The 288358-nt window shown below is 43.2% G+C and overlaps 11 protein-coding genes, 2 long non-coding RNA genes and 2 pseudogenes across 14 annotated transcripts; 12 read left to right on the top strand and 3 right to left on the bottom strand.

Annotated features, from left to right (window-relative positions):
- The first annotated feature begins 45955 nt into the window (after positions 1 to 45955).
- LOC143518383 (uncharacterized) lies at positions 45956 to 60593 on the top strand. Its single transcript, XM_077010839.1, has 3 exons — positions 45956 to 46014; positions 47104 to 48432; positions 58983 to 60593. The coding sequence occupies exons 1-3, from the start codon at positions 45984 to 45986 to the stop codon at positions 60281 to 60283; spliced, it is 2661 nt and encodes an 886-aa protein (XP_076866954.1). The 5' UTR covers positions 45956 to 45983; the 3' UTR covers positions 60284 to 60593.
- A 3434-nt stretch (positions 60594 to 64027) lies between these two features.
- Positions 64028 to 65457, top strand: LOC143518314 (uncharacterized; annotated as a pseudogene).
- Positions 65458 to 66690: 1233 nt separating this feature from the next.
- LOC143518313 (uncharacterized) lies at positions 66691 to 71742 on the top strand (annotated as a pseudogene).
- A 49086-nt stretch (positions 71743 to 120828) lies between these two features.
- On the top strand, positions 120829 to 124786 carry LOC143518397 (uncharacterized). Of its 2 annotated transcripts, XM_077010861.1 has the most exons (3): positions 121239 to 122764; positions 122851 to 123072; positions 123358 to 124786. In XM_077010861.1, exons 1-3 carry the CDS (start codon positions 122746 to 122748, stop codon positions 124653 to 124655), a joined length of 1539 nt encoding a protein of 512 aa, XP_076866976.1. In that variant the 5' UTR covers positions 121239 to 122745; the 3' UTR covers positions 124656 to 124786. The 2 variants fall into 2 exon arrangements, with proteins under 2 accessions (XP_076866977.1, XP_076866976.1); XM_077010862.1 differs by lacking the exons at positions 121239 to 122764; positions 122851 to 123072 and adding an exon at positions 120829 to 120868.
- Positions 124787 to 131430: 6644 nt separating this feature from the next.
- Positions 131431 to 134250, bottom strand: LOC143518340 (uncharacterized). Its single transcript, XM_077010778.1, has 7 exons — positions 134104 to 134250; positions 133639 to 133775; positions 133437 to 133530; positions 132768 to 133106; positions 132479 to 132662; positions 132263 to 132390; positions 131431 to 131748 (listed from the first exon to the last, which is right to left on the bottom strand). Exons 2-7 carry the CDS (start codon positions 133758 to 133760, stop codon positions 131431 to 131433), a joined length of 1185 nt encoding a protein of 394 aa, XP_076866893.1. The 5' UTR covers positions 133761 to 133775; positions 134104 to 134250.
- Positions 134251 to 152568: 18318 nt separating this feature from the next.
- LOC143518381 (uncharacterized) lies at positions 152569 to 205213 on the top strand. Its single transcript, XM_077010837.1, has 8 exons — positions 152569 to 152915; positions 153434 to 153468; positions 154394 to 154454; positions 155188 to 156038; positions 198731 to 198992; positions 201344 to 201412; positions 201511 to 201738; positions 202018 to 205213. Exons 1-8 carry the CDS (start codon positions 152864 to 152866, stop codon positions 203313 to 203315), a joined length of 2856 nt encoding a protein of 951 aa, XP_076866952.1. The 5' UTR covers positions 152569 to 152863; the 3' UTR covers positions 203316 to 205213.
- LOC143518312 (uncharacterized) lies at positions 156129 to 157586 on the top strand. The gene is made up of 2 exons (XM_077010754.1): positions 156129 to 157449; positions 157537 to 157586. Exons 1-2 carry the CDS (start codon positions 156129 to 156131, stop codon positions 157584 to 157586), a joined length of 1371 nt encoding a protein of 456 aa, XP_076866869.1.
- LOC143518394 (uncharacterized) lies at positions 158553 to 162307 on the bottom strand. Its single transcript, XM_077010856.1, has 9 exons — positions 161527 to 162307; positions 161211 to 161306; positions 160687 to 160805; positions 160189 to 160590; positions 159899 to 160106; positions 159488 to 159705; positions 159253 to 159406; positions 159023 to 159132; positions 158553 to 158928 (listed from the first exon to the last, which is right to left on the bottom strand). The coding sequence occupies exons 2-9, from the start codon at positions 161248 to 161250 to the stop codon at positions 158617 to 158619; spliced, it is 1563 nt and encodes a 520-aa protein (XP_076866971.1). The 5' UTR covers positions 161251 to 161306; positions 161527 to 162307; the 3' UTR covers positions 158553 to 158616.
- On the top strand, positions 161247 to 167480 carry LOC143518407 (GTPase IMAP family member 7-like). Its single transcript, XM_077010882.1, has 5 exons — positions 161247 to 162222; positions 162658 to 162756; positions 162933 to 163058; positions 165802 to 165873; positions 165978 to 167480. The coding sequence occupies exons 4-5, from the start codon at positions 165813 to 165815 to the stop codon at positions 167213 to 167215; spliced, it is 1299 nt and encodes a 432-aa protein (XP_076866997.1). The 5' UTR covers positions 161247 to 162222; positions 162658 to 162756; positions 162933 to 163058; positions 165802 to 165812; the 3' UTR covers positions 167216 to 167480.
- On the top strand, positions 171319 to 285294 carry LOC143518390 (uncharacterized). The gene is made up of 9 exons (XM_077010851.1): positions 171319 to 171493; positions 177819 to 177869; positions 182135 to 182452; positions 183813 to 183826; positions 190258 to 190291; positions 190676 to 190689; positions 192488 to 192548; positions 283032 to 283103; positions 283214 to 285294. The coding sequence occupies exons 2-9, from the start codon at positions 177851 to 177853 to the stop codon at positions 284575 to 284577; spliced, it is 1896 nt and encodes a 631-aa protein (XP_076866966.1). The 5' UTR covers positions 171319 to 171493; positions 177819 to 177850; the 3' UTR covers positions 284578 to 285294.
- Positions 224425 to 240237, top strand: LOC143518311 (uncharacterized). Its single transcript, XM_077010752.1, has 6 exons — positions 224425 to 224431; positions 226176 to 226236; positions 234741 to 235625; positions 238143 to 238211; positions 238298 to 238516; positions 238797 to 240237. Exons 2-6 carry the CDS (start codon positions 226206 to 226208, stop codon positions 240092 to 240094), a joined length of 2502 nt encoding a protein of 833 aa, XP_076866867.1. The 5' UTR covers positions 224425 to 224431; positions 226176 to 226205; the 3' UTR covers positions 240095 to 240237.
- Positions 250906 to 254475, top strand: LOC143518310 (uncharacterized). The gene is made up of 3 exons (XM_077010751.1): positions 250906 to 251608; positions 253058 to 253126; positions 253237 to 254475. The coding sequence occupies exons 1-3, from the start codon at positions 250906 to 250908 to the stop codon at positions 254244 to 254246; spliced, it is 1782 nt and encodes a 593-aa protein (XP_076866866.1). The 3' UTR covers positions 254247 to 254475.
- Positions 259649 to 260940, bottom strand: LOC143518375 (uncharacterized). The gene is made up of 3 exons (XR_013132161.1): positions 260762 to 260940; positions 260084 to 260182; positions 259649 to 259779 (listed from the first exon to the last, which is right to left on the bottom strand). It is a non-coding gene; the product is annotated as an uncharacterized LOC143518375 (long non-coding RNA).
- LOC143518439 (uncharacterized) lies at positions 262278 to 264748 on the top strand. The gene is made up of 3 exons (XR_013132182.1): positions 262278 to 264015; positions 264176 to 264226; positions 264711 to 264748. It is a non-coding gene; the product is annotated as an uncharacterized LOC143518439 (long non-coding RNA).
- Positions 280249 to 282344, top strand: LOC143518309 (uncharacterized). The gene is made up of 2 exons (XM_077010750.1): positions 280249 to 281899; positions 282330 to 282344. Exons 1-2 carry the CDS (start codon positions 280310 to 280312, stop codon positions 282342 to 282344), a joined length of 1605 nt encoding a protein of 534 aa, XP_076866865.1. The 5' UTR covers positions 280249 to 280309.
- Positions 285295 to 288358: the final 3064 nt, after the last annotated feature.

Here is a 288358-nt window from a genome sequence, read left to right as displayed (position 1 = left end):
TTGTTCAGCGTTTTCTGCTGTGGAAACATGGATACACGTAATCTACAGAAGCAGAAGATGTGAAGAACAGGAAAGGTAAAGAGAAGTGCTGTCACTCTGATATCACTCTGAAATATCACTCTGAAATATTCCAAATCACCCACAGAACTAATATGTAGAGATGCTGATATAGAATTATTGTGATAAAATCACATAAACAATTACTTTTTAAATTATATCTACATTTGTTGAGTAGTTTTGAATGTAAATATGGCACTTCAGATTGTTAAACAAGGTAGGAAAGCAGTTCGTTTATTTCTAATAAAACGTGTTTTTAATGTGGGTATTAACAGTTTTGAGCTTGTTGATATGTGAGTCGATGTCTTCCAAACTCACACCACACTAGCTGTGCTTCAGCCTTTCACCTCAATGACCTGCAGCTCATTCAGTGTATAGAGATCCCTGATCTAAAGGTGTTGGGGAAACAGCGCCTCTGCTGGTTGTACTGGGTATACACAGCAGTAAACCACTGCCTAAGAACTGGGCCTCTGCTTCATTCTCATTACACTGGGACAGAGTGATAAGAGCTGCTGGTAGACTCGCTGCAGCAAAAGGAGGGAGGGGCTTTGTGGAAGGTGGGCGGGGCTTCAAAGCCCTTGTGCTGATGTGTGATGCAGTGAGAGTGCATCAGCGTGGAGTGAAGGGGCGGAGCTTTGAGACTGATGATGCAGTGACTAGAATTAACATGAAAGTGAAAGCAGGATCATGATAGACTTTATTACACCACAGTGTTAAGCAGGAGTGTTTTACACATGGTCTGTAATGTAAGACAAATGTGTGATGTGAGCTGTTATAAAATGCTGGATATTTTGCATTGGGGCGTAAGAGGATTATTATTATTTTTTTTGCCATATTTTGTCAATTGTGATTTTTTACACCCCAATCGAAATTTGTCCTCCGCTTTTAACCCATCTGTGCAGTCAGAACACACACACACTAGTGATTACTAGGGGGCTGTGGATCACACATGCCCAGAGCGGTGGGCAGCCCTAGCCCGGCGCCCGGGGAGCAGTTGGGGTTAGGTGCCTTGCTCAAGGGCACCTCAGTCATGGCCCTAGGTCTGGGAATCGAACCCACAACCCTCCGGTCACAAGACCAGTTCCCTACCACCAGGCCATGACTGCCCGGATATCCTGATATGTGCAGTATCAAAAGACTTTATTGCTCCACAGTGTTAAGCAGGAGTGTTTTACACATGGTCTGTAGGGTTATGTAAGACAAACGTTTAAAATGTAGCTAGACGTCACCTCAGATGTCATCAAAAGCAGCATGTTTAGCTTCATAAGGGACAGCAATGGAGCGTGTGCAAATGTTTTTTGATATATTGACAGTATGTTTGCATATATCAAATTTAATGATTGATGTGTTTCTTTCTTTATGTGTAGTTTGGACTAATAGTTTGGAAAGAGTGAAGGTAAGAGGAGTTAGCATCATGCTAAAGTGCACTAGTCACCAACAAGACAAACACGATTAAACAATCCACCATATTACAGAAAATACTAACCATCTCTCTCTCTCTCTCTCTCTCTCTCTCTCTCTCTCTCTCTCTCAGATTTTATGAGTTTGAACCTGTAGGAGATCAAGATGGCATCTGCGAGTATCAGTGAGTCACTTCCAGAGTTCATCAGTCCAGAAAATCATTTTGATTCTCAGAACTGAGGCCATGACTGAGGTTCCCTTGAGCAAGGCACCTAACCCCAACTGCTCCCTGGGCGCCGGGCTTGGGCTGCCCACTGCTCGTGTGCACAACATCCCCCTAGTAATCACTAGTGTGTGTGTGTGTGTGTGTGTGTGTGTGTGTGTGTGTGTGTTAACATTGAGAAAATGCGGAGGACAAATTTTGATTGAGGTGAATATCACAATTGACAAATATGACTAATTTCATTGTGAAACTATTTCTGTGTGCTTATGTGTGTATAAGAGAGTGTTGTATCCTATATGAATTTAAACTCAGAGAGAAATCAGAGAATCATCATAATGATCTTAATCAGGAGATAAAAACTGTGTGTGTGTGTGTGTGTGTGTGTGTGTGTGTGTGTGTGTGTGTGTGTGTGTGTGTGTGTGTGTGTGTGTGTGTGTGTGTGTGTGTTTCCCACAGATGAGTTTAAACTCATTGGCATCTCTTTTGGAGAGCGTCAGTCTGGCTCTGCTGTCACTCTCTCCTGTCACCTGTCTCCTGAAACCAGTGCTGTTTCCATGGAGATCAGGTGGTTTAAGGAGACAGACTGTGTTTGTCTCTATAAGAACGGACAGGTGACAGAGGGGAGGGGCTACGAGGACAGAGTGAGTCTGTTCATGGAGGAGCTGCAGAGAGGAAACGTCTCCTTACAGCTGAGAGACTGCAGATGGTCAGATACAGCATATTACCTGTGTCAGGTAACCAGTGGAGACACAACACAGGAGCTCACAGTAATAGTAAGGGGTGAGTATTCCAGAGCTCCACTCTACATAATCTCAACATCACCATCAGTCTCATCTCAGAATGAACATGAACAGACAGAAATACCAAACCCACATGTTGATAATCCTGTTGTGTTCAGATAAATGAGGTTCAGTGTTCAGGGGGTGAATGATGCTCATGTGGAGTGAAGGACTGATGGTTCATTTTAGTGGAACAAGCAGTAACAGTTTCTCACTCTGACACACATCTACACATCATGGTGTAAAGTGTAAATGCAGTAAAATTAACAGATCTGGATTAAAACTAGAGACTAATAATCTGGACTAAATCACAGATCAGCTCAGTATCAGTCTGAAGTAAACCAATGAAAGACACCATCAGAGAGGTGAAGAGATTAGTGTCAGTGTGGCCTTTATGATATAGAGCAAGACTGTTAAAGTGACCTTCCATAACACAGACTACAACAACTGCAGGAAGAACCACAGAGAAACTGTGTGTGAACGCTGAGACCAGCACAACACAGCTGGATGTGAACTATGACCTAGCACAACACAGCTGGATGTGAACTATGACTCAGCACAACACAGCTGGATGTGAACTATGAGCAGAACAACATAAATGTTTTACATTTTACTACACATTCTGAAAAAGACCTAAGACACACTGACTGAAATCAAACTGGTGTGACACTATTATAAGCATTTACATAAAACTGGTATGAGACTATTCTAAACATTTCTATGTAAACAGTGTGGTAGAAGAATCCACTTCAGGTGAGATGATTGTGAAGCAGAGACTCTCTGAATCAGCTTCAGTTCCCAGAGTCTTTACACACAGCTGCATACAAAGCAGATGGGGACTGATGATAAGACTTTTGATGACCTCAGACATTATTGGAGACTGACGAGATGAATGTTTCTGGAGATCCACAATAGCAGCAGATCTCCTCCAACAGAAAGAGAAACCAGGACTGCAGCTCCTTTTCCACAGTTGCTGCACAGTAGTTTAAAATGACTTGGTGTGGAGGCCCAACTCCACTCTTCCATCACACTGCTGGACATCATGAAGAGAAGAATCTCCACACCATACTGGAGTTAAACAGAGAGCAGGTGCGAATGCCAGGACTTAAACTGGTTTATAACAGCTCACTTATGATGGAGAAAGGGGCGGAGCTTCTGTTGCTCCCGTAATCAAATGTTTGACTTGTAAAGCAGTTGTAAACACACTGTGTACCTTATGAGGCACTAACAGAGGATTCATGCACTAGGCATCTATGACAGGCCAGAATCTAATCTAAGCTAAACTAATCTAAAGTAATCTAAAATACCAGTGAGTCCTGATAACAGATTTATAAGACTGTTGAACCCATAGAGCTGTTTATCTGGACACACCCACATTTCACAGCTGTTTTGTAGCTGTGTGTTGCTGTAACTGTAAGGGTTGGTCCCAGTGCCATAGCGCCACCAGCCACCAGAGGGAGCCAACAGGCTAATAATAATAATAATAAATTAATTTTTTTATAGCGCCTTTCACAAACCCAAGGTCGCTTTACATAAACATAGTCAAACATAAGCGAGAAGAGTTGGGAGTATCAGCGAGAGTGGAAGTAGTGAGAGAATAGGAAGGTCTTTAGCTGAGCTTTGAAAATAGGAAGAGAAGCAGAGGAGCGAACAGAGGAAGGTAGAGAGTTCCAGAGAGTGGGGGCAGCAACACTGAAAGATCTGCCACCCATAGTGGAGAGTCTGTGTCTTGGAATGGTTAATAGTCCCGAGTTAGAGGACCTGAGCTGACGCGATGGAACGTGAGGGTGCAACAGGTTGGAGAGATAGACAGGTGTGAGGCCATGGAGGGCTTTAAAAGTCATTAAGAGAATTTTGTAGCGGATGCATTCTGAAACCGGGAGCCAGTGAAGTTTATGGAGGATTGGAGTGATATGTTCAAATTTTTTAGCTGAGAAAGACTCTGGCTGCGGAATTTTGGATGTACTGAAGAGGGCGAAGCGTTTTTGCAGGTAGACCATAGAGCAGTGAGTTACAATAATCCAATCAAGCATGAACCAGGGTTTCAGCAGCTGTAGGTGAAAGTATGGGCCGAAGCCGAGCTATGTTCCGGAGGTGGAGAAAGGCAGACTTACAGACTGATTTGATGTGAGGTACAAACATGAGGCAGGAGTCTAACAGAACACCTAAATTACGCACAGTAGGCGACTGGCTAACAGAGGTGTCATCAACATTTAGGCTGCACTCAGGAAAGGCAGAGATGGCTGACTTGGTGCCGATAACTATGAGTTCTGTTTTAGATGCGTTTAGTTTGAGGAAATTGCAGGTAAGCCAGTGTGTTATTTCCTGAATACAGGACAGCAGTGTGGAAGGAGGGAAGGAATCTGTTGGTTTGAAATCAAGGTAGATCTGAGTGTCATCGGCGTAAAAGTGATAATTAAGACTGAAAGAATGGATGATATTGCCAAGAGGTAGTATGTATATGATAAATAACAGGGGACCGAGAACGGAACCTTGTGGCACACCCTGGGTGATTGGAGCAGAAATGGACTTGTGCTTCCCAATACTAACATACTGAGACCTGTCAGTAAGATAAGATGTAAACCAGGATAGCACAGTGCCAGAGAGACCAATACTGGAAAGACGTGAGAGGAGTATGTTATGGTTAACAGTGTCGAAAGCAGAAGTGAGATCGAGGAGCAGAGTCAGAGGAAAGGAGAAGATTATTTAGTACACTGAGGAGAGCTGTCTCAGTGCTGTGAAGGGAGCGGAAACCTGACTGAAATGTATCAAAAAGATTATTGGTGGTCAGAAAAGCCTGTAGTTGTATGGCAACAGCCCTCTCGAGAACTTTGGATAGAAAAGGCAGATTGGAAATAGGTCTGTAGTTATGTAGATCTGAACAGTCAAGGCCGGGTTTCTTAAGGACAGGGGTGATAGCTGCCTGTTTTAGAGAGCAGGGAACATGACCAGAAGTGAGTGAGAGATTAATGAGATGAGAAATGGGGATAGAGATAGCAGGGAGACAGTGCTTCAGGAGTGGAGTTGGAGCATGATCAAGTTGACATGAAGACGATTTGGACTTGGCAATAATTACAGCAATGTCAACAGGGGAAACAGGAGAAACTTTTGAGAGGGAGGCACTACCAGGAATGAGAGGAAGGGGAGAGAGATCAGGGGGAGGTGGGTTGAGAAAGCCTTTGTTAATGGAGTTAATTTTGTCTTGGAAGTGGTTGAGAAAAGCAGTAGAGATGTCAGGAGAGAATGAGACTGTAGGAGTAGGAGGCCGAGAGAGTTTATTAACAAGAGAGAAGAGTTGCTTGGGATCATGTCTGGAACCTTGAATAAGATTGGAGTAGTAAAGGGAACGAGCAGAATTAAGTGCAGCTTTGTAGATGAGCATATGCTCAGAAAAGGCAAGGGCATGCACATGAAGCCCAGTTCTTTTATAGAGGCGCTCAAGGCGCCGGCCAGCGGTCTTGAGAGTGTGAAGCTCGGGAGTAAACCAGGGAGATGTGTGAGTGGCAGGAACAACCCTAGTTTTAAGTGGGGCTAGTGAATTTAGGATGGAGGAGATAGAGTCATTATAGAGAGAGACTGCATCATCAGCAGAGGAAAGGTTACAGATCATAGTGAAGGGAGAAGCATTAAGATGTAAAGAGAAGGATGGGGAATCAACAGCAGAAAGATTACGGTAGGATATGGAAGTTTTAGAGCGAGTTTCAGGGATGGGAAGACAGAGATCAGCAGTAATAGCTTTGTGATCAGATATACCCAAACACAAACCAGAGATGTTACTAACATTACAGCCATAGGAAGAAGAGCAAATTAGATCAAGAATATGTCTATGCTTGTGAGTAGGAAAATTGACATGCTGAGTTAGGTCAAAACTATTAAGCAAAGACAAAAAGTCAGTAGATACAGAGGAGGCAGTGTCCATATGGATGTTAAAGTCCCCGCGCATCACTAGAGATGGAGACATGGAGCTAGCGATGGTAAGCAGTTCACTGAGTTCAGACAGAAAGTCAGCTATGGAGAGTTTAGGTGGGCGACATACCAGCAGTAGAATTACGGTAGATAGTCCAGACACCTTTAGAGCTATGTATTCAAAAGCAGAAACTTCATGTAGTTTGCACAGAGTTAGTCTTATATTGTGATTGTGAATGACAGCCAGACCACCGCCTCTGCCTGTTAATCTGGGAGCACAGAGGTAGGTAAAGCCAGGAGGGGTAGCTTCATTGAGGGGGATGTAATCTCCCTGTGTCTGCCAAGTTTCAGTCAGACTGAGAATGTCTAGGTGCTTCTGACCAATAAAGTCACTGAGAAGTGGAGCTTTGTCTGTGAGAGAGCGACAGTTAAATAAGGCGAAGTTGAAGAGGCCAGGAGAGACAGAGGGCAGAGATGAGAACGAGATTGTTGCTTGTGGGGCAGGGCACAGAGCACCAGCGTCAACTCCACGGCTGGATTTGGCTTTGTACTTCCGATAGCCACGGCCATTTGACAGCTGGGATACTAGACGAGCTACACCTGCTTCATAGCCCTTATAAGCAGCTCACACCAAGATACCAGTTGCTGAATTGTTGATGAGTTCTGACCTACAGCTCAGCCGGTATCTTTGGGTAGAGGTTGTGGGACTTGTTCTTGGGTCTCTTTTTCTCTTTCTCTCCAGTCTCTCTCTCTCTGGTCTCGGGTCGTTGTTCTCATCCCTGTTTGTTTTCTTTTGGCTACTCTTTTGTTTTGGGACACTTATTTCTGTCTTTCGCCTCACTGAGATACATTTACATTTACATTTATGGCATTTAGCAGACGCTCTTATCCAGAGCGACTTACAAAAGTGCTATGTAGTTGCTTGGAATCTCCAAGGTAGAATAGATAGTCCTGAACACAAGGTACTCTAAGCTGGAAAAACCACTAGACGAAAGTCAACTGATACCTAACAATTATACCTGAATATACACATAACCTGAGGAAAAAGACAGTAAACAATTCCTATAACCCAATTATGCACAATGCCTGAGAAAAGACAGTAAGCAATACCTGTAACTAACACCTGAGGAAAGAGATGATAAAGCACAATAGACGAAGCATAATTATGCAAACTGCACTTGAAAGAGGTGGGTCTTCAGTCGGCGTCTGAAGACAGCAAGTGACTCCGATGTTCGGACACACAAGGGAAGTTCATTCCACCACCTTGGAGCCAGGACAGAGAAAAGTCTGGATGCTTGTCTCCCATGTGTCCTGGATGATGGAGGGTCAAGACGAGACATACTTGAGGCGCGGAGGGCTCTAGGTATGCATCTGGGTTTTACCATGGCCATCAAGTAAGGAGGAGCTGGACCATTCTTTGCTTTGTAGGCCAGCACCAGGGTTTTATATTTGATGCGGGCAGCTACCGGAAGCCAGTGGAGGGAGCACAGCAAGGAAGTGACATGGCTGAACTTGGGAAGGTTGAAGCCTCCCTAGTGGCCTCCCTAGAGAGAAATGGCCGGATCCTGCGAATGTTGTGAAGGGCGAATCTGCATGATCGTGTTGTGTTAGCAACGTGGGCCATGAAGGAGAGTTGATTGTCGACAACTACACCAAGGCTATGTGCTTCCATGGATGGAGTGATCACGGTGTTCTCAAATGAGATAGAAAGATCACGATGAGGACTGGCTCTTGCAGGGATGTACAGCATCTCTGTCTTGCTTGGGTTAAGCTTTAGGTGGTGAGCTGCCATCCAAGAGGCAATGTCTTTTAGACATGCAGAGATTCGAGCTGAAACCTGTGTGTCAGAAGGTGGGAAGGAAAGAAGAGCTGGGTGTCATTCGCATAACAGTGATAAGAGAAGCCATGTGCAGAGATTGACTCACCCAGTGAGCGAGTATAAAGGGAAAAAAGAAGTGGACCCAGCACTGAGCCTTGTGGAACACCGGTGGAGAGTTTGCATGGTGTGGATGTTGATCCTCCCCATGTTACTTGGTAGGAACGACCCTCCAGGTAGGATGCAAACCACGTCCATGCATTGCCAGTGATACCAAGGCCTGAGAGGATGGACAGGAGGATCTCGTGATTGACTGTGTCAAAGGCCGCCGAAAGGTCAAGCAGAATCAGAACTGATGATAGTCCAGTTGCTCTAGCCGCATGGAGTTTCTCAGTTACTGCAATGAGTGCAGTTTCCGTAGAATGTGCTGGCTTGAAGCCAGATTGGTTGGGGTCCTGAAGCTGGTTCTGTGAGAGAAAAGAGGATAGCTGGTTGTGTACAGCCCGTTCAAGGATCTTAGAAAGGAATGAGAGGAGAGATACCGGTCTGTAGTTGCTGATGTTGGTGGCGTCAAGGTTGGGTTTCTTTAGGATTGGCACCACCCTAGCCGCCTTGAATGATGATGGCACAATTCCTGAAGATAAGGAGTTGTTGATGATGGTCGAGATGAAAGGGAGGAGTTCGTGGGAGATTGGAGGAGTGTGGATGGGATGGGGTCCAGAGGGCATGTGGTGGGACTGCTGGATGTCAGCAGCTGAAGCACCATCTCAGCTGAGAGAGGAGAGAAGGAGGTTAGAGAAAAGGGAGGAGTAGGAGGGGACACAGTGGGCACAGGGACTAGGGAAAAGGTGCTGTGAATCGTATTGACCTTCTCTTCAAAGAAGTTGACAAAATCATCTGCAGTAAAAGAAGTGGGAGTTGGAGGGGGGAGGGTTTGAGGAGAGAAGAGAAGATTTTGAACATCTTGCGTGGATCTGATGTAGATGCCTCCAGCTTCTCTCCGTAGAATGATGTCTTGGCAGCAGTTAGTTCCATGGAGAATAGGGACAGGAGAGACTGATACAAGCGAAGATCAGCAGTAAGCTTCGATTTCCTCCATCGCCTCTCAACCATCCTCAGTTCTCGTCGGTTGTTACGTAGGGTGTCTGAGAGCCAAGGAGCAGGTGGGGAGGATCTTGTGGGTTTGGAAGAGAGGCGACATAAGAGGTCAATAGATGAAGAGAGGGAGGACAATAAATTGTCAGTGGCGGTGTCTGTGGAGAGACAAGAGAAAGAGTCATGGGACGGGAGGGCTGTGGTGATAGTAGAGGCAAGTACTGATGGAGAGATGGAATGAAGGTTACGATGGATGGTGGTAGTGCCTGTAGCAGTAAGAGTGTGACGGTGGGGAGGAAGAGATAAGGAAAAAGATCCAAGGTGATGATCTGAACAGTGGAGAGGAGTTACTGCAATGTCCATCACTGCAGGTGGTCTGGTGAAGACCAGGTCCAAGACATTGCCTGTTCTGTGTGTTGGACAAGACTGGGTGAGGTTGAGGTTGAATGATGACAGCAGATGAAGAACGCCAGATGATTGTAGTTTATCTGTTGGGAGGTTGAAGTCACCAAGCAGAAGAAGAGGAGTTTCATCGTTAGGGAGGACGCTCAGAAGTGTGTCCAATTCCTCAGTGAAGTTACCTAGGGTGCAGGGTGGACGATAAACAACAATGATGTGAAGTGTGGTTGGGAAGCATACAGTGACAGCATGATACTCAAATGTTGAGGTTGTAATTTGTGGGAAAGCAAGGAGTAAAGCGCCAGTAACTGGACAGAAGCAATCCAGTGCCACCTCCCCTTCCAGTCTGTCTTGGAGAGTGCGAGAAGACAAATGCAGATGACATAGTGAGCCAGTCCTTCCCCTGGCTGTTGTTGGGAAGTGTAGTTCTGTTGTTGGGGTAGTCAACAAGTCCCCAGGCCTTCCCTTGGATGTTGCTATATATATTTTGTACATAACCACTTCTGTATGTGTTTAGGATGTTGTAGGTGTTTAATTGTGTAACTGAACATCTTCATGGAGCTGAAAGCAGAGGGTGACAGTGCAGCAGTGAAGGATGAAACATTACAGCCCACATGAGTAGAGTCAGTATGGAGATCAGGAAGAGAGCAAGAGGATGAGAAGTTGTGTTAAAGTATTTATTGTGCTGTTTCATCTAACATTGTGTCCCCTTCTATTGTTTACATAGATTATGATCCTTGGGTAAGTAAAAAAAATCTTTTCTTCTCTCTGATGTTGAGATTTTATTATTCAAATACTCATTACATATGTAAATGTTTAATCCATTAATGAGAGCGTGAACTCACACACACTGTAATGTAATTTTCATGTGGTGTGTAAACACTAATCTTACTGAGGGGCTTCCGACTTCCATCTGTCAGCTTCCTTCCCACAATGCATCTGTGACCTGTAGAAATGTAGAAAGTGTAGTTTACCGTGGCAACCATAATACACAACAGTGTAAAGCTGTCTAGGTTGTTGATGCGAGTGACGTCGGTGTTGGGGAGGATCAATCATAATCATTGGAGTCTCACACACTCTAATTCTCTACTCTGTTGAAAAAAGTAGCACAGATCTCTCTCACACACACACACACACACACACACCTTCATCCACTGTACTGTTTGTGGAAATGCAAAATACATGGAGTGTGAAGTCTTCTCCATTTATTACAATGTTCATGTGATAAACAGATTCTGCACTGAATGTGATTACAGTTATTATGTCAAGTAGTTGCACATGTTTGATCTGTCCAGGTTTATATTTGTGGGAGAAACAGGTCAGTAGAGCAGACAGACTTCTTGTGAAGAGCTGGAGAATGTCTCACTATAGTGGCATAGTTTAAAAACACATTTACTGCTGTCAAAACCCTTTGTCATTAACCACTTTGTCCTTTCCAGAAATGTCCGCCCTTTCCGGTGAGTACACTATTATAATGTTTTATTCATATTTGTAGTTGTTGTACACATGTGGTTTAAAGTCTTAATCAGAAGAGAACAGAAGTTACCAGAACACCCATTGTCACGTAGGGCAACGACCCCTCTCCTAGCTGTCACTCTGGGTTCCCTTGTGTCTGCGTTTACTTGCCTGCCCTGCTCGTTGTCTCTGTGATTTCCCATTGCCTGCCACACCCCTGTCGTCATTGTTTGCACCTGATCCTTGTCTAGTCCTGTGTATATTAGTCCCTGTGTCTCCCATGTCCGTATCGGTCTTTTTGTTTAAACCCGTGCCTTGTCACACCTGCTCGTAAGTTTGCGCCTTCGTGTTATCTGTCTTCCGTGTGTTTTGCCTGTTCTCCCTTAGTTAATCTGCCTTGTTGTTTTCCGTGCCCATTGCCATGTCTGTTCGTATTTCATGTCTGGACTGCCTGCCCATTATGACCCATGCCCGTGACTTCGACTCTGCCTTTGGAATTTCCTTTAATAAATCTCGCTCTCCTCAGCGTTTGTGTCCACCTCCCTGTTCTGCGCTACGCAGATCATTACACCCATATTAAGTGACAAATAATTCACTCTCTGAATCACAATACTTTATTGATCCCTGAGGAGAAACTGTTTTTATGTTTCTGTCTTTATGATGTCTGATCCTGTCATGTGTGTTAGTCGTGTCTGTGTCTGATTTATATGGTTATTTGACCCTGAACTGTGACCATGTTTATGATTCTGTATTTGTTCCTATTAAATCTTGCTCCTCTCAGCATTTCTGTCTGTTCACTCAACACTGGGTGTGTTACAATGGGCGTCTCCCTCACGAGCTGGGACTGACCTACTGTGACAAAACCCATGTGTGCTTTAAGCCCACTGTCATGAGTAGCCCCGCCCCCACCTGTCAATCATATTCACCTGTTAATTCAAGCCCCTCCTCTGTATGTCTGGCCTGTTTTCATTTTGGTTTCTTCCCTTTTAGTCGTCACTCCCTCTTCATTACGTTTCAGCCGTTCCTTATGTGTCATTGACTGTGTTCTGTATTTAGTGTCTGTGTTTCTTGTGTTCAGTGTGAGTCAATGTTCACTGATTATGTTTGCTGGTAATGTTTCATGGTTGTGCTTTTGTGTTGTACTCACAGTATTTAAATGTCTGTATGTCTCATGTTTAGTGTTGGTGTTTTTTCAGTGTATGTATGCTTCTGTTATGGATCTTGTTTCAGTAAGTTTGGTTCTTAGATAATGTTTCATGTTGATTGTCACATTCCCTGTATGGTATTCTGTAGTTGTTTGTTCTCCTGTGTGGTTATTCCCTGGTCTCAGTGTACGTTGTTTATTCTAGTAACTCTGGATTTGTAGTGTTTAAGTGTTCATGGTGCGTCATCAGGTTGTGTTATGGTGTTATATACAGATTATAGACCTTACCCATCTGTGAGGTGAGAATACTCACACACACACTAGTGATCACTAGGGGGATGTGGTACAAATGTGTCCAGAGCTTGGGGCAGCCCTAGACCTGGGGAGCAGTTGGTGTTAGGTGCCTTGCTCAAGGACCCCTCAGTCATGGCCCTCAGTCATGTAAATCAAACCCACAACCCTCCAGTCATAAGAGAAGTTCCCTACCCACCAGACCATGACTGTGTCCCTTCTGCTTTAGAGACAGTGTAGTCTGTGTGTGTGTGCGTGTGTATCCCTCCTGTTGTAGAGACAGTGTAGTACGTGTGTGTTTGTGTGTGTGTGTGTGTGGGCATCACTGATATGCTGGTCCACATTATATTCAGACTCCATGCTTAATTTTGTAAATATATATTTTCTTTACAAGGGGCAGTCATGGCCTGGCGGTTAGGGAACTGGTCTTGTGACCGGAGGGTCGTGGGTTCGATTCCCAGACAGGCCATGACTGAGGTGCCCTTGAGCAAGGCACCTAACCCCAACTGCTCCCCGTGCGCCGGGCTAGGGCTGCCCACCGCTCTGGGCACGTGTGATCCACAGCCCCCTAATAATCACTAGTGTGTGTGTTCTGACTGCACAGATGGGTTACAAGCGGAGGACAAATTTCGATTGGGGTGTAAAAATCACAATTGACAAAATATGGCACATTTAATTTTATAAAGGAACATGTGATCTTTTGTTAATATTAGAAGCATTTAAGCCCAGTTTACTGCCACGCCCACCCAGCCACGCCCACCTGATTGTGTTTTAATGAGGATTTCCTCTAATTATGATGTTTCCTCTAATCACAGTACTTCTTTGTACTTTTATTAACCTAACTCACAGTTACAATTCGACACATTATGAACCTCATTGTTTACAAATATTATACTGGTATCAGTTTATTTTATACTGGTATCAGGTAGGCTATTTGGCTTTTTGTTTCCAGTGAGAAAAATGCAAAAAAATAAGAATGAATGTCCAAGTATGTGTAACGGCTGTTGCAGAGATGAAGGACGAGACAGAATATCCTTATTGCCACGGCTCGAGCTCATGGGCTGCTCCAGGTTGCCACCCCCAGAACAGTCCATATCGCTACCTGGGGAGCGCTTGGGGGATGAGCCCACCTCCGGATTCTTCCTCCCCTTCGCTGTCCTGGCGGAGAGCTCCAAAGGGGGTGGACTTTCCTCCTCCGTGTAGGACCCCTCTTCCTCCGTGTAGGATTCCTCGTCTTCCTCCTCGTCCCCACCGTAGTCCACGGCGGGCGCGGAGCACACGGACGGAGGGTAGTCTTCCTCACCCTCACCGTAATATTCGGTGGGGGCGGAGTATATGGATGGAGGATAGTCTTCGCCTGCCTCACCCTCACCGTGGTTTTCAGCGTGGGCAGAGCCTACGGACTGCGGAGGGTCCTCCTTCTCTTACTCCTCCTCACGGGGCGAGTCCTCCTCCCCGACCTCGCTCTCGGGGGTCGTCGCCATCAAGTACAGCTCGAAGGCACCCACCCTCAGCGGCGAGAGGTCGCGAGAAGGAGAGGGGTGTCGCTCCTTCCATATCCGTACTGCCCCTCGGCGGAGTTCTTCCGCCACTTCGGGATTAGAGGACTCCCGAGCTGCGCACAGCATGTACGCACACATGGGGTCTTGTTTCATCAGCTCGGGAGTCAGTGCGGCTGTGAGGTGCTGGTCAATGGATGAGGCGTGGCGGTGCTTACTGGGTCGCTTGCCCTTCTTTGGCTGGGTGGCATAACCTGGCATCTTGTCTCTCTTGGCTCGTCGTTCTGTAAAGGCTGTTGCAGTGATGAAGGACGAGACAGAATATCCTTTGCGTGACAGACGTTACGTTTATTTGTCTCACAAATAGCGCAGACAGCGCACGTTTAACACTCATGACATATAGTGACATGTAAGTCTCAGACAACGACGAGCACAAGACACTGTGTGAACGCACATTAAATAGACAGACCACATAAACCCCACGTGATGACGAGATGAGCCACAGGTGAGACGGATAATCACAAGACACACCCGCACCCACGGAGATACACTGACACAGACGAGTAGTCGTAGACGACGTAAACACACGCCCCAAAAGGAGGGTTTAGGGACCGTAACGTGACAGTATGTATATATAAAAAATATGTATGTAAAAAAAAAACATGTCCAAATGTAGAGGAATGTAGCTTTTATCATAATTACACAACACATAATAATAACATAACACATTATAATCACATTGTACAATCTGTCTGTGTTAGCAAGATCGAATGTAGTCTACATAAAATCTTTGAAAAGGTGAAAGTTGATATAGGCTCATCAGAGATGAGAGACCTTCCTCACTTCAGTGGTAGAGACAGAGAGACCTTTCTCACTTCAGTGGTAGAGACAAAGAAACTGTCCTCACTTCTGTGGTAGAGACAGAGAGACCTTTCTCACTTCAGTGGTAGAGACAAAGAAACTGTCCTCACTTCCGTGGTAGAGACAGAGAGACTGTCCTCACTTCCGTGGTAGAGACAGAGAGACCTTCTTCATTTCAGTGGTAGAGAGAAGGTGTGCCCTCATGATTTCTTAAAGAAATCCACCAAGCAAACAAATCCAAACAGGAGAATCTAAATCACAGAGTCCAGAAACACAAAAGATAATTCATACAGTACACAGGAATGTAAAATACACAATAGAAACACTCAGTATGCTCATAAAACAGAGGCAACACTTCACAAAGTCATAGAACATGAACAGGGGATTATAAGGAAGAGAAATGAGGAGCAGGTGGATCTAATCAGTGATCTGTACAGACAGCAAATGGAGGGAAACAAACGTGAGTCTCCAGATGAAGAGTTTAATGAAAGAAACAAAAACAAAACCAAACACACAAGTGCAGGAACCAGAACAAAAGAAGACAGTCGTCATGGAATTATTACATAATTACCCCCAGGTGGGGTGGCAAACGAGACACAACACACCCATCTGCGGGAGGCCTGGCTAAATACCTCCTTTTGAGGGAGGCGTGGCTAAATACCTCACCTGAGGAGGTGTGGCTAAATACCCCACCCAAGGGAGGCGTGGCTAAAGGAAATTCAAGAACAAAAGTAACAGCACAACATAAACCAAACACCATGTGCTCTGATACTGCAGAACACTGACACCACGGGCAGGGGGTGGAGCCTTGACAATGACCTAATTAATATTTAAATGAGAGATAAGGGCTGCATTATGCCAACAGATATACAGATTATAAATCAGGTCAATATCTATGAAGAACACCTGAACAAAGAGTTTGGTGGGATTAATTGGTACAGTTAGCGCACTAGTTTTTCTTTTTAAATAAACATTTCTGAATCTCCCAAACCAGAGTAAGATCATGTCACACTGACTAATCTAGACCTCAGTAAATTATGAAATTTTGAAGAATATTTATATAAACCATGTTATAGCAGTAATGTTACCATGGTACCATGTATAACACCATATGAGAGTTATACACTTCTGTAATTGTTCTGTGGAAGGCAGCAGGTGACACACGACCTCATGATTGAAAACCTCACACTGTTATTCACTTTTACAGGGGACACCAGAGGAAAGCAGACAGAGTGAGTATAAGAGAAGCAGGACTGTGATGTTCTGTGGTGTTCTATGATGTTCTGTGGTATTCTGTGATGTTTTGTGATGTTCTGTGATTCTCTGCATGAATAAACCTTTTATTCTGTAGATTAAATATATGTGGCCACACTGTGTGTCCAGAGTAGAGTACAGCTGAGCATCATGTCCATAGTGTAGTGAACACAACACACTGTGATTCTGGGAGAACATTGATCATACTGTCACCTGGTTTGTAAACGGAGTCACACAAACAGTTTTCACCCAGTTTGATACTGTGATGCTAAGAATCAAAGTTTCTTCACAGATTTACCTGATTATATCTAATCACACACTCACATGACAATGTGATCCAGATCACTTAAAATGAGACACTTGTGTAACAGTCATTTATTTTAATATAATCTTTAAATAACATGAGTTTGATGTAGAGAGTCATTTGTATACTGGTTCATGGAGGACATGATTTTATGATTATTATAAAAGAGTTAAAGATCATGTACATGTTTTTCAACCTGAACGTTTCTCTCATTGTGTACTTTATGTACATCATGTACTTTCCCTTATTGTATATTTTTCTTTTTCCTGCTCAGAATCTCCGCTTCATGAAGTCTTCATCTCTCAGGTAAGCCCTGTGACGGTGGAGGACGGAGGATGATGTGACTGATCTAGTGTGTGTGTGTTTGTACAAAAGCATCATTTTGTAGTGAATTAAATGCAGAAGGTTGTATAAATATATCAGGATGTGACATCATTTCCTCTTTCATCTGGGTGGAGTTGGTGAGTGTTGTGGTGATACTGGTAAACAGGGCCACACTCCTGAACTCTCTCCTCTCTCTCTCTGATCTCACTAATGTCCCTTCAGCTCTACTGCAGCTGCTGGAGATCATGAGCTGCTGTCTGACCACGAGGCTTTTAGTTAATGTCCCTCTGCCCTGATGGCAGAAGCTTGTAGTTACCATGACTACCACACAGTCTGAGTGTGTCAGTGAAGCTGTTCCCATTGTACATACAGGCCCATTATAACAGGTACAGCAGTAGGAATGATGGGGTAACAGTAGGAGCCCCTTTACCCCCCAGTCTGGACACAACTGCCCCTTCTGCTCCTGCAGTAGCTCCACCCCTGGCTGCCTCCATCAGTCCTTTATTCTGTTAGAGGTTCAGTTTATCAGGGAAACAGCTCAACTCACACACCAGAGTGTCATGGACCTACATTCAGAAACTACAGTCTCACACACACACACAGTACAATCCAGAGTAACACACAGGAGGATGATTTAATCTGTTTATTTACACCTGTTTATTACACCCACATTACCACAGAGCTGTGTGATTTATTACAGGTTTAATACACCCACATTACCACAGAGCTGTGTGATTTATTAGAGGTTTAATACACCCACATTACCACAGAACTGTGTGATTTATTACTGGTTTAATACACCCACATTACCACAGAGCTGTGTGATTAAGTATTGTGCATATGCCTGTCTGGCGGCCATTTTTAAAATTCCTCAGATTCCAGACATAGTCCACTATAAAGGAGATATCTCAAGTTGTACATATAGGAAAATTATCATTCATGACTCAAACTAAAGAAGACAGTTGGGGGAACATATTGATTCACTTCAATATCTTATTCCTTGGTTTGTTTTATTTTAGAGCCTCTATTACAAATGCTAATATGCCAGGAATGTCAGAAATGCAGACTTGAACTTGAACATCACAAGCATGTATATTCACATAGTTTTTCAATGGGGTCTATAAATTTGCAATATATTTCGCTAGGGTCTTTTCTAACACAGAAAAAATGCAAATCCATGGAAGCATTGCAAAGTTATTCCACTTTGTCCAAGGTATGTCCTGTCCAACATTCCAGTGTCCAAGTATTATGCGACACACCCGGTGGACACCCTTAGCCAACCAAGCTAACATGCTAACAAATTCCATACATGAAACCGAGGAGCTATTTCAAACAACAACGAAGCACATATTACAAAAAGACCAGAAAATTACAATGAATAAATTTCATGTCCAAATATGAACTGTACATTATGATATTTATGTCCAACGTAGTCCAACAGGCCAAGCTAAGCATACGTCGACAACTTCGCTAGCATCCGACACAATACCGAGTACTCCAGCACTCAAAAGCTCCAATACTGTTTATAATCTAATGTTTAGTATTAGATTATATATTTTGTACAAAAGCGCTGTAGTGGATGCATATGTTAGTTTATGGATTATGAACGGGGCACCATCCTGATTGCTCAGGAATGTTGGGAATTTTCTTCTCCGACCCAGACGGGCCCCAACACCGCCCCGATGAACCGACTGGTTTTTGACTGAGTGGTCCAAGCAAAGTCTTGACAACAAAAGTTCTTTTAAAATGATTTAAATAGAATATAATTGAATGCAATATAATAGAAGTATATGTGGTACAAACTCGTCAGTGCACTGGTGCTAGTTGCCTAGGAATCTACCTAACCCAAGTGGATCTCAGCAGTGTCCAAGCGAAAAAGCCTCTCGTGCTGGGCGATGTCCTTTCTTTCATACTCTCTGTCCATAAGTTTCGATTTGTTAAGTTTCGATAACTCCCCAATCCTGGCTGCTCTCCATGGAAAATCACCTGCTCCTCTTCTCCCAGCCTGTGTGCCTGGTTATCTAAAAACTGCTTGCTACACATCCTGCACTGAATAGGCCCCTTCTGTTCTCCTCAAGGCCACTGAGGCCTCCTTACTCCTGCTTTCCCAGTCTTCCTGAAAAACACTAAATTGACACATCAAGTTATTAGCCTTTAATTTTCTTTTTACCAACATTCCCCCTTTTAGACCAAAACATTGGTCTAACTCTAGTCTAATACTAAAATCTATCTAGCCCAGTGCACTTATTAAAAGAAAGACAATCATAAAAATCCCTAAATGTGTATACATTCATAGTGTGACTGTGTCAGTTAGTACAACGTCTATGTGTTCTTTTATGTGATTGGTGGGTTCTGGATCACTCCCCAGTCGTGGGCCGAGACCTTTCAGACTATTCGGAGATGCCCCCCTTCATCTCCCACGGTCTCGTGACTTGACGTTGTCCCCGAGACCCAGGTCCCGCCTGTTGGGAGATCACCTCGACCTGTTCTATTAATGTGCCCATGTGTCATGCATATTACTTTTAAACTAGTGAATCAGCTTTCATGTGCTGTTGGTTGTGCTCTAATGTGTGGTGCGTCTTCATTCTTCATCAGTCGCAGACGCTGCCAATACCTACAAAGCAAGCATAATTAATCAAAAACAACAAGTTTTTCACACAGAATCGTCTTCTTCAGATGATATGTCATCATCATCCTCCGCCATCAGTGGCATAGTGTATGGTGGTGGGTTCTTTGCGTCCCCCTTCTCAATCGCGGCTGTGATCAACCTTTGGGTGAGAGATCTGATACATGGTATACAACAACATCCACAAATAACAACAATTGCAATGAACACTGCTACTGACATAAACAAAGACATAATTAGTGCCTTCCATTTCCCAAACACCTTCGTGAACCACTCCTCCATGGGGTTACTGATACCTGAGGCCTCCTGCATCTCCTTAGATAAAGCCTTCAGTCCGTCCAGAGCTCTGGTCACCGACCCGTCCGGTGCGGTGTTATTGGGAATGAAGGTACAACAGTTGTCGCCAAACATGAAACATACACCCCCTTTTTCCGCCAGGAGCATATCTAGAGCCATTCTGTTTTGTACGGCCATCAGTGAGGTAGCTCTCAGTTGTTCGCTCAGCCCCTCTATTGCGTCTCTCGTTAGGTTGGTTAATCTCAGTACATTGTAATGGACAAAGTTGATCCTATCTACATTCTTGTTCGGTGTTACTGGAAACAAGGCTGATATAATTGGAATGTTCTCAAAGCCAGTAGCTATTTGATCAACTAGCTTGTATTCATTGGGAACCCCCCGAGGCACTCCTATGGAGTCAATGTATGTTGGTGACCCTATGGACAAATCAAAGGCATCACGCTTCTTTCTCCCTTGGGCTATAGCAGGCTGCGGTGTGATTTCCCTCAGCCCTATCATTGTTATTGGTGTGATTAGTCTAACCATAGCACAGATTCCTTTAGCTTTTCCTGGTATTAATGCCAACAGAGTGTGTCCTCCACAGTACCACCAGATCCCTGCCCGGGCTACTCTCCCTATCCCCGGGACCTTCGTTGTGGCGTTACACCAGTCAGGTTCTATTTCTCCCACACTCATGATTGCATCTTTCTCTGTCAAGTTAAAACATTGGTACTGTCCTTTAAGTTTTACTGGCACGAAAAGAGCGTTACCTCCTTCCAAATTTTTGACATACGGAAAAATACTGTCCAGGCTGGAACAATTTGAGGTCGTAATACTTCTCACCTTAGTTAAATTCAACATACACTGATATCCTACTGGATCTGTTTCAGGATTCAGTGGGGCTGGTGAGGTCATTAACGCGGGTCGGGCCGCTGCACAGGCCACACAACCTTCTAACCCATTTTCTCTACTGTTTTGTTCTAGCCATGACAACCACAAATTCGAGCCGCTGTAACCGGTTGCTAATTCTATTAACTGCTGGGACGATAATTTAGTGAAATCTGTGGTTAGAGTGAACTTGTCCGCTGAATCCTCCACCTCTTCTATTTCTGCCTCAGGTTTTGCTGGGCTGAGTGGCTTGGGTTTGGCTAAATAGCTGAGTTTAATTATTCCCCATATGTCATGTCCTGATTGCTCCACCCCCAGGGTGAAGTACAACGGTCTGTTATTACCCCATATCTGCCCATTCCATCTGACAGAAAAAGTTACTGGATTTTGGGACACGTGATAATCTCGCTGAAACGACGCATCGACCCACCATTTGCTCAAAGAGGTCGTGGACGGGTTACCCTTCTTATCTCCTAATGTCGGTTTCCATCTCCCCGAGTACTTTATCACTGACCCCCAACCAGGACACCAGTCTGCACTATAGAAACTCCCCCTTCCTTGACAGCCCGCATTAACTTGATTGGTCCAACATATGTACAAATCACATCCTCTGTATGAGGCATTGGCTCCCCCGCAGTCCACTACCTCACATAAGTCAAAAGTCCAGCTCGAGGCTGTACCATCTCTATAACTCAATTCAACACCTCTGTATGTCCGTACACACCGGTCCTTGGATTGTCCTACTGGCCTGGTTCCAGCTTCTCTTGGTTTTCTTACTTTAAAGTCTATTTTCTCTGGTTTGGTCGCGTTTACTAGCGGGTTAGGGCTGTGGATCTCATCGGGCCTCACCTCTTTGCAGACAGTGTGATTGTCATCCCACCGACACAAAGTTACGTTCACGTTATTGGGTTGTTTCTGATTTCCTACACTAAATATTACCACCGCTCCTATTATCACCGCGGCTAGAAATGTTCCCCCCCATAGCCAAGTCCATGTTCTCAAAGTTAATCTCCCTACTCTAACGTATTGTTGGTACTGAGCCTCATCTGGACGTCCGACACGTCCCGACAACATGTCTCTTATTTCCCACAGTTCCATCCTAGGATGGAAGATGGTGCACCACCACCTTGGTACCGGTTGGTTTAAGTAAAGTTTTAATGATTGGTTTCACAGTCCTCCAGTCTAATCCGTCTAGTCCACAACCCAGCTTCGGTATGGCTAGAGTGTTAATGTTCAATGATATTAACAATGTGGCCAGGTGTTGTATGCTTGAAATCAGATCTCCTAATTCTGGCTTCTCCCTGTAGTATCTTTTGGTCACTAAATGAAATATGATGTGTGTCTGTGTGGTTTGTGTGGCACACTTGCCTATGGGCACCTTGGCTATACCTGTAGTGCCGAACGCTTGTCTGATCTGCAGAGCCACTCCAGCTCCCAGGTTCAGGTCTGCGCTCACACAGTGTGCTATAGCCTCACAGTCAGTCTCCAACAGGTCTCCTTCACCTTCCTCCCACCAGTCCTCGGCTGTGATGTATTCTCTGTAAAAAGCTACACTGGGGTCGGTACTTACCACCAACTCCTTCCCTGGGGCTTCTCTTGTCTCCTCCAGGTGTGTCTTGATCTCTCCTGTGGTTCTTGTTGGTTCTTTTGCTGCAACACAGTGTGAAATGTGGTACCAAGTCTTACCTTTGTCTTTCCTCACTTTCACTGAGTGCTCGTTGGCACCTTCGACCTCCCACGGGCCTGTCCACCGTGGCTCATTCCACTTCCTCTTGTGCACCTTGATCCTTACCCAATCCCCTGGTCTAAAGCTGGTCCCTCAATCCTCGGTCGAGGGCACCCTGGCATGGGTCTTCCTGTCATGAGCTGGTGTGGTGAGAGATTGTATTCTCCCGTGGGGGTCGCTCTCATGGACATCAACACTAGTGGCAGCGCCTGAACCCAGTCCATGTCTCCTGCTGCGCACACTTTGGCCAGTTTAGTCTTAATGGTCTGGTTGGCTCTTTCCACCAACCCCTGTGACTGTGGGTGGTAGACAGTGCCAAACTTGTGGGTTAGGCCCAGCTTTTGTTCTACTTCTGCCAAGTGTTTGTTATCAAAGTGGGACCCATTGTCACTCCTAATCACTTTCGGTAGGCCGTACCTGGGAATCAACTCATTTTGCAACCATTTTATGACTGATTTTGAATCTTCCTTTTTGGTGGGTATAGCTTCTACCCACTTGGTGAATCTGTCTACCATGACCAGCAGGTACCTGTACCCCCTTACCCTGTTGTCTGGCCCCATGTCTGTGTAATCGATCACAATCTCCTCAAATGGCCCCGCGGGCACTGGGTATCCTCCAATTCTCACCCGGTATGGTTTCTTTAGATTAGATTAGATTTAGATTAGATTAGATTCAACTTTATTGTCATTATGCAGAGTACAAGTACAGAGCCAATGAAATGCAGTTAGCATCCAACCAGAAGTGCAAAGGGAAAACAGTGTTATATACATAAAGTGCAGAGTAAGCGCAGCATGGATGCTGTAGATACAATATATGTGGCAATATGTATGTATATATATATATATATATGTGTGATGAGATAAATATAGTGTGTACACAGTACAACATATAGTGTGATATAATACATGATATTCGGGGGGGGGGGTATAAAAGAGAATGTAAATGAGTGTAGGAGTATTTGCAGTATGCCCGGTAAATTAAATTAGTGCAAAAGAAAGTTCAGTGTGTAAAGTACATAGAGTGCAGGTGCAGTTAAGTCTCTATGAGGAATTCAGCAGTATCACAGCTTCAGGGAAGAAGCTCTTCCTGAATCTGCTGGTGCGTGTACGGAGGCTCCTGTAGCGCCTACCGGATGGGAGGAGTGTGAAAAGATTGTGATTGGGGTGAGAAGTGTCCTTTATAATGTTACCAGCCCTGCTCAGGCAGCGTTTATGGTAGATGTCCTCAATACTGGGTAGCTGAGTGCCTGTGATGCATTGGGCGGTTTTAACCACCCGCTGGAGAGCTTTGCGGTCTGATGCAGAGCAGTTGCCGTACCACACGGAGATGCAGTTTGTCAGTACGCTTTCAATGGTGCTACGGTAGAAGTCCACCAATATCCTTGGACAAAGAAAAGCTTTCCTGAGTCTTCGCAGGAAGTAGAGACGCTGTTGTGCCTTTTTCACTATCCTGGAGGTGTTCAGAGACCAGGTGAGATCGTCCGAGATGTTGATACCAAGGAACTTAAAATCCGATACACTTTCAACTGCAGATCCACAGATGAGGATGGGGGCGTGTGTCTGGTCTTTGTGCTTCCTGAAGTCAATGATGATCTCCTTGGTTTTCTGCGTGTTAAGCACCAGGTTGTTGTCATCACACCATACAGCCAGGCGCTGCACCTCGTCCCTATAGGCTGTCTCATCATCACCGCTGATCAGACCTATCACCGAGATATCATCTGCAAACTTAATAACGGAGTTACATCCGTGAGTGGGAATGCAGTCATGGGTGAACAGGGAATAGAGAAGGGGGCTCAACACACAGCCTTGTGGCACACCAGTGTTCAGGGTGATGGAGGAAGAGGACGCCGCGCCTATCTTGACGGACTGAGGTCTGCCAATCAGGAAGTCCCTGATCCAGTTGCAGAGAGATGTGCTGATGCCAAGTTGGAGGAGCTTGGAGATCAACTTTGAAGGATTCACAGTGTTAAATGCTGAACTGAAGTCTATGAACAGCATTCTAACGTATGAGTTGCGACAGTCCAGGTGTGACAGGGTAGTATGAAGTGCAGTAGAGATAGCATCCTCTGTTGATCTGTTGGGGCGATAAGCAAATTGGTGTGGGTCAAGTGACGTAGGGAGGCAGGACTTCAAGTGAGAGAGCACTAGTCTTTCAAAGCACTTGGAGATGACAGGTGTGAGTGCCACAGGACGGAAGTCATTCAGGTCTGAGGCAGATGGATGTTTAGGCACTGGCACAATGGTTGCAGTCTTGAAGATGGTAGGGACAACTGCTTGTGTCATTGACAGGTTGAAAATGTCAGTGAAGACCCCTGCCAACTGCTTAGCACAGGCTCTGAGCACCCGACCAGGTACTCCATCAGGGCCAGCTGCTTTCCTCGGATTCACCTTGCTCAGTGTATGATATACATCCATGATGGAAAACGCAAGTGGCTGTTGACCAAAAGGTGTGACTGGTCTCGTGGGGGGGTACACGTTGATGTTCCCATCAAAGCGAGCATAGAAATGATTGAGCTTGTCTGGAAGTGAGGCATGGTTGGTAGTTGGAGCAGTACTGCGAGGTTTGAAGTCAGTGAGTGAGCGTAAACCACACCACATGCGCCGGGGGTCGGAGGAGTTGAAGTGCTCTTCAATCCGGAGTTTGTGATTGTATTTAGCTTTAGCAATGCCCTTCCTGAGGTTGGATCTAGCAGAGCTGTAAGCTGTCTGGTCGCCAGACCTGAAGGCAGAATCTCTAGTTTTGAGTAGGAGGCGAACCTCTCTGTTCATCCAGGGCTTCTGGTTGGGGAAGGTTTTTATTGTCCTGTGCGTGGTCACGCTATCCACGCAGCTGTTGATGTGGTCCAAAACAGATTTGGTATAGGTGTCGATATTGATCTGGGAGTCTGTGGTGGCCTGGGCTGCAAATACACTCCAGTCTGTGTGCTGGAACTCATGCTGAAGAGAAGAGTCAGCCCCTTCTGACCAGATCTTGACTGTCTTAGTTGTGGGTTTAGAACGTTTGATGACTGGGATATACATGGGGAGCAGGAACAAAGAAAGGTGATCAGAAAGTCCTAGGTGGGGGAGGGGGGTGGCTCTGTAAGCATTAGCCACACTGGTGTAAACCTGGTCTAAAGTTCTTTGTTCTCTTGTAGTGCAGAAAACGTTTAGATGAAACTTAGGAAGCACAGATCTCAGTTTGCAGTGATTAAAGTCCCCAGCAATAATAAAGCATCCATCCGGGTGTACTGATTGCAGTTTGCTAACAGCAGCAGCAAGCTCTTTCATAGCTACGTTAGCAATAGCATCTGGAGGGATATAAACTGCAGTAGCGATAATGCAGCTTAACTCACGCGGCAGATAGAAAGGTCTGCATTTAATAATCAGGCACTCCAAATCAGCAGAACAGTGGGTATGAGCGACAACAGAGTTTGTGCACCAAGCGTTGTTTACATAGATACACACACCGCCGCCGCGGCTCTTACCCGAAACAGCTGATCGGTCGGCTCTGAAGAGAGTGCGCCCATCCAGATCCACCACACTGTTAGCGATATCGCCGTTAAGCCAGGTTTCCGCAAAAAACATGAGATTGCAGTCCATAAGCGTTTTCTGCGTGAGGGTCCAGATCTTTAACTCATCCATCTTGTTAGCCAGAGACCGCACATTCGCAAGGAAGATGCTTGGAAGCGCTGTCCGATGTGGGTTTAGCTTTAGCCTAGCACGTAGCCCTCCACGCTTTCCACGTCTTTGTTTACGTTTCCGACGCCGGGCTGTACCGGTCGAGATGAATGGAGATGATCTGATTAGCTCCGGGGGTAGTTCGTCAAAGTTGAAAGGGGAATCCAAAACAATGTTTGTGCAGCAATTATTTATGTCCAGCAGTGTTTGTCTGTCATATGTGTAATTCGCACGAGTGAATCGAGCAAAAACACAAGAAATAGTTAGGTAAACTAACACTATTTTCCGAAAACTGGTAAGACGCAGGGCTTCGCGATGCACTCGCGCTGCCGCCATGTTACCCTCCAGCAGCTTTGGCTGCTCTGTCAACAGCTTCATTACCTCTAGAAACAAAACTGTCATTACCCTGATGTCCTCTTACCTTTATCACAGCCACTTCTTTGGGTAACATGATAGCTTCACTCAACTCATGTACTGCTCTCAAATGTTTGATTGGCTGTCCTGTGGCGTTAGTGTACCCATTATCCATTGAGGTGTATTCTTCTTCTCTAGCAATGCTGTGATGATGAATGAAGAAGTCTCCGCCGACACTGTCTTAGTTGTCAATAATAAGTTTTATTACAAAAAAGAACAGCATCAAATCAAGCACCATGGTCTTGCTTGAGAGAGGTCTCGGGCCAATTGTGAATCTCCTCTCTCGAACACTGCATGTCCACTCATATTTATACACAAGTTAAACAAAGAAGTCGTAGAGTCCCTCACATCTGTAAACCATCATACATATTGATAAAGGAAACCGAGTAGGGTGAGAAAGGCCCCAATACTTAGTCTAAACAGAGACGGAAAAGGGCCCACCAGACCTTTGACCCCTGGACTAGGGTCCCTTTTCACCTAAACCAAAACCATATGTAAACCACATTCTTCAACCTCTTTGTCCTGCTCAACTCACCATAAGCAAGAAATGAAATGAATTTTAAACCAGTTAGTTTAAACTTAAACACTACATAATGTATTACATAGGCACAGACACTACATATTTCCCCCCTTCGAGACTACGCAGAGTCTCGAAAAACAAAAGAAAATTTCAAATTTGTTACATATTCCATATACATTTTTGTACCCATCACATTATAACATCTCTCCTTCAGTGCTTCCTACAGCACACTTAACAACACAACATCTTGTGGAGTGTAAGAGCAAAAAACCTGTCAGGCAGATATCTTTCTTGAAATGTCCATCAAACAATCTAGACAGGAAAATTCTCTTACGGCCCCTCTGCCTAGGCGACCACATAAAGTACTCCAGACTAATTTGAAAAAGGAAGATATTTCAAGCAAATGAAGTAGTTATATAGCTTAACAAATACATATAGAAACCTCAGAAAATAAAGTCAAAATGTTCAAATCCAGGCTGGTCGACCCATCGGACCTGAAATTCGAACCTTTCCTTACCTAGTTACCCCTTTCCCTAGCATCGAGGAAAAAACAAAACATCTGAGGTCCCACATGTACTCATCCAACTAACAGAAACATCATCCTATATCACCATCAACCATCATATTTGCAAATGTTACTCATAGAATACACTCAAAACACATTATTATACTTTATTCAGATTAATATTATCACACAATCTACTAGTATGCAAATGTGCATATGGAGTAAACCATATTGATGTGTCATTCTGCAGCTCCTCAGCAGCTTGACTCTCAGTGTAGTGTCGACAGCCTGTGGACTCTGGACACCATCTCTCAGCATCCTTGTTCAGAGTCCTTCTGTATTGTCCTTTTTTAAGCTCCTGAACCCCTCATAGCGGCCTTCCCCCTCTATTTGTTCTGAAGGGGAAGAAAAAACACAAACCAGTATCTTTGCAAAAACAACAGACGTATGTGAATTAAACATCAAACACAGACTTAATCCTATATGGAATGCAAAATTCACCATATCATACTTTCACACTCCAAATTATAAGTCACTTGTTCCATTTCCCCCCTACACACACTCACACACACTATTGTACTAAAAACTACTAGAATACTAAAAAACAACAACAAATGTCAAAACAATAAATGTGAATAAATATCAAAATGGATACTTTTCCACTAATTCACCTTCTATCACCACCTCCTCGTCATCACCTATATCAGACCTCTGCAACAACGGCATCTGAACTGAATCTCCAGGCATCACAACTCCAACCCATCTCAATATCATAGCCTTCGCAAAGGTCAACACCAGCGTACAACCACAAAACATCACAAACAATGATAGGAGAACCGCTATCAAAATCTGAACCATCGCTGCTCCCATTGATCCTAATCTCTCTCGCAACCAGGCATTCGCAGACCATCCAGCTCCTTCAGATGGACCAAACGCATCCCTAATGTTCTTCAATGCATCAATAACACTAGTCATATCAGAATTATCAGAAATCAAAGTATAACAGGCATCTCCAGTTAAGTTCAAAGCTACACACAAACCTCCCTGTTTGGCCAAAAGATAATCTAGAGCCATGTCATGCTTCAGTAACGTCAGACGGTGACTCCTCTGAATATTTTTAGCAAATGATCAAAACCCTTTATAGTTTCATCTGCAAAACCCTGTAGGGTATATGTAATATTATCAATATGATCTGCCAGAAATGTTACACCATACCATGGAAACAAACCTATACCCCACTTCTCTCCTAGACTTATCCTCCAATGGAAGGACTCCACCTCGTGAAATTGTGCTAGTTCTCTTCTTGGTCTATCTCCAGAAACAGCATCAGAGTGAACCTCATCAGATCTATTCCCTCTCTGAACAGAGAAAACCTCATACGGAAGCTTTAACGTTGCCATGTAACAGCATCCTGTCCATCCATGTGGCAAAAATATATATGCCTTATCACCACAAATCCACCAAATATCTCTGAAATTTCCTATGGTCACATTTACAGGCAAAACTTGATTCTTTACCATTAATGTCTTACCCCGTCTATGATGTGGAACCTGAAAAGGTACTTTATGCAACTCATCTTTTGTCTTTCGTTTATAATTACTCAAATCCATCATATAATTATCACAGTCTGATATGCCCATAAACCTTCCCGGTATGTTATGCGTAGCATTAGAACAAAAACAGTCTTCAGCCGCTACCTGTTGCACATCCATAGCATCAGGAACCGCTGTCATCACACTATCATCCTCATCAAACCAATTCATATATGGCAACTCTTCCAGCCAAGAGCAATCATACCTAGGCTTAAACAAATACTTAGACAATGCCAGCATAATAACTGTAGATGAACGTTGTTGAACTAACAACCACGATAGCGCAAAAAACTGACACTCAGCAAGTAGTGGTTCTGGTACTGTCTCCAAAATTGAAGGCCATGTGCTTGGCGTTGGCACTTTCACCACACATGGACATTTCAATCTCCTTACTGATTTTACAGAATGAGTTAATTGCTGAAACCATAAGTTCCTACCTGCCCATTTTTCTGCAATTTGTAACACTGAAGAATCAAATCCAAAAGCCTTCCACTTAGCCTCTTTCTTTCTTCTTGTTATCCAGCAGCTGTATTTGATTAAGTTTTCTTAGAATCTCTTGATCTTGTTCTTTCTGGTCATGGTCTTTCTTCCTGTATAGCTCCACTTGATGGGCTATATGACCTGTATAAACACCCTTGGTCATACTTCCAAGACCAACTACTTCTGCTAGTTTGCTTCTTACTGGTAAGGGCAGCCCCTTCTGTATTTTTGCTCTCAAGATTGCCTGCTCCATTTGATTCAAATCTGGATCACGTCCTGTGACATTCCTCCACACTTGATGTGCTCTTGACACATAGGCTCTTGGGTTCTCTTCCTGTCCCAGTGGCTCAATGAGAATATTATCAGGATGTACGTTTGTCGGAAATGTATCTCTCAGTGCTCCCCACACTCGTCCTCTATTTGCAGAAAACAACTCAGGATCATTCACAGCAGTTCCCACATATCTATTCAGTCCAGCTTTCAGTATGATCTCTTCCATAGCTGGAACCCCTAGGAGATTAGCCAAAAGTCTCTTAATGTCTCCTATGGCAGGCTGCGTCCCCACCATGATCTCTTCCAACTTTGAAATCCACGGATGTGCTCCATCTTGAAGAGTAGGCAACTTCTCAAGTATGTCTGACATGTCAGTGTTCTGCCAGGGCTTGTACTCCATACTCTGCCCTCGAATGATGACTGGACACATCTTCTCAGGTCGCTTCCCTTTTCTTGAGCGCAATACATATTTTGCTTCTGATCTTAGGGAGCCTTGTCGCTCAACCTCCCTTGAGGCTCTCCTCTTGTCTTCTTTTGTCCCAGTACTAGATGCTGCCAGACAAGACCCTCTTGAATATGAAGAACTCCTACACTCAATATCTCCATCACTGTCTCCATTCTCACTTTCATTTGAACTTTCATCTTCTGAATCTTCTTTCCTCCACATTCTGTTTCCCTTCCTTTCCGCTCTTTCCAGCATTCTTCTGACCTCAGGGTCATATCCACCCCTGATTTCCTCCAGGTCACTTTCATCATCTTCAGAAACCATCTTCTTAACCTTCATTTTACCCTTAGTTTCCAGACTTACCATTTTCTTCTTGCTTTTAGAACTTGGATACATCTTGATAATTGTCTCCGCTTGTCCAGTTTCTATTATTTTATCATCTTCATCTCTGATATTATAGACGCCTTCTTGACTGATCACTGGGAGCTGAGGATAGATTTCCTTAAACTTCACTTCCTTCTCATAGGGAGGGGGCTTCTTTACCAGATCCGTGTGAGAGAAAGGGGTCTCAATTTCTGACGTCAGCCGTTCAGTTTCTCTTTCACTTTTTGCTATATCTTCTGCACTTCTTTCTCTCTTTTCCTTTGCAACTTTTATCATCTTCTGTCCTTCCTTTTCAAACAACTGAAGAAACTCAAGCTCTGCATGTCTCTTCTCTTTGCGGTGTTTACCTTTCCTACCCTTCTTTTGTCCTGCCTTGTATGTAGACACAAGCACTTGTATTGTTTTGATCACATCAGGGTTAAGAGTCCCCTCCAGTGGCCATGGTTGATCTATATCAGGCCAACGCTTATTCCATTTCTCTGACATCTTTGCAATACCTTTAACTAAAGGATTATTCTTCTGTACTACATCAACAGGTGTAAGTACTTTTACCGTTTTTCTGTCCTTTTCCGACATTGCAACAGCTCCCTTAATTCCCTTATTATTATTCCCTTATAATTATTTAATTTAATTATTTAAATTTATTTATGTACTTATTTATTAATCTTCCTTTTTTCAATAAGTTTTTATAACTAATCAATTTATTAAATTTATTTATCACTATTTTGCTGCAATCTAAGAGAAAAAGAACACAATTTGCCAACTCCAGAGGAATCAAACCACATTAATGTACATTCACAATACTGGTCACTCCCAATCACTCTATCAAACTGTAAATAAAAACACTTCAAATATCCTAGAAAGAAAAACAACCCCAAGGGAAAAGCATAGACTCCAGCTACAGACCAACTATCACCAATGGTATTCTCATCATATAAACCATATAAACACAAATGGATCTCCAATACAACTCAAATAAGAAGTAACCATGCATAGAGATAAACTCTCACCTACAACTCCTTACAGAGTCTAAATCAAAGTAGCCTCAAGTAACTAAAGCATCAACTAGTCAATCTGTTGCCAAGGTTTGTTCTATAAAAAGACTACACAGCATGTAGTATCTTACAAACACAGAAACAAGAGATGCACCTATTAAACCCCAAACTGAAAATTTTCCTTTAACAGCTTAAATGTGAAACCGGACTAGATATATCAACATTAGTGCCTTTAAATGGTTATACACATATATATTCAGGAAGCAGGTATTGATCAAAAAGTTTGTCAGTAGACACACTGGCCTTTGTCAGGCTGGAGTTAGCAGACCTCAAGCAGTGGCCCCTCCTCCTTCTCCTTCTCTGACACACACACCATGAACAAACAAAGGAACAGACCAGAGTTTTAATGTCTCAACTCTCTGAGCAGCTTAACACAGTTCGCGCCAAGTTATCTTCCAACACATATATCATATGTCTACAAAATGTCCACCTCAATTAAAGTTCTATACCATACATGAAAAACTTCCTTTTAAATTTATTTCACTCCAAAAACAAAATGTTTATCTATGCTTGTGCACACAAATGATCCTCCCTGATCTTTCTTTCAAAGAATAAATGTCCTTCTTTGGGGGCTCATATAATTTACTCAAATATCCTACGTCCACTCAAAAGAGGCTCATAGATTTTAACAAAGTCCCTGGAAAGAGGCTCATAAGTTCTCATCTTTATTTACAAAGTCCTCTTTCCGAAGGCTCATGCATTTTATTTACTTATTAATTAATTTATTTATTTTTTAACAACTCCACGTCCCTCAAAAAGGCTCATACATTTTCTATATCATATATAACTCAACTACTAACACATATATAGGCCTTTATTTAATATAAAATCATATAATCCATGGAAACCAACTCACTCATCTTCTCACACACATCTGGCATTCCACCAAGATACGCACACACACAGAGACAAACTCAGCTCGCACACACACACACAAACAGACATCCAGGCAAAAGGACAACTCTCCCTCTAAGCACAAAACAACTCTCAACCCCAAACCAGGTATAAACTTACAAACCACTAAATCCCAAACACTCAGAGTCGACTCATTCATACACTTCCCTATAGCATGCTTTATAGCCGCTCCTTTTCCCATTTATCTTTTCTCTTACATTAAAAATTTTTGCTACCATATGAAGTGTAGACAATTCAAATGTCAGGCTGCTTCGAACACAGCTCGTCAGCTAATGTTGAGTGGGAACCTACAATGAATCTTAATGCTACACCACCAGTTCCATTGAACTGACCTGAAACTCACCTAGTGACTTTCCAGGATTTTGGCCCATCTAACATCGCCTCCCAGAGGGCTTTAAACCAAATCTGCGGCTTTTCCTTTAACTTTTAACCTTTAACTCTTAAACTCATTTCTCATTATCTCTTTACCTTTTCCTCTTTAATCCTCTATTTATGCTTATTATTAGCCAATTGCCCTGGGCCCAGGGTTACCACTAGTCTCTTTACTTTTAACCAAATCAGACTATATCACAAAGCCAACTTTCATGCAGTGACTAATGTACACATGTCTTACTGTTAAGAAGTCAAGGGCCCAAACAACTTACTCTCGCATGGTGTTATTTAGCACACTGTTATCATTACTAGTTACGCTATTCTACACTTAAACCATTTCCTATTCTTTACTTCAACTTTATACCTTTCTCTTCACTATTTCCCATTCATCTCTATTCCCATATTTCAACATATGCACCACCATAATCCCCAAATTTAGAACCCAAATTTAAAACGGAGAGTTTCTCTAACAGCAACACAGCATGGCACATAAATGATTCTTCTCGGTGCAACTGGACAGCAACCACACAACAGCCCTTACGAATAAACCAACACCCAAAACACGTGAGAAACCAGCTCACCCGTTTGTTGGCCTGGTGCAGGAATAAGTGCGCAGAGGTTGTCAGCAGCGTTGTCAGTCACAACACGGTCCCATCTGGGGTGCCAACTCTTGAGGTGTATTCTTCTTCTCTAGCAATGCTGTGATGATGAATGAAGAAGTCTCCGCCGACACTGTCTTAGTTGTCAATAATAAGTTTTATTACAAAAAAGAACAGCATCAAATCAAGCACCATGGTCTTGCTTGAGAGAGGTCTCGGGCCAATTGTGAATCTCCTCTCTCGAACACTGCATGTCCACTCATATTTATACACAAGTTAAACAAAGAAGTCGTAGAGTCCCTCACATCTGTAAACCATCATACATATTGATAAAGGAAACCGAGTAGGGTGAGAAAGGCCCCAATACTTAGTCTAAACAGAGACGGAAAAGGGCCCACCAGACCTTTGACCCCTGGACTAGGGTCCCTTTTCACCTAAACCAAAACCATATGTAAACCACATTCTTCAACCTCTTTGTCCTGCTCAACTCACCATAAGCAAGAAATGAAATGAATTTTAAACCAGTTAGTTTAAACTTAAACACTACATAATGTATTACATAGGCACAGACACTACACCATCCACCTGACTAGTTCATGGTGGATGACCCCGTGCACGTATGCTGAATCTGTGTAAATGTTCACAATCTGACCTGACGCGTGTTCCAGTGCTCTAGTGAGTGCGACCATTTCTGCCAGCTGAGCTGAAGCTGGTTGTGGAACCACTCCTGATTCCACCTCCTCCCACTCTTCCCCACATGCTTGTACCACAGCGTAAGAGGCCTTCAGTTCGTTACCTTGTCTCCAACAACTCCCATCTGAACAGAGTTCCCATGCTCCTGGTTTAGTAATTCTGACCTTGTGCAGTTCTGGTCTGAGCTGAATGTATCTTTCTGTGGCGTCAGCGCAGTCATGTGGTGTCGCATCTTCGGCTACTTCAATGTTATCAGTCAGATTCACAAGTTTTGACGCAGTGTTGTACGTGATGTGTGGCTGTGTGAGTATGGCTTTTATCTTGTTCTGTCGTGCTCTTGACAAAGAAAAGGCTTGTGAGTTTATGAACGCCATTACTCCGTGATTGGTGCTGACTATTAGTGGGTGACACATTACCAAGTGTGCTGTCTTCTCTATCGCTGTGGTGAGTCCTGCCATGTATGTTGTGCATGGTCCTGTTCCTATCACTGGTTGATCTAATTTGGAACTGTGAAAAAATAAAATGTTCCTTCCTTCACTCTCCCCCTTCTGAAAGAGACAAGCATGAACATGATTGTCTCTTACAGAAACATTTAAATGAAAAGGTTGTGTGTAGTCTGGTGCTGCTAATTGAGTAGCGCTAGCAAGTGCTTGTTTCAGAGTTATGAAATCCCTCTCTGCCTCAACCGTCCAGTCAAGCTCCACCTTCCCGTTACTCAGACCTTTTGACACTGCGAGTTTTCTGAGGCTGTGAGCTAAATCACTGTAGTTAGGTATGTAGTTGCGGCAGTAGCCTGTCAGGCCTAAAAATGACATCATTTGGGACACCGTAGTGGGCTTTGGAAATGACAGTATTGACTGTCTCTGATTTGGAGTCAGGGTGTGACCTTTGTGTGAGATGTTTCTCCCCAGAAAGGTGACCATCGGCCTGGCCACCTGGAGTTTTGACTTGTTCACTTTGTAACCTAATTCAGCTAACAATGTTAGAATGGTTATGGTGTCTCTAAGGCACTTATCAGGTGAAGTACTAGCTATTAACAAATCGTCCACGAACTGTATTAGTACGGTGTTAGGGTCAATCAAATCATTGTCAGTTAATCTAGACAGATCTTTCAACAGACATTGATTGAAGATGCCTGGTGAGTCTTTGTAGCCTTGAGGTAGCCTGTTGTATGTGTACTGTTGACCTTTAAAGGTAAACGCAAAAATGTCTTTCACATTCTCATCAATTGGTATAGAAAAGAAAGCATTAGCTAAATCTATGCATGAAAAGCTGCAGTGTTCAGTCGTCAGGTTCTGCAAAGATCGATAGGGGTCAGGTACTGGTATGTTCTCAGTTACAGTGACATCATTAATGCGCCTCAAATCATGCACCATACGATACTCATCTTTTCCAGGTTTTTTAACAGGTAGTATGGGCGTGTTCCACGGTGACGTTGTGGGTTTCAGAACTCCAACTTTGATTAAATCTGCAATGGTGTCTGTAATACCTGCCATGGCTTCTGGCTTGATTCGGTACTGTGGCTGATGAACGACTGTTTCTCCTGGCTTTAACCTAATACGAGCCATGTGGTGTGATGCACATCCTACATCTACCTTTGTCGTGGTCCACAAGTTGGCTGGGACCGTCTCTAGTTGTTCTTTGGCCTGGGGGTGATCCAACAGTGCTCTGCCGTGTGTGGCTGTCAGGGGCTGGTTACAGAAGTACGCCAAGTCACTGGTGTCACATGCGACTCTCCAGTACTTACCATCCGACGTACCCTCTACCCCTGGCAGACAGGTTGGGCCAAACTGTTCCTTCATGGCAGTGGCCAGCATGGGGCCCAGCTCACGAGGTTCGTGTCCAGCCGAGACCAACAGCGAGACATGTGGTAGTGAATCCTGCTGGTCCGGGTTTCTCCAGTACGTCATCTGTTCTCCTGTTAACACAACTAGTGCAGCCACACCTTCAGGTCCAACAATCATTGATTCACAAATTATATTTTGTAATTGACCTTCAATGTTATTCCACAGCTGTCCATAAACCCCATCCTCCCCTCTGATGTAATTAAAAGTGCAGTGTGTGCTGTCTATTGGTGGGGTCATACTCTGAAGTGACAGGAACCATGGTTTCCATAAATTAAACGTGTAAAGCAAATTTTTAGCAGTTGCTTGTTCCTCAGGATGTTGTAATGTGGCCCAGTAAATGTGAGCTGGGCCGTCCGCTGCTTGTTGATTAAGTATTCTGAGGCGCTCATCGTGGTTGGTGACAGAGACAGTTAATTTACCTTCACTCGGTGTGCATTCAATAATAGCTGAAAATTGACACAACAAATCTCTACCTAACAAATTAATTGGGCACTGTTAGACAAGAAATACTAAATACCCTTTTTAGGATTGGGTAATTTATCTATCATAGTGTGCAAATCTCTGTGTGTCCACGGAGCGTATGTGTGTGCGTAACTGCTCCCTGGTACTGCCATTATCGGATAATGACCACCAGGGGTCGACATGTTCTTGGCTTTTGATCGCGTGACTACACCGTGCCTGTCATAGTAGGCGGGCACTCTCACCCATTCCTCGGATTCAGTCAGATTAATACATTCATCTCCCACCTCACTCTCCTCTGAAGAGGGAGTTTTCACTCGTCTGTTCGCCCCACCCTCGTCATTCTCCGCTTCCCATTCTAAATTTTCACCAGTCACAATCAATGTATCTCTACAGTGAGGTGCGCCTCTATTTCTCCTTTTATCATCCGCAGCGCATTTCTTTTGCTGTCTCGCACGCTCTTTTTCCAACTTAGCCTCTTCCTGCCTGATGGCTTTCTCCACATCACAGACCACTTTCTCTGCTCTGTTCAACGTCTGTTCAAACCGGGTGGGGGCACTCAAACTCTCATCCATTCGCTGTTCAATTCTTTGCAATGCATTATTTATCTCTGTTTCTCCAGCTTTCTCGCGATCACGGTCTTCGAGCCTCGCTAGTCTACTCTCTATTTTATCCATAGCCACATCACTGACAACCTCCATTACCACTTGTCTCCCCTCATCACATTCACGCTCTCTCACTGATTTTAGACGTGCAGAAGCCCCGTCCACATCAACGTCAATCATTTCACTCATTTCTCCCACAGACACAGGCGCTATCAGCGCTGCACACGGACATCGAGGAGCACTGGGTTCACACGCTTTTTCTACATAGGGAGGGGGCACAGGGAGTTCTGTCTTTTTGGTTTCAACTCGTTCTTTATCATTAATCTTCTGACAAATTTTTCGAAATGTTCTCACATACGACAAATAAGTTTCAGCTTCTTCTAGCTGGATTTTACGCTTTTGCTTAGTTAGGGCTCCGCTAGCCTCTAATCTTTTTTTCTCTTTATTAACCTGTGTGACCCAATGCTTCTCGATCTGCTCCCAATCAACCTGAGACACACCACGGTCGTCCGGGTCTGGCCACAACCCTTCGGATCGCATCTTCTCAAAACATTTTTTCACATACATCACCGTGTCAGACCTCATTCTCGGCACAGCACGTTTCTCCATAGTATCAACCAAATAATCCTCCAAACCCTTAATATTATCCATGATATAACTCCGATTTTTAAACTACTTCCAAATTACTTTTTCTGCAATTCGATTCCGTAAAAACACATTTTTCGTTGTACTCACTAGCGCTTTAATACCCCCGAATTAATTCAGTAAACTTTATCACTTTATCGTCGTGTTCGCAAGCGCTTTAATTCGCCAGCGCGCACCCCAAGGGCAGACAGACACAAGTTAATATCTCCACACTTCAAACAACTCCAGCTCAACACAGCTCGCGCGAGTTTCACTTCCAGCACTTAAATCGTACGTTTACGGAGCGTCATAAACCAAATCATAATTTCATGCATGAAAATATATAATCATTTTTGTTTTACACTTTAACCTCTTATGAAATGTTTCTCTTGTGCTTGTGTACACAATGATGAACGTCTTTCTTGGGGGCTCATGCAATTTACTCAGGGGTTCAAATGTCCTCACATAAGAGGCTCATGGATTTTTGGGCGTGGGTTTGTAAGTCCCCCAATGAAAGGCTGTCAAGTTTTATTATAGCACGTATGCTCAAACAATTTATACAAGTCTTTATTCAACATAAAACCACACGGTACATGAAAACCAACCCAACACTGCAATTTTGCAAACATGCATACACAGATACAGCTGTACTTTCACCAATCACGCACGCAATTTCAACAAAACACACGGGGGCCCCCCAAAACCGGCTGAGCGCGTCCTCCGGAATTTCTTTGAATAATCTATTATTCTTGGAATCCCAGGCTACCTACTCATTCATTTAACCGTGACCGAGCGCATTCTCCACCGTTCTCTTTTTTTTTTTTAGAACAATAGTTCCCTTTTTTTTTTTAACGTGGGCTACCTACTCGTCACCTGAGCGCGTCCTCCACCGTTCTTTTTTTAGAACCAAAGTTCTTTTTAAGAACATGGGCTACCTGCTCTTTCTCTGGGCACGTCCTCCACCGTTCTCTTTTAGAACCAAGGTTCTTTTTAGAACGTGGGCTGCCTACTTTCTCTGAGCGCGTCCTCCACCGTTCTCTTTTAGAACCAAGGTTCTTTTTAGAACGTGGGCTGCCTACTCTTCAACCGTTTACTACAGTTTACAGGGCGTCCTCCTCCCGACTTTGAGTCGTAGGGCAATCCTCCTGTCTATATATCGAGTTTGTAACACGTATACAATTTCAATACTGAATTTACAGAGAGTATTTCGCCTCGACCATTTAGTGACTGAACTTTAATTTAGCCTATGACGTAGTAACATCAGCCAATAGGAGAGAATGGCTCCTTACCTTTTTTCAGACCGTGCGGTTTAGTTCAGTCACCTCACGGACGGATTGACCTCCTCTCTTGTCCTAATTGCAGAATTCGACTCCAGTCAAAAACCATCCTCTGCTACCAATTTGCTGCTACTTCTCCGACCCAGACGGGCCCCAACACCGCCCCGATGAACCGACTGGTTTTTGACTGAGTGGTCCAAGCAAAGTCTTGACAACAAAAGTTCTTTTAAAATGATTTAAATAGAATATAATTGAATGCAATATAATAGAAGTATACGTGGTACAAACTCTTCAGTGCACTGGTGCTAGTTGCCTAGGAATCTACCTAACCCAAGTGGATCTCAGCAGTGTCCAAGCGAAAAAGCCTCTCGTGCTGGGCGATGTCCTTTCTTTCATACTCTCTGTCCATAAGTTTCGATTTGTTAAGTTTTGATAACTCCCCAATCCTGGCTGCTCTCAATGGAAAATCACCTGCTCCTCTTCTCCCAGCCTGTGTGCCTGGTTATCTAAAAACTGCTTGCTACACATCCTGCACTGAATAGGCCCCTTCTGTTCTCCTCAAGGCCACTGAGGCCTCCTTACTCCTGCTTTCCCACAGTCTTCCTGAAAAACACTAAATTGACACATCAAGTTATTAGCCTTTAATTTTCTTTTTTCCAACAGGAACCAGTATTGTGATAACGGAGATAGGTGGAATATGGTTTGATCAGTCTCATTACTAAAGGGTTAAGTTCTGGTTCCGCGCAGTGACCTAATACCATCGACCAAAATATGCATTTACCACCGTGACCAGATGAATAAATGTCCACATTTATTAAATGGTTAATATTACAATTGATACAAAGCATATGAATGATTTGGCTCAAATTGAAACTAAACCTATATTTGAATCTACTCATTTAAACCAGGGATATAATAGTGAACAACAAAGAGTATAAAATTAAACGACAACAGCGAATGATACAGTTATCGACGGTCATGAAGTTTAAATGTATTATATGACTACCCTAAGACTTGCCTAACTAGCGTAGGACCCAGGGACGGACACGAGGTCTTTAGAGAGAGAATAGAAAAGAAGAAAGAGGAAGTTTGGGCAGGTTAATGGTAACAGTATTTACTATTTTGGACTCCGGGAGAGATAGAAGCTGGCAACCCCAAAACAGCACATGAACTGAGCGTCTTACTTCGAAGAAGAGGCGTGGTTACGCGGACCAACCAGTGCGCGTGCACGATTTGTGAAACGTGAGACGGCTCGAGTCGTGGAGACTTAGCGGTGACGTCACAGTCGCAGCTGGAGTGCGCAGACAAACTTGTGCGGATGACTTGACTGAGAAAGAAGATGAGCTTGACTTGAACGACTAGACGAAATAAAAGTACTTTTGACGACGAAACGTAGAATAAAGAAAATAAAATAAAGAAGAATCTTCTGTTGGACTCGGTGAGAGCGTTAGTTGCGGTTTCTTGGCATCGCTCTTCTGGACACTGCGGTGTTCGGCGTGAGTCCAGCGAACAGTCGCAATGGTTTGGCGTGTTCGAGTCTTTGAGTCTCGGCGAGTCTGGCGAAGTTCTCCAAGTCTTCCCAAATTACCAGGCTGCCAAGCTCATTGTTTCACTTCGAGCAAGGGCTTTTAAAACAAGTTTTAGGGGCGTAATTGTAAGGTGCTTTCATGTTCATCAGGCCATTGACCATTGGCCTTTATTAATGAATATTCATGACCTTTGCCCAGACAAGGGGGAAGAGAGAGAGAGAGAGAGAGAGAGAGAGAGAGAGAGAGAGAGAGAGAGGAGCGAGGGGTGCCCGTCTTTCCAGGTCTAGTTAATGACTTAACCAAAGAAGACAGATTAACACAATATGAAGACAAAAGGGAATTCCTAAATAAATTGACTTACATACTCTGCTTAAACAAGAATTTATTTGATTCTATTAGTCTACACATTGAGCCATTCTTAATTTCCACTTTTGGACAATAAATGACACATAATGCACAGACAGGCATAAATGTGAGGTCACATACGCACACATGAGAATGATTACATTCAATGAGTAACATACAAACTAATACATAGATATGTGTATGCCTAATATCGCACATTAGATGTTGATACTTGGTTATATATGAATCTAAATTAATATCACATCGGAATACAAGTGTGATGTTATATCTAAAATGATGCAACACAAGAATATGTGAGTACATAGGTCTCTATGACTAACACAGAATTAATGAGCATGCATGTCTAAACAGTAGAACACACAGCAATATATGTATGCATGCCTGCATTCATTATACAATTTAAGACTACAAGAACAGGTATATCTTAACTACTGATACGCAAATTAATACATGGTTATGCATCAATGTGGTGTGTTTATACAATAACCGGTATTCTAATAAGATCATTTAATACTGAATACATGAAAGATCATAAGTTGTGTCTCTATATCAACCACATGGCAGTGTTCACATTTAGGCACATGGTCATGTGGTCCTTTGTCCTTAAAGGCTGGAAAGCTGAATACTGGTTTCAAGAATAATTAATCTTTCCTTGTATGGAAGGTAGTCAAGTTTGGTGTCTCTGCATTCGCCGAGCTGGTTCCTGTAGGCAGAATCCCAATTCCATGTACAGTTCAGATTTGGAGTTACAGAGATCTCTGAAATATTTGTATCTTCAGCTCTGGATTTTAACACAGGACTTATAACGGGTTTAAACTGTGGGCAATCAGATAAGGTTGGAATTTAGAGTTTTATTGCTCTTCCTGACTGTGGTCCCAATGTCCTCCAAAGAAGGTTGATGTTAGATGGCCTCTCTCCCAAGCTCAGGAGATCATAAAGTCAGAGTTCTACGCTAGGGGACATAAGCACCATTGTGAATGTGTAAAGAATCAGTCTTTAAATTTACATGCAACCAAAGAGATATGAGTCAGTTTCTCAGTTCAGTGGGAAAGGATTCCATTTTGGGTGTCACAGTGAAATGGCGTTTAGCTGTCTCCACTACAGCGCTTATGAAAAATTATCCATTTTTACTCACGAGTACGTAGAATCGCGTCGTAGCCGGTGTTCATTCCCACTTCCGGGTTGGCGAAAATTCCGAAAATTGCTCGTATATTCCATAAAAAGTAATCATTTTATTTTCTGTGATGTTCAAAAGTATCCACAATCAGAATAAAAACGAACAAAATGATCCACGACTGCTTCAGTTTCGCCGAACAGTATGTTCTGGTGGTGCTTAGCTTAGGTTAGCAAAGGTTAGCTTATGTTGCTATGCTAGCGGACCCACATTGGAAATGACTGCGCGCTTTTCGAAGGGCCTTATATAAGAAATAACCCACCAATCATGGCAAATGAGGGCTGGTTAGCTTCGGAAGGAAGTCTACCATTGGTTAGAACAGCTTTCAATCACTTCTAAGGCGCCAGAATTCAAGATTCAAGATTCAATACTTTATTGCCATGCAACTTGTGCTAGTTGCTAGGGATTTGTTTCAAAACGTGATGTTTTAGATGTTATGGCTCTCAACCTCCTACCTGATGGGAGGACGCTAAAGAAGGAGTTAGCTGGATGTGATCGATCATGTAGTATTTTCAGTGCTTTCCGACAGATGCGTGTTTTGTAAATGCTAGAGATGCAGGGAAGTTTGCAGCCAATGATTTTTGAGGCTGTGCAAACTACCTTGTCTACCTGCATCCTCTGCTGGACCGTGGAGTTGCCATACCAGACAGTGATAGAAAAGGTCAGAACACTTTCAATAACTGCATGGTAAAACTGCAACATCCCCTCACGGGCCACCCCAAACTTCCTTAGCTGACGCAAGAAGAAGAGTCTCTGGTGAGCTTTTTTGATAATACAATTAAGATTTTGGTCCCATTTCAGGGAAGATTCTATTGTTGTGCCTAGGATTTTAAAACTATTCACTCGTTCCCTAAAACTATTCACTCGTTCACTCGTGTCTGTAGAGCCGATGGAATCCCCCCACCCCCCCTCCCCTTCGCACCTCGCCGGGGAGAGGTTGTAAAACCTGTCATTCAAAGTCACTCCACCACTTCTGACCAATAAAAACCACTCAAATCAAAGCAGAACCCCTTCAGCTTTGTAATAAGAGGTCAAATCAGCGTTAAGAATGCTTCGGTGACGCTTAGGGGGCAGATTTGCCGGTGCGTCTCATCCAGGAAGTGGATTACGCGAAATTTTGCAGTGAGGTGAGCAAGCTTTTAAAGGTATTTATCCTCAACGGATCTACGATGTTAAGACCTTAAATTAAAGCCTTATTAGTAAACGATTTTAGGTGACAAAACATTAAGACATCTCACATCATAAATATGTTTTTTAAACGGATATGTCGGGAGACCTCCTCGCGAGGTGCACTTTTGTCACCAACTTCAAAGCTGGATATCTCGCGATCGGCTGCAAGTAGACGTCTAAAACTCGGTAGGCATGTAGATGGGATAGGAAGTTTTGAATTTATCACTTTTATTCGGAGATTCATTAATGTTTAATATGTTTTATAAGGCCCTAAAGGAGCTGGGCCCGCCGGCGGGCCCACTAGGGGGCGCTTCTGCAGGTTAATGCACCCACATTACCACAGAGCTGTGTGATTTATTACAGGTTTAATACACCCACATTACCACAGAGCTGTGTGATTTATTACAGGTTTAATACACCCACATTACCACAGAGCTGTGTGATTTATTACAGGTTTAATACACCCACATTACCACAGAGCTGTGTGATTTATTACAGGTTTAATACACCCACATTACCACAGAGCTGTGTGATTTATTACAGGTTTAATACACCCACATTACCACAGAGCTGTGTAATTTATTTCAGGTTTAATACACCCACATTACCACATAACTGTGTGATTTATTACAGGTTTAATACACCTACATTACCACAGAACTGTGAGATTTATTACAGGTTTAATATGTAATAATTAATTACATATTGATGTAATTAATTCCTTTGCTCAAGAACTCTCTACCCTCCTCTCTTCACTCTACTTTTTCTCTCCCTCAGTTTAAAATTTTATTGAAAACTCATCTTTTTTCCCTTCATTTTTCCCCTGCACCTCCTTCGGGCTCTGTTTAATTTGCTTTGTATTTGTAAAGTGACCTTTGGATTTGTAAAGGCACTATATAAGTTTAACTTAATAATAATAATAATAATAATAATAATAATAATAATAATATTAATAATAATATTAATAATAATATTATTATTAATATCACTCATTGTAAATCTGATCAGTCTGTACTGTACTGTGTTCCTCAGCTGACTGTATTCTGACTGTGTGCTACCAAACACAGTATCAGTTTACAGCAGCTACAGTCAGCAGGGTCTGCACTCTTAATAATATCAACTCTCAATAATCCACACTGGTCCTTCATATAACACACAGTATGTAAATCAAATAAATGACACACTTCAATCTGGTTTCAGAGCTCTCCACAGCACTGAAACAGCCCTAGTTAAGGTAGTAAATGACTTGAGATTGAATAAGGATGCAGGCAAACTCTCAGTCCTTTTTCTGCTAGATTTAAGTGCCGCTTTTGACACCGTTGATCATGAAATACTTCTTGATCGACTACAGAGCTGGGTAGGCCTTAGTGGCTTAGTCTTAGACTGGTTTAGATCGTACCTAACTGGGCGTGATTACTATGTAGCATTAGGTACCTCTTCCTCCACACGTCAAAAAATAACTTGTGGAGTCCCCCAAGGATCAATTCTTGGGCCGTTACTATTCAACCTATATATGCTTCCGTTTCCACACATCATTAATAAACATGGCATTAGTTATCATCAATATGCAGATGACACTCAACTTTATATTTCGCTAGAACCTAAAGCCCTAAAATCAATTTGCTCACTGTTTGACTGCATAGATGATATACAGACATGGATGTCTGACAATTTTCTGCAATTAAATAAACAGAAGACAGAGGTTCTTGTTCTTGGCAGTGATTCACAAAGGAATGATGTCCAGACTTATTTAAATCAAATGAATCTGAAAGCCAGACAATGTGTTAAGAACCTGGGCGTCACCTTTGATAATGAGCTCAGCTTCAAATCACACATCATGACTACATGCAAGACAGCTTACTTTCATCTTCGAAACATCGCTAAGGTCCGAGATATGCTCTCTCCTGCTGACAGTGAAAAACTTGTCCATGCATTTATCACATCAAGGCTAGATTATTGTAACGCTGTTCTATCTGCTCTTCCAAAGAGCTCTATTTCGCACCTACAGCGAGTTCAGAACGCGGCTGCAAGGGTTCTGACCCGCAGGAGAAAGAGAGATCATATTACACCTGCACTCCACTCACTGCACTGGTTACCTGTCAGCTTTAGAATAGATTTTAAGGTTCTAGTCATGGTTTTTAAATGTCTTCATGGTCTTGCCCCTCTTTACCTAAGTGAAATGATTGTTAGATATGTTCCAGTCAGGTCTCTCAGGTCTTCAAACAGTAATCTACTGGTGATTCCTAAAAGCCGATTAAAGATTGGCGAGGGTGCTTTTAGCCACTATGGCCCAAAGCTCTGGAATTCTCTTCCTGAAGAGCTCAGAGGCATTTCATCCCTGCATAGTTTTAAGAGCAGTCTCAAAACATTCCTGTTTAGATCCGCTTTTAGTTAAGAAACTCTTATCTTAATAGTTTTATCTTATTTAATTTACTTTTTATTATCTTAGTTCACTTTTTACTTTTTATGTTATTTTAATATTTTTATCTTTAATTTCTTTTAACATTTTCTTTTTGTCTTTGTCTTATCTCCTTTTAATGTTTCTTTTATTTATACTGTAAAGCACTTTGAGTTACATGTATGTATGAAAGGTGCTATACAAATAAAGATTATTATTATTATTATTATTATGACATCATGGATCCTTCACTCTGTTTAATTCACTTCCACAGAGAGACAGAAGATGGACAGAAGAGGAGAGAATGAAAATGGAGGAATCTGCTCTGCTGACTGGTGAGTAGAAAAATAAGAACTTTTGTACAATATGATTTTATTATATGAGTTATAACCACATGTTGGGGGGGGGGGGGGCAGCTACACCACACAGTACAAATAACAGACAAGGACAAAATACACGCTTAGATACACAGACCACAACAAGTGTAACACTATGAGACTAATATAAGTACAAGTATAAAAGGGTTGTTGAATTTCACATTAGCAGCTAGTTCGCTAACACGAGGTAAGCTGAAGCTTAGCAGGTAAATCGTCATTCAAACGTTCAGTTGTAATTTACAGAGATGAAGGGAGGACTCATGCTGTACTGTGAAATAAACAGCTCTTAGATTTACAGTTTTTATTTTTATTTATACCAGCCATAAATGTTAATATTACACTTGTTAATATAAATAAAGTTTTCATTTTGGTTTGCTGTGCATAGATATTTTGTTGGTGTGTGTGCACTTCTCTATACATAAAGAACAATAAACCCCAGTGGAACCAGTGGTGTCCATGTATAAACCCCAGTCAAACCAGTGGTGTCCATGTGATGTGTGGCAGGTTTATTAATGAAAGAAGAGAAAATATAATTGTCTATTTGTGTGAGAGATCTTCCTGTGTTCTTACTAATGTTCTTGGCTTTGGTCCTCAGAGTTTGTTAAGGTAGAAAGAGTCAGAGAACATCTCCACATCTCCACCACTGGAGGGAACAGTGTCGTGAGCTCAGAGATTTACTCACAGGGGGATTAGGGTTCACACTGCAGCCTTGATCTGGGTAATCCAGACATAATCCCCAAGTGAGGGAGGGGTGGGAGGATCTTTACCTGGACACCAGTGTTTTACAGTCTTCACAGTGGTGAGACCTGTTCAGTAACAGGAGATTCAGTGGATACTGCTGATCAGTAAAGATGTAGGGAGTCATGCATGTTCTTCAGTCATGCATGTGGACATATGTGTACATATACTCGATTTATACTAAATGCATGGCTTTTCACAGGTGCAAGTTTTGTTCTTAGTTAAAAATTTCAAAACTACCGATTTGATATGTTATGTTTTAAAAATTAACATACAGATGAATTGATATTTTTCTATTTTTTATCACAGTGTACCTTCAGCTGCAGAACAAGACACAGGAAGAGAAGGAGACACAGTTCAGAGAGATTAAAGATGTACTGAGTCAAAGAAGAAGGACCTTAGTGGAGAATAGGAGAGAACTGGAGGAGAAACACTCACAACTAGAGGAGAGAAATAAAACTGTAGAAGAGAAAAACAACCAACTCAGACAAAAAGACACTGAATTAGAGGGACATTTAAAGACAATAGAGAACCAAAATAAAATAATAAATGAGAGGGATGAACTGGTCAAGGAGAAAGAGGGACTACTGAAGAACACAGCAAAAGAGGTGGAAACCAGTAAACACCAACTGGAGACACTGGGAAAGGAACTACAGGAGAAAGAGAGACTTCTGAAAGAAAAGACAAATACACTTCAGATGAAGGACAAGACAATAGAAGAGAATGAGACACAGCTCAGAGAGATTAAAGATGAACTGAGACAAACAGAGAAATTAGAGGAGAATTACAGAAAACAACTGCGAGAAATGAAGCAAAGACTTGTGGAGAAAGACAAAGAAATAAGTGAGATGAAGGAACAGCTGAAAGATAAAGACATGGAGCTGGAAGAGAAAGACGTGGTTATAAAAGAACATTTAGAGACCATCAGATCTGCTTCTCAGAGAGATGCACTGTTACAGGAAACTAATGAAAGATTTGCTGATGCACTGCATCAACTCACACAGAAAGACTCACAACTGGAGAATATGACCAGTCTGCTGGGTGAGAGAGAGAGACTACTGGAGACCACAGTGAATGAGGTAGAAACCAGTAAAAAAAAGGTAGAATCACTGGAGAAAGAACTGCAGGAGAAAGAGAGACTTCTGAAAGAAAATTCAGAAACCCTTCAGCTGCAGGACAAGACAATAGAAGAGAAGGAGACACAGAGCAGGGAGATTAAAGATGAACTTAGACAAAGAAGAAGGACATTAGAGGATAATCAGAGAGAGCTGGAGGGGAAACACTCACAACTGGAGAATATGAGCAAAGTGCTGAGTGAGAGAGAGACACTACTGGAGAACACAGTCAGAGAGGGAGAAACCAGTAAAAACCAACTGGAGATACTGGGAAAGCACCTACAGGACAAGAGCAGCCAACACCAGGAGATGATGATCCTACTGGAACAACAGAAAACTGAACTGGCAAAAAAGAACAAACAGCTTGAAGAGAAAGACAAGCAGGATGAGGAGAAAGACAGACTTCTAGAGGAGAAATACAGAATTCTAGAGGAGAGAAGCAGACAGCTGCAGGAGAAGACAAACCCAGACCCACCAGTCCCAGTCAGGAAAAGAAACAGTAAAGAGTTGGATCCTCCAGCAAGTGAGTCTTTTCATTCTAAAGAAAATGAAAAAAGTATTTTCCAAAGGGCAGTACTACTAAATGGTAAAAGTAATATAATGTTGATCCAGGTGTAGAATTACACTGTATTAAGCCTGGTTTATACTTGACGCGTCGCGAGCGGCGCGAGGGTCCGCGCAGCGAAAATGACGTTAACTCTGTGGCTCCGCCCATGCGCGAGGGCCTCGCGCGCTATCACTGCGCGAGGTCGTGCACCTCTCGATTTTGAAACTTCGCGCGCGCTGCGCTTCAGCGCGATGGACAAAGTCATGTTTGCAGGGTTCATACACCTTTACAAGGTGGAATTAAAGCACTTGTATGGCACTTTCAAGGTCCATTTCAATATTTTCCAGCACAATAAACATAATTAAGTTAAATATTAATACATATACTCGAAATGATTCGAAATAATTCGCTTTTTTATCACATTATTTAATGGTTGTTTATTTTCAAAACGCCCAATCTTAACGTCTTCACGTTCACTCATGTTTCATCCTGGAATTACAAGAGGCTCGTATTTGTTAACGTAATACAAGAGAACTGTTCAGTCAGACAGCTAGTTGTTGTGAAACGAAGTAGTTACAATTTCAACATTTTAATGTACTTTAGCCTAAATTCCAGCACTTTTCAAACCTGAAACACAAAGCAACATCAAAATGCGTCAGGTAAATGTTCATTCCCCTTTTTTTGAGGTGTGTTTCTTTATACTACCACATATCGTTTCGGACAACATTGCAAAGCCATATTTACGTTTGATGCCTGGTGTATATATACGGTCTCTGGTCAGGTAAAAATGTTCTTTCACCAGTTTTGCAGAGGTTTTTTATTCTACACTGCCATCTATTGCCACCTATCGTTTCGGAGAACACTGCAGTGACGCTCGTGACGTTCGCGAAAGTATAAACGCCTACACCGCTCGCGCGAGGTGGGCGCTACGGTCACTCGCAAAAGTATAAACCAGGCTTTATGTGTTACGTCCCCGGGTGATGGGGGGGGTCAGAACAGAGGACATGGACAGTGTTGGGTAACAGTGTGTGATGGGAGGAGACAGATCAGATGACATGGACAGTGTTGGGTAACAGTGTGTGATGGGAGGGACACGACAGGAAGCACAGACGTATGTAGAAACAGGAAGAAGTTTAGTAACAGGTTTTGGGTAGGAAGGGAAAAAAGAGAGAGAGCCGTATATGTAACACCAGGTTTGGACACCAGTAAGTTGTCAACACCACAGAAGAGCAACAAGACAGATCAAATGTACTTGAGGGTTTATTAAAGCAAATAACATCAGACATGGGAGGATTGGAGGGGTAGCTGCTCACCTACAGGGGCAACACTACAAACAGGGAGCACAGCAATCATACACCCTAGCTACAAAGCCCACTACAAAACCACCCAACCATTTGGTGTGAAAAGGGTTAAAACTATTACAGCTCATCAGAAGTAAACCTCTACAAAACCTGGACTAAGCCTGTGGTGAACAGCTAGACTCCTCATCCCAGCCAGTGGCCCCAATGCACAAGCTTGAACCCCAGTAATTAAATAGAATTACCTTTATTAGCTTTAAAACACTATCTAAAAACATACATCAAACACACATTGCAAAATCCAAACTACTGCCTGCGCTAAGCACAATGCAAAACGAGAGGGAACAAATGCCAGTATAACAACTAAATAAAATCGCAAAATCACAAATCTATCCTAGGTTACTGTGCAGGAACAGTATATCGTCCACAGTCCCACGTTTGAGCTGCGTTCTACGCTCTTGGATCACAAAACCAGCGGAGGAAAAATCTCTCACTCCCAGCGCTGGATGCGGGGATTGAGAGGACACTTTGGGCAGTTGTTGCCAGGTTGGGGAAATCGTCTTGTTGTTCTTTCCACCACAAAAGAACATCGAACGATTCGTCCTTAGGTGGCCCGTATTTAACTTACCCGCCCGCATACCCACCCGTTAAATTGCGGTATGTGTAAAACCCACTCGTTTCAGCATCTATTTGCCTGTACCCGTACCCGACCCGGTGCAGGACTCTAGTTTGAGACTTGCGGCCCTTTGTGGGTTTTGAGTTGGTGTTGTGAGAGGTGTGCATTGGTTAATTAGTTAGAGTTAGTGGTTAAAGTTCTGTTATATCAATCAATCAATCAATTTTTATTTATATAGCCCTTTTTACAACAGTTGTTGTCACAAAGCAGCTTTACAAGTGCCGAGTCCTAGCCCCCAGTGAGCAAGCCAAGGGCAACAGTGGCAAGGAAAAACTCCCTAGTTTTTTGCATGAGGAAGAAACCTTGAGAGGAACCAAGACTCAGGAGGGGAACCCATCCTCCTCTGGTAGTAGGTGGCTGGCACTGGATAAATCGCTTGTCTCTCCTCATCTCATTTTTCCTCGAGCAGGTAGGCAGCCATGTGGAGAAAATAAAACAGGGAAAATTAGCTCTGTATGAGGACATATACAGGACACATGAAATTAAACACATTTCTGGAGTGTGGCAGCAACTCCGGCATTAAGTTAAACTATTACAGCCTAGCTAAAAAGGCAGAACCAGAAGGTAACATAGGCTTGGGGGCATTCTGAGACAATGGCATCCATCCACTGCACTGTCAACAAACTTGAGTGACCACGAGCAGTGACAGGACGACAGCACCAGCACTCCAGTCAACCATAAAACCTTTCGTCTATGAACCCCTGGATCTGTACCTTGATCTAAGGTGGGGATGTTAATTATCAAACGCTAAACCAAATAGGTGGGTTTTCAACCTAGACTTAAAGATTGTGACTGTGTCAGAGTCCCATATGTATTTTGGAAGGTTGTTCCAAAGCTGGGGGGCCTTATAAGAAAAGGCTCTTCTCCCTGCTGTTACCTTATTAATTTGTGGAACTAATAAAAGACCAGCACCCTGTGATCTTAGTTGACGTGGGGGTTCATAGTAGGAAATAAGTTCCTGGAGGTATTCAGGAGCAAGCCCGTGTAGTGCTTTATATGTTAATAATAGAATTTTAAAATCAATACGAAATTTAACTGGGCAGGGCTGATAGGACTGGTCTAATATGCTGAATTTTTCTAGTTCTGGTCAGAACTCTGGCTGCAGCATTTTGAACTATTTGAAGTTTATTTAGATTCCTATTTGAACATCCTGACAGTAGTGAATTGCAGTAGTCTAATCTAGAGCTAACAAAGGCGTGCACCAGTTTTTCTGCATCATCCTGTGATAATGCATTTCTTAATTTGGCAATGTTGCGGAGATGTAGAAATGCTATCCTAGTAGTATTATCTATGTATTTATCAAATGATAGGTCGGAGTTGAGTATGACGCCTAGGTTTTTGGCTACTGTGCCAGGTGTAATGGGATAGTCTGCAAGATTATGCATTAAATTTGGAATTTTTTGTCTTGCGGCCTTAGGGCCCACAAGGAGAACTTCTGTTTTGTCCTCATTTAGTTAAAGGAACTTTAGACACATCCAGCATTTAATATCTTTTACACAGGCCTCAATTTTTCCTAAACTGAGTTTGTCATCAGGTTTGGCTGATATGTAAAGTTGAGTGTCATCTGCATAGCAGTGAAAATTGACACCATGTTTGTTTATAACTGTGCCCAATGGTAGCATATATAATGTAAATAATAGTGGTCCTAAGATGGAGCCTTGCGGGACCCCATATTTAACTATTGTATGTTTGGATGGAATATTATTGAGCTCTACAAACTGATAGCGATTTGTTAAGTAAGAATAAAACCATGAAAGGGCTGTGCCAGAGACTCCAACCCAGCGTTTTCACCTTTCTAGCAAGATCCTATGATCAATTGTGTCGAATGCTGCACTAAGATTAGGAAGCACTAACAGTGATACATAGCCTTGATCTGAAGCAAGGAGGAGATAATTTGTTACTTTAACTAATGCTGTTTCAGTACTGTGATGGGGCCTAAAACCAGATTGGAACTTTTCAAATATGTTATTCCTATGCAGATATAGGCATAATTGCTGGACAAAAGCTTTTTCTATGATCTTAGATATAAATGATGTGTTTAAAATGGGTCTATAATTAGATAGCACAGTCGGATCAAGATTTGGTTTCTTGATTAGAGGTTTAATAATTGCTAATTTACATGATTTGGGCATGTGACCTATTGTAATGGAAGAGTTAACTATAGTTAGAAGAGGTTCAGTTACAGCTGGTAATACCTCTTTTAATAACTTTGAGGGAACGGAGTCTAGTGTGCAGGTAGTACAATTTAAGGAAGAAATTATTTTCTCTAATTCTGATTGTGGGAGTGGATGAAAAGCATCAAGTTTTTCTCCCGGTATGTAATTTAAATCAATATCAACCAAACCAGATGACATACCAGTTGTATTGCTAATAAAAGGTTTTATAGTTTTTCTAATATTCTCTATTTTATTATCAAAGAAATCTATAAATACATTACTAGTGAGGTTTACTGGAATCTGAGGTTCTGTGCTTGCTTGATTTTTTGTAAGTTTAGAAATAGTATTAAAAAGAAATCTAGGGTTGTTTTTATTTTTCTCTATCAGTGAGGCTAAGTATGCTGAGCGTGCTTTAGTGAGTGCCCATTTGTAGTCAATAATGCTATCCTTCCAGGCACAATGGAATACTTCCAATTTAGTGGCTCGCCATTTCCGCTCTAATTTACGTGCTATTTGTTTTAAGTTTCTAGTTTGGTCAGTGTACCACGGGGCGAGCTTTTTGGATCTAGCTTTTTTATATTTTAGTGGAGCTACTATATCTAGAGCTGATCTGCAGGTATTCTCTAAGCAGTCGGTTAGACTATCTAACTCTTCTGGATCGGATGGCGAGTGGGCTAAAGCAGTTAAGTCAGGGAGGGTTTCAATAAACTGTGTTGCTGTTGATGAAATTATCGAGCGCTTTATACACTGCCGAGGAGACGGGCGGGTATTTATCTTAAGATGAATCTCAAATTGGACTAAATAGTGATCGGAGATTGCTAGGGTTTGCGGAAGTATATTTATATTATCTACATCGATACCCAGCGTTAAGATTAGATCTAGGGTATGATTTCGATAATGTGTAGGTCCTACTAGAACTACCAAGCCGCCTGCTTTCGACAGTACCCCACTAGAACTACCAAGCCGCCTGCTTTCGACAGTGTCCCAACTAGACTCTTGGTCTCTTGGCAGGTGTGATAAGCCCTTCTTACCTCCAGTGTTATGTAAATGAGGCGTGTGTCAGCTGTGGGTGGTTGCTGTTGACACACCTTTCAATACACACCTTTGGCTGCCTCATGAGACTGCAACCTCTCTTGGCAGAAGTCTGCTCAACTCAGGACCATGTTTGAGATTTGATTTGTGGAAGGTTAAAATAATGTGAAATTGACACAAACATAATATTTGAATTATAGTGGCATATTGATTATTCAAAATGGCTCTGATTTTTTAACCTTATTTTAAGTAGTTAAAACTGTCAATAGGTATATGTAAAGATATTTTTACATAAATTTATACAAAAAACCCTCAGCTACTTGAAATAGAATAATATTCTTGAGCAATTTTAACTTATCAAGATGGTACTTTTTGCAGTGTGTCTCTTTCAAAAACACAACAGCCATAACTGGCAAACAAAAATAGAAAATTTACTTTTCTTTTCTCCCTACTCTCTTTTTTTTGGCCTACCTCCACCCCCCACACCTTCTTTGGAGGACAACTTTATTTTTATGTAAGGATCAGAAAACAATTCTGTACCACCACCATCACCACACAGAGAGTAGCCTGTTCAGCCATACCAGTGTTATGAAAATGCGGCCATTACATTGATTCTAAATGTAGGAGTACTGTTTGTGTGTTTGTATGGGGAGGGGTGGAGGTGGGAATATGCAGGTCCAGAAGAAATGGTCCTCTGGAACAAGGTGAAGGTGAATTGGTGAAGCCACCCCCCACCCCCAAAAAAAGTCAACATTGCCAGAAATTTATATTTAAGTTAGCTTTATTGGTATATAGGTGTATATATAAATACACATATGAATATTCTGCACACACCTGGCATTGCCACATCATCTCCTTTCTGCACTTGCCACATGTGAACCTATCACAAGACACACAACGATTAGTGGCACGGTTACTTTTGCAATAACACTTGACCTGGCACCATGCCCTTTTCCCTGTGTCAGGTGTGGGTGGTTGCTGCTGCTGAGCCTTTTCCTTGGCCACCTCCTTGGCTGCCACATGAGCCTGTGCAAGCTCTTCAGTAAGGTTCACCAAAAACTCCGACCGTCTCTCCTTTACCCCAGTGCATGCTTGAAAAAGCACATAGGCATTCAGTGCTGCAATGTCAATCAGATTACAAAACACAGCGACTGGCCAACGCCGTGTTCCGCAACGCACAGTGTACTTTCGTACATCTGGTCCATTATATCCACACCACATTTTAGGGAGTTGTAGTCAGTGATTGTGTTTGGCTTTTTTTTGTGTTCCCAGTCTCCACCGTACTGTGCATGGTACTGAGGATGCAGACAGTCTTTCTACGTTTGGGTGCGTAAACGGTCAGTGTGGCACCAGAGGTTGAAAACACCTGTGTGCTGAATTCCTCACGGACCAAAGTCTTTTTGGCAGAGTCTGGAAGCTCACGACGAATCCTGTTTACTGTGCCAAGGAGGGTGGTCTTCCGGCCCAGCAATCGTTTTGCTAGTGACAGTGAGGTGAAAAAATTGTCTGTGGTAACAGTTCTTCCTTTGTCCATAAATGGTTCCATGAGCTTCATCACCACATTTTCCGATAGTCTTTCCCCTGTGGGACGACTGGAGTCTTTACCAAGGTATGGGATGATGTTGGATACGTACTTGGTTTTCAGGTCACATGCCACCCAGAACTTTATCCCAAACTTGTCTGGTTTTGTGGCTATATACTGAAGAAAACAGCAACGGGTCTTGGATGGGAAAAGTTGCTCATCTATGGTGATATGCCTTCCTGGGTGGTACGAAGTGATGCAGTTGCCAACGAAAGATTTCCAAATATTAGAAATTGCAGCAAACCAGTCAGTTGCAGCTCGTTCATGGCGTGTGTCCTTGTCGTCAAAGCGTAGGTGCCGCATGATGTCCTGAAAGCGGTTTTGCGACATTATCTTCATGATGGAGGGCACTCCCAGTTTTGCAGACCATGCGTCATGCACCGCTGGAAGGCGGACAATCCCTCGCAGGATGAGGATTGCAATGAACGCCATTAGTTCAGGGATGGCCATGAACCAGTTTTCTTGCTCTTGCTGTGTCTGGCGTGCATGCTGAACAGTCCACTCCTGTATGGTCTGAAGTATCTCCAAAGAGATGAAACAGAGGAAACTTTGCAAGCCACTAGTCACTTTCCTTCTGGAAAAAGCAGTTGGCTCTCCGTTCATGGGATGGCGTTCAGCTGGGCTGTGATGTGCATAACAAAGAATGGGGGCCATAAAGGTGGACCATCCAGGACAGGATAGAAATGTAATTTTTTAACCTTATTTTCAGTAGTTTTAGCACTTTGAGTTGCATGAATGTATGAAAGGTGCTATAGAAATAAAGATTATTATTATTATTTTTATTATAAAAAGGGAAGGGCAGAAAAAAACACAGCAATGGTTCACCAACTGCTGCTACATTGGACATCTATATTCACCCAAACACATATACACCCACACACACACACAGCCTTACACACATACACCCACAAACCTTATTTTCAGTAGTTTTTAGCACATGCATGTATGTATGAAAGGTGCTATAGAAATAAAGATTATTTATATTATAAAAAGGGAAGGGCAGAAAAAACACAGCTCAAATGACCACTGCAGAGTTTTTTCTTCTCTATCTGAGTCAGTGAACACATCCAGCAGAACAATGAACTGATGGTTCACACCATCACCCCCCCCCCCCCCCCCCCACCCATCTACCTATAAGTGGCTGCATGTACATAACAAAGGGTGGCCTAATGGGATGCAAATGTCCCCAGAACTGCCCCCTGGTGGAGACCAGGTAGAAAAGTTTGGAATTAAAATGGTGGTAGTCCTAGTGTTAATGCCGACAGAGTTCAATACAGAGGTAAAAGCCCTTGTCAGTGGATTCTCCGCATTATCAAAGTGTATGTTAAAGTCTCCTACTATTATTATTTTGTCACTACATACTGCTAAATTTGCTGCACTTTTATTTTCAGATGGACTAATTACATTAATAGACTGCATCTCAAATGAGTTTGAGATATCGAAGTACTTCTGATGAATTTCTAAACAATCACGATAGATGATGTCTGCCTGACAATCTCGGTCTATGTATATAACTATGTCCCACAGCAGTGGCTTTGTTTAGAGTTAAATAATCACCAGATTGAATCCATGTTTCAGTTAGACATAGAATATCAATTTTCTGGTCTGTTATAAGTTCATTCATAAAAACTGCTTTTGAGTTGAGCGATCGAATATTGATTAATCCAATTTTTAGATCGGTCATATAGGTTGTAATAATTTGATGTGAAGTCTGAATATTAGTTAAAAACTTAGGTGAGAGTGTTATAAAATAGATTAGATCAGCTATTATTTATTATTCGTATTATTATAGACTTTAAGCTAGTTCTAAGCTAGGTAGACTTCTAAGGCGTCTAAGAAAAGGAATCGACTCAACCCCAACACTGTTAAAAAGCTTCTTTAAAAAAATAAAAATTTAAATAAAGTATTATTTATATTTGTTCCATCTGTTGCAGTATCCTGTCTTTCAGTTCCATAAGCACTCTTGTACTCCCAGTTCCACAAGCATTTATTTTAAGTATTTATTTTACTTGTTCAACATCACATCACTCAAATAATAATATTTCCATGTAAAAACACACTTTTATATTCATTGGGACGTGGCAAAAATATTTTATTTTATACACAGACATTCCAGTTTTCTCTGACTCAGAATTAATTGAGTCTGTCATATATCCTTTTGCACAGCAGGTGTCACTAGGGAGAACGAGTCAACGAGACTTCGGCTAATGAACCTTTTGGTGAACCTTTTAGATGGAAAGCCCCATTGGTTCATGAAGCCTCGTTTTGCCATCACTACCAACCACAGAGATCAAGCAAGTCACTGATAAGTTAACCAGACCAGTCAAACAGTCTCAACCCACACACCCACAAACAATACCTCACACACCTAACAGAGACACTCCAAAAGAAACAAACCTGTACGCCACCAACCTTACCCCCTGCACAGAGGAGACCAAAAAAACCCCACCAGCACCTCCAACTTCCTGCTTTTAAAGGGGAGCAATCATTTCAGACTGGGCACTTCCTGTCATTCAGCACCACAGCTCCCCTATTGTCCCAGCCCAGACATTACACCCACCCTGAACACAGTCCATTCTGTTACATCTATATATCAAGAAACGTAATCCAGAATCAAAAAAATACAGTCCAGAGTCCAAACCACAATACAGACAACCACATCTGAAGGGCAAATCAAATGGGGGAAACAGGCAGGCAAATACATGAATAATGAGAAAATGCCCAGTACACTTACTAGGATTCTTCAATACTTCACAAAGAGCCATAGAACCTGTGCTGGTATTATGAGAGAGTGAGAGAGTGATAATAGGAAACAGGTGATAATTAATAATGAGGGCGGGAGGATCTGAATGAATGAATGAATGAATGTTCGATTTATATAGCGCCTTTCCAGATTCCCAAGGCGCTTTACACAGTTACAAGTCACAGACAATCAATCACACACACACCGGCGAGAAGCGGCAGCCAATTGCGCACAGCGTACTCTCTACCGGAAGCCACAGCCCCCTGGGGGACTGAATGGGGTGCAGGAAGGGGAGAGAGGACAGACTCTAGTGGCAGAGCACCATCCACCACTGGGCATACAAGAACACACACGCACACAGACACTACTTTTTATTGAACATAGAGACACAGACACACACTCAGGGAGAATTTTTTTTTTGTTGACTGCCAATTTACTTAACCTCCATGTTTTTGGACTGTTTTTGGAGTTGGGTAGTGGGATTCTGGGTAGTGGAGTTCGTATTGCTATGCTGCATGGCACAGTGGGTTAAGGTTCCACATGTTATTGTGTAACGTGTGGAACCTTGAGGTGTGAGGCAAGTTCATGTGTGAAACTACAGCGTAAACTATAAGGAGACATGATGGGGAGAGAGTCTGAACTCTAGATAGTGGATTTGATCTCAGAATTTATAAAACATAAAGTTTAATACTAAGAGTAAAGTCACTGGATGACTGTCATGGTGTGAGTGAGGAGAAGCTGAGAGATCAGTGAGAAACACAGAACATTTATTGACACGTGACAATTACAACAGCACAACAACAATAAGTGGGGTGCATACCAATTACAATTTTGGGCTGTGAACAACATACAGCATTGATGCTGCTGAATGTTAGTGAGTGGAGAGACTCCACAATCAGAAGAACCAGTCTGGAGGAGAAAAAGTCTGGAAGTGATTAATAGTCTCATATAGTAGCTTAAGGATTTCTCTGAACAGCACCAATCACCAAAGTGCTGTAAAATATTCTTAGTTGAATGACTCATTCTTGTTCTTTTCCAGTGGGTGGAGAATCCTCCAGTCCAGACTCTCCAGTGCTGGTTCCAGTACCAGAACTCAGACTGGTGCTGCTGGGGAGGACTGGGTCTGGGAAGAGTGCAGCAGGAAACACCATCCTGGGCAGAGAGGAGAGGAGCCAGGCTGCTACATCTACACTCCCCCAGCAGAGTGAGAGCAGACAGGGGGAGGTGGCTGGGAGGAAGGTGACTGTGGTGGACACTCCTGACTGGTTCTGCCCTGAACTCTCTCTGGAGGAGGTGAGACAGGACGTGGGACTCTGTGTCCGTCTGTCTACCCCAGGACCCCACGCCTTCCTCCTAGTCATACCAGTGAAGCAGCCTGCAGGAGAGGAGAAAGGGATGCTGGAGAGAATGGAGGAAATGTTTGGAGAGAGATGTTGGAGGAACACCATGATCCTCTTCACTGTTGCTGAGAAAGAGCAAAATCCTGAACAGTTCATTCAGTCAGGAAGCCAAGAGGTCCAGACACTTGTGGAGAAATGTGGGAACAGGTTTCACTGTCTCAACATTAAGGAAAGGAGGGATGGGTCTCAGATCTCAGACCTGCTGGAGAAGATAGAGAAGATGGTGGAAGGAAGGAGAGAGAGATTATATAGTAGTGAGATTTACCTGGAGACAGAATCTGTTATCAGAGAGATGGAGAGAAAAGTCATGAAGGAAAGAGAAAAGAAAAAAGCAAATGAAGAAAGAGAAATAAAAGAGAAACTGGAAAAGGAGATGCAAGACTCTCTGAAAAAGATAGAGGGAGTGATACAAGGACATGAAGGAGATATCAGACAACTTAATGATCGAACAACTGAACTGGAGAGAAAGATGAAAGAAGAAAAGAACGAAGAAATAAAGAGAGAACTGAAACGAGACCTTGACAGAGAGGTAGACCGACGCATAGAAACAGAAGAAAAGGTGAAAAAACTGAAAGAGAAACGAGAGATGGAGAGAAGAGGAATGGAGGAGAGACACAGACAGGAGATGGAGGAGATCATGGAGAGGTATGAAGGAGAGGCCAGGGTGGAGGCCAAGAGGAACCTCATGAAGATCATCATGCCTGAACTCCAGAGAAACATTTTGGTCTCAAAGTCCAAGATGCAGGTGGATTTTAACAGGCAGATGGAGGAGAAGGACAGAGAGTTGAAGACTTTGAGACAGAGACTCTCAGAGCTCAGAGAGACTCAGTCAGTGCTTGAGGAGGTTTATGAGAAAAGTGTGAAGACCAGCTCAGAGAAACCAGTTCCACCAGCAGAAAGGGGATTGATTCAGAAGGTTAGAGACTGGTTCCACCAATGAAAGGAGAGAACAGGAATACAGATGCTGACACAGAATGGACATGGATTCTTAATGTGTGATGTGCATTATGAAAAATCAGAATACATATACCTATTTTTAAATTATTGTTGTACATTTGAACTAAGAAATGTAAATAATTATTGACTTAGTCACAAACTTTTCTAGACTCCTTAATTTGTATATTTGTATGTATATATTTCACAATACTTCACTGTAAACCTGGATTTTATATCTACTCAACTGTTTAATTTCAATGTACATAAATATTTAAGTTTTATTGCATTACTCATATTTGCACACATTGAAATTTACTAACAATTTTAAATTTAATAAATTGAAAATTAAATGTTTTAAACTGATCAACTTAAAAACTTTATTGTTGAACACTTTTCTTCCATTTTGTTAGCTTGCTGTTTGTAGTCAGGCCAGGCAGACACATATAGGCAAAACACAAGTCTGAGTTGCAGTTTGTTTTAACCAATGCGGCCGATTTTTTTAACCTGCTGCGTTTTATTCGGTAGCCTAGGCTGTTTACTTCAGACTTTAAAAAATCAGCTTGTAGTGTGAAACTCCATGTTTCTGTCTTTGTTTTTGCTCTTGTGTGCTGTTTGTGGTGTCCACATTATGGCCTACATTTCATGAGCATGTTCTCTTTTACTTACTAGTCAGAATGTCTTTAGTATACCAGTAGTAGTTTAGAGAAGTCATGTAACGTAGCTTGCGCTGCGGAGCGAGGGGACGGACACAAATGCTGAGAAAAGCGAGATTTATTACAGGGCATACCATCATCGTTGTCGCTGAAACAGTCCGAGTCATAACGGGTGGGCAGTCAGAATAACAAACATAGACAGGCATGATGAACACAGGGAAACACTAACTAGGCAGGGAATACACAGAGAACAGGAATCAACGTGCGGAAAGCAAACAAAACCAGAGAGTACAACGAACTCACCAAGAACATCCAAGATAACCAAACAACCAAAATAACCGATGAAGGACAAGGGAGACTCAGGGGCTAATATACACAGAACCGAAACAAGGAACAGGTGATGACAATGACACAGGGGCATGGTAATAAATAGGAATCACGGAGACAAACGAGCAGGGCGGGGTGAACGGGCAAGGAACACAGACACGAGGGAACCCGGAGTGACAGCTAAGGGAGGAGGGTGCGGCCATATGTGACAAGTCATTTTCTCAGTGTCTAAGTAGTGGTTAATGTAAATTACTTAAAATTACTTAAAATGTAAGTAATTTTAAGTAAATACTACTGAACAGAAATAAGACAAAGTATTAAAAAAGAAAATAAAATATAAATCAATATTTTATTTCTTGAACTCAAGATACTAAGTAGTCAGTCATGGCCTTGTAGGAGTGATCAGATGTGTTCCTGTGGGGGATGCAGGATCTGGTGTTCCTCCATAAAACCATGGGGGGCAACAAATGGTGGGTTACCTCAAGAGGTTCCCATAGCAATGTGATAAAACTGACCATTTGTATTTTAGTTATATCAGTGTGTTTGTGTGGCATGTTTAGTCTCATTTTGCAGCTTGTTGTGTACTGGGTAAAGGTTATGCTAACAGGGTAAGAGTTCCATCACTCCCTGAGAAGGTTTGTAGACTTCACCCCAAAGGTGGCAGTCCTGTATGGAATGCACACTGTATGCAAATGTACTCTGATGTCTTTACCAGCAACCTGATTCCCATTGGTTAACCTGGTTTTTGTGACTGCTGTCCCTTTGAGATGCTGGGGGGATATAAAAAGAGAGGTTTGTGGGTGTGGGGTCTCTTCTTTCTGGGCTTTGGCTCTAAAAGGTAACTTTGGGTAGTTTTTAGGGAGTATTCAGGAATTGAAGAGCCAACTAAGGATAATGAAATCCTGTTGCAACTCCTTAAAAATAATACAGGTCCACATGTGCAGCAGGCACTAAGTCATGGAGCAAATCCTCCAGATAACACATTTGACTCCATAGTCAGGTGGGTTATGGGAATGGAGAGTCACTTGAAAACAAACAAGAGACCTCTTGCAACAGTTCAGTGGGTAGCTGAGGGTGGAGTTGCTAGCAAACCAAGTACTTCTGAGAAACGTTGCAAATTTTGTAACAAAGCAGGACACCTAATTGAGGACTGTTTCAAGCTAAACATACAGAAGTTTAAAAGGGCACATAAGCCAAAGGAACGACAAGAGGCTAGACCTACTGGTGAATATCAGACATTAAGAGAGCAGCTTGCACTGATCAGTCAGCAGTTAGATGCTGTATAAGCGAAGCTCATAACATCTGACCTCAAAAACCGGTCAGATAGAAACAGCGGTCCTCAATAAGGGTGCGTGGCCTCCGTTTCTGTAGGCAGTGTTATCCACTGTGGTAATCGTATCAAAATTAGAACTAACTTTGGAGGCCGGTTATGTAATGCGCTTGTTGATACGGGAGCTGCCTATTCATGTTCATGAACAGATCCTACACTTCCACCGACTGATAAGCCCACAGTGTTAATTGTCTTGCGAGCCGTTCCTTTAAGGGCCACAGGTATCAGCCCTTATGAGCTTATGACAGGAAGAGTCATGAAGCTCCCCATTGATCCAGAGGTGTCACCTGCTGATTTGGGTCAAATAATGCATACCCCTCAGCAAACTGTCTTGCTGCAATTACAGGATAGACTCAAGATTCTGAATGGTCATGCAGCTCTGAAGCAGCAGCAGTCAGACAGAGCAAATGATGCTCTGTTCAATCCGACAACAGAAAGCAAGTTCTCAGAAGGAGACTTGGTCCTTATCAGAGTTTTGTTGGATAAAGACAATGCATTTGCTCCACGCTGGCATGGACCTTATGAAGTCAAAGGAGTTTGCAACAGCTGTATAGCTGTCAAAGCAAGGCAGAAACTAAAGTGGTACCATATGACCCAATGTAAGTTATTCAAACATAGTGAGTAAATGTAGAGCATGTTGTTCTGTTTTCATTCTCACATTCACAGACTCACTACTGCAGTTCCATGGATCCCTGATGCTAGGACGGTGACCAAAGAAACCTGCATTGAGCTAGGACAGTGAGTCAAATTGAGCCACATGCTCGAATGTGGGAGATGGGTATGGAAATACTTCAAGGGGCCATTCACACCAAATTCACTGACAATTTTACCCAAGCAAATAGTTACATGGCCTCCTGGTGTAGCACCAGAACCAAATTGTATAACTCAAATTTTCTGTAATTTAGGTTCCACCCATCCTCCTACAATTAGTTTTTCTATCCTTATTATCCATGTTCCAAGCCAAGCCAATTCTACAACATGGATAAAACTAAAATCAATTGATGGTCAAGAAGCAGGTTTTTTAAGCACATTATACAAGCGAGGAAATAATGGAGTAGATCCTCGGAGGTGCTATAACACAAAAGAACTTGAACCTGCCATGTACGAGTGCACACATATAGAACCACTCAATTCTACACAAAACATGTATACATCCCATCTTTTTAATCTCTTTTCTCCACAGGATTATTCTATTACGCCCAAACCTTTTGTTTGGACAAAACGTCGGGAAGGCATGTATTGTGTTGGTAGGTGTGAAGCTGACCTAAATTTGTAGACAGGTGCAGAAAATTGCACATGGACACGTAAACATTGTTTCAATCTAACGACATACGGCTACCACAAACCAACACAGTGTCCAAATACATACCCTGTCCCTCTAGCTGGTCTTATTAGAGGAAACATTAATAAGACTCTATTGCACGATGTAAACTTTGTTATGGTTCATGTTAGTTACAATATTTCAAATATCCTCTCAGCTTATCTGACACATTGTAAAGCCTACATTAAAACATAAAATTGAAGATTTAGTGTATGACTACAAAAGCAGATTAGCTGTCCAAACTCCATACTCACAGGCACGCATGAAGCGAGATCTATTCTCGGACATCACTGGATTATTTGGTAGTAGTAATTCACTAATAAACACATACCAAATTTCCAAACAATCACAGTATACATCTTGGCTTACCAATCAGTTTGCAACTGGTTTTCAACATCTGACTAATGGTGAAGATAATATTATTAAAGCAGTAAAGTCAGAAGCTCAAGCTTTATTACACCTTAGTCATATGATTTTTAACCAAACACACACCTTAGAGCTTGATATTGCATGCAGATCTTATGCTCAAGATCTGTTTACAGCAGCAAGGCAGGAGGTATTGGATCTCCGATTCCAGAAATCACCACGTCATGCCTTAGCTGATTTGATTGAAATGCTTGATCTTGATCATTGGTTTAAATCAATTTCTATGAAAACCATCTATTATGCTGAACTTCTTACAACTATTATGATGTACAATGAAAACGAGTGCCCTGGTTGTATTGGTTTTTATGCAACTCATCCTTTTATTCACCCTGAGGAAATGTTTCCAGATTCCACCACTATACGTTCATTGGGTACGGTTATCAGGGATCAGGTGGTCAAATGGGATCAGGTGACTGTAATGGGATCAGGTGACTGGTTATATGACTGTAAAGGGTTCTGAAATGTTGCTTACTACACGTTCTTGCTGCCATGAAACAGCCAGTTATGTAATCTGTACATGCAATACATTACAACCTGTCTCTTCAAATGATACTAAGTTGATCAATGTTCATTCGTTGCATGGATACTCTGATGCAGTCCAAGTGTCACACACCCAGTGGTGTGTGATTAGTGAAATGACATCTTTCAGTTATGGGGGTCTTCTGTGCCCTGCCAATCACTCGTTCTGTCTAGAGGTGAGAGATGACTTCACAATGGGACCTTTAAGCATTCTGGGTAGGATACCAATGGACACTGATGTTTCTCCATGGTGGGAAGACACTTTCTATGAGGAAAGCACAAAACCTCTAACAGACACTGTACAGCTGGTTCAGCGCCTGATTTAGACAACCAGCTATCATCTTTGTCAAGCACAAGTGGAAGTGCATCTCGCCAGTGAGACGGTGAGAATCCTGACCAGTGCTTCAACCCTTTCAGCGGAGTACATGTATACCTGGTGGGACTGGGTTTTCCGGGGATGCGTCCTGGTCAGTTCTTTAATACTCGCCATCACCCTGATCCAGTTCTGGTATTTCAGGAAGCACATCACTGCCCTTCGCTCCACTATGACAGAGACACTCACTCTCGGGCCGCTGAATGTTTCTACATTTTGGCATCCCTGAGGGGGAATTTGTAGGAGTGATCAGATGTGTTCCTGTGGGGGATGGAGATGGTGTAGGTGTAAGAGTGGTGGATGTTCCTGTGGAGGATGCAGGATCTGGTGTTCCTCCATAAAACCATGGGGGGCAACAAATGGTGGGTTACCTCAAGAGGTTCCCATAGCAATGTGATAAAACTGACCATTTGTATTTTAGTTATATCAGTGTGTTTGTGTGGCATGTTTAGTCTCATTTTGCAGCTTGTTGTGTGCTGAGAGAGATTATGCTAACAGGGTAAGAGTTCCACCACTCCCTGATAAGGTTTGTGGACTTCACCCCAAAGGTGGCAGTCCTGTATGGAATGCACACTGTATGCAAATGTACTCTGATGTCTTTACCAGCAACCTGATTCCCATTGGTTAACCTGGTTTTTGTGACTGCTGTCCCTTTGAGATGCTGGGGGGATATAAAAAGAGAGGTTTGTGGGTGTGGGGTCTCTTCTTTCTGGGCTTTGGCTCTAAAAGGTAACTTTGGGTAGTTTTTAGGGAGTATTCAGGAATTGAAGAGCCAACTAAGGATAATGAAATCCTGTTGCAACTCCTTAAAAATAATACAGGTCCACATGTGCAGCAGGCACTAAGTCATGGAGCAAATCCTCCAGATAACACATTTGACTCCATAGTCAGGTGGGTTATGGGAATGGAGAGTCACTTGAAAACAAACAAGAGACCTCTTGCAACAGTTCAGTGGGTAGCTGAGGGTGGAGTTGCTAGCAAACCAAGTACTTCTGAGAAACGTTGCAAATTTTGTAACAAAGCAGGACACCTAATTGAGGACTGTTTCAAGCTAAACATACAGAAGTTTAAAAGGGCACATAAGCCAAAGGAACGACAAGAGGCTAGACCTACTGGTGAATATCAGACATTAAGAGAGCAGCTTGCACTGATCAGTCAGCAGTTAGATGCTGTATAAGCGAAGCTCATAACATCTGACCTCAAAAACCGGTCAGATAGAAACAGCGGTCCTCAATAAGGGTGCGTGGCCTCCGTTTCTGTAGGCAGTGTTATCCACTGTGGTAATCGTATCAAAATTAGAACTAACTTTGGAGGCCGGTTATGTAATGCGCTTGTTGATACGGGAGCTGCCTATTCATGTTCATGAACAGATCCTACACTTCCACCGACTGATAAGCCCACAGTGTTAATTGTCTTGCGAGCCGTTCCTTTAAGGGCCACAGGTATCAGCCCTTATGAGCTTATGACAGGAAGAGTCATGAAGCTCCCCATTGATCCAGAGGTGTCACCTGCTGATTTGGGTCAAATAATGCATACCCCTCAGCAAACTGTCTTGCTGCAATTACAGGATAGACTCAAGATTCTGAATGGTCATGCAGCTCTGAAGCAGCAGCAGTCAGACAGAGCAAATGATGCTCTGTTCAATCCGACAACAGAAAGCAAGTTCTCAGAAGGAGACTTGGTCCTTATCAGAGTTTTGTTGGATAAAGACAATGCATTTGCTCCACGCTGGCATGGACCTTATGAAGTCAAAGGAGTTTGCAACAGCTGTATAGCTGTCAAAGCAAGGCAGAAACTAAAGTGGTACCATATGACCCAATGTAAGTTATTCAAACATAGTGAGTAAATGTAGAGCATGTTGTTCTGTTTTCATTCTCACATTCACAGACTCACTACTGCAGTTCCATGGATCCCTGATGCTAGGACGGTGACCAAAGAAACCTGCATTGAGCTAGGACAGCGAGTCAAATTGAGCCACATGCTCGAATGTGGGAGAAGGGTATGGAAATACTTCAAGGGGCCATTCACACCAAATTCACTGACAATTTTACCTAAGCAAATAGTTACATGGCCTCCTGGTGTAGCACCAGAACCAAATTGTATAACTCAAATTTTCTGTAATTTAGGTTCCACCCATCCTCCTACAATTAGTTTTTCTATCCTTATTATCCATGTTCCAAGCCAAGCCAATTCTACAACATGGATAAAACTAAAATCAATTGATGGTCAAGAAGCAGGTTTTTTAAGCACATTATACAAGCGAGGAAATAATGGAGTAGATCCTCGGAGGTGCTATAACACAAAAGAACTTGAACCTGCCATGTACGAGTGCACACATATAGAACCACTCAATTCTACACACAACATGTATACATCCCATCTTTTTAATCTCTTTTCTCCACAGGATTATTCTATTACGCCCAAACCTTTTGTTTGGACAAAACGTCGGGAAGGCATGTATTGTGTTGGTAGGTGTGAAGCTGACCTAAATTTGTAGACAGGTGCAGAAAATTGCACATGGACACGTAAACATTGTTTCAATCTAACGACATACGGCTACCACAAACCAACACAGTGTCCAAATACATACCCTGTCCCTCTAGCTGGTCTTATTAGAGGAAACATTAATAAGACTCTATTGCACGATGTAAACTTTGTTATGGTTCATGTTAGGTGGCCAGCTCTTCTGTACAGATGTGGTCTCCCCCATAAAAACCGTGCGATGCTACCCCAACAACAAGCCATGGGTCACACAGAAAGTTAAGGCTGCAATCAACACAAAAAAAGCTGCCTTTAGAAACGGGAACCGGGAGGCGATGAGAGCAGCACAAAAGGATCTAAAACACTGTGTGAGGGAAGCCAAAGATAGCTACAGGAGGAAGATTGAGCAGAAGCTTGCAGATAACAACATGAGAGAGGTATGGAATGGTCTCAAAAACATCACAGGCCATAACACCAAGACGAGAGCGGGGGAGGGGACTGTGGATAGAGTGAATGAGTTGAACATCTTCTTCAACAGATTTAACCAGGCCACGTCCTCCTCAACCCCCCATTCACTACAACCATCTCCCCTCTCTTCATTATCACACCCTCCTCCAGATACTGCAGCAGGCAACCCCACCCCCAACTATCCTCCCACCACAGCAACTTCAACTCTGACCTTAACACAACACCTACACAACACAACCACAACACAGACCTCAGCAAACATCACTTCAGACCAAGTCAGGAAACAACTAAGGAAGCTCCACCCCAAAAAAGCGCCTGGACCTGACATGGTATTACCTCGTGTACTGAAGAACTGTGCTGATGAACTGTGTGAACCGCTACAACGTGTCTTCAATCTCAGCCTGCAGCTGGGAAAAGTGCCCACCATATGGAAAACTTCATGTATAGTTCCTGTTCCCAAAAAGAACAGACCCAGTGAACTGAATGATTTTAGACCTGTGGCACTAACATCGCACATTATGAAGACGTTTGAGCGGCTCCTCCTCTGCCTCCTCAGTCCCCAGATACAACATGCTCAGGATGGACTGCAGTTTGCTTACCGGGCAGGTGTTGGCGTGGATGACGCCATCCTCTACCTACTACACAGAGCACATTCACACCTGGACAATAAGAACACAGTGAGGATTCTTTTTCTGGACTTCTCAAGTGCTTTTAACACCATTCAGCCTATTTTACTCCAGGATAAGCTGAACAGGATGTGTGTGGACCCCTGCCTGGTTGTCTGGATCATCAGCTACCTCACTAACAGGCCACAGTATGTCAAGATGGTGGACATCACGTCTGACACTGTGATCAGCAGCATAGGAGCACCTCAAGGCACGGTGCTGGCCCCTCTTCTCTTCACCCTCTACACTGCTGACTTCTGGTACAACTCCGAGCTGTGTCACATCCAGAAGTTTGCAGATGACACAGCCATCGTCGGGTGTATCAGGGATGACAGGGAGGAGGAGTACAGGAGCCTAGTGAAGGATTTTGCAACCTGGTGCAATGCAAACCACCTACAGCTCAACACCACAAAAACCAAAGAGCTGGTCATCGACTTTGGGAAGTCTAGACCCAAGCCACGACCGATCATGGTAGGAGGGGATGAGGTGGAGATGGTTGCATCATACAAGTACCTGGGGTTGTGGCTGAACAATAAACTGGACTGGTCTTGCAATACAGAGCAACTGTGCAAAAAGGGACAGAGCAGGATGTATTTTCTCAGGAAGATTCGGTCCTTCAACATATGCAGAAAACTCCTGCTGACTTTCTACCAGACGGTAGTGGCCAGTGTCCTGTTCTACACCGTGGTCTGCTGGGGGGGCAGTATATCCAAGAAGGACTCTTCCAGGATAGAAAAACTGATCAGGCGGGCAGGATCTGTAGTCGGCACTAGGCTGGACTCTCCGGTGACGGTAGCAGAAAAAAGGACACTGAACAAACTACTGGACATCCTGGATAACACCAGTCACCCATTGCACACGGTCATCATACAACAGAGGAGTGTGTTTAGTGACAGACTACTACTCCCCAGGTGCAGGACTAATAGACTCAAACACTCTTTTGTCCCTCAGGCCATCAAACTATACAACTCCTCTCTGGGAACGAGGGGGAAGGAGTTTATAGGTGGATGTGCCAATGGGTAGACTGAGAATGTTTGGGAATCAGCTGAGCTGATCACCTATAAACTGGGCTATGTGTAATATGATGACACAATTTAATCAATCAGTTCATCCAAATCACAATACCTCATAATGGGCTATGTGCAATTGCATCCTCTTATCCTTTTATACATTGCCGTTTTTTCTTAGTTTATGTTTATTATTATTACTGTTATTATTATTATTATTATTATGTTGTGTGCTTAATCTTGTTTTAGTGATATTTTTAAATTGTAATACTACCTTGTTAACATTATGGTACTGTAATGCTGCTACTGGAAAAATACAATTTCCTGAAGGGATCCGTCCCAAGGGATAAATAAAGCTCTATCTATCTATCTATCTATCTATCTATCTATCTATCTATCTATCTATCTATCTATCTATCTATCTATCTATCTATCTATCTATCTATCTATCTATCTATCTATCTATCTATCTGTTAGTTACAATATTTCAAATATCCTCTCAGCTTATCTGACACATTGTAAAGCCTACATTAAAACATAAAATTGAAGATTTAGTGTATGACTACAAAAGCAGATTAGCTGTCCAAACTCCATACTCACAGGCACGCATGAAGCGAGATCTATTCTCGGACATCACTGGATTATTTGGTAGTAGTAATTCACTAATAAACACATACCAAATTTCCAAACAATCACAGTATACATCTTGGCTTACCAATCAGTTTGCAACTGGTTTTCAACATCTGACTAATGGTGAAGATAATATTATTAAAGCAGTAAAGTCAGAAGCTCAAGCTTTATTACACCTTAGTCATATGATTTTTAACCAAACACACACCTTAGAGCTTGATTTTGCATGCAGATCTTATGCTCAAGATCTGTTTACAGCAGCAAGGCAGGAGGTATTGGATCTCCGATTCCAGAAATCACCACGTCATGCCTTAGCTGATTTGATTGAAATGCTTGATCTTGATCATTGGTTTAAATCAATTTCTATGAAAACCATCTATTATGCTGAACTTCTTACAACTATTATGATGTACAATGAAAACGAGTGCCCTGGTTGTATTGGTTTTTATGCAACTCATCCTTTTATTCACCCTGAGGAAATGTTTCCAGATTCCACCACTATACGTTCATTGGGTACGGTTATCAGGGATCAGGTGGTCAAATGGGATCAGGTGACTGTAATGGGATCAGGTGACTGGTTATATGACTGTAAAGGGTTCTGAAATGTTGCTTACTACACGTTCTTGCTGCCATGAAACAGCCAGTTATGTAATCTGTACATGCAATACATTACAACCTGTCTCTTCAAATGATACTAAGTTGATCAATGTTCATTCGTTGCATGGATACTCTGATGCAGTCCAAGTGTCACACACCCAGTGGTGTGTGATTAGTGAAATGACATCTTTCAGTTATGGGGGTCTTCTGTGCCCTGCCAATCACTCGTTCTGTCTAGAGGTGAGAGATGACTTCACAATGGGACCTTTAAGCATTCTGGGTAGGATACCAATGGACACTGATGTTTCTCCATGGTGGGAAGACACTTTCTATGAGGAAAGCACAAAACCTCTAACAGACACTGTACAGCTGGTTCAGCGCCTGATTTAGACAACCAGCTATCATCTTTGTCAAGCACAAGTGGAAGTGCATCTCGCCAGTGAGACGGTGAGAATCCTGACCAGTGCTTCAACCCTTTCAGCGGAGTACATGTATACCTGGTGGGACTGGGTTTTCCGGGGATGCGTCCTGGTCAGTTCTTTAATACTCGCCATCACCCTGATCCAGTTCTGGTATTTCAGGAAGCACATCACTGCCCTTCGCTCCACTATGACAGAGACACTCACTCTCGGGCCGCTGAATGTTTCTACATTTTGGCATCCCTGAGGGGGGATTTGTAGGAGTGATCAGATGTGTTCCTGTGGGGGATGGAGATGGTGTAGGTGTAAGAGTGGTGGATGTTCCTGTGGAGGATGCAGGATCTGGTGTTCCTCCATAAAACCATGGGGGGCAACAAATGGTGGGTTACCTCAAGAGGTTCCCATAGCAATGTGATAAAACTGACCATTTGTATTTTAGTTATATCAGTGTGCTTGTGTGGCATGTTTAGTCTCATTTTGCAGCTTGTTGTGTGCTGAGAGAGATTATGCTAACAGGGTAAGAGTTCCATCACTCCCTGATAAGGTTTGTGGACTTCACCCCAAAGGTGGCAGTCCTGTATGGAATGCACACTGTATGCAAATGTACTCTGATGTCTTTACCAGCAACCTGATTCCCATTGGTTAACCTGGTTTTTGTGACTGCTGTCCCTTTGAGATGCTGGGGGGATATAAAAAGAGAGGTTTCTTTCCATTTCTTTCTGGGCTTTGGCTTCTTCTTCTCTCTTGGCTTCCTTTGGGGTCCTTCTCCGTGAGGCAGCCTGCACCGGTTGGTATCTCTGTTTCCATTAGGTATTAATGTTACTTTAATCTAGTATGGTTGTTATTGTTTTATATTTTGTTGGTTATTGAATAAATCTGGTTAATTGTATAGCCACGGTCTTCCTTGATTATAGCTATACTGGGCCAGATGAGCTCATTATTAGTATCAGGTAAAAGGTAAGTCAATGCTAATACCAATTCTCTCTAAAGTATCCCATCTGCTACGCATGTTTATGATAAACCTCTGACAAAGCAGGCTATTGTTTATAGCAAGGTACTTTATAAAGTTGGTTAGGTATATTCTATAACCTGTACTGATCTATTTGAGAAGTGAGTTCTTTTAAATTCTTACCAACTATAATTTGGAGTCAGATATTTTTTAAGTTTTATGCACGTCAATCCTTCTTCTGCACCTATTTCCATCCTTGGTTGTGGGCAAGCAGGTAGGTTAGGTAAATCTCATAACTAAAACCCCTACAGTCAGTTGGGTTATGGTAGTATGTACGTATGTTCCGACTTACACCAAAAATTGGTTTACAACGCTATGCAGGAACGGATCAACATCGTAAGTTGAGGAACCCCTGTATACACTACCAGTCTAAAGTTTGAACACATGTTGCATGTTCTTAATAGTAAAAAAGGGATTTTAACCTAATGGATTATGCTTAGATACAATTTGAGAAAGACATTACATGTGAATTCATTCTCAACACACACACACACACATAAATGCACTCTTGTTTGATTTCAGAATGCAGTGCTGTGTATATATGAAAATGTCTTCAGGACTGATGTAGTTTATGTGTGCAGTTCACAGACACGGTGGAGAAGTGTCAGACATTGTTTCAGGTGCAGCTACGAGAAGAAGACAGTTAATCATTAAACAACTGATGAACTTCAGACCCAGAAATGTCTTCCGGGAGCAAAAGATCACATTTTAGATCTTAAGACAGGAATTGCAGTGGATGGTATATGTCTGTATGTACATATATATATATATATGTATATATATGTATATGTATATGTATATATGTATGTATGTATGAAGCAGAAGATGTGAAGAACAGGTAAAGAGAAGTGCTGTCACTCTGCTATCACTCTGAAATATCACTCTGAAATATTCCAAATCACCCACAGAACTAATATGTAGAGATGCTGATATAGAATTATTGTGATAAAATCACATAAACAATAACTTTTTTAATTATATCTACATTTGTTGAGTAGTTTTCAATGTGAACAGGCACTTCAGATTGTTAAACAAGGTGGGCAAGCAGTCAGATTATTTCTAATAAAACGTGTTTTTAATGTGGGTATTAACACTTTTGAGCTTGTTGATATGTGAGTCAATGTCTTCCAAACTCACACCACACTAGCTGTGCTTCAGCCTTTCACCTCAATGACCTGCAGCTCATTCAGTGTATAGAGATCCCTGATCTAAAGGTGTTGGGGAAACAGCGCCTCTGCTGGTTGTACTGGGTATACACAGAGCAGTAAACCACTGCCTAAGAAATGGGTCTCAGCTTCATTCTCATTACACTGGGACAGAGTGATAAGAGCTGCTGGTAGACTCGCTGCAGCAGTGGGTGGGAGGGGCTTTGTGGACGGTGGGCGGGGCTTCACAACCCTTGTGCTGATGTGTGATGCAGTGAGAGTGCATCAGCGTGGAGTGAAGGGGCGGAGCTTTGAGACTGATGATGCAGTGACTGGAATGAGCGTGAAAGTGAAAGCAGGATCATGACAGACTTTATTGCTCCACAGTGGTGGAGCAATAAAGCAGGAGTGTTTAACACGTGGTCTGTAAGGTTATGTAAGACAAACTTCTGATGTGAGCTGTTGTAAAATGCTGGATATTTTGCATTTGGGGCGTAAGAGGATATCCTGATATGTGCAATATCAAAAGACCAAAAGAAAATCATACACAATATATTGCAAATGTTTTCTGATATATTGACTGTGTGTTTGCATAAATCTAGTTTAATGATTGATGTGTCTCTTTCTGTATGTGTAGTTTGGAATGATAGAGGATATAATCAACATGTTACGTCTTATGAAAAGATGAAGAGGCACCGTGTTTTAGCTGTAACACTCTCTTTTAATGTGTGCTTCACATTGCAAACTGAAAACCACCGACTTTGCGGATTGTACCAAGTCCCAAACAATCACAGGGTGGATACACTACATCATCCCCCTTTTTGGATGAAAATAATATTGTCATCCACCATACCCAAAATAAACAAGGTCACTTATTCCAGCATCATCACATAAAACCAAACAACAACTTAACCATATGTTTACTAGACAACAAAAGGTTCTTATTCCTTGTTTTTCTTTTTCTTTTTTTTCTATAAACATTAACCCTAGTATAACCCTTAATGCAACATAGCTAATAACATAACATAAATTGCGTAACCCCCAAACATGGATAACACACTGCTATTCAAGATATCGTTTAGGTGTTGTCCGACATCTCGTGGAACGCCTCAAATCCGGTGGAGGCTCTGGTGAAACATTAGATTGCACACCAGAGCCCAGAAGACACTGTTCAGGTGTGATGTTCACATCATCTTGCACTTGTGTTGGTGGTTCAGGGTTCTCAATATTTGGTTCAGCTGTTGCTTTAGCACGCAACTGATCCCCATGTCGTCTGTGCACAATGTTCGAGTACTGCTCTTTTACTTCGTAAGACACTGGACCGGTTTGTCTTACCACCTGTCCCGGTATCCACTTGTGAACCCCTCCCCCAGTGTTGCGAAGATACACGGCATCATCTGCAGAAAAGGAACGGTCCACTGCGGTGGTGTCATGTTGAGCTTTTTGCCGATACTGCTTCTTCCGAACAGCTTCCTTGGTGCTAGGTCTGATGAAATCCAGCCTGGTACGGATATGCCTGTGCAAAAACAACTCCGCTGGAGACTGACCTGTAGTGCAATTTGGCGTAATGCGGTACTGAAGCAAAAACAACGAAAGCTTGTCTTCAATACTGCCTGTGTGGTTGGCAAGCTTCTTCATGCCTACTTTAAATGTTTGCACATATCGTTCAGCCAAACCGTTAGTGGCAGGATGTCCCGGTGCACTTGTCGTGTGCATAATGCCATTTTGCGTGACAAATGCTTGGAACTCTGCAGAAGTGAATGTGGTGGCATTATCCGTGACTATTTGTTCAGGAAGTCCATAGGAAGCAAACAGTCTTCTTAGCCTTGTCACTGTGGCTTGTGATGTGATTTGTGGCATACGAAAAACCTCCAACCACTTCGAATATGAATCAACCACAATCATGAACATGCTATCGAGGAAAGGCCCGGCAAAGTCAATATGCAGCCTTTTCCAGGATTCACCTGGGAACTCCCAAGGGTGCAGTGGAACATGTGGTGGCAACTTCTGCTCCAGCTGACACGTTTCACATGTTTTACAGACCTCCTCTAGGTCCTGATCCAGATTTGGCCACCAGATGTATTTTCGTGCTAAGGCCTTAGTTTTTACAATTCCTTGGTGACCAGAGTGAATCTCGTCCAACACAGCCTTCCTCGTTTTTGAGGGAATAATCACTCTGGTCCCCCACAATACACAACCCATCTCAGTTGAAAGCTCATTCCTCTTGTTATGATAGGCCTTTAAACTCACATCCGTAATGGTAGGCCAGCCTTCCATTACATACTGATAAATCTTTGACAAGTCCTTGTCTGTACGTGTGGCCTGGCTGACCTGGGTCGCATTCAGTGGTGCTCCACCAAGATGCTCTGTTAGCAGTGCATGTACTAATGCAGAACTCTGTGCTGTTCCAGCATCGGTTGTTTCTTTCAAAGGGCAGCGGGATAGCCCGTCTGCATTGCTGTGCTCTGCCGATTTCTTAAAAACAATGTGGTAATCATAAGCTGATAATATGATAGCCCACCTTTGAATGCGTGCTGCAGCTAGTGTAGGTAGGCTCTTATGCTCACCAAAAAGCGTCAGCAGGGGGCGATGGTCAGTTGCTAACGTGAAATGCCTACCCCATAGGTACTGGTGAAACTTTTTTACTCCAAAAATCAGTCCTAAAGCCTCTTTTTCAATTTGAGAGTACTTTTTCTCTGCAGGGGAAAGCGTGCGTGATGCGTACGCAATTGGTCGCTCCTCCCCATTTTGCATGGTGTGCTGTATGACTGCCCCGATGCCATATGCAGAGGCATCACATGCTAAAGTGAGTGGCAGTTTGAGATCATAGTGTGTTAGGACCCGTTCGCTCGTCAGCAGACTCTTGCACTTATCGAAAGCTGCCTGCTCAGAGTCAGTCCATCTCCAAGTCACCTTATCTCTCAGTAATGTATAAAGTGGGGCTAGAGCAGTGCTTTGCATTGGCAAGAATCTTCCATAATAATTTACCAGCCCCAGAAAAGCTTGAAGCTCTTTCACATTAGTAGGAGCAGGAGCCTCGTGTATTGCCCTCACCTTTTCCACCGAAGGGTGGACTCCATGTTCATCCAAGACATGTCCCAGGTATTCAATGTGTGACCTGTTAAACTCACACTTGGAATGTTTCACTCGCAGGCCATTTTCCTGGAGTTGTTGCAGGACCTTCTCCAGGTTGCTCATATGTTCCTCTTTTGAGCATCCAGTGATGAGCAAGTCATCAAGATAGACCACAACTGGTAAATCCTTCATGATGTTTTCCATAATGCGCTGGAAAATTGAAGGAGCCGTGCTAATTCAAAAAAGGAAGCCTATTATAAACAAACAGTCCTTTATGAGTGTTTATGGTTGTAAACTTATTGGAATCCTCATCTAACAGTACTTGTTGATAAGCCGCTGCCAGGTCTATCTTTGAGAAGTACTTTCCCCCACTTAGTGTTGCCAGAAGTTCCTCCAAACGTGGCAGCGGGTAGGTATCTGTTTCAAGGGCTTGGTTCACTGACACCTTGTAGTCCCCACATAGGCGAATAGAACTGTCCCTCTTTAACACCGGCACAATTGGTGCTGCCCATTCGCTGTGTCTGACAGGTGTAATAATGTTGCACCTTTCCAGCCTTTCAAGCTCTTTTTCCACTTTTTCTTTCACTGCAAATGGAAGAGGCCTGTGTTTACAGAATTTAGGCGACATCTCAGGTTTGACCATAATGGTAGCTTTAATGTCTTTCAACGTGCCCAGCTCCTCCTTGAACACATCACTGTAAGTATTCAAGAGTTCACTGAGTGACAGGTGTTTTGGCTCACCCACGTACTTTATCTGCTGCCAGTTAAGCCTGAGTTTTGTCAACCAGTTCCTCCCACACAGTGATGCGCCTTGCCCCTTGACGACCAACAGTGGCAATTCTACAGCTTGCTCTTCATACACTACTTTTGCCACTAACTGCCCCAACACATCAATACGTCCTCCGTTGTAAGCCTTGAGCTTCACTGTAGCTGGCTGCAAAGGCAGGTGTGAAAACATTTTCAGGTATGTAGGATGTGAAATGACACTTTTTGCCGCTCCTGTGTCAATTTCCATTTCTAAATCCACGTTGTCAATTGCAAATGTCGCCTTGTACCGTTCATCATCTTTAGCACTAATAGTCAAAATGGCTAACTCCTCTTCTGGGTCTTCCTCAGCGGTCACATACTTAGTTACTCTATTTCTCCTGTCTGGCACACTCTTTTCCTGCTTCTTTCACACTCCAGCCCGACATGCTTTTCTAATGTGTCCGACTTTTCCACAATTATGGCATGTAGTCTCTTTAAAATGACATTCATTTGCTTTATGATTTTTCCCCTTGCATCTATAACACATTTTAATTTTTTCGGGTCTCACCTTGTGAATATTTACTTCACTGCATTCACCTCCTGCACCTCTCAGCTGTCGAGTGTCTCTATCCGCAGTCTCCATATTGAGAGCAATCTCAAAAGCTTTGGTGAAGGTCAGACCGTCTTCAGAAAGCAGCCTCCTCTGGCACGCTTCGTTTTTTATTCCACTTACGAACCGATCGCACAGCGCAGAATCCAGCATCGCACCAAAATCACAGTTAGCCGCTTGTTGTTTCAGCTCTGCGACGTACTGGGCGACCGTCTGGCTTGATTTTTGGTTGCATCTGTTGAAACGAAACTGTTCAGCAACTAAAATGGGCTTGGGCTCGAAGTGTTCTTTCAGAATATCCACAATCTCCATGAATGTCTTTTCCTTTGGTTTTTCTGGCTGTACTAAGTTTCTTAAAAGTCTGTATGCTTTAGCACCCATTACACTCAGTAACACCGCCACGTGCTTTTCTTCGTCAACATCATTAGCTTCCAGGTATTGCTCTAACCGCTTGATGTAAGCTGTCCATGGCTCAACTTCTGGTCTGAAGTCGTCTATTTTGCCAACCTGAGCCATTGTACTCACTAGTACTGATGCTTGACGTCGTCTCTCCCCTGAGAGAAAATATATATATATATATATATCTTCGTCGCCAATTGTTACGTCTTATGAAAAGATGAAGAGGCACCGTGTTTTAGCTGTAACACTCTCTTTTAATGTGCTGCTTCACATTGCAAACTGAAAACCACCGACTTTGCGGATTGTACCAACTCCCAAACAATCACAGGGTGGATACACTACACAACAGTAAGTCAAATTAAAGACAAAGATCCGATTAGAGCCGCTCTGAAATGTCCACACAATCTACTTGACCTAAAGCAGCAGATGTGTGTGAAGAACCGTAAAGGTAAGAGGAGTTAGCATCATGCTAAAGCACGCTAGTCACCAACAAGATAAACACGATTAAACAGTCCACCATAGTACAGAAAATACTAACCATATCTCTCTCTCTCTCTCTCTCTCTCTCTCTCTCTCTGTCTCTCTCTCAGATTTTGTGAGTTTGAACCTATAGGAGATCAAGATGGCATCTGCAAGTATCAGTAAGTCACTTCCAGAGTTCAACAGTCCAGAACATCATTTCACTTACATTACAGTTTTTCTCAGTCAATTTGGTTCATTTCTCAGATTTAGTCTTTAGTCTCAACATTTAGTCTTTAGGTCATCGTCTAGGTCATTACATGCAAAAGTGCTGAACATGTCATAATATCTAAGACATCATTTTACTTTTTGTTTTTGTTACATTTTGGTAATTTTACCCTAACTTGATTAAATTATTTGTGAAAGTTTAGATCAACTAATGGTCCCAATCATAGGTCAGAGGTGCATCTCATAAACCTTTACTGTAATAGGCAAACATTTGAGGCTAAACACTGCAGTATCACAAAGTCTCATAATGGAAACATGAGGCCATGTACAGGGCGAACACCCAAAAAAGGCGTAAGACTGTGTAGTGTAATGCTGAGGGGACAAAACAGTGAAATAAAGGTAACTGTCACATCCAGCTTCGCCCTCCTCCCTGGTCCCGCCTAGTTTTCCCTGTTTCCTTGGTTTCCCTTCTGTCTGTCATGCCCCTGTCCTCAGTGCTCACACCTGTGTCTTGTTTCACTCCCCTGTTTCAGTATATATCATCCCCTCTGTTTCACTCCTCTGTGTCTGTCATTGTGCGTGAGTCCTTCCTCGCTTTTCTGCTCTCCCATCTGTTTATTGTTCTGTCTGTTCATGTTCTCTGTCTTGTATCTAGTTTTGATTGTGGTTTTGTTTTCTCATCATTGCCCTTTTCCTTGCTCTGAGTAGTCTGGTTCATTTACAATTTTTCTCAGTCGATTTGGTTCATTTCTCGCAGCATGGTTTACATTGGCATCACAACTAGTGCATTTCTCAAAACAGTTAGTGCAAACAACAAAACTCAATGAAATACTTGCAAAAGCAGATACTTCACTCAAAATTATTTGTTTTTGCCTCAAAAGCAAATTTTTAGGTCAGTCAATTTGTCAGTTCCATCAGAATATCTAGTCTGTGTGCCATTGCCTATGAACAAGGCAGTCAAAATACTTAGTCATGTTGTCAGTGCAACTATAAGTCACAGTCAGTGTAGGCTGTATATTCTTATGGAAACTTGCTAAGCTTTTGATTTCAAGAACGCTGCACATTCTGTGGTATATCAAATACATGTTACACACATACAAACTTACATAGAACACAAGGTTACACATGACTATATGTGGGAGACTGAGACAAGAAATTGCACTGGAATCAAATTTGTACAGCAATATTGTTTGACTGTATTGTTCGCACTGCAATTTGTTGACAAAAACAAATCTGATTGAAACTCAGAAAAGACCAACAACTGACTGGAAAAAACTGCAAAATTAAAAACTTATTCTACACATTCAAAACAACCTACAGTAAGCACATACAGCCTCCTCTTGTTGTGTGAAAATGGAACCTCTGCTACCCCTATGAGCTAGTTTTGATATCCTATATGGTATAAGAATGCTTAAATGCAAAACAAAAAATTGAATTTATGTCAATGTGCAGCATTACAGCAGAGAGCACATTTATGAATTACAGTGCATACATGTTTTCTCTATGAAATGTTTGAACAATTGAAGACACAGTTGTTCTTACCAATATTCAGCTGCACCCAACGACCAGCTTCAGCCATTGTAAGACCATAACATACATGTAAAACATGGTCCACAATTGTTGCCCTTATTTCACTGTTTTGTCCCCTCAGCCTTACACCACAGTCTTACCCCTCTACACCACACAGTCTTACTCCTTTTCTTGGCTGTTCACCCTGTACATGGCCTTGTCTTTCCCTTATGAGACTTTGTGATACTGTAGTGTTTGCCAATTACAGTAAAGGTTCATGAGACGCACCTCTGACCTATGGTTGAGACCATTGATTGATCTAAGCCTTCACCAATTCCCTTACTTACTGTAACTGAATGTTCACTTGCAAACAATTTAATCGAATTAGGATAAATTACCAAAATGTAACAAAAAAAACTAAATAAATAAATGTAAAATGATGCATTAGAGATTATGACAACATGTTCAGCACTTTTGCATATGACCTACGTCAGTGGTTCCCAAAGTGGGGGGCTATTGCAGGGGGGGCGCAGAGCTTGGATGTATGTGTCAATATGGGGGGGGGGGGTGTAGGGGGGGCACAACAATATTTTCATCTACTAAAGGGGGGCACAGCAGAAAAAGTTTGGGAACCACTGACCTAGGTGATGACCTAAAGACTAAATGTTTGGGAGGGTAAGACAATTCAACAGACAATCCGCACAACACATTTTGATAAACATGTCATAAGCAACTGAACCACAGACAACTGTCCATGTCCATTTGCAATATGTACAAAAGCCAGATAGGTAAAAGGGACCAGATAGGTAAAGGAACACAACAGAGAAAATGTCACTGGAACAGAAATACAAGAACCTAAAACAGAAGGCACTGGAACACTTATTGGCAAAGGAACTACTACAAACACAGGAACAAACACATATTCAGGAAAAGGACTAGGGAACAAGGGCATTGACTTCAGATCAAAGAGTTCGCACTACTAGTGCTCTTTACAGGTCCAGGAACACCTCCCCCTAAAGCCGACGTAACAGCCCTTCTAGCCTGTAAAGCAGGTAAGGGAAAAGAGGCAGTGGATCCGGCTGCAGGCCTAATGGGTACATCAAACATATAGTGGGGCTCTAAAGCACGATCAGATTCCTTCCAGGCTTTGGAATTTGAAGGAAAAGGCGACATCCCAATAATGTCAGAGGGCAACGTGGCCAGGAAGACGTTGTCAGAGGGCAACGTGGTTGGGGAGACGCCGTCAGAGAGCAGCGTGGTGTCTGAGGGCGCGGCAGGCAGCGGGGCGTCTGAGGGCGCGGCAGGCGGTACATCTGGCTGGGTAGCCTCTAGGTCAAGCTTGTTATCAGGCTGAATGGCCTTGGGATGAAACTGGACGTTAGACTGAGCAGTTTCTGGATCAGGCCGGGCCTCGGACAGGACAGCCTCAGGCCGGGTATCGGACAGGACAGCCTCTGGGTCAGGCCAGGCATCGGACAGGATAGCCTCAGGCCGGGCATCGGACAGGACAGCCTCAGGCCGGGCATCGGACAGGACAGCCTCAGGCCGGGCATCGGACAGGACAGGCTCTGGGTCAGGCTGTACATCGGACAGGATAGCCTCTGGATCAAGCTGTACATCGGACAGGATAGCCTCTGGATCAAGCTGTACAGCAGGCAGGATAGCCTCTGGGTCAGGCTGGGCAGTATTTATAGGGGTTAGTGCAGTCGTAGAGTTAACCCTAAGGCCCCTATCCCTCCCTACATAACCAATAGGGTCTGCCTGGTGGGACATACGGTTACGACGTTTAGGACAATAGCCTTCACCAAAAGTGACGTCCTTCGACATCAGGGTTTGAGACACAGTAGCAACGACTGGGAGGGATCGGGTGATGGTGTCCACTGTGGTTAAATTCAAGGGCAGGGACTGCTCAGGGACTACAGTCATCAGGGGAGTTGCTGGATCTAAGCCACTAACTGCACCTATCTCCTCAAACGAGGATCTCCATTTGGCAGGCACATTAGCAAATCTCCTGATAATCTGAAAACCTGATATTGTCCATGATTCAACACCCCCATGGGATAAAAGAAGGTTTTCCCAATCTGGCACCTTGCCCCGCAATCTAGGTCTCATGAACGCAATTAAGACATTTGGGGGGGGGGGGGGTGCTGAGGCCACATTAAATGTAGTAAGTATAGCTCACACTGCATTACAAACACATTGGCGTTACTTTCAATATTAGGTCTACCCCTTTCATCCAAACCTAAACATGACTGCAAGAAATCTAATAGCAACAGACAATGAGGTTTAACAGAATTCAACGGGGAATCATCCCGAGGCATTTTTAGTTCTCCAGCTGCATCCTCAATCGCTGAAGGCGGACACAATCGCTGCAGAGAGCTACATTTATTTAAATCAGAGGCGGAACTCCTAACTCCTGTGACCTCAACCTTTCCAACATGCATGTCACGAGTTCGGCACGGCATATTGATCAAATATACAAACAAAACCCTACACAGAAATACACACTGATCCAAGGACAGCGATACCCACTCAGACAACAGTAATAAACAAGTCACAAAAAGTCGAATCACAATGTCTAACAGAACTGACAAACAAGACATACGGAAAACATCACAAAGCTTAACTAAGTATAAATATCATACAGCAAGAACAACCAAACAATACAGGCAAGACTAAAGACACATTACAACTTAACCAAAAATATATTTACTTATATACTTATATACTTATATTTAACAAAGTAGGAAACTCAACAAGCAACCTGAATTAATTGAAGATGACACAGTGATACAAACTAGAAATCTAAACAGACCTTGATGACTTGAAACAAGACTGATCATGGAAGCCCTAGAACTGGAACAACAAGGAGGCAGGAGAACAAGACAACAGACACTCACAATATGAACCAACCTAACAAAATAGACCCACAAAGAAAGCATGAACTCACACAGACTATATTACAAGCTAATCACAACCCAAATAACTTAAAACAGCTGATAGGAATAACATTGAGCAGGGATTAACAGAAGGGGCGTGACGAATCAGAACATATCAACCAAAGGAAAACTAAGGAGGGAACGAAGGCAGGATACCCACAAAGGGGGCGGAGTTAAACGTTACAGACACTAGCGACAGAACTAGGGAACAAAAGAGAGGCGTAGGGAAAACAAGAGGAATGAACAAACTAGATGAAACGAGAGGAGATAACGAACCGACACAGGGAGACAGAGAGAGAAAAACCGAAACAGATCGGAGCATGGATGAGAACATAAACTAGAATATGATAGAGAATATATAAGACAGGGCAGGGTGAGGCGAGGGAGTACTCACAACACAATGACAGATAACGAGGGATAAAACAGAAGGGATTACAGTAAATACACTAAACAGGGAAGTGAAACGAGATGCAGGAGGAAACACTGAAGACAAAGGTGTGACAGACAGAAGGGAAACCAAGGAAACGGGAAAACAAGGCGGGGCTAGGGCAGACAACACGGGATTGGGAAGCAAGGTTATAATTGTTAACGATAATGAATGAAAAAACAAAAACACACAGCGACCAGCTTCAGCCATTGTAAGACCCTGACTTACATTTATAACATGGTCCACAATTGGACCAATTTCACTGTTTTGCCTTAGACATTATGACATGTTCAGCACTTTTGTATGTAATGACCTAGACGATGACCTAAAGACTAAATGTTTTGAAGGGTATGACAATTCAACAGAAAATGTAGAGAACTGCCGTTTCACTACAAGGGTAGAGGTTGGGTAATCATGAACAGACACTCCAAAAAATATTAGGCCAGTTACAAAAACTAACCGCTGTCATGCAGGCCGCCACCCAAGCACCACAACAACCTGTCAGCCCAAGCAGCTCTAGTGAGCCTTCTGCTGCCGTGGCACGGTTAGAGCCTGCCCTGCCTGCTCCTAGACATTAGACCGGGGATCCTGAGGAATGTAGGGGTTTTTTGCTTCAGTGCTCTCTGGTTTTTGAGCAACATCCCTCATGCTTCTCTACTGACAAAGTCAAAGTGGCTTACGTCCTCACTCTCCTCTCAGGCAAGGCACTAGCCTGGGCGACACCCTTATGGGAGAACTAGCCTGACCTATGCGCATCATACGATCGGTTTTCCCAGGCCATGCAGGAAGCATTTTATCACCCTGCCTCTGGAGGCATAGTGGGCGCCCGGTTACTACGCATATGCCAAGGCAAGCGTTCCATGTCCCATTACTCTTTGGAGTTCAGGACGCTGGCCACCAAGAGTGGGTGGGCTGCTACAGCATAGTTGGCCGCCGATCAGGAAGGGCTGAACGATGAGTTGAAAGATGAATTAGCCGTTCGTGACCCCCCTGACACTTTAGACTCCTGTATAGCTCTTACCGTCCGACTTGATAACAGGCTATGTGAACGGAAACAGCGACGTCGGTCTCAGCTCACAGACTCCACATATGCCATCAAACCCAGCTCTGTTACTGAGGGGAATGAGGTCAGAGAAAACAGTCAAGACCAGCCCATGCAGTTGGGTCATACCCGCCTGACACAACAGGAGAGACAGTCACGCATACTAGGGGGTCGTCGACTCAGGTGCGGCAGGGAACTTCATAGATGCCGCTCTGATTGAAGACCTACAAATACCTCTGGTTCACTTGGGGACGCCCCTCATTGTGGCTGTGGTTGATGGACGTTTGCTTGTCTCAGGGGAGGTCGCCAAACACACCATCCCGCTAGACATGAGAATAGGGGGGCATGCCAAGCGTATAACCCTGTACGTCATTAGTGCCCCTAAAACTCAACTAATACTCGGTCTCCCCTGGTTACAGGGTCACAACCCAGAGGTCGACTGGCTCAACCTGTCAGTCAGACAGCGGGGGTCGGTGTGCAGGAGTACCTGTTTGAACCCAAAAAAATGTGCAGCCACAAAAGGCCACCCGAGTCCCTTGATCTTAGCAAAGTCTCTGTTGAGTCCCATGACCTCCGGGATGTATTCAGCAAACGGCAGGCAGGTTTTCTACTGCCCCACCAGTCGTATAACATAGCGATCAACCTGCTGCCCGGAACCAGTCCCCCACGTGGCCGGCTTTTCTTCCTCGCGGTGCCCGAGTGGAAGGCTATGGAGGCTTACATAAAGGAGTCCCTGGCCGCAGGACACATTCGGCCATCTACCTCCCCTGCCGGCACAGGGTTTTTCTTCATCGGGAAGAAAGACGGGGGCCTAAGGCCCTGTATAGATTACAGGGGCCTGAACAAAATAACAGTAAAAGACCATCATCCTTTGCCTCTAATGGCCGCTGCCTTCAAGGCTTTGCAGCAGGCTACTATATTCACCAAATTAGACTTGCGTAGTGCCTATAACTTGGTCCGAGTACGGGAAAGTAACGAATGGAAAACCGCCTTCATCAGGGCATTATGAATACCTCGTGATGCCATTCGGCCTCATGAACGCCCCGGCTAGATTGGTATGCGTTCGTCTATTTGGATGACATATTGATTTATAGCCGGTCTCGCCAGGAACACACTAAACGTGTCCGTCGGATCCTCCAACTGCTATTGGAGAACCATTTGTATGTCAAGTTGGAGAAGTCTGTTTTCCATGCGGAAGAAGTGTAATTCTTGGGGTTCAGGGTAGCCAAGAATAGGTTGGCCATGAACCCTGCCAAAACCCAGGCAGTGGCTCAATGGCCTAACCCCACATCACTGTGTCAGGTCCAGCGTTTCTTGGGGTTTGCTAACTTCTATAGACGCTTCATAAAGAATTATAGTGCGGTGGCCGGGCCGCTCATCGCACTGACATAACGGTCGTGTGGTCCGTTCAACTGGTCTCCCAAAGCACAGACTGCCTTCTACGCTCTCAAAGCGTTTTTTGTCTCTGCCCCCGTTCTCAGTATACCTGACCCCGATCTCCCGTTCATGGTGGAGATTGACGCCTCCAACAAGGGAGTCGGGGCGGTGTTGTCACAGAGGACAGGAAACTCCATCCCTGTGCTTACTTTTCCCACCGACTAACACCCACCGAACGGAACTATGATATAGAGGACAAAGAGCTTCTGGCCATAAAGTTGGCCTTAAAGGAATGGCGGCACTGGTTGGAGGGGGCCAAACATCCTTTTCTGGCTTGGACCAACCACAAAAACCTGGCCTACCTCCAACAGGCTTAATCCCAGACAGGCCAGGTGGTCCCTGTTCTTTGGCCGGTTTGACTTCACCCTCTCCTACCGGCCAGGGTCAACAAACATCAAACCAGACGCCCTGTCCCGTCAATGGGAGCCGCAGGTGGATCAGGCGGTCCATAGTACTGTACTACCCGCCGCAAAGATCATAGCCCCCATCCAGTGGGATGTGAAAACGGCTGTCAAACGTGCTCTGGCTGCTGAGCCAGATCCAGGAGGAGGGCTGCCTGGACGGCTGTACGTGCCCTCCAGTCAACGCAAGGGAGTTATGCAGTGGGGCCACTCTTCTCCCTTTGCTGCTCACCCAGGGGCGCGGCGAACCACCAAACTCATCCGTATACGCTTCTGGTGGCCCAGTATGGACAGAACTATAGGGGACTATGTGGCCGCTTGCGCAGTGTGCTCCAGCAACAAGTTCTCTCGGTCCAAGCTCTTGGGTCTTTTGCACCCGCTTCTGGTGCCATCCAGTCCCTGGACCCACGTGTCCATGGACTTTGTGACTGGTTTACCCGCACCGTAATCCTAGTGATCGTGGACAGGTTCTCCAAAGCAGACAAGTTTGTGGCCTTGGCCAAACTGCCTTCGACTCGAGAGACAGCCCACCTGTTTTTGGAGCACGTGGTGCGTGCTCATGGCTTCCCTGTCGATGTGGTCTCCGACAGGGGGCCTTAATTTGCTAGTCGGTTCTGGGTGGCCTTCCTCGGGCTCCTGGGGGCCAAAGCCAGCCTCTCGTCTGGGTTTCACCCACAGTCTAATGGTCAGACTGAAAAGGTCAATCAGGACCTGGAACAAACCCTTCGCTGCCTGGCATCTGCTAACCCTGCCTCCTGGGCGGACCGTCTAGTTTGGGCAAATACAAGGCGGTACGAGGAAATTGGCCCCACGTTTAATGTCGTGCAGTGATTGAATCCTGTGGCTTATAGTCTGGTGCTTCCTCCCTCGCTTCGTGTGTACCCGGTCTTTCATGTGTCGCGGCTCCGGCCTGTCCTGTGTGGTCTGCCCTAGGCCCCCGCGCCGCCTGCTCCCCGCGTCATTGGTGGGGGTCCGGCTTATACTGTCCACCACCTCCTTGACGTTTGCCGGGTTCGGGGGCGGGATCAATATCTTGTGGACTGGGAGGGGTACGGTCCCGAGGAGCGATCCTGGGTCCCGGCCTCGCGAGTCCTGTGCCCTGACCTTATCCGCAACTTCTATCACGACAGGGCTATTGCCCTGGGCCTGCAGGGTCTCTGTCCTAGAGGGGGGGGGCTCTGTCAGGGCTGTCCCCGGAGCCGCTCCTCCTGTCGCCACAGGAGGAGACTCACGAGCCAGTGCTCGCTCCCGATCCAACACTCGTTCGCGGACCAGCACTCGCGCACAGACCAGCATTAGTTTGCAAGCAATCTCAAGTTTTCCACCCCTGTTGTTTTCTCTATCCAGTTTCATTTGTTATTTTGAGAAGGGTTTTTCGTTTGCTCCCCGTTGTGGTTTAAGAACCAGCTACTTCTCTAGGCATTCTTCAGTTTGTTTCTTTTGTTTTGGTTTCCTCGCGTTGAGTATTCCGCAATCTTTTTGGTTTTTATTTCTGTTTTGAGTTTTCCTCCGTTCTTTCCTTTAACTGAGGTTTTTTTTTCTTTTGGCGCTTTTCGGCGCTCTTTTGGCGCTCCGCCAGCCTCCTTTTGGCGGAGGTTTCAGTTTACTGTTTTATTTTGTGATTGGCATTTGGTTCTTCCCCGTTCAACATTACACACGTTGTGTGCGGGTTCGCATTCCAACGCGTAACAGAGAAATACAATTATGAAGTGACAAGATGTGGAGATTGAATGAACAGTTTTGAGAATTTCAATTCTGATCTGAGAAATGAATCAAATCGACTGAGAAAAACTGTAAAAGAAAAAACAATTACATGTTTAGAAAACTAACTAAAGCATTCTGAAATTATAGATAGGATACAATTTGTTTTTGTGTTTGTCTTGTGGACTGATATGAAATCGATTTTTTTCACTAGAAGTTTTATAATAGTTGGCAGAACCGTACGGAACCTCATGGTCCGTCACATCATTTCTTGTTTAGAGCTCCTGCTTGCTACGCTAGCCTGCAAAATTATGATAACCAAAGTTGGGAGAAAACGGCGAGTCCTGTATGGGATTTTTTTATATGACTACGAGAAAGATGTCTTGTAGTGGAAACAGGTGATAAAATATATGGAGTAGTTCTCAAGAGGAAAACCCCCCACAAATCTCAAAACCCACACAATAGGGACAACTGCCAGTACCTTGATAAACTAGCCTCTGAGTAGCTCCACCCTCCACGTCCAGCTCCACCCTCCTCCCTGGTCCCGACTAGTTTTCCCCATTTCCTTGGTTTCCCTTCTGTCTGTCATGCCCCTGTCTTCAGTGCCCACACCTGTGTCTTGTTCACTCCCCTGTTTCAGTGTATATATTCCCCTTAGTTTCACTCCCCTGTGCCGGTCATTGTGTTTGCTATGTTCTTATTCTCCCTGGTGCCTTTTCCTCTCCGTGTTCAGTGCCCAGTAGCCTGTGCCTTCCCTTCACTTCTCCCTCATACTGGTCGGGTTAGTTCTGGTTTGACTTCCCTGTTTTAGTTCTTGTTTCTCTTTGTTTAATTATTTAGTTATTCCTTTTGTACACTACTCCCCGTCAGTTTTTTCCCCATCAGTATATGCCTTTGTGTATGTATCCGTGCTCGCTTGTCTATTCTGTCCTGTTTCAACGTGTCAGAGATTAATGTTTCTAGCGATTATGTTTCATGCTTCTGTGTATTGGTCTGTATTTTAGTGCTGTGTTCCTGTCCTGTTTAAATTGTGTTCATACTTTGTGTTTCTGCATTTATAGGTGTCTGTTATGTGGTCTTTCTATTTAGTGTGCGTTCGCGCAGTGTCCCGTGCTCGTCTTTGTTTAAATCTGTCAGCGTTTCATGTTTTAATGTTAAACATGCGCTGTATGCGCTTTCTCGTCCGTCGCCCTGCACGCAACGTCACAACAGTCAAACAATATTTCTGTACAAATTTGATTCCAGTCCAATTTCTTTCTATCATTCTCCCACATACAGTGATGTGTAACTTTGTATTCTGTGTAAGTTTGTATTTTGTGTGTAACATGTATTGTTTCATTTGATGTGCCAGAGAATGTGCAGCATTCTTGAAATCAAAAACTTAGCTATCTTCCATCAGAATACACTTACAGTGTGCACTGACTGTGACTTATAGTACAACATGGCTAAGTATTTTAACTGCCTTTTTCATAGGTGATGGCACACAGACTAGATATTCTGATGGCACTTGGCACTGATAAATTGATGTCAGGGCTGGCTCGGATGCCACGCCTTCTACCTCCACAAGAGGCACCCGAGTCAGTCCTAGACTGAATCGGCGCAATCAGCAGTGATCCGTTTCACCTGTTGACTTCTTAAGGAAGCTTGTGGAGACGGATCACTGCTGATTCGTTTTGGCTTGCCGTTACACTCTCAGCCCTTTCTCTGTTCTTCCGTTGCTCTCTCTTGGTGAAGGTGTCTCGCCACCGTTCACGCTCTCTCTTGTCTCTACCTTTTTCCTTTTAGTTATTCGAGTGTCTATCTCCTGTGCCGCTTACTGGCCCTTCTCAAGTTTTCCTCCCACTATCTCTCTTCCTATCTGTTACACTTTTATTTTGGGAAGGGTTTTGTTTTGTTGCGGCATTCGCCTGCTGCCAGTCTTCCCCTGGCGTCCTTAGTTCCGTTTTCACGCGTTGAAGTTATTCCGCGTTCTTTCCGTTGTCTTTGTTATTTTCTCTCCTGTGTGTTCACGGTTTTATTTATTTTTGGACGTCAATTTTTCTGCATCCTTTTAGTTTCGTTTTTTGCTTGCCGGTATGCATGTTTTTGCGTGCAGTTTTGGGTCTACCGGCTTTATATCCTGCCTGCTTTAGACGGCACTTGGGTCTGCCTCTCCCTACGTTTGCTGACGCGGTGTGTGTCTGGTGTACACACCACGTTACAATTGATTGACCTAAATATTTGCTTTTGAGGCAAAAACAAAGAATTTTGAGTGAAGTATCTGCTTTTGCAGGTATTTCATTGAGTTTTGCTCTTAGCACTGTTTTGAGAAACGCACTTGTTGTGATGCCAATGTAAACCATGATGTGAGAAATGTACCAAATAGACTGAGAAAAACTGTAAACTGTACAGGGGGGTTACAGTATCAAATACTGTAACAAATAATACACCAGTTTATTTCATCTAGATACATTGTGAAACTATTTCTATGTGTTTGTGTGTGAGGGAGTGTCGTATCCAACATGAATTCAAACTCCAAGAGAAATCACAGAATCATAGTAGTAAGCTTAATCAGGAGATCAAACACAGGAGACCAAAATTTGTGTGTGTGTTTGTTTTCCAACAGATGAGTTTAAACTAATTTGCCACCGTAAAGAGTATCGGTATGGCTATCCTGTCACTCTCTCCTGTCACCTGCATCCTGAAACCAGTGCTGTTGCCATGGAGATCAGGTGGTTTAAGGAGACAGACTGTGTTTGTCTCTATAAGAACGGACAGGTGACAGAGGGGAGGGGCTATGAGGACAGAGTGAGTCTGTTCACGGAGGAGCTGCAGAGAGGAAACGTCTCCTTACAGCTGAGAGGCTGCAGAGAGCCAGACATAGGATATTACCTGTGTCAGGTGATCAGTGGAGACACAACACAGGAGCTCACAGTAGACGTAGGTGAGTATTCCAGAGCTCCACTCTACATAATCTCAACATCACCATCAGTCTTATCTCAGAATAAATGAGGTTCAGTGACCCAGCACAACACAGCTGGATGTGAACTATGAGCAGAACAACATAAATGTTTTACATTTTATTTCACATTCTGAAAAAGACCTAAGACACACTGAAATTAAACTGGTATGTCTATTATAAACATTTCCATGTGAACAGTGTGGTAGAAGAATCCACTTCAGGTGAGGAGATTGTGAAGCAGAGACACTCTGAATCAGCTCCCAGAGTCTTTACACACAGCTGCATACAAAGCAGATGGGGACTGATGATAAGACTTTTGATGACCTCAGACATTAATGGAGATCCACAATAGCAGCAGATCTCCTCCAACAGAAAGAGAAACCAGGACTGCAGCTCCTTTTCCACAGTTGCTGCACAGTAGTTTAAAATGACTTGGTGTGGAGGCCCAGCTCCACTCTTCCATCACACTGCTGGACATCATGAAGAGAATAATCCAGTGGACTTCCGTCTCCACACCATACTGGAGTTAAACAGAGAGCAGGTGTGAATGCCAGGACTTAAACTGATAACAGTTCACTTATGATGGAGAAAGGGGCGGAGCTTCTGGTGCTTCCCTAATCAAATGTTTGACTTGTAAAGCAGTTGCAGACACATTGTGAACTTAATGTGGCCCTAATTGAGCATTCATGCACTGGGCATCTATGACCGGCCAAAATCTAAACTAATCTAAGATACCAGAAGCAGTTCTGATAACAGATTTATAGAACCGCCAAACCCATAGAGCTGTTAGGCTGAGTACACTCACGTCAAACAGCTGTTTTGTAGATGTGTGTTGCTTTAACTGTTACATTATTAATAGAGGACCACAATACTGGTTAAAAAGTATAAAGATTGCATATGTAGTACATGACTTTATAATATAACCACTTCTATATGTTTAGGATGTTGTAGGTGTTTAATCGTGTAACTGAACATCTTCATGGAGCTGAAAACAGAGGGTGACAGTGCAGTAGTGAAGGATGAAACATTACAGCCCACATGAGTAGAGTCAGTATGGAGATCAGGAAGAGAGCAAGAGGGGGAGAAGTTGTGTTAAAGTATTTATTGTGCTGTTTCATCTAACATTGTGTCCCCTTCTCTTGTTTTACACAGATTCTTTAACTTTGGTAAGGAAACAAAAGTTTTTCTTCTCTCTGATGTTAATACATTTTATTCAAATACTCATTACATATGTAAATGTTTAATCCAATTAATCTGATAATCTTACTGACGGGCTTTTGCCTTCCATTTGTCAGCTTCTTTCCCATAATGCACCTGTACACTTTGAAAGCATTATTTGAAAGGATAATGCATTATTTGAATGGATAATGCATTATATGAATGGATAATTTGTTATTTGAATGGGTAATGTGTTGTTTGAATGGATAATGTGTTATTTTAATGGATAATATGCTATTGATGACTTGTGTCATCAGTGAATCATCATCACATCATCATGTCACGCTTCTTTGCTGAAAAAGTAACACAAATCATACACAAATACACATGCACACACATACACACATACATACACACACACACACACACACACACACACTAATACTCTCTGTCACACACTAAGAGACAGTATTTCTGATGGGATACAATACAGTTTTCTGATGGGAGTGATGTCACTGTTCACTACCATAATTACTGATGCCATGTGTAAAAGGACTCAGGATATGTTTGTAGTAGTTCAGAGTAATAGAATAACTATGGTTGATGCTGTCTACTACAGTGATTACAGTACTGTGTGTGTGCACGGCAGTGTGTATGTGAGAGTGTTCAAAGTAAAGCAGCTAAGTTGGAATCTCTGCTCCTCATTTCCTAAAGAGCAAGTATCCAGTAGTGATATTACAGTGGCGATGATATGCCGGTATGCGAGTTTTCGTAGTGAATAAACAAAGGGAAAGCCAGCTGAAGCTAACTCACATTGCTCAGCAGAGGGAATTGTGCCATCTGGGGTGAGTGCAGACTGCAGCTTTTTGTTGCAAAGTGAATGGAAACACAGCTAATAAAAAACGATGGATTCTGTTGGATTAGAGTGATTTAAACACATTGACTGAAATAAATAACTGACGGAAATGGCATATATTGGAAGAGTTTCAGAGTTTGACTGTAAGAAAGAAGATTTTGATGCTTCTTCGCTTTTCTTTACTTGAGCAGTCGCTTTCCTCCACCATTAAATGTGCCTCCTCGAGCCACTGTTCCAATGCCTCTTCTCCAACCGGTGTAGGTAGTGTGCCCGAAAACATCCTTAGGTGACGATAGCTGGTTCTCACCTGTAGGTCTTTCCATTTTCGACAACACATTCCCAACTGCCCGAATGATGGACTCAGCAGAGCCATTGGATGCTGAGACGTCCAGCAGATCTCTCAATGGGGTCTGGCCAGGTTCATCAGGAACAGGACGCTCACCTGCGACAATGACCGGCCAAAATTCTTCCACTGTCAGGCTTTTCACTTCAGAGGGTACCCTAGTGGGGTTGATTTCCTCTCTTGCTTTACAAAGCACGCTCAATCTGTTCAATTTGGTATTAAATCTCCTTCCCCTCACTCGCACACGTCCCAAAGCTTTCACAGTTTCAAGAGTCTTCTCTATCTCTTCAACTTCATAGCCTTTATGCACCAGGGCAAATAAAGCATTGTCTTCATTGAGAAACTCACCTTGACACCACTCTCTGAACTCTGTAGCCAGCTCTGACTGTACTGACTTATTATCCATAGTGAAAAGATATTAATGCAGTAATAATAAACTAATAAAAAGGGGAAATGTGCAATTTTAAAGAGTTAAGTATTTTACCTAGTGCTCCTTTAATGTGACTTATTGAACTTACTAAATGCACAAAATAAAACCATAGGTTTACCCAATCTACCCAATCTAATCCCAGTGTCCCTAATCTAATACCATAGGTCCTCTATAACAATTAGTTATTAAATTAGGCTATACCTTGGTAATAATAAATAAATCAAGCGGTTTAAAACAAAATGTTAGTTTACTTTAAATTCACACATAAACCTACACACAACTTAAATTAATTGTAAACTAGTGTTCAGTCTCTGTCAGTTATCAACTAAATATCCTATACCCCTCCGGTAGAGCTTTAAATCCTTAGATATATTCACTTAGTTCTCTTATAATATACCAAAGATTCATCCAAGTCAGGAAATAGTACATTCAAATATACTCTTCACAGTAATACACTCTTGTAAAATAGAATATAGAAAATAGAAAAGGAAACGTATAAGCTAAAGCTAAACTAAGCCGGCAACTATAATGAAATACCCCAACCTCAGTGCTTTTGAAACAGTAGAGATGCTTGAGTGCGTAGAAATAATCAGAGTAGGCATCGAATGAGACGTGATGGCGTATGAGAGAGAAAAGGTTCCTGGCTCCTGCAATCAAAGCGTTCATGAGCTGCAGGCAAACCCTTTTACATGAGAAAAGAATTATTCTTGGATCAGGGATTTGTTCTCTGGGTATCAAGGGTCATCATTCTGTATCAACTGTATCAACACCGACACCGATGCCAATTCTTTATGACACATTACTTTTCGCCTAGAATACAGGCATACAGGCATACACACATACAGGCAGGTATACAAAACAGACACACACATAGACATACAGCACAATCTCACACTAACACACAGGAGACACACACATACGACCAATTCATGCAGGCACAGACACACACACACACACACAGACATACAGCGCAGACACATACACAAAACATACAACACAGGCATAGAACACAGATGTGCAACACACACACCTTTAGCAACCATCCAACACTCAAACAAGTAGTCTAAACATGAGTTCACTGAAGTTCGTCACATGGAATGTACGTGGAACTGGTTCGAGGGAAAAGAGATTCAAAATTTTTAATCGGCTAAACGACTTACAAGCAGATATTGTCTTTCTACAGGAAACACATATGTCCAAAACACCTACATACACCCCCCCCCCCCCCCCCCCCCCCCCCAAATATTGACTTGGTATGGACCGATTCACGTTTTTCACTTCCAATACCCATTCATATATCTGAGGCTTAGTATCGGCAGATACTGATCCGATACCGATCTGATAGAGTAAAACAGTGCTGAATCGACTTAAAACATTTTTTTTTAAACACAGACATACTGAATTACAAGTTTATTGAAAACTCTGCACCAGTATAGCACACTTAAACACACATAAAAACTTGTATTTGTTCAGTCAGGGCAATTATGAATATAACATTGAATGTAAAATACCAAAGAACCTGAAACAGACAAAAACAATAGGTTCACAACTTTGGTCAAACATGAAAAAAATAAACTGCAAGAAACCTTTGAAATGGTTCAAGAATTCTAAATATCATTTTAAATAAATAAGGAGATGAAATAAGAGAAACAGCAATACCTATGCGGCTAGTTTGCTAGCGTTGACATCACGCAGAGCACAAAGCATGTAACAGCCAGAAATATGTGTACTGTCTCTTTAAGGGAGCGAGTTGAGCGCGCGTATGGAATATTGTTAATTAGCTTTCTGCCGTAGACCGACCCAGACCACTGCTCTTTATTTTATTTCTGTAAGTAATGCATTCAATGAGCTTTGGACAACTCACCAGTTCATGTATGAACAGTCAAGTAATAATGGAGCCCAGGTTTATTTTGGTCAACCAGCAAATAAACGGACTAAGTGGAATAGCACCAGTGCGAGTACGAGTCACTGATTCACCTCTCCTCTGTGTGCTTCGTGTTTCACTCGCCTGTTAACTGTCCAAGTTTTCTGTCCGTGTCGGAGTGGATATTTAATGTTGAACTAACTCCGAAAATCATTACAAGCATAGAATTAGACTGAATAGATCTGTTTTTATGGATCGGTCACATTGTCACCGATACCCGATCTAGAATTTTTTCAGATATTAATATCGGAATCGGTGCATCCCTAATATTGACACGTGCACGTTTTACTTCCAAGCTCCGCGCCCCCCCTGCAATAGCTCCGCGCCCCACCTAGGGGGCATGCCCCCCACTTTGGGAACCACTGACTTAACCTGTCCATTCTAAATATGCGTTTATGTATTGCTAACAGGGACGGACTGGCCATCGGTCATACCGGGCATTTTCCCGGTGGGCCGACGTGCTATTTGGGCCGACAGTCCTGACACTTTTTAATCTATTTATATATTGGTCTGACCGGCCCATAAAACAAGTAGGCCGATTCAGATGGAGGCAGGCTGATTGACACTGGTCTGGCTAATCACATTAACACACCATGCTCCTGCTGCCTGCATAATGCATTTGGCAAAAAAAGTCAGCGCGAGAGTTTACAGGTGTTACACCGAATTCTGCGACCGTCGAATTTTGTGACCGCAAAGGGCGCTATTTCGCAGTTTCAGTTCACAGGCACGAGCGCTTTACGAATGCTGCGTAAGCTACGCCGATGCGCTTTCTTTTCTCGTTTTGCTGCTGTCCACGAGCCAAAATATGAGAGATGCGTGTATTTACATTTTATGTCGTCTGTTAACAAGAATGTTTCATTACAACATTTTTACACGTGACGACAGGAGTAAAGTCAGCCAATACATACGCCTGACAATAGCAAACTTTTCACAAGTAAGTTATGTAAGTTGCTGTCATTTGGACCTCATTCCGAATGGTAATTATACACTTCTGAATAAAATGTTTAAATATAGTCTACTAAAACGTTTTTGCCATCACTGTTTTCTGTTATTGTGGAGTCACAGTGGGTGATGTGTTTCCATGGTAGATGTGACAGATGTACCTTGGCATGGGGTCACCAGTTCTTAATATGTGACCCCACTGAATTTCCACCTATAATCATTTTGAAAACAGCCATGTCTTTCCTGGTGACCTACCATCCCGTCACCTTATTAGACAGAAAAAAAATTTATTGTTTAAATCATATTGTTGATTTAGTGTCAACAAGTAGAACCTCGGTTTTATCACTGTTTAATTTTAGCAGATTTGCAGTGAACCAGGATTTTATTTCCGTCAAACAATCAGTAAGCGTGGAGAGTGGGAGAGTGGGAGTGGGTTTACAGGAAAAATAGAGCTGGGTGTCATCAGCATAACAATGGAAACTAATGTTGTGCTTACGAAAGATATGGCCAAGAGGAAGGAGGTAGATAATGAAAAGAAGGGGCCCCAAAACAGAACCCTGGGGCACACCTGAAGTAACAGGGAAAGGTTGAGAAGTAAATGTATTGATATGAATGAACTGAGTGTGGCAAGAGAGATATGATTTAAACCAGTTTAGGGGAGTTTCAGTGATACCAATGGAAGATAGTCTGTTTAGGAGGGTGGTGTGGCAGATGGTATCGAATGCTGCACTTAAGTCAAGGAGGATAAGGATGGAGAGTAATCCTGAATCTGCCACCATAATGACGTCATTGGTGACTTTTATAAGGGCAGATTCCGTGCTGTGTAGTGGACGAAATCCAGATTGGAACAGTTCAAAGAGGTTATTATTGAAGGGATATGAAGGGTAGATTAGAGATGGGCCGTAGGTTATTAAAATCAGTGGAGTCTGCGCCAAGTTTTTTCAGAATTGGAGTTATTACAGCAGTCTTAAAATGAGCAGGAACAGTCCCAGTGGTAAGGGAAGAGTGTGTGATGTTGGTAATGATAGGGACTAGTGAAGGCTGACAGGCTTTCACTAGAACTGAAGGGAGGGGGTCTAGTTTGCAGGTGGATGGCTTCAGCTTCTGGATGATATCAGAGATTTCTGAGGCAGAAGGAAGATGAAAGGCAGACCAAGGATGAGCAGGAGGAGAAAAGTCAGGGAGAAAACTGGGAATGGATTGTAAACTAAGAGAGTGGTGGATTGTACGGATTTTATCAGTGAAGAATGACATGAGTGAGTTACAGAAATCAGTAGAGTACAGGTGAGATGGGATAGAGTCCAGGGCTTGGGTAATATTTTTATATAATGAGAAAAGTGACTTGGCATTTCCTTCATTAGAGCAGATTATATCAGTATAATGATTTGTTTTAGTATAAATAATGCTTTCCTTACATTGTAAGATATGATTTTTATACATTTCCTTATGAGCAGAAAGTCCGGTTTTCTTATAGAGCCACTCTAGTTTCCGTCCTTTGGCCTGTATAATGGCCTTCATTAGCTCTGTATGAGGACATATACAGGACAGATGAAATCATAAACATTTCTGGAGTGTGGCAGCAACTCCGGCATTAAGTTAAATTATTACAGCCTAGCTAAAAAAGGCAGAACCAGAAGGTATCATAGGCTTGGGGGCATTCTGAGACAATGGCATCCATCCACTGCACCTGTCAACAAACTTGAGTGACCACGAGCAGTGACAGGATGACAGCACCAGTGCCCCAGTCTACCATAAAACCCTTCGTCTATGAACCCCTGGATCTGTACCTTTATCTAAGGGGGGATGTTTATTATCAAACGCTAAACTAAATAAGTGGATTTTCAACCTAGACTTAAAGATTGTGACTGTGTCAGAGTCCCGGATGCATTTTGGAAGGTTGTTCCAAAGCTGGGGGGCCTTACAAGAAAAGGCTCTTCTCCCTTCTGTTACCTTATTAATTTTTTGAACTAATAAAAGACCAGCACCCTGTGAACTTAGTGGACGTGGGGTTCATAGTAGTAAATAAGTTCCTGGAGGTATTCAGGAGCAAGCCCGTGCAGTGCTTTATAAGTTAATAAAATAATTTTTAAATCAATACGGATTTTAACTGGGAGCCAATGCAGGACTGATAGGACTGGTCTAATATGCTGAAATTTTCTAGTTCTGGTCAGAACTCTGGCTGCGGCATTTTGAACTATTTGAAGTTTATTTAGATTCCTATTTGAACATCCTGACAGTAGTGAGTTACAGTGTCACGGTACGGCGGCCCCCTACTGGTCGCCCCCGTCTACAGCAGCAGCTTGTCCTGTGGGTGTGGCATTGTGTTCATCCCTCAGGTGGGCGAAGCCCGCGATCCGTCTCACCTGAGGGTCGTTTGTTCGTCTATATATGTCTTGTCTTTGTACCAGTTGACCGCTGGTTATTATATCCTTAATTCGGATCAGTTCACGGGTTTTGGTTTGCGCACTTTACATATTAAACCATCCTATTTCCCTGAGACTTGGCGTGATCCCTTCCATTTAATTTCACTCACCCTGCCCGTCACATACAGTAATCTAATCTGGAGCTAACAAAGGCGTGCACCAATTTTTCTGCATCATCCTGTGATAATGCATTTCTTAACTTGGCAATGTTGCGGAGATGTAGAAAAGCTATCCTAGTAGTATTATCTATGTATTTATCAAATGATAGGTCGGAGTCGAGTATGACGCCTAGGTTTTTGGCTACTGTGCCAGGTGTAATGGGATAGTCTGTGAGATTAAGCATTAGATCTGGAATTTTCTGTTTTGAGGCCTTAGGGCCCAGGAGGAGAACTTCTGTTTTGTCCTCATTAACACTGGGGTGGCCCTACCTTAGCCAAAAGGCTCTCATCCCTGCCACGTGCCAGAGCTTAGCCAGAAGGCTAGGGTTGGCAGGTGTGATAAGCCCTTCTTACCTCCAGTGTTATGTAAATGAGGCGTGTCTCTGGTTTAGGTGGTTGCTGCTTCAATACACACCTTTGGCTGCCTGCCACAAGAGACTGCAAGCTTTCTTGCAAGAAGTCACAAAGTGAGAAGAAGTCAGAAGTCACAAACATAATATTTGAATTATAGTGACATATAAGTGGCATATTGATTATTCAAAATGGCACAGATTTTTTTAAGGAGGAAGTTTAGAGGCATCCATCTCCTACACAGACCTCAATTTTTCCTAAACTGAGTTTGTCATCAGGTTTGGCTGATGTAAAGTTGAGTGTCATCTGCATAGCAGTGAAAATTGACACCATGTTTGTTTATAACTGTGCCCAATGGTAGCATATATAATGTAAATAATAGTGGTCCTAAAATGGAGCCTTGCGGGACCCCATATTAACTTTTGTACATTTGGATGGAATATTATTGAGCTCTACAAACTGATAGCGATTTGTTAAGTAAGAGTAAAACCATGAAAGGGCTGTGCCTGAGACTCCAACCCAGCGTTCTAACCACTTTAGCGGTTATTCTCACAGTCTATGATAGACTCAGACACTATATACAGTCTTTATTACAACACACATCCTTACACAAACAGTCTGAACAGTCATGAACAATATGCAGTTGACATCCGGAACATTTGAAGTGAGGTAAGTTTCCTTATAAGTAATGAAATCCAACATGGTTTAACCTAGAACTTTGGTTCATATGTAACAACAAAAGTGACAGCACATCATAAACCAAACTCCATGTGCTACTGCAGCACACTGACACAAAGGGCGGAGTGGGTGTGTGTGTGTCTTGTTTACTTTTAATGTTTTTTAAATTTTTTGTTTTTATAAACATTTCTGAATATCCCACACTAACTCTACAACTCTGTAAATTATGAACTGAAAAATAGGAATTTGAAGAATATTAGTTTTTTATGACTGCTAACATGCGTTTCCCTATACTTGAGATACATTTTCAAAACTCTAAACACAGCAACACATTTACCTCATACAAATAGCCAAATAGTTAATATCCTGTTCAAAAACGCATTCAAATACCAACCAACAAAGTTTTCTCTTTATACACCAACTTTGTTAAAACACAGCAAACCTGGTTCAGTATCTAATCATTCTTTCAAATTATTATATTTGCTTCTCTCTGACCCGGTACATTACTGTACTTCATTTTATTTCATTGATCTATATGTGCAAGAAATGTGTATTACAGTTGTCACGTTGAGGACCCCGGCCCCTCCCTTTTGGGCGTGTGTTTACGTAGTCTACGTGCATCGTCTGCGTCTGTGGATATCTCGTGGTGATGGCTATGTCATGTGATAATCCGTCTCACCTGTGAATCGTCTCGTAATCACCTGGGGTTAATGTGGTTTGTCTATTTAATGTGCGCTCGCGCAGTGTCCTGTGCTCGTCGTTGTCTATGTCTGCACGTTGTGCTGCTTGTATGACTGTTTATCGTGCGCTATTGCGCAATAATCGTTATAAATAAAAGTGACGTCTGTCGCCACAAGAGGGATTCGTGTCTCATCCTTCACCACGACCCCATCGTCACAGAACGACGAGCCGCGAAGAGACACCAACATGCCAGGCTACGCCACCCGGCATAAGAAGGCGGATCGCCCCAGCAAGCGGCACCACCGCTCTTCTTCCTCTCCCCCGCGCCGCAAAGCCCAGCCGACTCGGGCACAGCTCATGCAGGACCCCGAGTGCGCGTACCTGCTGTGCGCGGCTCGGGAGACATCCATACCCGAGCTGGCGGAAGAATACCGCCGGACAGCGGCACAGGTGTGGGAGGAGAGGCACCCGGCTCCTTCCCGGGAAGGATCACCCATACGGGTGAGTAACCCCGAGCTCCACGAGGCGTCGCCACCAGAGGGCGTGCTCGTAGAGGAGAACCCGCCGACGCTGGCGCAACTGGAGGAGGACCCGGTGTGCGCCTTCCAGCTGGCCTCAGCCCGGCGGCTAGAAGAGAGGGAACCCGAGCTGGCAGAGTCCCTCCGCCAGGGCGCGGTACGAATTTGGAGGGAGCGACACTCCCCTCCATCCCGCGTCCTCTCGCCTCTGAGGGTGGGCTCCTGCACCTTCGGTGCTACCGAGTCCACCCCAGAGAGCGAGTTTGGGGAGGTGGACTCCGAGGAGGAGCAAGAGGAAGCGGAAGAGGCCTACCCTCCCTCTCTGTATGATGCTTCCACCGTTGACTATGGCGGGGAGGGGGAGGAATCCTACCCCCCGTCGGTGAACGACGACAGTGAGGAAGAGGAGGAGCAAGAGGAGGCGGAAGAGGCCTACCCTCCATCCCTGTATGATGCCTCCACCGTTGACTATGGTGGGGAGGGGGAGGAATCCTACCCCCCGTCGGTGGAAGACTACGGTGAGGAGGAGGAGGAGTCAGAGGAAGAATATCTCCCTCCGCCCGTGGAGTCCTCTCCCACCGTCGAGGAGGGGGAGGAGTGCTCCGACGGCGGGTACTCCGCCTACCCCGCTGGAGACGGTGAGGAGGAGGAGGGCTCGGACAGCGACCTCTATTCAGAGGAGGAGGGCAGTCCGCCTCCCTCCGAGTGTTCCGTGGGAACTGTGAAGGGAGGGGGCACTCCTGGGGAGACCACGTCCTCCGGACCTTCCAGGGCCAGCCCCATGGACTATTCCCGGGGTGAGAGCCCGGCCAAGTCTATGGAAGGGGTCCTGGAGGGCGAGGAGGAGCTGATGGACTATGAGGAGGAGCTCCCTCACGCTGCGCCTGGCAAGCCCGCCAGCTACGCTGCCTCGGACACGTCCGCCCGCGGCGTTGCACCTGGCACGTCCGCCCGCGGCGTTGCACCTGGCACGTCCGCCCGCCGCGCTGCCCCTGGCACGTCAGCCCGCCGCGCTGCCCCTGGCACGTCAGCCCGCCGCGCTGCCTCTGGCACGTCAGCCCGCCGCGCTGCCCCTGGCACGTCAGCCCGCCGCGCTGCCCCTGGCACGTCAGCCCGCCGCGCTGCCCCTGGCACGTCAGCCCGCCGCGCTGCACCTGGCGGAGAGCCCGCAGCAAAGGCAGGAGGAGCACCGCCTACCGCAGCGCCTGCAGCCCCAGCAGCTCCGGACCTCTCTCCCCTGCTCGCTCTCCTCCTGGCGCGAAGCCTGGCGCCCATGTCGTGTGTGTGTGTTCCCGTGTTTGTCAGTCTTCCCCTTTGTGTGCCAAACCCGTTTTTCCCTCTTGTGCCACTGTGTGTGAGCGTGCCTGTTTGTGTGTTTGTTCCGTTTAATGTGTCTTCCGTCTTTTCCCCCGTCTTCCCAGGGAGGGTGTTCTAGGCGGTCCGTGGCGGACGCTTCACCAAGGGCAGTCACCTCCCAGACGCAGGACTGAGCGCGTCGGATCCGCCCATCGTCGTGGGTTCGGGGCACTCGGTCCTGTTGGCACCCCGGGACGGGTAGTGCCCTTGGAGGGGGCGTCTGTCACGTTGAGGACCCCGGCCCCTCCCTTTTGGGCGTGTGTTTACGTAGTCTACGTGCATCGTCTGCGTCTGTGGATATCTCGTGGTGATGGCTATGTCATGTGATAATCCGTCTCACCTGTGAATCGTCTCGTAATCACCTGGGGTTAATGTGGTTTGTCTATTTAATGTGCGCTCGCGCAGTGTCCTGTGCTCGTCGTTGTCTATGTCTGCACGTTGTGCTGCTTGTATGACTGTTTATCGTGCGCTATTGCGCAATAATCGTTATAAATAAAAGTGACGTCTGTCGCCACAAGAGGGATTCGTGTCTCATCCTTCACCACGACCCCATCGTCACAACAGTAATAGCTTTTCAGCTGTCTTTGTTTTTGCAGAACTTTGCATTTTATACAATATTTAAGGTTTTGAACCTTAGGTTTTCATTTTTGACATGCTGTGTGCAAGCAATTGTAAATAAGACAAAAATTATCCATAATTTTGTTATTGGATAACCTTGTGTGTATAAAAAACATATTAAGCAATATAGAAGCACGTAAAATGACTGCATGTTGTGCAAAAATAACATGAATTGTACTAATTGTACAATACTGATGTACTGAATACTGATGTTGTGTTTACTGTGTTTAGAGTTTTGAAAATGTGACTACAGATTGGATAATTTTAATAATTTTACCATGGTACCATGCATAACATCATATGAGACTGTTAATACACCTCACAAAAATCTCACACTGTTATTCACTTTTACAGTGGGACCGGGAAGCACAGGAGAGCAGACGGATTGGTGAGTATGAGAGAAGCAGGACTGGGGTCACTGCAGGACTGTGGTGATCTGTGGTGTGTTTTGTGGTGTTCTGTGGTGTTTTGTGATGTTATGTGGTGTTCTGTGACGTTCTGTGATGTTCTGCGATGCTTTGTGGTGTTCTGTGACATTCTGTTGTGTTCTCGGATGTTCTGTGGTGTTTTGTGGTGTTCTGTGACATTCTGTAGTGTTTTGTGGTGTTCTGTGGTGTTTTGTGGTGTTCTGTGATGGTCTGTGACGTTCTGTGGTGTTCTGTGGTATGTTCTGTGGTATGTTTTGTGGTGTTTTGTGGTATTCTGTGACATTCTGTGATGTTCTATAGTGTTCTGTGATGTTCTGTGATGTGTTGTGGTGTTCTGTAACATTCTGTTGCGTTCTGAGATGTTCTGTGATGTTCTGTGGTGTTTTTGGTCTTCTGTGGTGTTCTGTGATGATCAGTGACGTTCTGTGGTGTTTTGTGGTATATTCTGCGGTGTTTAATGTAGAGACCACTGTAATTTGTATACTGGACATGATTTTATGATTATGAGTTAAAAGTTTAGTTTATGAGTTAAAGATCATGTACATGTTATTCAACCTGAGCTTTTCCCTCATTATGTACTTTAATTATTTTTATTACATTTAACCTGCTCTCCATGAAGTCATCATCTATCAGGTAAGCCCTGGTCAGGTGGGGGAGGGAGGGACATGTGAGTGATCTAGCGTGTGTGCAAGGGTGTGCGTGTGTGTGTGTGTTTTACATATTTGAATGAACATTTTGTGTTGCTGCATCTGCATCTGGCCCTGCCTTCAAAAATGTAAATGTACAAAAGCATCATTCTGTAGTGAATGAAATGCAGAAGGTTGTATAAATAGATCAGGATGTGACATCATTTCCTCTTTCATGTGGGTGGTGTTGGTGAGTGTTGTGGTGTTACTGGTAAACAGGACCACACTCCTGAACTCTCTCCTTTCTCTCTCTGATCTCACTAATGTCCCTTCAGCTCTACTGCAGCTGCTGGAGATCATGAGCTGCTGTCTGACCACGAGGCTTTTAGTTCACGTCCCTCTGCCCTGATGGCAGAAGATTGTAGTTACCATGACTACCACACAGTCTGGGTGTGTCAGTGAAGCTGTTCCCATTGTACATACAGGCCCATTATAACAGTTACAGCAGTAGGAATGATGGGGTAACAGTAGGAGCCTCTTTACCCCCCAGTCTGGACACAACTGCCCCCTCTGCCCCTGCAGAAACTCCATCCCTGGCTGCCTCCATCAGTCCTTTATTCTGTTAGAGGTTCAGTTTATCAGGGAAACAGCTCAACTCACACACCAGAGTGTCATGGACCTACACTCAGAAACTACAGTCTCACACACACAGTACAAACCAGAGTAACACACAGGAGGATGATTTAATCTGTTTATTTACACCTGGTTTATACACCCATATTACCTGTGTGACTTATCACAGGTTTAATACACCCACATTGCCACAAAGCTGTGTGATTTATTACAAGTTTAATACATCCACATTACCACAGAGCTGTGTGATTTACCACAGGTTTAATACCCCCATATTACCACAGAGCTGTGTGATTTATTACAGGTTTAATACACCCACATTACCACAGAGCTGTGTGATTTATTACAGGTTTAATCCACCCACATTACCACAGAGCTGTGTGATTTATCTCAGGTTTAATATACCCACATTACCACAGAGCTGTGTGATTTATTACAGGTTTATTACACCCACACTACCACAGAGCTGTGTGATTTATCACAGGTTTAATACACCCATATCACCACAGAGCTGTGTGATTTATTACAGGTTTAATACACCCATATTACCACAGAGCTGTGTGATTTATTACAGGTTTAATATACCCACATTACCACAGAGCTGTGTGATTTATTACAGGTTTAATACACCCATATTACCACAGAGCTGTATGATTTATTACAGGTTTAATACACCCACATTACCACAGAGCTGTGTGATTTATCACAGGTTTAATACACCCACATTACCACAGAGCTGTGTGATTTATTACAGGTTTATTACACCCACACTACCACAGAGCTGTGTGATTTATCACAGGTTTAATACACCCATATCACCACAGAGCTGTGTGATTTATTACAGGTTTAATACACCCATATTACCACAGAGCTGTGTGATTTATTACAGGTTTAATATACCCACATTACCACAGAGCTGTGTGATTTATTACATGTTTATTACACCCACACTACCACAGAGCTGTGTGATTTATCACAGGTTTAATACACCCATATCACCACAGAGCTGTGTGATTTATTACAGGTTTAATACACCCACATTACCACAGAGCTGTGTGATTTATCACAGGTTTAATACACCCACATTACCACAGAGCTGTGTGATTTATTTCAGGTTTAATATCACTCACTGTAAATCTGATCAGTCTGTACTTTGTGATTTGTTACAGGTTTAATATACCCACATTACCACAGAGCTGTGTGATTTATTACATGTTTATTACACCCACACTACCACAGAGCTGTGTGATTTATCACAGGTTTAATACACCCATATCACCACAGAGCTGTGTGATTTATTACAGGTTTAATACACCCATATTACCACAGAGCTGTGTGATTTATTACAGGTTTAATACACCCATATTACCACAGAGCTGTGTGATTTATTACAGGTTTAATACACCCACATTACCACAGAGCTGTGTGATTTATCACAGGTTTAATACACCCACATTACCACAGAGCTGTGTGATTTATTTCAGGTTTAATATCACTCACTGTAAATCTGATCAGTCTGTACTTTTACTGTGTTTCTCAGCTGACTGTATTCTGATTGTGTGCTACCAAACACAGTACGGTGAGTCCCCGCTTAACAACGCGTCTGGTTAATGACGGACCGGAGTTACGACCGACTTTTTTTTTTTTCGAGCGGTGCGCGGAGGAGCAGTGGCAGCACAGTGGAGTGTTGTTGTGGAGTGTAGTGGAGTGTTGTTGTGGAGTGTAGTGGAGTGTTGTGTAGTGTTGTGTACGATAAGCTGAGGTAGCGCAGCCTCCACCGCAGCCCATCTCGGCAACGCGATCGCTCTTTCTCACGCTGTAGGCACGCACGAGAACTGTATTTACAATCAAAGCGTATCTAAATCAAGAGGTTACACATAACGACGAAAACAAATACAGACTTTTCAGTCTCTAACCCCGTCGTTAAGCGGGGACTCACTGTATCAGTTTACAACAGCTACAGTCAGCAGGGTCTCCACACTTAATAATATCAGCTCTCAAAAATGGTCCTTCATATAACACACAGTATGACATCATGGACCTTTCACTCTGTTTAATTCACTTACACAGGGAGACAGAAGATGGACAGAAGAGGAGAGAATGAAAATGGAGGAGTCTGCTCTGCTGACTGGTGAGGAGGAAAATAAGAACTTTTGTGCAATGTGATTTTACTCATATAACTACTCTTATACTCATAATAGTGTAGTTATAACTAATGTAGTTTAAACTGTGGTTATAAACACTGCAGTTTATATTGTTGTTATAACCACTGTAGTTAGCAGCTGTAGTTATCGTGTGGTTTTGAGTGCTTATAGGATTTATAGATATAGATACAGTTTTTCTCAGTCAATTTGGTACATTTCTCACATCATGGTTTACATTGGCCTTTCTCTCGCTTCCGGGGTCGACATTTCCGGTCTAGACAGTTCTGTGTAAAATCATTTCCGTTTGGAGCGTTTGTACTTCTGCCATGGCGCAAGTGACTAGCAAGTGTTTTTGCAGCATACCGCTCTGCTCTAATTCCAAACAAAAACAGCCTTATTTGAGTTTCCACTCGTTCCCAGCTGACGAGGAACTCAGAAAGAAGTGGTTGATAGCCATTAGAAGGAGTGAGGGGCCGAATTTCCAGGTTATTAGGAACAGCACGCACGTGTGTAGCGCACATTTTGAGCTGCAAGACATCTACGTTATGGCAAAGGGTAAAACGTGGCTGAAGAAAGGTGCTATACCGCGTCGTTTCAGCTGGACTCGGCCAGCGAGGCAGTCTGTGTACAGCAGAGTGAAATTCCGCCTAGAGGCTTTCCGTGCAAATCAAGTCTGTCTGGGCTTTGGGTCTAGAGCACACACACACACACACACACACACACACTATGCTAGGATACCATAATCGGACACATAATTTTGTATGCTATAATACTAGAAATGGGAATAATCACCAACCTCTTGGAATGTTTTGTACAAATATGTGTGCCTTCAGGTGTTTGGTCAGATTTGTTGTGTTAAGTTAGGTTTATACTTTCGCGAGTGACCGTAGCGCGTGCGAGTTCGCACACCTTGCTCGAACCGCTTGTCCGAAACGATATGTGGTAGTGTAAAGAAACACCCATCAACAACAGGAGAAGAAACATTTACCTGACCAGTTTTAATGTTGCTTTGTTTCAGGTTTGAAAAGTGCTGGAATTTAGATTAAAGTGCTTGAAAAGGCTTGAAACAAATAAAAAACCGTGAGCTTTGACCTCTAGCTTGTGTGGTTCCTCACTTTTTTTTAAGGACCGGTAGCACCGAGCCTTTACACGGATCTCCTTATCTACAACATTGGACACTGAACACACAAAATCATAAGACACAATAATGCAGGCACTTATAATAGTACAATAAAACACATGCTTTATTTAAAAATAAGATAAACAGTTTGATGAAGGCATAAATGATAGAATGTTGAGTGAGCACGGAGCTAAGACGCTAGCTAGGCATGCTAGCTAGTTAACTTGGCTAAACTAAACTACAGAACTGGATCCATTTACCTTCATAATCAAAAATAAACCGCTTGAAAAAAACTTGTATCCTTTATCGAGTTTTGCTCGTTTGGTCCTCGATAGCTCCTCGACGGTTCTGGCAACATCGTCCTGCCTAAAGCGCGGAAGGTCAGCCAAAGATGCAGAGTAATAAAACGCATCCATTCTCGTAGCGGTGCTGCAAACCGGAAATAGGTTTACACATCACCTCGCCCGAAACTTGACCCCTCCTCCTTGCGTGAAAAAGGCTTATTGGCATCACAAGTGCATTTCTCAAAATAGTGCCCACAGCAAAACTCAATGAAATACTTGCAAAAGCACACACTTCACTCAAAATTCTTTGTATTTGCCTCAAAAGCAAATATTTAGGTCAGTCAATTTGTCAGTGCCATCAGAATATCTAGTCTGTGTGCCATTGCCTATGAACAAGGCAGTCAAAATACTTAGTCATGTTGTCAGTGCAACTGTAAGTCACAGTCAGTGCAGACTGTATATTCTGATGGAAACTAGCTAAGCTTTTGATTTCAAGAACGCTGCACATTCTGTAGTATATCAAATACATGTTACACACATACAAACTTACACGGAACACAAAGTTACACATGATTATATGTGGAAGACTGATAGCAAGAAATTGGACTGGAATCAATATTGTACAGCAATATTGTTTGACTGTATTGTTTACACTGCAATTTGTTGACAAAAACAAACTGATTTAAATTCAGAAAAGACAGACAACTGACTGGAAAAACTGCAAAATTAAGAACTTAACTAATAACTTAATTAATAACTTTACACATTCAAAACAACCTGAGCACATACAGCCTTCTCTTGTTGAGGTGTGAAAATGGAACCTCAGCCCCCTATAAGCTATATGGTATAAGAATGCAAAAATTCAAAACTAAAAATTGAATAACGTCAGAATTTGTCAATGTGCATTACAGCAGAGAGCACATTTCTGAATTTACATACATTTTCTCTATGAAATGTTGAAACACAGTTGTTCTTCTAATATTCAGCTGCACCCAGTGACCAGCTTCAGCCATTGTAAGACCATGACGTAAAACATGGTCTACAATTGTTGCCCTTATTTCACAGTTTTGTCCCCTCAGCCTTATACCACAGTCTTTACCCCTCTACACCACAGTCTTACCCCTGTACACCACACAGACTTATCCCTCTACACCCCACAGTCTTACTCCTCTTCTTGGCTGTTCACTCTGTACATGGCCTTATCTTTCCATTATGAGACTTTGTGATACTGTTGTTAGGGCTGACCGCAGAGTCGCTCCTCCTGTTGCCACAGGAGGGGACTCGCGAGCCAGTGCTCGCTGCCGAGCCAACACTCGTTCGTGGACCAGCACTCGCGTGCAGACTAGCATTATTTCGCGTACGCGTTCTCAAATAAGTAATCAGCGAAAACCTGCAGCCTTTCTCCTCTCTATTTTAGGAGGATGGCTGCAGAGTCTCGTTGCTGAGTTGTTTGTTGCCATCACTATGCGCATTCAGTCAGCCTCTTGTCGCTCATTGTTGTTATATTTACCTTATTCAGTCGTTTCCAAGTACTTTCACTGAGGTTTTCTTTTGCACTTTTCCCGCATTCCTTTTGGCAGAGGTCTCAGTTCACTGCTTTATTTTGTGATTGGCATTTGGTTTTTTCCCGGTTCAACATTTCACGCGTTGTGTGTTTGCATACCAACGTGTAACAACTGCAGTGTTTAGCGTCTATAAATGTTTGCCAATTACAGTAAAGGTTCATGAGACGCACCTCTGACCTATGGTTGAGACCATTGGTTGTTCTTTTTTTTTTTTTTTTTTGGGCCCACCTCCACCCCCCCATCTTTGGAGGACAACTTTGTTTTAATATCAAATAATAGATCAAATAATAACAATTCTGTATAATAAAGTGATGACAATTATTGGGGTTAGGTGGACCATGAGAGGATAGAATATAGAAAGAAAAGAAGGGAGAGAGAGAAAAAGAGAAAAGACAGAGGGGCGGGGAAGGAAAAAAACATACATACATATATACAAATATATACATATATATACACACGCATATATATATAAAAAAAAACCAACCAGCTCAAATGACCACTGCAAAGTAAAGCAGAAAGTGTACCCAAGACATACAGCACAAATGACTGATGTATATGTATGTATGAATGTGTGTTTATGTGCAACACAAAAGTGCAACATAGGATAAATGTACAGAATGTACTTGCCAGCGAGGGTAGAGAGCTGCGACAACTTCCCCCCAGAGGCCAGAGGTAGGCAGAGAAAGGCCCGGGAATCCCACCCGCCCACGGCCCCCCCAGGAGCTGTGGAGTCCCAGGGCCGCACTTCCCAGTGACCCCCGCACGCCCGCCCCAGCCCGGGAAAGGGAGACCCCGGACAGCGCCCCCCCAGCCAAGGAGTGTAGGTCTAGGGGAACCAGAGGAAACAGAGCCCCCCCCGCCATGGGCCAGTAGCAAAGCCCCAGCGCCACGCGCCCCCGGGAACCACCCCCCACCCGGCAGGGCCCCCTTCCCGCCGAGGAGTCCCGCGCCACCCCGGACCACAACCGCCCCCACGCCGGAGCACCAATCCAGGCCCCGGAACCCCAAGGCACCCCTCCTCTGGAGTAGAGCAGTAATCACAGGGGAGCAGCCGGGAGAGGACCGGGCACAATAAGCTCCAGACCCAAAACCAACCGGCCCCACACATACACTCTTGCTTACATTCACCCCCATATATACCCCCCTATGTACCTGCACACTACCCCTTATATACACCCTTACCATGTATACATCTACACCCATCCTTATACACATACGTATACACACATACACCCCCAAACTCACCCTCATATGTAGACCCTCACATATCTACACCTACACACACATGTACATTCACCTCAACATACATTCCCACACACATTCACCCACACCCATATGCACTTTTGCGGACATATATACCCCCACATATGTACTCACACATTCACCCCAATATATACACACGTCCCCATATCCCCCCACCCAACACGTACTCATCTACCTATACCAACAGAGACAAGGACAAAAACACACATTCATCCAAACTAACACACTCTCTGCGGCGGGGGCAAATGGCCAGCAAGGACCGGCAGCAGCCCCAGGACGCCACCAGCCCCGCCCCACGCCAGCGACCCACCCCCTGCCCCCGGCAGGGAGCAGGAAACGGGTGAAGGAAGGCCTTCCCACCCCTCCACCCCCAGTGCTGTGTTGTGTGTAGATGTTGGTGTATATGCATGTGTGGTAGTGTGTGATACTATGGTGCAGTTAAAATTGAGGGGACAGGTGCTGGGACAAACGTGGGCAAGGGCCCAGGCCACTGGACAATGCGTGTCCACACCGTCCCCTCAAAGGCCCTCAATGTCTAAAGTGCAGTAAAAACTGAGGGACAGACAGTGGTGAGGAGACGGGTGAACCTTGGCAGCAGGCCCACCTCGTCAACCTCTGGGTAACATGCCTGCCCCCCAGGATCCTAAATGTAAAAGGACTGTGTGTGTGTGTGTGTGTGTGTGTGGGGGGGGGGGGGGGGGTGGAAATGCGTAGGTCCAGAGGAAATGGTCCTCTGGAATAGGAGAGCCTGCTTGCTAGCTGGCTCATTAGGCACCGAGCTTCGCCGCCCCAACCGGAGGCAGGGAGCGGCCAACCCGGGGAGACTGGGGGGGACATCCCACCCCGTCACCATATCCAATCCCGGCCCTCACCACCCCCACCGCCGAGAGTAGGCATCCTAAACACATACTCTCACACACGTATACCCCCACACACGTTCATACCATATATACATCTCCACACACATTCCTCCCATATGTACACCCACACACATTCATCCCATATATACATCTCCACACACATTCCTCCCATATGTACACCCACACACATTCATACCATAATACATCTCCACACACATTCATCCCATATGTACACCCACACACATTCATACCATATATACATCTCCACACGCATATACACCCGCACACCTTGTGCCATGTGCACATCTCACCCATGCAGGCACTCCCCACCATACCTATCGCACAATTGGCACAATTGGACCAATGGTTGTTCTAAGCCTTCACAAATTTCCTTTCTTACTGTAACTGAATGTTCACCTGCAAAAAAATTTTTTATTTTTTTAATTCAAATTAGTAGGGGTGACCTGCAATAGTCGCTGATTCGACTATAGTCGACTATACCCCCTAGTCGACTATGAACGTCATAGTCGAATGTACCATTCTAACTGCATGGGGGTGCCCAAGGATGCAGCTAAGCATTAGTTGTTACATTAAATGTCTTTGTTTTCGTTATATATAGCCTTTGTCAAATAAAATCATCCTAATTTCTGTTAATAAATATTTTAAAATGATTTTTGCGCATTAACAATAGGCATATTCCTTACTACACATTAATAAATCACACCCTGCTGTTGCACAATCCAAACGAGCGGAGCTGAACATGCTACAGAATACGCAGCATCTGCAGAGATTATAATGGCTACTAAAAAACTTCAAAAGTATTTTGAAAAAGATAAAGATGAATCAAACAAAGTAAAGTGCAAGTTATGTCATCAACGTCTTTCATTTTGCACGACAACAACCAACATGGCATATCATTTAAAATGGGTAAGGCAAAAAAAAACAGTTCAGCCGTTTGTCGTTTCGGTCGTCTCGTCTCGTCTCGTCGCTGTGTGTCTTGGCAAGTAGTCCTATAAACATTTTTGTTGTTTGCTTTTAAACCCCGTTACTTGAACCTTTCCTTATATTTTTTTGCTGTTGTGTGGCAATTTTTAAATATTTTCAGGCAGGCATATTTTATTTAAAATATTTTTGACATTTTGCACAGTGCCTGTCTGACAGTTCGATACGCGCAATGCGCACTGACGGTTAATGTTCTCTAATGTTCTCAATGACCAGCGGTCAACTGTTACAAAGACAAGACATATATAGATAAACAAATGACCCTCAGGTGAGATGGATCGCGGGCTCCGCCCACCTGAGGGACGAACACAACACAACAACAACAACGACAACTGCCGCTGTAGACAGAGGCAACCAGTAGTGGGCCCGCCGTACCGTGACATCAACAGACAATCCGTACAGCACAATTTGATAAACATGACATAAGCAATTGATAATGTAAAAAACAACAGACAATTGTCCATGTCCATTTGCAAAATGTACAAAAGCATTTGTAAAATGTTAAACACAATGAGAAATGACAAGGAGACAAGGAGATATGGAGATTGAACAGTTTTGAGAATTTCAATTCTGGTCTGAGAAATGAACCAAATGGTCTGAGAAAACGTGTAATACAGGGGGTAATGTGATGAATAGATGGGGTTCTAGAGATAATACAGGGGTAATGTGGTAAATAGATGGGGTTCTAGAGATAATACAGGGGTAATGTGATGAATAGATGGGGTTCTAGAGATAATACAGGGGTAATGTGATGAATAGATGTGGTTCTAGAGATAATACAGGGGTAATGTGGTAAATAGATGGGGTTCTAGAGATAATACAGGGGTAATGTGATGAATAGATGTGGTTCTAGAGATAATACAGGGGTAATGTAGTAAATAGATGGGGTTCTAGAGATAATACAGGGGTAATGTGATGAATAGATGGGGTTCTAGAGATAATACAGGGGTAATGTGGTAAATAGATGGGGTTCTAGAGATAATACAGGGGTAATGTGATGAATAGATGGGGTTCTAGAGATAATACAGGGGTAATGTGATGAATAGATGTGGTTCTAGAGATAATACAGGGGTAATGTGGTAAATAGATGGGGTTCTAGAGATAATACAGGGGTAATGTGATGAATAGATGGGGTTCTAGAGATAATACAGGGGTAATGTGATGAATAGATGTGGTTCTAGAGATAATACAGGGGTAATGTAGTAAATAGATGGGGTTCTACAGATCATACGGGGGTAATGTGGTGAATAGATGAGGTTCTAGAGATAATATGGGGGCAATGTGGTGAATAGATGAGGTTCTAGGGATAATATGGGGTAATGTGGTGAATATATGAGGTTCTAGAGATAATATGGGGTAATGTGAATAGATGAGGTTCTATGGATAATATGGGGGTAATGTGGTGAATAGATGAGGTTCTAGAGATAATATGGGGGTAATGTGGTGAATAGATGAGATTCTAGGGATAATATTCTAGAGATAAATCATTGTGTGTTGTAAGACCTGTTTCCCTAAAGAGACGCTCCAGCTGGCACCCTGTGTTTTTACGCTGACTTAGGTGAGATGACAACCAAGGAGCTGAATGAATGAGACAGTGTGGGTTTTTAATGGAGCAATTGAGTCAAGTAAAGAATGAAATTAGTATTATATACTGATATATGATTTATATTCATGAAATCATCAGTATTATAGTGATGAACCATATCATCAGTAGTAGCAGTGTTATGCAAGAAGGAGGAGGCACGACGAGCGTAGATCGGTGCAACAGAGAACATTTAATTAAACAAAAAACACGTTGAAGCTCCATGCGGAGTGCAAGCATACACGGACACTCTCGCACAGGCACGAAACTTTAGACAAAGACGAGCACAAGACACTGCGCGAACGCACATTAAATAGGTGATTAACACAGACCCTCGTGATCTCTAGACAAGGCACAGGTGAGACTACAAACACGCTCACGAACAACCCACACCCACGGAAGTACATACATGGACATAACGACACGCAGACAACGTAGCGGCACGCCCACAGGGAAGGGTCCGGGACTGTCACCGTAACAAGCAGAAAGATGTGGCAGTGCAGTTGTGCGGAGTTACACCAGAACAGCAGACCAAATCCAAAGTATATCCATTAGAGCATTTTGGAAAATTACAGTTTTTTTACAACTGCTAACATGCGTTTCCCAATACTTGTGATACATTTTCAAAACTCTAAACACAGCAACACAAATACAAATAGTCAAATAGTTAATATCCTGTCAAAATATCAAAAGCGCATTTTCTTAACTAACTACCAACTCTGCATTTCACAACGCAAACAAAAGTTTTCTCTTTATACACCAACTTTGTTAAAACACAGCAAACCTTGTTCAGTATCCAATCATTCTTTCAAACACTAGCACATATTCTCTATTCGAGATGAACATAGTCAATCACTGCACAACCACTATCAAAAAACTAACATTTGATGGCAATACAGAAACAGTATTACATGTAATATTTTACTCTCTCCCAGCAAACATCAGACATTTTACAGTAACATCTGTTGTTTCCTTAATCAGTTCATTTTTACTGTAATCCGCTTCATTTGGACTTTTTATTTCAAATGTACATTTTTGGTAACATACTGTCTACACAATGAGTGATATTTACTGTTAGGTACTATATGGAATGTAGATTAGACAAAAAAGGAGTCAGTAACTGTAACGCAGGACGAGGCACGAAGACACAGCAGTTACTTTAATGATAAACACTCAACGCGCAGATAGCGCACATTTAAGACCACACACACTGGCGAGTGACACTCACGCGAACGCACATTAATGTAGATTAGACAAAAAAGTCAGTAACAGTTTTGCAGTAAAGGTTATTTTACTGTATTAGGGACATTACTGTAAATTGTGGCCATATATTATCCATTATATTATCCAAATATTACCATAATTGTAAACATAATTAGCCATGGTCCCATATGTGTAAAAATACACATATACAAAAAAAGCCACACAAGGTTAAAAAAACAGGATACAAAACTGAAAAGTCTTGTTAGGTGTAATGTAAATGGTCTTCAGCAGTTGACCACATGTTTTCATCCACATCATATCTGATGCTGGCCCTTGCCATGCACCTGGGATAGAAAAGCTTGGTATGCCGTATACACCCCTGGCAGTCTTTGTCACGTATGGCCACGCCCCCTCCCCTAGCTGTCACTCCGGATTCCCTCGTGTCTGTGTTCCTTGCCCGTTTGTCCCGCCCTGCTCATTTGTTTTGATAATTCCCTATTGTCTGCCACGCCCCTGTGTCATTGCCGTCACCTGTTCCTTGTTATCAGTTCTTGTTTTATAGCCCCTGAGTCTCCCTTGTCCTTTGTCGGTTGTTTTGGATGTTTGGTCATCTTGGTTGTTCGTGGTGTTTTCCAGTCCTTTATTCTGATCGCTTGTTACCCGTGTTCTCTGTGTCTCCCTGCCTTGTCGGTGTTTCCCTGTTTACGTCATGCCCGTGTTTGCCTATTTCTCTGACTGCCCTCCCGTTATGAACCCGGACTGGTTTTCGGACGACGATGATGGTATTCCCTTGAATAAATCTCACTCTTCTCAGCATTTGTGTCCGCCTCCTCGCTCCGCAGCGCGAGCTGCGTTACAGTCTTCAGCTAAAATGTCTCTGCAGCCGGGATCTATTTCATCCGGGAGGGACATTTGGTAATTGGGCCAATGATCATACACCTTCCACCTCCAGACTGAAAAAAGTTCCTTAGTGGGGTTGAGGAAAGGCGAGTAGGGCGGGAGGAAAAGGGACATCACTCTTGGATGGTCTATAATCTATTATTATTAATCATATTGTGATGACATGAGAATGACAGAATGCTACATTGTCACATCACATCTTCTGGAACCAGTTGTTGGTAGAGTTCATTCAAAAACGAAAGAAGGAGGTCAATGTTAGGGACCAATCTGGCATTTGTGAAGGACCAAACCAGCACTTGAGATTGCAGGACAAATTGTTATATTTGCTCCTCTCTGACCCGGTACATTACTGTACTTCATTTTATTTCATTTATCTACACTGTAAAAAATTTTCATGTAAAATTACAGTAATTAACTGGCAGCAGTTTCACCAGTATTATGCCCTATTTTTACAGTACGGATACTGTAATTACAATTACAGCATAATACTGTAAACAAAATCTACACAATATTACTGTATTTTTTAAACCTACAGCAATTTACTGTTAATTTCTGTTACAGCTAATTCTTGTTTATTCATAATATTACTGAAGAACACTTAATTCTGTATTAATTGCATAAATGTCTTCTAGGTAACTGTAACTCTGTATACAAAAAGAACAATTCAAAGGGCAGCGGTAGCTCAGTGGTTAAGACATTGGTGTTGCGATCCAAAGGTCCCGACTTCAAATCCCCCCCTTCTCCAAGCTGCCACTGCTGGGCCCCTGAGCAAGACCCTTAACCATCAATGGCTGGGTTTAAATTTATGGCATTTGGCAGACACCCTTATCCAGAGCAACTTACATTTTTATCTCATTTTTATACAAGTGAGCAATTGCGGGTTAAGGGCCTTGCTCAGGGGCACCTCACTCAAGGTGTAGGAATTGAACCCACGACCCTCCGGTCACAAAACCAGTTCCCTAACCACCAGGCCATGACTGCCCTTAAAATACTCAAGCAAGTAGAAAAAAATAGGGAAAAAACTCAGGATTTTCTAATCTCCCAGCAGCCATTGCTAATTACAGTTAATTACTGTGATTAGGAAATGCTCAAAAGGGGGCGCTCCAATTACAGTAAAGATACCCACAATGCTTATCAGTTCACAGCAACTTCCTGTATATGAAGTATACAGTAGTTTACTGTCAGATTTTCCCTGTAAATTTACATCAATTTGTTACAGTGTATATGTGCAAAAAATATGTATTACAGTAATAGCTTTTCAGCTGCCTTTGTTTTTGCAGAACTTTGCATTTTATACAATATTTAAGGTTTTGAACCTTAGGTTTTCATTTTTGACATGCTGTGTACAAGCAATTGTAAATAAGAAAAAAATGATCCAGAATTTTGTTATAGGATAACCTTGTGTGTATAGAAAATGTAAGCATTATAGAAACATGTAAAATGACAGCATTTTGTGCAAAAACAACATGAATTGTACTAATTGTATAGCCACTGAAGACTGATGTTGTGTTCACTGTGTTTAGAGTTTTGAAAATGTGACTACAGATTGGACAAACGCACTTCAGCAATCGTAAAAAACGAATTATATTGTTGCAATCCAAAACTGTACAAGCACAATGTAAAATCCTTAGTAGTAATGTAATTTACATTGTCCATATGTATACTGAACTCACCAAGCAAAATAACAGGAAAATGTGAACAGAAAAATGTAAGAAATGCTGAAAAAATTAGCATGTACTCACACACATTAATATAATCAGTTATACTAACAACAGACTTAAATCTACACTTGGAAATAGTGTTATTTTAGAAGAACAAGTCCATGGAGTCTAATGTTCTTGGCGTTGGTCCTCAGAGAGAGTCAGAGAGTCCACATCTCCGCTACTGGAGGGAACAGTGCTCATAGCTTTACTCACAGGGGGATTAGGGTTCTTGCCTTGATCTGGGTAATCCAGACATAATCCCCAAGTGAGTGAGGGATGGGAGGGTCTATACCTGGACACCAGTGTTTTACAGTCTTCACAGTGATGAGACCTGTTCAGTAGCAGGAGATGCAGATGTTTCTGAGATTCAGTCTTTCCAGATGTTTTTCTCTTTTGTAATGACAAAGATCTTCTGCACAGGAATAAGTTATGATGTATTAAATAAGACTGTTAGGATGTATTAAAACTGTATTATTACATTGTAGTTTGTACAAAATGGCTTTTCACAAGCATAGTTTTTGTTCTTAGTTAAAAGTTAAATGTCGTTTATTGATTTGATATGTTGATTATTACAGCAAGACTTAACTTACTTAGGTTTTAAAATTTAACATACTGATGAATTGATAATCTTAATAAATCTCCCATGTCTGTATCATTATTTCAGAGTTTAAAGAGGGGAGGTTTCCTGGACCTGCTCTGAAGAACTTAATGACCTTAATGAAAGGATGGAAATCACAGGAGGATCAGCTAAAGACTGAACTGGAGCAAACAGACAAACAAACACCCAGTAAAGGAGAATTAGAGGAAGAAGAAATTACACAAGAGGAGAGAGAGAGCATCAGTCAGATCAGAGTGAAGATGAGAGAGATGGAGGAAAGAATAGTGAGAGAAAGAGTGGAGATGAGACAAAGAGAAGAGCAGGAGATGAGAGACGAAGTGAGGGCTGTGGTGGAAGCTCTGAGGAGCTCAGCAGAACCAGTGGAGGAACTGAAAGAAAGGATTAAAAAGCATAAAAAACTAAAATATAGATGTGAGAAAAAGTTATTATCAGTGGACAGAGATGATGAGAAGAGGAGAGAACTGGAGAGAGAACTGGAGAGAGAAGATCAGCAGATGAAGGAGGCAGAACAGGAGCTGAAAAGGATGCAGGAGGAGAAGAGAAACATGGTGAAGAACCTCAGACTGGAGATAGAGAACAGAGAGAAGACTGCAGCTACAGCAGTAAAGACAGACAGACAGCTGATCAGAAACCTGCAATTACCGAAGAACATACTCAAAGAGGTGGAAACCAGTAAAAACCAACTGGAGACACTGGGAAAGGAACTACAGGAGAAGAGCAGCCAACTCCAGGAGATGATGATCCTACTGGAACAACAGAAAACTGAACTGGCAGAAAAGAACAAACAGCTTGAAGAGAAAGACAAGCAGGTTGAGGAGAAAGACAGATTTCTAGAGGAGAAAGACAGACCTCTAGATGAGAGAAGCAGACAGCTGCAGGAGAGGACAGACCCAGACCCACCACTTACGAGAAGACATGGCAAAAGTTTGTCAAACAGTGAGTAATTTGGTATTTTCAAAAAATGAGGCTTGTTATTGTAAATATGCCATATTTTGTCAATTGTGATTTTTACACCGCAATCAATCCTTGTCCTCCACTTTTAACCCATCTGTGCAGTTAGACCACACACACACACACACACACTAGGTGATTACTAGGGGGCTGTGGATCACACATGCCCAGAGCGGTGGGCAGCCCTAGCCCTGCGCCCGGGGAGCAGTTGGGGTTAGGTGCCTTGCTCAAGGGCACCTCAGTCATGGCCTCAGGTCTGGGAATCGAACCCACGACCCTCCGATCACAAGACCAGTTCCCTACCACCAGGCCATGACTGCCCCAAAAAGTATGGAAATTAGAGTTCTATCACCTTGATCAAGAAACACACAGTCTTAGTGAAGTTGATCAGAGACAATGAAAACAACTAACTTGCCACAGAAAGAGACATGTGATACTGCAGAAGGTCAGGCAGAACTTCCTTGCGCTGTAACAAAGGCCCTCTTATACACACAGGACAGAGAGCTGGAACTGAAAACCTAACATAGATGTTTTTGTAACGTTGAGTGCTGAGGGAAGGACGAGGCACGAGTCTGACCTTGTACAGGCTAACGTCACTTTTATTTCAACACAAAGTAGCGCGGACAGCGCACGCATAACACTTACACATATGACGTGGACTGACTCAAACAAAGGCGAGCACGGGACACTGCGCGAAATAGACAGACCACATAAGCCCCAAGTGATCACGAGACGAGCCACAGGTGAGACTGATGAACACACTCAGACACAACCACGCCTACGAAGATCCACAGATGCAGACGTCTAGACATAGACGACATAAACACACACCCGAAGGGGAGGGGTCAGGGGCTGTAGCGTGAGAGTTTTATTAATTCAAATAAAGTGTAATACTATTTGAAAAGTTTCATTAGCACATTCAACATGATAAGCCTTAGAAGCAACTGAAGAATAACATCTGCTACTGTAACGGACGGACAAGGCGGTAGTGACGCAAACGCAAGATTTGAATATTTGATAATAAACCCAGCTCAGTACAAATCAAGGGGAGAGGAATAGTCAAAAATCAGACTCTAAGGACAGGATTATACCAACACAAGTACAAAAGACAGGGAACAACGTGACCACTTAGGACATGTAAGAACAGGTACGACAGGTATTAAATGCAACTAATATAAAGCTAGTGGGAAAACAGACAAACGAGTTAAGACCTAAGGCATAAACGTTACAAGAATCGACGAAAATATAAAGAACAAACATAGAGCAACTAAACATATCAACAAGCAATTCACAGTACGGGGAATATCAGAATACACGGGAAACAGGCAGAACTAATAACATGGATGATGGAGAAACTACGAGACATAGGCGAAAAGGCAAACCAGAATTAAATACACTGGAGAGAGAGTGTGAGGAATAAAACACTTACAGGGAAAGACTTACAAAACTATTGAGGAAATAGCAAGGGTGAAACACAACCAACTAAACACAACATAGAGAGAGCACTAGACACGACGGGGAATAAATACACAGAAACACCAGGAATAAACGAGACACAGGTGAGTAAATATAACAGGGGCGTGACAGACAAAGGGAAACTATGGAAATGGCGAAAACAGGTGGGGCTCCGGAAGATGTGACTTAGTCCATACTACTACAGACCCTAACCTAGTGAGTATTGAGGCCAAATACAAGTTATCCTTTCAAAATAGTTCCTCATAGTCTTTCACAGATTATTTTAATAATGCTCATGTGTTACTCTGCCTTCTGAATAACCTGATCTCAATTCTGGCTGGTTCTGCTGTATTATAGTGAGTGGAGAGACATCAGGCTCAGCAGCTCCACCCAGGAAGAGTAACAGTATGGAAGAATCTCCAAACAGTACGGGATTAATAGAGTTACAAATAGAATCTTGAGGATTTATTAACACCCAGGTTGCAGTAAAAAAAATCTGTGTAAATTTCCAGTGAGTGGAGAATCCTCCAGGTCAAATTCTCCAGTACAGGAACCCGTACTGGACCAACAGAACACCGATCTGGCAGAAAATAACAAACAGCTTGAAGAGATAGACCAGGAGATTGAGGAGAAAGACAGACTTCTAGAGGAGAGAAGCAGGCAGCTGCAGGAGAGGACAGACCCACCAGTCCTAGTCAGGAGAAGATACAGCAATGGTTTGGAGTTGCCAAAAAGTAAATAATTTCTTATTAAATTAGCGGTTTAAAGGTATCACAACAAGGATAAATTTTAAGCAATAAATTAATGTACAAAATAACAGATTAGCTCCATGATATCAGTTATCTGTTAACTCCAGACTCAGCAGCTCCACTCAGGAGTACAAAGAGTTAGCCAAATCCTCCAAACAAGTCATTAATAATAGTTCATAAAGTGTCTGTAGTATTCCTCTGAAAAGTACAATGACCAAAATGCTGAGAAATATTTAATTGAATTATTCATTCATTCTTGTTCTTTTCCAGTGAGTGGTGAATCCTCCAGTCCAGACTCTCCAGTGCCGGTTCCTGTACCAGAACTCAGACTGGTGCTGCTGGGGAGGACTCGGTCTGGGAAGAGTGCAGCAGGAAACACCATCCTGGGCAGAGAGGAGAGGAGCCAGGCTGCTACATCTACACTCCCCAAGCAGAGTGAGAGCAGACAGGGGGAGGTGGCTGGGAGGAAGGTGACTGTGGTGGACACTCCTGACTGGTTCTGCCCTGAACTCTCTCTGGAGGAGGTGAGACAGGACGTGGGACTCTGTGTCCATCTGTCTGCCCCAGGACCCCACGCCTTCCTCCTAGTTATACCAGTGAAGCAACTTGCAGGAGAGGAGAGAGGGATGCTGGAGAGAATGGAGGAGATGTTTGGAGAGAGATGTTGGAGGAACACCATGATCCTCTTCACTGTTACTGAGGAAGAGCAAAATCCTGAACAGTTCATTCAGTTAGGAAACCAAGAGGTCCAGACACTTGTGGGGAAATGTGGGAACAGGTTTCACTGTCTCAACATTAAGGAGAGTGGAGATGGGTCTCAGATCTCAGAGCTGCTGGAGAAGATAGAGAAGATGGTGGAAGGAAACAAAGAGAGATTCTACAGCAGTGAGATTTATCTAGAGACAGAATCTCTGATCAGAGAGATGGAGAGGAAAATCCTCAAGGAAAGAGAAAAGAAAAAAGCAAATGAAGAAAGAGAAATGAAAGGGAAACTGGAAAAGGAGATGCAAGACTCTCTGAAAAAGATAGAGGGAGTGATACAAGGACACGAAGGAGATATCAGACAACTTAATGATCGAACAACCGAACTGGAGAGAAAGATGAAAGAAGAAAAGAACGAAGAAATAAAGAGAGAACTGAAACGAGACCTTGACAGAGAGGTAGACCAACGGATAGAAATGGAAGAAAAGGTAAAGAAACTGAAAGAGAAACGAGAGATGGAGAGAAGAGGAATGGAGGAGAGACACAGACAGGAGATGGAGGAGATCAGGGAAACATATGAAGGAGAGGCCAGGGTGGAGGCAGAGAGGAACCTCATGAAGATAATCCTGCCTGAACTCCAGAGAAACATTTTGGTCTCAAAGTCCAAGATGCAGGAGGAGTTTAACAGGCAGATGGAGGAGAAGGACAGAGAGCTGAAGACACTGAGACAGAGACTCTCAGAGCTCAGAGAGACTCACTCATTGCCTGAGGAGGTTTATGAGAGAACCAGGAAGACCAGCTCAGAGAAACCAGTTCCACCAGCAGAACGGGGATTCTTTCAGATGGTTAGAGACTGGTTCTACTAATGAAAGGAGAGTACAGGAACACAGATGCTGACACAGACTAAACAAAGTCACACACATACACACACTTTAACTAACAACACACACACACACACACTAAATACACACACACACAAAACACAGACACTGCAAAGGATTTTCTATACATATATATATATATATATATATATGAGGACAACTTTGTTTTTATGTACGGATCAAATGATAACAATTCTGTATAATACAGTACAATAGTGATAACAATATTTGGGGTTAGGTGGGCCATACAGGAGAAGATAGAAAAGAGGGGGAGAGAAAGTAAAAAGAGAAAAGACAGAAGGGCAGAAAAAAACAACCAGCTCAAATGACCACTGAATTGGTTCACCAACTGCTGCTCCTAAAAGAAGAGCAGAAAGTGTACCTAAGACATACAGCACAAATGACTGTGATGTATGTGTATGTGTGAGTGTGTGTGTTTGTGTGTTTATGTAAGTGCAACATAGGATAAATGTACGAAATGTACTTACTAGAAAGGGTAGAAAGTTGCGACAACATTCCCCCAGAGGCAGGCAGAGAAAGACCAGGGAATCCCACCTGCTCGAGGCCCCCCCAGAACCAGTCGTCCTCACACATACACTCAACCTCATATATACATTAATCCCCATATATACACCCCTACATACATACACACAACCGCTTATATACACCCTCATTATATATACACCTACACACATACATACACACACACACACTCACCCTCATATAGACCCTCACACATTTATACACCTACAAGCACATGTACATTCACATTCACCCACATCCATATACACTATTACGGACATATATACACACACGCAGGCCCGTTGACAGTCTTGCTGGGGCCCGGGACAAGAAAGTTTCATGTGCCCCCCCCCCCCCCCCCCCCACACGTCATTTGAATTTCTTCTGTAGCAGACAATACTTGTGTTAGGGCATATAGTATATAATATAGCCACACATCAAAGCTGTTTCTGACAGCAGACTGGTTTATACGCGAGCGGCGCGAGGGTTCGCGCGAAAATGACGTAATCGCAGTGGCACCGCCCGTGTGCGAGGGCCTTACGCGCTGTCGCTTCACGAGGTTGTGCACCTCTTGAATTTTGTAACTTCGCGCGCGCCGAGCTTCAGCGCAATGAACAAAGTCATGTTTGTGTAACAAGGTTAAGAAAAATGTTTATTGGTTTTTGTTGTTAAAATTCCACCAAATCCTGATTTTTGTATAAATATCTGTTTTGTGTTCCATGTATTTCATATTTGTACTGGGAAACTTTTTATTTTAAAGAGTTGGTTAATTGTGTACTGTTCCTTTAAGTGACGCAGTTTTGTTTGGCGCCACCGCCGTAGTTACTAGGGGTGGGCGATACTCGGAATTTTGGTATCGATACGATACCGATACGATACTGGTCAGTATCGCCGATACCGATACTTCCCAACCGTTGGGGGGGCGATACTTTTTACTTGAAATTATAATCCATTAATATAATGATATCTGATGTATGGAAGTCATATTCCATTGTAATTAATGGAGAGGGAAATTGGCATGTTGTGATTGATATCAGAAAGTGTTGGTGTACGTCACCTGACGGCATGTGGTTGGACTGTGGTAAGAAATGGGACAGCGCGATCCATCGCTATATTGCTGTTTTAATAAATGCATAAGAAAATTTCAAGTACTAAATCTAATTAATTCAAATCATATTAGGATTGCGGGCCGGGGGGGACAGAAATGTGTATGTGGCGGGCGGGTGCGGGATTAAAACAAGCGATTTTTTGGCCGGTGCGGGCGGGAGCGGGACTAAAACAAGCAGGTGCGGGCGGGAGCGGGATTAAAACAAGCGATTTTTTGGCGAGAGCGGGATTAAAACAAGCGGGAGCGAATTAAAAAAGCAGTCCCGCGCAGACCTCTAAACTGCAGCAAAAGAATCTATATTTTCGCCGTGGTATCGATCTGATACCGATCCTCACCTTTGTATCGATACTATCGATATAAATATCGATCCGCCCACCCCTAGTAGTTACCTCACTCTGTGAACAGCTATCTGAGAGGAGGTACGTAGCTCTGATGGTCGTGCTTTAAACACATATTTTTCTGTGTCAACAACATAAAATGGGCAGTAGACAGTGATAAATGTTAGAAGCAGGGTTGTGAACGTGTAAATGTGTAGTAGCTTGAAAGTGAACTTTATAAAATGTCTTCTATGTCAAGTTATAACTGACACATGTGCTCTGTGGCCGCATGCCCCCCATGTGCATTTCTGCTAACAGGAGGCTGATAACCTGCGTATATGAGAAAGAGCAGTGTGTATGTTCACTCCTGAGCTGTATGTTCACTCCAGAGCTTTAAGAGTTTATCTGTCTGTTTATACAGGTATGTAGTTCCCTCAGTTATATCTGTTCTATGTCTAAAACATGCATTTATTAAGTTACCGTGTTCTTGATAACTGTATTTACATACAGAGCTGGTTTTGAGTCAGAGCGGGTTTTTTTGTCACCATGACATTCAAATTTCTTTTTATTTTATTTTCATGTGTAGAATGCCAACTCATTGTACAAATGCAAGTGTGCCCATATAATTTAGAGAATATTGAAATCAACTGACTCTGTGAACACACAGCAAATTCGAAAGACACAAAATAATTCTATGGGAGTTAATTTCAACACTTTTAAAGTGTCTATATCGGTCCACACCCCAGGGTGTTATTTTAACACTTTTCGGTGTTGTAGTAATTACACTGCAATAGAGTTATTTTTAACTACTTAAAAGAGTTAAAATGTACCACTGTGCAACACTACTCAGTGTTCAAACTTTTCAGCACCAGAGTCCAGTGTTATAAACTGACTACCTTACAGTGTCAATTTTTTCTCAACTGATTTACCATGCTGATATTGAATTGCATACTGCAGCTTTGGGTGTGCAATTAATTCAATTTAACTTGAAAAATAGAATCACATACTACATGTTTTATCATTTTTTTCTCAACATGTGCACCACATAAAATAAAACCATTAAAAATACAGAATGGCATTCTCATATTTTCAACATATAACAATATGGCACTATGCAAGCTCTTTTATCATTCTCATTGAAGAACTACTTATCAAAGGATCTGAAATATGTAAGCTGATGTAATGAATTGACCAGGCGGAGAGGGATCCAAATGCGGAAGTAGGTCGCTTTTATTTACATAAATCACACACACGGAGAATGACCAGTAGATCACTAGCATTAGCAGCGGTAACGTTCTCTTGGGGTGGTCGTGACGGTCCAGGGTCGTAACGGGAGAGCAGAATCCAGGAGGTACAGAAGGGCTAGGGAGGAGACGAGGTCTATGGAGCGAGAAAGGGTCAGAACACGGGGAATCAAACAGGAGATAGAAACGCTCGGTATGTGGCATGAGTCAACAATATTTTGTGACTGAGACGTGCTGGGGAAGGTGTATAAGTGTGACTGAAAGGGGGCGTGGTGATGAGAGGCAGGTGAGGCTGGTTAGGGAAGATCAGGTGGCATTCCTTATACTTACACTATACTAATACTTATTTTAAAGGAGAACTTGACGTACTTACACTCTCAGAGTTGTTTTAAAGGAGTACTTGACATACTTACACTCTCAGAGTTATTTTAAAGGAGAGCTTGTTTAACACTTTATTTTGACACTGTTTTTTTGGGAGTTGGGAGTAAAACCACAGAGATGAGACTCTGTTCAGAGTTGGATTAACTCGGGCAATAGTCAGATTGACTCTACTCTCAAATATTTCATCAACACCAAATATTTAACTCTGCTGATTATGCTGTGCAGCTATCTGAGAGGAGGAGGCAGATAACCTGCGTGTATGAGAGAGAGCAGTGTGTACACAGTAAAACTGGCAGTGTTATATTAACACTTAAAGTGTTGATTTTAACACTATTCGGGAGCTTATATGGTCCCACTCTACAGAGAGTAAAATTTACTCTGATAGAAGTGTTACATTTTCAGTGTTAATTTTACAATAAATAGTGTTAATAAATAACTCTTGCAGTGTGCAATGTTACTCTGGCTAGTGTTGTTTACATTTAACACTCGGGGTCACTTAACACTTAAAGTGTTATTTTTACTCCACTTGGTAAGTGTAACTAAAACTCTTTCCAGTGTTAAACTTATTTCATTGTTTCTACTATTATTATTTAAAGTCACTTACAATTAAAACATGCAACAAAACATTTTCTTGTTCAAAAACAATTTTTATTAAAACACCTCATTAAAACTTGCAGCAAAAATCTGACGACAGTGCACAATCACACTTAGTGATATTGAAGGTCAAACGGTTTTTATAAAGACCTAAGACTTAACAAATTGCAATATGGCACAATATACCAAAACAGGTTTTCAGAGCTGTATGACATCTGCAAATCAAATGGCTTACTGTAGGTCAAGTCACTAACACAGAACACTTTAGGACAATTGCTTGGTGGTTTCAGGGCAACTTTAAAGGCAAAAAAATGTTCATCAAAACAAACTGTTTTAAGACCTGCAACAACAAGCAACACATCCTCATCTTTAACAATAATGGATTTGATCTGGTAAAACACTGGAAAATCAATGTCTACTTCACCACAAATAACCAAGTCAGGACGATACTCAATACCTTGGTTTTTCATCCATTTTACCGAGAGAACATCTGACTGCAAAGGAATGTTCAATTTCAATGCAATTTCACTGGCTCCTTTAATGTCACAGAGTCGCACAACCTTTCCTGGCCCTACTACTAACCTATCCTGATCGAAGGCTTCCCAATTATATGCCATGTAATTCTGATGCTTTTTGGCGAGTGTCAACGTAATATTCTTGTAACATTTGTGTTGTGTTTTAAAATAATTGTGCTTGGCTTCATATCACATCGACCACAAATGAACAATAGGACCAATATTTTGTATACACCTAGGATAATGTATCATTAAATGATGTTTAGGAAGCAAGTTTTTATCTGGGAATAAATACTTGAAAAACCTGTGATGATCTGCAATTAAGTGTTTTAAATAGATTGTAATGCCCTCAGTTAAAATGGGTGAAAATATAACATTGACAATTTGCAGTAGGAGTAGCAGCAACTGCCAGTATTTATCACCTTGGGGCACCACATCACCAAATATCAATGGCACATTGCGAAGCAGACACCAACACTGGATTGCATTTATGCCTAAATCATTGCTGTCTTCATCCAGTTTTACAGCTGGGGGGCGATTTCTCCTTTCAATGTAACCGTAATTAAATGAGTGCAATCTGTGATATAATTCTTTTGTTGTCAAATAGTTGTCTCGTAAATAACGCAAGACAAGTTTTAACTCAAACTGCGAGACCCCCTCCAGAATGTCATGCATTAGGTCAACAGAGAAATTGTCAGATGTGTTAAAGTATTGCAGTGTGTTTAACAGACAAGTGCGCTTCACACCATACACATGAGGTAGTGTATAGTTTGATTGTACAGCTTCACAGTGTTGCAAGTGCATGGATTTTGTTCGCAAAGTCACATGTTGATCATCTTCACAGAACACAGTTTGAAAATGTACCTTTTCAGTCAGACAAAATCTGCAGCAATTTCGGGCACTAAAGGATTAAACAAACCCAAACAGGCTATGTAAACCAAGATTATCTCCAGTTACTTGCACAATGCTCCCATGAACTCGGCCATTAAATATGTCTATTCCGTCAGTCTCAAGAATTTTTAAATCATTTACAAGAGGTTCGAGTATTGCATCAAAGCCATATGTTTTAACGTCCTGAGTGTGAAAAAGTGCACATAAATGTATGTTTATGAGTGATGAATTAAATTGTGGTGTAAAATTTCTCAAAGTAAAATATATTGCACCTAATTTATGAATACCCTTTTTTGACCCCAAAGGATTGGCGGTTTCAAAATCATCATAGTATAGCTGTATTTGCAACGCATCTTTCTCTTTTGCAAACAAGGGATGATTTTGCAAATATAATCCATCTTCGACATCAGTGTAAATGCCATCTTTGGATGATGTTTTTGACTTCAGCCAGTGTGCTGTTTTACGATTGTTTAAAATAGAGTTTAGTGTTTGTAGAATTGGCACATATGCAAATTTATCCGTCACCACCACCTGATCATACGAGCCAGTAGTCTTGTTTCGTCTGTTATCAAATCGAACCCCAAGTACTTTCTCCTCTGGATTGACAACTCTCCATTTATGTGCAAAATATGAATTTCGTTTAGATATGGAATTAAGTAAAGTAAATGGGTTTTGAATGTCCCGAAACGACTGTTCCATTTTGCTTTGAGTTTCTGTGTTCTGGGAAGATAAGCATTTAAGTGCAGCCTCTTTAACCTGATCCTGGATCTCTTTAACTGCTTCTTCCATTGACATTACAAACATTCCTACTGTGTTCTGACTGACACCTGCAGCTTGAAGTTGTGCTATAGCTGATGCACACAAATCCACAGTGTTTTTGTTCGTTACAGGTAATGGGCTGTCCAAAGAACATGTAGCCACTTCAACATTACTTAACGTCTGAACCAGAACATTATCACCTTCAACATTTAACAAATCTCCACTTGTATGTGTATGAACTCTATTTAGATGTTTGCGGAATCCTGAAAAAGTGCCAAACTCAAGACAGCAACCTTCCTGCCCACATTTCAGACGGAGTCCATTACCAGGCAACAATCCGTGCATTAACTTAAGATGTCGGACAAGCAAATTCGTATTCTTAAGAGAACAAAAACAAACAAAGCAAATCATTTTGACTCTCAAAAAAAATTAGTGTAGGAATCTAGCTCTGAGTTCGGCAACTCTTGGGCTCTCTTTGACCTTGCCTATATCAATCTGGAAAACTGTGGTTTGTACAAAGGTGTACATGTTGTGCAGAACTTTGTTGTAAGAAACACTGAACACAAAGTGGGTCTTGAACAGTTCATCAAATGCACCAAGTGCACTCACAGACTTGCATGGAATGGCTTTTCTGTCCAGAATAATGAAGTATCCATGGATCCTGTTCTTATTTGTCCCCAGGGCCAGCAGGTACGGCTGTGTGCTCTCTTTGATGCTGTCCAGGTGATCTTGTATACTGGTACCTGCCTGAGGATTAAGAAAAAAAAAAAAAAAAAAAAAAAAAAAAATCACATTTATACTTTAGATATGTTTTCAACTGACCAAGTCATATTCAAAGCTTAAGTTTTCTTGTAAAACTGCATTCCCAAAATGTCAATGAAAATGCCTTCGGGTCAACAAGTATCACGGACAATGTCTTTTTTATGGCACATTGTAAACAGTTAAAAAATAAATAAATAAAATAAAAAATAAAAAAATTTCCATCATTGCTGAAACTCTCAAGTTTGTTTCTTAACAATTTACTCACTGTCAAGTCTTGAAGCTCGAATTATGCTTAATATGGTCACTTGGACAAAATACAACATTTACTAAAAAGTGTGGAGATCTTGTTGGTCATTTGTGGTGATTAAACTCACCACAAATGAGAAAAAAGAAATGCTAATAACTACCGCTGTTGGTTGACAAAATTGAGCATCATTAATGATCACTTGGCAAATGTTAAAGGACATGTGCATTTCCCAAAAGAAAAGTTAAAGCCTACCTTTTTGAAGACAACAAGGTGCTTCTCAGCTTGAGTAGCTGACATCTTGCCAGGTCTCTTGCGGCCTTGTGGTGAAGGAGGTATCAAATGTAGGAGAAGAAGAACTGAGGCTAGATCACTGTCCCATCCTAGATACATCAGGCAAATACAAAATGATTACAGTAAACAGCTGTTGAGTACAGTGTATAGGGTCATGCACAGTTATAAGATTCTAACCTGCATCTTCACAATCACATTCAGTTAGGGTCATCTCTGCTGCATTTATAAGCTCTTGAAGGACTTGGGAGGCATGAAGAGTCTTGCATTGCTGTATAACTTTCTGCTTAAACATAGTTGGCCACTTCTCCAAAAATCTTGCAGATGTTCTTTCATCAAAAAGCCTAACAAAATCCTGTTCAATCTGTAGAAGGGAATATAGCCCACAGAAAATAATAAATAATAACCTTGTACAATAATTAAAGCTGACAAATTGATTTAATTAGGTTTACAATGCCTTTAATCTCACCAGTCCTTTAACATCTAAAAAACGTGAGAATTCATCTAGCATATCTGTGCATCTGCATGGATCCTGAACCATATTTCGACGATACAGAAAGGTCTCCTTCATCTTAGCCCTCACAATTTCTTCTTCTGGTGTATGTTTCATCAAAGAGATAGCCTCGCGACATTGTTCTTCAGTAAATGTGATCTCAGAGCTGGATGATTCCCCTCTCTCAGCAGTTGGACCACCACTTATGGACTTGGTAGTCAATTGCCGGCACTGAAAAGATATGCTGTTCCTCTGAATGTTCTTGATTTTCCAGGACAAATAACCTTGTCCACTTTGAGGATCATAAAAATGTTCCTTAAATTAATAAAACATGTAGTTAGCAGGTTATGCAATTACTTAAATTCAAAATAAATTTCCTCAAATCACTTGCTGCAAAAATATAAAATTCTCAATACTGCCTTGTTGAAATTAGACAATGTTTAAAGCTGCACAACTAAAGATTTGTGAATGTGGGGTTCTGGACGAATATTAACTACAAGCTTCTTGTGGAGAAACCAAATGAGTGTATGCTAATTAAACACATTCCCAACACACTTTGTTCACGAGTAGGGAGAATTCACTTCAAATATACTACAAACATACTTTGTTCTTGTAATAAGGCAAGAAACATTTAACAATACTTACATATCCATTTTTCGAATACGGATCACTGAGGTAAGGGAACAAAGCAACAATTCCTTTTGCATACATTTCTCGAATGTGCCGTGGAGGAGATGTCCTGGTAAATAAAAACAACAACTGTTATTATACACTACAGAATTTAATAACAGATTATTAAGTGCCAACTTGTTGTGCCTAAATGCATCAAAAAAAAGTTACATCTTACCCATGCTTCTCAGTCATATCCGCTGTAAGAATATTGATCATCTTCCTTCTAGTGCTATCAGTTAGGCTCTTGGTTTTGTTGTACTCCTTTATGACCACCTCCCCACCAGGCTTTGTCTGCATTATGTTTTCAACCAGCTACAAAACAAAAATTCATCCTGAAAAACAGCATCCTGTGACCATTGATTAAGTACCATAGGATGACTAAACTGAAATGTGCAGAAACAGATCAGATGATCTGATATGTGAAACCATAGAATTCAAAGAGGGTGTACTCTTTTAACCTGACTGTATGTATTGCAATAAAGGAAAGGGACATAAAGTGTAAAATAAATACAATTCTTTCTTTTTGAGACTGCATTTTTGCAACCACCAAAATTACAAAGTGCCACACTTAGTACAGTGCATGTTTTTTTTGCATATTAATTTAGCAATTCTCAACAATGAAAGTATACCAAAGTCTTACATTTCTGGCTTCATTTTCAGCCACATGCTGCGTTGTTACTGGGCTCAGTTCCAGAATAATAGTATCATCAGATTCATCATTTTTATACTCTAAGGAACTTGCAGATCCTGAAGTAACCGAGGGAGATTCTGTAAAGGAATTTTTATTTTAAAAAAGTCTAACTTGAACGTTTTATGGGACATAACATAATATTACCTATTTAACAAAGTTAAAACAAAATTACCAGATGGTAGAGTGTCCAATTTTAGATGAAAAACACCTGTATTTGGCTGCTTTAAAACCTCCTCAAAAACATAATTATCAATTTCAGTGCCAGTGTCATCATACAGCCTAGCATCAGGCTGTTTAGAGGATGGAATATTGAATTTGACGAAAGCTTAAGAAAAGGGGGGAAAAATTTAATTAAAATTATATATATATATATATATATATATATATATATATATATATATATATATATATATATATATATATATATATATATATATATATATATATATATATATATACACACAATATACATGTTCATTCAGAAAGTCAACCATGATAAAATTTGCAATACTGTTTTAGACTAGTAACCTTACCTTCACTAATGAAGTCATTGAGGCTTACAGTGGTGTCAGTTATTTTTACATACTTCTGCTCACTTCCAAACTTTACTTTGATTAGCATTTTTGAACCTGTGAATAAAATATCATTACATGATCTTAAGAGATACAGCCAGACTACGTCATGTGACTAATCAGGAAGCTAGGTGGAGAATGAGGGTTTGAGTGTTATCAGTGTGTTCAGTTAATCCAGTCACATCTGCATTCATCTTCGCTCTAAATGTGGCATCGTGGGTATGTTATGTTTAATTTCATTATAGAGTATTATGTTCACAGTATTTCTAGTTTGTTAAGTTGACTTAGATCATTTCTAATGTTCCTATGCAAGATTAAGGTATTAGCTTACCGCTGATTCATAATCAGACCAAGCTACTGTAATAAATTAGAGTATGGTTATAAATATACTTTAAATATTACATGTCACCGGGTCTAGTTGAATTGTGTTAAAACTGTAACAGTTGAGTCATGTGCAGTATCATTTAATTTACTTTGATTAATCATCTTACACTGGATAAGTGATATATCCTTTTGTGTGTTTAGTTTTACACTTCCTTGATGTCAATAAACCTGTGGATAAGAAGACAACATTCCCAGGCATGAAAATCTGTCACCTTTCGGCGAAATTTGCCATTTTGAAGTTGAAAAGGGTGACCTGCGTGCAGGCCCGTCGCGATGGGGAAGGCAAACCAGGCAATTGCTTGGGGCCCCAAGCCAGACAACAACAGGTTAAGAATTAAATGCAGCGACAAACTGTGTGAGCCCCCCTTTACATTCTCAAAGTCATGAGCAATGACACTGTTCTCAGAATCCCCCTCAAGGGGGCCCCTCCCACCAGCTGCTGAAGGCAGGCAGACACTGTCCTGGCAGACAGCCAAGTTTTAGACGCCGGCAAATATGAAACTTAACCATGAAGCGAATTTATCCATCAGGAAGCCAAAAGAGAAAACAAAAGAAGGAAGAGGAACACAAAAAAACTAGTGGTGGGGCGTTAACGGCGTTCGTTAATTTGATACTCTTATCGGGCGATATAAAAATTATCGCCGTTAATATATCTACTAAATGGGTAAGCAAACTATGATGACTTTCAACTTGACAGTTTAGCTCGGCTGTATTCCTAACCAAATTGCACAGTAGGGGCGAGAACGAGTTTTCAAACCTGTGAATTAAAAATCGTACGTGTGTTTACATGGATGCAGCCACGAAGTCGCCAGGTTTGCTTCATGGAAAATTCATTTTTAGGAACGTAAAATATTACCGGAGCGGAGCTCGGAGCGGTCGTTTTCTGCATGGTCCTAGCGATAGATTCGTCGCTATTTAAATATTTATTTTTAACCGTTAAAACTTCAGAGGACCAAACCGGCTTTTGAAAAAGTCCCCCCCAAATTATGTCCGTGAGATTAAATGTACTAAATGTTGGCTTACATTTCAAATATCATGTTTAGCTGAATAAACATGTTATCAACCCCTTTTAATGTACAGTATGTAGGCTTACAAATTCATGTTTAACTGAATAAACCGTTGAACACGAGTATCCTACATTTTATTGAGTATGTTTTTTTCTTCAAGTATCAAAGTAAAACAGCTTCCTCAAGCAGTCATTGATGCATTTTGGAAACAGGAGATGAGCCCCTGGTCTAATGCACCCTCTGTATTAAGAAACCCTATCTCAAAAGCTGACTTTTAGTTATTACTTGGGTATGTTGCGCTTTAACCTTTTCTTACCTTAGCGCAGCGTGTTCGTTGATTGCAAAAGAAAACATTACCAGTCTTGTCTTTATCCTTTTATTAAAAAATACACATAGGCCTATTAACCCTCCTGTCGTGTTCGGGTCAAATCTGACCGATTTACAACTTAAACCACTCATAAATATTGTGTTTTACATCTGATTGCTGCAAGGTCTTATGCCATCCTCCACACTATGCACTGGAACATATAAAAGTGATGATCATCTTTTTCATTGAATTTTGAGTGTTTTAAACCAATGTTTTACATCTGTGTTGTTGCCGGTCAAGCGTGACCATCACAGGAAATGAATGGGTATTCAGAATATATTCATCTATGAGACAGAAAACATCCCCATACACACTCACACACACACACCTACACACACAGACACACACACACTCACACACACACCTACACACACAGACACACACCTACACACACAGACACACACACACACACACACACACACCCACACACACACACCTACACACACACACACACACACACACTCGCTCTCTCACACACACACACGCACACCTATACAGACACCTAAACACACACACACACACCTACACACACACACCTAAACACACACAGACACACACACACACACACACCTATACACACAGACACTCACTCGCTCACTCACTCACTCGCTCACTCACTCGCTCACTCACTCACTCGCTCACACAGACACACACATATACACACACACCTACACACACACCTACACACACAGACACAGACACACACACACATGTTATGCCTATGTTTGCAAGGCCCCTCTGATCTGAGTGTGACATGCCACTCATGTGCATGAATTCACACACACACACACACACACCTACACACACAGACACACACACAGACACACATACACACACACCTACAGACACACACACGTTATGCCTATGTTTGCAAGGCACACTCTGATCTGAGTGTGATGAATTCACACACACACACACACACACACACACCTACACACACAGACACACACACAGACACACATACACACACACCTACAGACACAGACACACACACATGTTATGCCTATGTTTGCAAGGCACACTCTGATCTGAGTGTGACATGCCACTCATGTGCATGAATTCACATGCGCGCGTGCACACACACACACACACACACACACACACACACACACACACACACACTCTCACTCACTCACACACCAAAACACACACACACAGACACACACACACCTAAACACACACAGACACGCACACACACACACACTCACTCACACACACACACCTACACACACAGACACACACAGACACACCTACACACACACCTACAGACACACACACGTTATGCCTATGTTTGCAAGGTGGTGAAAAATTTTTTTGTGTGTTAAAACAGACCGGTCTCTGAAGACCGGGAACACTAAAGTAAAAAACGTGAGGTCAACAAAACCGAAGGGTTAATTAATACAGAGATCTCTGGAGAGCTCACATTACCTAATCATGTCACCCCTTGTGCAGCTCTGAAGCTGTCTGCTCTCTTCACCATTATATATGCTTTCCTTCCTAAACATAGGAACTGCACATTCCATTGTTCAACCTACAGCTGTCTCTATTCTGGAAGCGAGGTCTTACTACCTGGCCTTACCACATAAGGTCACAGTGAGCCTCCTCTCACACATCCCATTTTTAGCCTACTGCAAACGCATGGAGTATTGGAAGTGGCACACAAGCACGTACACAGTCATTCTTACTAACAAGCAACTTAATCCTTAATATAATGAAAGCAAAACATATAGTAATTAATATTAGAGATTTGATTAATACTTTGACTATTCAAAATATATAAATTATGACAAGCTGTTGATTCAATACTGTAATGTAAACAAACTATGAAGGGATTAAGATGAAAATCACAACAATTCCCCCTTTTTGATGTCTAAATAGATCAAACTTTAAGTTAATCCAAAACTACCTTTTCATCTTCTGACTCCAACTATGACATCATACCCAAACATCTTTGTGGTTCCTGCTTCTCAATCTTACTGCTGATTAAGCTTCCAACTAAGCTTCTTCTACATTGGACAACAACATTCACCTGTAATCATAAGTCAAAAACATTCTCACATAAGTTAACACAGACATAATATGACCATCATTCAATTATATGCTGTCGTGTCCATTTAGTATAATCTGATCCATGAATGCCTTATATTTTAATTTCTGACGTATTGTCCAGTGATGGTCCCAGTGTTGGGGCAGGTCTAAACCATGCCATGTTTATCCTAATTAGGCCTAAGGGGTCTTAACCCGATTGGCCCACTCCTATTACTAGATATACGGTACACAACCTGTACTAGAGATGTGCCAGTACTCCAGATAAAAACATCCCAATTCTATTGATAGAATAACTAGGTTCTTGGTACGATGTGCGTCTCTCTGAAAAATAATGCTTACCTTTGAACTTTATTATTGCTAAATGGCCGTCCCAGCCGGCCAGTAGTATGATTATCAACTCCTAAAGCTTTATGTGAAACTCTCCAAGGGATCTCAGTTATGCAGCTACTATTACAACAATATTGGCCTTGACCCACCATGGATCCATATGCACAGGGGGCAGTCCCCTGTAAGGTCCTTTAACATGTTGTTAAATACTAACAATCACAATGCTACTACTTTCAATGATAATACAAAAACATATAGACAAAAAACAATGTTACACAAGGCCTGTAAAACAACATTAGACAATATTACTAAACATCCAAATACATCACAAAACTTTTACTGCAGCATCATCTATTCTTCTGCCCTGTTGGAGGCAAGATTATCTTCTTATCCCGCGAAGGAGGTCAGGGTGGACTACCTGATTGTTGAACCTCCGCTCTCGGGTGTTATTTTGACCTGTCGTTTGAGAGCTCCGTATCTCGGCGCGCTGGTTCTGATGCTCAGCACCGGCTGAGGTGGTACCACGTTTCTCCTTTGCCCTTCAATCGGACAGAGTGTGATGTTCTCTTTAGTGACCTTGAATGGACTGGTCCACCTGGGCTCTGACCACTTTCTTTTGATGACCTTGAGCAGGACCCATTTGGTTACTGGCAGGTCCGTTGGTTCTGACTCCTCTCCTTGTACCTGGACAGAATAAGCTTCACAAATTACTTTTTTAGTTCATTGTAACCTTCTTTGTACGACCCCGAGTGTACCTGTCAGGTTTCGCAAGCGCATTGGGGGACCCCCGAAAACTTCTCACTGTCATGAGCTCAAACGAAGTGAATCCTGCAACAAAATTCACTGAAGATCTTCTGGCCAACCATATAAATACCTTTGTGCACATACCTTTACCTTTACCATTATACTTACCATTTATAATCTCCATTTTAGCCTGAGATTGAGAATGATAAACCAACCCACATTTGTGTCTTAAACCCAAATTTTGTTCCACAAATTTTAGCTCCTAGCTAGTAAAGTGCATCCCATTATCTGAGCATACTTAATTTAGTAAACAATGGTGCAGTATCCAGTAATTTTTATCAACATTCTGCAGACTGACCTCGAGTCATCTGCCCTGGTGGAAATGCTTCCACCCAACCTGAGAATTTATCCTCAGCCACTAACAAATAGCTTAATCCCCGTATTGGTATTTCCATACCCATGTTGTCAATCTGAACTTCATCTCCTATTTTCATTGCATTTTGTACAGAACCTCACATATGTGTATTTCCTTACACAATTCTCTGCTGCTGTAACAATGCAAATTTCCCCACTGAGTGATTAACAAAGAATTATCATAACCTATCTTAGCTCCTTTGGTCCAGGGAGCCTACTCAGACCTTTCCTTAAAGCATGACAGCTGTTATGCATATTTCAATTATCACATTCCTCTGTCCAGTCTGCTATTACGTCAGTATAGGTGCCATCAGTTAACCAAAATTTTTCTTCATTTATTTCTACCCACGTGCTACCCTGTGTGCCTCAGTTAACACTGGTTTGATCAATAGATTCTATATAATTAGTTTCCCATTTGGTCCTTTCCAGACTTCCTTATTTCTTACCATATTTACTCAGCAATGCTATTTTATTTTAATAATAAAATTTTATTTAAGTACTCTATTTCTTAAATTTTTTCTCTGGGGTCAATTTTCCTGTACTTTACATAGCTCTAGGTCCTGTGGTCCGCCTTGCAAACCATCTAATGTGCTCCTATTTGCCTCTGTCTCTCAGCTTACCCCCTTTTGTTATCTTGTCACTCTGTACGTACAACCTCTGCTTCATGCTGTGTGCATGGTGTTTTCTAACAGGTGTATCTCCCCCTTTACTGAAATATCATTCAGGAATGTATTTCAGAAACTTCTAAAAAGAGTAATAAGTTTTAATCAGTAATTTGCTAAGTCCACAGCCTATGCCAATGTCTGTTTTTGTTTAATAAATTAAATCAAACTTTCATAAATTAAATTTAAAATAAGTCTTTCTTTGTGATGGAAAATACTAGTCAAATGAAGTTATTTTAATACACTAGTTATTACAAGATTTAAATTAGCTCACACTCAAAAAGTTAGTTGTTACCCGATGCCTTGTTGTACTGGTTTCCTTATCATGCTTACCTACTCCTTACCCATGTGACCAGGGTGTGAAGATAATGAGATGTGTGGAGTGGCTGAATCTCCCATTATCTACCAGCACTGCTGCGCATGTCTCAGCTTTGCAGGGTTGCCGCCCCCTCAGGCCCCAGTAACCTAGGTTACCTGATCCTGTAGCTGTTCTTCAAATTCCTCCCATGAATTGGATCCCCTCCTATGTCATAAGACAAAATTACATGAAATGGGTCGGGTGGCAGGACAAAGGTTCAATCAAAGTGATCTGGCTTCCAAGAAATGAACTGGGAGTGGACGCCCCTCGCGGCTCATGAGTGAGACTTCAGGAAACCCCTGTAGATAGCAACCGTGGAGGCCAGTCTGTGGACTTCAGGTGCATCAGGTGTCTGCTGTCTGTGAACAGTGCATTTGTAATGTCTCTTCCACAGGTTAACAGGTGCAGTCTTTGATCTCAGGAACCTGTGTTTAGTGGCCTGCTGGCCACATTGTACAGTCATTTGAACAGTTCTGTGCAGACTTTGATATTCTCCAGCCAGAAATGATAGTCTTTGAGTACCGCCAGTGAGGGACAGCATAGGGTTTGCCGTAGCTTTGCTGTCCGAGTTCTCATCAGGGCCCCGCCATTGCCCTGGTACTGCTGAAGGGTTTGGTGCTGGACCTCTGACCTCTGGCCCTCCTTCATCCTACGGTTTTGTGGGGACTCTCTTTCGCCCAATGACTCTCCTGAACACAAAGAGAAAGCATCCACCCCTCCTGCCACAACGAAGTTGCCAGGATCACTGTGACCTTCCTTGCCCCTTCCCAAAACCACTTCCTCTAAAATTTAGGTTAAACCCATACTGTTGATACTACTGTATAAAATAATACACTTAGGGGACATATTGAGGTCCCTGGGGCGGATCCCCTGTGCTCTGAGATCTTTTAGAGTGCAACAGCTTGCTCAGAGACATTTTATCTCTGCACAGCTTCAAGAAGAGTTTCAACATCTTCCTGTTTAGATCTGCTTTTTTAAAATTAAGAAACTCCAACTCTGTTCTAATTGCCATCTTACTTTCTTTATTGCAATATTATCTTATAATTTGTCACTCTATTACATTCTTTTATTATGTTTGATTTCTTTTATCTTTAATTTCTTTTAACATTTTTCTTTTTTGTCTATTCTATAAAACACTTTGAGTTGCATGTATGTTTGAAAGGTGCTATACCAATACAAAGTATTATTATTATTATTATTTAACATTTCCTAGTCACTTTACCTGGCATCAGGTTTCTCATATTAAACTGACAACATACAGACCTATTCCAACATTAGAAAAACATAGAAACATTGATTATTATTCAAAAAGCTACTTTCCTAGATTATCTTTTTTAAGGCCCACAGTGTAAACGATTTCACGTATTTATCTTTATTATTATAATACTTAACACCACAAGTCTACCAGAACCAAGCTCTCTAGCTGCTGTCAGCTTGTCCAGTTTTAGCTATCCAAATACCTCACCGTTTCACTGACATGTCTACCTCACTCAAGTCACTTCGCTGTGTGTGTGCTATTTTTAACCACTCCATCCAAGTCTCTTTTAAAACGCAGTTTACACTTCACCCCACGGCATGCGTTCCCTTTTTTAGCCTTAAATACTAATATCCAGTGTCAAGGGTAACTCGCGCGTTTTAAACTCCACGTCGTCGGTTTTTATCTATTTGTACGTTTCCTGTTTTTACATTAATTCCTGGATAACTTAGTTAGTGGTCATTACCGAGTTTAACTCATACGGTGGCTGTGGTGTATTTTCCTGAATATCTGCTGTGTAGACCCCGCTCATTCTAGTTGGTTATGAACAACCCCCAGCAAACAGTATTTGTACATGTGTCACAGAGCTAAATCTTCTCCGCGTTTGATAATTTTGCGAGTTAAACGTGTGCACTTTAGCCAGTTGGTCTATTTTGCGGCAATGTAACAATTCTCGGTTAAGAGGCGGAGGCAAATACACGAATGAAATTTTACTTTTTGCTCGCTTGTCTGCTTGTCTAGGCACACTGTCCCTACGCAACAGGTGCGCGCTGAGGCATTTCTAAAGACGTTCAACTAAGATTGATTACTTAGTTACTAAATACAGAGGAGGGACAAAACCCATACTGTGTACAAAAAATCCTAACTTCAATACTAAATGACATAACCTAGCGTTAAGATATAAGAAATTATGAGGAATTTAAATACACCCACTTACAATCAAAATTAGAACACCTCAGACAAAGCACATACTACGCTATTTGTTAAACAACGAAGGAAGAAATTTAACCGATGACTTATAGCCAATATGTATATGGGATACAGAGAAACAACTGTCATTAACAGGTCAAACCCAGCAACCATTTAAAGTATAACAAAGACCGTCAGCATAGCGAACCCAACTTATTCAACACAATAAGCGACACACGAACTTATAACAACCGAACTTGGTTTATGATCCCTAAAGTATAGTTTTATACTAAGGGTTGGCCTGAAACATATTCAACACTTAAACAATGACAATATATGAACCTACAAAGTATAGTCTGAGACTAGGGGAGGGTGCGAAATTGAGAAATTTAACTCGGAAGTAAAACACAAGTAATCTCAGGACGAGAAAATATCCACGCACGATCACTAAGCTTTACCAACCAGACACAAGGAGAACTTATATACAATATGCAAACAATGCATGGAACAGAAACAGATGCAATAGGCTTAATTATACAAAATGACCCACAGCACGCCTTACTTACTATGCAAATGAATACTCAACGTAATCGCCAAAGACACAAGGTACAGCTGATACTAAATATATGCAGGACCAAACCAAAGGGGAAACCTGAATAAATTAAATACGAATGAGGGAGGAGTCACATATTACATACGAGACTCTAATGTTTTATAATTAATTACATCTGAGGACACACGATTCTGTGTCGGTCACCCATACTGTCACATAACAGCCAGCCCTTCAAATATCACACTGCTTATGATATTCTTCAATAGTATAAATCACTTTACTAGTCACACTCATCTGTTCCACTAAGGTATTCCATACCCTTAAAACCAACATTAAATTCTACTTAAAACCATTTATAAAACTTGCATTTTCCTCACCAGTTACATACGTTGATAAAAACAGATACTCACCCGGAAGTTATAAATATAGAACGAGAGTTCCGTTCTGACACCGTGAGGTTTTACCATCCTCAATCAATTCAGGTGCATTATCCGGCTTTTTGCTTTATCGAAATAATATTAATTTATGGACTCCTCAAGATCCAAAGGTTAATATCAATACCTAGCTAGCAAGACTCAAACTTGCGTAGGTCTCGTTCCTCTCATCAAAGGAACGGATCGGTCGCCACACCACGGAATAAACCTTAAATAAAACCTTGTTAGTTTTCATTATTACACAAAAACTTGTTAGCTTTCATTTTGCCGGTAGGGACGTAAAACCCTTTTCCAATGGGACTCTTACCCATTTCCATAGTTACATATACTTTTACCTTTTTAGACAAGACTGGATTTAATTTAGAATCATCCAAGTACTGTCAGTTCACCACAATTTAGTTGCAATTCAAATTTTGCAGATTTGTTTTAACAGGTTCTGCTTTACCACTATTGTTGTGCCGGCACGGTCAAACTGTCAGTCATTAGATGAAAAGAAAAAAGTTCCAGATTATTTTGCAATCACGTCGGGGTCACCAAAATGTTGCGCTTTAACCTTTTCTTACCTTAGCGCAGCGTGTTCGTTGATTGCAAAAGAAAACATTACCAGTCTTGTCTTTATCCTTTTATTAAAAAATACACATAGGCCTATTAATTAATACAGAGATCTCTGGAGAGCTCACATTACCTAATCATGTCACCCCTTGTGCAGCTCTGAAGCTGTCTGCTCTCTTCACCATTATATATGCTTTCCTTCCTAAACATAGGAACTGCACATTCCATAGTTCAACCTACAGCTGTCTCTATTCTGGAAGCGAGGTCTTACTACCTGGCCTTACCACATAAGGTCACAGTGAGCCTCCTCTTACACATCCCATTTTTAGCCTACTGCAAACGCATAGAGTATTGGAAGTGTCACACAAGCGCTTACACCGTCATTCTAGCAACTTGATCCTTAATATAATGTAAGCAAAACAGTGATTAATATTAGAGATTTGATTAATACTTTGACTATTCAAAATATATAAATTATGACAAGCTGTTGATTCAATACTGTAATGTAAACAAACTATGAAGGGATTAAGATGAAAATCACAACAGGTAGCACACATATGAGCCATTTTAATATAGATTAATCTAGATTAATTTCAAGATTTCAGTGAGATTAATCTAGATTAAAAAAATTAATCTATGCCCACCCCTAAAAAAACACAAGACAGTGGTAAGTGATGATTTACACTGGATAAATTAGGCCTACCTGTACAAATGGTGTAATTTAGCAGCAGGTAGGCTAAAAACAATATATACGTCCCGGGTAATCCCATACTTAAATCTGCTATGTTCAGCTACAAGTAGTAAATTTGTAAAGTAGTTAGTTTGAGGTGTATATGCTGTGGTTCTTGAAGGTGGACTGCGGCCAGATATGTTTTTTTTTTTGGCCGGAGGGGGGTTTGGGCATGAGATTTCTGGTGTGGAGGTTGGGGGGGCCCCGGTTGGTGTCTTTGCTTGGGGCCCCCAAATACCTTGAAACGGCACTGCCTGCGTAAATCGTGTAGATCCGATGAGTTTTTTGTTGGGGGGGGGGGGGGGGGGGGGGGTCGGGAGATTATATGTATATATTTTAATTATCATTGACTCATTAAGCAAACAGAGCACATCCGAAATCGGCAATTTCAATGACACAGTGGCCAGCAGTTTCACAGCAGCGTTTCAATCATACCAACGTTCTTCATTCATGTTATTCATTTACTGCTAAGCGAGACGAGAAGCAGGACCTAGTGCTACACCACTTTCAATCGTTTTCATATTTTGCGGCAAAACAAAGTTACTGCTGTTACTGCGTTGAATACTGTCAGAGCCACAAGCTCTTGTGATAAAAAGGTAGATAGATAGACCTATTAAGTTCGCGTCAACCCCGTGTAGTTAACGGTGACATAAAATAAGAAACGAGATTTTTTTTCTAGTGTGTCTGTAGTTGTAACTGGTGAATCCAGGGACGTGTGAGGATAACATTCGCGCCAGGGCTGAAAAGGTTGAAGATGAAGTTGTAAACTCTTGTCGTTTGAGTCTACCCTGTGCTTTAGCCCATGTTAGAAAATAAAAACACGTGAACCCTGGTATTTTTACACTCATTTTCGCTGCTGATGTATTTATTGGTTCATTAAGACGTAATGGTTTTGACTGAGCCATCTGGAATGGCGAAAGCGGCTTCTCGCGTTTAAGGATCTGGCTCCATACATTGAATCCATTGACAAGACAGTCAAAAAAAATTTTTTATGGATTTTACTATATTTTACGGAGCCCGTAAGGTGACATCATGTAAAAAAAATAATAACGCGTGGCCACGACTTACTAACGCGTGGGAACAAGATATGTCGCCTTTCACACGCGGCAACAAAGTTTATTTTTTCACAGCAAAGCAAGCAGATCCCAGGGATGTTCGCGAACTGACTGCCCAAGGAAGGTAAACCTGGCTTTATATAAAGTAATACTTAATTATCTTGTTCGCACGCGTTAATGATCTCGTTCGCACACGTTAGTAAGTCGTGGCCACGCGTTATTATATTTTTTACATGATGTCACCTTACGGGCTCCGTAATATTTGGCATCACCTGTCGCTGTATCCCCGTACACCAGCAGCCACCACCCCCCCCCCCCCCCCCCCCCGGTCGCCATATACCCATGACGTCAGTGTCAATTGAAATTCTCAGTGTCAAAAAAGAAACCGCTGCAGCTGTCGCTGAAGCTGAAGCATTGGAATCAGCGACTGATTTAATAAACCTACCCAATGACCAGTATAATAGAGAAATAGCTCCCTTAGAAGCCATCAATCGAACAACAGAGTACGTTTTCAACCAAGGACAACAGTTGGATGAAGAACATCAACAAGTCACTCTCCCTTCAAATGCACAGCAAGACACCGACGCTACACCTATGAGCCTCATGCCAAATGCTAAGCCACTAATTCCAAATCAAGATGATCGCGTAGCTCATCCCCTTCGCCAGAACTCACAGCTGCCTCACGACTGGCAAGAGCATATTAAAAAAAAAAACGCACTCCGGTTCGAGCTGCAACACAACCCGCCATGCCACAAGTGAGCAGAGGTGTTCATCCCCCTCCATCATCATATTCAAGTCCTAAAGTCGACGATGTAAGTGTGAATGACTTCATGAGATATCTGGCTAGACGGGAGCTTGTATCTACAGGTTTACTCAGGTTTAATGACAAACCTCAAAACTATAGAGCTTGGAAACGGTCATTCGAGTCTGCCATACACGGTTTACGTCTGACATCCAGTGAGGAGATGGACCTACTACTTAAGTGGCTAGGCAAAGATTCGGCTGAACATGTGGAACAAATTAGAGCAATCCACATAAACCGCCCAGATGCAGGATGAGGCAATGATTTGGAACCGGCTTGACCAAATGTATGGCGCTGCTGAAATTATAGAAGATGCCCTCTTCAAAAGGATAGAGACCTTTCCCAAAATAACACACCAAGACTATTCTAAGGTGATCAAGTTGAGTGATCTACTGAGTGAACTCCTGGCTGCTAAGGATGAAGGAGACTTACCTGGCCTTGCCTTCCTCGACACGGCAAGGGGCATCAATCCGGTCTTGCGGAAACTTCCCTGTAACCTACAGGAAAAATGGGCCTCAGTAGGTTCAGCATACAAACAAAGATATCAGGTTTCATATCCACCATTTGGCTACTTTGTGTATTTCATCAGTCAAGAGGCAAGCATTCAGAACAATCCAAGTTTCAATCTCAGCACTCGAGAGGAGAGTGACCCAAGAGATGAAAGGGCAGCTTGGAAGTCGCACAGACATAAAGAGGTTTCCACACATAAAACCGAGGTTATCTCAAAAATAAGCCCCAAAACGAATGAGCTGTTCTCAAAGCCCGACGACTTCAACAAAATGTGTCTTCTACACAAAAAGCCACACCCACTGCACAAATGCTGAGCATTTAGGGAGAAGCCTATCGAAGATCGTAAGAGCTTCTTGAAGGAGAACCATGTTTGCTTTAAATGTTGCACCTCCACACTGCATGTAGCAAGGAACTGCTCAGCCAAAATTCAGTGCGCTGAATGCAATAGCGAAAGGCATCCTACAGTACTACACCCCGGGCCAGCACCTTGGGCAGCAGAGGTAAACCCTCCATTGGAGCACGACGGGGAGAGCGAACTCTCCCTTCAGTCACAGGTCAACACTCAGTGTACTCAAGTTTGTGGGGGAGATCTCTCTAACAGATCATGCTCTAAAATAAGCCTCATAAAGGTTTATCCTTCTGGGTTAAGGAATAAGGTAAAGAGAGTCTATGCCATACTAGATGATCAGAGCAACAGATCTCTAGTTACCTCACATTTCTTTGAAGTCTTCAGCGACTCAAGTTTGAGTTCTCCTTATACTTTGAGAATGTGCAGTGGAGTGAAGCAAGTATCAGGAAGAAGAGCTACAGGCTATGAAGTGGAATCTCTAGATGGAACTGTTCATCTCTCATTACCAAGCCTTATAGAGTGTAATGACATCCCGAACAATAGGGACGAGATTCCAACTCCCGATGTAGCGCTCCACCATCCTCATTTGAAGTCATTGGCACATCTGATCCCAGAGGTCAATCCAAATGCCCCAATCATGCTTCTCCTAGGCCGCGACATACTTCGTGTTCACAAGGTCCGTAAACAGGTTAATGGCACTCACAATGCGCCTTACGCACAGAAGTTGGACTTGGGGTGGGTGGTAGTGGGCAACGTATGCCTGGGGAACGTACACAAACCACCAGCAGTTTGTACATTCTTCACTGCTACCTCTGAACTTGGACGCCCCTCTCTCTTCCGAGGATGTCCAAACGTGTTTCACGTGAAAGAAAATTATGGCAGACTCTCAACCAGCGAACACCTGCCAGCATGCTTAGAGGAGGCATCCATGTGTGAGGCTGACCACCTAGGATGCTCAGTCTTTCAGAGAACCAAAGACGATAACCAAGTAGCACCTTCGATTCAGGATGCATACTTCATGAAGATAATGCTGAAAGAGCTTCGCAAAGACTTAAACAATAGTTGGATAGCGCCATTGCCGTTTAAACATCCGCGCCTACGGCTTCCCAACAATATGTCTCAAGCATTGAAACGCGTTACATCTCTCAAACGCAACTTCGACAAGAAACCCGAAATGAGAGAGCATTTTCTGAGCTTCATGGGTAGAATGTTAGAGAATAACCATGCAGAGTTAGCTCCTCCACTCAGTGAGGAGGAAGAAAGGTGGTATTTACCCACATTCGGTGTTTACCACCTGAGAAAGCCAAAACAAATTCAGGTCGTTTTCGACTCGAGCGCCCAGTTCAATGGCATATCCCTTAATGACGTGCTGTTAACTGGACCTGATCTAAATAATGCACTCCTCGGAGTCCTGATTCGCTTCAGAGAAGAAGCAGTTGCCTTCACAGCAGACATCAAGCAAATGTTCTACTGTTTTTTAGTCAAAGAGGAGGACAGGAACTTCTTACGCTTCCTTTGGTACGAAGACAATGACCTCTCTAAGAACATTGTAGATTATCGTATGAGAGTTCATGTCTTCGGCAATAGACCATCCCCTGCAGTGGCCATCAACGGTTTGCATCAGTCTGTTCAGGGTGGTGAGTTTCCTGTTGATCATGATGTTCAGCACTTTGTGACGCATGACTTCTATGTTGATGACGGGCTGAAGTCTCTTCCCACAAATGAGGCTGCCATCAGCCTGCTCAAAAGAACACAGGAGGTACTCTTGAAGTTAAATCTGAGACTGCACAAGATTGCAGCAAATAGCAAGGAGGTCATGGAAGCCTTTCCACCATCTGATCGTGCGAGTGACCTAAAAGAGCTAAATTTGGATGTTGATCAGCTTCCTATGCAACGCAGTCTTGGACTCGTTTGGAATCTCCAGACAGACTGTTTCCATTTCAGTGTTTCAGAGGAGATAAGGCCGTACACCCGACGTGGTGTCTTATCTATGATTAACAGTCTTTATGATCCTCTTAGCTTTGCAGCACCCATCACTATACAGGGCAAGGCAATCTTAAGAGAGCTCACAGTGGGTAGTATAGATTGGGACGCACCCCTGCCAAAAGAAAGGGAAGAAGTCTGGTTAGCATGGAGAGCATCTTTGACTGAACTCTCTCATCTTTCAATTCCCAGACTATACACCAAAATGTCACCTTCAGCAGCTGACAGAAAAGAATTGTGCGTTTTCTGTGATGCATCGACAAAGGCTATTGTGGCAGTAGTATACTTGAAAGTTACAGACTCTGAGCGTAACAATCAGGTTGGGTTTGTCATGGGAAAGGCCAAGCTAGCCCCACGTCCAGAGCATACAATCCCCAGGCTGGAGCTCTGTGCAGCTGTGCTTGCCATTGAGCTAGCCGACCCAGTGTCCACAGAACTGAACTTCCAGCTCGATGCTGTATCGTACTATACAGATAGTAAAGTGGTGTTGGGCTACATCCATAATGAAACCAGGTGGTTCTACGTCTACGTCAGTAATCGGGTATTACGGATCAGAAGATCGTCTAATCCGAACCAGTGGTACTTTGTACCAACAGATCAGAATCCAGCAGATCATGCAACTCGTTTTGTTGCTGCTGGGCAACTCATCCACACTAACTGGCTGGTTGGACCTAAGTTTCTGTACTTACCCGAACCAAAGGGCTTAGAGAGAAGCTACAACCTGATTGAGCCAGATATAGATTCAGAAGTGCAACCTCTAGTGTCAACCTTGAGCACAACACCACCCCCTGACCATCTGGGTTCCCAAAGATTTGTCAGGTTTTCCTCCTGGAAGTCACTCACCTGTGCGATGGCCCGCCTTGTGCACATAGCACATCTCTTTCACGTCAAGGCTACCGAAAATGACTCATGTAGAGGCTGGCATTACTGTAAGGCGGATGTCAGTGTTGAGGAGAGAAATCAAGCTTCAACCGTAATCATTAAAACGGTACAAGAGAAGACCTATTGCCAGGAGATGAAGTGTATCCAGGAACAGAAAAAAATTCCCTCTAACAGCCCTTTGAAGAACTTGGACCCCTTCGTTGCCATAGACGGCCTGTTAAAGGTCGGGGCTCGTCTTCAACATTCCAACATAAGTCAATGTGAAAAAACTCCAGTGATTATTCCAGGAAACCATCATATAGCAACTTTGATCATCCGTCACCACCATAAGCAGGTACATCACCAGGGCCGACTCTTTACTGAAGGTGCCATCCGGTCAGCTGGCTTCTGGATAATTGGTGGGAAGAGGAAAACCAGCAGCGTCATTCATCAGTGTGTGATCTGCAGACGTCTTAGAGCTCCTGTTAGTAGTCAGAAAATGGCTGACCTACCGGCAGCTCGTCTGTCTACAGATCCTCCCTTTACACATGTTGGACTTGATGTCTTTGGTCCTTGGATCATTCTGTTCACGACGAACTAGAGGTTGTCTGGCACACAGCAAACGCTGGGCTGTGATATTCACTTGCATGAGTGTGAGGGCCATACATATCGAAGTTGTTGAATCCCTTGAATCATCCAGCTTTATCAATGCCTTTATACGATTCCTTTCAGTTCATGGACCTGTCAAACACATCTATTCAGATCGTGGCACCAACTTCATGACATGATCCGAAATAAGGATACAATAGCCGGGTTTCCATCCAAACCTTTCGAAAAAATTATGCGCAATTTCCAAGTTTCGTCAGAAAAAAATGCGAATTAAGCCTTGTTTCCATTCATTACAGTTATGCGAATAAACTTTAGATCACGTGAGAGGACGCCAAACAATAGTGGTTTTACATCCATCTGGCAGTTACGCATTTTTGCACTTTGAGGTTTTGAAAAATGTTTTTCTTTTTCTTTTCTATACATGGAGAAGTTAATTAAATTCAATTTTTGCTCTCTCCAGAACTGTTTTTGTATGCATTTGCCATCTTTACATCGCGATCATGTTTGCTCTTCGGCATGATACGTCATCGTTTATGCGAAAAAACCCTTTTCCATCTAGTTTTTCCGAATTTTGGCGATGCGATAGTCTAACTTTTCCACCTCCTCCTAGCGTAAAAATCTTTTTGCGATATTTGGGGCTTTTTTCGAATTTTGGACTTTTTCCATCCAGCTTTTTTCATGCGCATTTTCAAAATGCGCAAAAACTCGGTGGATGGAAAACCCTCTAATGACCAGCGGTCAACTGGTACAAGGACAAGACATATATAGACAAACAAAGGACCCTCAGGTGAAACAGATCACGGGCTCTGCCCACCTGAGGGACGCACACAACGCAACAATACAAATAACAACAACAACAACTGCCGCTGTGGACGGAGGCGACCGGTAGGGGGCCGCCGTACCGTGACATATACAAATTATAAATCAGGTCAATATCTATGAAGAACACCTGAACAAAGAGTTTGGTGGGGTTAATTGGTATAGTTAGCACACTGGTTTTTCACTTTTTTTAATAAACATTTCTGAATATCCCAGACCAGAGTAAGGTCATGTCACACTGACTAATCTAGACCTCAGTAAATTATGAAATGTAGAAAGAATATTTATATAAACAATGTTATAGCAGTAATGTTACCATGGTACCATGTATAACACCATATGAGACTGTTATACACTTCTGTAGTTGTTCTGTGGAAGGCAGCAGGTGACACACAACCTCATGAATGAAAACCTCACACTGTTATTCACTTTTACAGTTCGGAACATCAACAAGTGGTGAGTATTAGAGAAGCAGGACTGTGATGTTCTGTGGTGTTCTGTGATGTTCTGTGATTCTCTGCATGAATAAACCTTTTATTCTGTAGATTAAATATAAGTGGCCACACTGTGTGTCCAGAGTAGAGTACAGCTGAGCATCATGTCCATAGTGTAGTGAACACAACACACTGTGATGCTGGGAGAACATTTATCATACTGTCACCTGGTTTGTTAACAGAGTCACACAAACAGTTTTCACCCAGTTTGATACTGTGATGCTAGGAATCAAAGTTTCTTCACAGATTTACCTGATTATCTAATCACACACTCACATAATGAGACATTTGTGTAAGAGTGATTTCTGTAATATATTATTTAAATAACAATAGTTGGATGTAGAGAGTCATTTGTATACTGGTCCATGAAGGACATGATTATATAATTATTATTAAAGAGCTAAAGATCATGCACATGATACTCAACCTGAGCTTTTCCCTCATTATGTACTTTAATTTTTTTTTCTTTTTCCTGCTCAGAATCTCCTCGTATTGGTGAAGTCGTTATCAGTCAGGTAAATCGTGTTATGGTGGGGGAGGGAGGTGTGAGTGATCTTGTGTGTGTGTGTGTGTGTGTGTGTGTGTGTGTGTGTGTGTGTGTGTGTGTGTGTGTACCATTATAACAGGTACAGCAGTAGAAATTATGGGGTAACAGTAGGAGCCCCTTTACCCCCCAGTCTGGACACAACTGCCCCCTCTACCCCTGCAGTAGCTCCACCCCTGGCTGCCTCCATCAGTCCTTTATTCTGTTAGAGGTTCAGTTTATCAGGGAAACAGCTCAACTCACACACCAGAGTGTCATGGACCTACACTCAGAAACTACAGTCTCACACACACAGTACAAACCAGAGTAACACACAGGAGGATGATTTAATCTGTTTACTTAACCCTGTTTAATACACCCACATTACCACAGAGCTGTGTGTTTTATTACAGGTTTAATACACCCACATTACCACAGAGCTGTGTGTGATTTATTACAGGTTTAATACACCCACATTACCACAGAGCTGTGCGTGATTTATTACAGGTCTAATACACCCACATTACCACAGAGCTGTGTGATTTATTACAGGTTTAATACACCCACATTACCACAGAGCTGTGTGATTTATTACAGGTTTAATACACCCACATTACCACAGAGCTGTGTGATTAATTACAGGTTTAATACACCCACATTACCACAGAGCTGTGTGATTAATTACAGGTTAAATATCACTTGCAATTGCAAATCTGATCAGTCTGTACTTTGACTGTGTTCCTTAGCTGACTGTATTCTGACTGTGTGCTACCAAACACAGTATCAGATTACAGCAGCTACAGTCAGCAGAGTCTCCACTCTTAATAATATCAACTCTCAATAATCCACACTGGTCCTTCATATAACACACAGTATGACATCATGGACCCTTCACTCTGTTTAATTAACTTCCACAGAGAGACAGAAGATGGACAGAAGAGGAGAGAATGAAAATGGAGGAATCTGCTCTGCTGACTGGTGAGGAGGAGAATAAGAACTTTTGTACAATTTGATTTTATTATATGGGTTATAACCACATGTTGTGTGTGTGTAGGGGGGGGGGGGGGTGACAACCACACCACATAGTACAAATAACAGACTGTCACGTTGCAGTCCCCGACCACTCCCTTTTGGGCATGTGTTTACGTTGTCTGCGTCTACTCGTCTGCGTCTGTGGATCTCCGTGGGTGCGGTTACGTCTTGTGTTCATCCATCTCACCTGTGGCTCGTCTCGTCATCACGTGGGGTGTATGTGGTTTGTCTATTTAATGTGCGTTCGCACAGTGTCCTGTGCTCGTCGTTGTTTGAGTCTTACGTGTTCGATGTAAATGTGTTTCATGTGCGCTGTCTGCGCTAGTTAAGTGTGAATAAACGTAACGTTCGTTCAGTGAAAGAGGATTTCTGTCTCGTCCTTCCTCGTGCCTCCAGACGTTACACAGACAAGGACAAGATACGCTTAGATACACAGACCACAACAAGTGTAACACTATGAGATGAGAGACAGGTGCTACAGATAACACACACACACACACACACACACACACACACACAGAAACAAACACCCACAAAAATAAATGCAGCCACATGGACACACCTGAAGGGAGGAGTCAGGGGCAATTTGATGAATAGACTTAATCAAATTTTACTAACTGACAAAAACTTTACAATGCCAATTAATATTATTAATCTAACATAATTAACCTTTTTTCAGAGTTGAAGGTTGAAGGTTTTCCTGGGCCTGCAGTGCAGAACTTAATGTCTGTAATGGATGAACATAAAGCCTTGAGGAACGCTGAGAGTGAAGATCAGCTGGAGAAGACAGAGATCTACATCAGACAGATCCACCAGGAGATCAGACTCCTACAGGAAAGAATCATGAAAGAAAGAATGGAGATGAGAAAAAGGGAAGGAAAAGAACTTAGAGAAAAAATAACTGATGCTATAGATTCAATGAGGAGGACAGAACAGGCTGAGAATCTTAAGAGGAGAGTAACTGATCTTCAAAAAAATGAAAATGAATACCAACAAAAGTTAAAAGAGGAGCACAATGAGGAGAGAAGGAAAGACCTAGAGAGACTGCTGCAGAGAGAACATCAACAGAGGGAGACAGCAGAGCAGGAACTGAAGAACCTCCATGAGGAGAGGAGGATGAAGGTGAAGAACCTCAGAGTGGAGATGGAGAGCAGAGAGAAGAGTTCAGTAGAGACAGACACACACCTCATTAAGACCATCCTGCCTGAGTTCCAGCACCACATTCAAACTCTTATCATACAGAAACAGAAAGATGTTGATAGTAGAATAGATGAAAAAGACAGAGAGTTAGAGACACTGAGACTAAACCTGTCACACCTGGAGGAGAAACACTCACAGATGGAGAAGGACAGTAAACAGAAACTAGAGGACATTCATAAGACCTTAGAAGAGAAAGATAAACAACTAAGAGAAAGAGACACTTCATTAATACAGCAGGCGCAAACAATAGAAAACCAAAATAAAACCATCAAAAATAAGAATGAACTACTAAAGGAGAAAGAGAGACTACTGGAGAACACAGCAAAAGAGGTGGAAACCAGTAAACACCAACTGGAAACACTGGGAAAGGAACTACAGGAGAAAGAGAGACTTCTGAAAGAAAATACAAATACACTTCAGATGAAGGACAAGACAATAGAAGACAAGGAGACACAGTTCAGGGAGATTAAAGATGAAATGAGACAACAAAGAAGGACGTTAGAGGAGAATCAGAATAAACTGGAGGAGAAACACTCACAACTGGAGGAGAGAAATAAGAGTGTAGAAGAGAAAAACAACAAACTCAAACAAAAAGACACTGAATTAGAGGGACATTTAAAGACAATAGAGAACCAAAATAAAATAATAAATGAGAAGAATGAACTAGTCAAGGAGAAAGAGAGACTACTGGAGAACACAGTAAAAGAGGTGGAAACCAGTAAACACCAACTTGAGACACTGAGAAAGGAACTACAGGAGAAAGAGAGACTTCTGAAAGAAAATACAAATACACTTCAGATGAAGGACAAGACAATAGAAGAGAAGGACAAACAGCTCACAGAAATTAAATATGAACTGAGACAAACAACAGAGAAATTAGAGGAGAATCACAGAAAACAACTGCGAGAAATGGAGCAAATACTTGTGGAGAAAGACAAAGAAATAAGTGAGATGAAGGAACAGCTGAAAGACAAAGACATGGAGCTAGAAAAGAAAGACGTGGTTATAAAAGAACATTTAGAGACCATCAGATCTGCTTCTCAGAGAGATTCACTGTTACAGGAAACTAATGAAAGATTTGCAGATGCACTGAAGCAACTCACACAGAAAGACTCACAACTGGAGAATATGACCAGTCTGCTGAGTGAGAGAGAGACACTACTGGAGACCACAGTGAATGAGGTAGAAACCAGTAAAAAACAGGTAGAATCACTGGAGAAAAAACTGCAGGGGAAAGAGAGACTTCTGAAAGAAAATTCAGAAACCCTTCAGCTGCAGAACAAGACACTAGAAGAGAAAGAGACACAGCTCAGAGAGATTAAAGATGAACTGAGAGAACGAAGAGGGACATTAGAGGAGAATCAGAGAGAGTTGGAGGAGAAACACTCACAACTGGAGAATATGAGCAAAGTGCTGAGTGAGAGAGAGATACTACTGGAGAACACAGTCAGAGAGGAAGAAACCAGTAAAAACCAACTGGAGACACTGGGAAAGCACCTACAGGAGAAGAGCAGCCAACTCCAGGAGATGATGATCCTACTGGAACAACAGAAAACTGAACTGGCAGAAAAGAACAAACAGCTTGAAGAGAAAGACAAACAGGTTGAGGAGAAAGACAGACTTCTAGAGGAGAAAGACAGACTTCTAGACGAGAGAAGCAGACAGCTGCAGGAGAGGACAGACCCAGACCCACCAGTCCCAGTCAGGAGAAGACTCAGCAAACAAGGGGACCCTCCAAGCAGTGAGCAATTTGGTATTCAAACAAATATTGCTTTAAAAGAAGGTTTGTTATTGTGGTGGATATTTGTGATCTATTGCCTTGATCAAGAAACACAAAGTCTTATGATTGGTGAAGACTGGTGGTCATTAGAGATGTGATACTGGTGAAGATCAGGCAGACCAGACCAGAAAACTTAACACAGATGTAATATGAACACAAAGTGTAATAAAGTAAAGTAAGTAGTTGTAAAGTAATATATGAAATGTATCACTACCAAATTACACTGCAAAAAAGGCTAGTTGAAATATAAGAAAAAAATACTTAATTCAAGCATAAAGTTAATCAATACTAGTCAAATTATCTGTCCATGCAGCAAGATAATTTTACTTGACAAGAATTCTCAAAATAAGTTTGTTCAAGTCTTGAAATTAGATTGCTCTGACAGGCTGCAAGAGCTTAAAATAAGTCAAAAGTACTAATATTTAGATAAAATTACTTGAAAACAGATGTGCTAGACCACAGTAACAAGTCTAATATTCTGAATATGAGCAAATAATGCTTATTTAGTTTTTGGAACTCTTAATATAGGTTTTCTAATGTAAGTGTAAAATACTTAGTACTAGGGTATTATGACTACTTGAAACAAGTTGTCTCATCTTAAAACAGGTACTCTTAAAAACCACATTTTACTTGAAACTAGGTTTTAATCCAGGATCTTACATCTTAAAACAGGAAACCCATAAGTAATTCACCACCAAAACAAGTGAAAATTCTGTCAACATTTATTGACCGTACTGTAGACCATCAAACCACTTGTTTAAACACAGGGGCTTAATACACACTAAACAACTGAAGTACACAGCAATTGACTTAATACACACTAAACAACTGAAGTACACAGCAACTGACAGTGAACAACTGCACATCACTTTCCCAGTATACTGAGCAAACAGCAAGGTGAGGGAGGGAGGTAGGAGTGAGTAGAGAGAAAGAATGTGTGAATGAATGAGTGAGAAAGAGAGAAGAGGGAAAGAAAAAGATTGACACACACACAGAGAGAGAGAGAGAGAGAGAGAGAGAGAGAGAGAGAGAGAGAGAGAGAGAGAGAGTGTGGAGGCATTTAAATACACAGTGAACAACTGCATTTGAACATGACTTTCCCCACTAGTAAGCAAACAAAAAATGCAACTACTTCTCAATAAATGATTTCCACTCTGCCATTGCCCTCTTATATGCACCTGTAGCATCTCGATCATGGATTGTGTCACACAGTACCTCAGTTTGAATGACCGAGAGGAGGGTTGCAACACATTTTGGGTACGTCAGGTGCATCGTGTAGTAGTATGCCATCAACATCAACATCCCATCAAAGAACTCCTCCTTTGGTATGGTGCTTACAGGTACGTTTCCCACGGCAAGGATGCAGACCTTTCCATCAAAGAGTAACACAGGACTGGTGAGAGGGCGCTTTTCCAAGAAAAGTGACGGATCCTCCATTGCCTTTAATTTGAAAGAAAAAGAGAAATTTATAAATGTCTTTTTGTAAAAGACTAAGAAAAATCAATACACCAACTGAAATGCACAATAACCTCACCTGAAGGACATGCAATAGTGCTTCACTGGGATTCCCGAGCCGTTTTGGTGGTGAAGTTGGTGAGGGAAAGAGTGATGGGAGACCAGTCAAACAGGCAATGGTGAAATCCGCTGGAAGAGGCATAATTAGATAAATTAACATCCGTGTATCAGAGGTCCTGCAGACACAAATAGGAAGCTGAAGGATTACAGTTTTACAGAGTTCAGATTTGGAATAGAACTGCAACATACCTTCACGCATATTCAAGGGTATAGGTGGTTTCAGGACTTTCTTCCACACACCATAGAACTGTACATTGGCACAGAAGGTTTCCCATCTTTTCTTTGTTTCATCAATGTATTTGGGGTTGGTGCCACCCAAGATTCGACGCAGCTCATCCATTGCCTAGGATAAAATTGTGCATTTAGTGCAGCTGATATCATTACACAGAAACAAGCACACAAAAGAGTGAGATATGAAACTTACATTTTTAGGGTCTTTGAAACATGGATATGCTTCAAATATCTGCGCAATCCTGTCTTCCTCCTTCAACACACTTGAGTCGATGAAGGCCCGCCTTGCATCAAACTCAAGGTCCAAAATTTGAGCAACATCACTTTGGTTAGGTTTTGAGTTGGGCTTGCTGTACATGTTGGAGAGTGTTTTGTAATGCCTTGCCTGCATTTTCAGGCTGTCCTGATGTTCTGAAATACAACAGTAGAGTTCAGAAAGTTTAATTATTTCTAAATATATTTTCTTGATCAGCCAAAGAACAGGGAAAACACACAAATAAAACTCACTGGTAAATATTCAAAGTGCCAGTGTAAAAGGTAAGCTCTTTAAAATTTTATATTTTATACACGCACACAATAAAAACAATACTGCATGCAGTATTACCTGGATTTAAGTCATCATTGCTGACATCGCTCTCTGGAAGAATAACAGTTGAAGCAGTTGAAGCTGAAGAACTTGCAGTACCTTCTTCTTCTGTACTCGTTTCAAAGAGTGATCTCTTTGCGGACCCTCTTTGTGGCTTTGGGCCCTGCCTCTTTCTTGGAGACTTAATATTTTGCAGTCGCTTATACATTTTAGAGTAAATCGTCAGCTGTGGCAAAGGAAAGTTGATAAGTTAAGCTGTCATGTCATCCACCAAGCCCTTTAAATGTTTTAGATGCAAAATAACTTACATATGGCAGATCTGAAGTGTCACGTAGCATAGGGTAATAGTCAACGATCTTCTGTGACACTGCTCTCAGCTCATGTTTTGAGGGGTATCTTTCCTCTTTTCCCAGGGGACTAGCACGCAGAATGGCAACCATGCTGGTGATTGTGTTTCTGATGAGCCTGCAACTTAGCTCCTTTGACATCTTGCAAACTTTTTCCTTTCCATTGCGGAGCAAATCAAAATACTGGCTGCGCACCATGTCCAACTCTGAGTCTGTGTACACTACATACTCTGGTGGGTCTGGCAGTTTCACCGTTTTGGCTGTAATTTCATGAACAGGGGTAGAGGTCTGAGGCTGGCTTGTCAACACTGCACAGGTAGCGGACACATTCCCACTTCCTCGATCTTGATCAGGATCACCATCCTATACGAATTACAAAAACACACACAAAACATTCTTTAAAATAAAATAATTTTATGCTTTCCATAAACTTCCTGAGTTCCTCCACAGATGCATTACCTTTGGGCCAATCATGTCCCATAATTTCTTCCTCTTCAGAAAATTCTCTGGTCCAGGAAAGAGGTCTTTCAAATCTTCCCGACTTAGGGTTTTCAGAACCTCCTCATCAATATTTGCAGCTTTAAAAATATCAGTAACATGCCTGGCATCAGTATCACATTACACATGTTTTGGTACGAATTCTTCATTGAAACATAGCCTACAACTGTTCATATCTATGGATATTTGCTAGCAGCATGACCATGCTAACTGAACAAAAATGGCACACATTTTAAAATACATACAAAACGAGATGAATACACGAAGAATTCTTACACATTGTCCATCCTGATGAGCAAATAACCCCTAACTTAACAGGTCTTTCTTAGAAGTGCCAGCTATTTAATTTAGGTTTATCCCACATATTTCTGAAATGCTAACGTTAGCCTAGCTTGTGAACTTTATGTTGCTCCATCTGCGCATGATTCCATTAATGTACCAACTGACACCGTGCTTTGAAATAGCTTAGCTTAAACACAACTTACCCCGTAGCACCAACAGTGTAGTCTCATCTAAATCATCCATACCATCCAAGAAAGTGGCTTTTCTTTCTGTCTCTGTTCTCAAATGTAAGCAGTTATCTGAGGACAAAACATATCGATAAGTTTGCTAATGATACCTAGCAAAAGCATTTAGCTTTGTAATGTAGACTTGCTGACTATGGCTAGCTTTCGATTATAACTTTAAGCTCCTCAGTCTCCAAGCTAGGAGAGCAGGTAAAATATTAAATAATATCGGAACAAATGTATACAATATACTACACCAAAGATATCGTGAACATAATGTTAAATCCGTGCTTACCCCGACGTGCACTTTTCAGGCTTCCGTTGAACACTGCCGCTTTTTATCTGAAAAAGGCGCCAAATCTCTTCAACGTTGAACTGACGCATCTGTTTGACGTGCGGGTGAGCGGAGAGCAGGTCATAGAGCAGAGGTGTGAGCAGCGTGCGCAAATATTTTCTCATATATAAAATTGTACGACATAAGTTGTTGTAAAAATTCATATTCATATTTCTGGCAATTCATATTTTTGGTTAGCAAATAGGAAGCACAGGTGTAACCAATCCCACAGACAAGCACCAAAACGAGCCTACTAAATACTACTGGAGTGTCATGGCGGTGTGGCGGTGCATGATCTGTTTCGTTTTTGTTGCGTTAAGTTTAAAATCGCTCCTCAGCCACATAAATGTCACGCATGGCCGTAGTCAGGATTTCTGGGTTCTTTGTGGAATTGATGGTTGTGAACAAGATTTTAGAGTTTACAACTCATTTTATCGCCATCTTAAACGAACACACCCTTTGTATTTGGCGACCGGATGCCCACCAAGCGGATGGAGGACAACACCTACATCAGCTGTACTTGGGTCAGAGAACTTTGGTGCATCTATCTTTTCTGAAGCCACTACTCCTGCAAGAACATACTTTGTAGAGGAACAGTCACACGGTAGTCAAATTGAAACTTGTATGGAAACAACTCCTGATTCCCATTCTATTCAGGTAAGTTTTGATTTGGCAAATTGCAAAGTTAATTTTAATCCATGAGGCATATTTATGATTCTTGATTAAAATTACATGGTTTAGCCTACATGATTTCTGTATGTTGAAGTGAAGACAGTCAAAATGTATTCTATAAAATGTATTGTAGGTTATGAAACTTAAGTTGAAATTTAATATGTATTATGGATTTGGATATGTGCATTTGTTATGACTATAATAATAATAATAATAATAATAATAATAAGTTAAACTTATATAGCACCTTTCCTATTTCAATTCAATTTCAATGTTTATTTCAAATATGGAAAACTAAAAACAAAACAAATGATAAAACAGATAACAAAACAATTTATCAAAATTCCTATGAGAAGAGAAAAAAATAATAAATGAATAAATACGAAAGACTACTGAGATATTCAATTTTATTTATGAAAGGAAAATAATGGCGCTGGAACATCTGTAACCAAACCGGATATTGGCAAGTCTGCGGCAGCATTTGCAATCAGTGTCCGGGAGGAATGCCATTTGTCACAGGTCAGTTTTGCATAAAAAATGCATGCAGATGGAGTGAATGTAATAATAATTGATAAACTGACACCTTAATTGTAAAGTAGGCTCATTCGAATGCATCAGAATGTGTTGCATTTAATTCTGTGAGGTCATGACATTATATTAGTAAAAAATTAAGACCAATTGATGACTTTTCACAGAGGACCGTCAACAGAGTCATTGGGGGGGTGCAACAGTACCAAGCAACTCTCTTGGATACATTAAGGATAAGAATGAGAAGAATTTTCGACAGACATCCAGAGACAACCACTCAGCTTCAAAATGAGGTTCTGAATACTTTTGATACTTTCAGAGATCCTTTCTCAACCACAGCATATGGACAGAATAGGACTATTTGTGAACTCTTCAGTCCAGTCTGCCCAGAGGAAGTTGTTGTCTCTCAGAAGATTTGTTGGGTGAAACAAGGTAGTTCAAAGGTTATGGCCATAAGAAACAAATGTTTTTACTATGTACCACTAATTGAAAGTCTAAAGCAGCTACTGACCAATTCTAGAATTTTCTCCATGTTGAACACTGTACCACAGAGAAGCAGAGAGGGATTCTTGTATGACTTTTCAGATGGTGCTCTATTTACATCTCATCCTTTATATTCTGTGAGGCCTAATGCTTTGCAGATCATTTTGTACTCAGACGATATTGAAATATGTAACCCTCTAGGGCCCCATACTTCTTCAAATAAGTTGTTAATGGTTTACTACAGTTTAGGTAATATTGATCCAAAATTTAGGTCCAAGTTAGCAGCAATACGACTCCTTGCTATTGCAAAATCTGTTGATGTTTCTAAATGGGGTATAGATGTTATTTTACAAAGAATTATAAAAGATCTTAATCTACTTTATAATGGTGTCAAGGTTGAAACACCACATGGTGAAATGAACTTGTTTGGAGCTGTGATAGCAGTATGTGGAGATACACTTGCTCAACATGAGCTTGCTGGCTTTAAAGAAGGGGTTGGCTTTGCCTATAGCAAGTGCAGACACTGTGAATGCACCTTTGAGGATATGCAAATACATTTTGATGAGAATAATTTTGTCAGAAGAACACTAGAAAGGCACATTAGGCAATGTCTTGAAATAGACAAGGCAAGCACAGATACTTTAAAGGCCTCCCTCAAAACTACTTACGGAATTAATAGAAGAAGCAGACTTATTGATGTTCCTGCATTTGACCTAATCAGACAAACTCCACAGGACATAATGCATGTAATTTTTGAAGGTGTTGCACCAATGGAAATCAAGCTTGTGTTAAAAAGTCTTATACTGTCAGGTAATCTAGAGTTAGATGTGTTCAATTCAGCCATTCAGAGTTTTCCTTACTCGCCTCTTGATATACGTGATAAACCTTGCCCTGTTAGTGTCAGCACTTTGACAGCAAGTGACAACAAATTAAAACAATCATGTGGGCAAATGTTAATACTGTTAAAAGTATTACCTTTTATTCTGTATGACTTGGACAATGAGTATGTTACATTCATTGTTAAGCTGATTGAAATTGTACAGATTGTTCTTGCTCCTATTATTTCTTTACAGACAGTAATACGGCTTAAACTTATGATTGAAGAACACCTTAGTCAGTTCAAACATTTATTTCCCGAAACTAATGTAATACCCAAGCAACATTACATGTTGCATTTGCCCAGTCAAATTCAATCCCTTGGTCCTTTAATAAGAACTATGTGCCTGCGATTTGAGGCCAAGCACAGTTATTTCAAACAGTGGGCTCTAAAATTGAATTTTAAAAATGTGTGCAAGTCACTTGCCAAACATAATCAATTTCTTGAATGTTGTCAGAACGAAATTGGCATTGAACATCCCATTTTCGCAACCGAGAAGGAATTGGGGCCTGTTACTGATATTTCAAATACTGATTATGTTAAGGCCAAATTTAGAGATTTTTTAAATATGGACATCAGTCAATCTGTTGTCTCTGTGAAGTGGCTAATTCTCAATGGAAATAAATACATCAGTGGCAGGTCTCTAATTATTGCAGATGTGAATGATACTTTGCCTGTGTTTGGACTGGTTAAAGACATCTTTTTAGTAGATTCTTCTTTTGTTGCTTTTGAATATCAGCGTTATGAAACATTGCATTTTGATAACAATTTGTTGGCATATGAAGTTACAGTTCCTACTATTGCCCAGGCAACAGAATTGGTGCATGAGCTTTTAGATCAAACCTCATATTTTCCAATAAATTTTAAGGATAGTGTGTTTGTGCCAATAAAATATACTCTCTGTGATGTTATTGTACATAGGAACGGCCCCAGGTACATATAATGAGCTCTGGATGAGATGTCCTCCTATACTGTACATTAGTTTGCTGTAGCTAGCTATGTATTGGCCAGTTGTAGGCTGTTTGTTTCACTGATCCGATTCCATTGTTGAAAAGTGGCCAAAGCCAATCTTTTGTTGGTTTGCTTACTTTGTTCATCTAATTTCAATGATGAAATGGCATTTACCAATAAAAATTATTGTGAATTCTTCTCGAATTAAGAAATCGGACTTAAATCAAGAAATGTAATGTATGAATCAAACTCAGTTTATGTGGCTAAATCTTGAAATTAGTTTTATGTTGTGGAATAAAAGAGTATAAATTGATTCCTAAGGTATTTTTACCAATAATTTACTAAATTTAAGATTTCTTGACTAAGTAAGATAAGATGGACACATTCATGATGAATTTTAAGATTATGCTATGGGACCAAATGTAAGAAACTAGTGAATAACACTTGAAACAAGATAATCAATATAAAATTTCCTAATGTAAGATTTTAAATCTTGGTAAGAAGACAAAAATTTGCAGTGTACACATGCTAAGCTGTAGCAACAACTGAAGTATTATAGCTACTAAACTACGGACTCTGACATATTAGGTATGAAGCCAAACATAAGTTATTCTTTGAAAACAATTACTTCTGTTCTATCACAGATTATTTTAATAATGCTCATCTGTTAACTCTGCCTTCTGAATAACGTGTTCTCTGTTCTGTCTGGTTCTGCTGTATTATAGTGAGTGGAGAGATGCAAGACTCAGCAGCTCCACTCAGGAGGAGAATCAGTATGAAGGGACGTTGTCCACTGAGTAAGGGATTAATAGAGATACATATAGTACCTTGAGGGTTTATTAACATCTGGTTATCAGGTTGCAGTAAAACAAAATGTGTTGAATTCTTTATTCTTTTCCAGTGAGTGGAGAATCCTCCAGTCCACATTCTCCAGTGCTGGTTCCTGTACCAGAACTCAGGCTGGTGCTGCTGGGGAGGACTGGGTCTGGGAAGAGTGCAGCAGGAAACACCATCCTGGGCAGAGAGGAGAGGAGCCAGGCTGCTACATCTACACTCCCCCAGCAGAGTGAGAGCAGACAGGGGGAGGTGGCTGGGAGGAAGGTGACTGTGGTGGACACTCCTGACTGGTTCTGCCCTGAACTCTCTCTGGAGGAGGTGAGACAGGACGTGGGACTCTGTGTCCATCTGTCTGCCCCAGGACCCCACGCCTTCCTCCTAGTCATACCAGTGAAGCAGCCTGCAGGAGAGGAGAGAGGGATGCTGGAGAGAATGGAGGAGATGTTTGGAGAGAGATGTTGGAGGAACATCATGATCCTCTTCACTATTAGTGAGGAAGAGCAAAATCCTGAACAGTTCATTCAGTCAGGAAGCCAAGAGGTCCAGACACTTGTGGCAAAATGTGGGAACAGGTTTCACTGTCTCAACATTAAGGAGAGTGGGGATGGGTCTCAGATCTCAGAGCTGCTGGAGAAGATAGAGAAGATGGTGGAAGGAAACAGAGAGAGATTCTACAGTAGTGAGATCTACCTGGAGACAGAATCTCTGATCAGAGAGATGAGGATTAAAATTCTTAAGAAAAGGGAAGAAAATAAAGCAAATGATGAAAAAGAAATGAAAGAGAAATTGGAAAAGGAGATGCAAGACTCTCTGAAAAAGATTGAGGGAGTGATACAAGGACATGAAGGAGATATCAGACAACTTAATGGTCGAACAACTGAACTGGAGAGAAAGATGAAAGAAGAAATGGATGAAGAAAAAAAGAGAGAACTGAAACGAGAGCTGGACGGAGAGGTAGAGCGAAGGATAGGAATGGAAGAAAAGGTGAAGAAACTGAAAGAGAAACGAGAGATGGAGAGGACAGAGATGGAGGAGAGACACAGACAGGAGATGGAGGAGATCATGGAGAGGTATGAAGGAGAGGCCAGGGTGGAGGCAGAGAGGAACCTCATGAAGATAATCCTGCCTGAACTCCAGAGAAACATTTTGGTCTCAAAGTCCAAGATGCAGGAGGAGTTTAACAGGCAGATGGAGGAGAAGGACAGAGAGCTGAAGACACTGAGACAGAGAGTGAAGGAACTCAGTAGGACCCTTCTGGAGGAGGTTTATAAACACACAAATACAGTGACTCTCACAGACTGAAGCGGAAACAGATAAATAGGTGTCCACCATTCTGTGAATGATTCTTCACTGCTGGAGACACTGAGACAGAGACTCTCAGAGCTCAGAGAGATTCAGTCACTCAGAAAGGAGGTTTACCAGTCAGCTGTGCTGAGAATTACAGAGACAGAGAGAGCAGACACAGCATCAGGAAAAGATTCAAGATGGAGAGTCTGGACTGGTCAGATGGAAGTTCTGGAAGAAGGATCATCATTAGAAAACAAGAGGAGATGTTATGGATGTATGAGCTCTGTCATTTTAATAAAATCATTTTAAAATTCAAATCAAAATATGCTTCTGTAAACACAGAAAAATCAGCTCAGCTGCTGGAGGTGGAAACTCTACAGTATTACAAACAGCAGTAAGTGGACAAAGTGCTGCAGTGAGTCTGTGTGTTAATGATCTGCACTACTGACACACTGTGACAGAAGAAGACTGCAAACGAAAAAGGAAGTGATCACACCAAGTCTCAGGAAAAAGGAGGATTTAATGATAACATGCGCCAACCAAAGACCTGTGACATGAGCCAAATTAAGGAAACAATAACAAGCAGTCAACTGGTACAAAGACTAGACATAAATAAATAAATGAATGACCATCAGGTGGTGCCCTAATAATAAGTCCCACCCACCTGAGGGACGAACATAATGCTACAATAACAGGACAACTGCTGCTGTAGACAGTGACGACCAGCAGGGGGAGCCCCCGTATCGTGACACATTCTCCAATAATCACATGTGAATTAATCTAAGTTGTTACATACAGATATTTCAGGTTATTTGGGATTTCTATAAGTATTAAGTTTCTAGTTCTAGTAATTGATTATCCAGTTACGTGTACAACACTATTTAGTCACTTCCTGCTTTCCTCCTGTACAGACGCTTTTCTGCCAGCTCTGCCTGTCCTTTACTGTTTTTTTTTTCATGTATTTGAGTTATATCTACAAGGTAAAGTTATTTTTACAAGTTAATAGGATCCATTACTCATTACTTCACTTGGTAAGCTTTTTTACATTCATCTGTAGATAATTTAGCATTTTTGACACTCCGACAGTCCGACACTGTGAGTGAACTGTTTTTTGCGCCTCAACCTTGTGAGTGAGTGGTTTTCGTGCACCATTCTATCAGCAGCTGATATTGTTCCCAGCTGTGAAATACCTGCCAGAACTTCTCGGGTGTTAATTTTGCACTTGGATTTTTAACTTGGGTATTTGAGCCTTGTGTGCCCGGTGCTTTTGCGATTATGGCTCATGCTTCCACATCATCTATTTGCTCTGAGTGTATCAAACTGTCTCAGAGGGTTGTGGAACTTCAGGAAAGAATCCATACCTTACATTCTATAAGGGAGGAGGAAGAATATCTGGACTCGATTCTTGCCACACAAACTGCTGATAAAACCATCCCTGTGACTGGCAAAGAAAGAGACGTTTCTCTCCATTGTCGCTGGGGTGTACTGGGGGCAAAGCCTAAGCTCATCTTGGCCTCAACTCCCGTTAACAACAACAATGATAAGGGCTGGACTCTTGTTCGGGGAAAGGAACGTAGCAGAAACCACCACAGCAGCGGCGGCAAGCAGCAATCTTCAGAACAGAACATTCTTTTAGATAACAGATATGAAGCTCAGTCACTCAGAAAGGAGGTTTACCAGTCAGCTGTGCTGAGAATTACAGAGACAGAGAGAGCAGACACAGCATCAGGAAAAGACTCTCAAGAAGAGGGAGAGTCTGGACTGCTGAGATGGAGGTTCTGGAAGAAGGATCATCATTAAAAAAACAAGAGGAGATGTTATGGATGTATGAGCTCTGTCACTTTAATAAAATAATTTTAAAATTCAAATCAAAATAAGCTTCTTTAAACACATTAGAGACTCCTCAGCTGCTGGAGGTGAACACTCAGCATTATAAACAGCAGTAAGTTTACACAGTGCTGCAGTGAGTCTGTGTATTAATGATCTGCACTACTGACACACTGTGACGGGCGAGGACTGCAAACTAAAAAGGAAGCGATCACACCAAGTCTCAGGGAAAAAGGAGGATTTAATGATAACGTGCGCTAACCAAAGACCCATGACATGACCCGAATTAAGGATGCAATAACCTGCATTCAACTGGTACAAAGAAGAGACATTAATAGACGAAGAAACGACCGTCAGGTGGTGGCCTAATAATAAGCCCCGCCCACCTGAGAGACGAACACAATGCAACAGTAACAGGACTGCCGCTGTGGACGTGGGCGACCGACGGGGGGAGCACCCTGTATCATGACACACACATTCAGCAATACTTACATGTGAATTAGTCTAGTTGTTACATGAAGATATTTCAGGGTATTTTGTAATTTTTGTAAGTAATCATTTACTAGTAATTGATTATCCAGTTACGTGTACAACACTATTTACTGGAAAGTACTTTATATTTGTAACTAGGTTGTACATATTTTTATTTATTGTGGGTTAAGTGCAATTTCTAAATGTGAGTAATAAAATTGTGAGAAATAAAATTTAAATTTATATACTTCAACATTTTCATGCTTTTATTTTGTACCTAAATGTGTTTTGTATTCTCCAGTGTTTACTGTACAACAGTAGGAAAACTTACGTTTGATGCAGTGATAGTGTAGAGGGTAACGAGAAACAGGGCCAGGACAGTCCATTGTGGAGCCCCTGTGCTGCAGAGAACTGTGTCAGGTACTGGGGTCTGTTTGTAAGTTAATTTTCCATGCTGTGATTCTTTGGTCCAGCCCGGCACCCTCCATCATCTCAGTATAGTGGGCCTGACTGTGTTGAATGCACTGAGGTCAAAGAACATCATCCTCACAGTGCTTCTTGCCCTGTCCAGATGAGAGAGAGTTATTTGAAGAAGGTAAATAATTGCATCATCCACCTCAATGCCTGGCTGATATGTAAACTGAAGCAGGTCCATTGATGGTTAAGCTACTGGGTGGAGAACTTCTATTTGTGTATTTCCAGACACTGGCCTGTTTCTCTCCACATAATCCTTCTCTTTAGAGTATGTTTCTACCCTCCACTGAGTCAGTCGCTACAGGAGTGTGTCCAGGTTCTGTAAGAGTCTGTTCTACACGTTCTTCTGTATCTCCAGACACTATTGTTGGTTGTTGTGCTTTGCTTGCTTGTATTACTGGTTTGCAGCACAGTGGATCTTAAGGATGCAGCGTGCAGGGAGAGAGAGCAGCTGTGATCTGACTGGGAACCACAGTTTCCCTGATGTCTCCTCACTCCATGGACTTCTGTGGGGGAGGAGCCAGGGCTTTGTTCGTCGGGGTAGCTCCTCCCTCTCTGTCTGCAGGTGTGAGTGTGGAGGGCGTGGCCGACATGCCCTTTTGTTCCTGAGGTCACTCCATCTGCACACTTCTTCTCCTGCAGCTGCTCCCTTCAAGTGTGCAGCCCCACTGGTTCTTGTACATCCTGCTCGCCATATCCAACCTGTGGGTGCTGTTCCTACTGCTGTTCCCCCGGAGGGCGCTGTCTCAGGGATGATGTGCTGCTCACAGGAGGCACCGCCTGTGCCGACATGTGCAGTTTCCACACACACACACACATGTTAACACTCACAACCAAGCGTTAGTCTAGTGTGGATGTACTGCTTCAGTGAGTTAATCTCTCTGGGTGTCTGAACACTACTGTCTGTGTATAAGCAACCAGTGGAAACTGAGTTTGTGTTTGATGTTACATCCTAAATGATTTCTAACTCTGAACTCACCCTTATGTTTCTGGTTCTTCCTATTTCAGAGAAGATTTGAATACATTTATATTCTTTTTTGCTAAATTTGGTGGAATAATTAAACTGTTTTTGTGTCTGCTAGTGTTCAGATGTCTGCTGCCCCTTTGTGGCTAAAAGCTCTAAACGTTTTTAATTTCCTATCAGTACTGCAGCCCCAGTCTCGATGTACAATAATGCCACAGATTGAGAAGTACGCTCAATATGTGGCAAACACAATAAGCTTTAAGAAAATGTAAACTATTAAAAACAGCTAATTTATTCTCAGATTTAATATTTATTTAAATATCCTACCCAACCCTAAGAGTGACGCTCAAATGCTGCGACTGGAATAAATGTAAAAGTAAAAGTACTTCTGTCTTTCTTCCTCACATCGGTTTGTGCCATGTGAACGTTTACTATCCTACTGTATACTGTCCTACTATTCATGCTGTTATAAGACAAAGATCGGATTAGAGCCGCTCTGAAATGTCCACACGGTCTACTTGACCTAAAGCAGCAGATGTGTGTGAAGAACCGTGAAGGTAAGTTCTACCTAATGGCTACAGCTAGAGTCCTTATGCAAAACAATCCGTTTTTTTCATTTGTACTTGGTGTTTCCTTTCAGAGAGATGTGATGTTGGAGTGATTATTGTAAATGTAGGCTATAGGTATAATTAACATAATAACGCTTACCTTTAATGATTCTATAATGAACTGCGTACACCGGTGACTAAATGTAGTGTGTGTTTTAGGGTGGTACAGTGGAGTTACTATGGCATGGTGTAATGTTGAATTTGGAGATTTCCCACGTCTGTCCCCACTTTTAATGTGTTGATGTGGATTTGTGTGATTATGACTCTTTGTGACTATTTTTTTAATTTCCTAATTTCTGAAAGAATTGTTAATTGTTGCTTTTTCAACCCATTGAATCTTCATTTTAGCTCTTTGTGATGACATGCAGTAGAACCAGACGTGTTCACACCTCTCATTGTTCTGTTTCCTGTTTGGTCAGATACAACATTAACTTGTTATTCTTTTGGGTGTGTTTGTATTCCGTATATGAGTAATGCAGCAGTATGTACAGTCAGTAAAGGGTTAATGGAATAGTTCTCTCATTTGAGAGTCCGATGTTCTGTTTACTGTGATGTCTTACTATACACTTCACACTTTTTGACAGGATTAGGGGTGTGATTTGAATATGGATCATAACACTTTCAGGCCTTAATTGTTGCTTCACAAGTGCTAGTGGCGATGGAATTAATGAATGGCCTTTCTGCAGTGTTGGCAACAGAGCACACACTATGCACGTATTGTCTATATTTAGAACATCCTTCACAGTGAAATCCCACTTCTGGATCTCTTCTTCCCTATTCTGTTTCCTTCACCCTCCATGCCCTTGAGTGCTTACGTTTTACCAGAATGTAAACAGTCTGGCCCCACTTTTCACACAGCATTTCGAGTGAAGTCAGGATCCCTACTCTACTCTTCTTTCTTCTTGTCCTCCGACTCCTCCTCAGGCTGTAGCACTCGTCTGCAGTGGCTGGCGTGGACCCACGTAGCTTGTCCTGTCACCTTCACAGCCGTCTGCATCACTAGCAGGACTTGGAAGGACCCTCTCCACCTCGGGTTGTTCCACCTCGCTCTCCTGAAGTCCTTTATCACCACCCACTCTCCGGGCTGGATGTCGTGCAGCGGGACAGTGGCTGGATCAGGAAGTGCTTCTCTGACCTGCTTGTGGACAGATTTCAGAGTAGAGGAGAGTTGTACACAGTGATTTAACATTGCATCCTCACAGCCCACAAGGCTATTGGCCTGTGTCTTCACCGGACCCACTCCGGTGTTTGGCGATTTCTCAAACAAGATCTCAAATGGGCTCAGGCCATGCTTTGGTCTTACCTGCATTCTCATTTGCATGAGAACGATAGGGAGGACATTAGTCCACCCCAGATTAGTTTCTGCACATGCTTTGCTTAGTTTATTTTTCAGGTTGCCATTCTCTCTCTCTACTGCTCCCACGCTTGCTGGATGATAGGCGCAGTGTTGTTTCATGTCAATTCCTAAAAATGTGCCTACCACTTTCAAGGCCCCACTGATGAAAGGGGTTCCGTTATCGCTAGATATTTTACTTGGAATGCCCCATCTAGGAATGATTTCTTTTACCAGGGCCTTGGCTACAGCATCTGAATCCTGTTTTGCTGTGGGGAAAACTTCAACCCACTTTGAGAACATGTCTTTGAGAACATGTCCACAATTACCAGACAATATTTCTTCCCTTCACTTGGCGTGAGCTCCACAAAATGCAAATGATCAAATGGATGCTGACCCATCGACAAAGAAAATGCAATCCGGATTTTCCAGGAGCTCCTCCTTGAGATCCAACCTAGGGGAGCACAACATGTTAGTCACAGCAACACAGTCATGTGGTTCACCATCCTCTTCTGTAGGCAAAAGTGTAGCGGGGTTAAGAACAGTGCTGGGCATGTCGAGCAACACAGTGTTGTAATTTCAGCCATCGCTAAGTGGACAAGTGTGATGTCTTCTTTTCAAGAAGCAGAACTGAAACGGAGTTTGGGACTAATAAGGTCAGTGTAGAATAGCCCACAATGTCTCGGGATGCTGCCACCGCCTTCTCTGCTGCGGCCACAGTACACAGACAAACAGGCAGCAGGGTCAAGTTTACAAGAGAAATAAGCAAATTGGTCTCTGTCGATCTCCATGTCTCTACAAGAGAACTGAAGTCATACAACCGTTCTTTTCGTCCACTGTCTGTGTGTAAGGCCGTGTGGGATCAGGGATGCCCAGGGTGTGGACAGTCTGCAAAGCCAGTTTCAAGGTTACGAAGGCTTCCTCAGCTTCTTTGGTCCACTCAACAGCTGATATCGCTGGTCCACGGGTCAGAGCCCACAAGGGAGTCTCAACCCAAGAATAGTTAGGGATGAATGAACGACAGTAAGAACACATCCCTAAAAATGACATAAGCTGCTTGACTGTCTGTGGTTTCGGAATTTCCGCAACTGCTTCCACTTTTAAAGCTGCTAGAGTTTTTCCCTCTGCAGAGATGTCATGCCCTAAAAATCTAACTGTGGGCTGCACAAACTGAATCTTACCAAGGCTCACTTTGTGACCCTCATCTGCCAAGTGTTTCAACAATTTTAGGCTGTCATCAATACACTGCTGTTGTGTTGGCGTGGCCAGGAGCAGATCATCTACATGTTGGATCAAATTAGTCCCCTGGAAATGTTCCAGGGAATCAAGGCTTTGTTTAATAGCTTGGTTGTATATTGTAGGTGACTCAAAGTAGCCCTGGCATAGCCTCGTGAACGTGTAGGGCTGTCCATCGAACATCAGTGCGAACCAGTACTGACTGACCGGGTGCACAGGAATGCTGAAAAAAGCGTTGAACTGATCAATGACAGAAAACTACTTGGCCTCTGATGAGACCTGACTAAGTATTGTATGTAGATTAGTCACATTTAGGGCTCTTGGAATAACTGCATCATTCAAGGCTTGTAGATCTTGTACCAATCTCCTTTCATCTGGTTGGGGAGGTTTTCTGGCCTTCTTGACTGGAAAGATAAGAGTTCTGACTGGGGAGTTTGGACACGGAATTATAACTCCTTTTTCACATAGTGCTTCAAACACATGCCTAATGCCTTCAATGGCCTCAGGTTTCAGCGAGTACTGAGCCTGTTTGGGCCTGAAATCAGACTTGGACTTAATCACTCCCGGGGTGGTGCTTTTGACAAGGCCAACATCATATTTCCCTGATGCCCATACCACAGGGGGCACCTCAGCTAGTCTTGGGTGCACGCTCCCCGAGTCAGGCATCTGGTCTGATGGGGATTGAGGGAAACTGACCTTGGTGCCTCCGCCGTAAAAAGATGTATGCAGGATCAAACCTGCACTTTATCTCCTCACAAATCATTACACTGCGCTCAACATCAATCACAGTTCCCAAGTGCATCTTGTACACTGACAACCCACTGTTATAATAAACAGGATTATCAGTTCTCTCCCATTCATGCACTCTGCACATTTTTGCCAACCAGTAACCTACACTTTGCCATGTCTCATCAGGTTTTGCTAATGAGACATGGGTAGGAACGTTAGTAAGCCGGAAACAACATTCTCAGCCCTCATGATGCTGTGAGGGCCATCTCGCATGCGCTGGTTAGTTTGATCTATCAACATCTCAGTTACTCATGTTAAAGTGTTAGTACGCTTAGCTTCAATTTATACACATATAACGTCGGCCCCGGCGCATATTGGACCATTGTAAAATCATCTTCAGCAATCTCAATTTGTAACCCCCCCAAGTGTTAAAGTGATTATAACCCCTATTTCACACATTAAATCTCTTCCCATTAAATTTACTGGACAGACAGTGGAAAGTAAAAAAACTGTGCAGGACCTCATGGCCTGATTCACACACACATTTGATTGCCGCTGTGAGAGGCTCCTGCACAACCACCCCAGATGCCTCTTTAGTGCATAAGTTTCTACCTGACAATGGCGGTGTATTGAAAACAAAATCCTGTTTGCCGACTGAATGTCCCGCCCCTGAGTCAACTAAAAACATCATATTTTGGCCATACACATTTATTTAAATCATGGGCATCTCCTTAAACGTTTCAGTGTTATATTTAACAAAACATTAAAAACAAAACATAAATCAACATCCCTGTCTTTTTTATTCCTCTCTGCCAGTTGGAATGTATCAATGTGTGTGGTGTGTGCATCATTGAAAACAAATTGTGTCTTACCTTCACTGTCCAGTCTCACCAGTTCTTGATATTGGCTTAGTCAGTTGGACTGCTTTCCCCCCCAATGTGAGAGGAGCTTCGCAATTGGGGCTGTTTCCCTTCCTATGCATAATTTCTTTACTGATTTCTACAAGGTGGGCACCAGTCCATTCAGGAAATTTGTGCAAAGCAGGGTCTCCCATACGTCTGGAACTTTTCTGGCCATTTCTCCAGGGTTTTCAATGCCACAATATCTCTCACTGAGCACTACTAGCCTATCTAAGTAGGCTTCCACAGTCTCATCATCGTCCTGTCAGCATCTTGCTACTCATCCTGGGTCAGGGCGCAGTGGGAAGGTCGTTTTAATGTGGCCCTTCAAGTGCTCAATGGCAGCTCGGTATTGTACATTTTCAGCATCCCCCCATTCAGGCGCTATCATTTTCAAGTCCTGCTGCTGCCAGCCTACCTTACCCCAGTCAAGGCTCAGGTGAGCCATCAGCAGTCTTCTCAACTCTGCGGTATTAGGTCTAAATTCTTGACCCAACTGGTGGACCTGCCTGGCGAACTTCTCCGCGCCCACGTCTCTAGGGTTTTCCATCTGTTGCATGACCTCTTTGATGTCTGACTTAGTCCACGAGCGGTGGACCAACATGAGTCCGTCGTGGCCTGCCACCTCCACCATCGGCATCTGGTGGACCTCTCGTCTCTCCTTCTGTTTTTTCTTTCTGATGAGGCCTGTTTTGCGAAACTGGCCTGCTTCCTGCTCACTCTCTGTGTCGTCCTCGCTGTAACCTTCAATAGGGTCATCTCGACCTCCCGCTGCTGTTTCCTGATCTGGAGGCGGAGGAAACTTGAAAGTCGGGGAGGTGGAATCTTGCGGCTGCCATCTGATCTGGTGCTGATGATGATGATGGTAGCACCAGCAGCTGGGTTGGTGCTGATGAGGATGATGGCGCCACCTGCGCATCCCCTCTTCAGCTTGTGTGTCAGTTTTCTGGGTTGACGATTTCTGGTCCCGCTGCTCTTCTTGTGGTGTTGATGACGGTTGTCTCTGCGGTGTTGGATTGGCTCGGGGTCTCATGGGCAGCGTCCAGGTCGAGATTAGCCTGCAACTTCAAGCACTGAGATGGTTGAGACGGACCTGCCTGCCTGATTCTCTTACCTGCTTCTTCCTGCCACATTCCAACTGCCTTCCAGTTAGCCCAAAACCTGCATCTACCTTTCCTGTCTACTTGTTTCTCCCCTTCAGCCAGTCTCTCCCTTAGCATTCTTAATTGCTCTATGCTAAATGACCCCTTGGCTGGAAAACCAAAATTTGAAACCCATTTTGAAAATTGTTCAACACTTTCTGAGCCTTAATTTGTTATCATAAAATTAACATTGGGTGGTGTGTATTTCATTGCATTACCCTCAGGCTTCCCCTTATTTTGTTTCATGTTTCTGTTCCCCATTTTTACTGTTCTTACCAAGAGACCTTGTATAATTTAGGATTACATTTTTGGCTGTTCTTGTGCTGCACTCGCCACGGACTACTATGTTGGGTGCCTACTTCGCCACGTACCGGTACGATTTTCCCTGAGCAAATAATGACCCTCATGTAGTTATTCCCTTACGCTAGTAATGGTCGTCACCATGAGCGCTCAGCCAGCCTCATTGCAACTGAGATTTTAAGATACTAGACTATCCTGTCTTAGTATCGGCGGCCGTACTCTCTTATTTTGATCCACCAACTGGATTTTCATTATGGCGTCTGAGTGACCTGCTAGTCGCTAGTCACCAACAAGACAAACACGATTAAACAATCCACCTTAGTACAGAAAATACCAATGTACGGGTTTTAGTTATGAGAGTTAACTAACCTGCCTGCTTGCCTACAACCAAGGACAGAAAACAGGTGCAGAAGAAGGATTGACGTGCATAAAACTTAAAAAATATCTGACTCCAAATTATACTTAGTAAGAATTTAAAAGAACTCACTTCTCAAATAGATCAGTGCAGGTTATACAATATAACAATTGTTTTATGGAAGAACACCAGATCCTGCATCCCCCACAGGAACACATCCGACCACTCCTACACTTACTATCTCTCTCTCTCTCTCTCTCTCTCTCTCTCTCTCTCTCAGATTTTATGAGTTTGAACCTGTAGGAGATCAAGATGGCATCTGCGAGTATCAGTAAGTCACTTCCAGAGTTCATCAGTCCAGAACATCATTTCACTTACATTATAGTTTGTCTCAGTCGATTTGGTTCATTTCTCAGATCAGAATTGAAATTCTCAAAACTGTTCATTCAATCTCCACATCTCATTGTCTGTTGAATTGTCTTACCCTCCAAAACATTTAGTCTTTAGTTCATCGCCTAGGTCATTACATGCAAAAGTGCTGAACATATTGTCATAATCTCTAAGGCATCATTTAACTTTTTTTTTTTTGTTGTTACATTTTGGTAATTTTACCCTAACTTGATTAAATTATTCGCAGGTGAACATTCAGTTACAGTAAGAAAGGGAATTTGTGAAGGTTTAGATCAACCAATGGTCGCAACCATAGGTCAGAGGTGCGTCTCATGAACCTTTACTGTAATAGGCAAACATGTATGGATGCTAAACATTGCAATATCACAAAGTCTCATAATGGAAACATGAGGCCATGTACAGGGTGAACATCCAAGAAGAGGCGTAAGACTGTGTGGTGTAATGCTGAGGGGACAAAACGGTGAAATAAGGGCAACAATTGTGGACCATGTTTTACATGTAAGTCATTGTTACGTCCAGCTCCGCCCTCCTCGCCAGTCCCGCGTTTGTCTACCCTAGCCCCACCTTGTTTTCCCGTTTCCTAGGTTTCCCTTTTGTCTGTCACGCCCCTGTTGTACTCTACTCACCTGTTTTGTGTTATTCCTTAGTGTTTCCACGTCTATATTCCCCGTCGTATCCTTTGTTCCCTGTCGGTCATTGTCCTGGGTGTTAGTGTTTCGTGTCTTCCTTGAGCTCTACTCTCTCCGTGTCTTTTGCCTCTGGGCTTTCTTGTTGTCTGTTGTTAGTGTGTTCACTGTATTCCCTTCCCCGCGCTTATTGTGTTAATATATTTTGTGTTCACGTAACATTGCTTGGCTCTTATTTTCTGTTTCCCTCGCTGTTCATCGTAGCCTGCTCCCTTGTGTATTCTCCTTGTGCTCATGTAGTTTTGGTTAGCCTTTACATTCAATCCCCTTACAGTGTTTAGTAGCCTGCTCCTTTGTATGGATTTCTTTCGTGTTCTGATGCCTGTATTCATGTGTTGTTCTTGTTGTACGATTTACCCTTCCCTCCGTATTTGTTCAGTTCTTGTAGGTTTACCTTGTCCTTCGTTATGTTTAGAGTAGTGGTCTATTGTAACGTTACGTGTTTGTGAAAGGTTTCGTACTGCTTTGTGTCCATATTACTGCTCATATTGTCTTGTGTGTTTCTCGTGATATTATTAAAGCCTGTTCGTTATTTTCATATGAGTCAGTAGACAGGGAACACAAAATGAAAGACACGAAACCGAAAGCACAACACACAGAACTAAACATCAGGACTGGAAAAAAGGAGACATACACATAGAACCGTAAATGACAGACAAAAACCCAGATACTAACGTAATAACTAAGGAACCGTTATTTCCTTAACTGAGAGGAAAATAGAGGCGTAGGGAGAACTACAGGAATGAACAAACTAGACCGGGTAGAAGGGGAAACGAGAAGAGATAACGAACCGACACAGAGACAGAGCAAGAAAAACTGAAACAGATACGGAGCATGGACGAGAACATAAACTAGAATATGATAGAGATAAGACAGAGCAGGGCGAGGCGAGGCAAGGCAAGGGAGTACTCGCAACACAATGACCGTCAACGAGGGATAAAACAGAAGGGATTAAATACACTAAACAGGGAAGTGAAACGAGACGCAGGAAACACTGAGGACAAGGGTGTGACGGACAGAAAGGAAACCAAGGAAACGGGAAAACAAGGCGGGGCTAGGGCAGACAACACGGGACTGGGAAGCCAGGTTATAATTGTTAATAAAAACTGATATTGAAAAAACATTTTCGTTAACTGAAATAAATAATAATGGTAATTAAAAGAAAAAAACAATAGCTAACTGTAACTATAGTTTAGTTTAGAAAATTTACTAAAATGTTCTGAAATTATAGATAGGATTCGTGTTTGTCAATTTATATATGTCTTATGGACTGATATGAAATCAATTTTTTTCACTAGTTTTATATTAGCTGGCAGAAGCGTACGGCACCTCATGGTCCGTCATGTCATTTCTTGTTTAGTGCTCCTGCTCGCCATGCTACCCTGCAAAATTACGACAACAAAAGTTGGGAGAAAATGGCGAGTTCTGTATGGGATTTTTTTATATGACTACGAGAAAGACTACATGTCTTGTAGTGGAAACAGGTGATAAAATATATGGAGTAGTTTTCAAGAGGAAAAACCCCACGAATCTCGAGGCTCACACAATAGGGTTAACTGCCAGTACCTTGATAAGCAAGCCTCAGAGTGGCTCTGTCGAAAGAGAAGCACCATCCCGGCTAGGTAGCACCGGGAAGGAGAACCATAATGGACCATTTTCACCAGTGATCAAATAGCTGCTGGTTAGGTAATATGCAGGAAAACCGCAAGCGGGTGGATGTGTAGTGGTGCTTCGGCACCTCTACATGTGCTGCAATCACACTGCGTTGTTGTTGACGTCATCACGCTGTTTTGTCGTCCCACGTTAGTGATGGGCTTTAAATTCAGGGCGCCGACACTGTCAGATGCACGTTCTGGCTGTCCTACGCTGTTCTGCCCGGCCATCAGCATTTGTTTGGCTGCTGTTCGCCTGCAAGCGATCTCGGTTGAGGCCACGTTTGGGATCCTTGTTTTGCCTACGTTCTCCTGAGGTCCTTTTCATATTGTGTTCAGGGAGTTTTACCCGGTGATCAGCATTCTGCAGTGGCTCCTCTGGGTTTTAATTGCGGTCACACACTTTTAATCCTTGCAGTGGTTTACCTAGTTCACTGTCTGCGGGTTTGGATCCACATTCATGATTGTTGCCTCAGACAGGGTATTCTGGCTGGTGTATAATAATACTGGACTTTGGGGCTGCCGGGTGCTTCATCCTCTTTACCGGGCCTACCATCAGTTTCGCCGTGTCGGGCTTTGCTCCGGCTGCTGTTCTGTTCTGCTGTAACTCTGTTCTGCTGTAACTCTGTTCTGCTGTAACACTGTTCCGCTGTTCTGTTCTGCTGTAACTCTGTTCTGCTGTAACTCTGTTCTGCTGTAACACTGTTCCGCTGTTCTGTTCTGCTGTAACACTGTTCCGCTGTAACTCTGTTCTGCTGTAACACTGTTCCGCTGTAACTCTGTTCTGCTGTAACGCTGTTCCGCTGTTCTGTTCTGCTATTCTGCTTTCATTGTGTTTTATTATAGTGCACTCTCACGTTGTGCTTGCTCTGCCAAACGGCGGTATTACATTGAACGAGGCCGCGTGCCGTACTAGCATACGGAGGTTCTGTTTTCACACCTCAGCAAGAGGAGGCTGTATGTGCTCAGGTTGTTTTGAATGTGTAAGTAATGAGTAAGTTTCTAATTTTGCAGTTTTTCCAGTCACCTCTCTGTCTTTTCTGAATTTCAATCAAATTTGTTTTGTCAACAAATTGCAGTGCGAACAATACAGTCAAACAATATTGCTGTACAAATTTGATTCCAGTCCAGTGTGCGATGGCACACAGAATAGATATTCTGATGGCACTGATAAATTGATTGACCTAAATATTTGCTTTTGAGGCAAAAACAGAATTTTGAGTGAAGTATATGCTTTTGCAGGAATTTCATTGAGTTTTCTGTTTGCACTAACTGTTTTTGTCATGTTGAGGTCCCCGACCCCTCCGTTTGGGCGTGTGTTTACGTTGTCTGCGTCTGCTTGTCTGTGTCAGCGGATCTCCGTGGGTGCGGTTACGTCTTGTGCTGATTCGTCTCACCTGTGGCTCATCTCGTCCATCACGTGGGGTTTATGTGGTTTGTCTATTTAATGTGCGTTCACGCAGTGTCCTGTGCTTGTCGTTGTCTGAGTCTACACATTTCCGTGTATGTTTGTTTTTTTATCTATATTAATGTTATTAAAAGTGACGTCTGCTGCCACATAGGACTCGTGTCTCGTCCTTCACACCGCACTCACTGTCACAGTTTTGAGAAATACACTTGATGCCAATGTAAACCATGATTTGAGAAATGTACCAAATTGACTGAGAAAAACTGTAATGTACTGGGAGGTTACAGTATCAAATACTTTCTGTGTTTATTATGTGTGTGAGGGAGTGTTGTATCCAACATGAATTTAAACTCAGAGAGAAATCACAGAATCAGTGTAGTAAGCTTAATCAGGAAACACAGGAGATCAAAATCATTTGTGTGTGTTTGTTTTCCAACAGATGAGTTTAAACTAATTTGCCACCGTAAAGAGTATCAGTATGGCTATGCTGTCACTCTCTCCTGTCACCTGTCTCCTGAAACCAGTGCTGTTGCCATGGAGATCAGGTGGTTTAAGGAGACAGACTGTGTTTGTCTCTACAAGAACGGACAGGTGATAGAGGGGAGGGGCTACGAGGACAGAGTGAGTCTGTTCACAGAGGAGCTGCAGAGAGGAAACGTCTCCTTACAGCTGAGAGACTGCAGAGAGCCAGACATAGGATATTACCTGTGTCAGGTGACCAGTGGAGACACAACACAGGAGCTCACAGTAGACGTAGGTGAGTATTCCAGAGCTCCACTCTACATAATCTCTACATCACCATCAGTCTCATCTCAGAATAAATGAGGTTCAGTGACCCAGCACACACAGCTGGATGTGAATTATGACCCAGCACAACACAGCTGGATGTGAACTATGACCCAGCACAACACAGCTGGATGTGAACTATGACCCAGCACAACACAGCTGGATGTAAACTATGAGCAGAACAACATAAATGTTTTACATTTTACTACACATTCTGAAAAAGACCTAAGACACACTGACTGAAATCAAACTGGTGTGACACTATTATAAACATTTACATAAAACTGGTATGAGACTATTCTAAACATTTCCATGTAAACAGTGTGGTAGAAGAATCCACTTCAGGTGAGGTGATTGTGAAGCCGAGACTCTCTGAATCAGCTTCAGCTCCCAGAGTCTTTACACACAGCTGCATACAAAGCAGATGTGGACTGATGAAAAGACTTTTGATGACCTCAGACATTAATGGAGACTGAAGAGCTGAATGTTTCTGGAGATCCACAATAGCAGCAGATCTCCAACAGAAAGAGAAACCAGGACTGCAGCTCCTTTTCCACAGTTGCTGCACAGTAGTTTAAAATGACTTGGTGTGGAGGCCCATCTCCACTCTTCCATCACACTGCTGGACATCATGAAGAGGAGAATCCAGTGGGCCTCCTTCTCCACACCATACTGGAGTTAAACAGAGAGCAGGTGTGAACGCCAGGACTTAAACTGGTTTATAACAGCTCACTTATAATGGAGAAAGGGGTGGAGCTTCTGGTGCTTCCCTAATCAAATGTTTGACTTGTAAAGCAGTTGCAGACACACTGTGTACCTAATGCAGCCCTAATTGAGGATTCATGCACTGGGCATCTATGACCGGCCAAAATCTAAACTAATCTAGACTAATCTAAGATACCAGGAGCAGTTCTGATAACAGATTTATAGAACTGCTGAACCCATAGAGCTGTTAATCTGGGTACACTCATGTGCAGTCGACTTTGAGAACAGCTGTTTTGTAACTGTGTGTTGCTTTATCTGTTACATTATTAATAGAGGACCATAATACTGGTTAATAAGTATGAAGATTGTATATGTAATACATGAATTTAGAATATAACCACTTCTATGTGTTTAGGATGCTGTAGGTGTTTAATTGTGTAACTGAACATCTTCATGGAGCTGAAAGCAGAGGGTGACAGTGTAGCAGTGAAGGATGAAACATTACAGCCCACATGAGTAGAGTCAGTATGGAGATCAGGAAGAGAGGAAGAGGGGGAGAAGTTGTGTTAAAGTATTTATTGTGCTGTTTCATCTAACATTGTGTCTCCTTCTCTTGTTTTACACAGATTCTTTAACTTTGGTAAGGAAACAAACATTTTATTCAAATACTTATTACATATGTAAATGTTTAATCCAATTATTCTGATAATCTTACTGACGGGCTTTTGACTTCCATCTGTCAGCTTCTCTCCCATAATGCACCTGTACACTTTTGCATTGCTGAAACAGTGTAGTTTACCATGGCAACCAGAGCACACAATAGTCTAAATCTGTAGAGATTGTTGCTGGAAGCAATGTCAGTGTTAGACTGAATAATGTGTTATTTGAATGGGTAATGTGTTATTTGAATGGATAATGTGTTTTTTGAATGGAAAATGTGTTAATTTAATGGATAATGTGTTACTGATGACTTGTGTCATCAGTGAATCATCATTACTGGAGTCTCACACAGTCTAGTACATGTCACGCTTCTCTGCTGAAAAAGTAACACAAATCATACACAAACACACACTAATACACTCTCAGTCGCACACTCCAAACAAAACAGTTTTCTGATGGGAGTGATATCACTGTTCACTACCATAATTTTCTGATGTCATGTGTAAAAGGACCCAGGATACGTTTGAAGTTGTTCAGAGTAGTACATTATCTATTGGTTGAGGCTGTCTTCTACAGTGATTATGGTGATATTACAGTGGCGACGAAGGTACTAAGTAGAAGAATCCACAACACTGAAATGCGTTTTCAAACTTTCATTAGTAAAACTATGCCGGTGTACGTGTTTTCGCGGCAAATAAACAAAGGAAAAGCCAGCACAGCGAACCTGATTCTGATTACATGCTTGCATTGAAGAAATTACCAAGCACCTGTGAGTTCAGACCGTTTCTGAGTGATGCACTGAGCGATCAGTTTGTCTGTGGTCTCTCAGGGGAAAAGTATCACAAGAGACTGTTGTCAGAAAAAGACTTAACTTTCAAAAAAGCTTGTGACATTGCTCTGGCATTGGAATTGGAAAAGCCAAAGGAAACAGTACACAAAGTCTCCAACACTGAAAATGAAAAGCGACCATACAAAAAAGGTAAAAGTTCATGGAAACTCAACAGGATGTTTCAAGAGGTGGACAATGTACTGAGAGGAAACAGCATTGCTGTCGATGTGGCAAAGACAATCATCAGCCAAATGACTGTTACTACTGCTCTGAAACCTGTCACAAATGCGGAAAAATGGGACACTTAAAAAGAATGTGTAAATGCAAACAAAAAAGGGACAAAACACATGGTCACAGACACAAGAACACAGGATCACTCTGCTGATTGTGATGATGTACGACTGGACTTGTTCACAGTCTACACTGCACAAGGTAGTACGGATGGTATTTTTGTGAAGGTGGATTTGTCTGGGATACCAGTGAACATGCAAGTGGATATAGGAGCTTCTGTGTCACCAGAATTGCTATATGCAGGACAACTGCAGAATTGCCCTTTGAAACGTAAAGTGTCCTGTCCTGTATGCTTTAAGGGAAGCAGTTGATAAAGAGCTTGAACGACTACAGAAAAACAGAATTATCTCACCTGTAAAAAGGAGTGAATGGGCAGCACCCTTGGTAGTCGTACCAAAACGAGATAAAGAAGTGAGATTGTGCGAAGATTACAAAGTGACGGTGAATAGATGCATACTTCCAGAGGAGTATCCCCACCCTAATGTAGAAGATCTATTCACTACACTGGCTAGTTTTTAGTAAACTACACTTGTCCTTTGACTACCAACAGCTAACACTTGATCCTGAGTCGGAGCAGTATCTGACTATCAGCACTCACAAGGGCCTGTTTAGGTACCATCGTCTGGCTTATGGAGTTTCCACGACTCCCACTGTGTTTCAACACACAATGGACCAGATACTGCATGGCATGGAGAAGGTTGTGTGCTTCTTAGATGATATTCTAGTGTCAGCACCTACCAAAGAAAAACTCCTGGAAATACTAGATGAAGTGATGGACAGACTGGAAAAGCACGGAATAAAGAGTAAACAAACAAGACTCAGTGGAGTACCTAGGGTACAAAATTGACACAAAAGGTCTTCATCCAACGGGTAACAAAATGAAAGCCATAGTAAACACACCAGCGCCACAGAACGTGAGTTAAGGTCATTTTTGGGATTGCTAAACAACTATGGGAAGTTTGTGGCAAATCAATCCACACTATTACTATTTAGTAATCAGTCTCATAAAATTACCTACGAAATGGCGGAAGTTTAGATGGTGTCAAATTAACCCAATTTGATATAAATTTAATTTAAGGTCCCCAGTACTTGTGGTCAACTCCCATAGCCCAATTTGTTTGATTAACAAACTATAAATCCAATAACAAAATTCTGGACCATTTTTGTCTTATTTACAAATGCTTGCACACAGCATGTCAAAAATGAAAACCTAAGGTTCAAACCCTTAAATTTTTTAAATGCATTTTTTGCACATATAGATCAATGAAATAAAATGAAGTACAGTAATGTACCCGGTCAGAGAGGAGCAAATATAACAATTTGTTCTGCAATCTCAAGTGCTGGTTTGGTCCTTCACAAAAGCCAGATTGGTCCCTAACAGTGACCTCCTTCTTTTGTTTTTGAATGAACTCTACCAACAACTGGTTCCAGATGTAGAAAAGGAACAGGTGGGAGGAAACACGAGGACATTTATGATGGGATAATGTAGCATTCTGTCATTCTCATGTCATCACGAACTGGGTTACAGACCATCCAAGAGTGATGTTCCTTTTCCTCCCGCCCATCTCGCCTTTCCTCAACCCCACTAAGGAACTTTTTTCAGTCTGGAGCTGGAAGGTGTATGATCATCGGCCCCATGATCAAATGTCCCTCCTGGTTGCAGTGGATCCTGGCATTTCAGCTGAAAAGTCTGCCCCATTACATACGTGTTACATACGTTACATACGTGTTAGCGAGCTGTCCGACAAAATGGAGCTAGAAACCGCTTTCTTTCTGTTTTTATTGTTTATTTTTACTGAAGAACTAGGCATTATCCGTCGACGCAGGACATTTTAATGTTACTAATGTGAAAAAATTCAGAATACAAAGATAAGAATATCTTTCAGAATACAAAGATACAATGATATATGGATGTGTGTGTTGGTGGTTTTTTTGTAGATTATTCTGATTTGTTTTATTAAAAAAAATATCTACATTTAAAAACGAATTCTTCGGCCCGTACACTAGACTCCGCCATGTTGCCTGTTTATTGTTCATAGAGCAATGAATCCTGGGATATTGTGGGACGCGAAGAATACTCAGATGCATCCTTTGTTTTCGGGGTTTTCAAGGCTACATTCGTCGGCCGCATAAGAAGGAGTCCACGAATTGGGACAGCCTTCGGCGCGGCGCAGTGACGTAACAGGCCTACAAATACGCACTTCGTGGGCTGCAGCCCATGAATTGAGATGCACCCACGGTCTCTGCTTTAGACACACCCTTTCTTCTGTCAAAGCAAGCTTGTTCAATGTGTTGCCAGTGGTACTGCCACCTGCTGTTTTAGCATGGTACTTACAACAGTATGTTGCCAAAAATGCACAGATAAAAAAAATGTCCAAATGAAGCAGATTACAGTAAAACTGACTAAGATGTTTCTGTAAAATGTTTCAGTAAAATATTACATGTAATTCTGTCACGTAGGGCTACGCCCCCCTCTCACCGCTGTTACTCCAATGTCTGTTCCTCGTGTTTTCTGTTATTCCGTGCTCCTAACCCCGCCTTGCTTGTTTGTTGCGGTCTTAGTCTGTTCACCACGCCCATGTCTTGATCCCTGTCAGCTGTGTCTTGTTATGTTCCTTGTATATCAGTCCTTGTTTCACCCATGTCTGTATCGATGGTTTTGTTCATGCCTGTTCTCTGTTTGGAACGTGCCTGTGAGTTTGCTGTGTTTTCCGTATTCTTCTGCCTGTTCTGTGTTTCCCTGTCGTGTTTGGTTCCCTGTCTGGATATGCCCGTGTACCTTTGTTATTCCGACTGCCCTCCCGTAATGACCCTGGACTGTTTCTCGGACTCCGATGATGGAATGCCCTTTAATAAATCTCGCTCTTCTCAGCATTTGTGTCCGCCTCCTCGCTCCGTAGCACGAGCTATGTTACATAACCATCGATCAAACAAGGACACAGCGAGAGAGCGAGACTCTGGTAAGTTCAATCGCTGTAATGAGATGTTGGCTGGTTCAATTCGGTTCTACTCTCCGGTATTACAGCGTGAACGAACCAGAGACAGGAATTCCCCTTTCTGTGGGTACAGGGGAGTATCGTCGCTGTAAAAACAAAGCGAAATCACTTTCAGTTTCTAGCTTTAGCGACGAGCTCCCTGATAAGCGCTATGTGTCTGCCCGACTCGATACACGCTACAGGGAGGAGCAACCTGTAGCGCGAGATTCGGGCAGGTGGAATGAATATGTAGACGAGCGTTGGCTTGGCTCTCGGTTGGCTTTCAAAAGCCATTGTGAGCTCCCGATACCTCAGACGAGGCGGAGTCACAATGAAAGCCACCGAGAAGCAGTTGTGTCTGTATGTTCTTCCAGGCACAGACCAGACCGGGGAAGGAGGAAGACCACGCCCCCGATTCAGAGCCCCGCCGCCACAGCGCCTGAAGAAGTCGCCTTCCCTAAGGAGCTCCTCCCTCCTCTGATCCTGTCAGCCTCTTCCCTAGAGACGCCGAGGAATTTTTTGGGGGGGGAGTAGTGGACACTCGCTGCGAGAGTGGCCGACTCCGCCCCCCGAGGACGTCAGCCCGGTGGTTCCGCCCCCCGAGGACGTCAGCCCGGTGGTTCCGCCCCCCGAGGACGTCAGCCCGGTGGTTCCGCCCCCCGAGAACGTCAGCCCGGTGGTTCCGTGCCGGTTCCTGTCCCCGCGACCCAGGATGGGTCGCCACCTGTTCCCGTTCCCGCTGCCCGCCAGCGGACCCTGCCTGTTCCCGCTGCCCGCCAGATGGCCGCGCCTGTTACCCCAGAGACTGTGCTGCCCTCTATTGGGCATGGACTTTATGTGCCCCCTGCTCTGCCCTGTACACCTATTTCGTTGCCCATGTTCCCCTTGCTCCCATGCTCCGTCCCTGGATTTGTTTTGGTTCCTGTCCCTGTGGTTGTGTCTGTTCGAGTCCGTCTTCCTGTTCCTGTGTCTGTTTCCAGTGGTGTCCTCTCTGTCTCTGTCCCCATGTCTGTTCCCCAAGTAGTGACCCGCTTTGTGCCTGTGCCTGTCTCTGTTGTTCATGGTGTCTTTGCCTCCGTGTTTTCCTCTGCCCTGTCCCCTAGCCCCACTCCCATGTCTGCTCCTGGTCCTGTCCTGTCCAGCCCTGCTCCTGTGCCTCGCCCTTGTCCTGTCCGGTCTCCATGTGTCCCCTGTCACGCCTTGTCCCAACCCAGCTCTTGGCCAGTCTCCCTGTCTCCGGTCCCTGCTATGCCCCAGGTCCCTCGTCCTGTTTTGTCTAGTCCTGTCCCTCCAGTCTGTCCTATGATGTCCTGTCCTGTGTCAGCTGTCCCTGTCCCTCGCCGTGTTCCGTGGTTCCCTGTCCTGTCCTAGTCTGGTTCCTGTCCTGTCTGCCCTTGCGTCTCCCGGAGTGGCACGCTTTGAGGGGGGGTACTGTCACGTAGGGCTACGCCCCCCTCACCCCGCTGTCACTCCAATGTCTGTTCCTCGTGTTTTCTGTTATTCCGTGCTCCTAACCCCGCCTTGCTTGTTTGTTGCCCCGGTCTCAGTCTGTTCACCACGCCCGTGTCTTGATCCCTGTCAGCTGTGTCTTGTTTTGTTCCTTGTATATCAGTCCTTGTTTCACCCATGTCTGTATCGATGGTTTTGTTCATGCCTGTTCTCTGTTTGGAATGTGCCCGTGAGTTTGCTGTGTTTTCCGTATTCTTCTGCCTGTTCTGTGTTTCCCTGTCGTGTTTGGTTCCCTGTCTGGATATGCCCGTGTACCTTTGTTATTCCGACTGCCCTCCCGTAATGACCCCGGACTGTTTCTCGGACTCCGATGATGGAATGCCCTTTAATAAATCTCGCTCTTCTCAGCATTTGTGTCCGCCCCCTCGCTCCGTAGCACGAGCTACGTTACAAATTCATGTTTCTGTATTGCCATCAAATGTTAGTGTTTTGACAGTAGTTGTGCAGTGATTGACTATGTTCATCTCAAGAATGATTGGATACTGAACAAGGTTTGCTGTGTTTTAACAAAGTTGGTGTATAAAGAGAAAACTGTTTGCGTTGTGAAGTGCAGAGTTGGTTTTTAGTTAAAAAAATGCAATTTTGAACAGGTTATAAACTATTTGGCTATTTGTATGAGGTAAATGTGTTGCTGTGTTTAGAGTTTTGAAAATGTATCTCAAGTATTGGGAAACGCATGTTAGTAGTCGTAAAAAACTGTAATAAAAACCATGTAATAGCAATAATGTTACCATGGTACCATGCATAACACCATATGAGACTGTTATACATCTTACAAAAATCTCACACTGTTATTCACTTCTACAGTGGGACCGGGAAGCACAGGAGAGCAGACGGATTGGTGAGTATGAGAGAAGCAGGACTGGGGTCAATGCAGGACTGTGGTGTTCTGTGATGTTCTGTCATGTTTTGTGGTGTTCTGTAGTGTTCTGTGAGGTTCTCTGATGTTCTGTGACATTCTGTTGTGTTCTGTGGTGTTTTGTGGTGTTCTGTGACATTCTGTAATGTTCTTTGGTGTTATTGTTTAATGTAGAGAGCACTGTAATTTGTATACTGGTCCATGAAGGACATTTTTATTTATGATAATGATTTTATGATTTTATAATTATGAGTTAAAAGTTTAGTTTATGAGTTAAATATCATGTTATTCAACCTGAGCCTTTCCCTAATTATATACTTTAATTCTTTTTATTACTTTTAACCTGTTCTCCTCAAATTGATAAAGTCGTCATCTATCAGGTAAGCCCTAGTCAGGTGGGGGAGGGAGGGATGTGTGAGTAATCTAGCGTGTGTGTTAATGTCTGTGAGGGTGTGTTTGTGTGTATGTGTGTGAGGGTGTGTGTATGTGTTCTTGTGTGTATGTGTGTGTTCCTATCTTCTTAAACAGTCCTTCTTACACAGTCCCTCTATTTTTTTACATATTTGAATAAACATTTTGTGTTGCTGCATCTGCATCTGGCTCCTCCTTCAAAATGTAAATGTACAGAAGCATCATTCTATAGTGAATGAAATGCAGAAGGTTGTATAAATAGATCAGGATGTGACATCATTTCCTCTTTCATCTGGGTGGTGTTGGTGAGTGTTGTGGTGATACTGGTGAACAGGGCCACACTCCTGAACTCTCTCCTTTCTCTCTCTGATCTTACTAATGTCTCTTCAGCTCTACTGCAGCTGCTGGAGATCATGAGCTGCTGTCTGACCACAAGGGTTTTGGTTCACGTCCCTCTGCCCTGATGGTAGAAGCTTTTAGTTACCATGACTACAGGGTTGCCAACTTTTGAAGATCGCTTTGAGTGAAATTTAAACCCGGAGGAGGTGGCGAGTGTAAATTGTTGAGGGGGGGGGGGGTTGTGGTGAGGATAAATTGTTGACGGGGGGGATCTATCGATCGCCGGTGGTTGGCGCCAGAGCGACCTAGTAACTCATTGAATCATAGATGTGGATCAGAGGTAAATAAACTAGATTTTTTTCTGCATGAGATATCAGAAGTGTGGCGTGAGAGCATGTGAAAACGGTCAAATGCGTGTGTCTCACGCTCAGTGCGTGAGAGTTGGCAACCCTGTGACTACCACACAGTCTGGGTGTGTCAGTGAAGCTGTTCCCATTGTACATACAGGCCCATTATGACAGGTACAGCAGTAGGAATGATGGGGTAACAGTAGGAGCCCCTTTACCCCCCAGTCTGGACACAACTGCCCCCACTGCCCCTGCAGTAGCTCCACCCCTGGCTGCCTCCATCAATCCTTTATTCTGTTAGAGGTTCAGTTTATCAGGGAATCAGCTCAACTCACACACCAGAGTGTCATGGACCTACACTCAGAAACTACAGTCTCACACACACAGTACAAACCAGAGTAACACACAGGAGGATGATTTAATCTGTTTATTTACACCTGTTTATTACACCCACATTACCACAGAGCTGTGTGATTTATTTCAGGTTTAATATCACTCACTGTAAATCTGATCAGTCTGGACTTTTACTGTGTTTCTCAGCTGACTGTATTCTGATTGTGTGCTACCAAACACAGTACGGTGAGTCCCCGCTTAACAATGCGTCTAGTTAATGACGGACAGGAGTTACTACCGACCTTTTTTTTTTTTTTCGAGCGGTGCGCGGAGGAGCAGTGGCAGCACAGTGGAGTATTGTTGTGGAGTGTTGTTGTGGAGTGTAGTGGAGTGTTGTGTACGATAAGCTGAGGTAGCGCAGCCTCCACCGCAGCCCATCTCGGCAACGGGATCGCTCTTTCTCACGCTGTACACACACATGAGAACATTGTTAGTTTTTTTCTATACTTTATTTACAATCAAAGCGTATCTAAATCAAGAGGTTACACATAACGACGAAAACAAATACGGACTTTTCAGTCTCTAACCCCGTCGTTAAGCGGGGACTCACTGTATCAGTTTACAACAGCTACAGTCAGCAGGGTCTCCACTCTTAATAATATCAGCTCTCAAAAATCCACACTGGTCCTTCATATAACACACAGTATGACATCATGGACCCTTCACTCTCTTTAATTCACTTCCACAGGGAGACAGAAGATGGAGAGAAGAGGAGAGAATGAAAATGGAGGAATCTGCTCTGCTGACTGGTGAGGAGGAAAATAAGAACTTTTGTGCAATGTGATTTTACTTGTAACGCTGCTCGCGCAGCGGAGCGAGAGGACGGACACAATTGCTGAGATGAGCGAGATTTAATGAAAGGAATACCAAAATCAGGGTCGAGTAGGAAAGCATGGGTCAAGTCCGAAAGGGAGTCAGAACATGAAACACTGAGCGACATACTGGACACTAAGAACTGAAACACGGGAAAACGCAGAACGACTGAAGCAACAGAATATACAGGGCAACTGGGCAGCAAACGGGAAGTACTCACGAGACAGGAAGCACAAAGCACAAACCAATAGATAGACAAAACCACGGATAACTAGACTGGGGAATATCGGGACTTATATACATAGAACTGAAACAAGGAACAGGTGATAACAATGACACGGGGGCGTGGTAACAAACGAGGAATCACGGAGACAAACGAGCAGGGCGGGACAAACAGGCAAAGAACGCAGACACAAGGGAACACGGAGTGACAGCTAAGGGAGGGGGCGAGGCCATACGTGACATTACTCATATGGGTTTTAATGACTACGGTAGTTTCAAGTGTTAATAGTGTAGTTATAACTAATGTAGTTTAAACTGTGGTTCAAACCACTGCAGTTTATATTGTTGTTATAACCACTGTAGTTACCAGCTGTAGTTATGGTGTGGTTATGAGTGCTTATAGGATTTATAGATACAGTTTTTCTCAGTCGATTTGGTACATTTCTCACATCATGGTTTACATTGGCATCACAAGTGCATTTCTCAAAATAGTGCCAACAGCAAAACTCAATGAAATACGTGCAAAAGCACATACTTCACTCAAAATTCTTTGTATTTGCCTCAAATATTTAGGTCAGTCAATTTGTCAGTGCCATCAGAATATCTAGTCTGTGTGCCATTGCCTATGAACAAGGCAGTCAAACTACTTAGTCATGTTGTCAGTGCAACTGTAAGTCACAGTCAGTGTAGACTGAATATTCTGATGGAAACTAGCTAAGCTTTTGATTTCAAGAAAGCTGCACATTCTGTGGTATATCAAATACATGTTACATACAAACTTAGGCGAAACACAAAGTTACACATTATTGTATGTGGGAGACTGATAGCAAGAAATTGGACTGGAATCAATATTGTACAGCAATATTGTTTGACTGTATTGTTTACACTGCAATTTGATTTCAATTCAGAAAAGACAGACAACTGACTGGAAAAACTGCTAAATTAAGAACTTACTCTACACATTCAAAACAACATGGGCACATACAGCCTTCTCTTGTTGAAGTGTGAAAATGGAACCTCAGCCCCCCCCCCCCCCCCCTCTATAAGCTATATGGTATAAAAATGCAAAAATTCAAAACAAAAAATTGAATAACGTCAGAATTTGTCAATGTGCATTACAGCAGAGAGCACATTTCTGAATTTACATACATTTTCTCTATAAAATGTTTGAACAATTGAAAACACAGTTGTTCTTCTAATATTCAGCTGCACCCAGTGACCAGCTTCAGCCATTGTAAGACCATGATGTAAAACATGGTCTACAATTGTTGCCCTTATTTGACAGTTTTGTCCCCTCAGCCTTATACCACACAGCCTTTACCCCTCTACACCACAGTCTTAGCCCTGTACACCACAGTCTTATCTCTCTACACCACACAGTCTTACTCCTCTTCTTGGCTGTTCACTCTGTACATGGCCTTATCTTTCCATTATGAGACTTTGTGATACTGCTGTTAGGGCTGACCGCAGAGTCGCTCCTCCTGTTGCCACAGGAGGGGACTCGCGAGCCAGTGCTCGCTGCCGAGCCAACACTCGTTCGTGGACCAGCACTCGCGCGCAGACCAGCATTAGTTCGCGTTAGGGTTGCCACCTAGGTTTGGGGTTTGATCGTGGTTTGAACTAACCTAGTTAAAACCGGAACATTAAATGAATTTTTTTTTTTTTTTTGCCGGGACCTAATATTAAAAGGAAGGAAAACCGGGACAGCCCGGGAAAACCGGGACGGTCACGTGAAAACCGGGACAGTCCCGTGAAAACCGGGACAGTCCTGGGAAAACCGGGACAGGTGGCTACACTAGTTCGCGTACACGTTCTCAAAACGAGTAATTAGCGACAATAACCTGCAGCCTTTCTCCACCCTATTTTAGGAGGATGTCTGCAGAGTCTCGTTGCTGAGTTGTTTGTTGCCATCACTATGCACATTCAGTCAGCCTCTTGTCACCCCTTGTTGTTATACTTACCTTATTCAGTCGTTTCCGAGTACGTTCGCTCCTTCGCAAGTTTTGGCCATTCTCAAGTTTTCCAGCCCTGTTATTTCTCTATTCAGTTTCGTTTGTTATTTTGGGAAGAGTTTTTTGTTTGCTCCCATAGTGGTCTGTGAGCCAGCTACTTCCCCTGGCGTATTCAGTTTGTTTCTTTTGTTTTGGTTTTCTCACGTCGAGTATTCCGCGATCTTTTAGTTTGTCTTTCTGTTTTGAGTTTCCTCCGTACTTCCCTTTCACTGAGTTTTTCTTTTGCACTTTTCCCGCATTCCTTTTGGCAGAGGTTTCAGTTCATTGCTTTATTTTGTGATTGGCATTTGGTTTTTTCCCGGTTCAACATTTCACAACTGCAGTGTTTATCATCAGGCCAAGTCTCAGGGGAAAAGGATGGTTTAATGGAGAAAGTGCGCAAACCAAAAACCTGTGACATACTCCGAATTAAATATACAATGACCAGCGGTCAACTGGTAGAAAGACAAGACATATATAGATAAACAAATGACCCTCAGGTGAGACGGATCGCAGGCTCCACCCACCTGAGGGACGAACACAACACAACAACAACAACGACAACTGCCGCTGTAGACAGAGGCAACCAGTAGGGGGCCCGCTGTACCGTGACATCAACAGACAATCTGTACAGCACATTTTCATAAACATGACATAAGCAATTGATAATGTAAAAAACAACAGACAATTGTCCATGTCCATTTGCAAAATGTACAAAAGCATTTGCAAAAGAAATGACAAGGAGACAAGGAGATGTGGAGATTGAATGAACAGTTTTGAGAATTTCAATTCTGATCTGAGAAATGAACCAAATGGTCTGAGAAAACCTGTAATACAGGGGGTAATGTGATGAATAGATGGGGTTCTAGAGATAATACAGGGGTAATGTAGTAAATAGATGGGGTTCTACTGATCATACGGGGGTAATGTGATGAATAAATGGGGTTCTAGAGAAATTATGGGGTAATGTGGTGAAAAGATGGGGTTCTAGAGATAATATGGGTAATATGGTGAATAGATGGGGTTCTAGAGATAATATGGGAGTAATATGGTGAATAGATGAGATTCTAGGGATAGTATTCTAGAGATAAATCCTTGTAAGACCAGTTTTCCTAAAGAGAAGCTCCAGCTGGCACCCTGTGTTTTTACGCTGACGTAGGTGAGATGAGAACCAAGGAGCTGAATGAATGAGACAGTGTGGGTTTTTAATGGAGCAATTGAATCAAGTAAAGAATGAAATCCAGTATTATAATGATGGTTATAGTGAACCAAATCATCAGTAGTAGCAGAAAGATGTGGAAGTGCAGTTGTGCGGAGTTACACCAGAACAGCAGACCAAATCCAAAGTATATCCATTAGAGCATTTTGGAAAATTACAGTTTTTTTACAACTGCTAACATGCGTTTCCCAATACTTGTGATACATTTTCAAAACTCTAAACACAGCAACACATTTATCTCATACAAATATTCAAATAGTTAATATCCTGTTCAAAAGCACATTTTCTTAACTAAATACCAACTCTGCATTTCACAACGCAAACAAAAGTTTTCTCTTTATACACCAACTTTGTTAAAACACAGCAAACCTTGTTCAGTATCTAATCATTCTTTCAAACACTAGCACAGATTCTCTACTCGAGATGAACATAGTCAATCACTGCACAACCACTGTAAAAAAAACAAACATTTGATGGCAATACAGAAATAGTATTAAATGTAATATTTTACTCTCTCCCAACAAACAACACATTTTACAGTAACATCTGTTTCCTTAGTCAGTTCATTTTTACTGTATTCCGCTTCATTTGGACTTTTTATTTCAAATGTACATTTTTGGCAACATACTATCTACACAATGAGTGATATTTACTGTTAGGTACTATATGGAACGTAGATTAGACAAAAAAGTCAGTAACAGTTTTGCAGTAAAGGTTATTTTACTGTACTAGGGACATTACTGTAAATTGTGGCCTAACCCAAAAAATTATTACCATAATTGTAAACATAATTAGCCATGGTCCCATATGTGTAAAAATACACATATACAAAAAAAGCCACACAAGGGTAAAAAAAACAGGAAACAAAACTGAAAATTCTTGTTAGGTGTAATGTAAACGGTCTTCAGCAGTTGACCACATGTTTTCATCCACATCACATCTGATGCTGATCCTTGCCATGCACCTGGGATAGAAAAGCTTGGTATGCCTTATTCACCCCTGGCAGTCTTCAGCTGAAATGTCTCTGCAGCCGGGATCTATTGCATCCAGGAGGAACATTTGGTCATGGGGCCAAGTAATAGCTTTTCAGCTGCCTTTGTTTTTGCAGAACTTTGCATTTTATACAATATTTAAGGTTTTGAACCTTAGGTTTTTATTTTTGACATGCTGTGTACAAGCAATTGTAAATAAGAAAAAAATGATCCAGAATTTTGTTATAGGATAACCTTGTGTGTATAGAAAATGTAAGCATTATAGAAACATGTAAAATGACTGCATTTTGTGCAAAAACAACATGAATTGTACTAATTGTATAGCCACTGAAGACTGATATTGTGTTCACTGTGTTTAGAGTTTTGAAAATGTGACTACAGATTAGACAAATGCACTTTAGCAGTCGTAAAAAACGAATTATATTGTTGCAATCCAAAACTGTACAAGCACAATGTAAAATCCTTAGTAGTAATGTAATTTACATTGTCCATATGTATACTGAACTCACCAAGCAAAATAACAATAGGAAAATGTGAACAGAAAAATGTAAGAAATGCTGAAAAAATTAGCATGTACTCACACACATTAATATAATCAGTTATACTAACAACAGACTTAAATCTACACTTGGAAATAGTGTTATTTTAGAAGAACAAGTCCATGGAGTCTAATGTTCCTGGCGTTGGTCCTCAGAGAGAGTCAGAGAGTATCTCCACATCTCCGCCACTGGAGGGAACAGTGCTTAGAGCTTTACTCACAGGGGGATTAGGGTTCTTGCCTTGATCTGGGTAATCCAGGCATAATCCCCAAGTGAGTGAGGGATGGGAGGGTCTTTACCTGGACACCAGTGTTTTACAGTCTTCACAGTGATGACCCTTGTTCAGTAGCAGGAGATGCAGATGTTTCTGAGATTCAGTCTTTCCAGATGTTTTTCTCTTTTGTAATGACAAATATCTTCTGCACAGGAATAAGTTATGATGTATTAAATAAGACTATTAGGATGTATTAAGACTGTATTATTACTTAGGTTTTAAAATTTAACATACTGATGAATTGATAATCTTAATAAATCTCCCATGTCTGTATCATTATTTCAGAGTTTAAAGAGGAGAGGTTTCCTGGACCTGCTCTGAAAAACTTAATGACCTTAATGGAAGGATGGAAATCACAGGAGGATCAGCTAAAGACTGAACTGGAGCAAACAGACAAACAAACACCCAGTAAAGGAGAATTAGAGGAAGAAGAAATTACACAAGAGGAGAGAGAGAGCATCAGTCAGATCAGAGTGAAGATGAGAGAGATGGAGGAAAGAATAGTGAGAGAAAGAGTGGAGATGAGACAAAGAGAAGAGCAGGAGATGAGAGACGAAGTGAGCGCTGTAGTGGAAGCTCTGAGGAGCTCAGCAGAACCAGTGGAGAAACTGAAAGAAAGGATTAAAAAGCATAAAAAACTAAAATATAGATGTGAGAAAAAGTTATCAGTGGACAGAGATGATGAGAAGAGGAGAGAACTGGAGAGAGAAGATCAGCAGATGAAGGAGGCAGAACAGGAGCTGAAAAGGATGCAGGAGGAGAGGAGAAACATGGTGAAGAACCTCAGACTGGAGATAGAGAACAGAGAGAAGAGTACAACTACAGTAATAGAGACAGACAGACAGCTGATCAGAAACCTGCAATTACCGAAGAACAGAGAGGTGGAAACCAGTAAAAACCAACTGGAGACACTGGGAAAGGAACTACAGGACAAGAACAACCAACTCCAGGAGATGATGATCCTACTGGAACAACAGAAAACTGAACTGGCAGTAAAGAACAAACAGCTTGAAGAGAAAGACAAGCAGGTTGAGGAGAAAGACAGACCTCTAGATGAGAGAAGCAGACAGCTGCAGGAGAGGACAGACCCAGACCCACCAGTCCCACCAGTTACGAGAAGACACGGCAAAAGTTTGTCAAACAGTGAGTAATTTGGTATTTTCAAAAAATGAGGCTTGTTATTGTAAATGTAAATATGAAATGTGCCATATTTTGTCAATTGTGATTTTTACACCGCAATCAAAATTTGTCCTCCACTTTTAACCCATCTGTGCAGTTAGAACACACACACACACACACTAGTGATTACTAGGGGGCTGTGGATCACACGTGCCCAGAGCGGTGGGCAGCCCTAGCCCTGCGCCCGGGGAGCAGTTGGGGTTAGGTACCTTGCTCAAGGGCACCTCAGTCATGGCCTCAGGTCTGGGAATCGAACCCACGACCTTCCGATCACAAGAACAGTTCCCTACCACCAGACCATGACTGCCCCAAAAAGTAGTGGAAATTAGAGTTCTATCACCTTGATCAAGAAACACACAGTCTAAGTGAAGTCGATCAGAGACAATGAAAACCACTAACTTGCCACAGAAAGAGACATGTGATACTGCAGAAGGTCAGGCAGAACTTCCTTGCGCTGTAACAAAGGCCCTCTTATACACACAGGACAGAGAGCTGGAACTGAAAACCTAACATAGATGTTTTTGTAATGTTGAGTGCTGAGGGAAGGACGAGGCACGAGTCTGACCTTGTACAGGCTAACGTCACTTTTATTTCAACACAAAGTAGCACGGACAGCGCACGTATAACACACATATGTGAGGGGGACTCACCTCCTCCCCGTAACGCTTGGTGGGAGCCGAGCACAAGAATGGAGGAGGGCTAACATCTTCTTCCTCACCCTCGCCGCAATACTCGGTGACCTCCGGGTACACGGACGTAGGGGAGCCTTCCACCTCTTCCTTTCCTCCTTGGTGGGGGCCGAATATACGGACAGAGGGGAGCTCTCCTCTTCTTCTGAGCCCTCCTCCTCCTCCTCGAACTCGCTCTCCGGAGTCTTGTCGTCTTCCCCTCTACTATAAAGCTCCACGGAGCAGACTCTCAGCGGCGAGGGGTCTCTGGAGGAAGGGGAGGTGTCGATCTCGCCATATCCGCCACACATCCTGGCACATCCTGGCACAGGTGTTCAGCCAACGTCTCATCCTGAGTAGCCTGCGCCTGACGAGGCGCATCTCTTCGAGGCTCGTGGGGTTCTCGCGGCGGGGGGCATGGGAAGAAGCATGGTGGTGCCTGCTGGGCCTCTTCCCCTTCTTGGTGCAGGTCGTGTAACCTGGCATACTGTATTTGACTCGTCTTTCTGTAACGCTGATCGCTGAGGGAAGGACGAAGCACGAGTCCGACCTTGTACAGGCTAACGTCACTTTTATTTCAACACAAAGTAGCGCGGACAGCGCACGTATAACACTTACACATAACAGACCACATAAGCCCCAAGTGATCACGAGACGAGCCACAGGTGAGACTGATGAACACACTCAGACACAACCACGCCTACGAAGATCCACAGATGCAGACGTCTAGACATAGACGACATAAACACACACCCGAAGGGGAGGGGTCAGGGGCTGTAGCGTGACAGTTTTATTAATTCAAATAAAGTGTAATACTATTTGAAAAGTTTCATTAGCACATTCAACATGATAAGCCTTAGAAGCAACTGAAGAATAACATCTGCTACTGTAACGGACGGACAAGGCGGTAGTGACGCAAACGCAAGATTTGAATATTTGATAATAAACCCAGCTCAGTACAAATCAAGGGGAGAGGAATAGGCAAAAATCAGACTCTAAGGACAGGATTATACCAACACAAGTACAAAAGACAGGGAACAATGTGACCACTTAGGACATGTAAGAACAGGTACGACAGAAAATATAAAGGACAATTGTAGGGCAGCTAAACATATCAACAAGCAATTCACAGTACGGGGAATATCAGAATACACGGGAAACAGGCAGAACTAATAACATGGATGATAGAGAAACTACGAGACATAGGCGAAAAGGCAAACCAGAATTAAATACACTGGAGAGAGAGTGTGAGGAATAAAACACTTACAGGGAAAGACTTACAAAACTATTGAGGAAATAGCAAGGGTGAAACACAACCAACTAAACACAACATAGAGAGAGCACTAGACACGACGGGGAATAAATACACAGAAACACCAGGAATAAACGAGACACAGGTGAGTAAAGATAACAGGGGCGTGACAGACAAAGGGAAACTATGGAAACGGCGAAAACAGGTGGGGCTCGGGAAGATGTGACTTAGTCCATACTACAGACCCTAACCTAGTGAGTATTGAGGCCAAATCCAAGTTATCCTTTCAAAATAGTTCCTCATAGTCTTTCACAGATTATTTTAATAATGCTCATGTGTTACTCTGCCTTCTGAATAACCTGAACTCAATTCTGGCTGGTTCTGCGGTATTATAGTGAGTGGAGAGACATCAGGCTCAGCAGCTCCACCCAGGAAGAGTAACAGTATGGAAGAATCTCCAAACAGTACGGGATTAATAGAGTTACAAATAGAATCTTGAGGATTTATTAACACCCAGGTCGCAGTAAAAAAAATCTGTGTAAAATGCTTTATTCATTTCCAGTGAGTGGAGAATCCTCCAGGTCAGATTCTCCAGTACAGGAACCCGTACTGGACCAACAGAACACCGATCTGGCAGAAAAGAACAAACAGCTTGAAGAGATAGACCAGGAGATTGAGGAGAAAGACAGACTTCTAGAGGAAAGAAGCAGGCAGCTGCAGGAGAGGACAGACCCAGACCCACCAGTCCCAGTCAGGAGAAGATACAGCAATGGTTTGGAGTTGCCAAAAAGTAAATAATTTCTTATTAAATCAGCGGTTTAAAGGTATCACAACAAGGATAAATTTTAAGCAATAAATTAATGTACAAAATAACAGATTAGCTCCATGATATCAGTGATCTGTTAACTCCAGACTCAGCAGCTATACACAGGAGGACAGAGTTTGCCAAATCCTCCAAACAAGTCATTAATAATAGTTCATATAGTGTCTGTACTATTCCTCTGAAAAGTACAATGACCAAAATGCTGAGAAATATTTAATTGAATTATTCATTCTTGTTCTTTTACAGTGAGTGGAGAATCCTCCAGTCCAGACTCTCCAGTGCCGGTTCCTGTACCAGAACTCAGGCTGGTGCTGCTGGGGAGGACTGGGTCTGGGAAGAGTGCAGCAGGAAACACCATCCTGGGCAGAGAGGAGAGGAGCCAGGCTGCTACATCTACACTCCCCCAGCAGAGTGAGACCGGACAGGGGGAGGTGGCTGGGAGGAAGGTGACTGTGGTGGACACTCCTGACTGGTTCTGCCCTGAACTCTCTCTGGAGGAGGTGAGACAGGACGTGGGACTCTGTGTCCGTCTGTCTGCACCAGGACCCCACGCCTTCCTCCTAGTCATACCATTGAAGCAGCCTGCAGGAGAGGAAAGAGGGATGCTGGAGAAAATGGAGGAGATGTTTGGAGAGAGATGTTGGAGGAACACCATGATCCTCTTCACTGTTACTGAGAAAGAGCAAAATCCTGAACAGTTCATTCAGTCAGGAAGCCAAGAGGTCCAGACACTTGTGGAGAAATGTGGGAACAGGTTTCACTGTCTCAACATTAAGGAGAGTGGGGATGGGTCTCAGATCTCAGAGCTGCTGGAGAAGATAGAGAAGATGGTGGAAGGAAAGAGAGAGATATTCTACAGTAGTGAGATCTACCTGGAGACAGAATCTCTGATTAGAGAGATGGAGAGGAAAATCCTCAAGGAAAGAAAAGAGAAAAAAGCAAATGAAGAAAGAGAAATGAAAGAGAAACTGGAAAAAGAGATGCAAGACTCTCTGAAAAAGATAGAGGGAGTGATACAAGGACATGAAGGAGATATCAGACAACTTAATGATCGAACAACTGAACTGGAGAAAAAGATGAAAGAAGAAAAGAACGAAGAAATAAAGAGAGAACTGAAACGAGACCTTGACAGAGAGATAGACCAACGGATAGAAATGGAAGAAAAGGTGAAGAAACTGAAAGAGAAACGAGAGATGGAGAGAAGAGGAATGGAGGAGAGACACAGACAGGAGATGGAGGAGATCATGGAGAGGTATGAAGGAGAGGCCAGGGTGGAGGCAGAGAGGAACCTCATGAAGATAATCCTGCCTGAACTCCAGAGAAACATTTTGGTCTCAAAGTCCAAGATGCAGGAGGAGTTTAACAGGCAAATGGAGGAGAAGGACAGAGAACTGGAGACACTGAGACAGAGACTCTCAGAGCTCAGAGAGACTCACTCATTGCCTGAGGAGGTTTATGAGAGAACCAGGAAGACCAGCTCAGAGAAACCAGTTCCACCAGCAGAACGGGGATTCTTTCAGAAGGTTAGAGACTGGTTCCACTAATGAAAGGAGAGTACAGAATGCTCTCCTTTGTTTAGTACAGACTAAACAAAGTCACACACATACACACACTTAAACTAATGATACACACACACACTAAATACACACACACAAAAACACAGACACTGCAAAGGATTTTCTATATATATATACACAGCACAAAAAATAAAGGGAACACTCAAATAACACATCCTAGATCTGAATGAATGAAATATTCTCATTGAATACTTTGTTCTGTACAAAGTTGAATTTGCTGACAACAAAATCACACAAAAATCATCAATGGAAATCAAATTTATTAACCAATGGAGGCCTGGATTTGGAGCCATACACAAAATTAAAGTGGAAAAACACACTACAGGCTGATCCAACTTTGATGTAATGTCCTTAAAACAAGTCAAAATGAGGCTCAGTATTGTGTGTGGCCTCCACGTACCTGTATGACCTCCCTACAACGTCTGGGCATGCTCCTGATGAGGTGGCGGATGGTCTCCTGAGGGATCTACTCCCAGACCTGGACTAAAGCATCCGCCAACTCCTGGACAGTCTGTGGTGCAACGTGACGTTGGTGGATGGAGCGAGACATGATGTCCCAGATGTACTCAATCGGATTCAGGTCTGGGGAACGGGCGGGCCAGTCCATAGCTTCAATGCCTTCATCTTGCAGGAACTGCTGACACACTCCAGCCACATGAGGTCTAGCATTGTCCTGCATTACGAGGAACCCAGGGCCAACCGCACCAGCATATGGTCTCACAAGGGGTCTGAGGATCTCATCTCGGTACCTAATGGCAGTCAGGCTACCTCTGGTGAGCACATGGAGGGCTGTGCGGCCCTCCAAAGAAATGCCACCCCACACCATTTCTGATCCACTGCCAAACACAACACAACAACACAAACAGACAACACAAAAAGAAAACAGAAACCCTAACCGTAACACCGGTCATGCTGAAGGATGTTGCAGGCAGCAGATCGCTCTCAACGGCGTCTCCAGACTCTGTCACGTTTGTCACATGTGCTCAGTGTGAACCTGCTTTCATCTGTGAAGAGCACAAGGTGCCAGTGGCGAATTTGCCAATCCTGGTGTTTTCTGGCAAATGTCAAACGTCCTGCACGGTGTTGGGCTGTGAGCACAACCCCCATCTGTGGACGTCGGGCCATCATACCATCCTCATGGAGTTGGTTTCTAACCATTTGTGCAGACACATGCGCATTTGTGGCCTGCTGGAGGTCATTTTGCAGGGCTCTGGCAGTGCTCCTCCTGTTCCTTCTTGCACAAAGGCGGAGGTAGCGGTCCTGCTGCTGGGTTGTTGCCCTCCTACGGCCTCCTCCACGTCTCCTGGTGTACTGGCCTGTCTCCTGGTAGCACCTCCAGCCTCTGGACACTACGCTGACAGACACAGCAAACCTTCTTGCCACAGCTCGCATTGATGTGCCATCCTGGATGAGCTGCACTACCTGAGCCACTTGTGTGGGTTGTAGAGTCCGTCTCATGCTACCACGAGTGTGAAAGGACCACCAACATTCAAAAGTGACCAAAACATCAGCCAGAAAGCATAGGTACTGAGAAGTGGTCTGTGGTCCCCACCTGCAGAACCACTCCTTTATAGGGGGGTCTGGCTAATTGCCTCTCATTTCTACATGTTGTCTATTCCATTTGCACAACAGCAGGTGAAATTGATTCACAATTAGTGTTGCTTCCTAACTGAATAGGTTGGTTTCACAGAAGTGTGGTTGACTTGGAGTTATACTGTGTTGTTTAAGGGTTCCCTTTAATTTTTTAGCAGTACATATATATATATATATATAACTGCTGCTCCTAAAAGACGAGCAGAAAGTGTACCTAAGACACACAGCACAAATGACTGTGATGTATGTGTATGTATGTGTGTGTGTGTTTATGTAAGTGCAACATAGGATAGATGTACGAAATGTACTTACTAGAAAGGGTACAAAGTTGCCGACCGAGGCCCCTCCAGGAGCAGTGGAGTCCCAGGGCCGCACTTCCCAGTTACCCCTACATGCCTGCCCCAGCGGGTGGGAGAGGGAGACCCCGGACAGCACCCTCCCAACCAAGGACCGCAGGGGAACCAGAGGAAACAAAGCCACCCCCCAGTAAGGCCCCAGACCTTGTACAAGCACATGCACATTAACACAAATATATACACTCCCACACACATTCACCCACATCCATATACACTCTTACGGACATATATACACCCACAAATGTACGTACACATTCACCCCAATATATACACACACAGCAAAGGATTCTAGCCTCAGCACAAAAAGTTAAAAACTGTAAAAGTTCACAATTTGAAGTGTTCTGGTTTTGCTTGTGTCTTCTGCTTTTTACTTTCATTTTTAACCACATTTCCTCTTTTTAGCAATAAAAAAATATATAGAATCTTTTGTCTGTGTTTTTTGTATGTGTGTGTTTATCATTAGTTAAAGTGTGTGTATGTGTGTGACTTTGTTTAGTAACACAATGTCTGTCAACTGCCAACCAGTTATTGGCTAAATATTTTCAGAAGTTCATAACATGGAGGGTTGTGTATTCTAGTAGAGTGGAGGGTTGTGTATTCTAGTAGAGTGGAGGGTTGTGTATTCTAGTAGAGTGGAGAGTTGTGCATTCTAGTAAAGTGCAGGGTTGTGTATTCTAATAGAGTGCAGGGTTGTGTATTCTAGTAGAGTGGAGAGTTGTGTATTCTAGTAGAGTGGAGGGTTGTGTATTCTAGTAGAGTGCAGGGTTGTGTATTCTAGTAGAGTGGAGAGTTGTGTATTCTAGTAGAGTGGAGGGTTGTGTATTCTAGTAGAGTGCAGGGTTGTGTATTCTAGTAGAGTGGAGAGTTGTGTATTCTAGTAGAGTGGAGGGTTGTGTATTCTAGTAGAGTGCAGGGTTGTGTATTCTAGTAGAGTGGAGGGTTGTGTATTCTAGTAGAGTGGAGTGTTGTGTATTCTAGTAGCGTGGAGGGTTGTGTATTCTAGTAGAGTGGAGTGTTGTGTATTCTAGTAGCGTGGAGGGTTGTGTATTCTAGTAGAGTGGAGTGTTGTGTATTCTAGTAGAGTGGAGGGTTGTGTATTCTAGTAGAGTGGAGAGTTGTGTATTCTAATAGAGTGGAGGGTTGTGTATTCTAGTAGAGTGGAGTGTTGTGTATTCTAGTAGCGTGGAGGGTTGTGTATTCTAGTAGAGTGGAGTGTTGTGTATTCTAGTAGCGTGGAGGGTTGTGTATTCTAGTAGAGTGGAGTGTTGTGTATTCTAGTAGAGTGGAGGGTTGTGTATTCTAGTAGAGTGGAGAGTTGTGTATTCTAGTAGAGTGGAGGGTTGTGTATTCTAGTAGAGTGGAGGGTTGTGCATTCTAGTAGAGTGCAGGGTTGTGCATTCTAGTAGAGTGGAGGGTTGTGTATTCTAGTAGAGTGGAGGGTTGTGTATTCTAGTAGAGTGCAGGGTTGTGTATTCTAGTAGCCTGGAGGGTTGTGTATTCTAGTAGAGTGGAGTGTTGTGTATTCTAGTAGAGTGGAGGGTTGTGTATTCTAGTAGAGTGGAGAGTTGTGTATTCTAATAGAGTGGAGGGTTGTGTATTCTAGTAGAGTGGAGTGTTGTGTATTCTAGTAGCGTGGAGGGTTGTGTATTCTAGTAGAGTGGAGTGTTGTGTATTCTAGTAGCGTGGAGGGTTGTGTATTCTAGTAGAGTGGAGTGTTGTGTATTCTAGTAGAGTGGAGGGTTGTGTATTCTAGTAGAGTGGAGAGTTGTGTATTCTAGTAGAGTGGAGGGTTGTGTATTCTAGTAGAGTGGAGGGTTGTGTATTCTAGTAGAGTGCAGGGTTGTGCATTCTAGTAGAGTGCAGGGTTGTGCATTCTAGTAGCGTGGAGGGTTGTGTATTCTAGTAGAGTGGAGTGTTGTGTATTCTAGTAGAGTGCAGGGTTGTGTATTCTAGTAGCGTGGAGGGTTGTGTATTCTAGTAGAGTGCAGGGTTGTGTATTCTAGTAGAGTGCAGGGTTGTGTATTCTAGTAGAGTGCAGGGTTGTGTATTCTAGTAGAGTGGAGGGTTGTGTATTCTAGTAGAGTGGAGTGTTGTGTATTCTAGTAGCGTGGAGGGTTGTGTATTCTAGTAGAGTGGAGTGTTGTGTATTCTAGTAGCGTGGAGGGTTGTGTATTCTAGTAGAGTGGAGTGTTGTGTATTCTAGTAGAGTGGAGGGTTGTGTATTCTAGTAGAGTGGAGGGTTGTGCATTCTAGTAGAGTGGAGGGTTGTGCATTCTAGTAGAGTGCAGGGTTGTGTATTCTAGTAGAGTGGAGGGTTGTGTATTCTAGTAGAGTGCAGGGTTGTGTATTCTAGTAGAGTGGAGAGTTGTGTATTCTAGTAGAGTGGAGAGTTGTGTATTCTAGTAGAGTGGAGAGTTATGTATTCTAGTAGAGTGGAGGGTTGTGTATACTAGTATAGTGGAGGGTTGTGTATTCTAGTATAGTGGAGTGTTGTGTATGACCCACTAACGCTGCTGCCATGGAGGTAGTGAAAGCAAAAGCTCTAGTGTTTCCTCCCTGGACGCTACCAGAACAAACAGGCAAAAATCCGTTCAGACCATCTTATTAACATCTTATCAACATCTTTTCCACGTATGGCAACAGATGACTATAAGAAAAACATCAAAGGTGAGAGAGATTAGCCTCAAGATTATGTGGATGTTTGCTTAATTAACGAATTCCTTTGTATTTGTATCTTGTAAAACCACATAACTGTATTCATGTGTGACTACAGTGTGTTTTTATTTTTGTCTGAGCCCTTCTGCCCCACCGTCCTTCATTACTCACCTCACTAACCCCCCACAACATAAAGTTGTAGTTCAAACTTAGAGGTTACTCTGTTTATTTATTTAAAATCTATTTATTTAAACTTCAAATAGTTTTATACTGTGTTATAATCAGGGGTGGAAAGTAACTAATTACATTTACTCACATTACTTTAATTGAGTACTTTTTATGAGTAATTTGTAATTTTCTGAGTAGTTTTTGAAATATGTAATTTTTACTTTTACTTGAGTACATTTTGACCCAAGTAGTTTTACTTCACTACATTTGAATGCCCTCACATTACTGAGTAAAAAAATATTGATGGTGAAAAATTAAATGCGGGCAGAAATTTAAACTTCTGAATCCCAGAACTGAAGGGCAATTGCATGGCCTTGCCTTGCGCACGCCCTTTCCATTGTCTCATAATCAGGTCGTAATCTGGTGCACTTTAAATCTTCTATCTATCAGGTTCTGTGGGATCCTGTTGACATTTTATTGTGAGTAGTGGAATCCTGTTGCATTTTAGTTTGATTTGTTGCATCTTGTGGGCACTTAATTTTGTGTGCATTTTGTTTTTTGAATAATTTGTAATTTAAATGTCTTTATTCTTATCATAGTGTTGTCCGTTGGACAATAGGACTGAAAATTGTTTGCACTTTATGGTACAGGTTGTGACTGTCCTTGTGCTGTGAGGAAGTATGTTCCTGAGCCCAGCTGATCTTTTTGCAAGTGTGGACGTGCACTTAAATACACTTTGAAATCGATTAAAACAACTTGTGCTGAATTTGGTTCATGATTCATCCATGCATTAAATAACTGAAAGTAACTAAGTAACTTTTACTCAAATTACATTTTAAATGAAGTAATTTTGTACTTTTACTCAAGTAAATTTTGAGATGAGTAATTTTACTTTTACTCTGAGTAGATTTTAGGCAAAGTAATGATACTTTTACTCAATTACAAATTTTCAGTACTCTTTCCACCTCTGGTCATAATGTTATATCAGCCTGTTTAGTTGTATTTGTGAAATCAAGGCAAGGAAAATGTGTGTGTGTGTGTGTGTGTGTGTGTGTGTGCGTGTGTGTGTGTGTGTGTGTGTGTGTGTGTGTGTGTGTGTGTGTGTGTGTGTGTGTGTGTGTTTAATTGTCACGTTGAGGACCCCGGCCCCTCCCTTTTGGCCGTGTGTCAACGTTGTCTACGTGCTTTGTCTGCGTCAGTGGATATCCGTGGTTAGGGTTTTGTCGTGTGATTAATAAGTCTCACCTGTGAATCGTCTCGTGATCACGTGGGGATAATGTGGTTTGTCTATTTAATGTGCGCTCGCGCAGTGTCCTGTGCTCGTCGTTGTCTATAGTTGACACGTCTGTGTGTGTTACATGTTTTACGTGCGCTATATTGCGCAATCAGTGTCCAAATTAAAAGTGACGTTTGTTGCAAGCGAGGATTCGTGTCTCATCCTTCCCTGCTCCGCCGCGCGTCACATTAATGTAATGATGCCAGTAAATTAGTTAAATCAAGTAAAGTACTTGTGAATTAGAGACAGTGCATATCTACACCAAAGCTCTTCAAATAATAGGGAAGTATTTGTGCTTAGACAGCCTTCGTATGTGGTGAGCAGCAAAATACTGTAAAAATGAAGAATATAGGCACATTCCAATTTACAGTGCGGATGACTTGACCGTGAATAGCTAAAGCGTGGATAGCTTGACCGCAGTGATACAATAATATGTCCACCATATTAAAGAAAAACACTAACCATCTCTCTCTCTCAGATTTTATGAGTTTGAACCTGTAGGAGATCAAGATGGCATCTACAAGTATCAGTAAGTCACTTCCAGAGTTAATCAGTCCAGAACATCACTTCACTTACATTAATGTACAGAGGGGTTACTGTCACAGGAGATAAAATCAGTTCTCTGTGTGTGTTTTCCTACAGATGAGTTTAAACTCATTTGCCTCCGTGATGGAAAGTATCGGTTTGGCTCTACTGCTACTCTCTCCTGTTACCTGTCTGCTGACACCAGTGCTGTTGCCATGGAGATCAGGTGGTTTAAGGGGACAGACTGTGTTTGTCTCTATAAGAACGGACAGGTGACAGAGGGGAGGGGCTACGAGGACAGAGTGAGTCTGTTCACGGAGGAGCTGCAGAGAGGAAACGTCTCCTTACAGCTGAGAGACTGCAGAGAGTCTGATAAAGGATATTACCTGTGTCAGGTGACCAGTGGAGACACAACACAGGAGCTCACAGTAGACGTAGGTGAGTATTCCAGAGCTCCACTCTACATAATCTCTACATCACCATCAGTCTCATCTCAGAATGAACATGAACAGACAGAAATACCAAACCCACATGTTGATAATCCTGTTGTGTTCAGATAAATGAGGTTCAGTGTACAGGGGGTGAATGATGCTCATGTGGAGTGAAGGACTGATGGTTCATTTTAGTGGAACAAACAGTAACAGTTTCTCACTCTGACACACATCTACACATCATGGTGTAAAGTGTAAATGCAGGAAAATGAACAGATTAAAACTAGATACAAGTCTATCAGTCTGAAGTAAAACTATGACCCAGCATTGACTGAATTAAAACTGATATGACACTATTATAAACATTTACATAAAACGTCTATGAGTCTATTCTAAATATTTCCATGTAAACAGTGTGGTAGAAAAATCCAGTTCAGGTGAGGTGATTGTGAAGCTGAGACATTTACATTTACGGCATTTAGCAGACGCTCTTATCCAGAGCCACATACAAAGTGCTTTGCATCTGATCACAGATTTCATCCTACGTAATAGTACAGATAGGCCAGAATTCAAGATACCCTTGAGTCAGACTACTACTAAACTATAGGAGTCAATGTCATTACCTAGAGTTTTGCAAGTTAAACGTTTACCAAGTAGCACAAATAACCATAAACAGACATACAATTTAAGAACAATGACAAGTGCTGAGTTAGTTTTCTTTTAAGAACTCAACAAAGAAGGTGAGTCTTCAGTCTAGGTTTGAAGATGGCAATAGACTCTGTAGTCCAAGCAGCTAATGGAAGATCATGCCACCATCTTGGAGCCAGGACAGAGAATAGTCTGGAGCTTTGTCTTCGGAGATTCGGAGTGCTGGCTATACGGATTGGCTTTTGACCTTAGACATCATGTAGGGAGGGGCTAGTCCGTTTTTGGCTTTATAAGCAAGCATCAAGGTTTTATATCTGATGCGTGCCACTACTGAAAGCCAGTGAAAAGAGTGTAGCAGAGGAGTCACATGTGAGAACTTGGGGAGATTGAAGACCAGTTGTGCTGCAGCATTCTGAATTAGTTGTAGAGGTCTGATGATCCATAGAGGAAGAGGAAGACCTGCAAGTAGGGAATTGCAGTAGACACTCTGAATCAGCTTCAGCTCCCAGAGTCTTTACACACAGCTGTGTACAAAGCAGATGGGGACTGATGAAAAGACTTTTGATGACCTCAGACATCAAAACATCTTCATGGAGCTGAAAGCAGAGGGTGACAGTGCAGCAGTGAAGGATGAAACATTACAGCCCACATGAGTAGAGTCAGTATGGAGATCAGGAAGAGAGCAAGAGGGGGAGAAGTTGTGTTAAAGTATTTATTGTGCTGTTTCATCTAACATTGTGTCCCCTTCTCTTGTTTACACAGATGCTTTAACTTGGGTAAGCAAAAAAACTTTTTTGTTCTCTCTGATGTTGAGATTTTATTCAAATACTCATTACATATGTAAATGTTTAATCCATTAATGAGAGAGTGAACTCACACACACTGTAATGTAATATTCATGTGGTGTGTAAACACTCTGATAATCTTACATAGGGGCTTCTGACTTCCATCTGTCAGCTTCCTTCCCACAATGCACCTGTGCACTGTAGAAATGTAGAAACAGTGTAGTTTACCGTGGCAACCATAATACACAACAGTGTAAAGCTGTATAGGTTGTTGCTGGGAGTGATGTCAGTGTTAGACTGGATAATGTGTTATTTGAATGGATAATGTGTTATTTGAATGGATAATCTCAAACACTCTAGTTCATTTCACCCTTTTCTGCTGAAAAAGTAACACAGCTTATACACTCTCACAAACATACACACTCACACACACATACCCACATGCATAAGCCCTGCACACCTGAGGAGATACCCGTCGCTGCAGAAGCAAAAGTCCAGGGGATGGAGCTGGATTTTAGATCCAACTCCTCCCACCATCGTGTTTTCATCGGTCTGAAGTAATTGCACTACGCAGAGTTGTATCAGATCAGCCATTCCAAATAACCGTTGTCGTCCTAAATTGCTATTCTTATTGTGAACAATCACGAATGTGAAAGTCGGTTAATAATAAACCAGTTTTCATTTCGCTAATGCTAGCAACTAGTTTCCTTTGGTGATTATACTAAATCTGACTACTTCTGTTTGCACGAACAACCACTGTTAAGTTGATCTAATCTAGGTGTATAAATAAGTGACGGTAAAAACTGATGTTAGAAGACGAGCGGTTAGCTAAACAGAATACAGATGTATTAAGTACTTATGTATGTTGTGTTCTTCATATTGGACATAAACTGTTAAATTAATTTGTGTTTGCTGTAGTTACTTAAAATTTGTAATGGTTGTGCTGTTCGGTACCGCATGGACACGTCGAGGGGGACTGTTGTTCAGTAGTGCGTGCATGTAACGGCCATGATCCTCATTAACCAGTTCACTAAAAAACTTCACAAATAATATAATGCTATTTGTATTTTTCCATCCATCTATAGATGCATATCACAGTTTTGAAAAAAGGACAGACGCTTTCAGTTGTGCAGTGCACTACATGTTGCAGTAAATACCACTGTCCATTCTGCACACCTGAAGTGTACCGTCCTAACGAAAAAAGTAATTTTTATTAAAGGTAAAAAAAAATAATGAAATAGTACATATTTAAGAAATGTACTGTACTTTATTATGTTGGCAATCACAGATCATTATTCCTGTCCACTTTTACATTTTCTTGTAAAAAACGTGTATTGTGTTATTTAAATAACATTCAACATTCGGTGGGAGGAGTTGGATCTAGATCCAGCTCCACCCCCTGGACTTTTGGTTCTGCAGCACGGGTACTTGCACCTGAGGGACAAACACAATGCAACAACAACAAGACAACTGCCGCTGTATACAGGGGCGACCAGTAGGGGGCCTGCCGTACCGTGACAGGTTCAATGGGTTAGCTGGAATCACAGTCCAGTAAAACCTGACCTGCACATTAAACAGGTATTACATTTTATGTTCATTTCAAACAACACTTTGACATATATTCACGTAAACAAAATAGAAACAATGAAGATTTTAATGAGAATGTACAATTTTACATTTCAAAGCATAACCTGCAAAACTATACAAATCCAGGATAAGAAAACACTGAATATATATCCAGTTATTTCCATTGTGTACAAATTCAAGGTTTCCATTTAATCTTTTATAGTAAGCATCAAAACGCCACTTTGACCATTCTAACGACAGCTAGTTTGAGAATGCAAAGTAAATGGGGAACAACAACTGTGGACTTAAACCGTAAATGTTTTAGCAATTTTAGAATTCCCACTCGGCACAGTAACCAAGTTTCTCTTACCAAAGCTCCTCAATGAGGGGCAACTGCAGGGACAAAAAGCTTTAACTCCCATGTACCTTTGCTCTGAATGAACAATGGGGGAAAAGGAAGTAGAACCCAGGGTTGCCAACTTTTCAAGATCACTTGGAGTGAGATTTGAACCAGGAGGGCTTGGCGAGTGTAGCAGGGTAGCAGCTGGGTAGCAGCATGCAGGTGTTCGTGTGTGTCCTCCCACACACGGTCACTTCTCCTGCACCACTGTTCCACAGCAGGCTTCTCAGACACGGGTACAGCGGAGGCTGAAAACCTAAAATACTTGAAATGCGTGAGGCCCGTCCCCTTGTGCCTTAGGGAGTTCTGGGCATACTCGGCCCAGGATAAGAACATAGACCACGTTTTGTGATGTTCGTGCCAATAGGTCCTGAGGAATCTCACCAGGTCTTGGTTGGTATGCTCAGCCTGTGCATTAGCCTGGGGGTGGTAACCTGAGGTCAGACTCACCGTGATGTTAAGTTTGCTCAGAAACTCATGCCATACTCGAGATGTGAACTGTACTCCCCAGTCCGAGACAATATTCAACTGTCTGAACACGTCTCTGAATAGCAGGTCAGCTGTTTCAATCAGTGGGCAATTCAGGAAGGGGAATGAAACGCACCATCTTGGAGAAATTATCCACGATTACCAGGATGACAGTGTTTCCCTCAGAGTGTAGGTAGGGGAAGCAGCTTACCTGCGGGTAGAGTGTCTGATGTTTTGCTGTGGGCACACTCTGCACATGCAATGAAATTGTTAATGTATTTGTGCATCGCTGGCCACCTGTAGTGTGTTCCTAGAAGCTGGGCAGTCTTGGTAGTTCCTGGGTATCCTGTGCCAATGGATGTGTGAGACCAGCATATCAAGTCTTTCAGCCGATTCAGTGGCACATACAGGCGCCCTGAGGGTGGGGATTGGCTTTTTGAATGTCACGGTCCAAGCTCCAGTCTAAAGCCCAGAGGAAGCAGTGAGGAGTGAACACTGGCTCTTCGCAGGTGGGCGTAGCGAGGATATCGTGTTGCCGAGAGAGCGTGTCCGCCCCCGTGTTCTTCTCTCCCAGTCAATACATTACCGTAAACAAGAACCGGGAGAAGAAGAGTGACCACTGAGCCTGCCTCGAGTTAAGCCTCTTGGTGGAGGTACTCGAGGTTCCTATGGTCGGTGATCACCATGAATTAAGCTGGCAAATCAGAGGAAGCTCTGGAGCTCACGGCGTGTCTGAAGCATGTCCAGCCCAGCACTTCTTCCACCTTGCCTGGCTGCATGAGCATGAAGCCCTGGCTGATGATATAGCCTAAAAAATTAAACCTCAATGAGATGGAATTCATAATTCATGCAATTCATATAGCTTGCAATATAGACTGTGCAGGAGAGTGCCCAGGACGGTTCGCACACCACACACGTTGGTCTAGGGTAGCGGAATAGATCAAAATGTCATCAATATAAGCGACGACTGATCTTCCCAGATATTCCCTTAGGGCCTCGTTTATTAACACCAGAAATGCAGATGGGGCCGTGGCAAAGCCATGGGGCAAAACATGGTACTCGTAGTGCCCCATGGCTCTACTAAATGCCTCCTTACACTCATCCCCTTAAAGGACACAGATGAGATTGTAGATGCTGCATAGATTTAATTTGGTGAAGTATTGCACAGCTGCTCGAGTGCTCCCGGCATGAGTGGCAAAGAGTATGGATACTTCACCAAGAGGGAAACGGGTCCTCTGTAATCTACCCAAGGCTTCAGCCCACCATTCCTCTTTTTAAGTCAAAGTCAAATTTATTTATACAGTGCTTTTTATATAGTGCTTTTTATACCACATGTTGTCACAAAGCAGCTTTACAATCATATGGGTCCAGATCCCTAATGAGCAAGCCAAAGACGACAGTGGCAAGGAAAAACTCCCTATAGGGTGGGGATTAGGAAGAAACCTCGAGATGACCAAGACTCAAAAGGGAACCCATCCTCCATTGGGTGGCCCGTTAACACAAATCCGTGGTTGCAGGGTGGTTCTAAAGTTCCACAGCAACAGTCTAGGCTCCTGTTCCCCGGCCTAGCAGCCTCAGTCCCCTCGGTGCAGGCGGTGGGCCTCGGGCAGGCCAGCATCAGCACGATCCCTCGTGGCAACGGCTCAGCCAAACCCGGCATCAGCACATCCGGCAAGCCAGACCATCCCCCAGGTGCCTGCAGGTGCCTGTATCCAATCGTCAAAGATAGACAATACAGACTGAGTGGATCAATTTAAACCACCATTGATTTAAATGTACATAGTTCACGTGCCAGTGATGAGCAGATGGCTCCGGCAGGCTAATCTATAGCAGCATAACTAAAGGGAGGGGTTCAGAGGTGGCCACAGGCATGAGGGCTTACTGAGACATTGCTTTCCAGGAGAAATCCAGCATTTTGGAAGCACAAAGGGCGAGATGGGTTGTAGTAAGCAATGAGTTCACTCAGATATTGTGCGGCAAGACCATTATGCAGCATTTTGAAGCAATTAGAAGACTATTACAGTAGTCCAATCTTGATGAGACAAAAACATGGACCATCTTCTCTGCATCAGCTAATGAACAATTAAAATCAAAGATCCAAAAGATCCGAGTGTCAAATGAAAGATCCGAATCAATAGTAACACCCAAGTTTTTGTGGTAGATGTAGGTGTTACTGAAAAACCATCTAGGTTAAGGGGAATATCAGGCAATTGCTTCTAGCAGCTTTAGGCCCAACAATCAGCACCTCAGTCTTATCAGAGTTTAGTTGAAGAAAATTAGACGCCATCCAGTTTTTAATGTCCTGGATGCAGTTCTCAATCTTGAGTAGTTAACTACTATAGTAGTTGAGTAGTTGAGTACTATAAGATATATACAACTGAGTATCATCTGCATAGCAATGGAAGCTAATACCATGCCTACGAATGATGGTGCCCAGTGGTAGCATATATAATGAGAATAATATGGGGCCCAGTACAGATCCTTGTGGGACACCATATTTTACTTTAGAATGCTGAGCATTCGTTATTTACTAGTACAAATTGGTAATGATCTGTCAGGTAGGACCTGAACTAGGAGAGTGCTTGACTTCGTATGCCAATGAGTGTCTCCAGCCTATTAAGCAGAATATTATGATCAATGGTGTCAAAAGCAGCACTGAGGTCTAGCAGTATGAGAAAACAAATGTGTCCTTTATCAGAGGATATTAAGAGATCGTTCAGTACTTTAGTAAGTGCTGTTTCAGTGCTGTGATGGGATCTAAATCCAGATTGAAATAACTTGAAGACATGTTCTGTCTGTAAGAAGGAAGAGAGTTGTGAAGAAACTACTTTCTCAAAAATTTTGGATATGAATGACAGATTAGAAATTGGTCTATAGTTGGACAGTTCCTGGGGGTTAAGACCAGGTTTTTTAATTAGCGGCTTGATGACTGCTAGTTTAAATGAACTGGGAATGTAGCCCAGGCTCAGACAATAGTTAATTATAGTAAGCAAAGGTTCTACATTGCTATGCAGTAATTCTTTAAGTAGATTGGTTGGTACAGCATCTAGTATGCATGTGGAGGGCTTAGCAGATTCCACCATTGAAATAAGCTCCTCACGACCAGGGACAGGTGTCCTTTCTTTTTAACAAAGAAGTGGGCAGGGGTGGTGGAGGGGCGGATGTACACTTGGGCTACGGCCTCACAGATGTACTGCTCATCACAGCTTCCTCTTCCTGTGACAATGAATAGGCCTATTTTGAGAAGGCACGGCTCCCTCTATAAGCTCAATCTCACAGTCCCACTCATGATGAGTTGTCAATTGCGTTGCTTTGTCTGAACTGAATACCTCTTTGAGATCTGTATTCTCAGGGGAATGGCTCACTGTTTGCCTGCCTCCGGGCTCTCAACAGATGTGGACTGGAGGGCACGGCCTGTTCTATATGCAGGGGATTCAGCGGCATGTCCAGCTGCTCTGTTTATGTTCTGCATGAGGTTGCTGGCAGCAGCCGAATCCACTAAGGTAGGAACAGATATATAGTGACAACCCCCTCGCGCTCTCGCAGTAGTCGGCCTAAAATCCACTAGGCGAATGACCTCATTAAGCAAAGTGGATTCCTTATGGCAGGCCCGCTCTGCCTGCAGCTCAGCTCTTAACTCGTTTATAAACATGTCCAATCGTTCCATCTGGTCCCAGCAGCAGCTGTGCAAAACTCCATCGCATAATTACTGGCGGAACGCATGCCCTGTCTCAACCTTAGAAGCACCTGTCCACATACCTGTCCCTGATGTGGGTGGTGAAAAATCTCCTTAAACTCTTCAGGGAAGAAGATGTAATTCTGGAGTAGGGGGGAGCTGGTGGAATATAATGCCGTCCCACATAGGCAACCCTTTTCTGCTAGCAGGGAGATAATAAACACCATCCGAGCAGAGTTGGATGTTTGGGGCTGGAAGTAAATTTCGCACTGCACCGGATCGCCTCAATAGTGCTCAGGAGTGGCAATATGACACTTACCAAGGTCGGGGTTCGTGGTGCTGCCCACCCCTGCTCAGGTAGAAAGTTGCTGAACGCAACTAGTGAGGTTTCTCATTAGGGAGTGCAACTCACTGATGCCGTGTTGTTGCCTTCCTAGCGCTGCCCCTTAGACAGTCAGGGCTTCCACGAGGTTAGAGATGGTCGCGCTGCTGCTTGGCGGCCGAGTATTCTGTAATGTTGAGAAAGCAGCAAAAGGCATGGATGGAGCAGGAAAGGTTTTAATATCCACTGCGGCAGGAAAACATAAAACAGTTCCCAACAGGCAAAAATGAAGAAGGCACAGGAAGCGCTACAATAATGTCTGGGGCACCATAAGGGTGCAAAACAGTCACACTGGACAAACACGAATGCCAGTACAGGGCTGAGGAAGACCGTCTCACTCACTCATGGTGCAAGGACTACTCAGTACTGAATGGCGGGACCTGCAGGGCTAAGTAGACAGTGAAAAAAGGAGAACAGGTGCAGGTGACGATTGTCAATAATCAGGGACTATGGCACAATTGATAGCAAGAAAGTTTGTAGTGAACAGAAGAGAGACAGAGTGAGACAGACGGTGTGCCCTTATGAGTTGTCCACCAGACAAACAAATATGTGGGTAAAGACCCCACATGAGGGGGTGTGGCTAAAGCAAATACAAAAACAAAAGTGACAGCACCAAACACCATGTGCTACCACCATGTGGGTGGAGTGTGTGTGTCTTGTTTACTTTTAATATTTTCTTTGTTTCATTTTGTTATAAACATTTCTGTATATCTCAGACCAGCGTAAGGTCATTTCACACTGACTAAATCTGATTTAGTCAGTGTGAAATGACCTTACGCTGGTCTGAGATATTCAGAAATGTTTATAACAAAATGAAATAAAGATTTAATAAATATACAGCTCAGTATATTATGAAATGTTGAAACTTTGAAGAATATTTATATAAACCATGTTATAGCAGTAATGTTACCATGGTACCGTGTATAACACCATATGAGACTGTTATAAACTTCTGTAGTTGTTCTGTGGAAGGCAGCAGTTGACACACGACCTCATGAATGAAAACCTCACAATGATATTCACTTTTACAGTGGGACTGGGAAGCACAGGACAGCAGACGGAGTGGTGAGTATAATAGTAGCTATAATTATACTAATAGTACTGGGGGGACTGCAGAACTCTGATGTTCTGTGGCGTTTTGTGATGTCCTGTGGTGTTTTGTGATGTTTTGTGGTATTCTTTGCATGAATAAACATTTTATTCTGTAGATTAAGTACACTATTTTGCCAAAGGTATACGCTCACCCATCCAAATGATCAGAATAAGTTGTTCCAATCACTTCCATGGCCACAGGTGTATAAAATTAAGCACCTAGGCAGGCAGACTATTTTTACAAACATTTCTGAAAGAATGGGTCGCTTTCGGGAGCTCAGTGAATTCTAGCGTGGAATTGTGATAGTGTAACACCACCCTTGCGTCTGTCACTGTAAGACAGTGTTGAGCATCACCTAGGAACCAAGGGTTGGCTTCAATTATAGGTTCAATGAGGAGACTGCGGTGAGTTACCTGCCTAATATTGAATTAGGCCTGTAAGGTCCACCACAAATACAACACAATAAAAAATATTAAAATCAAATCATGAATGAGTACTGGACAAATAAATAAATAAATAAATTAATTAAATAAATGTATTTTTTTCTTGAAACAAAAATGTCTGAGATCTCAGGTATGAAAAAAAAATAGTCCCTTTAGTTCAATGAGCAAGACGTTTATAAAAAAATCACCCGGGGTACCCAAATTCCTATGGTGCCTCTATCATTACTTACCGAGTGTAACGTGGCTTGCGCCACGGAGCGAGGAGACGGACACAATCGCTGAGAAGAGCGAGATTTATTAAAGGGGATACCATACTCATCGTCAGAAAGCCAGGCAGGGTCGATCACAGGAGGGCAGTCCGAAAAACATGCAAACACGGGCATTACAAACAGGGGAACACGAGTGACAGGCGAGGAATCAAAAGACAGGGACACAAAACGGTCGGGTAAAACGCTGAACAAGAACTTCGTCACAACAATCAAACAAAATACCAGACAAAGGACAAGGGAGACTCAGGGGCTTAAATACAAGGAATCTAACGAGGGGCAGGTGATGACAATGACACAGGGGTGTGGTAACAAACGAGAAATCAAAACCAACGAGCAGGGCGGGACAAACAGGCAGGGAACACGGACATGAGGGAACCCAGAGTGACAGCTACGAGAGGGGGCGTTGCCCTACGTGACAGAACCCCCCCTCAAAGCGTGCCACTCCGGGGCACGCAAGGGCAGACAGGACAGGGACAGCGGACACAGGACAGACCGGAGGAACAGACAAAGGGAAAGCAGGGCACGGAGACCGAGGCACAGCAGGGACAGGGGAACCAGAGACGGGCCAGGAGCCGGGCTGGGGCATGGCGATACAGGCAGGGACAGGGCGAGGCACGGGAGCAGGACCGGGAACAGACACAGGAGACGGGCCAGGGGACAGGGCAGAGGCATACACGGCGGCAAACACAGCTTGGACAACCGAGACTGGGACAGGAACAAAGTGGGTGATTACTTGGGGAACAGACATGGGGACTGGGATAGAGACGACACTACCGGAAACAGACACGGGAACAGGAACACAGACCTTGACAGACATAACCACGGGGACAGGGACCAAAACAAAACCAGGGATGGAACACGGGAGCAAGGGGGACACAGGCATAGAGGCAGGAACACGGGGCGGAGCAGACAACACACTGAGTCCAAGCCCACACGTGGGCAGCACAGTCTCTGGGGCAACAGGCGCGGCCGGGCGGCGGGCAGCGGGAACAGGCGCGGCCGGGCGGCGGGCAGCGGGAACAGGCGCGGCCGGGCGGCGGGAACAGGCGCGGCCGGGCGGCGGGAAGAGGCGCGGCGGGCAGCGGGAACAGGCAGGGTCCGCTGGCGGGCAGCGGGAACAGGCAGGGTCCGCAGGCGGGCAGCGGGAACAGGCAGGGTCCGCTGGCGGGCAGCGGGAACAGGCAGGGTCCGCTGGCGGGCAGCGGGAACAGGAACCGGCGTGGACGACCTCTCCTGGGTCGCGGGGACAGGAACCGGCGTGGACTGCCGACGGGCAGCGGGAACAGGAACAGGCCCGGACCTGACGTCCTCGGGGGGCGGAGTCGCCGCACTGACGTCCTCGGGAGGCGGAGTCGCCGCACTGACGTCCTCGGGGGGCGGAGTCGCCGCACTGACGTCATCGGGGGGCGGAGTCGCCGCACTGACGTCATCGGGGGGCGTGTCCGCCATACTGACGTCATCGGGGGGCGTGTCCGCCATACTGACGTCATCGGGGGGCGTGTCCGCCATACTGACGTCACCGGGGGTCCGAGCCGGCCACTCCTGGGTTGAGTGGCTAGTACTCCCCCCCAAAAAATTCTTGGGGGGCCTTCGGGGAGCGGCTTCCGGGAGGACGACGATGTCATGCGCTGTGGCGGCGGGGCTCTGAACCGGGGGCGTGGTCTTCCTTCCCCGGTCTGGTCTGCGCCTGGAAGAACATACAGACACAACTGCTTCTCGGTGGCTTTCATTGTGACTCCACCTCGTCGGAGGTATCGGGAGCTCACAATGGCTTTTGAAAGCCAACCGAGAGCCAAGCCAACGCTCGTCTGCACATTCATTCCGTCTACCCGAATCTCGCGCTACAGGTTGCTCCTCCCTGTAGCGTGTGTCGAGTCGGGCAGACACGTAGCGCTTATCAGGGAGCTCGTCGCTAAAGCTAGAAACCGAAAGTGATTTCGCCTTGTTTTTACAGCGACGAGACTCCCCTGTACCCACAGCGCAAGGGGAATTCCTGTCTCTGGTTCGTTCACGCTGTAATACCGGAGAGTCGAACCGAATTAAACCAGCCAACATCTCATTACAGCGATTGAACTTACCAGAGTCTCGCTCTCTCGCTGTGTCCTTGTAAGGTCTGGTATTATGTAACGTGGCTTGCGCCACGGAGCGAGGAGACGGACACAATCGCTGAGAAGAGCGAGATTTATTAAAGGGGATACCATACTCATCGTCAGAAAGCCAGGCAGGGTCGATCACAGGAGGGCAGTCCGAAAAACATGCAAACACGGGCATTACAAACAGGGGAACACGAGTGACAGGCGAGGAATCAAAAGACAGGGACACAAAACGGTCGGGTAAAACGCTGAACAAGAACTTCGTCACAACAATCAAACAAAATACCAGACAAAGGACAAGGGAGACTCAGGGGCTTAAATACAAGGAATCTAACGAGGGGCAGGTGATGACAATGACACAGGGGTGTGGTAACAAACGAGAAATCAAAACCAACGAGCAGGGCGGGACAAACAGGCAGGGAACACGGACATGAGGGAACCCAGAGTGACAGCTACGAGAGGGGCCGTTGCCCTACGTGACACCGAGAAATCAATTGTCTGTAGCTAAAAAAAAATCCTATGCTGTCCTATTCGGTCACAGATCGATCACCTTCTCTGGGTCAGCATTTGATAAATCGCCAAATTCCTAGTTCTGACAAATTCTCATAACTAGTATCAAATTACATCTAAGTTTTCTCCCGTTCAGCAACTGCATCCGCCATGCGCTGACAGAAGAAAAAGAAAGAAAGTCACAGATGTCTGTACCAAAATATCCCTATCAGTTTGCACACTGAATGCCCACATGACAACTACGAGTCTAAAGAAGACATTAACACATATTGCTGGCATCTCTACTCAAATGTTTCTTTTTTTCTTTTTCATAGGGAAAAATAATGAATTTATATTTAAAGAGCCACTGTCTTTTAAACTACATAAAGCAATTCTAAAAAAATTAAGCAGAAATAACCTGGGGTTTAGCAAATCCAGGTTACAATAGGATGCCACCTATGCAACAAATCCAGTCGTGAAATTTCCTCGCCCCTAAATATTCCACAGTCAAGTGTCAGCCGTATTATAAGATAATGGAAGTGTTTGGGAAAGACAGCAACTCAGCCACGAAGTGGTAGACCACGTAAACTGATGGAGCAGGGTCAGCACCAAAAGTAAAACCCCACACAAAAAATTAAAATAAATAAAAATACATAAACCCAGTAGCCCATAAACCCAGTAACCCATTTTGGGCAATTCCATGTTCCCAACTTTGTGGGAACAGTTTGGAGCTAGCCCCTTCCTCTTCCAACATGACAAGGACATGACAACATAAATACATGGATGGCAGTGTTTGTTGTGGATTAACTTGACTGAGCTGCACAGAGTCCTGACCTCAGGGTTGCCAGGTCCTACAAAAATATCCAGCACAAAGTCAGTGTAAAACCCGCCCTTCAGAAGCCTAAACTAGCCCAAAGCATATGTCTGCAGTGTTGCCAACTTTTCAAGATCACTTGGAGTAAGATTTGATCTTGGGGGGACTGTGAACCTGGCAACTCTGCCTGGCCTCAACCCGATAGAACACCTTTGGCATGAATTAGAGCTAAGACTGAGAGCCGGGCCTTCTCGTCCAACATTGGTATGTGAACTCACAAATGTGCTTCTGGAAGAATGGTCAAAAGTCCCCATAAACACACTCCTAAACCTTGTGGACAGCCTTCACAGAAGAGTTGAAGCTGTTCTAGCTGCAAAGGGTAGACCAACGTCATATTGAACCCTATGAATTAGGAATGGGATGTCATTTCAGCTCATATTTGAGTCAAGGAAGGTGAGCAAATACTTTTGGCAATATAGTGCATATGTGGCCACTTTGTCTGACCAGAGTAGAGTAGCCTACAGTTTTAAATCATGTCCATAGTGTAGTGAACGGAACACACTGTGATTCTGGGAGAACATTTATCATACTGTCACCTGGTTTGTAAACAGAGACACACTCACCCAGTTTGATACTGTGATGCTAAGAATCAAAGTTTCTTCACAGATCTACCTGATTACCTCTATTCACACTCTCACATGTCAGTCTGATCCAGATAACTTATAATGAGACATTTGTGTAAGAGACATTTTCTGTAATATAATATTTAGCAGGAGTTTGATGTAGAGAGTCATTTGTATACTGGTCCATGAAGGACATGATTTTATGATTATTATAAAAGTTAAAGATCATATACATGTTATTCAACCTGAGCCTTTCCCACATTATAAACTTTAATTATTTTTCTTACTTTTTTCTGTTCTCCATGAATTGATTAAGTGTTCATCTATCAGGTAAGTCCTGTGATGGGGGGGGGGGGGGGGTGAGTGATCTAGTGTGTGTGTGTATGTGTGTGTGTGTGTGTGTGTGTGTGTGTGTGTGTGTGTGTGTGTGTGTGTGTAAATGTACAAAAGCATCATTCTGTAGTGAATGAAATGCAGAAGGTTGTATAAATAGATGAAGATGTGACATCATTTCCTCTTTCATCTGGGTGGTGTTGGTGAGTGTTGTGGTGATACTGGTAAACAGGGCCACACTCCTGAACTCTCTCCTTTCTCTCTCTGATCTCACTAATGTCCCTTCAGCTCTACTGCAGCTGCTGGAGATCATGAGCTGCTGTCTGACCACGAGGCTTTTAGTTCACGTCCCTCTGCCCTGATGGCAGAAGCTTGTAGTTACCATGACTACCACACAGTCTGGGTGTGTCAGTGAAGCTGTTCCCATTGTACATACAGACCCATTATAACAGGTACAGCAGTAGTAATGATGGGGTAACAGTAGGAGCCCCCTTAGCCCCCAGTCTGGACACAATTGCCCCCTCTGCCCCTGCAGTAGCTCCACCCCTGGCTGCCTCCATCAGTCCTTTATTCTGTTAGAGGTTCAGTTTATCAGGGAAACAGCTCAACTCACACATCAGAGTATCATGAACCTACACTCAGAAACTACAGTCTCACACACACAGTACAAACCAGAGTAACACACAGGAGGATGATTTAATCTGTTTATTTACACCTGTTTAATACACCCACATTACCACAGAACTGTGTGATTTATTACAGGTTTAATACACCCACATTACCACAGAACTGTGTGATTTATTACAGGTTTAATACACCCACATTACCACAGAGCTGTGTGATTTATTACAAGTTTAATACATCCACATTACCACAGAGCTGTGTGATTTATTACGGGTTTAATACACCCACATTACCACAGAGCTGTATGATTTATTACAGGTTTAATACACCCGCATTACCACAGAGCTGTGTGATTTATTGCAGGTTTAATACACCCACATTACCACAGAGCTGTGTGATTTATTACAAGTTTAAAACATCCACATTACCACAGAGCTGTGTGATTTATTACAAGTTTAATACACCCACATTACCACAGAGCTGTGTGATTTATTTCAGGTTTAATATCACTCACTGTAAATCTGATCAGTCTGGAGTTTAACTGTGTTTCTCAGCTGACTGTATTCTGATTGTGTGCTACCAAACACAGTACGGTGAGTCCTCGCTTAACGACGCGTCTGGTTAATGACGGACCAGAGTTACGACCGACTTTTTTTTTTCGAGCGGTGCGCGGAGGAGCAGTGGCAGCACAGTGGAGTGTTGTTGTGGAGTGTAGTGGAGTGTTGTTGTGGAGTGTAGTGGAGTGTTGTGGAGTGTTGTGTACGATAAGCTGAGGCAGCACAGCCTCCACCGCAGCCCATCTCGGCAACGCGATCGCTCTTTCTCACGCTGTACACACGCATGAGAACATTGTTAGTTTTTTTTTCTATAGGCTACTGTATTTACAATCAAAGCGTATCTAAATCAAGAGGTTACACATAACGACGAAAACAAATACGGACTTTTCAGTCTCTAACCCCGTCGTTAAGCGGGGACTAACTGTATCAGTTTACAACAGCTACAGTCAGCAGGGTCTCCATTCTTAATAATATCAGCTCTCAAAAATCCACACTGGTCCTTCATATAACACACAGTATGACATCATGGACCCTTCACTCTGTTTAATTCACTTCCACAGGGAGACAGAAGATGGACAGAAGAGGAGAGAATGAAAATGGAGGAATCTGCTCTGCTGACTGGTGAGGAGGAAAATAAGAACTTTTGTGCAATGTGATTTTACTCATATAGGTTTTAATCACTGTACGGTAGTTTCAAGTGTGGTTATGACCACTACAGTTAATAGTGTAGTTATAACTAATAAGTTATATAAAAAGTTATAACTTAAACTGTGGTTATAACCACTGCAGTTTATATTGTTGTTATAACCACTGTAGTTTGCAGCTGTAGTTATGGTGTGGTTATGAGTGCTTATAGGATTTATAGATTTATAGATACAGTTTTTCTCAGTCGATTTGGTACATTTCTCACATCATGGTTTACATTGGCATCACAAGTGCATTTCTCAAAATAGTGCCAACAGCAAAACTCAATGAAATACTTGCAAAAGCACATACTTCACTCAAAATTCTTTGTATTTGCCTCAAAATCAAATATTTAGGTCAGTCAATTTGTCAGTGCCATCAGAATATCTAGTCTGTGTGCCATTGCCTATAAACAAGGCAGTCAAAATACTTAGTCATGTTGTCAGTGCAACTGTAAGTCACAGTCAGTGCAGACTGTATATTCTGATGGAATCTAGCTAAGATTTAGATTTCAAGAACGCTGCACATTCTGTGGTATATCAAATACATGTTACACACATACAAACTTACACGAAACACAAAGTTACACATGATTGTATGTGGGAGACTGATAGCAAGAAATTGGACTGGAATCAATATTGTACAGCAATATTGTTTGACTGTATTGTTTACACTGCAATTTGATTTAAATTCAGAAAAGACAGACAACTGACTGGAAAAACTGCAAAATTAATAACTTACTCTACACATTCAAAACAACCTGGGCACATACAGCCTTCTCTTGTTGAGGTGTGAAAATGGAACCTCAGCGCCCCCCCCCCCCCCCCCCATAAGCTATATGGTATAAGAATGCAAAAATTCAAAACAAAAAATTGAATAACGTCAGAATTTGTCAATGTGCATTACAGCAGAGAGCACATTTCTGAATTTACATACATTTTCTCTATGAAATGTTTGAACAATTGAAAACACAGTTGTTCTTCTAATATTCAGCTGCACCCAGTGACCAGCTTCAGCCATTGTAAGACCATGACGTAAAACATGGTCTACAATTGTTGCCCTTATTTGACAGTTTTGTCCCCTCAGCCTTATACCACACAGCCTTTACCCCTCTACACCACAGTCTTACCCCTGTACACCACACAGACTTATCTCTGTACACCACACAGTCTTACTCCTCTTCTTGGCTGTTCACTCTGTACATGGCCTTATCTTTCCATTATGAGACTTTGTGATACTGTTGTTAGGGCTGACCGCAGAGTCGCTCCTCCTGTTGCCACAGGAGGGGACTCACGAGCCAGTGCTCGCTGCCGATCCAACACTCGTTCACGGACCAGCGCTTGCACGCAGACCAGCATTAGTTCGCGTTAGGGTTGCCACCTAGGTTTGTGGTTTGATCATGGTTTGATCTAACCTAGTTAAGACCGGGACATTAAATGAATTTTTTTTTTTTGCCGGGACCGAATATTAAAAGGAAGGAAAACCGGGACAAACCGGGACAGCCCGGGAAAACCGGGACGGTCATGTGAAAACCGGGACAGTCCCGGGAAAACTGGGACAGATGGCTACACTAGTTCGCGTACGCGTTCTTAAACGAGTAATCAGCGACGATAACCTGCAGCCTTTCTCCTCCCTATTTTAGGAGGATGGCTGCAGAGTCTCGTTGCTGAGTTGTTTGTTGCCATCACTATGCGCATTCAGTCAGCCTCTTGTCACTCCTTGTTGTTATACTTACCTTATCAGTCGTTTCCGAGTACGTTCACTCCTTCGCAAGTTTTGGCCATTCTCAAGTTTTCCAGCCCTGTTATTTCTCTATTCAGTTTCGTTTGTTATTTTGGGAAGAGTTTTTTGTTTGCTCCCATAGTGGTCTGTGAGCCAGCTACTTCCCCTGGCATCTTCAGTTTGTTTCTTTTGTTTTGGTTTTCTCACGTCGAGTATTCCGCGATCTTTTAGTTTCTCTTTCTGTTTTGAGTTTCCTCCGTACTTCCCTTTCACTGAGTTTTTCTTTTGCGTTTTTCCCGCATTCCTTTTGGCAGAGGTTTCAGTTCATTGCTTTATTTTGTGATTGACATTTGGTTTTTTCCCGGTTCAACATTTCACAACTGCAGTGTTTAGCGTCTATAAATGTTTGCCAATTACAGTAAAGGTTCATGAGACGCACCTCTGACCTATGGTTGGAACCATTGGTTGTTCTAAACCTTCACAAATTTCCTTTCTTACTGTAACTGAATGTTCACCTGCAAAAAATTTATCAAATTAGGATAAATTACAAAAATGTAACAAAAATCTAAACAAAAAAATAAATGTAAAATGATGCCTTAGAGATTATGACAACATGTTCGGGACTTTTGCATATAATGACCTATACGATGACCTAAAGACAATGTTTTGGAGGGTAAGACAATTCAACTGTGATGGGCAGGGAGTGCAAAATAAAATGTAAGCAATCACGCCAAGTCTCAGGGGAAAAGGATGGTTTAATTGAGAAAGTGCGCAAACCAAAAACCTGTGACATACTCCGAATTAAAGATACAATGACCAGCGGTCAACTGGTACAAAGACAAGACATATAGGCTATAGATAAACAAACGACCCTCAGGTGAGACGGATCACGGGCTCTGCCCACCTGAGGGACGAACACAACACAACAACAACGACAACTGCCGCTGTAGACAGAGGCAACCAGTAGGGGGCCCGCTGTACCGTGACATCAACAGACTATCCGTACAGCACATTTTGATAAACATGACATAAGCAATTGATAATGTAAAAAACAACAGACAATTGTCCATGTCCATTTGCAAAATGTTAAACACAATGAGAAATGACAAGGAGACAAGGAGATTTGGAGATTGAATGAACAGTTTTGAGAATTTCAATTTTGATCTGAGAAATGAACCAAATGGTCTGAGAAAACCTGTAATACAGGGGGTAATGTGATAAATAGATGGGGTTCTAGAGATAATACAGGGGTAATGTAGTAAATAGATGGGGTTCTACTGATCATACGGGGGTAATGTGATGAATAGATGGGGTTCTAGAGATAATATGGGTAATATGGTGAATAGATGGGGTTCTAGAGATAATATGGGAGTAATGTGGTGAATAAATGAGGTTCTAGGGATAATATGGGGGTAATGTGGTGAATAGATGAGATTCTAGGTATAATATTCTAGAGATAAATCCTTGTAAGACCAGTTTTCCTAAAGAGACGCTCCAGCTGGCACCCTGTGTTTTTACACTATATGGAACGTGTCACGGTGAGGCGGCCCCCTACCGGCCGCCTCTGTCCACAGCGGCTGTTGTTGTCGTTGTTTGGTGACGCCATGTGCGTCCCTCAGGTGGGCGGAGCCCGTGATCCGTCTCACCTGAGGGTCGTTTGTTTGCCTATATATGTCTTGTCTTTGTACCAGTTGACCGCTGGTCATTATATCCTTAATTTGGATCTATTGCATGGGTTTTAGGTTTGCACACTTTCTATTAAACCATCCCTTTTCCCTGAGACTTGGCGTGATCGCTTCCTTTTGGTTCGCACACCATTTATTTTCGCTCACCCTACCCGTCACAGAATGACCAGCCACCTTTCGGAAGCCGCCGAGTCTCTTTTTCTTTCTCCTTCGTTCATGGTCATATCTCGTGGTAAGTGTTTGTCAGCGTGGTGTTTTGTTTGAAGAGCTCCGCCGTGCTTTTGTGTTTTGTATGTGTGTAGCACGGCGAGGACCAGGGCAGTCTGCTCTGGGAAAGCTCTTCGTGTCTGTTGTCAGTTTGTGTGAAGAGTTCCGCCGTGCTTTCGTGTTGTGTCCGTGGCACGGCGAAGACCAGGATTGTCTTCCTGGAGACAACTCTTCGTGTTGTAAATGTGTGTATGCGTGAACGGACGTGTCGATCGGTATGCGCGCTCATTGTGTTATATGTTACATGTTCTGTGTGTGACGCTGGTGCCGCTCCTCACCGTCGCCTCGCTCCCCGTGTTGTCTTGTGTTTCATGTGGGGAGCGACTGCGAACGTGAGCGGCGCGTCACTGTGTCTGTTTATGTAGAGAGCGCGTTTGTGGGTCCCGTCTGTTTATGTGTACGCCGTTTTGTTTGCTTGTCTAGTATTAGCGTGTGTGTTTTGTCCTAGCGTGATGTCAACTGTTAAATGTAATTCCACACATGCTCCTCCCCTTAAATGTGTGTTGTGGGGGGGACCGGTTGTGGTCCCGTGCCACGGGGTATGGCACGGAAGGCGTCGGTGAGGCGCGTTTGTGTTTTGTGTTTGTATATGTGTGTGTGTGTGTGTGTGTGTGTGTGTGTGTGTGTGTGTGTGTGTGTGTGAGGTCGTGTTCTCTGTGCAGGTGCTTCTCCCTGGCGGTGTTCCTGGACCTTGTGAGGGTCTCCACCTGGCAGGAGCCCCCTTGTGTTGTGGGGTGACCGGACCCCGGTCGTGAAGAGCCCCTTCCTAGAGGGCTGGGGCCCCCGGATGTTTTGGGACCATGGGGCTCCGGTCTGAAAAGCTCCTGCTGGGGATGGAGATCCTCCCTCCTGCCCGGGGTGACCAGGAGGCCCTTGGGGCTGCTCCCTAGCCTGCGTCGGGGGTGCTCTGGGCCTCGGTCTCTGGCGCTCCTGGGTTGGGTGGAGGAGTCCACCTTGCGATGAGAGGCCCCGGGAGGGGTTGGCTCCCCAGGAGGCTGGGGTGACCCCTAGCAGAAGGCAGGGGTCAGCTCTGGGAGGAGGTAGGTCCAGGAGGTGAAGTAGCCACGCCTTGGAGAGGTAGCCTGCACACACACACATACACGAGGGACGAGAGGAGCCGTAGCCCCTCGTCCTCACACTTGTGGGGCTCACCGGCTGAAGGCCGGTTAGGGCGTGAGGGCCCTGTGACCGACTGGGGCGTGATTTTGTGTTGTTAACGGCCCGGTCGGTCCAGGGTCCCGCCCGGGGAGGTGAGATGTTTAATGTTGTGTGTTTTATGTTCCAGCTCCCGGACGGCAGGAGGTGTGTTCCTGCCTGTCTCTGCCTTCCTGCCCCTTCGTGTTTTGTGTGCAGCCGCTGTGTGCCACACACCCAGTGGAGGGGAGTGCGGCTTGGTGGGGGGGTCTGTCACGGTGAGGCGGCCCCCTACCGGCCGCCTCTGTCCACAGCGGCTGTTGTTGTCGTTGTTTGGTGACATCATGTGCGTCCCTCAGGTGGGCGGAGCCCGTGATCCGTCTCACCTGAGGGTTGTTTGTTTGCCTATATATGTCTTGTCTTTGTACCAGTTGACCGCTGGTCATTATATCCTTAATTTGGATCTATTGCACGGGTTTTAGGTTTGCACACTTTCTATTAACCCTTATATGGTCCAAGGGTCTGTGGGACCCATTTTTAAAAAATCAGCTTAAAAAAATTCTACAATTTTTTTTTTTTCAAACTGAGATTCATTGGTCCTTGGCTCATTTTCTGTGAGCAACATAAATCAGAAAATATTTTCAATGACCACCCCCCCGTACCCCCCCCTTCACATTTGTATTACATACAGGGTCCAGGGTCCACTGGGCCCTGGGCTAGTCAAAGTGGGCAATCAACATTGGGTTGGGTAGTTGATAGTCGTCTGTATGACTTTAAAGGATATACAAACAAAGGACAGAGGAGTTTGGCATGCAAAGGTGAGCAACCATCAACACTTTTGATGGTTGTCACATCAGGGGTTGATTGCATATTGTCAGACAGCAGACGAAGAATCTCTATAGAGACAAAGGGGTGAGATCTGAAAGAAGCATCTTTTCTCTCAGCCCTCATTATCCCTCCCTCCTCTCTGGACCTGTGTGTGTGTGTGTGTGTGTGTGTGTGTGCTTGTGTGTGTGTGTGTGTGTGTGTGTGTGCTTGTGTGTGTGTGTGTGTGTGTGTGTCTATGTGTGTGTGAGTGTGTGTTTCATCCAATCATGGGGACATGATGCTATAAATGCTAAAAATGCTATAAAAGATGGCAAAGCGATTCTCAGTTCAGACTGCCTTACAGCTGCTATTGGAAGAGACAGAGGATTTTGATGGTGATTCAGAAGAAGAAATTTCAGGATCACATTTCTGAAATATCAGAGTCTGATAGTGATAATGAAAAGGAGGATGAGCAGCAGCCAGCTCCGTTAGCACCAGCCCGTCAGCAGCTAGCCATAGGACCAGCCTGTCAGCCAGCATGATTTATGATTCATTTCCTTATTGTGTTACATTTTAATAAAAAAGTAACTAATAAATAAATGAGAGCAAACTAATTTAACATATGTATTGTTTATTTTACTTGCAATTGGGCTAAATCTGCTGATTATTTTAACAAAAAATGCAATGGGTCCCCCACGCCCAGCTGGACCCCAAGAAGGTAGACCACGCCCGGATCTCATCAGGGTTAAACCATCCTTTTTCCCTGAGACTTAGCGTGATCGCTTCCTTTTGGTTCGCACACCCTGCCCGTCACAGAACGTAGATTAGACAAAAAAGTCAGTAACAGTTTTGCAGTAAAGGTTATTTTACTGTATTAGGGACATTACTGTAAATTGTGGCCTAACCCAAAAAATTATTACCATAATTGTAAACATAACTAGCCATGGTCCCATATGTGTAAAAATACACATATACAAAAAAAGCCACACAAGGGTAAAAAAAACAGGAAACAAAACTGAAAATTCTTGTTAGGTGTAATGTAAACGGTCTTCAGCAGTTGACCACATGTTTTCATCCACATCACATCTGATGCTGATCCTTGCCATGCACCTGGGATAGAAAAGCTTGGTATGCCTTATTCACCCCTGGCAGTCTTCAGCTGAAATGTCTCTGCAGCCGGGATCTATTGCATCCAGGAGGGACATTTGGTCATGGGGCCAATGATGATACACCTTCCACCTCCAGACTGAAAAAAGTTCCTTAGTGGGGTTGAGGAAAGGCGAGTAGGGTGGGAGGAAAAGGGACATCACTCTTGGATGGTCTATAAACCAGTTTGTGATGACATGAGAATGACAGAATGCTACATTGTCACGTCACATTTGTGATATCACATCTTCTGGAACCAGTTGTTGGTAGAGTTCATTCAAAAACAAAAGAAGGAGGTCAATGTTAGGGACCAATCTGGCATTTGTGAAGGACCAAACCAGCACTTGAGATTGCAGGACAAATTGTTATATTTGCTCCTCTCTGACCCGTACATTACTGTACTTCATTTTATTTCATTTATCTATATGTGCAAAAAATATGTATTACAGTAATAGATTTTCAGCTGCCTTTGTTTTTGCAGAACTTTGCATTTTATACAATATTTAAGGTTTTGAACCTTAGGTTTTCATTTTTGACATGCTGTGTACAAGCAATTGTAAATAAGAAAAAAATGATCCAGAATTTTGTTATAGGATAACTGTCACGGTGAGGGGGCCGGGTCGCCACCAGAGGGCGCGCAACCCGGCCAGAAGCCGATCCCAGCACACACCCCCGCGCACGCAGCCACTCCCACAGTCGCAATCACCATCATACTGAGCACCTGTTTCTTGTTTACTTTGCACTTCTTCAGCCCACAGGTCGTCTGGTCCAGTGCTGCACATTGCCGCTACACGAGCGTCTCTGGTTGATAGCGAATCCGTCACTGCGTTCCCTACCGTGTGTGTACACTACGAGCTTCACCTTGCATCCACAGTGTGTGCGCTACGAGCTTTACCTTGCATCTACAGTGTGTGCGCTACGAGCTTTACCTTGCATTACTTGCTGTGTATGCGCTACGAGTGTTACTGCTTGCCATGGAGAATAAACCACCTTCTGTCCAACCCACGTCTCCGGCTGCCTCTGTCCCGACGCCCCCGGCGTCACAATAACCTTGTGTGTATAGAAAATGTAAGCATTATAGAAACATGTAAAATGACTGCATTTTGTGCAAAAACAACATGAATTGTATTAATTGTATAAACACTGAAGACTGATGTTGTGTTCACTGTGTTTAGAGTTTTGAAAATGTGACTACAGATTAGACAAATGCACTCAGTGCAACAGTGCTCAGAGCTTTACTCACAGGGGGATTAGGGTTCTTGCCTTGATCTGGGTAATCCAGACATAATCCCCAAGTGAGTGAGGGATGGGAGGGTCTATACCTGGACACCATTTTTTTAGAGTCTTCACAGTGATGAGACCTGTTCAGTAGCAGGAGATGCAGATGTTTCTGAGATTCAGTCTTTCCAGATGTTTTTCTCTTTTGTAATGACAAAGATCTTCTGCACAGGAATAAGTTATGATGTATTAAATAAGACTGTTAGGATGTATTAAAATGTATTATTACATTGTAGTTTGTACAAAATGGCTTTTCACAAGCATAGTTTTTGTTCTTAGTTAAAAGTTAAATGTCGTTTATTGATTTGATATGTTGATTATTACTTACTTAGGTTTTAAAATTTAACATACTGATGAATTGATAATCTTAATAAATCTCCCATGTCTGTATCATTATTTCAGAGTTTAAAGAGGAAAGGTTTCCTGGACCTGCTCTGAAGAACTTAATGGCCTTAATGAAAGGATGGAAATCACAGGAGGATCAGCTAAAGACTGAACTGGAGCAAACAGACAAACAAACACCCAGTAAAGGAGAATTAGAAGAAGAAGAAATTACACAAGAAGAGAGAGAGAGCATCCGTCAGATCAGAGTGAAGATGAGAGAGATGGAGGAAAGAACAGTGAGAGAAAGAGTGGAGATGAGACAAAGAGAAGAGCAGGAGATGAGAGACGAAGTGAGGGCTGTGGTGGAAGCTCTGAGGAGCTCAGCAGAACCAGTAGAGAAACTGAAAGAAAGGATTAAAAAGCATAAAAAACTAAAATATAGATGTGAGAAAAAGTTATCAGTGGACAGAGATGATGAGAAGAGGAGAGAGCTGGAGAGAGAAGATCAGCAGATGAAGGAGGCAGAACAGGAGCTGAAAAGGTTGCAGGAGGAGAGGAGAAACATGGTGAAGAACCTCAGACTGGAGATAGAGAACAGAGAGAAGAGTACAACTACAGTAATAGAGACAGACAGACAGCTGATCAGAAACCTGCAATTGCCAAAGAACATACTCAGAGAGGTGGAAACCAGTAAAAACCAACTGGAGACACTGGGAAAGGAACTACAGGAGAAGAGCAGCCAACTCCAGGAGATGATGATCCTACTGGAACAACAGAAAACTGAACTGGCAGAAAAGAACAAACAGCTTGAAGAGAAAGACAAGCAGGTTGAGGAGAGAGACAGACTTCTGGAGGAGAGAGACAGACTTCTAGAGGAGAGAAGCAGACAGCTGCAGGGGAGGACAGACCCAGACCCACCAGTCCCACCAGTTACGAGAAGACACGGCAAAAGTTTGTCAAACAGTGAGTAATTTGGTATTTTCAAAAAATGAGGCTTGTTATTGTAAATGTGCCATATTTTGTCAATTGTGATTTTTACACCGCAATCGAAATTTGTCCTCCACTTTTAACCCATCTGTGCAGTTAGAACACACACACACACACACACACACACACACTAGTGATTACTAGGGGGCTGTGGATCACACGTGCCCAGAGCGGTGGGCAGCCCTAGCCCTGCGCGCGGGGAGTAGTTGGGGTTAGGTGCCTTGCTCAAGGGCACCTCAGTCATGGCCTCAGGTCTGGGAATCGAACCCACGACCCTCCGATCACAAGACCAGTTCCCTACCACCAGACCATGACTGCCCCAAAAAGTAGTGGAAATTAGAGTTCTATCACCTTGATCAAGAAACACACAGTCTTAGTGAAGTTGATCAGAGACAATGAAAACCACTAACTTGCCACAGAAAGAGACATGTGATACTGCAGAAGGTCAGGCAGAACTTCCTTGCGCTGTAACAAAGGCCCTCTTATACACACAGGACAGAGAGCTGGAACTGAAAACCTAACATAGATGTTTTTGTAATGTTGAGTGCTGAGGGAAGGACGAGGCACGAGTCTGACCTTGTACAGGCTAACGTCACTTTTATTTCAACACAAAGTAGCACGGACAGCGCACGTATAACACACATATGTGAGGGGGACTCACCTCCTCCCCGTAACGCTTGGTGGGTGCCGAGCACAGGAATGAAGGAGGGCTGACATCTACTTCCTCACCCTCGCCGCAATACTCGGTGACCTCCGGGTACACGGACGTAGGGGAGCCTTCCGCCTCTTCCTCACCCTAATATTTGGTGGGGGCCGAATATACGGACAGAGGGGCGCTCTCCTCTTCTTCTGAGCCCTCCTCCTCCTCCTCGAACTCGCTCTCCGGAGTCTTGTCGTCTTCCCCTCTACTATAAAGCTCCACGGAGCAGACTCTCAGCGGCGAAGGGTCTCTGGAGGAAGGGGAGGTGTCGATCTCGCCATATCCGCCACACATCCTGGCACATCCTGGCGCAGGTGTTCAGCCAACGTCTCATCCCCGGTAGCCTGCGCCTGATGCAGCAAAAACACAACCACGGGGTCTAGCTGCATCTCTTCGAGGCTCATGGGGTTCTTGCGGTGGGGGGCATGGGAAGAAGCATGGTGGTGCCTGCTGGGCCTCTTCCCCTTCTTGGTGCAGGTCGTGTAACCTGGCATACTGTATTTGACTCGTCTTTCTGTAGCGCTGATCGCTGAGGGAAGGACGAAGCACGAGTCCGACCTTGTACAGGCTAACGTCACTTTTATTTCAACACAAAGTAGCGCGGACAGCGCACGCATAACACTTACACATATGACGTGGACTGACTCAAACAATGACGAGCACGGGACACTGCGCGAAATAGACAGACCACATAAGCCCCAAGTGATCACGAGATGAGCCACAGGTGAGACTGATGAACACACTCAGACACAACCACGCCTATGAAGATCCACAGATGCAGACGTCTAGACATAGACGACATAAACACACACCCGAAGGGGAGGGGACAGGGGCTGTAGCGTGACAGTTTTATTAATTCAAATAAAGTGTAATACTATTTGAAAAGTTTCATTAGCACATTCAACATGATAAGCCTTAGAAGCAACTGAAGAATAACATCTGCTACTGTAACGGACGGACAAGGCGGTAGTGACGCAAACGCAAGATTTGAATATTTGATAATAAACCCAGCTCAGTACAAATCAAGGGGAGAGGAATAGGCAAAAATCAGACTCTAACGACAGGATTATACCAACACAAGTACAAAAGACAGGGAACAATGTGACCACTTAGGACATGTAAGAACAGGTACGACAGGTATTAAATGCAACTAATATAAAGCTAGTGGGAAAACAGACAAACGAGTTAAGACCTAAGGCATAAACGTTACAAGAATCGACGAAAATATAAAGAACAAACGTAGAGCAACTAAACATATCAACAAGCAATTCACAGTACGGGGAATATCAGAATACACGGGAAACAGGCAGAACTAATAACATGGATGATGGAGAAACTACGAGACATAGGCGAAAAGGCAAACCAGAATTAAATACACTGGAGAGAGAGTGTGAGGAATAAAACACTTACAGGGAAAGACTTACAAAACTATTGAGGAAATAGCAAGGGTGAAACACAACCAACTAAACACAACATAGAGAGAGCACTAGACACGACGGGGAATAAATACACAGAAACACCAGGAATAAACGAGACACAGGTGAGTAAATATAACAGGGGCGTGACAGACAAAGGGAAACTATGAAAACGGCGAAAACAGGTGGGGCTCCGGAAGATGTGACTTAGTCCATACTACTACAGACCCTAACCTAGTGAGTATTGAGGCCAAATACAAGTTATCCTTTCAAAATAGTTCCTCATAGTCTTTCACAGATTATTTTAATAATGCTCATGTGTTACTCTGCCTTCTGAATAACCTGAACTCAATTCTGGCTGGTTCTGCGGTATTATAGTGAGTGGAGAGACATCAGGCTCAGCAGCTCCACCCAGGAAGAGTAACAGTATGGAAGAATCTCCAAACAGTACGGGATTAATAGAGATACAAATAGAATCTTGAGGATTTATTAACACCCAGGTTGCAGTAAAAAAAATCTGTGTAAATTTCCAGTGAGTGGAGAATCCTCCAGGTCAGATTCTCCAGTACAGGAACCCGTACTGGACCAACAGAACACCGATCTGGCAGAAAATAACAAACAGCTTGAAGAGAAAGACCAGGAGATTGAGAAAGACAGACTTCTAGAGGAAAGAAGCAGGCAGCTGCAGGAGAGGACAGACCCACCAGTCCTAGTCAGGAGAAGATACAGCAATGGTTTGGAGTTGCCAAAAAGTAAATAATTTCTTATTAAATTAGCGGTTTAAAGGTATCACAACAAGGATAAATTTTAAGCAATAAATTAATGTACAAAATAACAGATTAGCTCCATGATATCAGTTATCTGTTAACTCCAGACTCAGCAGCTCCACTCAGGAGTACAAAGAGTTTGCCAAATCCTCCAAACAAGTCATTAATATAGTTCATATAGTGTCTGTACTATTCCTCTGAAAAGTACAATGACCAAAATGCTGAGAAATATTTAATTGAATTATTCATTCGTGTTCTTTTCCAGTGAGTGGAGAATCCTCCAGTCCAGACTCTCCAGTGCTGGTTCCTGTACCAGAACTCAGGCTGGTGCTGCTGGGGAGGACTGGGTCTGGGAAGAGTGCAGCAGGAAACACCATCCTGGGCAGAGAGGAGAGGAGCCAGGCTGCTACATCTACACTCCCCCAGCAGAGTGAGAGCAGACAGGGGGAGGTGGCTGGGAGGAAGGTGACTGTGGTGGACACTCCTGACTGGTTCTGTCCTGAACTCTCTCTGGAGGAGGTGAGACAGAACGTGGGACTCTGTGTCCATCTGTCTGCCCCAGGACCCCACGCCTTCCTCCTAGTCATACCAGTGAAGCAGCCTGCAGGAGAGGAGAGAGGGATGCTGGAGAGAATGAAGGAGATGTTTGGAGATAGATGTTGGAGGAACACCATGATCATCTTCACTGTTACTGAGGAAGAGCAAAATCCTGAACAGTTCATTCAGTCAGGAAGCCAAGAGGTCCAGACACTTGTGGAGAAATGTGGGAACAGGTTTCACTGTCTCAACATTAAGGAGAGTGGAGATGGATCTCAGATCTCAGAGCTGCTGGAGAAGATAGAGAAGATGGTGGAAGGAAACAAAGAGAGATTCTACAGCAGTGAGATCTATCTAGAGACAGAATCTCTGATTAGAGAGATGGAGAGGAAAATCCTCAAGGAAAGAAAAGAGAAAAAAGCAAATGAAGAAAGAGAAATGAAAGAGAAACTGGAAAAAGAGATGAAAGACTCTCTGAAAAAGATAGAGGGAGTGATACAAGGACATGAAGGAAATATCAGACAACTTAATGATCGAACAACTGAACTGGAGAGAAAGATGAAAGAAGAAAAGAACGAAGAAATAAAGAGAGAACTGAAACGAGACCTTGACAGAGAGATAGACCAACGGATAGAAATGGAAAAAAAGGTGAAGAAACTGAAAGAGAAACGAGAGATGGAGAGAAGAGGAATGGAGGAGAGACACAGACAGGAGATGGAGGAGATCATGGAGAGGTATGAAGGAGAGGCCAGGGTGGAGGCAGAGAGGAACCTCATGAAGATCATCATGCCTGAACTCCAGAGAAACATTTTGGTCTCAAAGTCCAAGATGCAGGAGGAGATTAACAGGCAAATGGAGGAGAAGGACAGAGAACTGGAGACACTGAGACAGAGACTCTCAGAGCTCAGAGAGACTCACTCATTGCCTGAGGAGGTTTATGAGAGAACCAGGAAGACCAGCTCAGAGAAACCAGTTCCACCAGCAGAACGGGGATTGTTTCAGATGGTTAGAGACTGGTTCTACTAAAGACAGAAGAGTACAGGAACACAGATGCTGACACAGACTAAACAAAGTCACACACATACACACACTTTAACTAACGATACACACACACACACACACACACACACACACTAAATACAATACACACACACAAAAACACAGACACTGCAAAGGATTTTCTATATATATATATATATATATATATATATATATATATATATATATATATATATATATATATATATATATATATATATATATATATTTCGTAGCCCACCACGACAAGCTCCCCAACCCAGAACCAGCTGTCCTCACACATACACTCAACCTCATATATACATTAATCCCCATATATACACTCCTACATACATACACACACCCCCTTATATACACCCTCATTATATATACACCTACACACACACACACACACACACACACCCACACACCCACACACTCACCCTCATATAGACCCTCACACATTTATACACCTACAAGCACATGTACATCAACACAAACATATACACTCCCACACACATTCACCCACATCCATATACACTCTTACAGACATATATACACCCACAAATGTATGTACACATTCACCCCAATATATACACACACGGCAAAGGATTCTAGCCTCAGCACAAAAAGTTAAAAACTGTAAAAGTTCACGTTTTGAAGTGTTCTGGTTTTGCTTGTGTCTTCTGCTTTTTACTTTCATTTTTAACCACATTTCCTCTTTTTAGCAATAAAAAAATATATATAGAATCTTTTGCTGTGTTTTTGTGTGTGTGTGTTTATCGTTAGTTAAAGTGTGTTTATGTGTGTGACTTTGTTTAGTAACAAAATGTCCGTCAACTGCCAACCAGTTATTGGCTAAATATTTTCAGAAGTTCATAACATGGAGGGTTGTGTATTCTAGTAGAGTGGAGAGTTGTGTATTCTAGTAGAGTGGAGGGTTGTGTATTGTAGAGTGCAGGGTTGTGTATTGTAGAGTGCAGGGTTGTGTATTCTAGTAGAGTGGAGAGTTGTGTATTCTAATAGAGTGGAGAGTTGTGTATTCTAGTATAGTGGAGTGTTGTGTATTCTAGTATAGTGGAGGGTTGTGTATTCTAGTAGAGTGGAGAGTTGTGTATTCTAGTATAGTGGAGGGTTGTGTATTCTAGTAGAGTGGAGGGTTGTGTATTCTAGTAGAGTGCAGGGTTGTGTATTCTAGTAGAGTGGAGGGTTGTGTATTCTAGTATAGTGGAGTGTTGTGTATTCTAGTAGAGTGCAGGGTTGTGTATTCTAGTAGAGTGCAGGGTTGTGAATTCTAGTAGAGTGCAGGGTTGTGTATTCTAGTAGAGTGGAGTGTTGTGTATTCTAGTAGAGTGGAGTGTTGTGTATTCTAGTAGAGTGGAGTGTTGTGTATTCTAGTAGAGTGCAGGGTTGTGTATACTAGTATAGTGGAGGGTTGTGAATTCTAGTAGAGTGCAGGGTTGTGTATTCTAGTAGAGTGGAGTGTTGTGTATTCTAGTAGAGTGGAGAGTTGTGAATTCTAGTAGAGTGCAGGGTTGTGTATTCTAGTAGAGTGGAGAGTTGTGAATTCTAGTAGAGTGCAGGGTTGTGTATTCTAGTAGCGTGGAGGGTTGTGTATTCTAGTAGAGTGGAGGGTTGTGTATTCTAGTAGAGTGGAGGGTTGTGAATTCTAGTAGAGTGGAGTGTTGTGTATTCTAGTAGAGTGGAGGGTTGTGTATACTAGTATAGTGGAGGGTTGTGTATACTAGTATAGTGCAGGGTTGTGAATTCTAGTAGAGTGCAGGGTTGTGTATTCTAGTAGAGTGCAGGGTTGTGTATTCTAGTACAGTGGAGGGTTGTGTATACTAGTAGAGTGGAGGGTTGTGTATTCTAGTAAAGTGGAGGGTTGTGTATTCTAGTAGAGTGCAGGGTTGTGTATTCTAGTAGAGTGGAGGGTTGTGTATTCTAATAGAGTGCAGGGTTGTGTATTCTAGTAGAGTGCAGGGTTGTGTATTCTAGTATAGTGGAGTGTTGTGTATTCTAGTAGAGTGCAGGGTTGTGTATTCTAGTAGAGTGGAGGGTTGTGTATTCTAGTAGAGTGCAGGGTTGTGTATTCTAGTAGAGTGCAGGGTTGTGTATTCTAGTATAGTGGAGTGTTGTGTATTCTAGTAGAGTGGAGGGTTGTGTATTCTAGTAGAGTGGAGGGTTGTGTATTCTAGTAGAGTGGAGGGTTGTGTATTCTAGTAGAGTGGAGAGTTGTGTATTCTAGTAGAGTGGAGCGTTGTGTATTCTAGTAGAGTGGAGGATTGTGTATACTAGTATAGTGGAGGGTTGTGTATTCTAGTAGAGTGGAGGGTTGTGTATACTAGTATAGTGGAGGGTTGTGTATACTAGTATAGTGAAGGGTTGTGTATTCTAGTAGAGTGGAGGGTTGTGTATTCTAGTGTAGTGGAGGGTTGTGTATACTAGTATAGTGGAGGGTTGTGTATACTAGTATAGTGGAGGGTTGTGTATTCTAGTAGAGTGGAGGGTTGTGTATTCTAGTAGAGTGGAGGGTTGTGCATTCTAGTGTAGTGGAGGGTTGTGTATACTAGTATAGTGGAGGGTTGTGTATACTAGTATAGTGGAGAGTTGTGTATTCTAGTATAGTGGAGGGTTGTGTATTCTAGTAGAGTGGAGGGTTGTGTATTCTAGTGTAGTGGAGGGTTGTGTATACTAGTATAGTGGAGGGTTGTGTATACTAGTATAGTGGAGGGTTGTGTATTCTAGTAGAGTGGAGGGTTGTGTATACTAGTATAGTGGAGGGTTGTGTATACTAGTATAGTGGAGTGTTGTGTATGACCCACTAACGCTGCTGCCATGGAGGTAGTGAAAGCAAAAGCTCTAGTGTTTCCTCCCTGGACGCTACCAGAACAAACAGGCAAAAATCCGTTCAGACCATCTTATTAACATCTTATCAACATCTTTTCCACGTATGGCAACAGATGACTATAAGAAAAACATCAAAGGTGAGAGAGATTACCCTCAAGATTATGTGGATGTTTGCTTAATTAACGAATTCCTTTGTATTTGTATCTGTAAAACCACATAACTGTATTCATGTGTGACTACAGTGTGTTTTTATTTTTGTCTGAGCCCTTCTGACCCATCGTCCTTCATTATTCACCTCACTAACCCCCCACAACATAAAGTTGTAGTTCAAACTTAGAGGTTAATCTGTTTATTTATTTAAAATCTATTTATTTAAACTTCAAATAGTTTTATACTATGTCATAATGTTATATCAGCAATCAATCAATCAATCAAATTTTATTTATATAGCGCTTTTTACAACAGTTGTTGTCACAAAGCAGCTTTACAAGTGCCAAGTCCTAGCCCCCAGTGAGCAAGCCAAGGGCGACAGTGGCAAGGAAAAACTCCCTAGTTTTTTTGCATGAGAAAGAAACCTTGAGAGGAACCAAGACTCAGGGAGGGAACCCATCCTCCTCTGGCCGACATCGGTCACCATGACAACAACAACAATTTAGACAGAAAGAAGAGAAAGAAAAGGAAAAGATGTAATAATGTCCATCATGGTGTAGGCTTGTCCGGTCAGGCAGTAGGTGGCTGGCACTGGATGAATCGCTTGTGCTTCCTCATCTCATTGTTCCTCGAGCAGGCGGGCAGCCATGTGGAGAAAATAAAACAGGGAAAATTAGCTCTGTATGAGGACATATACAGGACAGATGAAATTAAACACATTTCTGGAGTGTGGCAGCAACTCCGGCATTAAGTTAAACTATTACAGTCTAGCTAAAAAGGCAGAACCAGAAGGTAACATAGGCTTGGGGGCATTCTGAGACAATGGCATCCATCCACTGCACTGTCAACAAACCTGAGTGACCACGAGCAGTGACAGGACGACAGCACCAGCGCCCCAGTCTACCATAAAACCCTTCATCTATGAACCCCTGGATCTGTACCTTTATCTAAGGGGGGATGTTAATTATCAAACGCTAAACCAAATAGGTGGGTTTTCAACCTAGACTTAAAGATTGTGACTGTGTCAGAGTCCCGTACGCATTTTGGGAGGTTGTTCCAAAGCTGGGGGGCCTTATAAGAAAAGGCTCTTCCCCCTGCTGTTACCTTATTAATTTGTGGAACTAATAAAAGACCAGCACCCTGTGATCTTAGTGGATGTGGGGGTTCATAGTAGGAAATAAGTTCCTGGAGGTATTCAGGAGCAAGCCCGTGCAGTGCTTTATATGTTAATAATAGAATTTTTAAATCAATACGGAATTTAACTGGGAGCCGATGCAGAGCTGATAGGACTGGTGTAATATGTTGAAATTTTCTAGTTCTGGTCAGAACTCTGGCTGTGGCATTTTGAACTATTTGAAGTTTATTTAGATTCCTATTTGAACATCCTGACAGTAGTGAGTTACAGTAGTCTAATCTGGAGCTAACAAAGGTGTGCACCAATTTTTCTGCATCATCCTGTGATAATGCATTTTCTTAATTTGGCAATGTTGCGGAGATGTAGAAAAGCTATCCTAGTAGTATTATCTATGTATTTATCAAATGATAGGTGGTGTTTCTGCCTGGTACAGAGAGGAAGTTAAGCGGTTAGTGGGTTGGTGCAGTGCCAACAACTTGATCCTGAACGTGGATAAAACAAAAGAGATCATCATCTACTTGATGAAGAACCAGCCCAGCCATGCTCCACTTTACATCAACTCCAACACTGTGGAAGTGGTCAGCAGCGTGAAGTTCCTGGGGTTGAACATCACACACAACCTCACCTGGTCTGTAAACACCGCGTCTCTGGTTAAGAGAGCACAGCAGCGTCTGCACTTCCTACGCAGGCTGAGGAGGGTCCACCTGCCCCCACCAGCCTTATCACATTCTACAGAAGCACCATAGAGATCATTCTGACCAGCTGCACCTCTGTGTGGTGTGGAGGCTGCAGTGCCTCTGACTGGAAGAATGTGAGGAGAGTGGTGAGGACAGTGGAGAAGATCATCGGGTCTTCTCTTCCACCCATCCAGGACCTCGCACCAGTGAGCTGCATATCACGAGCACTCAACATCATCAGTGACCCCTCACATCCTCACTGAAGACTGTTCTCACTGCTGGCTTCTGGAAGAAGATTCAGGAGTATTCGGTGCAGGTCCACCAGATTCTGTAACAGCTTTTTCCCTCAAGCCATTAGACTGTTGAACACGACACCTTGGACGAGGTCAGGAAATTGATGAGCTACAGTACATGTCATCTGTACACTACTGCCAAACTGATCAGACTATCTGATTCCACAATGTCACTTTATTGATATTTATTCATGCTGCTATTTTATTTTCTTTGTAGATATGTATATACATATAGATGTACATTATATATCTATACCACATATCCATATTTAAATATCTCTGCTGCTACACTTCTACATTTCTATATTTATACACACTTATTACGCATTTGTGTAATCCTGTGATGCCAACTGTCACATTCTTGAAATCTTAAATCTGGGTTATTGAAAAATCTATTGATCTATTTTTATATCGAAATTCTGTGTTACTATCAATAACTTTTCTCTGTATACTCCGTGCGAGCCTAAATGCGACAAAATTTTGTTATGCGTACACCTGTGTATAATGAATGACAATAAAGCTTGTCTAAGTATAACCTGCTAATAAAAACTGAGTTTGTGTTTGATGTTCCTGACTACAAACCGGTTCTTCCTATTTCACAGAATAAATAAATGGCAGATGCTATTTGCACCCGGGTATATGCAGCAGTACGTGTTATTTGCACCCGGGTGTACATAGCAGTGTGTGCTATTTGCACCCAGGTATATGCAGCAGTGTGTGCTATTTGCACCCGTGTATATGCAGCAGTGTGTGCTATTTGCACCCGGGTATACGTAGCGGTGTGTACTATTTGCACCCGACATTTTGATTTATCAGAGATTAGTACTATTCTTTTGTGTTTTGTGACAAAACACATTTTACTTACAAATTATTTTACAAGAGGTGAAGATACTTTTGTTTGGGGTTATGAGGTGGACCTCAGTTTGTTCTTATTGAATTTTGTTTTTCACTTGTGAGTCTCTTCTTTGTTTTTCTTTACCATGCTTAGAATTTAAATAGCAATTTAATTATCCTAAGTTGCTTGCCGCTAATGGCAGTAATCACATGCTAAATACCACATTATAATATACACTGCCAGTGATAAATGTTAACACAAAATGTAATACAAGTTAATGTCTGTCTGTAGCACCTTCATATGTACACCACATTGTATGATGTATACAAATATTCTTCCTGCCAGTACATTATCAGCCCCTTTAATTTTATTTAATTTCACAGAATGCAGAAGACAGATTTGACATTTTTATTCATTTTTTCTGGATGGTTTGTACATTTAAAGAAGTAAATTGGGGTTTTTATTATTTACATCATGTTTAAATAAATTTTAATTTTGTGCATTGGATGGTAGCCCTCTTCACTCCATAATCTCAGTGCTCTCTGGAATTCCTCATAACTGTCGAAGGAGTCTCCTTAACAAATGTTCTTTAGGGCGTACTCACACTAGGCACGGTTTGCTCGTCCGTGCTGGGGCCCGGTTATCCCCCCTCCCCACTCCCCCTCTGGCCTGTACTCACACTGGCTTCATCAACCCGGCCCGAGCACGCTTACGTCATCACAACGCCGCTTTATTTGGAAAAAAAGCGCGATCGCACAACACTATGGAGTTCACGATTCTCTTTTTATTGTGTTTTTGGAGTCGTTTTGGGAGTGCAGAAACACGGTGCAAGCACAGATTTATCGATAATTTAACACAACGATTGTCTGCTAATCGCTTTGCCGCTATGACTGTTTAACGTGAGCATCGAATCACTGACGTCATGTTTGAGTTCCAGCGAAATGAACCAATCACACGAGGCACCAAGCGGGCCCGGGCACGGATAGCGCTCACACTAGAAGCGAACCGTGCCCGAGTCCACATGAATCGTGCCCTGGCCCACCTCTTCAAGCGGGCCCGAGCACGGTTAACTGATCCGGGCCCGGGCACGGTTGGAGCGCTCACACTAGCCAAACGAACCGTGCTTCGGCAGGCAACCGTGCCCGGGCCCGGATCACAGAGCCTAGTGTGAGTACGCCCTTAGTTAGAAGCCTTGCAGCAGCATTCTGAACAACCTGGAGACACTCTAGGGAGTTATTACTAATACCTGTATATAAAGAATTACAATAATCCAACCGAGAGGAGATGAAAGCATGGATAGCAATTTCAAGCTCAGAACGTGACACAATGGGACTTAGTTTAGCCAAGTTAACTGATAAAAACAAGAGTGAACCAGAGATTTGATGTGAGTATCTAAGGAGAGTGCCGAATCAAAAGTTACAACTTAAAGATCATGTACATGTTATTCAACCTGAACTTTTCCCTAATTATTTACTTTAATTATTTTTCTTACTTTTTTCCTGCTGTCCTCGAAATTGATAAAGGCTTCATTCGTCAGGTAAGAAGCCATGTGATGGTGGGGGAGGGGGGAGGTGTGAGTGATCGTGTGTGTGTGTGTGTGTGTGTGTGTGTGTGTGTGTGTGTGTGTAGTAACGGTGATGGTGGGGGAGGGGAGGTGTGAGTGATCTTGAGTGTGTGTAGTAATGGTGAAGGTGGGGGAGGGGGGAGGTGTGAGTGATCTTGTGTGTGTGTAGTAATGGTGATGGTGGGGGAGGGGAGGTGTGAGTGATCTTGTGTGTGTGTAGTAATGGTGAAGGTGGGGGAGGGGGGAGGTGTGAGTGATCTTGTGTGTGTAGTAATGGTGATGTTGGGGGGGGGGGGGGGGCGTAATCGGTCAGCGCCACTGACCGATTACGTCAGACAATATTTTCACGGACCAGAACTTTAATCTGATGTTTACACACACATTACCACATAGCTGTGTGATTTATTACAGGTTTAATACACCCGCATTACCACAAAGCTGTGTGATTTATTACAGGTTTAATATCACTCATTGTAAATCTGATCAGTCAGTACTTTGACTGTGTTCCTCAGTTGACTGTATTCTGACTGTGTGTTACCAAACACAGTATCAGTTTACAGCAGCTACAGTCAGCAGGGTCTCCACTCTTAATAATATCAGCTCTCAATAATCCACACTGGTCCTTCATATATAACACACAGTATGACATCATGGACCCTTCACTCTGTTTAATTCACTTCCACAGAAAGACAGAAGATGGACAGAAGAGGAGAGAATGAAAATGGAGGAATCTGCTCTGCAGACTGGTGAGGAGGAAAATAAGAACTTTAGTACCATGGGATTTTATTCATTTGGGTTATGATCACTAGCTTATAGTGTGGTTATAACTACTGTAGTTTATATTGTGGTTATAACCACTAGTTTATAGTGTGGTTGTAACCACTGTAGTTTATGGTGTGGATATAACCACTGTCACAAAGCAGCTTTACAATCGTATGGGTCCAGATCCATAATGAGCAAGCCAAAGGCGACAGTGGCAAGGAAAAACTCCCTATGATGGTGGGGAATAAGAAGAAACCTCGGGAGGACCAAGACTCAAAAGGGAACCCATCCTCCATTGGGCGGCCCGTTAGCAGAAGTCTGTGGTGTGCAGGGTGGTTCTACAGTTCTACCGTACAAGTTAAGGTTCTTGTTGCCTGGCCAAGTAGTCACAGTCCTTTTGGTGCAGGTGGGCGGCCTCAGGTAGGAGCATCAGCACGTCCTCTTGCAGAAATGGCACATCCAACCCCGGCATCGGTACATCCACCAGCAAGCCAGACCATCTCCCAGGTGCTTGTAGGTGCTTGCATGCAATCGTCTTGAGTAGAAGCATGCAAAAAGATAGACAAAATGGACTGAGTGGACATTTAAACCACCATTGATTTAAATGTACATAGCTCATGTGCCAGTGAACAGCATGTGGCTCCGGCAGGCTAATCTATAGCAGCATAACTAAAGGGAAGGGTTCAGAGGTGATCACAGTCATGGCTCACTGAGACATTGCTTTCCAGTCAAGTCATTGTTACAACTAGAGTGATGCCATGACACAGCTGGATGACAGCATCAACATCTCAAATTACCAGAAATCTCAACGTATGGGGGCCCCCGAGCCCCACACCTTACAAGGGGAATATTAACTGAAGGCTTGATTAAATAGGTGAGTCTTAAGTCTAGATTGAAAGATTGGAACTGTGATAGTTATAAGGTTCAGTCATGGGTTTATGAGGGTTTGTGCTATTATACATCAGTATTAAATACTTTAATATAAGGTGCAAAAAGGATCGATGGATATAACATCTGAAATTTCAGCACAAATGAACATGTACTCACACACAGTCATGGTCTGGTGGTAGGGAATCTGTCTTGTGATCGGAGGGTCGTGGGTTCGATTCCCAGACCTGAGGTTATGACTGAGGTGCCCTTCACCTAACCGCAACTGCTCCCCTAGGGCTGCCCACCGCTCTAGGCATGTGTGCACCACAGTCCCCTAGTAATCACTAGTGTGTGTGTGTGTGTTCTAACTGCACAGATGGGTAAAAAGCGGAGGACAAATTTTGATTGCGGTGAAAAAAAAAAATCACAATTGACAAAATAGGGCACATTTCATATTTTCACATTTCATATTAATATAGTCAAGAGTTATACTAACAACACTATTAAACAGCTTTTAGATTTAGTTTTTGTATTGACACCAGCGTTAAATCTACACTTGGTAATACAGTGTTAATTTAGAAGAAGTCCATGGAGTCTGATGTTCCTGGCGTTAGTCATCAGAGTTTTTTAAGGGAGTGAGAGTCAGAGAGCATCTCCACCACTGGAGGGAACAGTGCCGTGAGCTCAGAGCTTCACTCACAGTGGGATTAGGGTTCACACTGCAGTCTTGATCTGGGTAATCCAGACATAATCCCCAAGTGAGTGAGGGGTGGGAGGATCTTTACCTGGACACCAGTGTTTTACAGCCTTCACAGTGATGAGACCTGTTCAGTAGCAGGAGATGCAGATGTTTCTAAGATTCTTCACATGGTCATTCAGTCTCAACACTGTTCAGTTTATCCAGATGTTCTTCTCTTTTGTAATGACAAGGATCTTTTGCACAGGAATAAGTTATGATGTATTAAATCAGCAGGTTAGGATGTATTAAAACTTTATTATTACATTGTAGTTTATACAAAATGGCTTTTCACAAGCAGTTTTTGTTCTTAGTTATAAGTTAAATGCTGTTAATTGACTTGATATGTTGATTATTACAGCAAGACGTCACTTACTTATCTTTTAAAAATTAACATACAGATGAATTGATATTTTTCTACTATTTTTACAGTGTACATTTACTTTAGTGCCAAAATGTAAAATAATCCTAAAAAGTCTCCAATGTCCGTATTGTTATTTCAGAGTTTAAAGAGGACAGAATTCTTGGACCTGCTCTGAAGAACTTAAAGTCCTTAATGGAAGGATGGAAATCATGGAAAGATCAGCTAAAGGAAACTGAGACTGAACTGGAGCAAACAGACAAACAAACACCCAGTAAAGGAGAATTAGATGAAGAGGAAATGACACAAGAGGAGAGAGAGAGCATCAGTCAGATCAGAGTGGAAATGAGAGAGATGGAGGAAAGAATAGTGAGAGAAAGAGTGGAGAAGAGACAAAGAGAAGAGCAGGAGATGAGAGACACAGTGAGGGCTGTGGTGGAAGCTCTGAGGAGCTCAGCAGAGCCAGTGGAGAAACTGATGGAGAAGATAAAACAGCATGAACCACAAACACATGAACATGAGCAAAAGTTATCAGAGGAGAGAGATGATGAGAAGAGGAGAGAGAACTGGAGAGAGAAGATCAGCAGATGAAGGAGGCAGAACAGGAGCTGAAAAGGATGCAGGAGGAGAGGAGGAAGATGGTGAAGAACCTCAGACTGCAGATGAAGAGCAAAGAGAGGAGTGCAGCTACAGCAGTAGAGACAGACAGACAGCTGATCAGGAACCTGCATGCATATATTACCCAAACCCTTATGACCCAAAAACAGAAAGAGTTTGACAGTAGGATGGAGGAAAAACAGAGAGAGTTAGAGACACTGAGACTGAACCTGTCAGAGATGGAGAAAAACAAAGAAAAACAATTGGAGGAGAGAAATAAGACTGTAGAAGAGAAAAACAACCAACTCAAACAAAAAGACACTGAATTAGAGGGACATTTAAAGACAATAGAGAACCAAAATAAAATAATAAATGAGAGGGATGAACTGGTCAAGGAGAAAGAGAGACTACTGGAGAACACAGCAAAAGAGGTGGAAACCAGTAAAAACCAACTGGAGACACTGGGAAAGGAACTACACGAGAAGAACAGCGAACTCCAGGAGATGATGGTCCTACTGGAACAACAGAAAACTGAACTGACAGAAAAGATCAAACAGCTTGAAGAGAAAGACAAGCAGGTTGAGGAGAAAGACAGACTTCTAGAGGAGAAAAGCAAACAGCTACAGGAGAGGACAGACCCAGACCCACCAGTCCCAGTCAGAAGACGCAGCAATCAGGAGTACTATCCAAATAGTGAGTTATTTAGTATTTAAACAAAGAATGCTTTAAAAGAAGGTTTGTAATTGTAGTGGATATTTGTGATCTATTGCCTTGATCAAGATGCACTCTTAGTCTTAGTGAAATTGTAGCACTAACGGTCAGGGAGCATGTGTTTATTCAGCATAACCCGAATTAGACAACCAACTGGCCACACAAAGAGACATATGATACCGTTGCAGACCAGACCAGAAAACTTAACACAGAAGCAGTGGCGTGCTCAGACATTTTGGGGGGCAAGTGCTCGGGGGGGGGGGGGGGGGTGAAGGGCTCTTTTTTAGCGCACGTGGAGAACTTAATTATAAAAAAAATTACAAGCACGTGTTGAATGAAATTTGACATTTTATTTGTAACATTCTCTAAACATGAGTTTTCAATGGACGCAGCCAACTGATAAAATTCATATCCAATATTAACTATATAGAGTCATGTCCTTCAGTTAACTTCTGTTTACCCTCCACTGTCTGCAGGCCTTGTTGCATATATTTTGCAATTAGTAAATCAATATAGGCCTACAATTAAGACAGTAAAAAGACCATAAAGTAGGAGAAGGAGTTATAGGCTACTGAGTGTTGTCATTACATGAATGCAGATGGGCATTTTTCACAGGTAATGGGGAACTTCCCGTTTCTTCTTTCACAAACGATTGTGTTAATTTATGTTGCCTAACAAAACCTATACAACAGAAGATGTTCAGCTTAATACATAGATTTGCAAACTCTACCTTAATTATTTGTATTGGTTTGGTGCTGTATCAGACATTTTACTGCACAAGAAAATGATTTCACGTTGGGCTTAGAGGGCAAACGGTAGATTTTACTTGATGTGTGACCTGGCTGGTGGGGCACGGGAGAAGAAGTCTATCTGTGACCGTGCGTGCTGTGCTGAAGACGCTTCCTTCACCTCGCTGAACTGAACTGCTGCTGCAGCGCATCTGGTGTTAAAGGAAGAGAGAGGTCGGGTGTGTGTGAGGTCGTGGCTCATTTCAGGGCATTGTTTTTAATCGCTCAGGTTTTCCAAAGATCATTTCAACCGACCTCAGTAAAATGATTTAAAAAAACGAAGTTTCAAAAGGGCACTTTCGTTGATAAAGGGCAGAGTTGGTGGTGCTTTAGCACCACCTGATGTCTATGTGTTCACGCCACTGCACAGAAGTATTATGAACACAAAGTGTAATAATAAACTAGTAAAGTAATATATGAGATGTATCACTACCACATTACACATGCTAAGCTGTAGAAACAACTGAAGTATTACAGCTACTATACTACAGACCCTAACATAGTAGATATGAGGACAAATACAAGTTATTCTTTGAAAATAGTTACTTATAATCTATTACAGATTATTTTAATAATCCTCATCTGACTTCTCTGCATTCTGAATAACGTGTTCTTCATTCTGTCTGGTTCTGCTGTGTTATAGTGAGTGGAGAGACTCCAGACTCAGCAACTCCACCCAGGAGGAGAAACAGTATGGAAGAATCTCCAACAAGTACGGGATTAATAGAGATACATATAGTACCATAAGGATTTATTAACAGCTATTTACCAGATTGTAGTAAACTATTCTGTGTTAAATTATTTATTCTTATTCATTTCCAGTGGGTGGAAAATCCTCCAGTCCAGACTCTCCAGTGCTGGTTCCTGTACCAGAACTCAGGCTGGTGCTGCTGGGGAGGACTGGGTCTGGGAAGAGTGCAGCAGGAAACACCATCCTGGGCAGAGAGGAGAGGAGCCAGGCTGCTACATCTACACTCCCCCAGCAGAGTGAGACCGGACAGGGGGAGGTGGCTGGGAGGAAGGTGACTGTGGTGGACACTCCTGACTGGTTCTGCCCTGAACTCTCTCTGGAGGAGGTGAGACAGGACGTGGGACTCTGTGTCCGTCTGTCTGCCCCAGGACCCCACGCCTTCCTCCTAGTCATACCAGTGAAGCAGCCTGCAGGAGAGGAGAGAGGGATGCTGGAGAAAATGGAGGAGATGTTTGGAGAGAGATGTTGGAGGAACACCATGATCCTCTTCACTGTTAGTGAGGAAGAGCAAAATCCTGAACAGTTCATTCAGTCGGGAAGCCAAGAGGTCCAGACACTTGTGGAGAAATGTGGGAAGAGGTTTCACTGTCTCAACATTAAGGAGAGTGGGGATGGGTCTCAGATCTCAGAGCTGCTAGAGAAGATAGAGAAGATGGTGGAAGGAAACAGAGAGAGATTCTACAGCAGTGAGATTTACCTGGAGACAGAATCTCTGATCAGAGAGATGAGGATAAAAATTCTTAAGGAAAGTGAAGAAAATAAAGCAAATGATGAAAGAGAAATGAAAGAGAAACTGGAAAAGGAGGTGCAAGACTTTCTGAAAAAGATAGAGGGAGTGATACAAGGACATGAAGGAGATATCAGACAACTTAATGATCGAACAACTGAACTGGAGAGAAAGATGAAGGAAGAAAGGAATGAAGAAAAAAAGAGAACTGAAACAAGAGCTGGACCGAGAGGTAGAGCAAAGGACAGAAATAGAAGAAAAGGTGAAGAAACTGAAAGAGAAACGAGAGATGGAGAGGACAGAAATGGAGGAGAGACACAGACAGGAGATGGAGGAGATCATGGAGAGGTATGAAGGAGAGGCCAGGGTGGAGGCAGAGAGGAACCTCATGAAGATCATCATGCCTGAACTCCAACAGAGAATGTGGACTGTCATGACAAAGAACCAGAAAGATTTTGATTGTAAGATGGAAGAAAAGGAGAGAGAGTTGGAGACACTGAGACAGAGACTCTCAGAGCTCAGAGAGACTCACTCAGTGCTTGAGGAGGTTTATGAGAGAACTGTGACGAGAGAGGGAGTCAGAGAGGGAGACAGAGTGGGAGAACAGGGTCATCAGGACACTACAGGACTGTTTGTTAGATTAACCCAACTGCTGCTCTGGGGGACACTCAGTGATCCAGTCATAAACGCTCTGTCTGATCAATGAATGATCCTAAATACCTTTAAACCTCAGCAGCTCCATTTGATCTTGTAGTAGCAGAGATTATCATGTTAATACAGGACATCAGTGGATCAGTGAATGTTTTCCTCTGCTCTCTGCTCTCTTTTTCTTTGATTATACTGTAATTATACAGCGTACCAGTGTACTGATATGAGTTCTGAAATGAGAAGTATATCACTCCACTTGTAGTGGAAGGCAACAGTCCGTATACTGTGTTGTGTTCTTTTGCATTATGGCAGTCACACTGGATTCTGTCATGTCCACATCAGTGGGGTTTTAGTAGCAGTAAGATCAGGTAACTGACACATTCCTGTTTCCTCCACCACCTGGTTGTCTCTCATTAATGTCCAAACTCATCTGCAATTTGAACTCTTCCCTGGTGAAAGTTCAGCAGTGACACTGTGGTGAATTCAGGGCTCCTTGATGCTGTCCAGACATCACTGACCTCATCAGATCACTACTGAGCCCTCGTGAGCTGAATCAGGTGTTCAACCTCTGCTTTAGTAGCTGTTACCTGCTGGGTATGAGGTCCTCACCTGCACCTGTGTTCAAACCACACCAGGAAACAGTGGAAAACACAGAGGCTCAGAAACATGGGGCTACATACAATGACCAGCAAAGAACAAGGGAAGGAGTGGTGTATGGGAGAGGATGAGTGGAGTATGGGGGAGAATGGGTGGTGTATGGGGGAGGATCGGTGGAGTATGGGGGAGAATGGGTGGAGTATGGGTGGAGTATGGGTGGTGTATGGGAGAGGATGAGTGGAGTATGGGGGAGAATGGGTGGTGTATGGGGGAGGATCGGTGGAGTATGGGTGGAGTATGGGTGAGGTTGTGGGTCTGTTTCTCTTCCAAAGTCCCTGGGAACCCTATTGGGCTGCATGACATCATGAACTCTTTGGTAAACCAGGACATTTTAAATCAAGATCTGGTGGCCTCTGCCCAAAAGCTGTAGATGGGTCATCACTGGGTCTTTCAGCAAGATAATGACCCTAAACATGTGGCCAGATCTACACAAAAACAGTTCACCAGTCACATGATCAAACTCTTCGCACGGCCACCTCAGTCCCCAGACCTTAACCCAGTTGAAGACCTGTGGGGTGATCTGAAGAGGAGAGAACATAGGAGAGGAACCAGGAACCAGGATGATTTAGAGAGATTGTGCAGAGGAACGGTGGAAGATCTCTCTCTGTGAAATGTTATAGGAGAAGATTAAGTGCTGTCTTTTTGGCAAAAAGGGGTTGTATAAAGTATTAATATGAAGGGTGCCAATAATTGTGGCACATGTATTTATGTAGAATTATTTCTTAATGGGGATTTTTGTCCCTCTGAATAAATGCACTGAATTAAAGGTTGAATTTTTCTTTTATTGCATTGATGTCTTTTGCAAGGTGAGCAAGACACAGAGATGAAAGCAGCGTGCAGGACTGTTGTTGATTACACGGGTGTAACGTTTGTCAGAGGCAGGAGTGATGCAAACACAAGGATATGAATATTTATTAAAAAGGAACCAACAAACCACTAAACTACAACATAGGAGGCAGAAAGGGACTAAGCTACTCACAGAGGGGGTAATACAGTCAGACGAGAATACTAGACAACGAGATAAAGCCGACAAGCACGGGAACATTACAAACCAAGCGCGTGGTGAAAGGTAAAGGGGAGAAACATAAATGATAAGCAGGGAACCACGATAGAGCAGGTACGACGCGGGTACACAGGGCAGGGGAAACTAAATTCACAAAAACCAGGGAAGTAAACGAGACACAGGTGGAAACTCTGAGGACGGGCGTGGCATACAGAAGGGAAACCAAGGAAACGGGGAAGCTAGGTGGGACAAGGGAGGAGGGCGGAGCTGGACGTGACAACGGGTAGCACATTAGCACTATACAGAAAACAGTGAGCACTTAACACAACGCCACGTATCAACAACTGACAACGAACATACACAAGACACAATTAAATACACAGACGACAAGTGTAGCACGTTACAATGGGATGAGGGACAGGTGATACAGATAACACACACACGGAAGTAACCAGACAAACATACCCATGTACATCAACATGTGCAAACGGAGTCAGCAGCCATACTGTGACACACACTACACACTCTATACACCCTACACACTATATATGGGGACTGATATGTTTTGTTGTTTATATGGTTTTTGTCACATCTGGCTCCGCCCCTACCTGTCATTCTTGTTTTCTTTTTCCTTTAGTTCCGCCTTTGTTTTCATTGCCATGGTTTCTGTTCAGTTTGTTCACTCCACATTTATTGGCCCAGCTGTCCCTTGTTTTGGTGGTTTAATTGGTTTGTTTTAGTCCCTGTCCTGGTAGTATTGGTTTGTTTTAGTCCCTGTCCTGGTAGTATTGGTTTGTGGGTCAATGTTGGTTCTCCTTGTTGTGTACGCTGGGTGATTTTTAAGTGCATGTGCTCATGTGTTGTCTGAGCTCAGGTGTTGTCTGTTCAGGTGTTCATGGTTAGTTTTCTTGTGCTGCGTTTACTGTTCAGGTTCTCTATTTAATTATCCCTGTCTGATTCCCCCTGTTCCTAGTTCATGTGTGTTAGGTTAACTTCTCTGTTCATGTTTCCGTTTAATCCCCATTTGTGTTCATCCCTGTTCAGTGTAAAAGTTTGTGAATTTATCAACTCTGTTTATGTTCCCTTATTTAAGTGTCTTCTATGTTATACTAGTGTCTTCCTGGTCATGTCACTCATAGTTTGGTATATGTTTAGTTGGACTATTGTTTGATCTGTCTGTGTGTCCATCTCTGCTTTGTTTCCCTGCTTGTTTATGTCCCTTGTGTCTCTTTATAAATGTCCCCTGGTTCTTAATGTCCAGCTCTTCCCATGTGTAGTGCCATAGCGTATTAGTTCAGACAACCAAATATGCCTCGTAGATCACGTGACCTCTCTGTGTGTGTGCAGTAATCATCCAGGATCCTCACCCAGATAAACCCTGCCCACTATTAGATAAACCCTGCCCACTATTAGATAAACCCTGCCCGCTATTAGATAAACCCTGCCCCCTATTAGATAAACCCTGCCCCCTATTAGATAAACACTGCCCCTATTAGATAAACACTGCCCCTATTAGAAAATCCCTGCCCACTATTAGATAAACCCTGCCCCCTATTAGATAAACCCTGCCCACTATTAGATAAACCCTACCCCTGATGCACATGTGTCCTCCTTCTAAGTCAGAATCATTACAGTTTGGAAGAATGGTGATTAGGGTGAGTGTGGAAACATGTCATGTGTAATCTTCTTTTCTTTTTTCTGACACCTGAGTACACTGTCTCTTGCCACACCCAGGCCTGATTGCCACACCTGTTCTCAAATTAGATAGGACTTGCCAGACAAAGTGAAGTCCACCAAAAGATCCTTAAAAGCTACACATCATGCCAAGATCCAAAGAAATTCAGGAACAATTGATAAAGAAGGTAATTGAGATCTATCAGTCTGGAAAGGGTTATAAAGCCATTTCCAAAGCTTTCGGAATCCAGCAAACCACAGTGAGAGCCATTGTCTACAAATTGCGAAGACATGGATCAGTGATGAACCTTCCTAGGAGTGGCCGGCTGCCCAATATTACCGCAAGAGCGCAGCGACGACCCATCCAAGAGGTCATAAAAGACCTCACAACAACATCTAAAGAACTGCAGGCCTCACTTGCCTCAGTTAAGGTCAGAGTTCATGCCTCCACCATCAGAAAGAGACTGGACAAAAATGTCCTACATGGCAGAGTTCCTAGATGAAAACCACTGCTGAGCAAAGAGAACATTAAAGCTCGTCTGAATGTTTCCAGAACACATCTTGATGATCCCCAAGACTTTTGGGAAAACATTCTGTGGACCGATGAGACAAAAGTTGAACTCATTTGAAGGTATGTGTCCCAGTACATCTGGCGTAAAAGAAACACTGCATTCCAGAAGAAGAACATTATACCAACAGTAAAATATGGTGGTGGTAGTGTGATGATCTGGGGCTGTTTTGCTGCGTCAGGACCTGGAAGACTTGCTGTGATAAATGGAACTATGAATTCTGCTGTCTACCAAAAGATCTTGAAGGAGAATGTCCGGCCATCTGTTCGTGACCTCAAGCTGAAACGAACTTGGGTTCTGCAGCAAGACAATGATCCTAAAGACACCATCAAGTCCACCTCTGAATGTCTGAAGAAAACCAAAATGAAGACTTTGGAGTGGCCCAGAGCCGTATAGAGAGAGAGTCACGACAACGGAAGTTCAAAACGCTTGATGGTCACGTGATTCACGGAGGCTTCAGATAGTTCCAGGAAGTTCAATTTGAGCGCATAAACACAGACAGAACTGCGATTTGAGGATTATTGTGAACATATAATGACCAACTTTAGGCTAATTTTAGAGCACATTGCTGTTTAATGCTTTGATTGTTTTATAATTGTTATATATTACGTTCATTTATATATTTAGAGGGACAGGAAGGGGTGAGAAATTCAGATGAGATTAATTTTCTAACATTCATGGTAATTTCTGTAATCCCATGGTATTGGTGACCTAAGTAATCTAAATGACTAATGTACATTTTCTGACAGAAGGAAAATTTTCTTTGACTTCATTGTGCAGAAATATGCTTTAAAAGGGTACATTAAAACACATTACATTTACATCCAGACAGTATATGACATATTAAAATACATAGATAAATTATATATATATCTTGTCTTTTTAATACACACTTATTTACAGCAATTAATTCATTAAATAAATCTCTAATAATCTCAAATATGAATATCATGTCAAGCAGTTTTTCTGGGTCCTTTCCTCCGTGTTGTTTGTGTAGTGTCCACCATGGTTTGCTGTGTTGCATGGGGATGCTCCAATCGAGCAAAAATGTATGGTTTCCCCACTGATACTGAGAGGAGAAAAAAATGGTTGTCTCAACTAAGCAGGAGCAATCTTACCCTCACTAAAGATTACAACAGCAAATATATATGTGAGGTAATCATCAAACACTGCATTTGCACTTTTCACAATAAACACACTATTGGAAAGCTTAATGCCTGATTTATTAAAATACAGAATAGTGAACAAAAAAAATCTAAGACTCCAGACAGACTCGGGTGCAGGGTGAGGGTGCTATCTAGTTGCAGGCTCCATTGAATCCCCTATGGTTCTTTGGCTTAAAGAGAGAGAGGAGAAAAAGACAGGAGAAAATGATTATTATGAGTATTGATGTGATATGAATTTGAACTTGTTGCACATCCTTGGTTGTTTTTTATACGTGTAATGAGTGTATACGTATCCAGTAAGTGTTCTCTAATACTGTGTATTCACCCACTATGGAATATGTATATGGGTAGACAAAACTGAGTTGTCATGTGTGAGGAGTAAACTCACATCACTCTGCAGGCACATTTTGAGGCAGACCAGTTCATCAAAACCAAACAGGGCAAGACTAGGCTGAGAGCAGATGCTGTTCCCACCATTTTTGTGCATCGCCCCGCACTCAGAAAGAGGAACCCCCCTGCACTACGATGCACCACTGGACCTGTAAAGACAGGGCCCATAGCTGCTGATCACAGCTATAGTGTTGACACAGGTATAATAAGTATGAACTCCTAATAATTATATTTCTTTAAGTGATAGAATATTTAAAACTTAATCACACTAAATAGTATACGTCTTTTATATCCAGCAGTTTCAAAAACTGAGGAAATACGTTAATAAAATAAAATAAAAATAAATAAAACGAAATAAAAAGGAAAATAAAATAAATAAAGGGATAAATAAATAAAATAAAAGGAAATAAAACGTTAGTTGGTACTCCAAAATGGATATCCTCATTTCACCTCCTCGACCCAACACACTCTACAATCACACTCAAATGTTATATTTAACCAATACTTATAGCTACCCCGCAAAAACATCGCGTTTAGGTGAAATGGCATTAAGAGAGGAATTTACAATTAATAGGCTGTCGGTCGTTAATGTGAAATCTCGCTAACCGTATTCGCGTTGTCTTAGCATAGATTTAGTTCCCTAAATCTGCTTATTAAGAGGTGGATAATTCACTAAAATGCTTTAATTCACATTTTAATGCACATGCTAATTTGATTCTGATGTCCTTATAATACACAATCTGATTTTTTAAGCGTACTAACCTGTAAAAGTGTATCACAGATGGTCCACTGCTCCAGTTTGACTGCGCTGCTCGTATTTGCTGCTAACTTCCGGGAACTATTGACAGGCTCCACGATCCGCCATTGCTGTAAAAAACTGGTCCATTGGAGTGAACGGAGTTGACGCGACTCTCTCTCTATAGGGCTCTGGAGTGGCCTAGTCAAAATCCTGACCTCAATCTGATTGAGATGCTGTGACATCATCTTAAAAAGGCTGTTCATGCTCGAAAACCCTCCAATGTGGTTGAATTACAACAATTCTGCAAAGATGAGTGGGCCAAAATTCCTCCAGAACGCTGTAAAAGACTCATTGCAATTTATAGCAAACACTTGGTTGCAGTTGTTGTTGGTTGGTTTAGGGGGCAATCACTTTCACACAGGGCCATGTAGGTTTGGATTTTTGTGTGTGTGTGAGGGGGTCAGCAAGTGTATGTGAGGGAGTCAGCAGGTGTGTGTGTGAGGGGGTCAGAGAAGGTGTGTGTGTGAGTCCACAGATGTGTGTGTGTGAGGGGGTCAGATCAGGTGTGTGTGTGAGGGGGTCAGCAAGTGTATGTGAGGGAGTCAGCAGGTATGTGTGTGAGGGGGTCAGAGAAGGTGTGTGTGTGAGTCCACAGATGTGTGTGTGTGAGGGGGTCAGAGCAGGTGTGTGTGTGAGGGGGTCAGAGCAGGTGTGTGTGTGTGAGGGGGTCAGAGGAGATGTGTGTATGAGGAAGTCAGAGCAGGTGTGTGTGTGAGGGGGTCAGAGCAGGTATTTGTGAGGGTGTCAGAGCAGGTGTGTGTGTGTGTGTGAGTGTCACAGAAGGTGTGTGTGTGTGAGTCAGAGCAGGTGTGTGTGTGTGAGGGGGTCAGAGGAGATGTGTGTATGAGGAAGTCAGAGCAGGTGTGTGTGAGGGGGTCAGAGCAGGTATGTGTGAGGGTGTCAGAGCAGGTGTGTGTGTGTGTGAGTGTCACAGAAGGTGTGTGTGAGGGAGTCACAGCAGATGTGTGTGAGGGAGTCACAGCAGATGTGTGCGTGAGGGAGTCACAGCAGATGTGTGTGTGAGGGGTCAGAGCAGGTGTGTGTGTGGAAGTCACAGGAGGTGTGTGTGTGAGGGGTCAGAGCAGGTGTGTGTGTGTAAGGGAGTCACAGCAGGTGTGTGTGAGGGGGTGAGAGCAGGTGTGTGTGTGGAAGTCACAGCAGGTGTGTGTGTGAGGGGGTCACAGCAGGTGTGTGTGTGTGTGAGGGGTTCAGAGCAGGTGTGTGTGTGTGTGTGTGTGTGTGTGTGTGTGTGTGTGTGTGTGTGTGAGGGAGTCATAGCAGATGTGTGTGTGTGTGTGTGTGTGTATGTGTGTGTGTGTGAGGGAGTCATAGCAGATGTGTGTGTGTGTGTGTGTGTGTGTGTGTGTGTGTGTGTGTGTGTGTGTGTGTGTGTGTGTGTGTGTGTGTGTGTGTGTGTGTTTGGTATCTCTGCTTCACCTCCCAGTGCTGCTCCTCCTCCCAGCATCAGCTGACACAAACCCAGCAGCGTCTCTCCTTCCTGATCACTGGAGCGCTGGCCCGGCACGACTGCAGCAGTGTTCTGCTTCTGTGTAGGACACTGGCACTGCAGCATCACCACTGGGGGAACCACACTGGCACTGCAGCATCACCACTGGGGGAACCACACTGGCACTGCAGCATCACCACTGGGGGAACCACACTGGCACTGCAGCATCACCACTGGGGGAACCACACTGGCACTGTGATTGGGTGAGAGGGATGAGATGCTGATGATGCTGTTGCCATGGCTACTGTTGCTGCTGTGAGGGTCCTGCTGTTTATCTGGGTGTTTAGGCTGCAGGAGGGACTGCAGTATCAGCACCATGGACAGAGTCTGAGTGGGCGGAGCTCCATGGTGAATGACACTGGCTCAGACTCCTGATACTGAGAGACAACACACACACACACACACATACACACACTAAGTGTTAGTATGGTTAGTCTGGAGTGTGGATGTAGTGTTTTAGTTGGTTAATCTTCTCTCTGGGTGTCTGAACACTACTGTCTGTGTATAAGTCTCAAGTCATTGTTCACCAGACATTGAGTTCATGACTGTAATCTGCAGACCATTCTATCTACCCAGGGATATTACGCTAGTTTCCATCACTGCTGTTTAAGTGCCTCTTGATGCAAATACAAAGGAAGCTATGAGTGTTCTCTACCAGACCACCAGTGAGTTGCAGTCAGCTCACCCTGAAGGCTTTTTCATTGTTGCTGGGGATTTCAACCAGGCTAATATGAAGACAGTTCTTCCAAACCTCCATCAGCATGTGGACTGTGCAACCAGAGGTATGAACACACTAGATCTGGCCTACACCAACTTGAAGAATGCATTCAAAGCAGTTCCCGCCCCCACCTTGGCTCCTCAGACCATTCATCTGTTATGATAATTCCTGCGTCTAAGCCCCTGCTGATCAGAGAGTAACCTACTGTGAGGCAGGTGAGTGTGTGGCCTGAGGGAGCTATGGAGGTATTACAGGACGGATTTGAACACACTGAGTGGGACGTGTTCAAGGAAGCTGCCACTTACAGTGACCACATCAACCTGGACGAGTACGTCATGACTGTGTCGGCCTACATAAAACACATGGAGGACGTCAGCACCACAAAGACCATCACCACCCACGCCAACCAAAAACCACGGATAACCGATGAAGTACGTAGAAGTACGGAGAATCTTTGAATAAATAATACTATTTTTTGCTGAATTAGGTGGAACAATTAAACTGTTTTGTGTCTGCGTGTTCAAGTAAAATGTAAACTGTAACTTAACTTCAGATGTCTGCTGCCCCCTTGTGGCTAAAAGCTCTAAATCAGTACATTAGCCCGAATCTCGATGTACAATAATGCCACTGATGGAGAAGTACGCTTAATCACTGTTAAATATTAAACACGATAAGAACTTTAAGAAAATTTAAACTATTAAAAACAGCTAATTTATTCTCAGATTTATTATTTATATAAATATCCTACCCGTCCCTAAGAGTGACGCTCAAATGCTGCGACTGGAATAAATGTAAAAGTGAAAGTACTTCAGTCTTTCTTCCTGCAGAGCAAAACGGAGATCTGGTTTGTACCATGTGAACGTTTACTATCCTACTGTATACTGTCCTACTATTCATGCTGTTATAAGACAAAGATCCGATTAGAGTCGCTCTGAAATGTCTACACAGTCTACTTGACCTAAAACAGCAGATGTGTGTGAAGAACCGTGAAGGTAAGAGGAGTTAGCACCATGTTAAAGCGCGCTAGTCACCAACAAGACAAACACGATTAAACAATCCACCATATTACAGAAAATACTAACCATCTCTCTCTCTCTCTCTCTCTCTCTCTCTCTCTCTCTCTCTCTCTCTCTCTCTCTCTCTCTCTCTCAGATTTTATGAGTTTGAACCTGTAGGAGATCAAGATGGCATCTGCGAGTATCAGTAAGTCACTTCCAGAGTTCATCAGTCAGAACATCTCTTCGATTCCCAGGTCTGAGATCATGACTGAGGTTCCCTTGACCAAGGCACCTAATCCCAACTGCTCCACGGGCGCCGGGCTAGGGCTGCCCACCGCTCATGTGCACTACATCCCCCTAGTAATCACTAGTGTGTGTGTGTGTGTGTGTGTGTGTGTGTGTGTGTGTGTGCGGGCGTGCGTGCGTGCGTGCGTGCGTGTGTGTGTTAACTGCACAGATGGGTAAATGCGGAGGACAAATTTTGATTGAGATGAAAATAACAATTGACAAATATGACACATTGCATTTAATTGTGAAACTATTTCTGTGTGTTTGTGTGTGAGGAAGTTTTGTATCCTATATATGAATTTAAACTCAGAGAGAAATCAGAGAATCATCATAATGATCTTAATCAGGAGATAAACATAATTTGTGTGTGTGTGTGTGTGTGTGTGTGTGTTTTCCTACAGATGAGTTTAAACTCATTGGCCCACATGATGGTGAAAAGCGTCCGTATGGCTCTGCTGTCACTCTCTCCTGTCACCTGTCTCCTGAAACCAGTGCTGTTGCCATGGAGATCAGGTGGTTTAAGGGGACAGACTGTATTTGTCTCTATAAGAATGGACAGGTGACAGAGGGGAGGGGCTACGAGGACAGAGCGAGTCTGTTCATGGAGGAGCTGCAGAGAGGAAACGTCTCCTTACAGCTGAGAGACTGCAGATGGTCAGATACAGGATATTACCTGTGTCAGGTGACCAGTGGAGACACAACACAGGAGCTCACAGTACGAGTAAGGGGTGAGTATTCCAGAGCTCCACTCTACATAATCTCAACATCTCCATCAGTCTCACCTCAGAATGAACATGAACAGACAGAAATACCAAACCCACATGTTGATAATCCTGTTGTGTTCAGATAAATGAGGTTCAGTGTACAGGGGGTGAATGATGCTCATGTGGAGTGAAGGACTGATGGTTCATTTTAGTGGAACAAACAGTAACAGTTTCTCACTCTGACACAGATCTACACATCATGGTGTAAAGTGTAAATGCAGGAAAATGAACAGATCTGGATTTAAACTAGAGATCAATAATCTGGACTAAATCACAGATTGGCTCAGTATCAGTCTGAAGTAAAACAATGAGATATACTTTAACTACATCAGAGAGGTGAAGAGATTAGTGTCAGTGTGGCCTTAATGATATAGAGCAAGACTGTTAAAGTGACCTTCCATAACACAGACTACAACAACTACAGGAAGAACCACAGAGAAACTGTATGTGAACACTGAGACCAGCACAATACAGCTGGATGTGAACTATGACCCAGCACAACACAGCTGGATGTGAACTATGACCCAGCACAACACAGCTGGATGTGAACTATGACCCAGCACAACACAGCTGGATGTGAACTATGACCCAGCACAACACAGCTGGATGTGAACTATGACCCAGCACAACACAGCTGGATGTGAACTATGACCCAGCACACCACAGCTGGATGTGAACTATGACCCAGCACAACACAGCTGGATGTGAACTATGACCCAGCACAACACAGCTGGATGTGAACTATGACCCAGCACACCACAGCTGGATGTGAACTATGACCCAGCACAACACAGCTGGATGTGAACTATGACCCAGCACAACACAGCTGGATGTGAACTATGACCCAGCACAACACAGCTGGATGTGAACTATGACCCAGCACAACACACCTGGATGTGAACTATGACCCAGCACAACACACCTGGATGTGAACTATGACCCAGCACAACACACCTGGATGTGAACTATGACCCAGCACAACACAGCTGGATGTGAACTATGACCCAGCACAACACAGCTGGATGTGAACTATGACCCAGCACAACACAGCTGGATGTGAACTATGACCCAGCACAACACAGCTGGATGTGAACTATGACCCAGCACAACACAGCTGGATGTGAACTATGACCCAGCACAACACAGCTGGATGTGAACTATGACCCAGCACAACACAGCTGGATGTGAACTATGACCCAGCACAACACAGCTGGATGTGAACTATGACCCAGCACAACACAGCTGGATGTGAACTATGACCCAGCACAACACAGCTGGATGTGAACTATAACCCAGCACAACACAGCTGGATGTGAACTATGACTCAGCACAACACAGCTGGATGTGAACTATGACCCAGCACAACACAGCTGGATGAGCAGAACAACATAAATGTTTTACATTTCACATTCTGAAAAAGACCTAAGACACACTGACTGAAATAAACTGGTATAACACTATAAACATTTACATAAAACTGGTATGAGACTGTTCTAAACATTTCCATGTAAACAGTGTGGTAGAAGAATTCACTTCAGGTGAGGTGATTGTGAAGCAGATACTCTCTGAATCAGCTTCAGCTCCCAGAGTCTTTACACACAGCTGCATACAAAGCAGATGGGGACTGATGAAAAGACTTTTGATGACCTCAGACATTAATGGAGACTGAAGAGCTGAATGTTTCTGGAGATCCACAATAGCAGCAGATCTCCTCCAACAGAAAGAGAAACCAGGACTGCAGCTCCTTTTCCACAGTTGCTGCACAGTAGTTTAAAATGACTTGGTGTGGAGGCCCAACTCCACTCTTCCATCACACTGCTGGACATCATGAAGAGAAGAATCTAGTGGACCTCCTTCTCCACACCATACTGGAGTTAAACAGAGAGCAGGTGTGAACGCCAGGACTTAAACTGGTTTATAACAGCTCACTTATAATGGAGAAAGGGGCGGAGCTTCTTGTGCTCCCCTAATCAAATGTTTGACTTGTAAAGCAGTTGTAGATACACTGTGTAGCTAATCAGGCCCCAACATAGGATTCATGCACTGGGTGTTTTTGACAGGCCAGAATCTAAACTAATCTAAGATACCAGGAGACGTGAGTCCTGATAACAGAAGGACTGGGAGAAGTTGTGTTAAAGTATTTATTGTGCTGTTTCATCTAACATTGGGTCCCCTTCTCTTGTTTACACAGATCCTGGCCTTATGGTAAGTAAATAATTTTTTTTTCTTCTCTGTGATGTTAAGAGATTTTATTCAAATACTCATTACATATGTAAATGTTTAATCCATTAATGAGAGAGTGAACTCACACACACTGTAATGTAATATTCATGTGGTGTGTAAACACTCTGACTACTGAGAGGCTTCTGACAAAAAAAAATCATCCCAAAGCTTCTTTGCAACTGTCCGTGCAGTTTGGTCTTCAAAATGCATGTGCCAACTTAGTGAAGTGATCAGAGATCACCAAAATATCTACAGAGTTGTTGTTGTTGTCCTCAGCTGACCAAAAATCAATCCACACAAGTTCCAATGGAGCAGAGGTCTTAATACTCTCCAAAGGGGCTCTTGCTGCAGGCTCTAAAGTTTTACTGAGCACACATCTGTGACTGTTTCTTACATGGTCACTGAGTGAACTGTAGTGGTGTGTAGTACTGAGTAATGACTCTGGGTGAACAGCAGTGGTGTGTAGTACTGAATAATGACAGTGAACAGCTGTAGTGTGTAGTACTGAATAATGACTCTGGGTGAACAGCAGTGGTGTGTAGTATTGAATAATGACAGTGAACAGCGGTAGTGTGTAGTACTGAATAATGACAGTGAACAGCAGTGGTGTGTAGTACTGAATAATGACAGTGAACAGCGGTAGTGTGTAGTACTGAATAATGACTCTGAGTGAACAGCAGTGGTGTGTAGTACTGAATAATGACAGTGAACAGTAGTGGTGTGTAGTACTGAATAATGACTCTGAGTGAAGAGCAGTGGTGTGTAGTACTGAATAATGACTCTGAGTGAACAGCAGTGGTGTGTAGTACTGAATAATGACTCTGAGTGAACAGCAGTGGTGTGTAGTACTGAATAATGACTGACTAATCTAGACCTCAGTAAATTATGAAATGTTGAAAGAATATTTATATAAACCATGTTATAGAAGTAATGTTACCATGGTACCATGTATAACACCATATGAGACTGTTATACACTATAGTTGTTCTGTGGAAGGCAGCAGGTGACACACGACCTGCTGAATGAAAATCTCACACTGTCATTCACTTTTACAGCTCAGAACAAAAAGTGAGTATGAGAGAAGCAGGACTGTGATATTCTGTGATGTTCTGTGATGTTCTGTGGTGTTCTGTGGTGTTCTATGATGTTCTGTGGTGTTCTGTGGTGTTCTATGATGTTCTGTGGTGTTCTATGATGTTCTGTGGTGTTCTGTGGTGTTCTATGATGTTCTGTGGTGTTCTGTGGTGTTCTATGATGTTCTGTGATGTTCTGTGGTGTTCTATGATGTTCTGTGGTGTTCTGTGGTGTTCTGTGATTCTCTGCATGAATAAACCTTTTATTCTGTAGATTAAATATAAGTGGCCACACTGTGTGTCCAGAGTAGAGTACAGCTCATCATGTCCATAGTGTAGTGAACACAACACACTGTGATGCTGGGAGAATATTTATCATACTGTCACCTGGTTTATTAACAATATCACACAAACAGTTTTCACCCAGTTTGACACTGTGATGCTAAGAATCAAAGTTTATTCACAGATTTACCTGATTATCTCTAATCACACGCATGACAGTGTGATTCAGATCACTTATAATGAGACATTTGTGTAAGAGTCATTTACTTTAATATAATATTTAAATAACAGGAGTTTGATCACTCTCATTTGTATACTAGTCCGTGAAGGACATGATTTTATAATTATTATTAAAGAGCTAAAGTTACAGGTACATGTTATTCAACCTGAACGTTTCTCTCATTATTTACTTTGTTTCTGACTTTTTCCTGCTCAGAATCTCGTCGGTTGGGTAACGTCATCATCTTACAGGTAAGCACTGTGATGGTGGGGGAGGGAGGGAGGTTTGAGTGATCTAGTGGAGTTTTTTTTTTGTGTGCGTGTGTGTGTGTGAGAATCAGTGGGCGTGTCTGGCTGAGACTGGTGCACCATGACAACCACACTATTCTAAGCACAGCACATTTCCTTAATAGGCTGTCACGTCCAGCTCCGCCCTCCTCCCTAGTCCCGCCTATTTTCCCCGTTTCCTTGGTTTCCCTCCTGTCTGCCACGCCCCCATCCTCAGTTTTCCACCTGTGTCTCGTTTACTTCCCTGGGTTTTGTGTATTTAGTTTCCCCTGTCTACCCTCGTTGGTCATTGTACGTGAGTCTTCCCTGTTTCTCGATTTGCCTGATTCATGTTCCTAGTTTGATCTCTGGTTGCTACTGTTAGTTCTGTTGCCCTTCTGCTCTGCTCCATGTAGTCTGTCTCATTTATCATTTGTTTTGTGGTTTGTTTACCTATCGATTATGCTAAACTCTAGTTGTATTGCTCACTATTCTAGTTTGCTTATTCATTTACGTTGTGTTCAGTTGTAGTCTCATTAAGTCTCCCGTTCCTTGTCTGGTTTTGTTTCTCTTCTCTCTTCCTTTAGTCACTGCTCCCTTGGTCATATTATGGTTCTCCCTTAGCCTTTAGTTCTACGTTTAGTTTATGATCCTGTACTTGTCGTCTTTATCTAGTTGTCTCGTACTCCCATCTGATTGTTATCCCTCTCTGTCTTCTATGTTGTAGTCTAGCGTTTTGTTGGTTCTTTTTTAATAAATATTCATTAACTTGCGTTTGCATCACTCCTGCCTCCGACATACATTACAGGCTGTTTTAGTATTGTTTTTAATAAAAATGTATTATTTTATTTCATTGATGTCAATAGTAAATGTGACACCTTGACTTGTGTGCATCCAGCAATCACTCACATGCAGTGTTGCCATAGTTACTTTTAAACAGTAATCCGACTACTGACTACTGACTACTTCTTTAAAAAGTAACTCAGTTAAGTTACTGACTACTTGCTTTTAAAAGTAACTAAGTTAGATTACTTTTAGTTACTTTCAGCAGAGGCTGATCCCCCGCCCCTATAACATGAAAATGACTACCAGTTCTGCCAATACTCACTTTATTGACATGTATTTTAACCGGAACATCAAAAATGACACTGGCATTTGTAAACTTTTTCTTGAAATAGGCTTACATGTTTTTTAAATAAATAAATAAGACAGTCTTTCTGTTCAACTCCGCCCACTTACAGGGTTGCCAACTCTCACGCATTGAGACACACACATTTGACTGTCTTCACACGCTTACACGCCACACTTCCGATATCTCAGGCCGATATCTCACGAAAAAAAATCTAGTTTATTTACCTCTGATCCACATCTATGATTCAATGAGTTACTAGTTCGATCTGGCGCCAACCACCGGCGATCGATAGATCGCGATATAATACTGAATTTAGTCCATTTTACACCCCGCCCGGTAACAATTTACGTTCGCCGCCAAGCCCCGGTTTTTTTTTTCAGGTTTGACGTTGTGTTTTTGAAAGTAGACAGCACTCTGTCGCCAGGACAGAGTGTACAACGGACCTTAATGTTGTCTTCCTTAGCCGAAATAAAATCAAAATAATGCCTGTATTTCCAGCTGCTAAAGGCGAACCTCTCCTTCCATCTGACTTTGGCGCCGCAGAGCAGAGATGACGTAACCGCGTAAGAAACGTGTAGCCAAAAAATAAGAATGAATAAATATAACTTACGTTCCCCCGAAATGCAGAAATAGTAACGCACGATGTTTTAGATAAGTAACTTTAATCTGACTACTAGTTTTTAAATAGTAGTTGCGTTAGACTACTCGTTACTGAAAAAAGTAGTCCGACTACAGTAACGCGTTACTAAGTAACGCGTTACCGGCATCACTGCTCACATGTCAATCACAACACTTAACCACACCCCTGCTCTTAATCACCCGTGGATTAAATAATATACACCTGAACCTCATTTATGTCTCTCCCATTTAATCCCCACAGGTGTCTGAGTTCAGTGCTTCACGTTGAACATCACTAGAATCTTAGAGACTGAGCTGGTCTTGTCTTCCTGTCTTCTTACACAGTCTTTCTCCCTGTTTTACATATTTGAATAAACATTTTGTGTTGCTGCATCTGCATCTGGCTCCTCCTTCAAAATGTAAATGTACAAAAGCATCATTTTGTAGTGAATGAAATGCAGAAGGTTGTATAAATATATCAGGATGTGACATTTCCTCTTTCATCTGGGTGGTGTTGGTGAGTGTTGTGGTGATACTGGTGAACAGGGCCACACTCCTGAACTCTCTCCTTTCTCTCTCTGATCTCACTAATGTCCCTTCAGCTCTACTGCAGCTGCTGGAGATCATGAGCTGCTGTCTGACCACGAGGCTTTTAGTTCACGTCCCTCTGCCCTGATGGCAGAAGCTTGTAGTTACCATGACTACCACAGTCTGGGTGTGTCAGTGAAGCTGTTCCCATTGTACATACAGGCCCATTATAACAGGTACAGCAGTAGGAATGATGGGGTAACAGTAGGAGCCCCTTTACCCCCCAGTCTGGACACAACTGCCCCCTCTGCCCCTGCAGTAGCTCCACCCCTGGCTGCCTCCATCAGTCCTTTATTCTGTTAGAGGTTCAGTTTATCAGGGAAACAGCTCAACTCACACATCAGAGAGTCATGGACCTACACTCAGAAACTAGTCTCACACACACAGTACAAACCAGAGTAACACACAGGAGGATGATTTAATCTGTTTATTTACACCTGTTTAATACACCCACATTACCACAGAACTGTGTGATTTATTACAGGTTCAATACACCCACATTACCACAGAGCTGTGTGATTTATCACAGGTTTAATACACCCACATTACCACAGAACTGTGTGATTTATTACAGGTTTAATACACCCACATTACCACAGAACTGTGTGATTTATTACAGGTTTAATATCACACATTGTAAAATTGATCAGTCTGTACTTTGACTGTGTTCCTCAGCTGACTGTATTCTGACTGTGTGCTACCAAACACAGTATCAGTTTACAGCAGCTACAGTCAGCAGGGTCTCCACTCTTAATAATATCAGCTCTCAATAATCCACACTGGTCCTTCATATAACACACAGTATGACATCATGGACCCTTCACTCTGTTTAATTCACTTCCACAGGGAGACAGAAGATGGACAGAAGAGGAGAGAATGAAAATGGATGAATCTGCTCTGCTGACTGGTGAGGAGGAAAATAAGAACTTTAGTACCATGGGATTTTATTCATTTGGGTTATGATCACTAGCTTATAGTGTGGTTATAACTACTGTAGTTTATATTGTGGTTATAACCACTAGTTTATAGTGTGGTTGTAACCACTGTAGTTTATGGTGTGGATATAACCACTGTCACAAAGCAGCTTTACAATCGTATGGGTCCAGATCCATAATTAGCAAGCCAAAGGCGACAGTGGCAAGGAAAAACTCCCTATGATGGTGGGGAATAGGAAGAAACCTCGGGAGGACCAAGACTCAAAAGGGAACCCATCCTCCATTGGGCGGCCCATTAGCACAAGTCTGTGGTGTGCAGGGTGGTTCTACAGTTCTACCATACAAGTTAAGGTTCTTGTTGCCTGGCCAAGTAGTCACAGTCCCTTTGGTGCAGGTGGGGGGCCTCTGATAGGAGCTAGCATCAGCACGTCCTCTTGCAGAAATGGCACATCCAACCCCGGCATCGGTACATCCACCAGCAAGCCAGACAATCTCCCAGGTGCTTGTAGGTGCTTGCATGCAATCGTCTTGAGTAGAAGCATGCAAAAAGATAGACAAAATGGACTGAGTGGACATTTAAACCACCATTGATTTAAATGTACATAGCTCATGTGCCAGTGAACAGCATGTGGCTCCGGCAGGCTAATCTATAGCAGCATAACTAAAGGGAGGGGTTCATGTAACGAGGCACCCCCGAACACGGTGGTGTCGCGCTGGTTTCGAGGAGTGTAGGACTCAAGTGCAAACCCACTAAAAGCAAAAGGCAAAAAACAGCCAAACAGAAACCTCCGCGACAGCGGGAAAACGAAAACAAAAAACCCAGAGGGAACAACAGAAGAACTACACGGAGAAACTCAACGTGAGTATAGACCAGGTAAGTAAACAAACAAAAACACGCGGAAGGGAATACAACGCGTCTTAAGAAAAAACGGGAAAACGAAAATCACATGGAGAACGGCTCAACATGTCAAAAGGAGAAATAAAATAGATGAAGCTTAGGTAGGCAAGACCTAAGCTTCTACCAGATTACCTGTCAGCCTGTCCACCAGAACACTGGTAGACAAACCGACATAGAACAGAGAGGGAAGAAACAAACAGAACGTACGAGAGACAAAACCTGAGAACACTCAGGGGAGAAACAGAAGTAAACAGAGAGACGTAGCAACTGCACAAAGGCGAGAGTAACTGGCTTAGGCTGCGAGCGTGAATACGACTAACAACTTCAGCAAAGGACTGCTGAAGTTGCTCGCCTTAAGTAGGCTGCAAACACCTGCAGCCTATTGTGCCTGATTGCCCCCAGGTCTAGCTCGCGGGCTCCTCCTTGTGGCGACCGGAGGAACTGTCCTGGGTCCAACCCTGACAGAATCCCCCCCTCTAGGCCCGAGACCTCGCGGGCCCAGGGCAACAGCCCTGTCGCGATAGAAGGCAGCAATCAGAGAAGGATCCAGGATGCGAGCCCTGGGAACCCAAGACCGCTCCTCAGGCCCGTAACCCTCCCAATCCACCAGGAATTGGTCCCGCCCCCTGACCCGACGGATGTCCAAAAGACGCCGCACCGTATAAACCGGACCCCCACCAACCATACGAGGCGCAGGAGGAGCCGGGGCGGGAGAAGAACCACACAAGTACGGCCGGAGAAGGGACACGTGAAACACCGGGTGGACACGCATGGACGGAGGGAGGACCAAACGGTAGGTGACCGGGTTGATTCGACGGTCGACCTTAAACGGGCCCAGGAAGCGAGGAGCCAGTTTCTTGGTGCCACCCCGAACCGGCAAGTTACCCGCCGCCAACCACACCCGCTGACCAGGACGAAAAGACAGCGCCGGGAGACGATGCCTGTTGGCGCTGCGGCAATAGGCAGAGGAGGCCTTCAACAGGGCCGAGCGGGCACGCGACCAAGCCTTGCGGCAGCGCCGGAACTGAGCCCTAGCGGAAGGCACAGCCACGGCCTGCTCGTGATCGGCAAACAGCGGAGGGGCATACCCGAATAAGCACTCAAAGGGCGACATGCCCAGAGCCAAATGCCACAGCGTGTTGTGGGCGTACTCAGCCCACAACAGGTGGTCAGCCCAGGAGGCAGGGTTAGCGGATGCCAGGCACCTGAGGGTCTGCTCCAGGTCCTGGTTAACACGCTCGGTCTGACCGTTAGACTGGGGGTGGAAACCTGAAGACAGGCTAGCGGAAGCGCCGACGAGGGTCAGGAATGCTTTCCAAAAGCTGCTAGCGAACTGGGGTCCTCTATCGGACACCACGTCTTGAGGAAACCCATAGTTGCGGACGATGTGAAGCAGCAAGAGAGACGCGGTCTCCCGGGCGGAGGGCAGCTTGGGCAGACCGATGAACTTGCTGAATTTAGAGAATCTGTCGACAACTACTAGAATGGTGGTTAACCCCTTAGAAGACGGAAGCCCGGTGACAAAGTCTAAGGCGATATGAGACCACGGTCTGGAGGGCGTGGGTAAAGGACGCAACAGCCCCCTGGGCTTGCTACGAGGCGCCTTGCTTCGGTTACACACCTCGCAGGAGGCCACGAAGTCACGGATCTCCTGATCCATTGCGGGCCACCAAAACCTTCTCTTTATTAGTTCGGTGGTCCGCCTAGCACCGGGGTGTGCTGCGTATCGTTCGGTGTGTCCCCACAAGAGAACCTTACGCCGGGCGGTCGAGGGAACATAGAGACAGCCAGGAGGAACACCGCTAGGGCCGGGTTCGTTGGCGAGTTCGTCCTGAACTGTCTTTTCGATTCCCCACCGGATGGGTGCAACAACTACTCCTGGGGGAAGCACAGTTTCAGGCGGACTGTCAATGAGAGGCGGCTCCCACTGACGAGACAAAGCGTCGGGCTTCATGTTCTTAGAGCCGGGACGGTATGACAAAGTAAAATCAAAGCGACTAAAAAACAGAGCCCATCTGGCCTGTCTGGCATTGAGGCGCTTGGCCTGCTGGAGATATGTCAGGTTTTTGTGGTCCGACCAGACCAGGAAAGGGTGGCGGGCTCCCTCCAGCCAGTGCCGCCACTCCTCTAAAGCCATTTTAACGGCCAGGAGTTCTTTGTCCCCTACGTCGTACCGCCTCTCCGTAGGGGTGAACCGGTGCGAAAAATAGGCGCAGGGATGCAGCTTAGGAGGGTCCCCGACCCTCTGTGAGAGAACAGCCCCAACGCCCAAATCAGAGGCGTCGGTTTCGACAATGAAAGGGAGCTCAGGATCAGGAACCCGTAGCACCGGAGCACTGGTAAAAAGACCCTTCAGTGTCTCAAACGCCTTCTGGGCTTCCGGGGTCCAGGTGAACTTCCCCAATTTCTTGCTAGTGAGGGCCGAGAGCGGAGCAGCAAGAGAGCCAAAACCCCTAATAAACCGCCTGTAAAAATTGGCAAATCCCAGGAAGCGTTGGACTAAACGAACGGACGTGGGCACGGGCCATTGAGTCACAGCTTTGATCTTGGCGGGTTCCATAGCCAGTTGACCCTTGGCAACGATGAACCCCAAGAAGGCTACCTCGGAGACGTGGAACAGGGACTTCTCCAGTTTTACATAGAGATGGTTCTCTAGTAACAACTGGAGGACGCGGCGTACGTGTTGCTGGTGTTCTTGAACGGTACAGCTATATATTAAAATATCGTCAAGGTAGACGTAGGCGTAATCATCTAGAGTCTCTCTAAGGACACCGTTTACGAACCGCTGGAAAGCCGCGGGTGCGTTCATGAGCCCAAACGGCATGACTAAATACTCGTAATGCCCAGAGGGTGTATTGAAGGCGGTTTTCCATTCGTCGCCTTCTCTGACTCGCAACAGATTGTACGCACTTCTAAGGTCTAACTTAGTGAAGACCGTCGCCCGTTGAAGGGCCTCGAAGGCGGAAGACATGAGTGGCAAGGGGTGGCGGTCTTTGATGGTGATCTTATTTATTCCCCTGTAATCTATGCAAGGGCGAAGGCCCCCATCCTTTTTCCCTACAAAGAAGAACCCGGCACCTGCGGGAGAGGTAGAGGGACGGATGGTACCAGCAGCGAGCGCTTCCTGAATGTAGGACTCCATAGCCTTGCGTTCAGGCAACGCCAAGGAAAACAAACGACCCCTAGGGGGAGTGGTACCAGGTAAGAGGTTGATGGCAATGTCGCAGGCTCTATGCGGGGGTAGGAAGCCTGCTTTGCGCTTGCTAAAAACGTCTATAAGGTCATGGTAAACAGCAGGGACTTTCTCCAAGCCTGCTATTCTTTCTTGGCTTTCCCCGGGTTTACTGCAGTGGGGCGCCAAGCACGACTGTTCACACACTTTGCTCCAACGATTGATAGATAAATTGAGCCAATCAATGTCAGGGTTGTGGCGTTGGAGCCAGGGAAACCCCAAAATCAGCTGCAGTTTGGGCGCAGCGATGACATAAGGGGTGAGGGTTTCATGATGGTTCCCTATCGTCACTGTTAGAGGGACGGTTTGGTGGGTTATATCCCCTGAGGTGAGCAACCTGCCATCCACAGCAGACACCGAGAGGGGTTTTTCTAAAGGAACCAGAGGTATGGAGAGAGAGGCTACGAGGGCGGAGTCAATGAAATTGCCAGTAGCCCCAGAGTCAACGAGAGCTAAAACCCGGTGTTCGTCTGAACCCCTCCACGAGACCACTACGTGGGGCATCAGACCGCAGGTGGGGAAATAAGCGCCATGACCCGTCGGTGCAACCCCGTTCACCGACGGGTCTGCCCTTTTCCCTGTAACTCGGGACACTCTGCGATTCTGTGATCAGCCCGGCCGCAATAAAGACATTTACCCTCCCTTAAGCGGGTTTGTCTTTCCTGACGGGAGAGGCGAGTGTGCCCTAACTGCATGGGCTGTTCAGATGCCTCGCCTTCCCCGTGAGTGGTCTTGCGCACAGGAGACACTGACTTAGTGCTGGGTGGTGCAAACAAACGGCGGTGTTGTTTACGATCCCGTAACCGGTTATCCAACCTAATGGTGAGTTCTATAGCATCGTCCAGACCACTGGGAGGCTCTCTGAGGGACAGTTCGTCCTTTATCTCTTCACTCAATCCCTCTATGTAAATAGCCCCCAGCGCCTCTGAACCCCAATCACTCTCCGCCGCCAGTGTGCGGAAGTCTAGAGAGTATTCTGCCACCGTTGATCTGCCCTGCCGTAAACGCAAGAGTTTAGACGCGACCATACCCCCAGAAGCCGGATGAAAGAACGTCTGCCGCATAGCCCGAGAGAATCGCTCAAAAGAGGAACAGATGTCCGGTTGGTTCTCCCACACCGGTGTAGCCCACCGCAGCGCTTTCCCTGACAGCAACGCCATGACATAGGCCACCTTGGCACGTTCGGTAGGAAAACGGGATGGCTGCTGCTCAAAGATCAGGGAGCACTGCAATAAAAACCCCCTACATTCGTCGGGATCCCCGCTGTAACGCGCCGGAGCGGGCAAAGCGGGTTCGGCACGGGAGTCGGCAGGCAGCCCGACAGCCCCGGAGGAAACGAGAGGGCTGGGAGCCGCAACAGGCTGATCTGGCTTTTGAACCGCGAGGGTGATAGCCTGGAGCTGGGTGTGTATCTCTTGTAATGCTAGCTCGTGCCTGCCGATAGCCTGCATTCCGCACCTCGTCGGCAGCTGGGTTAGCTGAGTCCATAACTGGCTGAAGTTGTTCTGTAACGAGGCACCCCCGAACACGGTGGTGTCGCGCTGGTTTCGAGGAGTGTAGGACTCAAGTGCAAACCCACTAAAAGCAAAAGGCAAAAAACAGCCAAACAGAAACCTCCGCGACAGCGGGAAAACGAAAACAAAAAACCCAGAGGGAACAACAGAAGAACTACACGGAGAAACTCAACGTGAGTATAGACCAGGTAAGTAAACAAACAAAAACACGCGGAAGGGAATACAACGCGTCTTAAGAAAAAACGGGAAAACGAAAATCACATGGAGAACGGCTCAACATGTCAAAAGGAGAAATAAAATAGATGAAGCTTAGGTAGGCAAGACCTAAGCTTCTACCAGATTACCTGTCAGCCTGTCCACCAGAACACTGGTAGACAAACCGACATAGGACAGAGAGGGAAGAAACAAACAGAACGTACGAGAGACAAAACCTGAGAACACTCAGGGGAGAAACAGAAGTAAACAGAGAGACGTAGCAACTGCACAAAGGCGAGAGTAACTGGCTTAGGCTGCGAGCGTGAATACGACTAACAACTTCAGCAAAGGACTGCTGAAGTTGCTCGCCTTAAGTAGGCTGCAAACACCTGCAGCCTATTGTGCCTGATTGCCCCCAGGTCTAGCTCGCGGGCTCCTCCTTGTGGCGACCGGAGGAACTGTCCTGGGTCCAACCCTGACAGTTCAGAGGTGATCACAGTCATGGCTCACTGAGACATTGCTTTCCAGTCAAGTCATTGTTACAACTAGAGTGATGCCATGACACAGCTGGATGACAGCATCAACATCTCAGATTACCAGAAATCTCAACGTATGGGGGCCCCCGAGCCCCACACCTTACAAGGGGAATATTAACTGAAGGCTTGATTAAATAGGTGAGTCTTAAGTCTAGATTGAAAGATTGGAACTGTGATAGTTATAAGGTTCAGTCATGGGTTTATGAGGGTTTGTGCTATTATACATCAGTATTAAATACTTTAATATAAGGTGCAAAAAGGATTGATGGATATAACATCTGAAATTTCAGCACAAATGAACATGTACTCACACACAGTCATGGTCTGGTGGTAGGGAATCTGTCTTGTGATCGGAGGGTCGTGGGTTCGATTCCCAGACCTGAGGTTATGACTGAGGTGCCCTTCACCTAACCGCAACTGCTCCCCTAGGGCTGCCCACCGCTCTAGGCATGTGTGCACCACAGTCCCCTAGTAATCACTAGTGTGTGTGTGTGTGTTCTAACTGCACAGATGGGTAAAAAGCGGAGGACAAATTTTGATTGCGGTGAAAAAAAAAATCACAATTGACAAAATAGGGCACATTTCATATTTTCACATTTCACATTAATATAGTCAAGAGTTATACTAACAACACTAATAAACAGCTTTTAGATTTAGTTTTTGTCAAATCTACACTTGGTAATACAGTGTTAATTTAGAAGAAGTCCATGGAGTCTGATGTTCCTGGCGTTAGTCATCAGAGTTTTTTAAGGGAGTGAGAGTCAGAGAGCATCTCCACATCTCCACCACTGGAGGGAACAGTGCTGTGAGCTCAGAGCTTTACTCACAGGGGGATTAGGGTTCACACTGCAGTCTTTATCTGGGTAATCTAGACATAATCCCCAAGTGAGTGAGGGGAGGGAGGATCTTTACCTGGACACCAGTGTTTTACAGCCTTCACAGTGATGAGACCTGTTCAGTAGCAGGAGATGCAGATGTTTCTAAGATTCTTCACATGGTCATTCAGTCTCAACACTGTTCAGTTTATCCAGATGTTCTTCTCTTTTGTAATGACAAGGATCTTTTGCACAGGAATAAGTTATGATGTATTAAATCAGCATGTTAGGATGTATTAAAACTTTATTATTACATTGTAGTTTATACAAAATGGCTTTTCACAAGCAGTTTTTGTTCTTAGTTATAAGTTAAATGCTGTTAATTGACTTGATATGTCGATTATTACAGCAAGACGTCACTTACTTATATTTTAAAAATTAACATACAGATGAATTGATATTTTTCTACTATTTTTACAGTGTACATTTACATTAGTGCCAAAATGTAAAATAATCCTAAAAAGTCTCCAATGTCCGTATTGTTATTTCAGAGTTTAAAGAGGACAGAATTCTTGGACCTGCTCTGAAGAACTTAAAGTCCTTAATGGAAGGATGGAAATCATGGAAAGATCAGCTAAAGGAAACTGAGACTGAACTGGAGCAAACAGACAAACAAACACCCAGTAAAGGAGAATTAGATGAAGAGGAAATGACACAAGAGGAGAGAGAGAGCATCAGTCAGATCAGAGTGGAAATGAGAGAGATGGAGGAAAGAATAGTGAGAGAAAGAGTGGAGATGAGACAAAGAGAAGAGCAGGAGATGAGAGATGCAGTGAGGACTGTGGTGGAAGCTCTGAGGAGCTCAGCAGAACCAGTGGAGAAACTGATGGAGAAGATAAAACAGCATGAACAACAAACACATGAACATGAGCAAAAGTTATTAGAGGAGAGAGATGATGAGAAGAGGAGAGAACTGGAGAGAGAAGATCAGCAGATGAAGGAGGCAGAACAGGAGCTGAAAAGGATGCAGAAGGAGAGGAGGAAGATGGTGAAGAACTTCAGACTGGAGATGAAGAGCAGAGAGAAGAGTGCAGCTACAGCAGTAGAGACAGACAGACAGCTGATCAGGAACCTGCATGTATATATTACCCAGACCCTTATGACACAGAAACAGAAAGAGTTTGATAGTAGGATGGAGGAAAAACAGAGAGAGTTAGAGACACTGACACTGAACCTGTCAGAGATGGAGAAAAACAAAGAAAAACAACTGGAGGAGAGAAATAAGACTGTAGAAGAGAAAAACAACCAACTCAAACAAAAAGACACTGAATTAGAGGGACATTTAAAGACAATAGAGAATCAAAATAAAATAATAAATGAGAAGAATGAACTAGTCAAGGAGAAAGAGAGACTACTGGAGAACACAGCAAAAGATGTGGAAACCAGTAAAAACCAACTGGAGACACTGGGAAAGGAACTACAGGAGAAAGAGAGACTTCTGAAAGAAAATACAAATACACTTCAGATGAAGGACAAGACAATAGAAGAGAAGGAGACACAGCTCAGAGAGACTAAAGATGAATTGAGACAAACAACAGAGAAATTAGAGGAGAATCACAGAAAACAACTGCGAGAAATGGAGCAAAGACTTGTGGAAAAAGACAAAGAAATAAGTGAGATGAAGGAACAGCTGAAAGATAAAGACATGGAGCTAGAAAAGAAAGATGTGGTTATAAAAGAACATTTAGAGATCATCAGATCTGCTTCTCAGAGAGATGCACTGCTACAGGAAACTAATGAAAGATTTGCAGATGCACTGAATCAACTCACACAGAAAGACTCACAACTGGAGAATATGACCAGTCTGCTGGGAGAGAGAGAGAGACTACTGGAGACCACAGTGAATGAGGTAGAAACCAGTAAAAAACATGTAGAATCACTGGAGAAAGAACTGCAGGAGAAAGAGAGACTTCTGAAAGAAAATTCAGAAACCCTTCAGCTGCAGGACAAGACGATAGAAGAGAAGGAGACACAGCTCAGGGAGATTAAAGATGTACTGAGACAACAAAGAATGACATTAGAGGAGAATCAGAGAGAGCTGATTGAAGTGTTGAGTGAGAGAGAGACACTACTGGAGAACACAGTCAGAGAGGGAGAAACCAGTAAACACCAACTGGAGATACTGGGAAAGGAACTACAGGAGAAGACCAGCCAACTCCAGGAGATGATGATCCTACTGGAACAACAGAAAACTGAACTGGCAGAAAAGAACAAACAGCTTGAAGAGAAAGACAAGCAGGTTGAGGAGAAAGACAGACATCTAGAGGAGAGAGACAGACTTCTAGAGGAGAGAGACAGACTTCTAGAGGAGAAAGATGGACTTCTAGAGGAGAAAGACAAGCAGGTTGAGGACAAAGACAGACTTCTAGAGGAGAGAGACAGACTTTTAAAGGAGAGAAGCAAACAGCTGCAGGAGAGGACAGAACCAGACCCACCAGTCCCAGTCATGAGAAGAAACAGCAATCAAGGGGACCCTCCAAACAGTGAGTAATTTGGTATTTAAACAAAGAATATGGATTAAAAGAAGATTTATTATTGTGATGGATATTTGTGATCTATTGCCTTGATCAAGAAACACACAAAGTCTAGGTGAAGTTTTAGCACTCATGGTCAGGGAACATTTCAGACATGGCATTTTAAAAAGGTCCTATCATTGGTGTTGTCATCAGAGACAACTTCAGTAAAACAACCAACTGGCCACACAAACAGACATATGATACCATTGCAGACCAGACCAGAAAACTTAACACAGATGTATTATGATGTATTACACTGTCACGTTGAGGACCCTGGCCCCTCCCTTTTGGGCGTGTGTTTATGTAGTCTACGTGCATCGTCTGCGTCTGTGGATATTTCGTGGTGATAGCTATGTCATGTGATAATCCGTCTCACCTGTGAATCGTCTCGTAATCACCTGGGGTTAATGTGGTTTGTCTATTTAATGTGCGCTCGCGCAGTGTCCTGTGCTCGTCGTTGTCTAAAGTCTACACGTTGAGTGTCTGTGTATGTTTCTCGTGCGCTATTGCGCAACTTCAGTCTCGATTAAAAGTGACGTCTGTCCTAAAAACCGAGGATTCTGTGTCTCGTCCTTGGCTGCGCCCGAACGTCACATTCACAAAGTGTAATAAATTAGTAAAGTAATATATGAGATGTATCACTATCACATTACACATGCTAAGCTGTAGAAACAACTGAAGTATTACAGCTACTATACTACAGACCCTAACATAGTAGATATGAGGACAAATACAAGTTATTCTTTGAAAATAGTTCCTCATAGTCTATCACAGATTATTTTAATAATCCTCATCTGTTAATTCTGCCTTCTGAATAACGTGTTCTCCATTCTGTCTGGTTCTGCTGTATTATAGTGAGTGGAGAGACTTCAGACTCAGCAGCTCCACCCAGGAGGAGAAACAGTATTGAGGGACGTCGTCCACAGAGTACGGGATTAATAGAGTTACATATAGTACCTTAAGGATTTACTAATAGCATATTTACCAGATTGCACTAAAAAATCCATGTTAAATTATTTATTTTTATTAATTTCCAGTGGGATTAGAATCCTCCAGTCCAGACTCTCCAGTGCTGGTTCCTGTACCAGAACTCAGGCTGGTGCTGCTGGGGAGGACTGGGTCTGGGAAGAGTGCAGCAGTAAACACCATCCTGGGCAGAGAGGAGAGGAGCCAGGCTGCTACATCTACACTCCCCCAGCAGAGTGAGAGCAGACAGGGGGAGGTGGCTGGGAGGAAGGTGACTGTGGTGGACACTCCTGACTGGTTCTGCCCTGAACTCTCTCTGGAGGAGGTGAGACAGGACGTGGGACTCTGTGTCCGTCTGTCTGCCCCAGGACCCCACGCCTTCCTCCTAGTAATACCAGTGAAGCAGTCTACAGGAGAGGAGAGAGGGATGCTGGAGAAAATGGAGGAGATGTTTGGAGAGAGATGTTGGAGGAACACCATGATCCTCTTCACTGTTAGTGAGGAAGAGCAAAATCCTGAACAGTTCATTCAGTCAGGAAGCCAAGAGGTCCAGATACTTGTGGAGAAATGTGGGAACAGGTTTCACTGTCTCAACATTAAGGAGAGTGGGGATGGGTCTCAGATCTCAGAGCTGCTGGAGAAGATAGAGAAGATGGTGGAAGGAAACAGAGAGATATTCTACAGCAGTGAGATCTACCTGGTAACAGAGTCTGTGATCAGAGAGATGGAGAGAAAGGTCATGAAGGAAAGAGAAAAGAAAAAAGCAAATGAAGAGAAAGAAATAAAAGAGAAACTGGAAAAGGAGATGCAAGACTCTCTGAAAAAGATAGAGGGGGTGATACAAGGATACGAAGAAGATATCAGACAACTTAATGATCGAACAACTGAACTGGAGAGAAAGATGAAGGAAGAAAGGGATGAAGAAAAAAAGAGAGAACTGAAACGAGACCTGGACAGAGAGGTAGAGCGAAGGACAGAAATGGAAGAAAATGTGAAGAGACTGAAAGAGAAAGGAGAGATGGAGAGGAGAGAGATGGAGGAGAGACACAGACAGGAGATGGAGGAGATCATGGAGACGTATGAAGGAGAGGCCAGGGTGGAGGCAGAGATGAACCTCATGAAGATCATCATGCCTGAACTCCAACAGAGAATGTGGACTGTCATGACAAAGAACCAGAAAGATTTTGATTGTAAGATGGAAGAAAAGGAGAGAGAGCTGGAGACACTGAGACAGAGACTCTCAGAGCTCAGAGAGACTCACTCAGTGCTTGAGGAGGTTTATGAGAGAACTGTGACGAGAGTGGGAGTCAGAGAGGGAGTCCCAGCAGGAGGACAGGGTCATCAGGACACTACAGGACTGTTTAGCAGGTTAACCCAACTGCTGCTCTGGGGGACACTCAGTGATCCAGTCATAAACACTCTGTCTGATCAATGAATGATCCCAAAGACCTTTAAACCTTAGCAGCTCCATATGATCTTGTAGTAGTAGAGATTATCATGTTAATACAGGACATCAGTGGATCAGTGAACGTTTTCCTCTGCTCTCTGCACTGGATCTTTTTCTTTGATTATACTGTAATTATACAGCGTACCAGTGTACTGATATGAGTACTGAAATGAGAAGTATATCACTCCACTTGTAGTGGAAGGCAACAGTATACTGTGTTATGTTCTTTTACATTATGGCAGTCACACTGGATTATTTCATGTCCACATCAGTGGGGTTTTAGTAGCAGTAAGATGAGGTAACTGACACATTCCTGTTTCCTCCACCACCTGGTTGTCTCTCATTAATGTCCAAACTCATCTGCAATTTGAACTCTTCCCTGGTGAAAGTTCAGCAGTGACACTGTGGTGAATTCAGGGCTCCTTGATGCTGTCCAGACATCACTGACCTCACCAGTTCACTACTGAGCCCTCGTGAGCTGAATCAGGTGTTCAACCTCTGCTTTAGTAGCTGTTACCTGCTGGGTATGAGGTCCTCACCTGCACCTGTGTTCAAACCACACCAGGAAACAGTGGAAAACACAGAGGCTCAGAAACATGGGGCTACATACAATGACCAGCAAAGAACAAGGGAAGGAGTGGTATATGGGAGAGGATGAGTGGAGTATGGGGGAGAATGGGTGGTGTATGGGGGAGGATCGGTGGAGTATGGGGGAGAATGGGTGGAGTATGGGTGGAGTATGGGTGGTGTATGGGAGAGGATGAGTGGAGTATGGGGGAGAATGGGTGGTGTATGGGGGAGGATCGGTGGAGTATGGGTGGAGTATGGGTGAGGTTGTGGGTCTGTTTCTCTTCCAAAGTCCCTGGGAACCCTATTGGGCTGCATGACATGATGAACTCTTTGGTAAACCAGGACATTTTAAATCAAGATCTGGTGGCCTCTGCCCAAAAGCTGTAGATGGGTCATCACTGGGTCTTTCAGCAAGATAATGACCCTAAACATGTGGCCAGATCTACAAAAACAGTTCACCAGTCACATGATCAAACTCCTCGCACGGCCACCTCAGTCCCCAGACCTTAACCCAGTTGAAGACCTGTGGGGTGATCTGAAGAGGAGAGAACATAGGAGAGGAACCAGGAACCAGGATGATTTAGAGAGATTGTGCAGAGGAACGGTGGAAGATCTCTCTCTGTGAAATGTTATAGGAGAAGATTAAGTGCTGTCTTTTTGGCAAAAAGGGGTTGTATAAAGTATTAACATCAAAGGTGCCAATAATTGTGGCACACGTATTTATGTAGAATTATTTCTTAATGGGGATTTTTGTCCCTCTGAATAAATGCACTGAATTAAAGGTTGAAATTTTCTTTTATTGCATTGATGTCTTTTGCAAGGTGAGCAAGACACAGAGATGAAAGCAGCGTGCAGGACTGTTGTTGATTACACGGGTGTAACGTTTGTCAGAGGCAGGAGTGATGCAAACACAAGGATATGAATATTTATTAAAAAGGAACCAACAAACCACTAAACTACAACATAGAAGGCAGAAAGGGACTAAGCTACTCACAGAGGGGGTAATACAGTCAGACGAGAATACTAGACAACGAGATAAAGCCGACAAGCACAGGAACATTACAAACCAAGCGCGTGGTGAAAGGTAAAGGGGAGAAACATAAATGATAAGCAGGGAACCACGATAGAGCAGGTACGACGCGGGTACACAGGGCAGGGGAAACTAAATTCACAAAAACCAGGGAAGTAAACGAGACACAGGTGGAAACTCTGAGGACAGGGGCGTGGCAGACAGAAGGGAAACCAAGGAAACGGAGAAGCTAGGTGGGACAAGGGAGGAGGGCGAAGCTGGACGTGACAATGGGTAGCACATTAGCACTATACAGAAAACAGTGAGCACTTAACACAACGCCAATTATCATGTGATAATGATCAGGTGATGTTTCAGTGCATGTCCTCATGTGTTGTCTGTGCTCAGGTGTTGTCTGTTCAGGTGTTGTCTGTCCTCAGGTGTTGTCTGTTCAGGTGTTGTCTGTGCTCAGGTGTTGTCTGTTCAGGTGTTGTCTGTGCTCAGGTGTTGTCTGTCCTCATGTGTTGTCTGTCCTCAGGTGTTGTCTGTGCTCGGGTGTTGTCTGTGCTCAGGTGTTGTCTGTCCTCATGTGTTGTCTGTCCTCAGGTGTTGTCTGTGCTCAGGTGTTGTCTGTCCTCATGTGTTGTCTGTCCTCAGGTGTTGTCTGTGCTCGGGTGTTGTCTGTCCTCAGGTGTTGTCTGTGCTCGGGTGTTGTCTGTCCTCGGGTGTTGTCTGTGCTCGGGTGTTGTCTGTGCTCGGGTGTTGTCTGTCCTCAGGTGTTGTCTGTGCTCGGGTGTTGTCTGTCCTCGGGTGTTGTCTGTGCTCGGGTGTTGTCTGTGCTCGGGTGTTGTCTGTCCTCAGGTGTTGTCTGTGCTCAGGTGTTGTCTGTGCTCGGGTGTTGTCTGTCCTCGGGTGTTGTCTGTCCTCAGGTGTTGTCTGTCCTCAGGTGTTGCCTGTCCTCAGGTGTTGTGTGTTCAGGTGTTCATGGTTAGTTTTCTTGTGCTGCATTTACTGTTCAGGTTCCCTATTTAATTATCCCTGTCTGTTTTTCCCTGTTCCTAGTTCATGTGTGTTAGGTTAACTTCTCTGTTCATGTTTCCGTTTAATCCCCATTTGTGTTCATCCCTGTTCAGTGTAAAAGTTTGTGAATTTTTCAACTCTGTTTATGTTCCCTTATTTAAGTGTCTTCTATGTTATACTAGTGTCTTCCTGGTCATGTCACTCATAGTTTGGTATATGTTTAGTTGGACTATTGTTTGATCTGTCTGTGTGTCCATCTCTGTTTTGTTTCCCTGCTTTTTTATGTCCCTTGTGTCTCTTTATAAATGTCCCCTGGTTCTTAATGTCCAGCTCTTCCCATGTGTTCTTGTTGTCTGGTTTGTTCTCTCTTTAGTGCCACAGCGTGTTAGTTCAGACAACCAAATATGCCTCGTAGATCACGTGACCTCTGTGTGTGTGTGCAGTAATCATCCAGGATCCTCACCCAGTATTAGATAAACCCTGCCCACTATTAGATAAACCCTACCCCTGATGCACATGTGTCCTCCTTCTAAGTCAGAATCATTACAGTTTGGAAGAATGGTGATTAGGGTGAGTGTGGAAACATGTCATGTGTAATCTTCTTTTCTTTTTTCTGACACCTGAGTACACTGTCTCTTGCCACACCTGTTCTCAAATTAAATAGGACTTGCCAGACAAAGTGAAGTCCACCAAAAGATCCTTAAAAGCTACACATCATGCCAAGATCCAAAGAAATTCAGGAACAATTGAGAAAGAAGGTAATTGAGATCTATCAGTCTGGAAAGGGTTATAAAGCCATTTCCAAAGCTTTCGGAATCCAGCAAACCACAGTGAGAGCCATTGTCTACAAATGGCGAAGACATGGATCAGTGATGAATCTACCTAGGAGTGGCCGGCTGCCCAATATTACCGCAAGAGCGCAGCGACGACCCATCCAAGAGGTCATAAAAGACCCCACAACAACATCTAAAGAACTGCAGGCCTCACTTGCCTCAGTTAAGGTCAGAGTTCATGCCTCCACCATCAGAAAGAGACTGGACAAAAATGTCCTACATGGCAGAGTTCCTAGATGAAAACCACTGCTGAGCAAAGAGAACATTAAAGCTCGTCTGAATGTTTCCAGAACACATCTTGATGAACCCCAAGACTTTTGGGAAAACATTCTGTGGA

The sequence above is a fragment of the Brachyhypopomus gauderio genome, chromosome 7 (assembly GCF_052324685.1).
Source record: "Brachyhypopomus gauderio isolate BG-103 chromosome 7, BGAUD_0.2, whole genome shotgun sequence".
Taxonomy (NCBI): domain Eukaryota; kingdom Metazoa; phylum Chordata; class Actinopteri; order Gymnotiformes; family Hypopomidae; genus Brachyhypopomus; species Brachyhypopomus gauderio.
Note: the sequence above shows the minus strand (reverse complement) of the source record. Positions and strands in the feature narration are given on the sequence as shown.

Excerpts from the sequence above, each read along its gene's own strand:
- LOC143518407 (XM_077010882.1), top strand. The coding sequence starts at position 165,813 with ATGCAAGACTCAGCAGCTCCACTCAGGAGGAGAATCAGTATGAAGGGA. Across the intron at positions 165,874-165,977 it reads GAAGGGACGTTGTCCACTGA|TGAGTGGAGAATCCTCCAGT; the intron begins GTAAGGGATTAA and ends ATTCTTTTCCAG.
- LOC143518381 (XM_077010837.1), top strand. The coding sequence starts at position 152,864 with ATGAAAACCTCACACTGTTATTCACTTTTACAGTTCGGAACATCAACA. Across the intron at positions 152,916-153,433 it reads GTTCGGAACATCAACAAGTG|AATCTCCTCGTATTGGTGAA; the intron begins GTGAGTATTAGA and ends TTTCCTGCTCAG. Across the intron at positions 201,739-202,017 it reads TGGTTTGGAGTTGCCAAAAA|TGAGTGGAGAATCCTCCAGT; the intron begins GTAAATAATTTC and ends GTTCTTTTACAG.
- LOC143518312 (XM_077010754.1), top strand. The coding sequence starts at position 156,129 with ATGAAGGACAAGACAATAGAAGACAAGGAGACACAGTTCAGGGAGATT. Across the intron at positions 157,450-157,536 it reads ACAAGGGGACCCTCCAAGCA|AAACACAAAGTCTTATGATT; the intron begins GTGAGCAATTTG and ends GCCTTGATCAAG.
- LOC143518310 (XM_077010751.1), top strand. The coding sequence starts at position 250,906 with ATGAAGGAGGCAGAACAGGAGCTGAAAAGGATGCAGGAGGAGAGGAGG. Across the intron at positions 251,609-253,057 it reads TCAGGAGTACTATCCAAATA|TGAGTGGAGAGACTCCAGAC; the intron begins GTGAGTTATTTA and ends GCTGTGTTATAG. Across the intron at positions 253,127-253,236 it reads TATGGAAGAATCTCCAACAA|TGGGTGGAAAATCCTCCAGT; the intron begins GTACGGGATTAA and ends ATTCATTTCCAG.
- LOC143518340 (XM_077010778.1), bottom strand. The coding sequence starts at position 133,760 with ATGCAGACAAAGCCTGGTGGGGAGGTGGTCATAAAGGAGTACAACAAA. Across the intron at positions 132,663-132,767 it reads TTTTAGATGTTAAAGGACTG|ATTGAACAGGATTTTGTTAG; the intron begins GTGAGATTAAAG and ends TCCCTTCTACAG. Across the intron at positions 131,749-132,262 it reads ACCTTGTTGTCTTCAAAAAG|GCAGGTACCAGTATACAAGA; the intron begins GTAGGCTTTAAC and ends CTTAATCCTCAG.
- LOC143518311 (XM_077010752.1), top strand. The coding sequence starts at position 226,206 with ATGAAAATGGAGGAATCTGCTCTGCTGACTG. Across the intron at positions 235,626-238,142 it reads CGGCAAAAGTTTGTCAAACA|TGAGTGGAGAGACATCAGGC; the intron begins GTGAGTAATTTG and ends GCGGTATTATAG. Across the intron at positions 238,517-238,796 it reads TGGTTTGGAGTTGCCAAAAA|TGAGTGGAGAATCCTCCAGT; the intron begins GTAAATAATTTC and ends GTTCTTTTCCAG.
- LOC143518390 (XM_077010851.1), top strand. Across the intron at positions 192,549-283,031 it reads GGAATCTGCTCTGCTGACTG|TGAGTGGAGAGACTTCAGAC; the intron begins GTGAGGAGGAAA and ends GCTGTATTATAG. Across the intron at positions 283,104-283,213 it reads TGAGGGACGTCGTCCACAGA|TGGGATTAGAATCCTCCAGT; the intron begins GTACGGGATTAA and ends ATTAATTTCCAG.
- LOC143518309 (XM_077010750.1), top strand. The coding sequence starts at position 280,310 with ATGACACAAGAGGAGAGAGAGAGCATCAGTCAGATCAGAGTGGAAATG.
- LOC143518394 (XM_077010856.1), bottom strand. The coding sequence starts at position 161,250 with ATGGATGATTTAGATGAGACTACACTGTTGGTGCTACGGG. Across the intron at positions 160,806-161,210 it reads TACACTGTTGGTGCTACGGG|CTGCAAATATTGATGAGGAG; the intron begins GTAAGTTGTGTT and ends ATATTTTTAAAG. Across the intron at positions 159,706-159,898 it reads CAATGATGACTTAAATCCAG|AACATCAGGACAGCCTGAAA; the intron begins GTAATACTGCAT and ends GTTGTATTTCAG.
- LOC143518383 (XM_077010839.1), top strand. The coding sequence starts at position 45,984 with ATGAAAATGGAGGAATCTGCTCTGCTGACTG. Across the intron at positions 46,015-47,103 it reads GGAATCTGCTCTGCTGACTG|TGTACCTTCAGCTGCAGAAC; the intron begins GTGAGTAGAAAA and ends TTTTTATCACAG. Across the intron at positions 48,433-58,982 it reads AGAGTTGGATCCTCCAGCAA|TGGGTGGAGAATCCTCCAGT; the intron begins GTGAGTCTTTTC and ends GTTCTTTTCCAG.
- LOC143518397 (XM_077010861.1), top strand. Across the intron at positions 123,073-123,357 it reads TGGTTTGGAGTTGCCAAAAA|TGAGTGGTGAATCCTCCAGT; the intron begins GTAAATAATTTC and ends GTTCTTTTCCAG.